Raw genomic sequence first — 204,266 nt, 5'->3', positions numbered from 1 at the left:
CCCTAAGCCACTCAAATCACCAGCCACACGTTAGGCTAGGTGGGCGCTGCAAGCAAGCGCCCTTGACGGCTGGACGAGGGAAGTTTGAGAAAGCTGAGAGGAGCGTAATCCTCGATTTTTTTTTTTTTTTTTTTTTTTTTTTCTGCGCCGAAAGCAACCAGAGAGAAGATTCGCTTCATCCCTACAGAGAAACGATTGTACGAAAAGCACATAGTGATTTGGTATCAGGGATCGCTCGCGTCGGGTTCCCGGTCCTGAGCTCAGAGCTCTAACCACTGCCTCCTGCCTTCACCCACGTGTGCATCGGGGAGTTGCAAAGTGAGTTTTCAGAATACAGCAAGGCGGGAAGTCCAGCCCTGATCTTAAGGAGCAGCGTTTTGGGGGGCCGGAGGCGCGGTGGCGCCCGGAGAAGGGCTCCCTCGGCTCTGGGGCAGCGCGGCTGGCCCAGGGTCCTTGCCTTCAGCCTGTTCACCTCGCTCCCCTTCCTCCGAAGTTGCGGAGGTGCCGGGAAGAGGAGGGGCCTCGCCTCGGGCGCCCGAGTGATTGGCTGCCCGGGGCCCCTGGCGAGGTCTGTGCGGTCCAGCCCGGGTGGAGAGGGGCGGAGCGGCCACTGCTCCAACCACCGCCGCCACCGCCACGGTCGCAGCCGCCGCAGCCTCGGCCGCCGGGCAAGTAGCTCCGAGCGGCTGCTGCTGCCTGGGCGCGCCGACGCGGACCGGGACGCCGCGCTCTGCTGGTTCCACGCCCGAGCCATGCCGGGCAGCCGCGCGTAATCGCCGCTACCGGGTCGCCACCGACCCGACCCTGTACACCGTCCCCCGCTAGGGCCCAGATTTCGGTGCTCCCAACTCCCTCGGTCTTAGCCGGCCCCTCGCAATCATGCCCCGGGTGACTGCGCTCGGGGCCCTTGTGCCACTGCTGCTGCCTCTCCTGCTACTGCTGTTGCCGCTGCCCCGCGACGCCTGGGGGCTCGGGGAGCGCTCGGACGCCACCTGGGACTACTCGGTGCTGGAAGGCGAGGAGAGCGCGGAGCGGCAGCTGGAGCATTACCATGACCCGTGCAAAGCCGGTAGGTGCCGCAGCCGCCGCCGCCGCCGCCGGGGATGTCCGGCAGAAGTTTGTCTTTGAAATGCAAATGAGGTGGTGGGCAAGCCAGCTCAGCCGTCTGGGGGGCGGGTCTCCCCTCCCCTCCCCCCCCCCCCCGAGATCCCTCGAGCTCCCCGGGAAAACAATGCCCCAGAGGGACTGCTTAAATAACACTCCGACTGGGACGTCCCGGCCCCTGGTTTGCGGCGCGCACAGGGTGGCGGCCGCGGGAGCGTTCCCAAAGCGAATGAGGGCGGGTGCCCGAGGCCGAGAGGGGGCCCAAGGACTGGGACGGGTGCCGGAGTCGCCTGACAGCCAGGTGGTCAACACGGGCCACCGTCGGTCGCGCTGGGCTGGAGCAGAGGAGCGGGAGCCGGGCTGGGCGCGGCGTTCTCAGGCTCACACGATGTTGCTGGCTCCGATTTCATGGCATTTGTAAGTTTCACGCAAAGTTTCCCAAGATCTTGTGGTTACTCTCGGGAAGAGAGTATAAAAAGCGAAAAGCTTCACAGCAGGCAAAAAGAAAGAGGTAGCCGAGGGGGAATGTGTATGACTCAAGTTGCCGCAGACTTCCCTGTAGCCCCCTCAGTGTGGTCGCGCCTGGGGGTCTCCCTGGGCCGGCGGAGATGGAAGCCGTCAGGTGCTCTAATCCCGCCAGGAAGCCGCGCCCCGGCACGCGGGGGTCTTTCTGGCGCGGGGCACTGCAGCTCCCGCTTCCCACTAACCACCAACCGGCTTGTGTGTCCCAAGGGGAGCAGCTTCCGAGCCGGAATAGTTGAGGCGTCAGCCCCAGAAGGGCCCAAGCGCATGTTCCAAAGAAAGCCGATGGGTCTGGGACAGTTCCCAGCTGGGACAGAGGGATACTCACGCCCCCGAGAGCGGACGGTCTCAGAAGCCCGCCGAGCGGCTCCTGGTGTTTATCTCTAGGCAGGGTCCGGCCGCTTCACTCGGCGGCCCGCAGAGATGAGCGGACCAAGGGAAGCTCGCAGCCTCCATCTGCAGAAGGGCAGGGTGCTTTTCTTCCAGTTGATGAGGGAAGTGCCGTGCGTGAGCCAGTGTGACCCCGTTCCCTCACTCCCTGGAAAACTCTAGTAGCCTCAGTTTCCTCATCTGAATTAGGGACAGTAATTGTAGGAGGACTCAGATAATCTGTGGGGAAATTCTCTGCAAATGGAATAATTGTGATGACACTGTAATTATTGGTGTTGTTGCTGCAGCGAGTGTGGTCTAGGCTGGGGGTTGGTACAGGTCAGAACTGGGTGAAGTCTGGGGGCGACCAGGTTACTGGGAGGCCAGAGGACCTAGGAGAGTGTGAGACTTGAGAATCTTGTGAAGGTTGAGGATCATACCAGGTCTGAGGGTCCTGGGCTCATGCTGCAGGAAGAGTCCTCCAGTATAGCCATCTATTATTGCTGTACCTTGTGGGGCTTCTGAGTTGGGAAGGAGGGCAGAGTTGATTCCTGGCTAATTTGAGAGAATATCAGCAGGTACTATGCCCTGACTAAGGTATCTCAGTTCCTCATGGGCCCTTGGTCCTGACCGGGTTGAAGAGTCTCTGGAGCACTGAATGGTGCCCTTGCCTGAAATGAGGGGCACTGGGGCTGCAAAACTGGGATGGGGGCGAAGTGATCAGCCATCGCCTGCACCTGTCAGGTCCTGGACTTTACTGGATGTGAACTGGGGCCTCTGGGAGGCAGTGTGGGCAGCTGGGGCCTGGGCTGGGGCAGCAATCAGTGCGTTCGGGAATGTATCGAGCACCTCTGGGATGCTGGGTGCTGATCTAGGGCCTGCGAATCCCGGTGAAAGAGGCATAGGTCCGTCTGTGAGGGCTCTCCAGCTCCTGGTCTCAGCCTTGTGGAATAACACTGAAGCAGGTTTGCCTGTTGGGGCCTCATTTTTCTCCAATAATTTTGGAGAAAATGCTAGATAACCAGGGCATGCGTGTTCTGTGACTCTTCACAGACAGGACAGGATGGGCAGCAGGGCCGGAAAGTAGCTGTGTGGTTTCAGCCAGCTCCATTCATCCTCCGCAGCCATCCTCCATATTCCCAACCTCTTGACCTCTCCCTCATCCATGCTGATGCTAAGAGTGACCAGAAGAGGGCGATGGCAAGGGAGACCTAGGGGAAATGTCACATCGGTCTACTCATGCTTCTGGAAATTCCCTGAGCAAGGGAACCGCCTTCTGGAAGGACAATAAGCAGTTCACCAAGGACTGGAGACTCAGTGTAAGAAAGTGCCTCTCAGCTTGCGGGGAGCGCTGTCTTTCCTGGTTCCATATTCAAACCAAACCTTAAGGGGCGGCCTTTCCTCCTATCCCAGTCACATGCTAACTCTCTGACCCCTCTAGCCAGAAGTCCTCTGCCTAGGACCTGCCTCAGGGCTTTGAACCTAAAACACCTCCCACCTGCCCCTTCTTGAGCTGGGGCGGGGGCGGGGTGTGTCTCCATTCTGCTGTGGATGCAGAGTGCAGACGGAGAGTCTGGGGTCTGTTCCTGACCTCTCAGGAGCTGTGTACCCTGGCAAGCCCCTCCTCTTTGGCCCTTAATTCCTCATCCATAGAGTGAAACTGTTGGACTAGTTAGGGTGGCAAACTGACAGGTCCAGGGAGCTGGCTCCCTTAGTCCACATCTGCCATCTTGCCCTGCGCCCTCTTCACTCCTTGTGGGCACTTGAGTTTGTGCCCCTGGCCCCTTCCTTCTCAGTCATCTATGGTTCTATGACCTTTGCTTCCAGCTCAGGATCTCAGAGGCTGAGCAAACGGGTCAGTGTTCTGTCATTTACAGTTTTACCATTTACACATTTTACTATTTACTCTGTCATTTACAAACTGTGTGTGACCTTGGGCAAGTCACTGAATTTCTCCATGCCTTTGTTTCCTCATTTGTAAATGAGGATGATTCCCAACAGATTAATGTGCTTAGGACAGTACCTGACATATAGTTAAGTACTTTATAAACAGATTTCCTAGAAACTTGTGAAAGAACATCTTCATGCTGACCTTTGAAGTAAGTTTTAAGGTGTAAAATTTAAATTTACTAGCAAACAATCAATTTGGTGCTGTAAAAAGGGACGCTTTTAAAATCAGATGATTGTGGAGTGGGAGTGGGCCTGGGAAGCCCTCCTGGCCTGGGGCTGGTAAAATGCGTGGGACTTCCTGGGTGTGGTCTCTGTCAGGCCTCCTCGGCTCTGCTGTTTGTTTTTCATCTGATACTGTTAAGTGAGGTCAAGAGTTCAACTGACAGTAAATTACAAGACATCCTTCCAACCACCACGGCCCTGAGAACAACTTTTGCAAAGCTTCTGAGGGCTTCTCCTGGCTGCTTGCACTCACCCATAATTCTTTAGCTGTATTCAGAGCCAGAGGCCAGGATTCTTGTCCTGACCCTGCCTCTTACTCTTCATATGGTCTTGAGCAGGTCCTCCCCGTCTCCATGCCTCAGTCTCCTCATCTGCAAAATGGGGGTGGGAACAAAACTGCTTGCCTTTTAGGATAGACACAAGGCTAGTTGTAGCTGTACTCCTGAGAGAGCAGAGTCTTAGACAGGACTTGTGTGTAGATAAATCATTTAGGAGGTGACCCCAAGGAACAGGGTGAGGGAGCAGGGCGAGTATGACAGGGAAAGAGGAAATCCAATGAAGGGAGTGGAGTTGAGGTAGCTGCTTTAGTTGATGGGGCCATGTCCCCACCCAGCCCTTCCATAAGGCCTCCCATAATTATCTGCCCAGGGAACAGGAGGCTGGAGCATTTATCCAAAGGCTGCTGTCCTTCATTGTTTGCTCCCTTTTCCAGTTTCTATTCCTGTGCAAAAAACTACCCAAACTCTGTGGTATAGAACAACAGCCATTTTACTATGTTGGTGGGTCTGTAGATCAGGAGTTTGGAAAAGGCACAGCAGAAGTGGTCTACCTCTGCTCCCCAGTGTCTGAGCCTCTGCTGTGAAGACTTGCAGGCTGGAGGTGACTTGACAATTGGGGGCTGGAATCATCTGGAGGCTCTCTTGTTCTCTCACATCTGGCGGTTGAGGCTGGCTGTTGCCTGGGGCCTCAGTTGGACTGTTGGCCAGAACCTACAGGTAGCCTCTCTGTGTGCTCTCCATGCGGGCTGATTAGGCTTCCTCACAGCATGGCAGCTAGATTCTAAGTGTGCACATCCCAAGGGAACCAGATGGCAGCTGTATTGCCTTTTATGACCTTGCCTCAGAAGCTGCGTGTCATCACTTCCACCATGGTCACAAGCTCTCCCAGATTCAGGGGAGGGAACATAGCCCGTCTCTCCACGAGAGGCATGTCAAAGTCACATTGTTAAAAGAGCATGTGGAATGGGGGCTATTGTTGCAGCCAGTTTGGGAGAATATGACCATTCCTTGAGGCATGAACTTCCCTGCATCTGCGTGGGCGGGCTCCTTGAGCTCTACGGATGCCGAAAAGATTCTCAAGCAGAAAAGTGGGGAGCCATGCAGTGGATGCACGGAACTGCCCAGAGTTGAGCTGAGGGTATGGGACTCAGGTCACCAACATTGTCTACCTGAGGCTCAAACGATATGCAAATAACCTTGTAAACTGTTAAAGTGCTCTGTAGCCTCTTGGGTTTATTAAACCCAAGGGAACTGGCTGACAGCAGCTTTACTTTTCAGCTGGTGGCTTGATAAATGCCAGGGCCTTCACGTATGATAAACATATATATTCCTTCATCAATAAATACAGTCGGCAGTCCCTGACGGCTAATGGCTCAGGAGTCAGGGTGAGGGTGCTGGCCTGGGAACTAGCTCTTTCCTCACGAGCAAGTCTGTAGTCCTTCCTCTCACTTCTAGACCTGACTTCTGCCTGGAATTTGGGGCCCCACTCCATCTTGTCATTCTCTCCCAGAGACAGTGACCTTACCAATCAGCTCCTTTTTTGGGGGGTCACCGGAGCCCTCTAGGACAGCACTCTCTGGGCAGCTCCTGCCAGCAGCCCTCACGTTACTGATACGAGGCTGGAATGTCAAACTGTGTGAGGTCAGGGATTGTTGTCTGCTTTGGTCACTGCTGTAAGCCCAGTGCCCAGCGACACGTCGTAGGTACTCGTCAATATTTGCTGAATGAAGGAATGATGATTCTGGCCCTGTGTGGGTTGGGTCCATGGCTGAAGGAACCTCCAAGCTCACTGTCAGCCTGGAAGGGAAGCAGAGCCATCCCAGTGGGCAGCAGCCCTCTTGAGAGTGCTGCAGGTGGAGCTGCGGGATGTGGTCCTGGGCAGCGCTCCCCCAGAGTTTCCATCCTTCATGGCAGGGGCAGGTGCCCTGGATTCTTCTGTACAGATGTGAGGCTTCCATGGTACCTCCTGGAAGGCTGTCTCCCTGGCACAGCCTGTCCCCAGAGAGGGAGGTGCCATCTCCCTGGCACCTTGTCTCTCCCCAGGGGCCACACCCAGGTGAGGGCGGCTGGCAGTTTTACAACTTTATTTTTATCCCTACTTGTCATGGTGTCCTTGCTGATTCGGGCAGGTGCTGATTTGATGGAGTTAAAATATTTCAGGGCTGTATGGAAATGAAATGTTTATCTTTCCCACTTCTCCAGGCAGGAGGCGCATCTAGTCCACCTCTGTCTCCAATTTTTCACCCCTGAAGTGCCCGGGGGCAGGGCATGAGGTGGTTAAGAGCTCGGGCTTTGACACTTGACAGACCTGGATCCAAAATCTGCCGCCCATGCCAGGCTTCGTGACCTTGAGAAAGTTACTTAACCTCTCTGAGCCTCAGTTTCCTCCCTTGAGAAGGACTAATATTCACTTCTCAGGGTCATGGCAAGGGTCAAATGATAGAACGTTTGTCGCGTGCTCAGCACATTTTCTGGACGAGGCAAGAGTTCAGTGATGGATATGTACATTACTAGAGCACAGAGCAGCTGCTCACAAGTACTTCTTGAACTCTTGTTGAAATGCTCTAGAGGAATTTGAATTTTTGTGATAAGTGAACAAGTGATTTCATGTGGTGTATTTAGTTAGGGATTCTTAAATTCAGACCTGATAATTATTGGTAAACAGGGTCTCAAAAGTAAGTGAAGGGTGAATTTTTTTGGTATGTGAGTTATAGCCCAATCCAGATTAAAAAAGAGAAAGTCAGTGATGATGAGGAGGGGCCAAGGCAGAGGCTGGGGGAGGAAACGCACCGTCCTGGTTCCTGCGGAACTGTCGGCGGAGAGACACAGGCTGCCCACGCTGAGGGTTCGGCTAACCGAGTAGGCAGAGAACGTGTGGCCATCAGGTGCCCAACAGAGCCCAGAGGTCCCAGCCAGGACCGTGACTCATGCTGGGGGGCGCAGGTGGTGCAGCATCTGGGGGAGGGGAGGTCAGAAGGGGAACGCGTCAGCCCCTTTTGTGCAAGGATGTTCCAAAAGCTGAATGATAGTAAGAACACCAGCCCGTTGACCTTCACCCCAGCCCCCGGAGTAGGCAAGCAGCTGGGATGGTTCCCATTTTGCATCTGGAGACACACCCTCAAGCCTAGACCCTCTGCCCGACATTGGTCCTCTTTTGACTTCTGACGCTATCTCTGTAGGCAGAGCTCTACACTGGAGACAGAAAAGTCTCCAAGTGGGTCCGCAGCTCTGATGTCAGTAGAACCCGTTTTTCCATCTTTCTCCTGCCCAGCCGTGCAGCGGTCAGTATCTTGCACCCTCTCCTGGGGGTGGTGTGTGTGTGTGTGTGGGGGAAGTACCCTTTACTCCTCTGTCCAGCCCAGTGAGAGGAGAGGAGGAGCCATTACGACAGCCCCTAGTCTGCAGGGTGCCTGCCAGGCCGTGGGTGCTGAGCAGCTAAGTGCCAATCAGACCTCAGCCCTGTCCCCAGGAGCTCCTGGGCATGGCCTCCTCAGCGGGAAGATGCTCTTGATGGAAGCCGAGTGCAGACAGGCCAGCAGCACCTCCCGTCAGCTCTGGACCTTCCCCCGACCGCTGCTTCTCCCGCCACTCTCAGGGCTCTCCCCGGCCCGGGGCCATGGTTGTTTGAACGCCTAGCTCGTCGCTGGCCTGTTGGTTCGGTACCCAAACTTCGGAGTCAGACTGACTTGGATTTTCTTTCTCATCTCTATCACTTACTGGCCGTGAGACCTTGAGCGAGTCCCGCAGCCTTTAAAGTCTCAGTTTCCTCATGTACATCCTGCAGTTAAGAGATACTCCTAGTTCACAGGCCGTTGTTGGATGAAAGGCACTTGATACTGTGCTGAGCAAATAGACGCACTCAATAAATGCGAAATAGTGCTGTCGTTTTGTGGCCTCCGAAGAACCTGTGGTGCGCATTAAATTGAATTACACGAACAGCATCACTTTCTGTTCCTATGCGAGCGCTGAGGAGTGAACTGACTCTGGAGGCGCATTGCTGGGCTTCAGATCCTAGCTCTCCCACTGAATGGCTGTGAGGCCCTGAGCCAGCCGCTTAAGCTTTCTGGATCTCAGTGTTCTCACCCATAAAGTGTGGATACTAGTGTCTACCACAGAGGGTGATTATAAAGGTTGGATGAGTTAACATAGACCAAGCACTTAGTGCCTGGAACACGGTAAACATTCAGTAAATATTGTTGTTTTTATTATTATCATCCCACAGAAATCCAACAAGGTTTCCAAGAGCAGGAAACCAAGTATCTGAACAACTGGAGCAGATGATGATTTCAGAGTTTTATGTTTCCTAGCGATGCTGATGGCAGTAGTTCCTCTATATCCAGAGACCTCGCTCTAAAAACAAATCTGCCGTGGCACTCACTGGCTTCTTTGGTGTTAGGCTGGGGGTTCCACGTACTGCAAGCCAACCAGATGTCCCGGCCCCACCCGAGAAGCCAGCCCCTGACTGGAGATGTGTGAATGGTGTTGAGTCTGAGCCTCCGTTCAGCCAGTGGTTCCTCCCAGCCACTCCTCTTTCCAGCAGCATTCCTCCAGGGTCCAAATAGCCGAGCTACAAGCAGGATTTGGGCCCACATCGCATTTGATGGCAATGCACATCCTTCTACGATAGGTAGTCAAGCAATCTGAATAGAAGCTGTAACTTCACTGGTCCCCAAACCTTTGCCTTCTCACCCCTCACCATGTTTTTCATGAGGAAGAACAATGATATTAACCTCTCACAGTGGTTACAGCATTGCCTTAGCATTGTTTATAAAGCTCCTTTCCTTCTGTTCTCTCCGTTGGTCTCTCAAATAGCCAGGAGAGGATCCGGGCACTCACGGGAGATGCTCTGAGATCTTATGATCTTGTGGGCATTGCAGGACGAGGTCTGGGTGCTTGTCCAGGGGAGAGGCTGGGCTAGGGCCCGCACAGGATACTGAACTTGTAAACAGTGGGACAAGCACCTCAAACCCCTGTTCTCCCCTTGAAGCACACCGCCTCTCCAACCCGGGAACGGCTTCTCCTCTCCTGGATCCCTGACCCCCCAGTCAACAAGCATCTCCCTGCTGCTCAGTCTGAAGGCCATATTTGTACACTTGTTCCACAGAGCACCATAGCCCACCACCTTCTCCCCACTTTCTTCTCCGTCCTTGGCTAGGAACCCAACAAGGATGAGACTATTCTGGCCTTCAGAGTACTCTTAGTCCCAAAGCATAGGGAAGAATAAATGAATCATACAAGGTGTTGAAATGCAACTTTCTCCCTCTCTGTTCCCCCATCCCTTTCCCACACGGCCCGGGGCAGTGCCTGGGTGTCAGGTCAGTTGAGGACGATGGCTCCAGCCACTCTCCCCAGCCCAGAGGGAGAAGGCCTCGATGGCCCATGTTTCCTAAGGAAGCCTTGGGTGAGTGGCAGCCTGGGTAACAGAGCAGAGCAGTGAAACATCCTGTTTAAGAGACTACTTTTGGCATCAGGCAGCCCGTGGCTTGAAGCCTGCCTCTGTCCTCACTGCCTGTGTGGTTTTGACTAAGTTTCTTAACCTCTCTGAGCCTCAGTTTCTTCATTTAGAAAACGGGAATGATATGAAAACCCATGAACTAGGTTTGTTTGCAGATTGAATGAGGCAGTGAACAAGAAGTGTTTAGCAAGCGGTCACTAATTTTTAGCTATTCTCCTTGCTATTATGATTATGCCTGTTATTGTTCCCCACTTAAGAATTTCCCTATAAGTGACAATTTCTCAGTGGCCTGTGTCGGCTTATCTCTCCCTCTGCAGAGAGTTCTCTTGGGATCCAGAGCGTGCAGCAGGTGGTAATTTATTGCTCCACAGCTCGCTTGCTCTCATCCATGAAGCAGGGAGCGGGTAACAGATAAACCAAATGCATAGAAGCAGGTTTCTCAGGGTGTCCTCTTAGCCCGCTCATAATACGGTTCTGCCCGGATGCAAACATAGCGACAGGAACCGAACTTTCCTGCTGATTGGTTACAGACCTATCTGTGATCACACCACCCTCTAACCACTTCTGTCAATTACCAATAAATATTCTCAAGCTCGCCTGCATGAGCACTTGAGCGTTGATGTTCAGCCCCGACTCTTCACCCGCTCCACCAGCTGGGCCACTTATCTCCCCGCTCATCCTGCAATTTGCACCGAGCCTCCTCCCCTTCCTCCCACCGGGGTTACTGGCCTTGAGTTGATGTGAGTCCTGCGTGAGCCAGTTTCCCACAGGAGCAGGCCACCTTCCGCCCTAACTCTTTTTCCCATCCCTGAGTCAGTTCTCCTTCCCGCTGAGCCGGCACTGGTTCGCCATCCTCTCCCCCCTGGGCTCAGAGTCGGCCGTGGTTCGCAAAGGTCTGGGCCTCATGGTGGCATGTGCCAGGTGGCACCTGGTCGTGATGCCAGGTGCTTCAACCAGAAACCCGGTGCCATCCTGGATACGGGTCTCTCCCTCCCCTTCTCATGCAGTCCAACCCAAGTCCTGCCAATTCTGTTTCCAAATTTAGGCCCATCCACTCCTCTCCATCTTTACTGCCACTGTTTGGTCTAAATCCCACCGGATCCCATGTAGGCTACTGCGATGGTACCTGAACCCGTCTCCCTTCTGCCCCCTTGCCTCCCAAAATCTGTTTTCCATGTTGCAGGCAGAATGATCTTTTTGAAATGCACGTTTGATCATGTTTGCAAAATTAGACCCACTTAGGACCGTCAGTTTACATATCCTTTCCCCCCCAGGCCTTCTCAGGCCTGATCTCAATCAGGTCCCTTCTTTTAAATCTCTCATCACCTTTGTTTCCCTGCACGTTTTACAGTCCGTAACTGGGTATTGGAGTGACTATTTATTTGCTCAATGTCTGTCTCCATATCAGACAATTAACTTCAAGGGGTAGAAATTAGACTCATTTGGTTTCCCAGTCACCAGCACGGTGCCTGGCACATGGTGGGTGCTCAACCAATATTTGCCAAATGAAAAACTGAGCAAATGAGATACTCTAGGGATTTGGAAAAGGCATCAATCACTGTTAAGACAGTCAAGGAAGGCTTCCTGGTAAGCCTGGTAAGCTAGTGAGGGGTGGTGCAAATTGTCATGTGTGTTTGCATAGGAGGGTGAGAAGACCATCCGCTAAAGAGGAAGTCGTTAAATAATATGGATCTGTGGATGTTTTAAAACTCAAGCAATCTGGTCTTTTTTTTTTTTTCATGAAGTTAAAAAAAATCACTGCTTTAGGAAAATTAAGTTTTTATCCATTAATTTCCAAATTGCTATAGATGAAAAGATACAAATTAGACTAAATTGGAAGCTTTTTTGTTATTCTATACTTGCATAACCTTTCAAATATTAATTTCCTAGGATATGTGAGGTTTCCTCTTTGGTGTAATGGCCACTGACCTTCTTATGGGATGCAGGTGAAATCACTTGTCAATGCAAAATGTGTTAGAACTTGATGAAATAAAGCTTTGAGTTTGAGAAATAAAGATATATTTAAAAAGAAAAAAAGCAAACAAACAACTCAGGTGAGCCCTGAGTTTGGCCTGGAAGGATGGAAAGGATTTGGAGAAACTGGGATGGAGGGGAAGGCATTTCAGGTAGAATAAACATCATGAGTCAAGGCAAGGCAGCAGGAATGCTTTGGATGTGTCTGGAGCTGTGGGAATACCTGGTTTACTTTGCAGAATAGTAGTGGCAAGATTGAAAGAAGCTTGGAACAGTGAATGTCAAGCTGAGACATTTAAATCATGCCCCTTAAGAAAGGGGGAGCTATTGACGGTTTTTGAGCAGACGGCCGTTATGATGAAGACAAATGATGTTTAGGATCTGTAGAAGCGGGAAATAGGAGGACCACCAGGGGTTCTAGGCCTGGGAGCATGAAGTCCAGACTTGGGCCTCAGGAATGGAAAGGAAGGGAAAATGCGGGAGAGATCATGGCTTTGTGTGTGGGAGAGGTCCCAAGCTGAGCTCTGTCTCAAAGTCTAGTGAAACATAAATGAGTTCATCCGGAGATGCTCAGCAAGCATTGGGGTGCCCTTGAGATGGACCAGAAAGGGAGATTATTTTTTTTTTTAACATAAAACAGTTTTCTTAATTATACAGCTAATATACATCCACTGGAGAACATTTAGAAAATATAGAGAGCAAGCAAGAGTAAAAATTTCCGGCAATTCCATGGCCGAGGAGTAACCGTTGTTAACACTTTGTTGTATATTCTTCCAAAATTTTTTCATGCATGGTTGTAATTTTTTAAAAGTGCTACACATATCGTTTTGAACCTGCTTGTATTTCACTTTCGCTTAGTACCATGAACCTCCTTCCACAATAATAAAGATGCTTATGTAATACAGGTACTTGTATGGCATCAATTTAAGTTGTTCGGTATAGATGCACCATAATTTAATTTAATCAGCCCTCTACTGTTGGACATAAAGATTTTCTTCTCCAATCATTTCTTTTGCTATTATGAACAATCATGCTGGAGTCATCCTTATTGCTAGATTTTTGTGTATGTTTTAAATTATTTTTTTAGAAAAAATTCTACCCGTAGAATTGCTGGGTCAAAAGTATAGATGCTTTTAGGGCTTCTGATTCTTTTTTTCAAATTGCCCTTCAAATTTTTTTTCACTCCTTTGCACTCTCATTAAGATTAACATATTTGTATTCTAGTTTTTAAAATCTTTGTTGGTTTGATAAGAGAAAAATAATTTACAGTTTCTTCAATTTGCATTTATATTGTCATTGTATGTCTTTTTCAAATAATTTTGAACCTTAAAAAATATACTTTGGGGACTTCCCTGGCGGTCTAGTGGTTAAGACTTCACCTTCCAATGTAGGGGGTGTGGGTTCGATCCCTGGTCATGGGGCTAAGATCCCACATGCCTCGCGGCCAAAAAGCCAAAACACAAAACAGAAGCAATATTGTAACAAATTCAATAAAGACTTTAAAAATGGCCACATAAAAAAAAAAATCTTTAAATATATTTTGACCATTTGTATTTATTTTGCTGTGTGAATTTCCTATTTATGGGTTTTTTTTTTCTTCTTATTTATGGACTCTTTTTCTTTCTGCTTATGTTCATTTTTTAATTAGGTGGTCATTTTTTAAACATTTTGTAGGAACTGTTAGAGATTAGGACTTCAACCTTTTATCTGACACGTTTGTCACAAATAATTTTTGGAGAGAAGAGTTTTAAAAAGCAGAAAGCTTATCCTGTACCGTATCATTCACTTGTTCCATGGAGATGATTGCATGGCTCTATCAGTTAAGATCAGGTTAAATTGCTAGTAATGAACCCATGGTAATTGGCTGTGGCCATCAGGGGCCAGTTGGGAGACTGAAACCACATCAGTAATTTCAGAAATAATTCAAAAATTTAACATAAAGGATTATTAACTAGCAAAAGGAGGTAGAGAGAACTTTAAAGAAAACAGGAATAGAAGATATAGGGAGCAGCTACTAGGGAAGGAATACATTTGGAAGAGGTCACCCCACACACACCCCTCCCCGGCTGTAACTTCATAGGAGAGGGTATGGCTCTGACCCACTGACAGTTGGAGAAGTTTGTTGAGATGCTACAGGAAGAGGCTGACAAGTGGGGAATTGCCCACTGGAGTTTGGGCAGAACTCTGAAAGTTGGGTGCCAATGGGTTTCCCAAACACTGCTGGTGGCCACTCTACAGGAGCAAGAAAGATGAGGCCAGGAAGCAGGAAGAGAATTCCCTTCCTCTTGCAGTCCCTCTAGTGCCCTCTACTGACAAAATCTAATGTGTCAGCTGACAAAGGAGACATGTTTCCGGGGTCCAGCTTGTGTCACAAAGCATGACAAAGAAGGGTGGATTTAGAGCTGATAGGCAATATATTGATAGCTGGAACACTGGCCTAAACAAGCCAGAAGTTTCTTTCTTTCTCACATCAAAGTCTGGAGGTCCGCAGTCTATGGCCAGTATGACGGTGCTGCTCCAGGAAGTCCTCTAGGGTCCAGTCTCCTTCCAGCCTGTCCCTCCGCTCTCCCTGGGCTGAGGCCCTTGTCCTCATGGTCCATGATGGTAGCCAGAGCTCAAACCATCACAAACACGGTCTGGACACGGAAGGCATGGAAAAGAAAAAGAACAAAGAATGTGAGAGCAGGTTCCCAGGAGATGCCATCTGCCATCTGCTTTCCTCTCATTGGCTGGAAGTTAGTCACATGACCATGGTCACATGACCATGTAGCTAGCTACATGGGATTCTGGGAGACATTTCTTCTGGAAGGTCTGGAACTGAACATCATAGTTTCTGTTGTTAGGGAAGAAGGGAGACAAGGTATTGGTGGACAACAAGTCTGCCACAATAGACTACTTGCTGGAACTTTATGAAGAAAATTTAGTCAAAGTGATGATAGGCTCATGACCATTATTGAATGTTAACTAGATACACAAGGTAAGATTTTAGAGTAAAATCTTTTAGAATGTTAGAGCTGGAAGTTACCCTCGGAATTATTTATACCGTTTTTCATGTTTCCTATGAGAACCCTGAGGGCCTGAAAGGGCAGTAATGTGTCCAAGTTCACATGGATAGCTCCCGACATGCCTGGAGGTGGACCCCGGGTCTCCTTTACTCTCCACCTAGTGTAGCTTTCCACTCTCTGCACTACTTAGGGTCTCCATGGGCCTTTGTCTTCAGAATGAGTCCTGCTTAATTGCACTGGTAACTTGATGCTCCACAAAAGATCATTCCACAGTGGGAGGTATTAGAGCTTATGAGATATACCTGGCCTTGGAATCAGGCACATAAGATGCAAAATTAGAGCCTGGGAAGCTTCTGGCTTTTAGGACCTAAACTGCTCCCTTTTCTCCGTTACTGAGTGGAAGCCATGTGAGCTTAGGCTGTGGGAACATAGCAGGTGTGAGACAGCAGTAAGTCATATGCTGCTGGAATTAAGCAGTGAAAAGTGTTATCTTAGGCCAAAGTAGCCGTTCAGTTTACCGGTCAGAATGCCATCTTCCCATTTAGCTATGGAAATAATGGGAGGATTTTCTTAGAACAGCAGTACAAGCCAGGTGCCAGCAGGAACCAGACTTTACCCCAGATGTTTCAAATGAAGAGACCTTCATGAAGGGACTAATTACAGAGACAGGGTTAGGATGCGAAGAAGGGTGTGAGACACCCAGAGACTAGCAAGTCTCCCCTGTGGCTGAAGAAATGGGAAGGGAACCGTGTTACGGCTGGAGCTGGAGCTGTGCAGGAGGGGAGGTGGCTGAGTCACTTGAAGTATAGTTGATCTTCAATATTGTATTAGTTTCAGGTGTACAACATAATGATTCAGGGTTTTTTTGCAGGTTATATTCCAGTATAGGTAAGACAGTACATAAGACAGTATATAAGACAATGGGTATAATTCCCTGTGCTATATAGTATATCCTTGTTGCCTATCTAATATATTTTATATATAGTCGTTTGGATACAGCACCAAAGCTGGGAGAAAGCAGGGAAGAAATGCCTGCAGCTCTCTGCTCTCTTCCCTCTGATCTGCCAGAGTCTCCTCCTGGTTGAATGCAAGCAGAAGCCAGAGAGCAGTGAGACGTGGAGGAAGCAGTCCACAGGATCCGCCTTCCTGGGCACAGAGCAGGGCAGAGAGTGTGGAAAGTAAGTATAAAAAGAATCACTTGAATCATAGCTCAGGCCTTGCTGCAGATATTCTTTCCCATGGATAGAACTATTTTTAGTATTTTTACAATATACGTTTGTAAATGCCCTATGTGTGGCAGCTCCAATGCCACTCCCTCCCCAGGCCAGTGTCAGACATGGCTAATTGAGCACAGCTCCTTTTCCTGAGGGTCCAAGAAGTCACCTCACAGCACTTAGAGAAAACATCACCAATTGAGTGGGATGGGCATGTGAGATGAAATACATTTGGAGCTGTAAAACTTAACTGGCCTTGCAAATGTGGCCTACCTGCTCATGCTAGTCTGGTAGAGAATCTTTTTTTCTGGGGAATTAGCTGAGCAGGTATTTCTTAAGCCAAGTGAGTCCTGCTTGGAAAGCCAAGCTGTAGCATTTTTTTTTAATTGAAATTTTTTTCAATTTTTCAATTTAATTTTTCAGTACTTCAATTAAATAAAATTTTAAGTGAAGTATAGTTGATTTACAATATTGTGTTATTTTCAGCACAATGATTCAGGTTTTTTTGCAGATTATATTCATTATAAGTTATCATAAGATAATGGGTATAATTCCCTATGCTCTACAGTATATCCTTGTTGCCTATCTATTTTATATATAGTAGTTTGTATCTGTTAATCCCATACCCCTAATTTGTCCCTCCCCCTTCCTCTCCCCTTTGGTAACCACAAGTGTGTTTTCTATATCTGTAAGTCTGTTTGTGTTTTGTACATACATTCGTTTGTGCTATTTTTTAGATTTCACATATTAAGTGATATCATATAGTATTCGTCTTTCTCTGTCTGACTTATTTCACTAAGCATAATATTCTCTAGGTCTATCCACATTGCTGCTAATGACAGTGTTTCATTCTTTTTTATGGCTGAGTAATATTATATACATTTATATATACGAATATCTTCTTAATCCAGTTATCTGTTGATAGGGACTTGGGTTGCCTCCATATCTTGGCTGTTGTAAATTGTGCTGCTACAAACATTGTGGTGCATGTACCTTTTTGAATTAGTGTTTTCATTTCCACCAGAAACGGAATTGCTGGGTCATATGGTATCTCTATTTTTGGTTTTTTAAGGAACCTCCATACTGTTTCCCATAGCGGCTGCACCAATTTACATTCCCACCAACAGTATACAGGGGTTCCCTTTTCTCCACATCTTCTCAAACATTTGTTATTTGTAGACTTTTTGATGATAGCCATTCTGACCTGTGTGAGGTAATAACCTCATTGTGATTTTGATGTGCATTTCTCTAATAATTAGCCATACTGAGCATCTTTTCAGGATTGACTTTTAACATGGAAAGTCCTATGGACTTTCAGGTCCTGCTACTTTTCTGGTGTGCACGCTCAGACCCCTGAGTTCAGACTTTAAGTGGCTTTGAATAGAAAACTCCTAGCTGGAACAAATGGCCGATGCGTTATGGACATCGCCAGCATGGTTTAGGGCATAGCTGGCAAGTAGGTCCCAATTCATCTGCCATTTCTATCCATTTGTGCTGTCCCTCTGTAGACTGTGTTGAGATGGATTTGGAGGCTGTGTCCAGGTTCGGTGGACAGGAAGGTGTGATCAATGAAGGATATTTGCTCTGGGACAGAGGGGCTAAGAGGGGTACATGTGTGTCTCATATTTGCCATCACTGGTTTCGAGTCAGCAGATGTGGCTTCTACCTGTGATACCCTGAGCAAGTCAATTAACCTTCCTGGACCTTAGTTTCCTTACGTGGAAAGCAAGGACATGGCTTAGGTGACGTTTAAAGTCTCTCCATCTTAGAAATGCCATGATTCAAGCTAGTTTGGGTTTTTTTTTAAGTCTTCAATGTAGAACTTGCAAAAAGTCTGTTTGATCCAATTAAACTATTTCCAGCTCCCCACCCCTCTCTGCCATATGCTTGAGTAACTAAGCCCTCCATGCCTGTGAAGGCCATTTCCCCAGGCTGGAGCAGCTGGAGACCCTGGAGACGGAGGTCTCCCATACTAAACAGATTCTCCTCTTTAATCTCAACCAAAAGATCCAGGAGGCATGATTCACATCTCGCCCTGTTTCCTCTCCTCTGCCCTCCGCAAGCCTGCACCTCTCGCCTCCTGCTCTGCAAACATGCCTGAATGCAGAGTCCTGAAATTTAGGTTCATGGTTTCAAAGTTCATGGTCCTGAGAATAAACAAAAAAACTATTGTGGTTGCATAGAGCTGTGGACCCCATTAACACCGCCCCATGAATATTTATAGCGTGGAACTACAAAAGAACATAGAGGCCATATTGTATTTCCTAGAACTTTCTTTCCATGGGGTCCTTTCTCTGTGGGTCACTTTAATGTAAGCTTTGCTTATTTAGTTGCACACTTTAAGCCGATTAACTTTTCACTGAAAAAAAACCCTCCCTGTTTGTTTGTACATACACTCCCTTGACAAAGATTCACGGAAAACGGCTTTAAACCTGTTAAATCCCTCTGCTGGAAACTTGAAGTGAACTAAATGTGTCTCTGGGTAGGATTTCCCTGTAACTCTCCCTGCCTCTGGCCCCTCCCTGTTTCCTGAGAGAAATTCCAATGGTTCGAAGGCTCCAGATTTAGCTCCTCCGGTAAGGTAGTCTCAGCTTCTCTCCAGGTGACTGTCTTCTGGAACATTAGCAAGGTCCTTCCTGAGCAGCTTGTTACTGGGATGGACAAATGGCAATCCCTGGGTGGATGCCTTATGCTTCTCTAATAGAAATTGTAGAAACCAAACATTAGAGCTAGAGGGACCTCGAGACATCACCTCCATTGGTCTCCAAACTTCAGTGACCGTGAGTCACCTGTGGGGGTGGGCGGGATATGAACTTAACATGCATATTCCTGGGCCCTGTCCCTGGAGAGTCTGATTCCGTAGATGTGGATGGGGCCTGGGATCTGTGTATCAACACTCCTTAGACACTTCTAACAAAGCGGTCTGTGGCCCCGCCTTGAGAATCCCTGAGCTGGTTCAGCTTTCTCAACGTATGGGTGAAAAAAATGACACCAAAGGGAAAAGTGGTCCACCCAGTGTCACATGCAGCATCCAAGCGCCCTCTTCCCAGTGTAGGCCACGCCTGTGATTCCATACTGCTTTAACTCTGGCCTTTCGTGTCCCAAGATGCAGCTCTACCGTGGAACATTTGTGATTAGGCCCATAAGTGGGAAACTAATTGAAAAATAAACCTGCAAGGCCAGGCTGTAGTGTAGAAATGAAAATCAGGGACCGGCCTGGTTGGTGGAGGTGAGGCGAGATGAGGTCAGGTTAGTACCTGCTGGAGGTCACCCCTGCAGGATAAATCCAGGACTCTGCTGGTTTTGGAGTGAGCCCTGGGGTAGGGCAGGGCCTGTGGCTGGGATGGGCTGGAAGGCTGCAGGGGGTGAGACGGGGAGTTATCCCCCAGCCGTGGCAGCCCTTCCTGGGCCTCCCGCTCTCTGGGTGCCAGGAAGCAGTCTTGGGGAGGGTGTGGCTGGTAACAGAAGGTGACAGTAGAGTTGAAGGGGTCTCCCTCTGACTGGCTGGGCTTCTGCCTGGCTCACAGACCTCCCAGCTCTGCAGGCCCCAAGCCAGGGGCCACTTAGAATCCCCAGAATCCCTCCTCGAGACTCTGTGGATCTCAGGGGGTGTTGGGGGGAGGGTTGTGAAGGACCCTCTGGCCAACCCCTCCTGTCCTCTGTCCCCTCCAGTCACCCCCACTGGACTGTCTGGTCTTGGACAGGCCAGCAGCTCATCTGGGAACAGAGCTCTTACCGCTGACCATGAGATCAGGCCCCACCTTGAATCCCAGTTCTAGAAACGGGGTCCTCTGTGAGGCGGTGAATGGGCTCCAAGTTTAGAGCCAAGAGGTCTGCCCTCAAGCCCCGCCCCCTTCTCACAGTTGTAAGTTAACAGGCTGGTCGTGGACTTCCCCGAGCCTGGCTTTCCCCCATGAAATCGGGCTGACGCCTTTGCCTTGCCATCCCCTGGGACTTCGGTGAGGAGCACTCCTCTCACTGGCTCACTTACGAAAACGGAACGTCCCAGAACTGAAGGTCCTTGCCAGGCCCTGAGCAGGGTGCTGGGGTGGGGTGGGGTGGGGAAGAATGTGTGTGTGGAGGGGATACAAACTGTGACGTGCTGCACCCGAGTGAGGGACTCCTTGTGCCCAGCTCCATCTTGGGTGCTCTAATAACCCTGGAATTTCGTTCCCTGTGTCTGAGACTTCCTTTTGCCCCTGCCCAGCCTCTCGGTTCCTGCAGCCTCACCTCCTGCCTCACTATCGTTGACGGTCCACGTGACTGGGTCCCCACTTCAGCCAGGGCCCCTCACCAGGTCCCTTCTGCTCCTGCCTGACAGTGCCTCACTGTTTCTCCCCTCAGGGCCTTTGCACATGCTGTCTCTTTGACCAGCATGCCCTTTTTCTTGTTATCCACTTGCCAGACTTCTGCTCACATGTCACCTTCTTACTCAAGTGTCACCCCCTCTGCAAGGCCTTCCCTGATCCCACCCCCAAGGCTGAGTTAGTCCCTCTTCCTATCCACGCTTCCATCCCTGCCTGAGCAACAGGGGTTACTTCAAGGCAAAGACGCATGGCAGTTGGGAGTTAGAATTGAGAGGTGGGCTAGAGCAAGTTGCCTAATCTCTCTGAGCCTACTTTCCTCATCGGAAAAAAGAGCATAATTATGCTTATTGCACAGAGTCGCTGTCTTGAGGGTTAGAAGAGTGTGGAGAGCCTAGCATGTGGCTGGTGCTCAAGAAGTATCAGTCCCTTCCTTTTCAGTGCCTTGGTCCTTAGAGAAGAATTAAAACACCAGATTTGGAAGAAACAGAGAGAGCTGTTTCAAGGTAAAGGGGGATGTGTTGGAAGGGTGTGAGCTCCCTGTCAACGGAGGGTTGTGAGAAGAGGCCACTCATGCATCACATGGTGGGTTGGACCCAATGACCAGTAGGGCCCCTTCTAGTCCTAGGAAGATTGCTGAGCATTGCAGCAGTCTCTAAAAGGTGTTCCTTAGGACGGAAGATTCAGTGAAAAGAAATTCCAGGGCAACCACATTGGCAAATGCTGCATTCTCTTTCTCTTCGAGAGTTGTGATGTTTGTTAGGATTGTAAAGGCTCTGAGAAGTACTGCAGTAAAGAATAGCAGTTCACTGCCGGGAGGCCCGGGTTTGATCCCTGGTCAGGGAACTAAGATCCCACAAGCTGTGCCAAGTGGCCCCAAAAAATGAACCTATCTATGAAACAGAAACAGAATCAGGGACATAGAGAATAGACTGCTGGTTGCCAAGGGGGAGGGGAGTGGGAGAGGGTTGGATTGGGAGTTTGGGATGAGCAGATGCAAACGGGTATATACAGAATGGATAAACAACAAGGTCCTACTGTACAGCACAGGGAACTATATTCAATATCCTGTCATAAACCATAATGGAAAAGAATCTGAAAAAGAATGTATATATATGCATACTGAGTCACTTTGCTGTACAGCAGTAATTAACACAACATTGTAATTTAACTGTACTTCAATAAAAATAAATTTTTAAAAAAAGCTTTATTGCTTTGCCAGGCAAAGGGGACCACAGGGGGCTAATGCCCTCAAGATTGCGTGTCCCGCCCTGGAGGGGTAGTGAGGAGTCTTACAGTGTTCAAGGAGCAGGGCGTGATCAGCTCCTGGGCATTCTTCTGATTGGTTGGTGGTGAGGTAATTGGGAGTCAGCATCATCAACCTCCTGTTTCCAACGGGTCTGGGGTCTGCGTGCTTGTGGACAGCGTACAGTTAACTTCTTCCACCTGGTGGGGGGTTTCAGTATCTGCAAAACAGCTCAAAGGACACAGCTCAGAATAGTATCAGTAGTCCTTGAGGAAGAACTAAAGGTCCTTGACTTTGTTTAATGGCTAAAGTATTATTATTTTGTCTTACTTGACTGTTTTCCTTTCTTTCTGCATTTTCTCACTTCTCTGATTAAATTTATTCTTTGACTAAAGTTTTTCTACAGACAAAAGGTGGGTGGAGCACATGGGTAGAAGTCTGTTCTGGGAAGGCCTCATAGGGTCCTGCTCAGTTACAATAGCATTTCTTATTAACTTCTTAGAATGCGAAACTTTGGGAAAAGTTGGCTTGGTGGAGGAGGGCTGTGATTTGGGAATCAGGGAGGCCTTTTTTGACTTAGAACACCCATGAAACCTCATCCTGCCTACACGACCTTGGCCAATTCCTACCTCCTCTCTGGGCCTTCCTTTGAAGTTCATTTATAGAAGGCATTTATCCTGATCCCTGGAACAGGGTGCTGTTTGCTTCAGCTGTTTGCTTTGGGCAAGATGCTGTGCTGTGGAGACCCTGAGATGGGAGCTGCAGTGATGGGCCTTTCCCTGCAAGGATTAGGTCATCTTTTGCAGCCTCGAGAATCAGGCTTATGGAATCAGATGGGGAACGTGACGTAACTTTAGAAACTGAGAGACTTTACAGATATTTATTGTTATTACAGTAGTGTGCTAGAGCTGGCTGTTGTTACCTGCTTGTGAGAGCCGAGTGTACACATATTCTCCATCTCCATGTTTTGTGATCTTGAAGTCAGCCTCGGTGAGAGTATTTACACCAGGGAAATGAGCAAACACTACAAATTAAGGCTCTCTCCTCACCCAGGCAGTTGTTAAATATCAGCACATCTTTGATTATATATCATTCAAAAGTATTTCTTTAAAATGTCTCCTTTTATATTTTTAAATTTATTATATAATAGCTTTAAAAATTTATTTGACTAGTTTAAAGGTTTCTATTTTTGATTTCTGAAAAGCAGTTTTCCTGTTGTATCTCATAATCTATTCCTGAAACAGTCACTATCCAGAGCTTCATAACAAAACACTACCACCAGGTGGCAACTCCCTGAATTGCAGGTTGGAGGTCCAGTGGGGTCAGCCAAGACTGGAGCAGACGGCATTTCCATTGGTGTGCCTTTTAGATCTTTCCTATGGCCTATCCATTCAAGGTCTACATTTCTGTGAAGAATTACCCTGCTTGACCTCTTTGTGGCAGCCATGACAGGCATAGAGAGGTGCAGGGGAGCCTGGGACCGAGGGGGCGTGGTTGCTGGAGGCAAAGCCCCTGGTGCCTTGAGTCAGTGCTTCTCAGACTTCTCTGTGCACACGTCCTGCCTGGGGATCTTGTTAACATGCAGCTTCCGATTCAGCAGCTCTGGGGTGGGCCCTGGGAGTGGGTGTTTCTATCAAGCTTCAAGATGAGGTCAATGCTGCCCGTCTAGAGATTACATACACTTTGAGGAGCCAAGGGTCGGCGGTGGTAGAAGAAGAAAGTTACCCGGGTGATAGGAGTCCTTCCTTTGAGAGTCTTCTCTTAGGAGGCTGACATGTTTTGCCTTTTGGTAACAATTCAGTAGCTCTGTGTTTTGAATGTATAGACTTGGCTCATGAGATCCTAAGTACTGTTCAACCAATACGTCGATTTAATTTTAATTTTTATTTATTTATTTTTTTAGTTAGACTATGGTTTTTTTTATTAATTAATTTTTATTGGAGTATAGCTGATTTACAATATTGTGTTAGTTTCTACTATACAGCAAAGTGGATCAGTTATACATATACATATATCCACTCTTTTTTAGGTTCTTTTCCCATATAGGCCATTACAGAGTACTGAGTAGAGTTTTCTGTGCTATACAGTACGTCCTTATTAGTTATCTATTTATATATAGTAGTGTGCATATGTCAATCCCAATCTCCCAGTTTATCCCTCCCCTCCTTACCCCCTGGTAGCCATAACGATTTAATTTTTAAATTTTTTATTTATTTGTGATTTATTTTGGTGTATAGTGTGAGGTTCAAAGCCAACTTGATTTTTCCTCAAAGAGCTAACCCATTGTCTCAACGTAATTCATTGATTAGTCCCCCTCTTTCCACAAATTTGTGAGACCTCTTTTGTCATAAATGAATTTTCTTATATAGACTAGGGATTGCTTCCAGACTATCCCATGTTGCAGGGTTGTTGAAGCTTTATAACATATTTTGATGTCAGACAAGACCAGCCTTCCTTTGGTACTCTTTTTCTTGACTGTTATCACCTAATTATGCAGATGAAGTGTAATATCATTTTGTCAATAATAAAAAAATTATTGAGGTTTTGATTAAAATGTATTAAACCTATACATTAATTTGGAAAGAACATTTCAGAGAAAGACAGAGTATGTCTTTCCTTTCCTGTCACTTTTTATAGCTCTTAGTAGAATTTTACAATGTCAACATAGTACTACTTTTTGTGTCAAGGTTTTTCCCAGATATTTGATGCTTTTTGCTGCTATTTTAAACAGAATTTATTATTTTATTTTATATTATATTATTTATATTATATTGCTGTACATTATATAAAATTTTACTTTATATTATTTACATTATATACTTATAGCACTTAGCCACATGTGGCAGTTTAAATTTAAATTAATTAAAATAAAATAAAATACTGAGGAGTATCTGCTGAGCTCTAGCATTTCAGCCTGACATGCTGGTCTCTGCTGGTGAAGCCTGTACTCTTGACCCTTTGGCTCTGGCTATAAATCCTCCTCTGTGGCTTTTCACCCTGACCTCAGGGCTCTGCTGGTCCACTGGCCCTCTCGGCACCTCTGCATCCTCCCTAGGCGTGTGGGAGCACCCAGAGCCCCAGACACCAGGTGCTGGGGGCCAGATTTGGGAGCACCCTGGGCCCACGTCTCTGGACACTCCCCTCTACTCATGCTGTCCCATTGCCCCTGTGTGTGGTGGATGGGCAGCTTCTCCCAGACTTGAGCCTCACTGGGCTATGCCTTGGGGAGTTGGCTAACAGCCTTATGTGCCCAGGCTCCCTCCCACCCCATGTCCCGCTCCTGTCCTCTGACGTGGAGGGCTTCCTCCTACTCCCCCTTCTGTCTGATGGGGACTCCCCTGCGTCATATCCAGCTCCTTCCCTGAAGTAGCTTTCACCCTTCTTCCCTCACTGGGGCCACAGTGGCAGAATGGATGCAGGAAACAAGACTCACTCTGTATTGAAAATTCACCAGTTTAATGTTTTCAGACATTTCCATCATCTCAAAAGGAAGGAGACATGGCTACTTCCCAGGCAGGCGGCTGGGAAGTAATCTGACCTTGCTTCGGGGATTGAACTCACATAAATAGAATTAATTTCTATTAATTTGTCAATATATATTTTTACTAATTTTCATTTCCTTTCATTAATTTACCAATAAATATTTCCTGAGCATATTCTCTATGCCAGACATTGTTCTGGGCATTACAGGGGTACTGTAGCCAAAAAAGTTGGCAAAAATCTTTGCCTATATTAACAGACCTTCTAGTGGTACCTTGGGTCCTGGTTTTGTGGTGGCTTCCCAGCCAGGGCAGTTATTCAACCTGATTTTTGTGCATAATACTTTTTGCTAGTCTTGAGAGTGGCCTGGTGACTATCTCCCATGGGGTTAAGAGCTAATGGCCTGTCCTCATTTCCTGACATGGCCTTGGCCTGTTGGACTGAGACACAGTGACCATCCCTACAGGAGAAGGTGCACTTCTTTCTATTTTGGGTGTAAATAACCTTTAGAGAAGGGTCTAGAAGCTCTGCTGGGTCTCAGATTCCATCTTAGGGTGGAGAGACTCAGGGCAGAAGACAGTTCTCTGAAACTTCCTCAAGGCATTCATTCAACAGATATTTCCTGCACGCCGACTGTGCTGAGAATGGACCTGTGGGGCAGGCAGACACAGTCCTTGCCTTCATGAAACTGCACAGATAGAAGTGAATTAACTTCGGTTGTGATGAGATCACATAGGAGAAGTTGGAGTAGAATGGCTGTTTTCGAGAGTGTGGCCTCATGACTCAGGACGGCTCAGGAGGGGTAGAATGTCCTGTGACCCTTCTGGAAGAACCCTCCAGGACATTCAGGAGAGGCCGGCAAGAACTATCTTGGAAAAAAACAGGAGACAAAGGCTTTCTCTAGCTGAGAGGGGAGGCTGTTTCAGAAGTGGGCTCCCTCCGTAACTCCATGGATGTAGCCCTCAAAGTCCCTGCAGTGCAGACGGAGCCCATCTCTCGGGATGTGAGCCTGACCGGAGGCTCTGGTGGCACCCATGCCGTCTCTTAGGTTGCAGACAGAGCCCTTCCTGTGTGCTTGGCTCAATAAATGCTTCCTTCCTGCCTTCCTTCCTCAGTCTGCTCTTTATTGTGCCTTTTTCCTGGAAGAGGAGCCATAGAGCCATAGTAGATGTTGCGTTGACCTGGAGTTGTGACCACCGGGGAGTCCCAGAGTGACACCACCTGCCTCCAAGCTGACTCCTGATCATTCTTGAGTTCTCCTACAAGGCATTGGTTGAGATCCTTGAAGCAACTGTGTTAGGAAGAGCACGTTGTGGTAGGAGTCTGGGGTGGCGACTCCCCACTGTTGCCTCAGGCTTATTTAGAATATCCAAAGCCCCTTTGGTGTTGGGGTTTTCACCCCTGGCTCCCAGTTGTATGTGGACAGATTCTACTCTGCTAGGTTAGACCAGAGCATAATGAGAGTTGTCTTGGACTTGAGTCTCGCCTTTGCCGAGTTACTTGGTAAGTGATTGTGAACAAATCACTCAGCCTCTCTGCACAACATGCTCATGTCTATGGAACGGGATCGGGGTAGGACTGGAGATGGCATCCTGATTCTGGACCTCTGTTCTGGGGTGCCAGTCACTCTGGTTTGAAGCCTGATGTTGGGGAGAAGGCTCAGAGAAGTCAAGTGATTTGCCGAAGGTCACGCAGCTATTAAATGGCAATAATGGGATTTGAACCCAGGATCCCTCTGGCTCTAAAGCATATGCTTTTAATCAACCTGCCTCCACAGGTGAACAATACAAAAGTTGCAGGCAGGAAGTGCCTTCAGGAAGAATTCCTTGCATGGGAATCAGCCTGGGGCTACTGCCTTTTGAGGTCAAGAGGACGCCTGAGTGCTGGGCATTGAAGTGCTCCAAAGCAGATGGAGACCAAGGTGGGCTGAGCAAGCCCTGGGGACAGTGCAAGAAGAGGAGAATTCTCAGCAGCCCTCTGACTTAGGAAGCGGTTGCTGAAGAGCAGCCCTATGCTCCCTTGCCCTGACCTCTGTCACGCTCTGGTTTGCAAACTGATGTGTGCAGGGACACCAGAGACTTAGCAAGGGGTGCTTCCATATAAGATTCTATGTGATTCTATTATAAGATTCTATTCTATAAGATTCTGTTAAAACTACTGGAGGATGCCCTGGTCATGGTGATCCTTACCCCACTTTACAGAAGAGAGCCTCACTTGTCACTCATCCTGAATCCCACTGCGTGCATTGGCTGGGGTACAAAAACCTCTGAGCGCTAAAGGGAAAACGAGAAACGATTGGTCACAGAGCAGCCGTCTTTGATGACGAGTCAAGGCATCTAGACCTGGCTTTCTCCTGTCTTTTCCTATCTGTATGAACTTCTGTTAAGGGGGATGCTTGGTGCTTAGTGGAATACTTTGAATTCAGAACAACTGAAATAGAGTAAGTTAATGACAGTGATTCTTTTAAGTATAACTGAAATGTTTTCTGGACTTCTAATATTTCAAGATATGTGGATAAAAACCAAGATGAATAATTCCTTGTTTTCTTTCTGATGCAGCGTGTGTTATTCAATAAGGTCGTTAAATCTATTTTACCAAATCACATCATGAAACATTTATTACAGTTACAGTCAATCCTCATCTTATAAAATGTTTACTATTTTTTTTACTTCTTATGAACAAAATAAAAAATACAGGGGCTTCCCTGGTGGTGCAGTGGTTAAGAATCCGCCTGCCAATGCAGGGCACACGGGTTCAAGCCCTGGTCCAGGAAGATCCCACATGCCGTGGAGCAACTAAGCCCATGCGCCACAACTACTGAGCCTGCGCTCTAGAACCCGCGAGCCACAACTACTGAGCCCACGTGCCACAACTACTGAAGCCCGCATGCCTAGAGCCCGTGCTCTGCAACAACAGAAGCCACAGCAATGAGAAACCCGCGCACCGCAACGAAGAGTAGCCCCTGCTCGCCGCAACTAGAGAAAGCCCGCACGCGGCAACGAAGACCCAACGCAGCCAAAAATTAAAAAATAAATAAATTTATAAAAAAAAATAAAATAAAATAAAAAATACATTTAAACTCATGGTGAAAAATCATAAATGTCAGGCTCACAATATACATAAGGATATGTGGTTTTTAAAAATTATTTGGGAAGACACGAGCACAAAAGTTTGAGCACTTCCTTGGCTTGTTGGAGTCTTCCCAGGTTCTGTTAATCTACTCCCTTCTCCACCCGCCCTCTTGCTTCTCTTTCTGCTCTCAGAATGTGAGAAGTGTTCCTGATTATCTACCACTGTGAATACCATCATTGACACACAGACGTTTTTTTCTTTGAGGAAGAGATGGCACTGTATTGTGAACTTGTGCTAAGTCTTCAGGAAGGTGGGAGGGGCTCAGGACCGGTAGCTGGAAACCATCTTTGGCTGAGCCAGCTTTGTTACACATTTCAACAAGGTGAGAATAAGTGTACATTTCAAAGATTTAAGCAAATTTGAAGTTGTGCAACCATCACCACAATCCAGTTTTAGAACATTTCTACCACCTGGAAAAGTTCCTTTGTGGCCACTTATAGTCAAGTCTCATTCCCACCCCCAGCCATAGGCAATCACTAACCTTTCTAGCTCTATAAACTTGCCTTTCTAGACGTTTCATATAAATGGAATCATATAATATGTAGTCTTCTGCATCTTGCTTCTTTCACTTAGCATGATGTTTTTGAGATTCATATGTGTTGTAGCGTGTGTCAATAGTTTGCTCTTTTTAATTACTTGGTGGTTTTCCATTGTATAGAGAGATCACGTTTTGTTTATCCATTCAACAGTTGATAGACGTTTAGGTTGTGTTCAGGTTTGGGGCAATCATTAATAAGCCTGCTATTAACATTTGAGTATATGTCTTTGTGTGGGCCTATGTTTTCATTTCTTTTGGGAAGATCTATAGGAGTGGAATTGCCAGGTCTTGTGATAAGTTTAACTTTTTTAGGAAAATGCCAAGTAGCTTTCCCTAGGGAGTATACAATTTTACATCCCTACTAGCAATGTATGAGGTTTCCCAGTTCTCTCCACCAAAAGCCTGAGTTTTAATCAGTCTTTGTTACTCAAAAGGCCTTTTCAGTTTTTGTTTTACTGTTTAGTGATGAGAATAGGTTGGCTCTTCCAACTCCTCAAGTCCCTGAATCTCTGGACTCTCTCCATTCCTTTTCATTCCCACTATAAATTGCTCAATTCTTTTTTTTTTTTAATTCAATTTATTTAAACAACAACAATAAAACAAAAAGAGTTCACCTATTTCTTCCACCTATTTCTCTTCACCTATTTTGTATATATATGAAATATCTATATAGATATAGATATAGATACACATATTTCACTTAGTATAATGCCCTCAACATTCATCCATGTTGTTGCAAACGGCAAGGTCTTGGTTTTTTTATGGCTGAATAATATGGACACTTTACGTTGTTTCCATATCTTGGCTATTGTAAATAATGCTGCAATGAACATGGGGGTACAGATTTCGCTTCAAATTAGTGTTTTCATTTTCTTTAGATAAGTACTCAGAAGTGGAACTGCTGGATCACATGATAGTTCTATTTTTCATTTTTTGAGAAACCGCCATTCTGTTTTCCACAGTGGCTGCACCAATTTACATTCCCACCAACAGTGCACAAGGATTTCTTTTTTTCCACAACTTTGCCAACACTTGCTTTTCTAGTCGTTTTGATAACAGCCATTCTAACAGGTATGAGACGATATTTCACTGTGGTTTTGCATTTCCCTGATGATTAATGATATAGAGCCTCTTTTCATGTACCTATTGGTCATCTGTATGTCTTTGGAAAAAATGTGTCTTCAGGTCTTCTGCTCATTTTTTAATTGGATTGTTTTTTGCTATTGAGTTGTATGAGTTCTTTATATATTTTGGATATTAACCCCTTATCAGAATATGGTTTGCAAATAATTTCTCCCATTCAGTAGGTTGCCTTTTCATTTTTGTTGATGGTTTCCTCTCAATGCAGAAGACTTGTAGTTTGATATAGTCTCACTAATTTATTTATTTATTTATATTTTATTTTATTTATTTATTTTTGGTTGCATTGGGTCTTCGTTGCTGCACACGGGCTTTCTCTAGTTGCGGTGAGCAGGGACTACTCTTCGTTGTGGTGCGCGGGCTTCTCATCATGGTGGCTTCTCTTGTTGCGGAGCACGGGCTCTAGGAGCGTGGGCTTCAGTAGTTGTGGCACGTGGGCTCAGTAGTTGTGGCTCGCGGTCTCTAGAGCGCAGGCTCAGTAGTTGTGGCACACGGGCTTAGTTGCTCCGTGGCATGTGGGATCTTCCCGGAGCAGGATTCGAACCCGTGTCCCCTGCATCGGCAGGTGGACTCTCAACCACTGCGCCACCAGGGAAGTCCTCACCTATTTATTTTTGATTTTATTGCTTTTGCTTTTCTATGTCATATTCAAAAAAACCATTGTCAAGACTTATGTCAAGGAGCTTACTGCCTATGTTTTCTTCTAGCAGTTTTACGATCTCAGGTCTTATGTCCAAGTCTTTAATCCCTTTTGAGTTAATTTTTGTGTATGGTATAAGATAGTGGTCCAGTTTCTTTTGTATGTGGCTCCAATTTTCTCAACATCATTTACTGAAGAGACTGTCCTTTCCCCATTGTATATTTTTGGCTTCTCTGTCATAAACTAATTGACCATATAAGCATGGGTTTATTTCTGGGCTCTCTATTTGGTTCCATTGATCAATGTATCTGTTTTTATGCCAATACCATACTGTTTTAATTATTACTTTGTAATATAGTTTGAAATCAGGGAGCATGATGCCTCCATGCCCAGTTCTTTTTAAAGCCTTATCTTTCTTGTAGTATCCTGTCAAACACATCTAATGGTAACCAAGACGTGCTGTTGACATTCTGACTCCCCATCTCTTCACTTAAAGCCATAAGCTCATTTAGTTCATCATCTGCCTTCCAAGTTAATGCAGGCAATAGTTTTACCAAATACTTCACCACTGTGTAATATTGATTGCCTTCTTCCAGCCTGCAGTAATAGTTTCCTTGATACCCACTACCTGGCCCAAAGACAATGGATTTTTATTACCAAGAAACATACCACTTCTGATAGCAATTTCTGTGTTAGTCAGGATAAAGAGGTTGTGCTGCAGTAACAAATAGCCCCAAATTTCAGGTACTTATAAAAATAATGGTTTTTATTTTCCTCATTCATGTTACATATCCATCCTAATCAGCCATCCCTCTGCTCCATATCATATTTACTCCAGAACTTAGGGTTTTAGAGTCACCCCTATCTGAGCCACTGCTTGTCCTCTGGGAGAGAGAATGAGGACATGGTGAATCATACACTAGCTCTTAAAGCTCCTTCTCACATTTGATTAGCCAGAACAGGTGAAGTGGCCAATGCTGACATCAATGGGGAAGGGAAATAGAATCTTTTCCCAGGGAACGGAAGCAAATATTGTGAACATTAGTTATCATGTATTGTATTATGCTTTTTATTTATTTATTTATTTATTTATGGCTGTGTTGGGTCTTCGTTTCTGTGCTAGGGCTTTCTCCAGTTGCGGTGAGCGGGGGCCGCTCTTCATCGCGGTGCGTGGGCCTCTCACTGTTGCGGCCTCTCTTGTTGCGGAGCACAGGCTCCTGACGCGCAGGCTCAGTAGTTGTGGCTCACGGGCTTAGTTGCTCCGTGGCATGTGGGATCTTCCCAGACCAGGGCTCGAACCCGTGTCCCCTGAATTAGCAGGCAGATTCTTAACAACTGCGCCACCAGGGAAGCCCCCTATATTACGCTTTAAAAAAAAATATCCTGAAAACTCTGAAGAAGGGAGAAACAGCTGTCTTTGTGTGGTGGTTTTGCCCACAGCTGCCTACAGTGACAGTAAGACAGGGTGACCTTTCAAAATACCTTACAGACCTAGGCCTTTGATCTTTATTGTGGTTGTCCCCAGCCCTGTGGCTTTGATGCACAGATTTATTATCTGTTGTTCTTTTTCTACCAGTCCTATCTCTTAGGCTCAGGAAGAAATTTGATTGGATGGACTATCTTTTCTAGAGTTTACTACTGAGCTTCCAATACCCTCTGGGCCACTAGTAAATTCATTCCTTGATCTCCAGTTTAAATTGATCCATTTCTGTTTTTTCTTCCCAGCTGTCTTTTGGGGAGACATTGCCTTAGATGAAGAGGACCTGAAGTTATTTCACATCAGCCAAACCCATGACTGGATCAAGCAGTCAGTGGAGGAAACAGGACACAGCACCGGTAAGTACTGCGTCCCCTCCACCCCTGCCCTGGAGAGAAGGGTCAGGGACTCCAGCACGGGGTGATGTGGACCACAAGTCATAGGTATTTGACCTGTCGGTCCAGGGCCCACCTGTCAGTGGAAAACCAGAGGGGTCACCCCTTGTCTGTTGCAGGCTGTGAAGGTGGAGCCTCCAAGTTTGCTTATCCTTCTAAGAAAATCTTCATTAGCCTCTTTATCCAAAGATTCAGCCCTGAGCTCAGAGAGTTCAGAGTTGAACTCAACCTAGGTTCTCAGGACTCTGGCCTCAGGGTCCAGAACTTCCCAAATGGAGAGAATTCCTGGATGGGCTCCATTTAGGGCATATCTGATGGTGATGCTGATACTGATTAGCAGTGGGAAGATGCTTGGTGGGGGGGAGCGCCCCAGGTTGGGGTGGTATTGTGCACTTGTTTGGCCTACAAACCAGGTGACAATCCCCTGGGGGCAGGAAACACAGATTGGGTGTCAGACTTTGATTACTCTTCTCCTTTGATTACTTTTCCTCCTTGCCTTCGCCTTGGGGTGAATAGTAATGAGACTGGTCTCCTGATTTCTCCTCACCTCCCTGCCCACTGGGCTCTGACACCTCCCCTCTGTGGAATCTCCATTCTCAGAAGCAGCCCCAGGCACTGAGCTGCGGGAGCTGATAGGCTGTGTGGCTGATTGTGGCTTATTATTCGGTGACCAAGGCTCGTGTGTGCCTGATACTACACTGTCTCTGCTACCTGCCACCCCTCCACCCACCCTCCCTTCCTTTCTCTCGAGGATTTTAAAAAATTGTGGTAAGAACACTTAACATGAGATCTACTGTCTTAACAAAATGTTAAGTGTACAATACAGTACCATAAACTACAAACACGATGTGATACAGCAGATCTCCAGAACATTCATCTTGTATAACTGAAGTTTATACACCGCCCCCCTTTTTTAGCACCTATCATGGATCTAATGCGGTGCTGGTGAGAGAAAGAGGAAAAGGATGTGACCTCTGACTTCAAGGAGACCTTTCACGCCAGGCAGACAGGGTGGACAAGCTTGCTAACATCTCCAAAGTTCAGTTTTCCTATCTGTAAAATGCGGATGAAACTAGTACTCACTTCATTCAACAGGGGTTGGGAGGATTGACTCCAAAAGTAACAGGCTAACCTGGTGCCTAGCACATGGCATGTTCTCAGGCAATGGCAGATGTTATCACTAAGCACCCGAGTCCGGAGGAATGAGACTGAAGTGTAGATAGATAAACTGTAATTCCTCATGACAAGAGCTACAATGAATCAAGAGCAGTGGGAAGAAGATGGGCCAAGAAAGGCATCATGGGAATGGGCACTCTTGCCTTGTGTCTTGAAGGATGCGTAGGAGTTCCTTAGGTGAAGAATCAAGAAAAGATATTTCAGCAGAGGAGAAACTGTGTGCAGAGGCAGGGAGTATGAGGGGCTGTCTTAATTTGAGGAACAGAGGAAAGGTGTGGGTCACTGGAGGGTGGCTCCTTGGGGGGCTATCGTAGAGAGAAGCACAAGGAGAAGTTGCTGGGGTAGACGATGAAAGTCCCTGTTGGCGGGGTGGGTGGGAATGTCCCCAGAGCAGGAGGCAACTCCCCCGGTGCCCAATGCCTGTTGCGCTAATGAGCTGGAGCTTTCCCCTGTGGGTGGCAGGGGTCCTGCCCAAGGTTTCTGAATAGGAACGTGATGTGCTCATCTTTGGCTTGGGGGAGTCTTGGTGGAGTCCCCTCTCCCGCTGCTCTCCACAGCCCACCAGCTGCCCTGAGGTTGCTGGGTTCCGGGCTGGCTGCTTGGGCAGCCTCACCATGCTGCTTGCTGGTGGTGATGATGGGAGAGGGGTTGTCAAGGCAACCCCTTTCCCTCTGCTGATGAACCTGGTGGATTCCAAGAACATCCCCAAAGCCCCCCGTCCCTGAGTGTCTTGCAAGGCTCCAAGATTCCACCAGAACTAATTCACCAATTCTTCATTTCAGTATTTCCTGGCAAAAAAGGCCCTGTGATCTGTATCCACTTGGGAGGGAAGGGGAAGAATATATTGTATTCATGTTTCTGGATGTGGTCCCAATTCATTCATTCACTCACGCACTCACTGATTCATTGAAACCTCTATTGAGTGTTCACTTTGTGCCAGGTCTTGTGCCCGACCCTGAGACGGTATAGTCTGAGGTTTCTCTTTTTAAGGACGTACCAGCTAGTGGAGGGAATAGATGCAGAAACCAAAAAGGGTAAAGAGTGAGGGATGGAGGTGGGGTGTCCCAGGAAACACAGTGGGAGCGGAGGGCACTAAGAAGAACTGGGACCATTGCTGTGGGGAGAGCCAGAAAGGCCTCCCAGAGGAGGGGGTCCTGGGGAGGTGGAGGGGTTTCCCAGGCTGGAGAAGAAGGAGTCAGAGGGTAGATAAGGACATTCCAGACCGAGGGAGGCGTCCTTCTTGGGGTGGGAAATGGGCTGGCAGCCTCCACTAAGGAGGTTACATGCTTCCTTCTTGTCCAGTTGTTGGTTCCCTCTTTCTGGGGGGTTGGTAGGGCTGTGCCCAGAGTGGGGGGCACCTCCCACCGCTCATGGGGACGTGAGCAGCTACAGGAGCTAGGCCAGGCTCCACACAGGATGTAGGGGTGAGGCAAGGCAAGAGGGCAAAGGCTGTCAGAAGGCCAGGGTCCTCATCACCAGTGGTCGGGAGGAGGGAGGAACGATTAGGCACGTTAGAGTTCCTTTTTGGTGTCTGGCTCTATGATTATCACTTCTTCGGATTTGGGGGACCTCTCGTGGATGTTTTGAAAAGTCCATTTGAGTTTTAAATGGGGTTTTGGAATCCAGATTATTTTTCACACCATTATATACACAGCCTTAATTGAGCTCTAACAAAAGGCAGCATCTCTTCATAATTCTGTCACTCCAAGTCATCATACGCTCCCCCCGCCCCCCCCCCCCGCCAGATTCTTACCTGGAGGCCTAGAGAAGTTGACCTGATTGTAACTTTGTGTGATTTAATTATTTAACTTTCCTTTTTGCACCATTACCTTAGTACTTAAAACTAGTGAACTTCACATAGCTCAAACATAGAGTGTGATGTACTTTGACACGTGTTCATGTCCACGTAACCACCACCCAGACCAAGGGATGGAACATTTCCAGAACCCCGGAGACTCCCTCATGCCCCCTTCCAGCCAGCACCCACCCCCCAGCAGCCACTAGTCTGACCTCTCTCCACACAGATGCATTTTACCTGCATGAATGGAACCATGTGGACAGACGCATTTTACCTGCATGAATGGAACCATGTGGACAGACGCATTTTACCTGCATGAATGGAACCATGCGGTGTGTGTTGTTTGTGTCTGTCTCCTTTCCCTCAGCTTTGTGACTGTGAAATTCCCGCACGTTGTTGGGTGAAGCGCTGGTTTGTCCTCTCATCTTTTGCAGTGTTCTCCTGAATGAATGTACCCTAGTTTATTCATTCTTCTATTGACAGCCATTTGGACAGTTGACAGTTTGGGGCTATGAAAACTAAAGCTGCTGTTGTCTTTCTTGTACGTATCCTTCGGTGGACACAGGCACTCATTTCCAGGAATGGAATTGCTGGGTCACAGGGTATATGTAAGTTATTAGTAGAATCAGTCAGTTTTCCCAAGTGGTAGTACCAGTTTACACTCTGTGTGGGTACATATTGATTTGGAAAGCAGGGCGGGGCGGGTGGGGTGATGTGTGTGTGACCGTGCAGGATCCAAGGAGGCCTTTGGGTCTTGGTCTCTCTGGCTTGGGGACCCCACTCACACCTCCAGACCTGCACAGCAGTCAGTTGATGCCCGGACACCATCACGAATGCTCAGGGTTGGTCCTGTCAGCAATCCTTCTGCTGTCCTTGGGGGACCTGCCATGGCACAGCATGGGGACCCAAGCTTGGCAAATGTGAGTGAGAGACCCCAGAGAGAGGCTGGGCCTTGGCCAGCCACCATGGCAGTTGTGTGCCCAGCTGCTGGAGAGTGGCCTGCCTGGAAGTTGCCTTGAGGATGCTGCAGTGAAGGGAAGCCTAGCAGCCCTGCCTTCGCCTCCTTCGTGGCGCTCTCCCAAGGCTGCCATGGTCAGCCTCACGGTCTAAGAACCTGAGTACCTGTCTTCTTTTTCCTTCTCCCCTGTGAGCTGAGAGAGGGCAGAGTCCACATATATTTGACTTTGGATCCCACAGAGGTGGCCCGGCACTTTGTATCTAGAAGGCACTGGCCAGCATTGTTGGAGAAGGGAGAGGGAAGAGATACAGACAGAGACTGGCAGGCCCTGGAGTACCTCCCAGGGGCCTTGGGGTGAAGAGCTCCCACAGGGCTTTGCTCCCAGGAGGGCAGTGAAAGCGCTGGCCACCGTCACAGGCCTTGGTCTCAGACTGTCTGGGCTTGAAGCCTCGAGCTGGGCCTCAGTTTCTTCATCTGTCAAATGGGAATAGTGATAATCCTTACCTCAGAGTGATGTTGTGAGGAGAAAAGGAAAGAATACGTGTAAAGTGCTGAGCGCAGTGCCTGGCATGTAAGAAATGTGCAATAAATATCAACTCTGCCTTCTCTTCCTCATTATTAGTAGTAGTAGTATTTGCAGAAAGAACACTGACCAGGGAGGGTTTAAGGTTAAAGTGGAGAATGGGAGAAATTTGCTACGTGCTGGAGGGAACTTTGGGGGCTTGGGCAAGAGGCCTTTGAAACATGTACCTTTCTGGGGTTTCCTCCTTCCCAAGCTTGAGATATGTAATTTTTTTTCCACTATATTTTTATGGCAAGGTGATTTTTACCCTGATCACTTTTCTCTGAGGGCCAATAGTACTTTGCATCTATCTAAAATAGTTATTTTATTTTCAGAATGGGAATATTTTAAATTATTTTTGCTGATTAAACTAACACTGCTAGTTGTTAAAAAAAAAAAAAAAAAGTCCAATAGCTCAAATTTGTAGAAAGTAGAAAGTGAAAATCCCCTTTTATCCCAGCCCTGGGGGGTCCCCATCACGATCTGTTTGCTGGATTCCTTCCAGCCTTATTGTGCTCAGGCCATGTGCAGATATTTTTTAAACATAAAAGGAATTTTTCTTAACACCCTGTTGTGTAACCTGCGTCTTTAACACCACACCATGGACATCTTTTCACGTGGTACTTTGAGGTCTATCACATTTAATGTGCAACTCTGCCACCATTTATCGAATGCATCCATACAGATGGACATGACGGTTGTTTCCCTTCTTTTCTGTAGTGTTTTTTTCTATTAGAAATGTTGATGCTGTGAACAACACTGTGCTGTTGTTCTTTAAACATTTGCTTTGATTAAAAAAGAAATTTAAAAGGAACCACACCTTTATCTGCTCTTTGTACTTCCACATGTGTGAAAGGATGTGTTCTTAGATATCGGTTATTTCATTTCCAAGCTTTGGTAATTGCCCCTGGTTTTTTGGGCGGTGGCGTGGGAAGAGGGCTAAATCCCTGGAGGTGGATGGGATGCAGTGCAGCCCCAGATGCCTCCTTTCCCTGGTTTATCCTGTGAACTTGAAGCTGCTTTCCTGGTTGCAGAATGAAACGATGTCATGGCCCTAGAAGTGATCTAGTCTCCCTCGTTTCCTAGATGTGCCCAATGTCCCACATTCAGTCAGTGGAAGAACCAGAACGAGAACCCAGGTTTCCCATCTCCTAGGCTGTGTCCTCCATTGTACCAACCCGTCTGCCATGTTGCCAGGTGGAAGGAATGGAAAACAACAGAGGTGCATGTAGTCATTCCTTTGCCAGCCCTGGGAAAGTAGCTGGAGTCTTTCTGGACCAGGAAGCGAGCAAAGACCTTGTGCCCGGGTTGGTTTGAGAGCCCACTCAGGGTGCTGTGCTGGCCACAAAAAAAAAAAGCCGCTGAGAGCTCTCGGGCCCCCAGCAGGAAGCATCCTCGCTGTTCACTTAGGACCCCAGGGCTCGTGGTGATTACTTCCGATCAGTCTCCCTGCCTCCAGTCTCTGCTTCCCCATCCTGCTTCCAGGTGATCTTCCTGGACCTGACCTTGCAACCACCGTACTGGGTTGAATAGTGTCCCCCCCAAATTTATGTCTACCTGAACCCCAGAATGTGACCTTATTTGGAAATAGAGTCTTTGCAGATCTAATTAGTTAAGGATCTTGAGATCAGCCTGGATTCAGGGGTGCCTTAAATCCAATGACCGGAGTCCTTACAAGAAGAGGAGAGGACTCAGAGAGACACACAGAGGAAGGCCACGTGAAAGAGCGAGGCAGAGACTGGAATGATGCAGCTATAAGCCAGGGGGCACCAAGGATTGCCGGGAGCTGCCACAGACTAGGAAGAGGCAAGGAAGGATTCTTGCGGAGCCTGCAGAGGGAGCACGGCCCTGCCAACACCTTGATTTCAGCCTTCCAGCCTTCAGAACTGTGACAGAATAGATTTCTGTTTTTAAGCCTCCAACGCTGTGGTAACTTGTTACGGCAGCCCTAGATAACTGATACCACTGTGTTTTCTAAAACCCTTCCATGGCTGCCTATCACTTAGCAGAAACATTCCTTATCTGGCCCCTAAAGTCCTCCACGCTTTATCCACAACTTACATATCCGGCTCCCTTCCCGCCCCTCAGCCTCCTGCCAAACGCAATGATGCCGTGTCTACAGGCCCCAAGTGTCCTTCCTTCCAGCCTTCTGTTCCAGCTCTGCCCTCTGCTCCAAGTCCCCATTCTACAGAAAAAGAAATGAAGGACAGCCTAAGACACACCACGGACAGCCTAAGACGCACCCAGGGCCCTGCATCTGGTGGGATTCGTGATACCTCTTTAGTCAGCACAGCTGCCAGCCTGGGAGTCCACTTGGGTTGACAGCGCTGTTAACATTAACCTTATTTTGTGCTTCAGATGGAGAGAGCGCTATTTTCCCCCCATTTTCAGACAGCCCCGTTTCCCTGCCGTGAGAGCCTCCAGAGGAAGTGGCAGCAGCCTTTTGGATGTGCCTGGGGGCAAGGAGGCAAGAGCGCATTCTTCAGGGAGAGAAAGTCCTTCTGTGTGCATTTTATTTGCAGTGAGAAGAATGGGAGTTCTGGGCAGGCATGGGCCAAGCTGTTCTGTGAATGGGGCCCTTGAATTAACATCGCCGAGTTTCCTAAAGCTGCTAATCGGATTAGCTGTGTAGTGAAGGAAGTACTTAGCTGGACGCACACACACACACACACACACACACTCTCCCATCCTCTTGCATCCTCTTCGATGTGGTGGTGCAGAACCTGACGCCCCCATTTCTGAGCTCTGGGACACCTCACCCCCTAACCACACAAGATGTGGAGGAAAGCCCCGCGTGGTTGATGTTTGGGGACTTTTTGGTTGTTTATTTCTTCCCTAAAGAGTCCTGGAAGCAAAGTCGAACGTTCTCATCTTTGCGAATGTCTGGAAACTTGGAGAGGAAACCTCATCTTGCAGTTGTCTCCCTCCGGGTAATGGATCTGATTTCTTGCTCTTTGTAATGAAGACTCTGGAAGGGGAAATGGCTTTCATTACTTACTGGTTCTGATGGAAGCTGATGTTTCCTGTCTTGTCTATTCTGAGCCACTGGACCACGTCCACCTCTATTTAAGAAACCAACCTTAGTCTAAACTCCTGCCATCCGTGTAGGGCATCCACATAAGCCTAACAGTTTGTGCATTTGAGTTCAAAATAATAAATTAGCAGGAGAGAGTCGAAGACGTTAGTTTGGCTAACTTGCCTCCTCTCCCTGGGCCTCATCACTCCGAGATGGACCCCGCAGAGCCTTCAACTCCTTGAGTTCCTTTTCCTATGCTGTCCGTGACTTGGAGGGGCACATGCTACCGTCACCTGGTCTCAGTGTCCCCTCTGAAGAGAGGGTCTCCTGAAACCATATCCTTACTTCTTTCCAGCCAGTTTGAGCTCTGGATTTGAACGCTGGTGTTTCAGGCTGGAGAAAAGAGGGGAAGCAAAGGCCATGGGGCATAGAGGGACTAAATTTAGGCACAAAAGGCTAAAGCGCACCCGTGAGAGACCCTCATGTACTACACGCGTTTCTGGGCCCTGCCTTCCAAGGTTTGAGGGTCTAAAAGGGACCCAACATGTCTCTGTCCCCAACATATTTTTAGCTTTGAGGCCCTTGAGAGAACTCATGAGCGGGGCTGCTTTGAGCAGCCCTATCGACAGGCTGTGGTTTTTCTGGCTCTGCTCCCGTGGAGACATTCCCCAGGCTTTGTAGACATGGCTTCGTCTTTTCATTAATTTTCTTTATTGGTGGTGGGAGTACTGCTGACTGACCAGTGTCCAGGAGAGAAGTGGGGGCAGTGGTGGCTCCCTGTGACATCCTGTAGAAGGGACAGTGTCCTGAGCTTACGGATGAATGCCAGGTTGGACTTGCTGAGACAGTTAGTTGGGTGCAAAGCTGTCTTCTCTCACATCATGGAACACCGTCTCAGTGAGATCTGGTGGCCTCTGCTGCTGGGGGCACTCTTACTCGTCCTTTCCACTGTCTCCTCAAGAGCTTTGGAATAAGGTTTTGGGGACTTCTTTTCTCTACGTATATTGTACTTGACATTTTGTGGTTCCCACACCCTCTGAGAGTCTGTTGAGTATTTTCAGCACTTCTCCGAGAAAAAGGTACACACACAATTTTGCTTGCAATTTCAAGAATTTTACTCCGTGGATCCCAAGTTATGCACCTCAAGTCCACAGCCCCCTTTTTCTGTCTGTTTCCACTCTGTTGGAGATGTTCTCACGTGAACACCCTGGATCCTAGAGTTGCAGTGTAGAAAGGCATGGATACTGGAGTCAGGCAGGCCTCCCTGGCTCTGTACTGATTAACTGCAGGAGTAAGGGAGCCTCCTTCCTTATTTGGAAAATGGGATTGGAGAGGGGGGATTGGGAAACCGTAGGAGGTAAAGCACTCATCCCAGAGTCTGACACCTAGTAGGTGCTCAAGAAATAGTAGCCACATGGCTGCCCGTGTGCTGGATCCTGCCTTTTCTCCTCCCCGGCCCACCTCTGTGTCTCAGACTCCACACTTCCTAGATGCCTTGGAAGTCTTCTCCTTTGCAGTACCCTGCCTGCACCCCCCCTGGGGTCTCTGGAGCTGGACCTGCACCAATGTGACCTGACCAGATCCTTGGATTTAGATTCCACCAGCACATGGGGAATCTCTATCAATCCCCAACATAAAGCCTTTCCTAGTCCTCCTGAGTCAAACTCTAGGTCATGAAGTTGGCCAAACAGAGATCTGAGAATTGATTAGATGCTGGTTCTTCTTTGATAGCAACAACAAAAAGAATAATAATAACTACAGTTTGTTGTGTGCTAATTTTGTCTTAAATGATCTCATTAATCTTTTTTTTTAGTTAATTAATTTATTTATTTATTTTTGGCTGCGTTGGGTCTTCGTTGCTGTACGCGGGCTTTCTCTAGTTGCAGTGAGCAGGGGCTACTCTTCGTTGTGGTGCGTGGGCTTCTCATTGCGGTGGCTTCTCGTTGCAGAGCACGGGCTCTAGGTGCGCGGGCTTCAGTAGTTGTGGCACACGGGCTCAGTAGTTGTGGCTTGTGGGCTCTGGAGCGCAGGCTCAATAGTTGCGGTGCATGGGCTTAGTTGCTCCGCAGCATGTGGGATCTTCCAGGACCGGAGATCGAACCTGTGTACCCTGCATTGGCAGGTGGATTCTTAACCACTGCGCCACCAGGGAAGTCTGATCTCATTTATCTTCATGCAACAGCTCTATGTGGCAGGTACTGTTGATACCTACAGGGGTATTCAGAGAGGTGTGTAACCTTTCTTTGATCACACAACTAATTATTGGCAGAGCCAAGATTAGGACTTAACTCTGTCTAATGTCAAAGGCTGCTTTTAGCCTCTACGCTCCATTGCTTCTGGAAATAGATGCTGGCATCACCACTAACCCTGTCGCCTAGAGCTGTGAAGACTTGGTCTCCCCACGACTACCTTTGAGAGGTGTTGATAAAAGATATGGGCAAGTTCTACCCACTTCTGGGGCTGCACTTCATCCTGCCCTCTGTCATCTCAGGTTGCCATTCAGTATGTGCCTTGCTGCATCCACCAGACTGTCAACAGCTGTGACCTGTCTTTGTTTGGTCTTGGCCCTCCCTCTTTAGTTCCAGCATCAGCCTGGGCACAGGGACAGCACCAGACAAACCCTTGTGGGTTGAGGATGGAGTCTCAGGAGTGCATGATGGCCTCCTTGCTCCTCTGCTCCCCCAGACCAGTTGGGGTTAGGACTGTTTGTTTGAATGTGTGATGCTTAGAGTGGGAGCCTGCAGTGGAAGAAAGGCTTATGCTCAGGGGTGACGCCCTTGGGCTGGGCAAGTCCAGATCACCTTGCCGGGAATGTCTGAAAAGGGCATTCTTTGGCCACATGGTCAATAGCTTGTCTTTACTGAGCCCTTCGGACAGAGCCCCAGGTGTGGTCGTTAGTTCTTTTCCAAGCCAGAGAGGGGGGGTGCTGGCCTTCCTGCTCACTCCCCAGGGCTCTGCTTAGACCTTTTCTTCACAGACCTGCGCCCACTGCCGCCCCCCCAACAAGTTGACGGCTCCATTTCACCCCTGCCCCTCCCGTGGGAGTTCACCTTGGCTCCCATGGTCTAGAACTTCATCTTTATGGCTACATTGCTCCTCTGGCATGACCTACACTCCCCTTGTGTCAGTTCTGCTGACCCTCTCACACCACCTTCTTGATTACAGTCCTTTTCCCTCTCTCCTGTCCCCCCCCCCCTTTCCTTCGTTCAAGGAACAGATGCTAATTGGGGACCTCTTCTGTGCTCAGCACCAAGGATACAGCCGTACCCACTTTTTTCTTCTGCCATGAAGGAGATGGAGTTTTAATGATGGAAGTGATTATGGTCATGCTTTGGCAGTACTGGAGGAATGGGGCAGGCTGTGGTGGGGGAGGACCTGTGACCCCGCTGGTGTGGAGCCCCACCGACCTCCCAGAGGAGACATGGTCCAGTGGGCAGAACTCATACCTGGAGAGGAGGCCCCAGGTAACAGCTGTCATCCAGGCAGAAGTTGGTGTTGGGTGTCCAGTTTGGGACACAGGACCTGATGGGAGGCAGGAATGTTTGTGTGAGGCCAGAGACCCAGGCAAATAACATCAGAGAGGCCTTTAATAGAACTCACAGAGAGTTCCAGTGCTATGCTGGGAGCTCAGAAGAACGAGGCAAGGACCCCTGGTTCTTCCGTGAAGTGGGTATTAAGGAGGACAAGCAGTCAGAGGCTTGGCCTGAGAGAACAAGATGGGGACAAAGGTCTGAAATTAAGCAGAATCCCTGAGATCAAAATCGGAGCCAAAGGTGATGTGCTGCTGTGACCCTCGAGTGTGGAGCCCCAAATCCTTCAATCCCCCCACCCGAGGACAGGGCTGGCTGTGCGTGCAGACAGCAGTCAGCAGCTGGAGAGGAGGAGGGCTGGGGTACAGGAACCGGGTGAGGCCTGACAGTGACTCCGCTCATAAAGTTTTCAGTTTAGTAAGATGATTTGAGATGATAAAGAGGCATCTGATAAAGTGCGCATCTGCTCTTTGGGCAGGAAAAAAGAATGCAACATAAGGATTCTATAATCTGGTTCCCTGGGACCTCATTCAGAGGCTGATTACACCTTGGATTGAAGCCAGAATTCACTGTGAACTTGAAGTGTTGGGAAAAGTAAATTCACCTTTAGGTTGATTTTTATTATGACTGCATTTGTCAGAATTTGGAGAAACTGGGCTGGGAGTCCACTTGGAGTCACAACAGGGTGCAGAGCCAGGTGGGGGAGGGGCAGTGCCACCCTCGGCCATCCATCCAGGGAGCCGTTATTCCAGCCACCCCCTGCCCCCCGCCCCTGCCAGTGGGCCTGAGTCACAACTGGGAGATTAGCTTGAGAAACCAGGACAAATAAGAGTTTAGCGCCTGACATTCTAGGCAAGGTTCTTTCGGTTTTGAGATACAGAATCGTACTCAAGATAGGTTGATAAAAGAGTTTATTTAAGAATATATTCTCATGGCCATCCAAGGACAGAAGCAGAAGAACTGGCCTTCTGGGGACTCGACTAGAGACTGGAGAGAAAAGAACAAAGCTGGCTTCTTCTCTCAGGGGCCACAGAGAATCTCTTTTTGGCTTTTTCTCTTCTTCTTGCACCTGACCCATCATGGCCACCATGTGCGAGTCATATCATGATCCCTCTTCTCGAGTGTCCCCCACTGAAAGCTTGTGGTACGGTACCCGCCTACCTAAGGGTGCCAAAGAAGACCTAAGAGTGGAAGAAATTGTCAAGGGAATGAGTATAAAGTGAGCTGATCAGTGCCCCAGGGAGGCAGGAGGAAGAAAGGAAGTGATAATGGTCTGTGTCTGTGGCTTGAGAGAGGAATGAAGGATGGGGCAGCCTCTGGTTAGCGGAGAGGATGGGTGAGTGAACTGACCTCCCACATGTGGAGATGTGGAAGCAGCTCCCTTTGGAGTTAACCTAGTCTTGAGGTCAAGCCTGGTAACCTCACACCCACTTTGCCATTTATATTATTTTCATGGGAAAATACTTTATGAGTTCCCATTAGCCATCTTAATCCCTGGAATTTGGGAACACAGCCTCATGAGAGCTGGGGATGGCTTGTTTCAGGTGAGGATCTAACCTTCGCCTATCAGTTTTGGCCAACAGAAAGATTGTGCCTCACTCCCTGACCATCACTCTTTGCTTCTTCTTAATCTGATTCTATTTTCATGCTCTGTTAACTGTGTATGTTTTTGTTTGTGTTTACTAAATGGAATTCTACGTTTTCTGTTCTTAACTTAAATAGTAGGTGATCTCTAAAGCAGAATGAAATGGAATAAACCATACTTTGTCTTTTTATTTGTGCAACCCTCCAATTGATTGTTCTAGCATCAGTGGCCTCAATATAAACAATATTCCCCACCCTGACCTAAGAGCACCCCGTGGTGAATCCTTTTTGACAAAATAAAGGATTTGGTTATCCAAAAAGTAATCACCCCCTAAAATTTTTTAATATAGCATGTTTGGTTTTTGTGCAGATTTGCTCTTGTTTTTCTTGGCCTCTTTTGGATGTGTGCATTTTATTACAGCTGGAAACTGACCTTTGTTTCAAATGCATTTACTACTCAAGTATTTTCTTATTGGGCATGATAATGAACTAAATTGTTTTCGAACAAAACCAGGGCTACAACTTTTCAGTTACCCACTGTACGGCATGTCAATTCACCTCATGAGAACTCCTTATCTGTAGAATGGGGGGTTGGACTTTAAGCTTCCTAAGGGCCAAGAATGAGTCTCTCAGTTCTTTTGCCAAAGATAATCCAGGAATGTATGGGGACTCAATGCATAGTGTCTGCTGTGCGCATGGCTGATTAGATTCCTGCAGTGTCTTCGGCTCCCCCTTCATGTGATGCCTTGTGCAACTTTAGAACGGTCTGCTCAAATTACATCTAATACGAGACCTTCTAGAGACCTTCCAGGGGGCTTCCACAGGTGTTGGCAGCAATGTGGCTGTGGCCTCCCTTTGTCCCATCTTCGAAAACAACAACAAACAACAATGGGCTGGAGAGAGGAGGTTGAGAAAGGTCAGACTGCCCCCTGCCCCAGAGCCGCGTGAAGGATGTAGACACTGGACACCGGTGACAAGGGGGCTGGACCGGGAGAGCTGGAGACGCGGGGTGGCTCTGCGGTGTGAGTTTGGGATGAGACTCCCCGCATCATGCTAACCTGTGGCTGAAGTGCTGGATGGCCCAGACAAAGTCACATTTCTTCTGGGGCCATTTACACTGAGGTCTGCAGGTCATTATTTCTGTGGTTTCCAAAGAGATCCAGAGAGAGAAGGTGGTGAAGGTGGTGGGGATGCCAGTGGAATCTCATTCTGCGTTCCGGTCATCTTATTTCTCTTAGTGTCCTTTAATGAGACTGCCCACAAACAGTGAGAGAAAAGCCCCAGCTGACCTTGGCACTGAGCCTTTGAACTTTATCTAGCCCCCATCCTGCTCCTGCTGCTACTGGCTTCTGATTCCCAGGTTCTCCATGACCCTCCTGCATCCCTGGACCTTACTGCCATTGCCAGAGGAATTCCTGTCTTCCCTGACATGGGCACCCCCTAGAGGCACGACTTTCCCATTCACTCTGCAGCCCAGAGGTCCTAAGTGGCCAGTCCACCACACAAATACGGTCTGCAGACATGTTTTGTAGTGCTTAATTTTTTAAAAAATTTACTGCCAAAATTTAAGAATCAAATTTCTCATAAAAATCCAGAACTCTGGCTTCTCTTGAAAAGTTGGAATATCTGGCCACACTGGTCCAGCAATCCCACATGGCAACAATCAGTGGAGTTGCATAACATGGGTTGGACTCTTGAGGAGCAGGTGCTCTGTGGTTTCCCAGAGACCCCATTACTCCCTATTCATCTTTCACACTGACCTCTTTCACGCTGATGTACTCCTTGCCTGGGCCCCCAACTCTAGGTATTTGAGTTGGCACATTGGGCCAGTGAGGAAGGGACAACATCCTTGGGCCTTAATGCAGGTCCCATGACACCGGCCAGGGCTGCTTCTCTCTTCTGCATCTAGAGAGGAGTCCCTAAGCTTTAACTATTGCCTGGTAGTCTGGAAGACGATCCTTCTTCTGGAGTCTCTTTTCTTCCTTTCTTTGAACTTTCAATCTCTGGCCCTCCCCACCTCCACCCTCTAACCCCTCCCCACCCCCCCACCCTCTAAGCCCTCCCCACCCCCCCACCCTCTAACCCCTCCCCACGCCCCACCCTCCAACCCCTCCCCACCCCTGCAACACAGCACGCCATGTCCCAGGTTCTGGCTGGCACTGGGGTGAAATACAAAACAGGCCAACAGGACTATCTTGCAGGGGGTGGTTTATGGCCCAGCACATGCATTGGCATCAAAACAGGTTCTTTCTGCCCCAGTGAATCAGAGGGATGGGACCATTAATAGGTATTAGCCTTTCTGAAACAAAAGGGCCATTCCACCTCACTGACGTATGCCACCACCCAGAAAAACACTAGTTACCCTAACCTCTATTCACTTAGATTATCTCTTAAAGGTGAAGCCATTTATCTGTACTTCTCCTTGAACTGAGCTGACTTCTGTCCCAAAAGGTCAAAGACAGGCCACGGAGCTCCATGGTCCTCTTTCTGCTTCTCTCCTCCAGTTCCCTGAAGAGGGCTTGGGTTGGTCTTCCTTTCTTTGATTCCTGAGTTCTTTGCTACTCTTTCTGTGACCCAGTTCATGGGTCCTTTGAGACATCTGTAAATCTTTATCAGTCATTTGGTCATCTGTGCAAAGGCCATGTGATAAAATCCTTTTAAGATGTTCTATGAGGACAAACTTGTGTCTCTTCTGAAGGACTTTTTACCAGGTAGTGAGAAAGTCTTAACCCTTAGTTGTAGGTTAACTTCCTACAAACTTCCTTGCCTGGGGTTTTCCATTCCTTCTCTGCTCCTGTCAGACACCAAGGGACAGAGTGATGAGGCGTAGAGCAAGGGCCGTGGGTTAGAGCCTCCCAGCTCTGCTACATACCAGCTGGTGACCACAGATCAAGTGCTTTAACCTCCTCCTCGAGCCTCAGTCTCCTCATCTGTAAAATGGGAGTAACAAGAATACCTCACCCCACAAAGGTGCAGTGAGAATACACGCAACTGAGATAATATATGCAAGCATCAGTCAATCCTATTCAGTCCAATTCAAATGGACATATTTGTTAAGCCTCTGCTATGACACCACACAATGGGAATAGGATGTTATCTCCGTCCTCAAGGGGTTAAGTGTCTTGTAGGGACAGTAGACTTGGTCTGCAAATAATTATACTCTAAGCATGGTATGATCAGGGCCGGGAGCTCCTTGAGAGGAGAGGCTGTGTCTGATCTGTTTTTCTATCCCTGGAACCTGGTACAGTGCCTGGCACAGAGAGGTACCCCGAGGAAGCATGTTGAATGAGGGAATGAATGAACGGGTGAATGAATAAAGGGCCATGAGGGGGATGTCGGTGAAACAGAGGCAAGGGATGGCTTCATGGAAGAGGCTGTGAAGGATTTTGTTTAGCATCGAGGTGGGGAGGGCATTGCAGGTGGAAGGCAGAGCCTGAACACAGTCATGGAAGTGGGAGCTTGGCAGGGTGGTTGACAGGTGGGTGAGAAGGTGGGACTTGGACTGTCCTCCATGGGCCCTCCCCTTCCCCACCTCAGTGCCCGGAAAGTCTTCGTCCACCCACTTCTGTCCTTCCTTCAAACTCAGCCAGCCCCTCTCGGGGAAGCCTCTGAATGCCCGATGTCTTCCTATTTGTCCCAGACTGGACTGTGGGCTCTGTGAATTATCATTTATCTGTGCCCTCCCAGTGCCTAGTCCTGTGAGAGGCACACTGTAGATGCTCACCAAATTTGCTGAATAAATGATTCTTCACAAAATGAAAATTCCACTTCCACCTGACTCAGCATCATTGTTACCATTAATCTCTTTATTTTGCTACTTTAATAGTTGGAAAATGGTACCTTATTTTTGCTTCTGTTTTCATTTCTCAAGGCTAAGTAACTTCTATATATTTACCTACTAATTACATTTTTCTTCTATGACATGTTCACCAATTTCCTTTATCCAATGCATATTAGACATAAAGTTTTTCTCATTGATTTGCATGAGCTATTTATATAATATGGATAGTAACCATTTGTTATCTTCAATGCAGATATTTCCACTTGTATGGGTGTTTTATTTTCATTTTAGGGGATTAGTCTTTCTGAGATACAAAAGTTTTAAAATTTAGAAGTTAAATATATCAAGTCAGATTTTCTTTTTCTTATACTTCTAAGCGTATAAAATTATTCCTACTATAGCTCTGGGAAATAACATATTTTTCCAAAGTTTTTCTATGGTTTGTTTGTTTATACTTAATTCTTTCAATCCATTTGGGTTTTATTTGGAGGTACCCCTCCCCCCAAGTTCTGAATAATAATCTCAATGCCATCTAATTCATATTTTTTCCCTGTGTCTCCTTTACCACATAGTGTGTGTTTTTACATGTAGTGTTAGCATTTGTGTCCCATTCATCTGTGTGTCTTTTCATGTTAATTTCTTTATATGTTTTAATATTTGGTGGCCATCCTTCCTCAAGGTCCTTGCTTTTCATTTTCAGAAATTTTTTTTTTTAATTTTATTGGAGTATGTTGACTTACAATGTTGTGTTAGTTTCAGGTGTACAGCAAAGTGATTCAGTTATAGATATACATATATTCATTCTTTTTTAGATTCTTTTCTCATATAGGTTACTACAGAGTATCGAGTAGAGTTCCCTGTGCTATACAGTAGGTCCCCGTTGGTCATCTGTCTTACATATAGTAGTGTGCATGTGTTCGTCCCAAGCTCCTGATTTATCTCCCCCACACCCTACAATGTTTCCCCTTTGGTAACCATAAGTTTGCTTTTGATATCTATAAGTCTGCTTCTGTTTTGTTAAGTTCATTTGTATCTTTCTTTTTAAATTAGATTCCACATATGAGTGATATCATATGATATTTGTCTTTCTCTGTCTGACTTACCTCACTTAGTATGATAATGTCTAAGTCCATCCACGTTGCTGCAAATGGCATTATTTCATTCTTTTTGATGGCCGAATAACATTCAATTGTATATATGTACCACATCTTTATCCGTTCCTTTGTCAATGGACATTTAGGTTGCTTCCACGTATTGGCTATTGTAAATAGTGCTGCAATGAAGATTGGGGTGCATGTATCCTTTCGGATTATGATTTTCTCCAGATATATGCCCAGGAGTGGGATTGATGGATCATATGGTAGCTGTATTTTAAGTTTTTTAAGGAACCTCCATACTGTTCTCCATAGTGGCTGTACCAATTTACATTCCCACCAACAGTGCAGGAGAGTTCCCTTTTTTCCACACCCTCTCCAGCATTTATTGTCTGTAGACTTTTTATGATGGCCATTCTGACTGGTGCAAGGTGATACCTCATTGTAGTTTTGATTTGTATTTCTCTGATAATTAGTGATCTTGAGCATCATGTGCTTTTTGGCCATCTGTATGTCTTCTTTGGAGAGCTATCTGTTTAGATCTTCTGCCCATTTTTTGATTGGGTTTTTGTTTTTTTGACTAGAGCTACATGGGCTGTTTGTATATTTTGGAGATTAATCCCTTGTCAGGATTACCATCTAATTCATATTCTTTCCCCATGTCTCCTTTATCACATAGTGTGTGTTTTTACATGTAGTGTTAGCATTTGTGTCCCATTCATCTGTGTGTCTTTTCATGTTAATTTCTTTATATGTTTTAATATTTGGTGGCCATCCGTCCTCATGGTCCTTGCTTTTCATTTTTAGAAATTTCTTGAATAGTCTCACTTGTTTATTCTCCTACATGAATTTGAGGATCACTTCTCCACAAAAATCTAAGAAGATCCAAACAAAATCCCCTTGAATTTGGATCATGATTACATTAAACTTATAACTTCATTTGGAGAAATGGACACATTTGTAGCATTTACGCAGTTCATCCCGGAACGTGGAATGTCTTTTCTTCACTTACTACTACTTTTATAAACTGCAGTACAAATGTATAATTCTCCTCTTGCAGTTATCCACACTTCCTGTTAAAGTTATCCCAAGTCTCTTACGTTGACTATTCTGAACGGGCCCTCTGAAAATTTCTCTTCTTTTGGCATATTTCAGTGTGAAGGATGGGCAAGGGGATGCCTTTATCACATCTCAGAGCTGAGAAGGGAGTTCCCTCCATCTCTCTTCTCATATCCAGCTGGGTACCGAGTTATGTTCACCCCATCACCTAAATAGCCCTCCCAAGCAAACTCCTCTCCATCCCTACAGTCCTGTCACTCTCCAGGACGCCATCACTTCTTGACTGGAGACAGGCATTAATGTCCGCTGTAGCCTCACATCCTGCAGCCTCCCTTTCCCCAGTCCCCCCTCCCACCGGCAGCCACGTCCTGTGTGTTGGGTACTGTCCCAGGCCAGGGGGTACATCAGGGGAGAAGATGGAGCTAGCTTTTCAGAGGGTGTCAGGGAGGCAAGCAATAAACATGTAAGCAAATAAATGAGATCGTTGCTGGTAATGCTCAGTGATCCCCGAAGGAAATAAATGGGGACTGAGAAGATTCTTCTAGAATCTTCCTCTTATACATTCAGCTTGTTGGTCCAAATTTTGGCTTTCAGCGTCTCAGGGGAGAATTTAATTGGTGTCCCACCGTGCTCCTGGGTCCCTGTGCTCCCTTCCTGCCTCACCGTCAGCCGTGAGCACTGTGTCTGAATTTCTCCCCCACTGCCTCTCTACTGCCCCACCGCTTCTTCACCCAGCCACTCCCTGCTTTAGAAGCACCCCCCGCCCCAGAAGCTTCTGGAAATCCGTGTGAAGGAGAGGCCCCAATTAATCCCCCCAGGGCCTCTGAGGACCAGCAATTCCCCTCTACAGCTCTGCGAACCAAAAAGGACCAAACCCCATGGGAAGTTCAGGTGACAGTTGCTGTCTGAGGGAAAGAGCAGCTACTCCTTTCTCATCTGTCTCCTCCTCCCTCTCTCCCCTTCCTTCTTCTAAGTGACACTGGGATGTGCTCTTAGACCCTACTAAAATTTGGGGCAAGGGGTAGGGCAGAGAAAAGCTGTCATTCTGTCAGACCACTCCATTCTGTCCTGAATGGGGGAGGCTGGGTGTCGCAGGCTGGGGTCTGAAGACAGATGCCAGGCTGGTACAGCTGTGCTCCTGGCCAGAGCTTAAACTTTAGTATGGTCATCAAGATACCAGAGGCTGAAGTCTCCGAAGGTGACCTAAAGAACGATCATCAGTAAGGCTATGGGGTCCCTGTAAGGTGTCGGACATTGTATTATGTGTTGCTCACAACGTGAAAAGTTAGATCCCATTGTGTCCTTTTTTATGGATGAGGAAACTGAGGCTCTAAGAATTTAAGTATCATGCCAAAGATCACTCAGGTCAAAAAAGCTGTGCTACCAAGCTGGGCTAGTCTTTTCTCTTCTATGGTCTATCCTGCCTGACTCCCTCCCGTCTCTACTTATTGAAACCCTTCTTGTCCTTCGATGCCATCTCCAGGAAGCCCTCCTAAACTTCCAGGTTGAGAGTGGGATTTCCTTCACCAGGTTGCCCTCACTGTCCTCTCTGCCTCATGGCTCCTGTGGATGGGGCGGTGTCTGATTCATAGCACATTGTGGAACTGGCTTGATTCAAGGCAGGTGGTGAGCCCTGGCTAGAGATGGATACCTTAGATGGCTCTGAGGGAATCCAGTGGTCCTGAGCTCAGCCGAAAGTGAAGGGGCCCTCTTTTGTGCCTGGAGGGGACCACTTCCTATTCCTGAGGAACAACCTGCTCAGTCTTCAAGCACATCTGGTATGATCCCTGATTTGGGGCTGGAGAGCTCTGACTGTCAGTGTGTCTGGGGCAGCTGCCAGGGAGTGGAGAGTGGTTTGCAGGACAACTTCCCTGGGAGCTCAGGTTCCCATTCATCATCTGTCTTCTCCTCCTCTTCCTCAGGGGTCTTGCTCCAGTCTCCTGTGCACTTCCCACCTCAGAATACAAACACGGGTCACTGAGCCTTCAGAGCCATGCCTGAGATGTAGAGAGATCTCCCTGGGAACATGACCCTTTGTCATCTAGCTCAGGGGTCCCCAACCCCTGGGGCCGTGGACCGCTACCGGTCCGCAGCCTGTTTGGAACCGGGCCGCACAGCAGGAGGTGAGCGGCTGGCCAGCGAGCGAAGCTTCACCTGCCGCCCCCCATCACTCGCGTTGCTGCCTGAGCCATCCACGCCCCCCATTCCGTGGAAAAATTGTCTTCCACGAAACCGGTCCCTGGTGCCAAAAAGATTGGGGACCACTGACCTAACTTACTCTAGAGAACGAGGAGCTGGGATTTTCCCAACCTCATATATTGGGACATTTACTGTCAATTATTAAGGTTGGAATCCCTAGCCCTGTATTATAAAGACCATCAGTAGAATCAGATGGGCCTGGGATTATATCTGGGTTTTGCTTCCTACTAGCTGTGTGACTGTGGGTGAGTTATTTAAAGTTTTCTAAGCCTCAGTTCTTTCTTTTGTAAGTAAAGCCAGTAATAGTCCCTACCTCACAGGACTGTGCTGAGAATTAAATGAGAAAATACACGTAAGGCAGCAAGCACAGTCCTTGGTACACAAGACCCAATAAACATTATTGGGTCTCTCAGCAAAGCTCTAGCCTGTAATTTGGGACCCACTACTCAGTGAATGACTCTTAACTATGTTGGCCAAGCCTCTCCACTCTCCCAGGGATAACAGGATGACTACACACAACCTAGTCACCTGAGTCTTTTCTTAACATATATCTTTGGTTAATTTTTTAGTTATTTGATGTCTCAAATTGTTATGGAGCAAGTTTTAAAAAAATAACATGCTCGGGTACAGTGGATGTCTTATTTGTCACTGCCTGCCAATGAGTATTGATAGATCCTCAGCCTAAACTTGGTTTTGTTAAGCGCGCTTGAAGGAGAACTTAACTTTTTACTTCACTTGTGGTGTTTGTGGTATAAAATGTCTTGTCTCTGTGGCTTATTGTGTCAACCCATTCTGCTCTTTCAGCCTTCAGAACAGTTTTAGAGCCAATAGTAATAATCGCTAACTCAATGAGTGCTGACTATGATTCAGGCATTTTTCTATGTCTTGAATGTATCATCTCTCTTAATCTTCCTAACAACCCTAAGAGGTGAATACTCTCATCCTTATTTTATGGATGAGGAGACTGAAACATAGAGAGGTTAAGTGACTTAAGATCACACAGCTAGTAAGTGACATAGTAAAGGTTTAACCTTGGACAGTCTGACTCCAGGGCTGGCATTCTAGGTCCATCTTGCAAACCACCTGACTTGCTAGAACTTCAAGTATCTAGAGATCAAGCAGGGGGTAGGCTGTTCCACTCGTGGTCCCTGACAAACCTCACCTGGCATAGTCATTCCTCGTGACTCTGGGCTTGGTTGTGTGACTTGCTTTGGCCAGTAAGACATTAGAAAGCATGATGTAAGCAGAAGCTGAAAAAACACTTGCACAGTGGGGCTCATCCTTCTGGAATGCTGCCCTCCACATGAGCCATCTCAGCCATCCCTCGGCCATTTCGAGTCAACCCAGCTCAGGTCCCAGAGCAGAGAAAAGTCAGCCCCATTTGTTCCTTGCCCCAACTCCTGGCCCTCAGAATCAGAAGCAAGCATAAAATGGTGGTTATTTTAAGCCACTCTGTTTAGAGGGATAGTTTGTTATACAGCAATAAATGATGGAAATGACCAAGAAGCCAAGGCCAGGCTGGGTGTGAAAGATGTGGACCAAGTGTGCAAGAATACCTAGAGTCCAGGGCTCAGAAGAGCACTGAAGGTTTGAAGCCAGGTGAGCAACAAGTCCTTCAAGAGCATCCCTAAGCAGAAAGTCTGGTGTAGCTCAACCAACAGTCAGGGACTAGGAAAAATGCAGACACAGGCATTCAGGATGGGTGGAGGGTCCAACACCAAGCAAGATGGACATCTGGCTGGAGGCTCTGGGAAGAGAGAGCTCAAATTTGCATGATTAAGAAGCCTCCCATGAGCTTCTGCCTGGGGTCGGAGCAAATTCCAAGGCCTCATCAGCCAGTGCTAGGACACAGGTGGGAGCCAGTTAACTGACTGGGGAAGAGCGGACTGGATCTCCCAAGAGCCCATCCGACACTGTCTTAAAGAATTTTCCAACAAGCCCTTTCCCGTTCTCACCAATGAGCTTAGCTTTCCTTTCTTCCATCTTGCCAAGGTGTGGACTCATTATTTTTTCCTTCCATGGTGAGAGCAGAAAAGTAGAAAAAAAGATTGGACCACAACCTTTCCATCTGCATAAACACAAGTATGTTTCTTTCCCATAGGAAAAGGGTTTCCCGGCAACTGTGTGTGTATGTGTACGTGTGTACAGACATACACTACAAAGTGCAGAGCACATGTTCTTAGGCAAAGTGTATGATGTAATATAGTTCTTTTTTTTTAACTTCCTGATTATAAAAGTAATATGTTGAATAAAATTTAGAAATTACAAAAAGTATATAAAAAAGTAACATTCACCCAAAAATCGCCCATCAGGAATCATCACAATGGACATTGTGGGTATTTCCTTCAAGTATTTTTTCCATAATTTTTTGTATATGCTTTTTAAAAAGTAAAAGATGGAATCATACTGGGTACTACTTCCTAACCTGTTTTTTGACTTATAATATGAACATGTTTCCCGTTTAGCAAACTTTCTTCTAAAACAGTTTAAAACGTTGCATTAAGTTCCTTTATATCATAATTCCTTTACTGGGGGTGTGTGGTTGTTACAGTCTGTCTATGTTGAGAATGAACATCCTTTGTTTTCATTGTCAACCGATTCCTTAGTACTGATATTTAGAAGTCATATTATTGGGTCGAAGTCATATTATTGGGTCAAAATCATATTATTGCTTGTTTTAAAAGACTTTGATACATCCTGCTAAATTATCTCATAACATGTTACCAATGTATATTCCTCCTTCAACAGCAGTATATAAGAATTCCTGTTTTATTATACACTTGCCAATATTAAATCATTTCATTAACAAAAACTGGCCGTGATCTTTTAACCCATTTTCTCTTTCCCTTCTGTAACATTTGAAATTTGGCATAGATATAAACTTTACTTGGCACTGAACTGCTTAGGATTACACACTGATTACCGCAGTGGTTGCCTAGTTCGTTCCTAAAACAACCTGTTAAAGCTGCTTTGCCTCGCTTTTTTTTTTCCTAATGAGTAATGAAAAGCTCTGCTGTGTGTGTCTTGCCAGTAGTTTTCTGACAGAGGTGTGCAGATGTTTCGTCCATTGGCCTTGCTTGGGATACTTGTTCAGACCACACCTGTACAGGTGTGGGGTAGAGGGCAGGGGTTAGGGGCATGGATTCTGGAGTCAGGAGGGGCTGCCTTGAAAGGCAAATTCAGTCTCTTACCAGCTGGGTGACCTTGGGCAACTTATTCATGAACCTCAGTTTTCTCTTCTGTAGAAGAGGAATGATATTACTTATTCACAGGATTGCTGTGCATATTACATACGATCAAAGGGCATGGCAAGTTGACTGTGAGGGTAAGACTCAAAGGCCCTGCACAAACTGGCCCTGCATCCCTCAGGTATTAGCCTTAGTTCTAGCTCCACCGGACTCTTATTTTCCTCCCTCTGGCCTTTTTTTACTTGCTGGTGTTTTGTTCTGTTTTGTTTTCTGCTAGAACACTCTCCCCAGATGGGTGTCCCCCTCTCATCATTTAGATCTCAGCTCAAATGTCACCAACTCAGACTTTCCCTGGGCTCCCACCCCCCATTGCTCTTTCATAAAACTCTGTTTTAATTTCTCGAAAGTGCTTAATCCCTCCATGGAATGATCTCTTTTTGTTTGTTTTGTCCTGTTTTGTTTTTGGCCGCACCGTGCGGCTTGCGGGATCTTATTTCCCCAACCAGGGATCGAACCTGGGCCCACGGCAGTGAAAGCACGGAGTCCTAACCACTGGACCACCAGGGAAGTCCCAGGATCTCATTGTTTATTGTTGATTTTCTTCCCTCCACTAGCACCGTGAAGGCGCTATGAAGACAGACCCTGCCTGTGTCTGCCTTCAGGAACCCAGCACAGTGCTGCCCAAAGCAGACACTCAATCAGTATTTATTGAATGAATGGACTAGCAATAAAATGATTTTTAATCTCTTGTGCTAGAGATTATTTTTTGATTTTTCTTAGAGTAAAGCAAAGCAGTTTTGTGCTAGATTTACCTCTGATGGGATGGAGCTGTAAAAACAGGTATTAAAAAGTCAGTAAATGTGAGAGCTGAGGGTGTCCTGGCAGGGTTACTTGTGTTGTATCTTAAAGGGTTTGACACTAGACTGATCTGGAGAGAGTCTCAACCTCTCCACCCAATGGCTGTGTGTCCACAGTGATATCTTAAGTGCTCTAAGCCTCAGTTACACTGCGTGTAAAATGGCACTAATACCCACCTCAGAGGATTAGTTTGAGGATTAAATACAAGATAACATATTCGAGTACCTGCAAATAATCAGCATTTAAAAATGGTAGTTATTTTTGCGTTTAAGAAAACCAAGAGCCGGGCTTCCCTGGTGGTGCAGTGGTTAAGAATCTGCCTGCCAATGCAGGGGAGACGGGTTCAAGCCCTGGTCCGGGAAGATCCTACATGCCACGGAGCAGCTAAGCCCGTGCACCACAACTACTGAAGCCCACGCGCCTAGAGCCCGTGCTCCGCAACAAGAGAAGCCACCGCGATGAGAAGCCCGTGCACTGCAACGAAGAGTAGCCCCCACTCGCCACAACTAGAGAGCGCCCGCGCACAGGAACAAAGACCCAATGCAGCTAAAAATAAATACATAAATAAATAATAAAAAAAAGAAAACTGAGGGCCAAGTAACGTTAGGCTCTAAGAATGAGACAGAAGGAATAATTACTATAAGGTTTTGTTTATTAATTATCATATTCATGAATATTAATTCATAGTCACTATGAATTATCATATATTCAAATGAACAATATTGATCGATGGCTGTCTTTTCGGGCTTTGGAAAAGCCCATCCCTTTCTACCTAGATGTCTTTGGATGTATATAGTTAATATTTCATTAATTATGTAGAGGGGCGTTTTGTGTACATCAATGTCTCATATGATGCATATAATTAAGCCACTTTTTGTTGGGAGCGGAAGAAAATTGGGCTTTCCCAAAGAAAAGCAGCTTGCTCCCAAAGTTGCTAACAGATTGCTTCTTAATTGAACTTGGGAGGTGAATTATATGGTGAATTAGAAAAAAGAACAACTCTGAATTTAGTGAATTGTTCCATAAAGGAAACTGTGGGATTGAATTGCAAATGCTGGATAGAAACATTTCAGCCTGGCCCCATGCATCACGGGCTGCTGACCTCTTCATGAACAGGCCTGGAGCTCTCTTTTCAAGGCCTGGAGGGCATTCTTTCCCAGAGACCAGCTGTAAGCCTGGGTTTCTTATGCAAAGGAGACGTTTGAATAAGCCCCTGTGACTAATGAAATCTACAGGGTCTTTGCATAGCCTCTCACTGAAGAGGTAATTAACCAAAGATCAAATATGGGCATATATATGTATTTTTTCAAATATTTTTTGTCTTGCAGTTACACCCAAGGAAAAAGATATCCCTACACCCTGAATACTCCCTGCCCCCATTGCCCCCAATCTTTGTCTGCATCAGACTATATTTCTCTCTTCCCTGTTCTGTGTGCTTATGGCTGCAGTTATAGCCACAGTCACACCTGTCTTATTTGCTTGCTTTTACTGAAATGGAGCAACACAGGCCATTGATTTAGATGTGAGAAATGACTTTTCTTAGTACTTGATGTCTGTCTGCAGCTCCACATCTTCCATTCCTGGTGAGCTTGGGAGGAAGGAGGTTAGTTTTAAGAAAACATCATGAGTTGAGGCTACCTCTTACAGGGTTCTCTAAGTAGAGAATCTCAAGTTTGGCTGCACCTTAGAATCAGCTGGGGAGCTTTTTAAAATCTCAAGGCCCAGGCCAATCAAATAAGAACCTCTGGGGGTGGGATGCAGGCCTCACTATTTTTCTAAAAATCTTCCCAAGATGATCCCAAAGTGCAGCTAAGGTTGAAAGCCATTGTTCCAAGAATATCTACTTCCCTTCCTCCATAAGCTGAAAAAGACAAACTTTTCCATCAGTGATGATGAGTTAGAAATGATTGGGTTTTCTTTGTAAGTACTGTCTACCTGACTCATCCATCTCTACCTATCCATCCATTCATCCATCAATCACATATTTTATTGTCTGCTATGTGCCAGACACAGTGCTGGGTGTTTACTGTTGGACAAGACAAGGCCCCTTTCTTCAGGATGCTAAAAACTAAACTAGGGGATCAGCTGAGTAGACAGGAGATCCCAATTGCTTGTGGCGAGGGATGTAAAAAAGCCCAGGGCGCTGGTAACACAGAGGAGGGAGCTTCTAACCCAAGAGGAGCAATGGGGCTTCCCAGAGGAAGTGGTGTTCAAGCTGAGCCTTGAAGGTCCAGTAGGATTTGGCCAGATGCAGAGGTGGGTGTGACAGAGGAAGGCGCATCAGCAAGAGGAGAATGGAAATCCAAGGCACCGTGAGTAGCTTAGGTGGCTGAGCACAGAGTGGGAGTGGGGGAGTAGCAGGAAGCCCTGAGGTACCAGGTGGAGGAGGCTAGCAGGGCCATATCACAGGGGTGGGCCTCATGGGTCATGTTAGGGCTTAGAATTCATCCCACGGGCAGTGGGAAACCTTGGGAGGGTTTTCATCAGGGGAGTGGCCAAATCACACTCACTCCAGGTAGATCCCAGGCTCAGCTGTACTAGAAGCATGCGATTTGCTGCCCTTTGGAGAAATGACAAGAGCTGCCAGTCTCTTGCTGGTAAGGATGACAGAGAAGGGATGTGTGTTCTTAATTGCTGTGACCCCAATCTCATCAGTGACTTTCCCTTGGGAATAGGCAGCCACACCCAGACACCCGACTTGTTCTCCTGTTCTTTCTGGGTCTGAGGCTGAGGGGAAGGAGCACAGATCTGGGGAGGTCCTCCAGGACCCACCTTCAGCTTCTCCATTACTAACCATCTCTGTACCTTCAGGACAGGCAAGTCACTTCACTTCTTGGAACCTTGTTTCCGCATCTGTGAGATGAGGATGTTTGTGGCTCTTTTGTCACTGAGTCTTCATGAGGCTAGAATTACAAAACTCTGCATTTAGCACTGTTCCTAGCACATGGTCAGCACCGTAATTGGCACATAGTAAACACTGATTCTTTGCCCACCTCCATCTGCTAGGGGGCCCCTGGTCTCCCCCCAGCTCCAGAGCTTTGCTCCCATTGTAACCCCAAGGACCAGGGGGCCAAGGGAATCAGAAGTCCTCATCCCCGCACCTCCTCTGCCTGCTGCAAAGCTGAATATCAATCTCTCCCAGCCATCGCTCCCTCAACCACAGCCTCCAGCTAACCTTGAACCAGGCTGTGCTCAGGTATCCTTACAGGTCTATTTTTTTTTCTTTTTTTTCGTAGGAACCAAGCAGGTCTAAACTTTCCAACCCTCCACGATGGGCTGGTGCTTTGCAGAATCTCCTTTCAAATCCCAGCTCCTGTGTTCCCCTCCCGTTCACTACTAATAACCCTGATCATTTCAGAGCCAGTGCAGTTACAAAACCCTTTCATGTCCTCTGGCTCCCATCTAGATCTCTCAGAATAAAAGCCAAAATCCTGAAAATGGTCTGCAAGGTCCCCCAGGAACTGAGCCCCCCAGACCCTCCACTGCTCACTGACCTCATCACCTATTATTCTTTCCCTGGCTCATTCCATTCCAGTCACACCCACCTCCCTACTGTCAAGCACACTCCCACCCCAGGGCCTTTGCACCTGCTGTCCCTTCAGTCGGAATGCTCTTCCCCAGATATCTGCAGACCCTCTCCCTCACCTTCTTCAGGCTTCTGCTTTTCTGCCTTGTGTGAAATGGCAATCCTTCACCCCTAGCATTCACTGTTCCCCTCACCCTTATTTATTTTCTTCATTGCGCTTGTCAACAGCCGACTTATATATTTAGTCACCTGTTTGTTTATCATTTTCTCCTCTACCCTCCACCAGAATATAATTTCCATGAGGTCAGGGTAGAGTTTGTTCAGTGTCATATCCTGAGCAGCAGAAACAGCATCTGGCATGCAGCAGGTGTCGGATAAACATTTGTTGAATGAGCAAATGCCTAAACAAACCATTACCTCATTCGGAACTTGGAACAGCCCATTTGACAGATGAAAAGTACTAACGCCCAAGGTCTCATCCTCAGTTACACAGGGAGTGAAGACTAAGCTAGTCCGGGAGCCTTGGCCTCAGGCTCTCCTTCAGTCTGCACAGGGCACATTCCTCCGCTGGCCAGTGATTTTCATACCATCAGGATTTCCCCTGACCTTTAGCCCGAGAGGAAATGATATCACAACTGGAAGAATACCCAGAGGGCTGGGAGCTGGCAGCGAAGGCCCCGGCAGCTGCAGGGAGTGTGTTAGTGGATTCTGACTTGGCCAGAAAGGCAGCGGACAAGCAGGATGAAGGCATGTAAAAATATCCGCGCGCGCCTGGTCCACCGCCAGTGTCAGTCACCAGAGGGAGAGAGGTGGTCTGCATGTCAGGAGTTGGGATGCGGGACCACAGGGCTGTCTTCCGTGGTTGTCAGGGGCCAGGGCATTGGGTTCCATGTTTGGGACCCTTCCTTGAGCAGCGCTGGAAGCCTGTGACCTATGGAGCACAGGAAATATCATCGGGCTTCTGACCAGGAGACTGTCCTGAGCCCTCAGCTTCCCTTACGGGCTGGCAACCCTGAGCTGATCATTTTGTATCTCAGTTTTCTCCTCTGTAAAATGGGGTTACACTTCTGCTACAGAGTGCTTTCATCAAGGTCAAAGGGGAGATGGGGAAACTGCTTTGTAAGCTGCAAATGTCTAAACAAATGCAAGAAATAGTTTGCACAAGTAGATTGTCCTGTAGATGCTTTGGTGTGGTTTCACGTGTATGATACTCTCCCCTGGACACGGGCTTTGTCCTCAAATCTGCTCCCTGGTGTCCCGACCCACCCAGCTGCTCAACTGCCAAATGTAGGCATCATTGGGGGCCCCTCTCAGTCCCTCATATCTAAGCCATCAGCCTCTCCTGTTGCTGTGCCTCCAACTATATTCTTAATATCCCTGAGGGTCCAGCCTCCCTCTCTGCCCACCACGGTCAGCCTCTCCACATGGCAAGCTCATTCCCGATCCAGATTCTTTCCTGAGCCTCCTTCTGCTGGGACACGCTGGCCCGGATCTCGGTGTGGCTGGCTCCTTCCTGTCTTCCAAGTCTCAACCCAAATGTCACCTCCCTAAAGGGCCTTCTCTGACCGCTTTCTAAGCAGCTGCTCCAGGCCACGTTACCACATACTGCATTTGATCTTCAGAGCACTTTCTGAACCTGCAATCATCTTATTCCTTTATTTTCTTACCTACCATTTACTGTCCAACCGCCCATTTGGAACTTAGGCACTGTCAGTCCTGTTCACTGCTGGATCCCTGCTGCCCGGGACTGTACCTGGTTCACAGTAGGTCTAATAATAGATGGTGATAGACCATCTTCCTGGTGGGGACAGATGTGAACCTGGTTTCTAGATGATGATACTAGCAAACGAGTATGTGTATCACTGCCCTTGACTGAGGCAGTGTCGGCAGAGTCTGATTTATAAAGTAAGCAGAGCAATTTCTAAAAGGAGACTCACACCCCAAAGAGGAAACCAGGAAGCCTGTATAAGCCAAGGCAGCAGCAAGTGCCGCATCACATATTTAGGAGTGGCACTGGTGACGTCTCCCTGCATCCCGTGCGGGGGACTCCAGAACCAGAGAGTGTCCTGTTTGCATTGGGCTTTCTCAGGGAGTTGGGGGTTAGGAAACTGACTTTGGGATTCGCCTGTTAACTTTGTATGTTTCACTCCAGGTGCCCTTGAACTGATCGAGGAGAGGCTACATTTATAATTTCTGAACTATGTTCATGGTTATGAGAAAGCAGGTTCTTTTTGGCCTGAGCATCCAGTAGGGGCCCAGTCATCCTTTGTTAAACAGATCTTCACTGACCCACTGGTGATTCTGAGCGTCCCCCAGGTGACCAGGTTTGTTCCCTCATCTCATGGTGCTGGTGCAAAGAAGGCTGGTGCGTCCTCACGTTTCTTTTCTTCTTTGTTCCTTTAGGTGGGCTTGGAGAGCAGCCATCTGAGAGCTGGTCGAATGCCACAGCCACGAATACCAGCAGTGAGGAAGCTAGAGAGGGTAATGTGAGGCCCCACCAGGCCTTGGGGTATTCTTTGTTTTTCAGTTGTTGTAAATTTCACATAACCTAAAATTTACCATTTTAACCATTTTAATGTGTACCATTTCGTGGCATTAAGTACATATACAATGTTGTGCCACCATCACCACTATCTAGTTCCAGTCGCACCCATTTCCCTCCCCCATCCCTGATTCTGGCTTTGGGAACCTCTTATTGTACCTTTTGCTTTCAATCTTAGTGAACTAGAAGCAGTGAAGTCTGTGAATGAGGAGGGGGTGAGGCCTTTTGTTGAGTGGGGTGGGCCGGCTGCCAGAGAAAGGTATAAGGTGGTGTTTGGTTGCTCGGGGACTGGAGGGCCTCCAGTTAGACTCTGCAGTCTGGGCGTGACTTTTCTCTCTAGCCCTTGGCTGGCCAGCTGAAGGCCCTGAGGACCGAGAGGAGGGATGACGAGGCTTTGGGAACTAGGGGTCTGACAGAATGAGTGGGCCTGGGAAGCAAGAAAGGGAAATAAAGCTGGGTGGGGACTGGGAGGCAGGTGTAGACTAGAGACCCCGTGGATAGTTGGCGGCGGGGGGTGCTGTCTGTGGCAGGGGCCTGCCTGGAGGTACCACCTCTGCCTGTCTGCACACCAGCGCCCAGACGCGCGTGCGCTCTCAGAGATTCTAGCCTGGAGATTATGGGAGGCGCCTCACTGGAAGCATCTCGGTTTTGGAGAAGGTTTTCCTGTTCAGAAGCGGTGCTGGAGGAGAAGGGCTGCTGGGCTTCTGTCCGGCCTGCATCCTGCAGGAATCAGGGCTTGTTGCCGGCAAGGGTATTTCTTCTATTGATACATAAAATTAACGCAGAGCAAAATGAATCATTTTTAAATGCCAGAATCCTGTGTTTCAGGGATGCTTCTGTAGAGGTGAAGTACAAATCATTATTCACTTTATGTTTTTTCTTTAATGTTATTTTATATTTTACACACACAATATATATATAACTTCACAGTAATGTACAAATGTGATGATATCATCATATACTTTTCTTAGTGTTGTGTTTTTTTCTTTTCCCTTTAATCTGGCTACCTCCTTCACTTCTTTTTTCCACATATTACCCCTCTACTCTTCCCCAGGTAATGCATGCTAATAACTTTGTTTTCACCCTTTCATCTTTTTCTCCATGCGCATATATTCACATATACACTGATGCAGAGATGTATACATATGCATACATAAACATACATATAAACACGTAAACATATATACAGATATGTTTTGTCATTTTTTTAAAAAAGGGATCATATTTGATACGTGTTTTTTATGCATTATGCTCTTCTCACTCATCAATACCTCATGGAAAACCCCTCCAAGACACTTTTATAACTTCAATTTATTCTTTTGAATAGTTGCAAAACATTCCTGGTATGAATGGGCCATAATTTATTCAATCCTTCCTTTATCAGTTAATACGTAACTTCAAGTTTTTGCCATCATAAACAATGTTGCAGAAAAATACCTGAATATAGACCCTTACACACTTAGAATGTTTTAAATAGATGTTGCTAAAATGCATTTCAAAAGGTGTAAGTGTGCTCCTTGCACCATATCCTCCCTGGCACTAGGTATTATCAGTGTTTTTAATAATGGAAACGATAGCTTATTATTAGTTAATTTGTATTTCTCTGACTCCTGGTGACTTTCAGCGTCTTTTCCTACCTTCGCCAGTGATTTGGGGGTGCACTTCTGTGACTCGCCTCTTCCTGTCCTTGGCCCATTTTCTGTTGGCTTGCTGATCCCCTCTTAGCAGTCTGATCTCCTTTAGAGAGAGGCAGACTCTTCCACTCCCACTCCCCACCACCACCATTTGACAAAAGTGCGTCTGATTCTAAGTCACACCAAGTATTGCTGGGACCGTGCGCAGGGCCCCTTTAAAATCTGTATTTTTCTGCTTTGCTTTCTCAAAGGTATTTTGACTTAGGCGTTTTCAGGCTCCCAGACACCTGGTAAAATCAGTGTCACTTCATTTTGGCCGCAGATGACCAGCACTTAGTGGTGAAAATGGACACAGGGTGTGAGGATGAAACCAGAAGGATTTGCCATTACCCTTCAGTGATGTAGACGCCACACCTAATTTTTCCTTCATGATTTAAGTGATTTATTATGGCATGAAAACCACCCCCAAACTTAGTGACTTCCAACTGTGATTCGTTATCTCTCATGGTTCTGTGCATTGACTGGGCTTGCTGGGGTGGTTCTTTGGCTGACGTCAGCTGGGGGTCACTCACTTGATTAAATTCATCTAGCAGCTGGGCTGGGCCGAGAGATCCAAAAAAAGCTTTAGTCACATATTTGGTGCCTCACTGTGCCTCCACATGCTGTCTTTCCACATGGACCTTCACCATTTAGTTGTCTAAGGTTTTTTTTATAGCATGGTGGCTGGCTTGCCAGAGAGAGGAGACAGAAGCCACCAGTTCACTTAAGGCATGGACTCTGAACTCTGAGAATGCTACTTCTGCCACATTCTATTGGTCAAAACAAGCCAAAGGGCCAGCTCAGCTTCAAGGAAAAGAAAATAGATTCCACCCCTTAATGTGAGAAGTGGCATGAACTTACAGGGATGAGAGCTGTGGCCATATCTGGAGACCATCTACTGCCTTCCCTCACTGCATCTTTCCTGCTCACCAGCAATAGCTATTGTCAGAATTTTTAATATTAATATTTACTGGTTTTTTGGGTGTCATATGACCCAACCAAATAAACTTGAACAGTCAGACACACTCGGGTTTCCATCCCAGCAAGCCACTTAGTAGTTACAACCTTGGATAAGTTATCCAGCTCCTCATCGAAGGTTTGGAGAGAATTAGAAATAATATTTATGCAAAGCGCATAGCCATGTGTCTGGAACTTAAAAAGTACTCAGTAAGCGTAGCTCTTCCCCTTCTTCCTCTCCACCTTCACCTCCAAGAATTAGATTATCCAGCACTGAAAGTGCGTCGTCCGCCTCTGGACTGGGATTTCACAGCTGTTTCACAGCTGCACAGAAACACCATTAAGGAAGACAGGAAGGAATAAGGCTGCCGCAGCCCATTAAAATTCTGCCTCTGGTTGTGTTGTACACGGTACTCACACTGGGACGAGACATCTTCTTGGGTGTCTTAAGGAGGTTGATGACAGCACTGCCCCACCCATGCCCCACACCCCTGCAGCTGGCTACATCCGTAGTCTGCAGCCCCTCAAATGATCCTGGTGTGTTTCAAGAGGATAATGTCAAGGTTAGGCCAGTCCCTCCACCCTGTATTACAGCAGCAGACGAGCAGGTCTTTAAGCATCCAGGGTGAGCCTGAGGAGGAAGGAGACCCCCCCCAAGGTGAGGTGAAGGCCATCCCTTCTAGCTTGTTCCCCCAGCCTTCCCATCTGTCCCTCCAGGACACTGTCAGGTGCCAGCCTGGGTGCCTCTTGTTTTTGTTTGAATTAAAGATAAGGCAAGTTGTGTCAATCTCAGATTCCCCTTTAATCACAACCCACCCCGCTTCCGCCACCCCCAGAAAAAGAGACCGCCCAAGCAGGAGAAAGGATCTGAGGGAAGCCCCTGGTCGGCTGGGTGCAGCACCAGGTGTATTTCCTGGCATTATGTTCCTCCCCTCAGCCCTGATGGCGGGCATTTGTGCTTCCAGCTTTGGGGAGGGCTGGGGGGCTTGGGGAATTGCTCACTCAGCACCCCTTGGCAGACTGTTTGGTCTGAGGAGCCTTCCTACCCTGGAGATGAGAGCTCAGCATGCATTTCGGGGCCGATAATGGGATTAATGAAATGGAGTGTGTAGCTGTTCCTCAAATGAAGCTGTGACTGTTTTGGTAGAGCCTGATTTCCAGAACCATATTCATAAAAGAGAATGGACCTTTCACTTTCTGTAGCAGTCCCTAAGGGCTCTGTGCTGCAGCCAATAATAATGGAATCAGGGTGCACCAGAGAGCAGGGGTCCCTCAAACTTGGGCACAGAGCATCACCTGAACCCCTGAATGTCACTTATGTCAGCATATCTGGGTGTAACCATTGAACCTGACTTTAGGCATTCTTTCTAGCCTGTCCCCAGATGCAGATGTGATGGTGATAACTGCAGCTCTCGTCGAGCCCTTACACAGCAGGCGTTTGATGTTCATTGCCTGGTTCCATGCCCGTGACACCACCATGCAGCAGGAAGGAGATCTCAGGGGACAGTGGCTCGTCTAGAGCCACACAGGTAGTGAATGGCAGCATTTACCTTGAGCCTGAGTCCCCCTGACCCTGAATCTCTTGCTCTTAATCTTTGGGCTACATCAGTGGTTCTCAAACTTCCTTATGCATCCGAATCACTTGGGGAGCCTGAAAAAGCACAGATGCCTTGACAGTCCTCTAGGCCAATTGAGTCCCAATCTCAGGGCAGGAGGTTGGACACCAGAATTTTTTAAAAGCTCCCTGATTGAATCCAATGTGCAGCCAAGTTTGGGAACCATCGTGCAGAATAATCCACAGTCTCCCCCTTTACTGAGCCTTTCAGGATCGCCACAGGCAAGGTGTGAATTTGCCCATCACCCATGGGGTGAGGGTTATGCAGATGGCTGGACTGTCAGGGTGTTTACTTCCAGTGTAGGCGGGACTGGTTGACTAATCGAAAATCCGCAGTTCCTTGCTTGAGAAGGCTGGGGCAGGCCTGGTTCCATTTATAATACGGCTGTGCCTTCAGCTGGAAACGGAACACTGAATAGCTATGGCAGATTTTCAGAGAGGATAGGGTACACTCCCAGAGCCAGAGAATTTAAATGGACTTTATCCCCCAGCCCACCCCACCCCCAGCATGTTAAATCCCTTCAGACACCCCTGAAGGGAGTCCTCCTCTGCATTTGCTCCTCTTCAGATGCAGGCCTCTTGGACCATAATAAATAATTACATCCTTCTATTTGGACTCCAATTCCAGATAGTAGTAATCCAAGAAAATCCAATAATGACAGTTGCATTAAGATCCTTCTTCCAGGCTAAGCAGAACATCTGTTTAGACATATTTTTAATCGGCAAATGCTTCCTGTGTTGAGTCCTCAGCAAATTAAATTTCTCACTGGACCGAGGGGGAAGCTGTCATTCAATAAGCCATCTCTGGAAATTACACCCCAGTCTCTTTCCAGGTGCACTTAAGATTTTCCCATGCTGACTCGGCTGCACCAGGCCCTAACATTACTGGGTCACATGTATATATAGCACAGCTTCTCTGAGAAACATTGGATTTCTTAGTGTTAGTCCCTCAGATAGAGAAATATTGATATTTTTGCTCATTCTCCAAAGGAGAGTTGGCGGCGGAGGAAAATTAAGAGACTTGTTGAAAACCATATGGGAAATGAATAACAAACTTCCACTTGCTACATCGCTGCCTGTGATTACTTAAGACAGGATTCTCAGGATTTAAACATTAAGGACTTCAGGGCTGCCAACATTTTGGAGAGGTTTCTGCCACAGAATTGTTTGGACTGTTGGGTTGTTTATTTTTAGAATAACTCATCCATTCTTTAACTAATTAATTCAAAATCCAAGAGCACCGAATGCTTACCACCAGCCAGACACTGTGCTGGGTGTGAATAGAGTGGTGAATGAGCCAACCACAGTCCCTGCCCCCATGGAGCTTCCAGTCTACTGGGGCAACTCACATTTGAAATCTGGATGCAGTTTGTAGTTCTGGGCTGGGAGAGCAAGTTAGAATATCTGTAGAGGCCAAGCAGGTAATGTCATTGGGTGAAATGCCTGGATGGGACCCTGCGAAGTGGGAGATAGATGCTAGCAACCAGGAAAACGTGCGCCCTGACTGTAGAGAGCAGGTGCTACTTAACTGCTATGGGTTGTAAATGATGGAAGATGGGCCCACTGTTGCCAGATCTTTCCATTTTTAAAGAAAAACTAGAAAATCTGGATTTTTATGTGAAATTCCTTGATTTTTAAAAGTTGGCTTCTCAAATGAGTAGCCAACTTTGTTTTTAAACAAAACAAAACAAAAACCCAAAGTGTGGGCCAAAAAACTATCCAGGCCAAACAAAACACATCTGTGGGTTGGGTTTATCCCAAGAGCTGGAAGTGTGTGACTTCTGATCTAGAAATTCTAGCAGTAAAACAATTATGTTCAGGCTTAAAAATGTGTTATATGCCAACTTTCTTGTTCTGGCAACTGAACTGGCAGGGACCCCTTTTACAAACATAGAACTACTGGAAAAAAATATAAACTTCCTCTTTTTAAAAAAAAATTTATTTATTATTTTATATTTATTTTTGGCTGTGTTGGGTCTTTGTTGCTGCGTGGGGGCTTTCTCTAGTTGCGGTGAGCGGGAGCTACTCTTCGTTGCGGTGCGCGGGCTTCTCTTTGCAGTGGCTTCTCTTGTTGCAGACCGCGGGCTCTAGGCACACGGGCTTCAGTAGTTGTGGCGTACAGGCTCAGTAGTTGTGGCTCGCGGGCTCCAGAGCACAGGCTCAGTAGTTGTGGCACACGGGCTTAGTTGCTCCGTGGCATGTGGGATCTTCCCAGACCAGGGCTCAAACCTGTGTCTCCTGCATTGGCAGGCGGATTCTTAACCACTACGCCACCAGGGAAGTCCTATAACCTTCCTCTTACTCCAAATTAAAAATACAGAGTTAAGCTCAAAGAAAAGATAGGGAAATTGTCATTATCAGAAAAGAACAGGGAACATAAACCCATAGAACTAAGCTTCAGATGGTGGCAAAACTGTGCAGAGGGCACTGAGACTGGGCCAGGATTTGGGGTACTGAAGGCTGGTGTTTTTTTTATGCCCATGTAACAGCTATATAGGTTCAGGATTTGTGGCCTTGGTCCCATGTGAGACAGGAAGTGGAGACTGAGATCTTGCATAAAATGAACTCCTTCAAAGGGCTTCCTAATCATTAAACCATTTAACCTGACTTTAGGCATTCTTTCTAGCCTGTCCCCAGATGCAGATGTGATGGTGATAACTGCAGCTCTCGTCGAGCCCTTACACAGCAGGCGTTTGATGTTCATTGCCTGGTTCCATGCCCATGATACCACCATACAGCAGGAAGGAGATCTCAGGGGACAGTGGAAAGAAAGAGAGAGAGAGAGAGAGAGAGAGAGGGAGAGGGAGGGAGGGAGGGAGGGAGACAGAGAGAGAGAGAGAGAGAGAGAGAGAGAGAGAGAGAAAGAAAGAAAGAAAGAAAGAAAAGAAGAGAAAGAAAGAAAGAAAGAAAAGAAAAGACAAGACTAGAAAAACTCTGTCCAGTGGCTGAAAGAAGTGGCAAGAAATCTTGCTATCTTTCCTAGGTTCTAAGTGGGGGTAAAAAAATATCTTCTATGAGAAACTGAATCCCAAAGCCTGTTCCTCAGACAGGTATAAGTTCTCAAATTTCATTTCCTATGTATGGAAACCATAAACTTAGAAATTAACATAAAAATTGATCTAGGACCCATAGAATCCCAAGAGCCCTGAAAAAATGAAAATCAGGGTCACACTCATTGCTGAGGGCATATGAGACTCTTGCAGAAAGGAATAAACCTCCCCCACAAAATGAACTTTAACTGAAAACATTAGAAACACAAAAAGTTAATCCATGAAGGATAATCAACAGAGACAATAACTTGGAGAATTAGTACCCCAAGATGCAGAAATAATAGAACAATCTGTGGGAGATTAAATAGGTATACATAAAAAGACTAAAGAGTCAATGGGAGAACTTGAAACTATTGTGGGGGAAAAAAAGAACAGATCAATTTAGAAGCCACTAAATAAGGCTTTTGGTAATGATAACTATTTATTGAAACTGGAATGGGATAAATAGTATATTGAACACAACTGAAGAGAGAATTATTGAAGTAGAAAATAGATCTGAGGGGGAGGAGCTTCAAGATGGCAGAAGAGTAAGACGTGGAGATCACCTTCCTCCCCACAAATACATCAGAAATACATCTACATGTGGAACAACTCCTACAGAACACCTACTGAACGCTGGCAGAAGACCTCAGACCTCCCAAAAGGCAATAAACTCCCCACGTGCCTGGGTAGGGCAAAAGAAAAAAGAAAAAACAGAGACAAAAGAATAGGGATGGGACCTGCACCAGTGGGAGGGAGCTGTGAAGGAGGAAAGGTTTCCACACACTAGGAAGCCCCTTCGTGGGCGGAGACTGAGGGTGGCGGAGGGGGGAAGCTTCGGAGCCACGGAGGAGAGCACAGCAACAGGGGTGCGGAGGGCAAAGCGGAGAGATTCCCGCACAGAGGATTGGTGCCGACCAGCACTCACCAGCCCAAGAGGCTTGTCTGCTCACCCGCTGGGACGGGCGGGGCCTGGGAGCTGAGGCTCGGGCTTCGGAGATCAGACTCCAGGGAGAGGACTGGCATTGGCTGCGTGAACGCAGCCTGAAGGGGGCTAGTGCACCACAGCTAGCCAGGAGGGAGTCCGGGAAAATGTCTGGACCTGCCTAAGAGGCAAGAGACCATTGTTCCGGGGTGCGTGAGGAGAGGGGATTCAGAGCGCCGCCTAAATGAGCTCCAGAGACAGCGCAAGCCACGGCTATCAGCGTGGACCCCAGAGACGGGCATGAGATGCTAAGGCTGCTGCTGGAGCCACCAAGAAGCCTGTGTGCAAGCACAGGTCACTATCCACGCCTCCCCTCCTGGGAGCCTGTGCAGCCCGCCACTGCCAGGGTCCCGTGATCCAGGGACAACTTCCCCGGGAGAACACATGGTGCGCCTCAGGCTGGTGCAACGTCACCTCTACCGCCACAGGCTCGCCCTGCACTCCATACCCCACCCCCACCCCCACCCCACCCCCCACCCCCCGGCCTGAGTGAGCCAAAGGCCCCTAATCAGCCGCTCCTTTAACCCCGGCCTGTCTGGGCGGAGAACAGACAACCTCAGGCAACCTACACTCAGAGGCAGGGCCAAATCCAAAGCTGAACCCCAGGAGCTGTGTGAACAAAGAAGAGAAAGGGAAATCTCTCCCAGCTGCCTCAGGAGCAGGGGATTAAACCTCCACAATCAACTTGACGTACCCTGCATCTGTGGAATACCTGAATAGACAATGAATCATCCCAAATTGAGGAAGTGGACTTTGGGAGCAATGATACATATATATTTCCCCCTTTTTCTCTTTTTGTGACTGTGTATGTGTATGCTTCTGTGTGTGATTTTGTCTGTATAGCTTTGCTATTACCATTTGTCCTAGGGTTCTGTCTGTCCGTTTTTTTCTTTTTTCTTTTTTTTAGTAGAGTTTTTAGCTCTTGTTATCATAGGTTGATTGGTTTTTTGGTTTCGTTGCTCTCTTCTTTCTTTCTTTTTTTTAAATTACTTAAAAATTTTTTTTAATAATTATCTTTTATTTTTTATTTTAATAACTTTATTTTATTTTATTTTGTCTTTTTCTTTCTTTCTTTCTTTCTTTTTTTCTCCCTTTAATTCTGAGCCGTGTGGATGACAGGCTCTTGGTGCTCGAGCCAGACATCAGGGCTGTGCCTCTGACATGGGAGAGCCAAGTTCAGGACATTGGTCCACCAGAAACCTCCCAGCTCCACGTAATATCAAACGGTGAAAATCTCCCAGAGATCTCCATCTCAATGCCAAGAGCCAGCTCCACTCAACGACCAGCAAGCTACCGTGCTGGACAACCTATGCCAAACAACTAGCAAGACAGGAACACAACCCCACCCATTAGCAGAGAGGCTGCCTAAAATCATAATAAGGTCACAGACACCCCAAAACACACCACCAGACGTGGACCTGCGCACCAGAAAGACAAGATCCAGCCTCATCCATCAGAACACAGGAACTAGTCCCCTCCACCATGAAGCCTACACAACCCACTGAGCCAACCTTAGCCACTGGGGACAGACACTAAAAACAATGGGAACTACAAACCAGCAGCCTGTGAAAAGGAGACCCCAAACACAGTAAGTTAAGCAAAATGAGAAGACAGAGAAACACACAGCAGATGAAGGAGCAAGGTTGACACCCACCAGACCTAACAAATGAAGAGGAAATAGGCAGTCTACCTGAAAAAGAATTCAGAATAATGATAGTAAAGATGATCCAAAATCTTGGAAATAGAATGCAGAATATACAAGAAAAGTTTAACAAGGACCTAGAAGAACTAAAGAGCAAACAAACAATGATGAACAGCACAATAAATGAAATAAAAAATTCTCTAGAAGGGATCAATAGGAGAATAACTGAGGCAGAAGAATGGATAAGTGACCTGGAAGATAAAATACTGGAAATAAATACTGCAGAGCAGAATAAAGAAAAAAGAATGAAGAGAATTGAGGACAGTTTCAGAGACCTCTGGGACAATATTAAACGAACTGACATTCCACTTATAGGGATTCCAGAAAAAGAAGAGAAAAAGAAAGGGACTAAGAAAATATTTGAAGAGATTATAGTTGAAAACTTCCCTAATATGGGAAAAGAAATAGTTAATCAAGTCCAGGAAGCACAGAGAGTCCCATACAGGATAAATCCAAGGAGAAACAGGCCAGGACACATATTAATCAAACTATCAAAAATTAAATACAAAGAGAAAATATTAAAAGCAGCAAGGGAAAGACAACAAATAACATAATACAAGGGAATCCCCCTAAGGTTAACAACTGATCTTTCAGCAGAAACTCTGCAAGCCCGAAGGGAGTGGCAGAACATGTTTAAAGTGATGAAAGGGAAAAACCTACAACCAAGATTATTCTACCCAGCAAGGATCTCATTCAGATTCAAGGGAGAAATTAAAACCTTTACAGACAAGCAAAAGCTAAGAGAATTCAGCACCACCAAACCAGCTTTACAACAAATGCTAAAGGAACGTCTCTAGGTGGAAACACAAGAGAAGAAAAAGACCTACAAAAACAAACCCAAAACAATTAAGAAAATGGTAATAGGAACATACATGTCAATAACTACCTTAAATGTAAATGGATTAAATGTTCCAACCAAAAGACATAGACTGGCTGAATGGATACAAAAACAAGACCCATATATATGCTGTCTACAAGAGACCCACTTCAGACCTAGGGACACATACTGACTGAAAGTGAGGGGATGGAAAAAGATATGCCATGCAAATGGAAATCAAAAGAGAGCTGGAGTAGCAATTCTCATATCAGACAAAATAAACTTTAAAACAAAGACTATTACAAGAAATAAAGAAAGACACTACATAATGATCAAGGGATCAATCCAAGAAGAAGATATAACAATTGTAAATATTTATGCATCCAACATAGGAGCACCTCAATACATAAGGCAAATACTAACAGCCATAAAAGGGGAAATCGACAGTAACACAATCATACTAGGGGACTTTAACACCCTACTTTCACCAATGGGCAGATCATCCAAAATGAAAATAAATAAGGAAACACAAGCTTTAAATGATACATTATAGAAGATAGATTTAATTGATATTTATAGGACATTCCATCCAAAAACAGCAGAATACACTTTCTTCTCAAGTGTTCATTGAACATTCTCCAGGATAGATCATATCTTGGGTCACAAATCAAGCCTTGGTAAATTTAAGAAAATTGAAATCATATAAAGTATCTTTTCCAACCACAATGCTATGAGACTAGATGTCAATTACAGGAAAAAAATCTGTAAAAAATACAAACACATGGAGGCTAAACAATACACTACTTAATAACCAAGTGATCACTGAAGAAATCAAGGAGGAAATCAAAAAATACCTAGAAACAAATGACAATGAAAACACGATGACCCAAAACCTATGGGAAGCAGCAAAATCAGTTCTAAGAGGGAGGTTAATAGCAATACAGTCCTACCTTAAAAAACAAGAAACATCTCAAATAAACAACCTAACCTTACACCTGAAGCAATTAGAGAAAGAAGAACAAAAATACCCCAAAGTTAGCAGAAGGAAAGAAATCATAAATATAAGATCAGAAATAAATGAAAAAGAAATGAAGGAAATGATAGCAAAGATCAATAAAACTAAAAGCTTGTTCTTTGAGAAGATAAACAAAATTGATAAACCATTAGCCAGACTCATCAAGAGAAAAAGGGAGAAGACTCAAATCAATAGAATTAGAAATGAAAAAGGAGAAGTAACAATTGACACTGCAGAAATACAAAGGATCATGAGAGATTAGTACAAGCAACTATATGCCAATAAAACGGACAACCTGGAAGAAATGGACAAATTCTTAGAAATGCACAACCTTCTGAGACTGAACCAGGAAGAAATAGAAAATATGAACAGACCAATCACAAGCACTGAAATTGAAACTGTAATTAAACATCTTCCAACAAACAAAAGCCCAGGACCAGATGGCTTCACAGGCGAATTCTATCAAACATTTAGACAAGAGCTAACACCTGTCTTTCTCAAACTCTTCCAAAATATAGCAGAGGGAGGAACACTCCCAAACTCATTCTACGAGGCCACCATCACCCTGATACCAAAACCAGACAAAGATGTCACAAGGAAAGAAAACTACAGGCCAATATCACTGATGAACATAGATGCAAAAATCCTCAACAAAATACTAGCAAACAGAATCCAACAACACATTAAAAGGATCATACACCATGATCAAGTGGGGTTTATTCCAGGAATGCAAGGATTCTTCAATATACGCAAATCAATCAATGTGATATACCATATTAACAAATTGAAGGAGAAAAACCATATGATCATCTCAATAGATGCAGAGAAAGCTTTCGACAAAGTTCAATACCATTTATGAAAAAAACCCTCCAGAAAGTAGGCATAGAGGGAACCTACCTCAACATAATAAAGGCCATATATGACAAACCCACTGCCAACATCGTCCTCAATGGTGAAAAACTGAAACCATTTCCACTAAGATCAGGAACAAGACAAGGTTGCCCACTCTCACCACTATTTTTCAACATAGTTTTGGAAGTTTTAGCCACAGCAATCAGAGAAGAAAAAGAAATAAAAGGAATCCAAATCGGAAAAGAAGAAGTAAAGCTGTCACTGTTTGCAGATGACATGATACTATACATAGAGAATCCTAAAGATGCCACCAGAAAACTACTAGAGCTAATCAATGAATTTGGTAAAGTTGCAGGATACAAAATTAATGCACAGAAATCTCTTGCATTCCTGTACACTAATGATGAAAAATCTGAAAGTGAAATTAAGAGAACACTCGATTTACCATTGCAACAAAAAGAATAAAATATCTAGGAATAAACCTACCTAAGGAGACAAAAGACCTGTATGCAGAAAATTATAAGACACTGATGAAAGAAATTAACAGTGATACAAATAGACGGAGAGATATACCATGTTCTTGGATTGGAAGAATCAACATTGTGAAAATGACTATATTATCCAAAGCAATCTATAGATTCAATGCAATCCCTATCAAACTGCCACTGGCATTTTTCACAGAACTAGAATAAAAATTTTCACAATTTGTATGGAAAAACAAAGACTCCGAATAGCCAAAGCAATCTTGAGAAAGAAAAACGGAGCTGGAGGAATCAGGCTCCCTGACTTCAGACTATACTACAAAGCTATAGTAATAAAGACAGTATGGTACTGGCACAAAAACAGAAATATAGATCAATGGAACAGGATAGAAAGCCCAGAGATAAACCCACACACATATGGTCACCTTATTTTTGATAAAGGAGGCAAGACTATACAATGGAGAAAAGACAGACTCTTCAATAAATGGTGCTGGGAAAACTGGACAGCTACATGTAAAAGAATGAAATTAGAACACTCCCTAACACCAAGCACAAAAATAAACTCAAAATGGATTAAAGACCTAAATGTAAAGCCAAAACGTAAGGCCAGACACTATCAAACTCTTAGAGGAAAACATAGGCAGAACACTCTATGACATAAAAATCACAACAAGATCCTTTTTGACCCACCTCCTAGAGAAATGGAAATAAAAAAAAAAATAAACAAATGGGACCTAATCAAACTTAAAAGCTTTTGTACAGCAAAGGAAACCATAAACAAGACGAAAAGACAACCCTCAGAATGGGAGAAAATATTTGCAAATGAAGCAACTGACAAAGGATTAATCTCCAAAATTTACAAGCAGCTCATGCAGCTCAATATCAAAAAAACAAACAACCCAATCCAAAAATGGGCAGAAGACCTAGATAGACATTTCTCCAAAGAAGATATACAGATTGCCAACAAACACATGAAAGGATGCTCAACATCACTAATCATTAGAGAAATGCAAATCAAAACTACAATGAGGTATCACCTCACACCAGTCACAATGGCCATCCTCAAAAAATCTACAAACAATAAATGCTGGAGAGGGTGTGGAGAGAAGGGAACCCTCTTGCACTGTTGGTGGGAATGTAAATTGATACAGCCACTATGGAGAACAGTATGGAGATTCCTTAAAAAACTAAAAATAGAACTACCATATGACCCAGCAATCCCACTACTGGGCATATACCCTGAGATAACCATAATTCAAAAAGACATGTACCACAATGTTCATTGCAGCACTATTTATAATATCCAGGACATGGAAGCAACCTAAGTTGACCATTGACTGATGAATGGATAAAGAAGTTGTGGCACATATATACAATGGAATATTACTCAGCCATTAAAAAAAAACGAAATTGACTTATTTGTAGTGAGGTGGATGGACCTAGAGTCTGTCATACAGAGTGAAGTAAGTCAGAAAGAGAAAAACAAATACTATATGCTAACACATATATATGGAATATAAAAAAAAAAGGGGGGGGGGTTCTGAAGAACCTAGGGGCAGTACAGGAATAAAGATGCAGACGTAGAGAATGGACTTGAGGACACAGGGATGGCGAAGGGTAAGCTGGGACGAAGTGAGAGAGTGGCATGGACATATATACACTACCAAATGTAAAATCGATAGCTAATGGGAAGCTGCCGCATAGCACAGGGAGATCAGCTTGGTGCTTTGTGACCACCTAGAGGGATGGGATAGGGAAGGTGGGGGGAAACACAAGAGGGAGGAGATATGGGGATATATGTATATGTATGGCTGATTCACTTTGTTATAAAGCAGAAACTAACACACCACTGTAGAGCAATTATACTCCAATAAAGATGTTAAAAAAACAAACAAAGAAACAGAAAACCAAAGTAGTTCCAGAAGTTGTAGACACTGGAATAAGGCAAGAAAAAGAAATTAAATGCATACAAACTGGAAAGGAAGAAATAAAACTTCTGATTTCCAAATGACATGTTTGTCTATGTAGAAGATCTCAAGGAATCAACAACAAACAAACAACTCCTAGAACTAATAAGTGAGTTTAAGAAGATGGCAGAATACAAGACCAAAACACACAAAAATGCTTATATTTCTAATAATAAACGTGCAGACACCAAAATTAAAAACACAATACCATTTATAATCACTCAACAAAAATGAAATACTTATACACTTTAAAAAACATGTATAATATTTGTGTACTGAAAATTACACAGTGCTGGTGAAAGAAATAAAGACCTACATAAATGGAGAGAAATACCATGTCCATGGATTGGAAGGAAGACTCAATATAGTAAAGATGCCAGTTCTCTCCATATTGATCTGTAGTTTTAATGTAATTCCCATTAAAATCTCAACATTTTTTTTTTGTAGACATAGATAAGCTTACTTTAAAATTTATATGGAAAGACACAAAATTCATATGGAAACATAGCTAAAACAATGGAAAAGAATTCTAAAATGAGAGTAATCACTCTGCCTGATATTAAGACTTACTACAGGCCTTCCTCAGTATCCCTGGGGGATTGGTTCCGGGACCCTTCACGGATACCAAAATCTGTGGATGCTTAAGCACCTTATATAAAACGGCATAGTATTTGCATATAAACTATGCACATCCTTCCATATACTTCAAATTATCTCCAGATTACTTTTAATACCTAATGCATTGTAAATGCTACATATTTGCTGGTGCACAGCAAATTCAAGTTTTGCTTTTTGGAACTTTCTGGAATTAAAAAAATACTTTTGATCCACAGTTGGTTGAATCTGCAATATTAAACCCATGGATATGGAGGACTGACTGTATATAATTACAGTAATAAGACAGTGTTATATTACCAGAGGGATAAACACATTGCTCAATGGAACATAATAGAGAACCCAGAAATAAACCCTATTACTATATGACCCAGCAGTTCCACTCTTGGGTATTTATCTCAGAGAAATGAAAATCTTCACAAAAACACCTGTTCATGAATATTCATAACAGCTTTGTTTGTAAGAGCTGGAAACAACCCAGATGTCCTTCAACAAGTGAATGGTTAAACAAACTGTGTACTACTCAACAATAAAAATAAACTATTGATACATGCAACAACTTGGATTGAATCTCCAGGAAATTGCACTGAGTGAGAAAAGCCAATTCCCAAAGGTTATATATTGTAGGATTCCATTTAAATAATATTCTTCAAATGAAAACATTTTTGCAATGGAGAACAGATTAGTGGTTGAGAGTTTAGGGATGGGTTGGGAGGGAGGGGAAGGGAGGTGGATGTGATTTTAAAATGACAATATGAGGGATCCTTATGGTGATGGAACTATTCAGTATCTTGAATGTGGTGGTAGATACACAAACCTATACATGCGATAAAATTGTGTAGAACTAGACACGCACACACACACACAAGTATACATAATGGTGGGGAAATCTGAATGAGATCAGTAGATGTCCATATCCCAGTTGTGATACTGTACTATAGTTTCATAAAATATTACTATTGGGGGAAACAGAGTAAAGGGTACACAAAATCTCTCAGTATTATTTCTTGTAACTGCATGTGGACCTACAATTATTTCAAAAAAATTTTCAATTTACAAAAACTATTTCATATACAGTAAAAAAGTAATATTGAACCTCAACATTATGACCATTGCAAAACTTGTTTTATTGTTTGTTGTGGGAAATGTATTGCTCACAGAATAACACCTATTGAATGACTCATTTAAAACAAAAAACATAATTACACAAAAAGACTGAAAATATGTAGATGCGGAAAAGTTATATGAGGCAAACACTAATCAAAATAAAACTGGCATAGCAATATTAATATCAGTGAAAATAACCTTTATTATGGATGAACATTATTACAGATAAAGAGGGTATTTAATGATGAAAGAAGCAATTTAGCTGGAACATTTAACAATCCTTAACTTTAACCAACATAACCTTGAACAAAATGAAGGAAAAATTAAAAAGAAAGGAGAAGATGACAGTTCACAAGCTTAGTTCTCAAGGTTGTTTAAAACACTTTTCTCGGTAGCAGATACACTAAGGAGCCAAAAACATTTGTAAGTAGAATATTTGAACAACATATGTGGCACCCTTCAACCATCAATTTTGGAAGCTGATGCACATTATTTCAAGGATATAAGGAATATTTATAAAAACGATCACGTAGTGGGCTACAAAGCAAGGCTCAAAACACCAAAGAATTGATACCTTGGAGCATGGGCCACCATCCGTGGCCAGAAGGCCAAATCCAGCCTGCCATCTGTTTTTGCAAATAAAATGTTATTGGAACACAGCCATACCCATTCATTTACACAGTGTCTACGGCTGCTTTCACACTATAATAGCAGAGTTGGGTAGTTGCAACAGAGAGTATATTAACCACAAAACTTAGAGTATTTACTATCTGGCTTTTTACAGAAAAAGTTTACTGACCTGTGCCTTGGAGAATAGGTCCTTGGAACACAAAGCAATGTTAGACATCAGTAACACACACAGAGAGACAAATGTTTAGAAATTAAAAATCACACCTCTCAATAATCCAAGGATCAAAGAAGAAAGTCCAAATGGAACTTACAGAATATATCAAAGTCTAACATTGAAATGTACATGTCAAAAGATGGGATGCAGGCAAAGAGGAACTCAGAGAAATTTTAGTGTTAAAATGGTAATATTAGAATGTAAGAAAGATTGAAAATTAATGTGCCAAACATTCAGCTCAAGAAGCTAGAAAAGGATGGCCGATTGATTTGTCACAAAGGTGCCAAGACAATTCCATGGGGGAAAAACTAGTCTTTTCATCAAATGGTGCAGGTACAACTGGATATTGCATACAAAAGAATGAAATTAGACCCCTACCTCACACCATATACAAAAACTAACTCAAAATGATTGAAGAGCTAAATACAAGAGCTAAAACATAGAATTAAACATAGATATAAATCATTATGGGTTTGGATTAAGCTGTACAGGTATACCTCAGAAATATTGTAGGTTTGGTTCCAGACTACTGCAATAAAATGAATATAGCAATAAAGTGAGTTGCACACATTTTTTGGTTTCCCACTGCATATAAAAGTTATGTTTACAGTATACTGTAGTTTATTAAGTGTGCAAAAGCATTATGTCTGAAAAAACAGTGTACATACCTTAATTAAAAAATACTGCTAAAAAATGTTAACCATCACCTGACAATTCAGGGTTGCCACAAACCTTCAATTTGTAAAAAACACGCAATAAAGTGAAGCACAATTAAACAAGGTATGCCTGTAATTTATTATATATGATACAAAAAGGAACAAAAGAAAAAATGCATAGATTGGACTTCATCGAAATTAAAAACGTTTGTGCTTCAAAGGACAGTATCATAAAAATGAAAAGACAATCTATAGAATAGAAGAAAATGTTTGCAGATCATATATCTGATAAGGGTCTGGTATCCAGAATATATAAAGAATAATTATAACACAACAATAAAAAGACAACACAATTAAGAAATGGACAAAAGATTTGAATAGACATTTCTCCAGAGAAGATATACGAATGACTAATAAGCACACGAAGAGACATTCAACATCATTAGTCATTAGAGAAATGTAAATCAGAACCACAATGAGATGCCACCCACTTCACACCCATTAGGATGGCTATAATCAAAAAGATTGACGATGACAACTGGTAACGAGGATGTGGAGACACTGGAACCATGATGCTTTGCTGGTGGGAATGTAAAATGGTGCAGCTCCTTTGGAAAACAGTCTGATAGTCCTCTAAAAGGTTAAACATAGAATTACTATATGCCCCAACAATTCCACTCTTTGGCAAATACCCAAGAGAACTGAAAATATACGTCCACACAAAGTAAATGGCATCATTACTCTCTTGCAGATGGCAAGGAGAATGCTATGCTTCCACAGAGCCCTGGGACCTTGCATGCTGGAGCTGAGACCTTCTCACCCCGGGTCCGAAGAGCTACAACCTCAAGGACAGAGAGGATATGGCCGGGAGGGGTCATCCCCTATGTCATCGGAGGGAACTTCACTGGTCAGTAGCTCCTGGTTTGGGGCTGGGTGCTTTGTCTTCCTAGGTGGGCAAAGTCCTCCCAGGAAGGACTTAGGTGGGATGGAACAGACCCTGGAGCCGTAGCAGTCCCCCTGCTGAAGCTCCCTCTTGCCCACAGGGTCTAGTGCAATTGGCCTGAGGAAACTGCAGTCTCTGTTGGTGCTATGTGCTCAAAAGTGGTCACCTGGTCCCTGAGGCTTCATGCAGGGGGTGACCCTATGACCCTGGTGGAGTCCCCGCCCTCCTTGCTGACAGCATCCATGCCCTTGGTTCCGTTGCACTCCCATGGCATTAACCCAGGGCCTCCAGTGCCAGATCCTTAATTAGGTGCTGGTGATAAAAATATGACTAAGATGTCACCCTGCTCTCAAGGGGCCCTCAGTCCTAATAAGAGAGAGAGAGATGTGTTCCTAAAGAATTAAAATGTGGGAATTGTCATCAGCTACTAACTTTTGTTCCTTGGTGTCTTAACCATGTTCTTTCAGATCTGGTGTGCTTTTCTGGCCAAAGATTTATATAATCTTCTTGCAAATTAGCTAATTTTATATAGAGAACTTTGTTTACACAGAGATATTTGTTATTAGTAGGATTGCCATTTTGGTGAGTAATTACTCTATAAACAATTTTAACTAAAAGTGTCAAGATGTCACTTGACACTTGGATGGCTAAGTTTCTCTTTCTTCTATATGTATGTTCTGGGGGGACATTATGACACCACACCCGCATCTTCTACACTATGATGGGAGCCTCCCAATGGTTCGTTGGTTTGTTTTTTGCAACAAAGTCTTTCTAGAATTCAGACCCAATCCCCAACTATCCTGTGTACTTCCCAAACAACCATTTTTCTAGATCCTTCTCATTGCGTCTAGCAAAATCAAAATACAGTAATATTATTTATTTCAGATTGATAGATTTTGAAAAGAATACTTATTGACTAGATGCAGCTATCAGCCTAGAGTTTACAACTACTTTATTCTTGCTCCTAATTTACTTATTGCTTTTCCAATTTCTAATCAAGTAAATATGAAGAAAGGTTCAGAGGAAGTATGAAATTCATCTGTTTTCAAAGGACTTGTAGAAAATTATGCTCAAGGATCCCCCAGCAAGACTACGTGAGAGAGTGGCATGGACATATATACACTACCAAATGTAAAATAGATAGCTAGTGGGAAGCAGCCGCATAGCACAGGGAGATCAGCTCGGTGCTTTGTGTCCACCTAGATGGGTGGGATAGGGAGGGTGGGAGGGAGACACAAGAGGGAGGAGATATGGGGATATATGTATATGTATAGCTGATTCTCTTTGTTATACAATAGAAACTAACACACCATTGTAAAGCAATATACTCCAATAAAGATGTTAAAAAAAAAAAAGAATGATATAACAGGATTATTATATTTGAAAAAAAAAGGATCCCCCAGCAAACACTGAACGCCAATGCAAAAGTAGCATGAATGTACATGCAAATAGAATTTATAGAGCATATGGGAATACCCTCCTATAGGTATAAAATAGAATGAAGGGGTGGAATGCAGTGCTGGTGATTTACTTCAAGAGCCTAAAATTGCCAAATTGAATAACCTGAGTAACATTTTTTTAAATTTAGAAAAGTACTTTCAATACAAACGAAAAGTTGGGAAGCTGGGGACATTTTGAAAAATCTATTTTTACCCTCTCTCCCAATTCACAAACTCCTACTCTCTAAGTTTTGGTAATTCAGGAAATTTATATTGTATTCTTAGCTAGGGAAATCCTTAGTCCTAGTTCATTTTTTATTCTGGGGCACACAAATGAGCTTTTTTTGATCATTAGAACATGCTTTGTTGTGAGCCAGCATCTAAGGAAGGTATGGACCTGTCATTTCAGGAAGCCAGAGAGCCATTTTTAAGCAGGCCATGAGACACTGGGAAAAGCACACCTGTGTGACCTTCATAGAGAGGACGGATGAAGAAAGCTTTATTGTGTTCAGTTACAGAACCTGTGGGTAAGTGAAAGCAAGTTCACCTCAGTGGAATCTGAGGCAGACAAGTCAGATGGCTCATGAGTCTTGAATTTTCTCTCTAAAACAGTGTTTCCAATATGCTGTAATATATAGAAGCCCAGCATTTGTCAGAAACTCTTCTTGCCCTCAATGAACTCACAATCCAGGGACAAAGTAGGTAGGTCAAGAGGAAGACTCCAGAATGACAAGGTGTCTGTATCTCCTGTCATGGGAGCAGTTGAAGGAATTGGGAGTGTTTCATACAAAGTGGTTGTGAACCACCTTGGGGCCAGTGATTCCACTGAGAATCTGATGAAGCTATGGGCTCCCTCATTATGGATGTACATATATGCAAAATTCTGCATGTAATTTTGTGGACTCCATGGGCTTACAGACTTCCTCCAGAAAACATAACAAATAATAAGATGACTGGATTATGACTATCTGTTATGCCAATAAATGTAAGTGTGATATACTCTCCTACTGAAAGGAAAAGTTTCCCATATTAGTTCAAAAACTTAAACCCAACTACATGCTGTATACATGAGATGACTACTGAAGAAAATGATGCAGAAAGGTTTAAAAGTAAAAGGTAAGAAGGCATACAGGCAAATACCAACAAAAATAAAGCTGGGATCACAATTCTGGTTGTAGACAGGCTTTTTTGTTGTTTTTTTAGTTTTGTTTTTTTTTTTTAAAGTCAGTAAGTACTAAGAAGAAAAGGTGAGACACTTTATAATGAGAAAGAATTCAAACTACGGTGAGAATATAACAGTCATAAATCTTTATGCACCAAACAGCATAGCATTTATAGTCATAAAACAAGCCCCAGGGGTTTCAAGGGTAAATCGACAGAAACACCAGCAGCAGAAGACTTTATTTCATGTCTGTCAACCCAAGTAGATCAATGTCAAGTTGACCAAAAAATAAGTAGAGATTTGTAGAGGACTGGAAAAATATAATTAGTAGAGTTGATCCTGTGGGTCTATCAGATTCTATAACCTGATAACACATTTTTTAAATGCCTACTGAATGTTTATAGACATTGTCCATCTGTTAAGTATTAAGAACACCTCAATGAATTCTAAAAGGCAGAGATAACATTAAAATATTCTCTGATTGCAAAGCAGTGAAACTGGACATAATAACAACATAACAACAAAAGATAGAATAAATACTCCTGCATTACCTGGTAAGTTAAAAGTTCCCTTTTTTACAACTCTTAGATCATAAAGAAATCAGGATTAAAATGATAAGAAGTCTAGATAATGAAAGCCCTACAATTCAAAATTGAAGAGATCTGGGTAAAGCTATGTCCATAAGAAAACCACAGCCTCAGATATCCACATCACTAAGAATGACAATGAAATTATTCAATTCAAAGACATTAGCAAAATAAATAAATACATAAAACCCACCACCACAACAAAACAAACCTAATGAGAGCACAAGAAAATGGACAAGGTAACACATTATAGGACTGATAAATTGAAGAGTAAATTCTTTGAATAAACAAACAAAAAACTGTAGACAAACTACTTACTCGTTAGTCTAAGACAAAAAAGTGACAATGCAGAAATATACAAAATCAGACATGCAAAAGGAGGAAATAACCACAGATTCAGCAGAATCATAAAAGAGTACTTTATAAAACTCTAAGGCAAGAAATGTGGAAATCTGGATAATGTGAATGACTTCAAGGTAAATATAAAGGGCTGGCACAGGCCAGTAACTTTGAAAGAAATTGGAAAATTGACAGAAAAACTTTCTCCCCCACACCTCCAATCTAGAGTTTCACAGATGAATTCTTTCAAAACTTCAAGAAACAGATTATTCTGGTACTATTTAAGTGTTTTAGAGCATAAAAGAACACTTTCTTCCAATTTACTTTTAATGAAGTATCATGGCATTGCTACCCCCTAATGAAAAAGATGGCACCAAGAAAGAAAATTATAGACTCATCTAACTTATGAACAGCCATGAAAAATTCTAACTAAAATGTTGGCACATAGAACACAGCAGTAAAAGAATAGAAGAGTAGGTTGCCAAGAAGGTTTATCTAAGGAATACAAGACTAGTTCAACATTAGGAAATCTGTTTGCATGATTCAACATATTGATAGATCAAAGGAGATAAGCCATACTCATGTCTCAATAGATGCTAAAAAGGCATCTGCACATTTTGACATGTCTTTATTGTTTTAAAAAAGTAGTCAAGGTAGTACAAGCAGAGATGGCAAGGATAGATTCTTGACTTACACACACACACACACACACACACACACAAATATATATATATATATATATATATATATATATATATATATCCCCAAAGCACATTTCATGTTTATCAGAGATAATTCTAGAAGTATTTCTGTATTTCTGTTAGAGTCAGGAACAAGTCAAAGATGTTCATGATCACCACAATTATTTAACATTTTTTTCTGAAAATAATAGCTAATGTAATTTGACAAGAGAGAGAGATAAACACAATGAATATTAGCAGGAACAAGGCAGTGTTTGTATTGTTTGAAGTTAATGTAACGTGTGCCTAAAAAACTCAGAAAATCAATTGAAGAACTATCAGAAACAAAAGGAGACCCTATTAAAGTGACTGATCACAAAATTAATAAACAGAAAATTAATTACTTTTCCTTTAATGAAGTAATTTGATATACTTTCATAATGGAGAAAATCACAACTTTAATAGAAACATAGTAGATAATACATCTAAGAATAAACTTAACAAAAATGCAAACATATGCCAGACCTATAGAAAGAAAATGCCAAAACTCTAAAGAAACTTAAAAAAGAAGAAAAAATGAAAATGCATACCATTTCCTGATATGGAAATGCCCAACATAGTAAAGATGTCAGGACTTCCTAAAATAACCTATAAATTCATGCCATTCTGATTTATATGTATATGTGGGTACGTGTATACATGTATTTTAAGAACTTGAACAAATGGTATTAGAATTTTTCATGTAGAAATAACAGAGAGAGAGAAAGAGAGAGAGAGAGAAAACAAACAATAGTGACAGGGACAGAGATAAGGGAGTGTTTGGTGTTCTATCCCAACATATAGGATATTAAAAGGCAAATGAAGATAATAACAGTTAAAACCATTTGGAACTCAATAAAAAAATAGATAATATGGAACAAAAGAGTTTAAAATGAATATGTTTATACACAAATTTAGGTAGCATTTTAAATGAATGAGAGAAAGATGGATTAGTCAATTGGGATATTTGAACATTGGGATAATTAAATAGCTCATTGTGGAAAAAAATAAAGCTGGAATCCTACCTCACTTCTTTTTTTTAAAAATTTATTTATTTTTAAATTTATTTATTTTTGGCTGCATTGGGTCTTCATTGCTGCACGCGGGCTTTCTCTAGTTGCGGCGAGCAGGGGCTACTCTTCGTTGTGGTGCGCGGGCTTCTCATTGCAGTGGTTTCTCTTGTTGTGGAGCATGGGCTCTAGGTGTGCAGGCTTCAGTAGTTGTGGCACGCAGGCTCAGTAGTTGTGGCTTGAGGTCTCCAGAGCGCAGGCTCAGTAGTTGTGGCGCACAGGCTTAGTTGCTCCGCGGCATGTGGGATCTTCCTGGACCAGGGCTCGAACCTGTGTCCCCTGAATTGGCAGGCAGACTCTTAACCACTGCACCACCAGGGAAGCCCTACCTCACTTCTCATACCAAAAATTATTCTAGCTGGATCAAAGATATAAACATTTTGAAAAGAAAAAGAAAGAAAAGAAAAAGAAACAAAAATTTGAAAAGTATTAGAAGGAAGCAAGAGTGGATTTTACTTATAATCTTGGAATGCAGATGGCCTTTCTAAACAGGACATAAGAAAATAAAGACATTACATTAAAATTTTAAAATTTTATATGGCAAAACCAAAACAAAAACAACACAAAAAACAAAGTCAAATAAGAAATAACAAAGCAAGAAAAATATTTGTAACACATCTGATAGTCAAAGACTGATCCCATACTGTACAAAGAGTTCTTACAAATCAGTAATAAAAAGATGAACAACCCCCCCAAAATTGGGGGAAGATGTGATCTCACAGTTCACAAGAAAAAAATATAAATGTCACATAAAACATGAAAAACTATTCAACCTCAGTACAGTGAAATACCACTTTTCACCTATCAAATTGACAAAGATAGTTTGGCAAAACCAGTGCTGGCCCAGTTGTGGGGAAACAGGGCTTTTTAATATACTATTAGTGGGCATATAAAGAGACACAGCATTTTGGGATTGCAATTTGATAGTATCTGTCAAAATATCAAACGCACATACTCTTTTTTCCATTAATTCCACTGCTAGGAATTTACCCTACCACAAACAAGAAAGACCCAAATTGTTTCTTTGTTTTGCATTTTGTTGTTTGTCTCCCTCTCCCCTGAGGCTTTGTTTAAATAGCAAAAACTGGAGTCAGCCTAAATGTACATTAATAGGAGACTGATTAAATACATTTTAATACTATGTTGCTTTGAAAAAAATTAGATAAGCCTACATGTGCTGTTATAAGAAGATCTATAAATTAAGGAGGAAAAAAGGCAAGATGAAGGACAATGTACATGGTGTATTTTGTAATTAAAAGAATATATGTACATAGACGTATTACATATTTTGGAATAACATTCAAGAAACTGTTAACGGTGGTTATCTTTGGAGCCTTAATACTTAAATCTTTTGTAACATGGGCATGTATTTTTAAAACGTTTTATAGAAGTTATTTGAGTGGTGGGATTATGGGCCATTTTAATTTATTTTTTATACTTTTCTATATTAGGAATAATGAATATATATTTTAAAAATTAACTGTGCCCAGACCAGAAGGGGAGTCATCTCTAAGGCTCCTCTGGTAATAGTATCAAGACTCATTCTTTACAGAAACCATTGTCTCCTCCTTGTCATCAGAGATGGTCCAGCGGAGATCTGGGGGTGGGGGAAGTTAGGTGCTTTTTTCCTGGAAGAGAGGCCATATCTTTATTCAGATTCTCAAGGGGCTCCAAGACCACCATAAAGGTCAAGAACCATTTTTGGAGGGAATTTCTGCGCTGAGAGGGAAGTTAGACAATGAGATCATTTTCAGCTCTCAAGTCTGTGTTTCTTTTAGACACACACACCCCCCCCCGCCAAGGGAGGGGTGTTAGACTCTTGCTATTCCCTGATCTGCTGACCTGGGTATTTCTGCAACTGTCCAGCTGTTGTTCCTATGTTGGGCGCCGAGGTGGAGGCCCGCAGGCCATATCCATTGGGAAAAACTGTGACAAGTTTGGGATTGTGGCGCACGAGCTGGGCCACGTGGTCGGGTTCTGGCATGAACACACCCGGCCAGACAGAGACCAGCACGTCACCATCATCAGAGAAAACATCCAGCCAGGTAAGGAGTCTGTATGGAGCCTGGAAGACACCGGTCAGGCAGGTGGCATCCGTGGGGTCAGGAAGGAGTAAAGAGAGGGGTGGCAGGGAGCAGACAACACTCGTTTGTAAGTATGGAGGCCTTTGTCACCAGCACTGTCCATCGGTGGCCCTTCCTGGGAGGTCATCTGCCAGAGCTTGTAGGAGAGAGCAGAAGTGAAATAACTTTCCATGTTGTAAAGGACAATGAAATCCAATTCCATTTCCTAACAGGAACAGAATCTACCAGAACACTGTTGCAGCATCAAAGCTGATAAGCCAAAATAAGAGTTCTCCTGGTTGCTTTCCTAAGACTCATTTTTGCTGATGTAGGCAACATATTTTTGAAACTGAAATATAATTAAGATACAGTACACGTAAAAACAGTATTCCTGCCTATCCCAAGGCAGATAGTGTCTAGATTTCTTAAAAATACCTCCTCCTGTGAAACAGTTTTATACATAAATTCATATTGAACGTGAAAGTAGCTGGTTGAATAATATAGTTGCCTTAAAAATGCTTTCGAGAGCCTGAATTGTGAATGTGGGGTTGAAGTTAACTCTTGGATTTGTTTTCTTTTGTTCCGTCAATAGCAAGATTAGAGATTTAAAAACAATTTTTCTGAGCAATCAAACTGATAATTAACCTGTCTACTAACTGAGTTTAGGAGTTTTGAGTGGCGTGTTGGGAGGGGTGCTGTGTGGTGGGGTGCGACCCCATAGTACTGTTCTGTTTCAAATTTCCAATCTGTTGAAAACAACAAGAGCCACCACCAAACCTGTCATTTGTCTGATTGGGCTAACAGAGCTCTCGGAAGTTGCTATGGGCCCTCCTTCTCCCTCCTGTGCCTCCTTTCAGGTGCCTGCCTTGGTTTTCAAAGGCCTTAACAGAGTGTTGTGTCACAGGTCAGGAGTATAATTTCTTAAAAATGGAAGCTGGGGAAGTGAGCTCTCTGGGAGAGATGTACGACTTTGACAGCATCATGCACTACGCCCGGAACACCTTCTCAAGGTCGGAATCTATGGTTATGCCTCGTCTGTGTTGTACTGTGCCTGCCGCAGGCTTGGGTCGGATTCCCGGAGGTCTGCGGAGAGCGGGTCTCTGCATGTCCCTAGGACAGTTGGCGTGTCTGTCCTTGAAATACAGTGGCCTCTGGGCTGCAGTGAAATATAATCTAATCAGATTCCCGCTAATAAGATTGAATCCCGTTGTGAAGCTGGTGTTTCATCATGCCCTCATGTCACAAGCAGCAAACTGGAAAAGGGAAATTATCAAGAGGTTAGCTGGGATAATAACTTAGAGGCTCTGTGTAAAATTTCCAGTGGCGGGGGTGGTATCTTCTAAAGTACGTCCTTGATGTAAGCACGGTGACGCTAACCAGTTCTCCTGGAAGCAGCGTGGTTTATTGGAACCTAGACTATGTCAGAGCCGGGAGGGTGGTAAATCATGGGTTCATTTTAGAAGAAAATGAGGCTCCGGCCAGCTGGTGGGCACACAGGTAGCTGGGGTTGGAGTGAGAACAAAACTCCAGGTCTCCTGCCTGCTGGCCACGCATGATGGTAGCTGTTTTCCTCAAGCATGGTCACACCAGTTATTTACAGCTGGCATCAGCAGGATCTGTTTTGATGAGTTCGTGCTGTGCTGGACCCAGTGTTAAGTATTTTCTGTATTGCCCTTGCTTCTAGATCATATAAGTGTTTTGTATATTGAAGTTTTCCCCCGCTAGTCCCAGTTTTGTAGGTCTTTCCACTCTTGACTTAAAGGAGACACAGTACGAGTACTCTCTCTTGGCATTTTTCCCTCAGTCTCTTCTTAAAACCAGCTTGTTTGCTTTTTATTTATTTAATCATTAAAAAAGATTTGAGGTGATTCCCAATATATACAAGAAAAAAAACTAGGTGAGAAAACTTGGGGATAGGGGGAGGGAAATATAAGGGTAGATGGCTAAGTTGAAGCTTGGCATCAATTTGGTATTCAGGATATATGCCAGAAAGTCATGTACCCTTTGTTGGGGTTGGCAGAAAACCCTGCCCTGTGCTTCCTAGCAAGTCATAGCGAAGAGGGAAACAATCCATTTCATGAGTCTCTGTGTCCATAAAGATCAAAGGAAACCATTAGGTCAGGAGACATAGTGCTCTTGGGAGTGGAAGGAAAACTATTTACCCAGGCTGCTTGGCTCTTGGGTACGGCTGCTGAAAGCATCCTGTTGATGAGGTCGTAGAACCGTGGGAGACATCCTCCAACCCTCAGCATCCCACGTTCCACGGGGGCACTGTGCTCTGGCCACACAGCTGAGTTAGTTAGGATGGCCATCCTGCACCCAGGCAGGGGCTCTCCAGAACTCTAATGGGAGGAGTTTGGCCAAAGTCAGCATCTTTGAACAACTGGCATGGGAGTGACCTACGCTGTTTTCTTTACTCTTCTCCTGGCTCTTTATTAGAAGACACAGAAGGCAATGTGATGTGGTGACGAGACCACTGAACTGAGAGTCAAAGGCTGGGTTCTAGCCCTCGTTCTCCCATGTACCTTGCTGTTGAAGGAGGTCCAGACAGTAATTAGGGGCAGCTGTGTGTAGGGTCAAATCACCACCTCCCTGGGCTTCAGTTCGCTCATGAGAGAGTTGGACCAGATGTTCCTTGAGCCCCTTCCAGCTCGAACATTTCAGGTTGTAATTTCTTAACCTGAATGGGTGAGGGATTGACAGATATGATCACACTCATTGCCATATTGGAAATCCGAGGCTTCCTCTTCCACGCTGGGAAACTGAGACTTTGAGGGACCTACCCTGGGGGTGTGAGAGTCAGGATAAGTGGTCTCTGTGCAGATGTCAGAGGTGGGATGCTTGGGTGTGGAGGTGGGACGCTTGGGTGTGGAGGTGGGACTGATTCAGGTTTGGGAAATGGTGTAGGGAATAGCCAGCTCGCATCGCATCGGCCCCAGGGGTTGCAGGCGGCTAAGTAGAGCCAAAGTATTGATTTTTTTCAGGGAATCAAGGTCAAGTTGGTCCAGGTGAGAAGCTTGTACCTTGGGTCTTGTTTTTATAGCCGTCCAAACTCTTCATATTGCTTTATACCTTATCTATCAATTATTCTTATAAATTTATTTATTAATATTTATCTGTTGCATTCTCCTCTCCCTCACTGGACTGAGATCTTTGAGAACAGAGACTATCGCATTCTCTTCTAATCCCCAGCACCCAACACAGCACCTGGCACAGAGCAGCTGTTCAATAAGTATTTGTCAAATGAATAAATTAATGAATGAGTCGAAGGAGACAGGAGATCTGCAGTGCTGGGGACTAGGTGAGGGAAGAAGTGTCCATCGTCTCATTGCAGTTCTTTCCACATGCAGTTACAGTGGTCACTTCATTGAGAAGAATCTACAAGTTTCTATCATGCAAGAAGTTTTGGATAAATTACTACTAATGGGGTGTAGAAACTGCATTGCCTTCTCCATGCCTGCGATGTGCCAGTAACTGTGCAAAACCCTGAAACCAGAGGCCGAGGCAAGAGTGCAGACAGACTGTCTTCTGGCACCGACATTTCTTTTCTTGGCTTTAAAGAAAAAAGATTTCTTTTTTTTTCTTTTTTTTTTTTTTTCCTGACTTCTAACCCGTAATGCCATCCCTTTTGCCCCTCAGGAGGTAACCGTTTTAACACCGTTGTCAGCGTGAAGCATTTTATCAGCACAGGCCAGTGGAAAGCCGTGCACCAAACCTATGAAATAACAGTTCCCCGTCGGAAGTCCACCTAGAAGGGAGATCGGCAAGGGAGCAGCACTTGGGTCTGATGGGTGGTCAGTTAGGAGGGGAGCAGCTTCCCTGAAGGTGTCAAAGGGCGGCAGACGTCCCCTTCTGCTACCACGGTGCTATCACCTATTGCCGTTCAACAGTCTACCCCCAAACTTAACAGTTCATAAAAACTTATTGTTTACGACACTGTGGGTCATTCTGATTCGTGCTTCTCTGGTCTCGCCTGCGATTGCTCCCACAGCAGTACTCGTTACGACTCTTAAGACCCAGGCTTTAGAATGTGCGTGACATCACCTCCGTCACATTCTGCTGGCCAGAGCAAGGCACAGGACCAGCCCGGATTCAAGTGATGAAGAAAGAGATCCTACCTCTTAATGAGAGGAGTTGCAGCTTCGTGCTGCAGAGGGATACGGATGTTAGGATGCATGACTTGTTATTTTAACAACCCGCTGCAGCTACCTTCACACCCCTGCCCCAGAGTTGAGAACGGTTTTGGCAAATCTGTTTTGTAGCATTGTCCCCTATGCCAATTTTCTGCATGGATTTTCAGAAAACTACTTTGTTCATTGGGGGCATTTATCAATGGAGTCTTTAACTGTGTGCTTTTTGTAAGATTTTCCCTCTCCTGAGTTCCATGTCATTACTCTCGGTCGCATATCCCCTGGAGCTGGCCTGCACATTGTCTTTGATTCTGTAAAAGAGCAGAAAATGGCCTATAGAACATTTGCTCATCTCAGAGGCAAGTGCTATTCCTGCTGATGGGAAACCCAAGCTTCGTGTGTCTTTACGATTGAGCTGTCTCCTTCCAACTTTATTCCCTCTAGTTTATTGCAGTCCCTCCCTCCTCCCCATGGTTGGACCCGGGCTCTGGGGAGTGATGTCTCTGGAGGTTTTGTTGGGCAGGGGTCCCGGAGATGAGGAGACTGTTCTCTGGGACAGGGGCTTCTTTGTTTGGAGAACTCAGAGCTGACAGTTTTATTCCCTAAGGGCATCTGCCAAACCCTTTCTCAGTTTAGCAGAATGTCCATGCTAAGAGTGTCCTACATAAAAGGGGGGACGTAACTGCAGCGGTTTATATAGGGATGTCTCTTGTAGTAAACATCTTTCTTCCACAGCCCACCGCTGTGCTGGCGGCTCAGGGGCGTGCAGGGGAGGGAGTCTCAGCTCGCAGAGCTGTCCGAGTGTGAGCCCAGGTTGTTCCTCCTGCTTTGGTTTTAGAGGTTTCCAAGCTTCCTAACTCTACCACGTACCTAACAGACATTAAGACCTGTTTCTTGGGCGGTGGGAAACACTGGCTGGAGGGAGGTAGATGCTAGGAGGCAGGTTCCGGGCCTGCCTGCGTTCAGTTCAGGGCTGGCTCCCCATCACTAACTTTGTACTCGGGTGAGTCCCTTAGGCTCCGCAGGCTTGGTCTTCTCACCTGTAGAGAGGACCCCTAATAACAACGGCACCTGCATAAGCGTCTAGGGTGTTTGTGAGGATTAAATGAGATGGTGCATTTAAAGTGTCCAGGCAGGGCCTGGCACGTAGGAAGGTCCTGTGAACGCACAGCGGGTGTGAGCACACACTCTCCACGCAGCAGGCTGCTGCCTGAGTTGCCTACACTGTGTGGGCTTCCGCGTGGTCATTTAGCCTGAGTTGCCAAGAGATTGTACTGAGCCTTGCATTTCATGCAGCAAAATGTCTTTCTCCAGGAGAATCAAGAAAACGATTACAAGTGAACACATTTTATGTTAGGGCAGAAGTACCCATTTTTAAGATTCACATGTGATTGAATTTAGAATTTTATGTAGAGTTACCACTTGTGGTTTCAAACTTGGTGAGGTCACTGAGGGAGACCAAAGATTCCACAAAAGTTTCTCTAAAGGACCCAGAGGTGAGGCGATGGGAATTAGAGAGAGACAGGCCAGGTGGTTAAATGTTGGGGAGAGCGGTGCTGAAAAGGACATCGGCAGACAATCTAGGCTCTGGTGTGCTAATATAGGAAAGAAAATGAGCTTGAGATCTGATTTAGGGGAAAAGTATATACACAAACAAAAAGGAGGAACTAGGGATAATATATATTTTCCAAGGTAGTGCAGAATTTAGGGAAAAGGAAATGTTTGAGAGAGAAAGAGAAGAAAAAGGAAAGAGCAGCTAATAACTAGGTAACAAGCATTTTTGCATTTCCTTTTGAGTATAAATAATTATTTTGCAAAATCATTTGATGCCAGTGTCCTATCTTGGCTGCGTAACTTAATTCAAGAAGCACTTTTTGAGTCGGCTACGCTTTGGTCCCTGAGGGCATAGAGACGAAGGACCCAGTCTCTCTGCTGAAGAAACTTACTGTTTAGCAGAAAAGACAATTATCATCACCCCAAAAAAGACAATACAGTATGATAAGGAGAATCATATCGTATTAGGCGAATAAGGCCCAGAGGAAAGAGTGGTTCACTCAGGATGGGAGGGATAGGAAGGGCTTGGGAAGACTTTTAAGAGGGAAAGCCCTCTGATGGGGTTTTGGAGAATGGACAGGAGTTTGGTAGTGGTCAAGAAGATGGGGGATGGGCAGCCTTGGCGGAGGACAGCTTGTTTAAGGGCATTTTCGGGGCTAGCAGGAGTACCAGCTTGCTTATGATAACGAGTGAGGTGGAGGTATCAGGAGAGGAAGGCAGAAGCCAGTGAGCCACAGGCCTGGAGATCCAGGTGGTGATCGGAAGTCGGCGAAGGCCCGTAAGCAGAGCGAGCACGTGCCTGTCCTTACCTTTCAGGATGATCACGTTGCGGCATTGTGGAGGGTAGAGCAGAGGTGGCAGAGTCTACAGGGGGGAGGCCAGTTGAGAAGCTACTGGAAAGAGAGTTCAGGAAGGAGATGCTGATCGCTAAACCAGTGGTCTGGAATGAGGAGGAAGGCATAGATTCAAGGGCTGTATAGAGGGTGCCATGGACAGGCCCTGGTTCCCGGTTTTGACAAGGGAGTGGGAGGAAGAAGACAGAGCCAAGGGCACCTTCAGATTCAGTCTCAGGAGACAGGTTCACGGAAGGAGCAGGAGAACGGAATGCATTAGGTTTTGAATGAGTTGGATATAAGAGCTCCACAGGACAGTGCGGTGGAGGGGTCACCAGACTTCTGTCTTAGCAGATGGTTCTAGAGCTGGAATCAGAGAATTAGCTGTCAGCCTGTAGGTGTCAGTTAAAACCCAGGGAAGCAAATGGAGCAAGAGAGAGGGGAGAGGAGAGAAGAGGGAGAGGGCAGAACCCTAGGGATAGCACTCCTGGGAAGCAGAAGAAGGCGATCCTAACTTACGGCTCAGAGAGAGCAGTGCCTGAGAACCAGGGAGAAGAGAGTCCAAGAGAGGGGGGACCAGCAAAGGGGTGGTGCTGCAGAGAGGGCAGGTGAGCATTGGCAAGGGTCCATCTGACTTGCCAGTTGGTTGGGGACTGGGGGCCATTGCTGGCGTGGTCAGATCTCAGTTGGATTGAGGAGTGAAGGAGAGGTAGGCAGCCAGACAGAGAATGGAGACAATTCTTTCCAGAAACTTGGTTCAGAAGGGACAGAAAGGAATAGGGTGGTAACTGGAGAAGGTGTCGTTTCAAGGGAAGGCCCTACCCTCCAGGAGAGGTCCCAGGCTGGGGGTCTGGAAGCAGAGTGGGAGGATCAGGCAGGGAGTAAACCACACCCACCAAATGGAGGTGTGAATAGAGCCAGTACCCAGCCTGGCATCCTGGTGGGCATTTGTCTGCTTTGCTCCTTTTAGGTTTCGCTCCCATTGGAGCAGAATGAGATGTGAAAGTTAGAAGGGGCTGCCACGACCATCTAGGCCAATCTCTTACTGTTCAGAGGGGTGAACTGAGGCTCAGGGAGGGAAGGGACTTGTCCGAGGCAAGTGAGGCCTTACAGGTGGCAGTGAGGCCTTACACAGAAATCTCTAGGCCAGAGCTCTCTTGACTACCTCCTGTTCTTTGCATTCATCCCGTTTTCCATCTGATTATCCCTCTTGCCAGCAAGGCCCCCAAACTCTGAACTGCTTTATTCACCAACTCATCAACCAGCGCTTGCTGACCAGCCCCTGAGAGCCTCACACTGTACTGGTTCCCAAGCTTTCTCTGGAGCCTCTCCAAGACTTACCCACGTTGGGAGCTGCCCATCGCACAACTCCAGAGGGCGCCACTCACACAGTTGTCTCTCTGAATGGTGTTCCCTGCAGCTGTGCAGTGGGGGGCCCTGGGGCCTGGACCTGTCAGGGCCTTTGTGGAGATGCTTGGTACACTTCAGTAAGGAAGCCCTCAGGGCCATTGGGCTAGGGCATATTTTTAAACTTGGCAGAGTCATTTTCCCATTGGAAAGGGAGCCGGCAGCTGAAGAAATGGAATGCTAACATGCCAGCACAAGGGGAGGCAACGTCATGAGTCATGTCAGCCTGGGGCGAGCAGGCCAGGGGGTAGGAATGTTCGTGGGGTTTGGGCAAGGAAATGAAGACTCTAAATCCCCACACGGACAGGTTGACAGCCTTGACTTTTCGTTCTCCTTTCTCGCTCTCTCCTTTCTTCCTGTAGAGGAGTTTTCTTAGACACCATCCTCCCCCGTCGAGACGACAATGGCATCAGGCCAACCATCGGCCAGCGTGTGCGGCTCAGTCAGGGAGACATAGCTCAAGCCAGGAAGCTGTACAAATGCCCAGGTAACTGTGACTCGCAGGGGTTCCAGGGCCTCCATAGCACCACGGGGACAACTCAACTCAACCACCACGGGCAAACATCCCTGGTGCTGGGAAGACACCTTGGGGGACACGAAGAGTCTCCCCCTTGGCAGTTGTCATTCCTGGTGTGCTGAGGTGCTGGACAGTGCAGAAAGCCCAGCGGTGGAGTGACTGCAGGTGGTGAAGCAAATAATAGGTCTTAGAGCCCACAGCTTAACTTGTGGGAAGCTTTGGAATTCTCTGGCAAAGCCCTGACGTTCAGAAGAGGAAGAAGGCATAGTGGCGCGGTAGTGAACAGGAGTCCAATGCGGTGTGCCTCCCATAAGGGTAAAAGCACTCTCCTTTCTATGGGAGTAGGGCACGTGGGTTTGGTAAAACAAGAACCCCAGGTTTTGCAGAAAGGCAAAGAGTGAAGGAGAATGTTTTTGAAAGGGTAGAAGCCAGCTTCCCAAACACTGGAAGGCAGAGGGCATCTCAGTGCTGTAAATGAGATCATTTCTATGGTCTTGGGCTCTCCTAGCCATCCAGGGTGCTAGTCAGTGGCCAGTATTCTGCCATTGGAGACGGGACGGTACGCTGGATCCAAGCAGATGTCTGCTTCTCTGCCAGTTCAAGACCCCCCGCCCCTTGACTTTGCCCTCTTTGCTTCCATCTCATTGGCTTCAGCATTGTCACCCCCGCCCCCCCTCGCCTCCCAGGGGGGAGCTCACGTTGGCCCCTTTAAGCTGCTGAGCTTCAGTGTAAAGCGCTCCTTTACAGCAGCCAAGTTTTTACCAGTGATGGGAGAGAAGGCGATTTGGTGGTTTGGGGGGGAAGAAGGAAATTCCATTACCAAAAGGTCCAGCAACCTTTTCCAAACTCCCAGACCAAACACGTGGTTTGATCATGGGACAGAATATTTGAAATAGGGGCCATCTTAGAAAATCGGACTATCAGCTTTTTTTCAAACGGCACTGCCGGCAGGACACACTCACTCACAAAGCGACAACCATACTCGACCCCTAAAGGACCGCAGTGCTGGCACTGCTTCCCTCCAGGCCGCGGTTCTGGGAGACCCCCCCCGACCATCTGTGTCCTGCACCTGCACAGAAAAGGTCTCTGGCTGCCTCAGCTCGTGTGCAAAGGACGGGGTGCTCAAAGGACCGTGTGGGACTGCTCCATCATGACACTCTGGGAAATAAGTCCATCCAGCTATTAGTCATCTGGGGGCATGTTAGGGCTGAAATACAGGATACATGTATCATATAACCTTGCTGAATTGAAAGAGAAACCTTATAGCGTTCCCTGGGAAATGCCATAGTATTTATTTAGTTATAATGTATATGCTTCTTACTTCCCAAAAGGATTGGAAGCAGCTGGTAAATACCACGGAGCCATACAGTAATGTATATGTTCTTGCAGAATGTTGATGATTATTCTAAAATAATTTCCATGGAACCCTCGGGGGTGTTCACTGCTGGGCATAATCCTCATGATGCCTGGCAGTTGTTCGGTAACGTGACATTGAAGCCCCAATATCCAGGATTTCCTGAGGCCAATATGCGCCGTTCTCCAGCTCTTCCTTCCTGCAGCTCCAAAAACTGCATCTTCAAATAGTTTCAAGTAGTAACTGAAAGCAAAGGTGGTTGCCGCGCAGAGGCTGAATTGCATGTAGGAAAAGAAGTGTAAGGAAGCGTGTTTCCCACACTTTGGAGGTGGCCCCATGAAGGGAGGGGCACTCAGCAAACCAGTGTACCCGTCTTTGGGGTCTGAATCCCTAGAGATGAGAGGATACAAAAGCTGCAGCTTCCAAGCTTACGCATAGAGATACCTTTTCTTTTGAGGACAAATTAGGGGAAATATTTTTCACATACATAGGACTAGGTTCTAGACTCCAGGCAACCCTCAAACATTCAAGGGCAGAATAGCCTACTCTAGAATATTCCAGCTTCCTGTGCTCCTGGTCATTTTCCTCTGTTTTCTTGACTATTCCGTAGCTCTTTCAGAGGTGGGTAGCAGAAAAAGAAGAGACAAGATTCCAACTAACAGCTGAAATAAATTTCAAAGCATTTTCTTTTTGCTCCATGTGCTTGCACTTTTGTATTCTCTCTGCCACAGATGTTATTAGCAGTAATTATAACGGCTGCTATGTAGGGGGGAACTCACAGTGTGCTGAGCACTGCACTGAGCCATTTCATGTAATGCAGATAGTTTCATTAACCCTCTAGGTAGGTCCCACCCATTTTCACAGAAACGAAAACTGAGGCCCAGCAAGGCTGAGACATTTGCCCACCACCAAACAGCTGGCTAGAGAGCTGAGATTCAAACCTCTAGGTTGTACTCAATCCTGAAAGCCTCAGAAGAAACCCCTGGGGTGTTACCCTTTGGCCCCCAGGCCCGATTTTTGCTTTTATTGACATTTATTTGCTTTTATTTTATTGACATTTTGCCAGAAAAATGTCAATCTGCCTGACATGCTTTTTGCCAAGGTGTTCTGAGAGCTTTGGCTGGTAAAGGGGTGAATTTGCTCAGCAGCCCTGTTCAGGGGGCTGCATGGGCGGGGAGTGTGTGCACATGCCCGGATCACACGTTTTGTTTTGCTTGTGCAGCATGTGGGGAGACCCTGCAGGACACGACAGGAAACTTTTCCGCACCCGGTTTCCCGAATGGCTACCCTTCTTATTCCCACTGTGTCTGGAGGATATCGGTCACTCCAGGGGAAAAGGTAGGTATGAAACCACCTCAGGAAATGACAGCGCATTCTTTGAGTTGGGTGAGGCATGAGGGACTGGTATTATTATTAATAGTAATAATAATAGCTGTTGTGTTATGAGCACCTACTATGTGCCAGTCACTGGGCAAGCTTGCTTAACGTTCATGATTTCTGGACTTTCCCACCAGCCTCCCCCATACAAATGGAGGCCTATGTACTAAATGTCTGCAGGGGTTATAAATCAAGCTCACAGTATGTAAAACAAAGTAGGTGCCACCCTCCTACCTTGACGAATACACCATCAGGATGCCCTGGAAGGCGAGGATCCAATTTAGAATTTCTTGACACCTCGGAGTGCTGTTCTGGAAGGTGGCACTACAGGGAGAGCTAGCCCGCACCCACGGCTGGCCCCTCTTCCTCTTCCCAGCCCCAGCTCCATCTAGGAGCACCCAAGGCAACCCCCAGCCCACAATCCCAAGCACCCTCCACTCCTACCTTGCAAACAGCTGTTCCTTGGCTCCCTCTCCAGCAGAGGTGGACTGGCCAGGTGTGCTGTCCACCCTCGGGAGGATGGATCCAGGGCAGAGGTCCTTGTACACCTGGAAGTGGCCTCAGGGCTATTTGGGCAGGGAATTCCAAGGTCCTGGGCTCCTGAGGTGCAGTCTAGGAGCTGGGAAAACTCTGTATAGGCACATTCCTTTGGTTCTGAAGATTCCATGACCCTCTAAACTTGAGCCCAGGTCAGGGGCCTCTTTTGCCCTGGTCCAAGGGTGGTATATTCTTAACCCTTCTGCAGGGTTCATCTCCTTATATCCATTATTTGAACAAGGAATCCGAGGCCCAGACGTTTTAAAAATTGCCCACATTCAGAGGAAGATATAGAACTGGGAACTGGGGCTTCTGCACCTCGAAGCTTGTATTTTTTCCCTACACTTCACCACACACCCAAGGGTTCTTCATGTTGTCTGAACCTAGATGCAGCTACTTTTGCATCTCTGCCCCTTGGGTCTAGCTCCCTGCGGTCATAACTGTCGTGGCTTGTCTCACAGTATCGTGACTGCTGGCTATTTGGCCGTCCCCTTTCGAGACCCTAAGCTCACTGAGTACAGACATGGTTCACCTCAGCACCCAACACAGCCCATGGCACAGAGTCATACAATAAGTATTACTTGTTGAATGGATGTGTAGGTGGATGAGCGGCTGAATGGAAAACTTACAGGTGGGCGTGCAGTGGGAGGTGTTGGATTTTCAGGTGCCTGTAGCCAATCTTCAGATATTCCTAATTCATCACTATAAAAAAAATGTCCACTTAAATGTTAAGTTAAATATACTGTGATAACTAGAGAGAAACAATGGCTTAGACCATTGTGAGCATTTTCTACAGGCTGGGTGCTATTCTCAGCATATCCTGTGGAGTCTCATTTAATCCTCACAACAGCTTCATGTGATTGGCGCTATTACCACACTCACTTTGCAGTTAAGGAAATGGACTCGCCTGAGGCTACTCAGTTTGTTGTATTGGGATTTGACCCCAGGCAATTTGACTCTGAGAGCCTGAATGCTTAACTATCATCCTAAATTATTCCACAAAGGGGACAGGCTGATAGACATTTGAACATGCATTCATACACACAGACTCACATGCACACATACACACACACACACACACATGCACACACACAACAGCCACACGCACACATCCTTCCTCTGGCTCTAAGCATTTATGACCATGTGGTTGTCATCGTGAGCCTGAGAAGCTTCAGACCCGTCTGCCTCGGGCAGATGAGGTCCCTGTGCCTGCAGGAGGCGTCCATGGGAGGGAAGAAGGAGGAGGAGGAGGAAGGGATCTGGCAATCCCTAAATTGTTGAATTGCCCTGAATAGCAGAGGCTCTCTGATATGTTTGAACTGCATGAGATTCACCAAGCCTTAATTATTATTGCTGACTGGGGGCAGGGAGAACATAACATTGAAATTCCAGCACCAATTATTTCAACTTCTGCTTCACCCAGCCTTCCCCAGAGCTGCTGGTCATCAGCAAACTTGATTGATTTGAGTTTCACCTCTTGTTCATCACCTCTTCCCCTATGGTCTTTATGGTTCACTAACATACTTAAATAATTAGCCTGAATAATTATCCGTTCATTCAGATCGTGAACGTGTTACCAAGGAAGTTGTACTAACATTTCCTTTCTGAAATTTTAAAAAGCAAAGGCTAAAGAATTATACTGCAACCAGTTAGCAAGGATTACTGAGCCCTTCCACCTGAATTCTAGCACCGTGGGAGAGACGAAAGAAATCTAAGTTACAACCCCTGTCTTCAAGAGATTTAGAGTTTAGTTGGGATCCTCCCTTCACCCCTAGGGAGTCTGATTTAATTGGAGGGACATTTGCTTGGCACTCTATCTTTTTAACTTCTGAGGTGATTCTAATCCACAAGCAGGTTGAAAGAAAAGTGACATCACACACACACACACACACACACACACACACACACACACACACACACACACACACACACTGCAACACAGGAGGTAAGCTGGCCAGTTATTTTCTGGTACTGACTTCATTTCCTAGGAGATCACAGGGCTTTGTGGAAGACGGTGCTCCTTGTCCTAAGACCTGAACAAGGGAGCTGGTGGACACCCTCAAGACGGGCAGCCTGTGTGAAGAGCACTTCGTGTGTCCGGTTCATGGTGCATTAAGTGTACATTCAGTGTGGCTTGATATTTTAAATCGCCATTCATCAAGTGTCTATTATGTGCCAGGCATAGCACTACACACGCCATATACAGTTTCTCGTGCGGTCCCCTCAACAACCCAATGGTGTGCATGTTTCTTTACAGATGAGGAAGCTAAAGACCCAAGAGGACAAGTATTTTCCCAAGATTCCAGAGCCAGGAAGGGTAGAGCTGGGAGGAAATCCAGATCTGCCTGCCTCTAAAACGCCTGCTCTAGAATCACTCTAAGATAGGGAGGAAGGAGTTCCAAAGAGGGAAAGATCATGTCCATCTGGGAAATCAGGGAAGGACTCAAGGGGGAGGGAGGGGCCCCCTATCCAGGCATGGGAGGGTCCTATTAGCACGGATATATCAGGGTGCACCCGGAAATAAGGTCACATAGGATGGGTGCTGGAGGCTCTGGAAAGTAATCAGAGTTTAATTTATGAGACGAGGGCATAGGGAGCTGCTGAAGTTTTCTGAGCACAGGAGGGATCTGGTAAACGTGAGCTGTAAGTGTAAGATTGATCCAGAAGACCTAGTGTGCAGAATGGACGGGGGCACAGCAGGGAGGGGTTCCGGAATCACCTCAGCAGGAACGCAGGCAGGGCTGTTGAAGGGGCAGCGAGACTGACCTGGAGCGGGAACTCAGACATCTCAAAGGAAGAAAGTCCGTCAGCACTGGGATAAACAATAGAGGCCAAGGAGAGCTAACCCCAAGGTACAGCACCTCAGTGATCGGGGCGAGGGTGTCACCTACAGACAGGGAAGCTGGGAGGGCAATGCTTTCTTTTGAGGTGTCCTTACAGTTAATGGGGAGCGGGGAGGACGGGAGCCAGCCGAGGAGAGAGAACAGTGGACAGAGTGTGGTGGAAACCAGAGAGGAGAGGCTCAAAGCAGAGGGGCCAGAGAACAAGGACAAAGAACTAAGTCCTTTCGATGTGGCCGGGAGGGCACTGCAAACTTTGACCTGCAGCCCTCCAGCCTAAGGGGTTTACTTAGAGACAGTGGGACCCGGGGCTGTAAGAATAGAAAAGAAAGTGGCCAGCGGAGGGAGGAGAGTGAAGATGCTAGAAAAAGATGAACTGTCCGATAGCAAGGTCCCCCCGAGTGGGAAAAGCCATAGATAGGGTCAGAGGTGCAGGAGCTGGGGCAGGACGCTTCAGGGGACTCTGGGGAGCGAAAGAGCTGAGAGACGGTGGGCAAGGTACACGCCGAGGACGGGCAGGGAGCCCACCTGGGAGCTGCAGCCAGACAATCCCGGGCTCCTTGCATGGTGGGGCTTGAAGTGGGGTGAAGGGAGAGGGCAAACTGACCTCGGTCTGGGCCGTCTGAGTTGGAAGGGGTGCAGCACCTGTGTGCCAAGTCTGTAGGGCCACCCCATCCCCTCCACTGCTTGTGGGCAGGGGCACCACTGAATGGCCTCAACTGTGTCCAGAGGGACTGGAAACCTTCCTTCCCAGTCCCCCTGAACCCACCTCCCCAGCCTTCACTCCTTCTCCTCACCTCTTCTGCCCCCTCATTCCAGACACGCGCACAACGACCCTGCTGGATGCACAGTGGGGCTCCCCAGACATCTCCTTGCTCTGCTCGTGTCAGTCCCTTGCATCAAAATTCTGTCAGGCCCTCCTTCTCTGGCCCCTGGACCCCTATTCTCCTTAGGTTAAATGCCACCTCCTCCGAGAAGCCTTCTCCAGATTCTCCTGGGCAGAATCTAGTTCTCCTTCCTTGAGGCTCCAGAATGCCTTTCTGTCCATCCCTTTCTTCTCAGCATTTATTCCATAGAGTTCTAATTGGCTTGGCACATCTGCCCTTCCCTCATTCTCTGAGCTCCTTAAAGGCAAGTACTCTGTCTTACTGATCTTTCTGTCTTGATTGGCCAACACAGACTGGCACACAGTAGGTGGTCAACTAACAATGGTGGAATGAATGAATAAATGAATGAGCGGACTAACTGTAGGAAGGCTATTAGACACACCACACGTCAGAAGAGTGAGGTCATGGCCAGGGGAACACTGATCACAGAGGTGCTCGGATGAACTCGGGCCCACCCCAAACCCTTTGGAATGATTGACGATGTTTTAAGATCTTTTCGTATCTCTAAACTCCATTGACCTCTTACCTCCTTCCAAATCCCCAGTCTCAACGCATCCCGACTAGTCTTTTTAATGCATCTTGCTTTCTATAAACCACCAAGTGACTTCAAAAGCCCAAGTTATTCCCCAGACAGAACCAAAGAACCCATCTCCTCTGTTTATTCCCCATCCTGTTTAAGGTTTATTATTGAATGTCATGAGGTTTCCTGTGAATGTGCCTTTGAGAGGACACTCCTACTGTGGTCTGAGAGCTCTGTATGCTAAAGGGTAACGTGAGAACACCGCTATGCCAGACGTATCTTCAAAACCCCTCAGGCTTGGCTGCCAAAACTCACTTTACGGTAACTCTTTGCAGATCGTCTTAAACTTCACATCCATGGATTTGTTTAAAAGCCGCCTGTGCTGGTACGACTACGTGGAGGTCCGGGATGGTTATTGGAGAAAAGCCCCCCTGTTGGGTGAGTTGACTTCAGAAAGCCTTAAGAGAGGAGTGCTCAGATGCTCTCTGCGATGCTGTTAATATTTGGAAGGGTCCATCCCGCCAGTCACAGGAAGCTCTCACGGGTCAGTGTCATTGTAAAACTCTGAACACTCCATTTGGCCGCACATGTTAAAAGCTTTTAAAACTGCGAATCCTCTTTGACCCAGCCGTTCCACTTCTTAGAATTTATCCTAGGGAACTAATTAAGGAAGTGTGCAAAGCTCTCGCTACAGGGATGTTCGGTGAAGCAGGAAACATTGAAAACAATTTTAAATATTCAACAGTAGGGGTTAGGTGAATAAATTATAATACATCTTTTCAATGGAAAACTATCCAGCCATTAAAAATAAAGTTGGAGGGGACTATTTATTGATACAGAAAGATGTTCATTGTACATTGCTACACAAAAGGTGTTGCAAAATAGGATATGCAGTAGGATTCCATTTTAACAAAAATACACTTGTATATCGATGCAGGCGTTGCAAAACCAGATGCCTTCGGGTATAAGGTGTAAATGAGTGAGATGGGGCTGGTATAATAAAGTAAGAAGTGGCAGGGAGTGTGGCAAACTGAACAGTAAATATCCTGACTCAAATTACCCAAAACAAAGTTACTGAAAACATTGTGCAGCCTGGATTTGACTGGAAGAAACCATTTTGTGATCTACAATATATATCTGAAGTAAAACAAGAAATATAAATAAATAACACACAGTGGTTATTTCAGGACGATGGAGTATTTTTTAAAATTTATTCTGTTGTTGTTGTTCTTGGTTTAGCTATATTTTCTAATTTCTCTATGATGAACATGTATTTATTTGGGGAGATGAACAGTGCTTGAACTCATCCATGAAAAGGCAGGTGGACCTTTGAGTGAGAGAAGGTGGGCAGGTGGCATAAAGAGAAAAGTCAGTTCACTCAGGATTGGTCACCAGAGGCAGATCTCTCAGGGTGACCAGGGAAGATTTAACGTCATATAGAGGACCAGTGGCATCAGTGTTAGGACAATGGACATGGGGACTCGTTTGGCGCAGAAATGTCCACCATGGTGGAGCCAGAATGAGAAGCAGGGTCATAAGGAGCCAGATGGGAGGGTGTCCGCTGAGAGTGGGTTGTCCTCATTTTTAGAGTGCTATTCAGGGTGGGCTTCTGAGTTGGACCAGCCTAAATTCGCAGTGCAGACTTTGTCCCTGGCATGTCTTCACGTAGGCAGAAAAGCCATACTTGTTATGCTTCGAATGACTGGCTTGAGTGTGAGCTGCTATTAGGACACCTGACCAAAGACGGAGGCCGGAAAGAAGGGAGAGAGCTAAGGTGGGGAGTTTCACTGCCAGACTGAGCCCAACTTTGTGTCAGATTCTGGGGTAGATCAGAAGAGACAGGGACAGAGGGTCTGGCTGGACCCAGGGGCGCCTGGCAGATACTAAGCTTCTGTATGGCCAAAGGGTCTCAGCCAGATCGGCTCCCACTGGGAAAGGCACACAAGCCCACTCAGTCCAGAGGGCCATGAGTTTAAATTCCTAAAGGTACAAATAGATAGGAATTTGTAAAGAAGTTTTGATGAGCGCCCTTGCACTCTGAGAAAGGAAGCACGGGGTGGGGGGCAACCTCATGGTTTGGTTTGTATACTTCTGGATTATTTGGCTCTTTTACAAGAATGCATTCAGATATTGTTTTATAATTAATAAAAGAAACCGTGTGGGAGGAGTTTCATGATAACATGGAATCTCAGGGACCCTAGAGTCACTTAATCACACACCTTCATGAGAAAACCACACTCCCCAAGTGCAAACCAACTCGCTAAGGCCACACAGCCTGCTGGTGGCTGAGATGTCTGGATGTCTAAGTTCTGGTCAGAACTTAGATGTCCAGCTGATGGGGCAAGGAGGCTGCTGAATCTAGAAGGGGCTCCCCATAGGACCGCCATGATTCGTTGTTTATCTGAAATTCAAATTTAACCGGGCTTCCTGTATTTTTGTTTGCTAAATCTGGCAACCCTATACCCCCCAGGGAATGTGATAGACTTAAAAAGCTCAGGAGGGGGAAGCTCTCTGTTCCTAAAGTTCCATGGAGAGGGCCAAGGCACGCTCCTGAAAATGGGCACAGGCAGAGGGATTTCCAGCTGTTCCTTGAACTTGAAGCAAGAATTTTCTCACTACAGATCCTGGGAACTCAGATTACACGTTCATTGATTAGATGGAGGTTTTGCTGTTCGTCATTATCAATGATGGTTTTTTGTTTGGGCTTTTTTTGTTTTACTTATATTTTACACACTTTTGCAGTGAGTGTGTGTATGTGTGTGTGAGAGTGTGTGGATGTGAGAGAGAGAGAGAGAGAAAGAGAGAGAGTGTGTGTGCGCGCGCGCGCCAAGTGTGCTGTAGCCAAGGCATGGCCCCGCGCCTGTAACCGTCATTCTTCATTTGCAGGAGTTCTCCTTTGCCAACTATTTGGCCTGCTCTGATGTTTCCAAATGCAGTTGTTAGTGAACTTTTGTGTTTGGAACAAGTGCATTGTGTGGGCCGAGCTGGTCCCTGGGAGGGGTCAGTGCCATGAAATCTGCCGGGAGGAGGCAGGTCAATGCCCCTTTGGCAGGAGGGAGAGCGGATTAGGGCGGATTGTGAAAGTATGCATCTTGCTCTGAAAAACTGTGCATCGCATATTTTCCCAGGGCAGTGTGTGAAAATCCAGGCATAATGGACGCATAACTTTTTATGAATGAACCCTTTATGACTCCCCATGGAGTCCACTTGTAGTGTCCTCATCTGCATTTCCTCTTCTTGATATCCTTATTAAACTCCTCCTCCAAAGGCAGGAACCAGATTTCAGTGTAGGAATCTGACACCTTTTCTCTAGTCCATTTTCTCTCCAGCCTGCTAGTCTCCTTGGGAGAAGGCTGTTTGGGGCCCAGCTTTTCACATAGTGATTAAAGGGAAATGTAAGTAGATTGAGAACATTTCACGGCTGCTTAAAGATAGCAGATTGTTTTTTTCAGTTTCGGGGGTCACTGAGGAGATTGCACCTAAAGAGGGGAGGAAGGTGTCTGCATACAGAACTCATCCAGTAATCTGAAGCACTGGCCTGTTAACTGGATTCCCCTCCCTTATTTCTGCTAGAGGAATTACTCTAACAATGCACTTTTGTAGGCAGAACCGTCCTCGGGCATTCTGTCCCACCACAACGCACACAAAAGCTTTTCTTCCCCCTTCCCTGAAGTGGGGAGGGAAGTTCAGAAAGGCCAGGCTGGCCAATCAGTGTCGCGTGGCTCCACTACTGAGGGCTCTCTGGGCAGGGGCAGCCCCCCAAATGAGCAGAACCGATGGCATGAATCAAACTGGCCAGCCTGGTATTGCCACAAGCTTGCTTTACGGTTTGAGTCTTTGATCTCCATTCCTATGTGTCTGTTTCCAAATTGGGAAATGGGGATAGTGATTATATTCCAGACAGCAGATTTGATGTCTACTGATCCAAAAAAGGTGCAGTGTTCAGAACTGCACCTCAAACAGAGGAGTTCCTTTGGATGGTGGTGGCGGTGACGGTGATGATGATGAAGAGTGTGAGACTGATGAGAGACTGATGATGAAGGTCAAGATCTCAGGCTGCCAAGGTTCAAATCCTGCTGCCACTTACAATCCTGAGCGTAACTCACATTGAGTGTAACTCAGCTCAAATTCTCCAGAGCTCAGTTTTTTCAGAAATGAGATTAATAATAGCACCTATTTCAGAAAGTGGTAGGGAGGCAAATAGAAAATCCAGGTGACGTGTGTAGGACAGTGTCTGGCATAGTCTGGTTCAATTCAAGAGGGAGCTTTTATCAGAACCATTACAGTGAAGGTGAGAATCTGGAGACATCAGTCCAGGGACAATGTAGAGGGTTCTAGTTAAGAATTACAAGGTGTTTTGGGGAGACGTTGCTTAGACATAATTTGTAATTTATTCTACCAAGTCTAGCTCTGCCAAGGCAGTAAAGCACACCTGAGCTGGTAATTCCTATCTCTTCCAGGGTACGGAGCAGAGGTGGGTGGTACTGTGGCCCTGGGGTGCGTGGTTTCTTAGGCAGCAAGGTGGTGAAGTCCCTCTCTCTTTTGAAAACTTCCCCAGCGGCTGTGACAGCTGGGGTTTTAAAAGGAGAAATTTGGACTTGAAACTCGGTTTGGCTAAGAAAGAGTTCCTTTTGTGAACCGGCATTGCTTCACCGCTGTTCAGTGGCTCCGTCTTCTCACTGGTGAGCAATACTTCCCCAGGCTTATATGTTGTTTTCCAAGAACTAATTGATACTAATTGGCCATGCCCAAGGAACCATTACTAGAAGTGTATAGACTTCTGATGGATTTTTCCTTGCCCAATTCTCAACAGCAGTTTTAGCTCATCTCCCTTAATATTAAGCTCCCCAAATCCAAAAGGCTACAGGCAGCCAGAATCAGAAGGCAATGGAAGGAGATTAGCAACCTCTACCCCTGCGTCTCCCCAAAGAATGTCGACCACAGTTGGCCACTAGGAAATGTCTGTAGTGGCAGTTTTTACTCCCCCAGTCTCACCCCCCGCCCCATTTCTCAGAAGGGCAAAGCAGCGTTACAGCTTCAAGGGGTTGATCCAGTGGCTAACACAGTGCTGGCCATAGGAGGATACCCGCTAAATATCTGTCAAATGGACTTTAAAACATTTTTTGGAGATAAAACTCGTGCACCATAATACATCTCATCATTAGCGCATGTAAGCCAGTGGTTTCAGTGTGCTCACAGGGTTGTACAGCCACCACAGTCTGACAGCATCTTCATCGTCCCCCAGAGAAAGCCCATACCCATGAACCGTCACTCCCCCTCCCCCCATGTTAAATGGATTCTTGAGTGACTCACACAGTCAGCGCTGGTGGAGCCGTGGACGCTTTCCGTTCAGAGAGACCTTGGCTGGTCTGTGTTGTGAGCACCTCACCCCCGTTCTTGCCCTGGCTGCCATCCTTATGTGGCGTTGGAAATTATATGGCCACGGATGACCATGCCCTGGGGAGGCCTGGCCTTCCCCCTCTTCCTCCGTAAAGGGTCCAAATTTCACACAATGTACCCACGTGTCTAAGAAATACACATTGATTCATATGTTCAGTACCACACGTTCAGTAGCAATTATGAGCCCCTTTCCATCAGGTAGTGGGAACTTAATTACAGTCAGTTTGTGGTTTTTCCCGCAGGGTGCCAGTGGGGGGCACACTTTGTGCCAGGGCATGGTGTCTGGCACGTTGCCATCCCAACTGGCATTGCTGGGATGTCCTCATCCCCCTCTTGTCTCCAGTCCTCTGTCCACCTAAGTGGCTGTGGTGCCTCCTCCTTGTCTCGGCCCTAGGCCAGTTCAGATTGGTGCCAAGTCCACATCTCCCTAGAAGACGTTCTATGGGAGACGTGCTATGGCTCCCCAGACCCTCTGGGCTATGGGAAAGTGGCTTCCATCCCCTCCCAGGAGTCCTGTTGCTGCCATGGTGTCCTGCTTTCCCTGGAGAGCTCTGCATGCCTGTCTCCTGGCCTAACATCTTAAGAAAACACACAGACACTCCTGTTCTGAGCCCAGGTGGGACACGGGGAATCCAGGGTCCTGTTGCCCCTCCAGGCTCTGCCAGGGACTGCCCTGGGGGCACAGCTCTCTGCTTCTCCCGGCTCCTTAAACCTCCTTGGGGTCTCTATCATCCTTCTCCACCCAGGACACAGGGTCGTTTCAGAGGTTCCATGGTGCCCTCTCCAATCCTCTCTCCCTGTAGGAGAGGATTGCTCCTCCATCCTAGGAATCTTTCTAAGACTATAAGGCAGGGGAAATGTGCTCTTATTCATTGTGTATTTTCCCAGATCTTTGGTATTGTGGCCAGACTTGTGGAATTCAAAAGCCAGGAACTGATTTTGTCATCATGTGTCCTCTGGCAACCCTTCCCTGAGACAAGGAAGGCATAAGGCATGCCCCCCAAATAGAAGGGTGTATATGTAATAGAAATACCAGGGGGGACACTCGTCACTCGCTCAGACCACCATCCCACCACTGGCCTTGGTGGGACGTCCTCATCCCCCTCAGCACCTCAACAAGACCCACTGGTAGGGGAGGGGGTGCCTGGGCCACACGCAGGGTATCTGATTGATTGGAGCCTGAGACTCTCCTGAAGGAGGCATACAGGCGTGTGACTGCTTCCATCCCAGCTTTTAATCCTGTATGTGCTACAGGATGAGTTGCCCAGCGAGGACTGCTCACCTTGAACCGCATTTGAAGCAACACTGCTCCCTCTCTGCCTGCACTGAGTCCCTCCGTGCTGTCCGCCAGCAGCCTGACCGTTCTTTTCCGCTTCCCAGGTAGGTTTTGTGGCGACAAAGTCCCGGAGCCGCTCACCTCCACAGACAGCCGGCTCTGGGTGGAATTCCGAAGCAGCAGTAACATCCTGGGCAAGGGCTTCTTCGCGGTGTATGAAGGTTTGTTCGTGACGAGAAAAGCCGCCGGCGTGGTTCCTGGTGTGCCTCAGTCCTTCACGTGCAGCCGGTGTCCCTTCCCACCCTTGCACGTGTGGCGGCTGCCCGAGCCCTGAGGGTGGGGCAGCACCGGCCCCTTCTCCCACCTTATGGAAACTGCGAGGCTAGCTGGGCTCCCTTCAGGACAGGCGCCACCTACCTGTCACCACCCTGCTGAGCCCTCATTCCAGTCCAGCGGGGATGGCGTTGGGGGTTACAGAACACTGTGGAGATGAAAGCAGCCTCTGAATAGCTGTGTGAGCCTGAGCAAAGACTCCAAACCTCTCTGAGTTTCATTTGTGAAAAGAGGACTTTGGACAATGTCAAGGAATTTCCAGCTACATTTCTTGGAAGGGCCTCTGAGGCCACCATGGTGGTTGAGTTGAGGGAACCAATAGGTCTGGGCTCTAGGCAGCTGCCACCAGGGCAATTCTGCTTCTGTTTGTTCCACATATTGGCTTTCTCTGGTTAGTTACCCCTGTGCCCGCCCTCCACCCAAAGGAAAACACTAAATAATTATTAAGGCCCCTTAGGGACTTAAATTGTCATTTTGGAGAGGCCAAAGTTTTGTTTTTATAAAGGAAATAGCGTGCGTGTGCGTGTGTACACATCACTCTGTACCAGAGGGCTCCACCCTCTGCATCAGAATCACTGGGGGATCTCAAACCCCCGGTGATCGCCCAGACACACTTGATCAGAACTTCTTGGGATGTGGCCCTGGCTCCCACAGTTTGAAAAATCTCCCAGGTGATTTTGATGCACAGCAAAGGTAGAGAACCACTGCTCTACACGGTTATTTTCTTTATATGAGAAAAATTCAGAGTTGCAAACACATGAGATTATGCCTTTCTGGAGGCACAGTCTTGGTTGAATGGAAATGAAAATGTTGGCAAGTGGAGCCACCTAGTGGTGTACTTCCTTAGTAAGCTCTGACCAGGGACCCCCCCCCCCCTTTCCTCCTGGCTCTTTTTCTAAAGCTACCTGTGGGGGAGACATTAACAAAGATGCCGGTCAGATTCAATCTCCAAACTACCCGGATGACTACAGACCTTCCAAGGAATGTGTCTGGAGGATTACGGTTTCGGAGGGGTTTCACGTGGGGCTTACCTTCCAAGCTTTTGAGGTGAGTACTGCTGATCTTAGACACTGTGCTCTATAAAGATGCATTGCCATTCTTTGGTTGAAAACAGGAACCTAAGAGGCCATTTCAAGTCCATGATGCATTTTGCCAGGACATCTAGTATCAGAGCCTCTGCAGGCTTTGAAATCACATCTGCCTCCTTGCTGAAGGCTGCTGGAGAGGGTGGGGGAATAATTGAAGCAGAAGTCTAGAATGGGATCCCAGGGCGTTTTGTTGAATCTTTCTTCCCTGTTTACCATGACTTAATCTCTTTGCAGCTTGATTCATCCTTAACTTGCGCAAGTAGGAGACAGCTTGGAAAAGCCCAGGACACGTTTGGGTCCTTTTGTCTCTTGGTTAGATTTTCAAGAGTGATATTTAGGTTCCTTTCTTAAATTGAAAACCTTAAGGCCAAGCTGCTATCTTTCACGTTGTCTCTGTTTCTCCGTTTAGATCGAAAGACACGACAGTTGTGCATACGACTACCTGCAAATCCGCGACGGGCCTGCGGAAGAGAGCGCCCTGATTGGCCACTTTTGTGGCTATGAGAAGCCAGAGGATGTAAAGTCCAGCTCCAACAGAATGTGGATGAAGTTTGTGTCTGATGGCTCTATCAATAAAGCAGGCTTTGCAGCCAATTTTTTCAAGGGTATGAATTAGCAGTTGTTTCCATTTTAGTCACAGGATGAGGTATTGCCCCCCTGGCCTAAGAATCACAAAACCCATAGGGAACCTTAGCACCAAACAAGGCTTCCTGCAGTGAGGAGGCAGCAAGCCGTTTCAGAGCTGTGCGTAGATTCCCCAGCGGAGTTCACGACTGACTCGGGTACAGGCTCAGCCTTGGCTTCTTTCTTTGTGGCAGAAAGTTGTGCTGCCGCACTTGGAAATTAGGTTTATAAGTTTCCAAGGTCAACTTCATGAACCTTAGTGAAACTGAGCATTGATAACAATACATATTTGTGTAGTCACTATCATTAATTGAGCACCTACTGTGTGCCAGGAACGGTGCAAGGTACTTGACTTACACTATGTCATTTAATTCCCAAAATAAACCTCTGAGTTGGGTTTAGATCATGCTTGATCAGGGCTGAGAAGGGCTGCTCAGGGTCACTCAGACAGTTAAGTGGCAGATCAAGAATCTAAACACAGTCTGACTCCTAAGCTCAAACTCTTTCTAGAACATTGCCTTGCATGCCCTGATGTGGGCCAGAGAGGCAGCCCAGGTCTTCAGCTCCTGAAGCATCAGCTCCCAGTCTACAAGCCTACCCTCAAGTGGGGAGAGCTGGGCAGGGGGCAAGGGGAGACTGAGAAAGTGTGGCGCTCACAGGAAGCAAACCTCCGTGCCGCCTTAGGGACTGACTGCTCTGTAAGATCTTGATAAAATCAGACGCAGAATGGTGTGGGAAGACCAACATTCCTGGCCCCAGCAGAGCGAGCTTCCTAAGACTCTGTTGAATAGATAGGTTTTCCTTCTCTGCTCTCAGAGCCCTGGAATTCCTCAGACCACATGCTAAGTGGAAATACTGGCTATTCCCCAATGCATTGTGACTGAGCGCCCACCAGCACACCAGCAGCCACTGAATGGAGATATCCAATCTGCAACTGGTGGTCCCCGATCAGTGACCCCTTCCTCCCTCCTCTCCTAGGGCTCCTGGCTGTGCTAACCCAGAAATCCTGGTCCCTTCCTTACTCTGTCTCCCCATCTGCCCCCTGTTTATCCCCTTCTCCCAGGTTTTAGGTGAGCAGATGGTGTCAGAAGAACCCACTTCAAGCTGTGTGACCCTGAGCAAGCATCCCTTTTTCCTTACTGAAGCCGCTGTTTTCCTCTCTGTAAAACAGGAAGAAGGAAATCTGCCCATTTCACCCAGCCAGCTGTGAAGCCCCAATGAAATGATGGCTGTAGAGGCACTTCATAAGCTGAAAAGTACCACACAAGTGTGCGGGATTTTTTTTTTTTTTTTCTGCTTTGAGCCATCTGGGGACAGCAAACCCAAACAGAAACAGAGCAGAATCCTAATGCTCTGAATAATTGGAGACAAAGTTTAATTCTTTCCCAAGCAAAAACAAACAAAAAACCAAAAAACCAAGCCATATCGAGTGTATTTCAAATGCACTTCGCCTAGTGGTTGTAGTGGGAAGAAGGACATGGGAGTCTTGGTAGAGATGCCTTAGTAGAGATGCCTTAGTAGAGATGCCTTAGTAGAAGTAGAGATGCATAGCCCTCGCCTCACCCTAGCCCAGACTGCACCTGCTGGGTGTCTCTCAGCCTGGGGAGACCCCCGTCTGACTTAGTGGCCTCACTAAGCCACTAAGTCTTAGTGGTTGGGTCGCCTACAGCAAGTTATAAAACCTCTCTGAGCCCCAATCTCTCTACCTGTAGAAACAATACTACCAGGTTATCGTAGAGTTATTGTCAGGAGAAAATGAAATAGCATTAAGTGAACACACATGGTGTCATGTTTAGTCCCATTAATTTTTTTTGCTAAGGAAGGAATCTCTGAAGTGGTTATTTTTCTCTCTGGAAAAAATAATGTGACAACTTCTTCTTGCAGTTGCCGTGTGTCACTTTCTTATCGCTGCTGTAACAAATGACCACAAATGTGGTGGCTTAAAACAACACAAACTTATCATCTTACAGTTCTCGAGGTCAGATTCCCTTGCCTTTTCCAGCTTGCAGGGGAGGCGCCTACACTCCTTGGCTGGTGGTGCCCTTCGGTCTTCAAGCAGCAAGGGCGGCTGAGACCTTCTCGGGCTGCATCCCAGACCTCTGCCTCCATCATCACGTTTCCTTTTCTGACCCTGACTCTCCTCCTCCCACCTTCAGTTGTAGGGACCCTTGTGGTTACAGTGGGCCCACCCAGATGATCCAGGATAATCTTGCATTTCAAGAACCTGAAATCACATCTAATCACATCTGCAAAGTCCTTTTTGCCACGTAAGGGTAAGGTAACAGATTCCCAGGTTCCAGGACTACGATGTGGACGACTTTGGGAGACCTCATTTTACTTACCACGTCACAAATAATCGTGAGGTTTTATTCTAATTCTGTCTATCCTAATTCTCCTGTCCTTCTCCTTCCCTGACTTCTACCCCCAGGTCCGTAAATTAGGTGTTGGGGCTTCCTTCCAGTAAGAGAACTGGTAACCAGTTGGCACTGGCCCACCCACATCTCATTCCTGGTTCTGCTGACGATCAGCATTGCAATTTTTGAGAGGACCAGCTAAAACTGGAGATTAGGGTTTCCAGATTGAACAAATTTTTAAAAACCGTTTGCCCAGTTAAATTCAACGTTCAGATAAAGAATGATCTTTTAGTATATGTACGTCCCAAATATTGCATACTGTACGAAGAAATAATTGTTCATCTGAAATTCAGCTTTAATGGAGTCTTCTGCTTTTTTTGTGGCAACTCTACTGGAGATGCCAGTCAGTGCAGTGGAGACGGGTGTTTCTCTCTGTGATGCTAAACCGGCTTGTAAGGGACTGAGTCTAGAGCCTTGGCCTGCTCTGACCAACCATGATAACTAGCTCTGTTTTAGTGGTTAGAAAATGCCATCTTCTCCCTCTTCTACCTTTAACATTTATTCAGCAGTCATCAAACTGTGTCTCAGGGGCTGTGGGACAGAGGAGAACATGGTCCTTGTCTTTAAGAGCTCAAGGTGACAAAGGAGACCTGTGAGCCAGCGGGCAGTGATATTGTGTGAAGTGTTGACATCGGAGGAGGATCTCACTCAGCATGGGGGTGGGGTCAGCACCCAGCCTAGATATTCAAGGACATGTCAGTTGGCAAACAGCTTTTTAGATGCCTGTAAAGGTGTTAATTGAAGCCCATCTACACTAACTTAGTGCACAGGCCCAGCTTGATATCTTTTTTTATGTCAAGAAGGACTGTAGAGAGCCACATTTAGAAAAGAAGAACTATACAGCATTGACCTTGACCCTGAATCTTAAAAGAGGAGTCAGGTCTGGTGGAAGCCTCTTTGGGACCTATTAAAGGAGAAAGAAAGGACATCTATCGAGCATGCCAGAAGCTGTACCAGCTACCTCACTTTGTCTTCAGAACAACCCCTTGCTTGGCATTATTGCCCCCATTTTATTTATTTTATTATTATTATTTTTTAAAGGGTACCTTGCACATAGATTCCAATGTATGGCCCTTCACCATGCTGTCTCTTGCCTCCTTATTTTTTTTTTTAATTTATTTTTATTTATTTATTTTTGGCTGCGTTGGGTCTTCGCTCTCCAGTTGCGGCGAGCGGGGGCCACTCTTCATCGCGGTGCGTGGGCCTCTCACTGTCGCGGCCTCTCCCGTTGCGGAGCACGGGCTCCAGACGCGCAGGCTCAGTAGCTGTGGCTCACGGGTTTAGTTTCCGCGGCATGTGGGATCCTCCCAGACCAGGGCTCGAACCCGTGTCCCCTGCATTGGCAGGCAGACTCTTAACCACTGCGCCACCAGAGAAGCCCCTATTACCCCCATTTTAAAATTGAGGAAATTGAAGTTCTAAGGTGGCTGAGCTAGAAGTAGGCCCTGCATGTGTAGGACTTCATAGCTCATTCTCTTTCCTCTACAGAGACCTGAAAGCCACAGGAAAGCAAAGTGAAGGGATTTGAATTTCTGATTTGATTCTGACATTCGTCACCTTTCTGCCATGGGAGTATAGGGAGAAGGGCCCTGGATGTAGCCTCTGCAGTTTGGGGTCTAGCCCTGCCCACACACTTCTTACCAGCTCACTGCTCTCAGGCAGGTCAGTTTTCCTTTCTGAGACTTGATCCTACCTGCTTTGTCCTCAACCGTATTCACAGTGCCAGACCCACAGTGGGCTCAATAAATTCTTACAGGGCAGTGGATGAATGAATAAGGCTCAGATTCTCATTTGTGGATTGGGCTTCTTGCTCCCTGCTCTGCCTACCTTTCAGGGTTCCCACGCGGATGAATGAGGCCAGAGACCACAGTGCAGAACAGCGCTGTCCAACAGAAGTAGGAGGCAAGTCACAAATGCAAGCCATGAATGTAACTTTAAACTTTCCAGCAGCCACCTTACAAAAAAAAGAAGAAGAAGAGAAAGAAAGGGCAAAATTAGTCTTAATACTATATTTTATTTAATCCAATATATCAAAAATACTGTCATTTTAATATGTAATCAATATACACAATATTAATGAGAGATTTTATGGCTTTTTTTTTTTTCCACACTAAGTCTTGGAAATCCAGTGTGTTTTACACTCACAGCACATCTGAATTTAGAATAGCTGCATTTCAAGTGTTCAGTAGTCCCATGGGATCTAGCACAGGTTAGCCCAGCTCTAGAGCCCCGACACAGCCAGCTCTTTGTCAGCCTTTTTCCAGCAAGGCTGTCAGTAGGATGTCCTGTGAGCACACAGGGGCCGGTGCGTGTGTCAGGACTTCTCCAGTGAAAGAAAGTGGAAGAGTAACTACAAAGGCCACGCAGAAGAGTTGGACCAGCCAAAGAAGCTCTTGCCTTGGTGCCAGTTGGCAGGAGTCTCTGCCCAGGGCCCAGCTGGCACATGGCTCTGTCCAGGGTGCCAGTTGGCCTCTGCATCCCTCTCCTGGCGCCAGATGGAAGTCCCTCTCAGAGCCTGCTGGCCGGGCAGCAGGCAAAGCACCTCACATCTCTGCTTACTTGGGGAGATGGCAAGTGCATTTTCGGGTTGACGGGGCCATTTTGGTGCCACACTCCCCACATAAAGAATGGGAGGGTTTCCCACCTTGACCCCCATGCTCCACTGTCCCAGTGCTGATGGCCCACCACGGGATCTGTGATGTGGGGGGCTGGCTCCCTTCAAGGTACTTCAAAAGCTTAGGGATGTGCCTTGCCTTCCCTTTCCTTGACTCTCTCTGAAACAATGTTTGGGATCCTACCTGAGTCATCTCATTATCTAACCTCAGAATGGTTCCTTCTTTCACTGGTACTACTTGGAGAAGGCAAAAAAAAAGCCAGAGTCAGTAAAGCTGATCCCTGATTCAGCTTCTTCTCCCACCCCCACGCTCTCCCAGATTTTTCTGGGGTGCTTTGCCTTGGCCACTGTAGCCCAGAGCAAGCATGAGCCTGTGGGCTTGAAGCAGATGATACTTCATTCTAGTGTGGAGGTGATGCAGAGGGCACCCAGCCTCCCCCTGAGAGCAGGGCCCCTGGTTCACTTCCACACCATACACCCGAGCTGGAGCAGGGGTGGAAATGGCCAAACATCCCACTGCTCTTTCTGGAGAGAGCTCAGGTGTAAACGTACACCTTGTACCCATCTTCCTGGGCCAAACACCCTACCCTTCTAGTCTTTGGAGGAAATATACTCCCTTTGCTTTAGGTGCACATCCAATCCACCAGCCTCTCTCCCTCCACATGGCTAAGATGGTGCCAGGAGACTTATCAGTGGTCCTCCTTTTCTTGCCTATGACAATCGTGTGTCCTGCCCATAGCATCTTCTGGCATCAGTCTCCCCCAACCACCCAGCTTGGCCCTTTGTTTAACTTGCTCTATGTTGATGGGCTCTTTCCATGGTTCCTTTCCATCCTCCTGCCAGTTTCTTGACTCTGCTTTGCTGCCTTCCTGCCCATCTAGTCTTCCTTCATTGGCCCATCCTTGACACTTTTTCCTTCGTTCTGTTCCTGCCTTGTCTCTCTCTCTCCCCTCCCCAGGCCTACTCTACTCTTCCCTGATTCAGGGATGCCAGGTAACCTTGTCCTTTTCATTACTCCCATCATTGTGTCTCTCCATCCACTGGAATTTCAAAAGCAACCCTGCTCTTTTCTAGAGCAATAGCTAATGTGTACTGAGTGTCTATATGCTGGGTACTTCACAGGCATCATTTTAATCACCACAACCCTAAAAGCAGGTATTATTCTCATCTTAAAAGTGGAGGAAGGCTCAGAAAGTTCAAATCACCCAGTTTATTGAAGGAAGATCCCCTGGTGAATCCAGCCCAGGTCTGTCTGGCTCGCCCTAAAGACTGGACTTTTTCTATTCCTCATTGTTACTGATTCTCCTCCTTTTATACTTTTTAGCAAATGTCAAAGAAAGTACTTTGCCTACTGTAAAGTAGTAAATAATTGCAGGATTGTTACTACTTTAGCGAACTTAATACTTATATGAAGCTATGGACAACTTCAACCCCTTGTCTAGAGCGTGTCTCCTAAACCCAGTCTCCCCTACTGACCAACTTATTTAAGCTTTTGTTGAGCCCAAGAACACATCACTCTTAGAGCCACCAAAGTTTACATTTACAAACTGTCCTGCACCCAGCGACGAGCCGCCAGGTTGATGAGTATTTTGTGCATCATGGATCAGGGAGATTGGAAGGAAATGTGTTTATTTGAGTTGGAGTTTATTTGAGTTGGAAAAAGGAGATATGGTGGTTGAAAGGTTTGCATTTTCTGCTGGACCATTGGGTTGGAAGTTGCAAGGAGTCAGAGTTTTCAACAATTCGAATTTCAAAGGGCAAGAAATGCCTTTAAAAACAGTAAGATTCCTATCTCTAGGTGTTTTCCAGCAGGGTCTGAAAAGCCACCTACCAGAAATGTTACTAAATGGATCCTTGCTGAGGTGGCAGGACTGGAGATCTTTTCAAGTCTTTACCAACTTGAAAATGTCCTCATTTATTTTATGTGTAATGTGAGGTCTCTCAAGATTTCGTGAATTCTGTCCTTGCTCTGTTCTTAACCTTCCCTGGCGTTAGGAACCAACACTTCCACCCACTCTCCAACCCTTTCTTCTTCCTAGGTTGGGCTTTTGTTGTTGTTGTTTGAAGATGTCTCTGTGTGTAGTTGTCCTTTCATTAGACTCTGCAGCTCTGTTAGGCTACAACCTGCATGCTCTTTAGGGATAAATGTACCACAACTTGGCAACAGAAAACAATGATTTTTTCCTTTTACTTCCAATACTCTTCTTGGAGATGCCCAATGGACTGGGTTTTTCCTTTCTTTAGTGGTGCATGGGCTGACCTGTCCGGGGAGATTCTCCAGTGAGTCCCATGTTCTCCCTCTGGACAGCGTCCTGCTTGCTGCTATTTAATTGCCCCAGACACATCATTGGACACTTGTCGGTGCTGAATCCCATGTAACTCCCCTGCTAACTCAGTCTCTCTGTGGCCTTTTCCTGTAGTTTCTCCTGGAGGCATCGGCTCACCTAAGAGCCAGCGTTTTCTGTAACCTTGAAGATCCCCTCTTCAGATTAGTGATAAAAATGCTAAATCACAGCTTCTGGTTCTATCCCTGGAGAATACTTATACATCTTCATCTAGGAATGTGTCCCTTTGTCCTTACCCTTTGCTTAATGTCCTGAGACGTTCCGCATTTATGGGGGATCCCCAATTTTACGGCATTGAAATTGATCGTCTTTGGTATGAAAGCTTTGAGATTTTTTAAGATCACAAATACTGCTGACTGAACCCTGCAAAGAATGAAGTTATACCAGACCCAGTCTCCTCTCAAAGGAGCCCTGCTTCTGGCTAACAAGTTAGTCTTGTGCGTTGTCAAGATCCCACTCGTTGCTGTGGCTGCTGCTGGTTTCTGAGACGTGGACAGGGGACTCCTTGGAAGGTGGTCACCAGGAGTCGCTCTTTTACTTAGAGGGAATCCCGGGATGTGGGAAGCAATGGGGAACAGACCCGGCAGCTTTGTGATGACTTAACCACGGTCACCTTCCTCCCCAACAGAGGTGGATGAGTGTTCCTGGCCAGATCACGGCGGGTGTGAGCAGCGCTGTGTGAACACTCTGGGCAGCTACAAGTGTGTGTGTGATCCTGGCTATGAGCTGGCCTCTGACAAGAAGGCGTGTGAAGGTTGGTGTTGGACCTGCCAAGCTGGAGTGAGAGGGGATGGGGGACAAGTCTTAGGAGAAGGGGAACAGATGAAGATGGGGCAGCTGGTTGGCTGTGGAGTAACAATGGACAGCTGTGGGCATGATCCACCTCCTTCCTGGAGGGAAAAACAACTCGATGAAGCCACAAACGTGAGATGACTTTATCAGACTCCACCCCAGCAACTGTGCAGGTGGAACCATGGTTCATTTTCTTCTGTGACCGTGTGAAATTCATATGATTATTAAGGTAGCAAATAAAAGCAAAGAATAAGTATGAGCACTTTGGTGTGACTCAACGAATAGCGCATTTCATTCATTCCATTCCTACCTGGCTGGTGGTGTTTTCCTTGCCCACCTGCATGACTCTGCTTGTTCATGGAAGCCAGGGACATTGCATAGCTTGGTGCAAACATTTCTAAATCTCCTTGGTCCAAGTCATGTGAAGTCCCCAGCTATGCCACTGAGTGAGAGGTAAGCACAAACGCATCGTCTTTTTTTAAAAAGCAGTAAAGACTTGTCCTCCACTCCATCCCTCCAAATCCTCAGTTGAAACAGACTAGAAGAAAGGAGGCTGAATTAATCAGTTCAGATGGTCTATTTGTTGTTGTTGTTATTGTTGTTTTTATTAAAGAACAGCAGGGCTTATTGCTGCTTGGGGGAAACTGCAGTCACTTGGAAATAAAACCAGATGAATCTTGCTTTTTTTTCCCCCTGTGCAGTGGCCTGTGGCGGTTTCATTACCAAGCTGAATGGAACCATCACCAGTCCTGGGTGGCCAAAGGAGTATCCTACAAACAAAAACTGTGTCTGGCAAGTGGTGGCCCCCGCTCAGTACCGGATCTCCCTTCAGTTTGAAGTGTTTGAACTGGAAGGCAATGATGTATGTTTCTGCGCTCCAATTGACTGGGGATCTTGTTGGGATGTGGCTCAGGGCTGAAAACTGGCGAGGGGCTCAGCAGGCGGGGAGGTGGCCTCCTAGGGTCGTGGGGTTGTAGCTGGGCGGAATCTGGGGGGTGTTTGGTGAGGCAGTTTCAGCTGCACACCTTCTGCAGATGGAGGGCTTTGTTCCTCTCGTCACTGATAAATCCGAGGAGAATCAGGACAAGAGAGGAGGAGGCGGGTCTTGGGGGCGGGGGATGCGAGGTGGTCAGGACAGGTATGTCCCCTGGGGTAGGAATCTGGGGCTTAGCGTCCAGCTGGGAGGAATGGAGGCGGTGAGATGCAGCTGGGGACCAGGGTGGCATAAACAGCCCATTCCCTCCCTTGGGCGGTGGTCGTGGGATGATCAAGTCAGCCAGCCGAGGCCCAGGCAGAGCCCTACAGCTGGACAGCTAGTCAGGCGTGCCCCCTGTCTGCACCTTGGGCTGGAAGGATCCCAGTAAGAGTCGAGAGGACCCTCCCGCTGGGCCTGACCGAGCTCGACTGCCCACCTGGCAGGGTGCAGCTCTCAGGAAGGCAGCCCTGCCATGCGCCAGGGTCTGCGGCGGGGACTTGAGGGCACCGGGCGGCTCCCCATGGCTCCCCCTTGCAGGTGTGTAAGTACGACTTCGTGGAGGTGCGCAGCGGCCTGTCCCCTGACGCCGGGCTGCACGGCAAGTTCTGTGGCTCCGAGACGCCCGAGGTCATCACCTCGCAGAGCAACAACATGCGCGTAGAGTTCAAGTCCGACAACACGGTCTCCAAACGCGGCTTCAGGGCCCACTTCTTCTCAGGTGTGCGGGTTTGGGGGCAAGACCACAGGCTGAGGGCAACACGGCTTTGTGGGCTCCCAGCCCTGGGGCACCCGCCCGCCCCTCTCTGCCCGCTGCCCCTGCCCTCACAGTGTCTCTGCCTCGGTCCGGGTTTTATAGCGTGGTGGCTATGTTATTGCAGGGCTACCAAAACAAGCGACCACAAACCAGGTGGCTCAAAACAACAAAAAATGTTGTCTCTCACAGCTCTGGAGGCCAGAGGTCTGGAACCGAGGTGTGGGCAGGGCTGCACTCCCCCAGAGGGCTTGGGGAGGAGCCTTCCTTGCCTCTTTCTAGCCCGTGGTTCCAGCACTGAAGTGTTGGGTGGTCTTCATCTCTTTATTTTTTACGGGCTCTTTAAGGATTCTTAGTTGTCCTCATAGAATCAGAGGGCAAAACTAAAGCACCAAGTGTTCAGTGACACATTACCCGCAGTGGGCAGAGGGTACAGAGAGGAGGGAGATGTCCCTGACCCTTGAAGTTTTCCTGGTGGGAGGGCCGGGGATGGAGGTTGGTCCTCGGTTAGCAGGGAAGGAAGCTGGCTTAGGAGAGGGCTGCATACTCTGCCGGCTTGAGCTACTACAAGATCCATAACGACAACAACAGCTAACATCTGAGTCCATCCATAATAATAAATAAAAACTAACACTGACTCGGGGCTGGACGCTGTTCTAAGTGCTTTCCCTGTACTAATTCGTTTCCTCCTCTCAACAATCCTGTGAGGTAAGGACACCATAACTGACTCCACTTTACAGGTAAGGCAGCTGAGGCACAGAAGTCAAGGGCTCCCCAAGGTCACAACAGCTGGAAGTGGAGGAGCAGGGCTGGCACGGGGCCGCCTGGCCCAAGGCTTGCACACTTACCTGCTCCACAGGCAGGAGGAGGTGTGGGGCCGTGGAGTAACAGCCCAGGCCTCTGGTCACACAGACTGCTTGCTCACTGAGTAACCTTGGGCACGTTAACGTTCTCAGCCTCAGTTTTCCTACCTGTAAAATGGGGGCATAGGCACCTCCCTCCTAAGGTTGTGTGAGAATTAACTTAGATAATACAGAGGGTATAATAGAGTGATTAGTGTCCATCACAGGGTAAATACTCAGTGCACGGTGGTTATTTTTATTATTGTTAATATTATTATTAATACTAGCCTATCCTTTAAGGAGCTCCTTGGTTTGGGTGGGGAGCAGGAGGGGAGAACCTATATATACATTAAAGTGCTTTAGGAGCATGGGGAATTCAATATATACCAGGGCCAGGTAGTATCCAAGGAATGCTGCCCCACCCTCGGCCCCGTGGAAGGATAATCAGAGTTGGGACAATCAGGGAGGCTCCCTGGTAGAGACTCCTTTTGAGCTGGGTTCTGGGCTGTGAGGGACGTTCCCAAGTTGGTGGTTCCTCTTAGGAGAGTCCGTTGATCTCCGCAGACAAGGACGAGTGCGCCAAGGACAACGGCGGGTGCCAGCACGAATGTGTCAACACCTTCGGGAGCTACCTGTGCAGGTGCAGGAACGGCTACCGGCTCCATGAGAACCGGCAGGACTGCAAAGAGGGTGAGGCTGGACCGTGTCCAGGGTGGAGGGCGTGGGGAGGTTCGCCTTGGCTGCCCAAGTGTGCACATGCATAAGAGTGAGAGCGAGGGGCGCTTGTTCCAGGTCTAGCAAACCCCGAACTGAGGCTCAGCTTCTGCCTTCTCTCCTCCCACCTTCCTGCTCAAGAGTGATTTTCGCCAGGGCAGTCACTCCTTCAGGAAGCTTGTAGGGGCCCTTGAGTGCTCTCCTGCAGTTATTATTGAAAAGTGGTTAAACGCCAGGCTCCAGAATCAGACAACCTAGGTTTAAATCTTGGCTCTGCTACTTACCAGCTGTGCGACCTTGGGCGAATTACTTAACCTCTCTGAGCTTCAGTGTCCTCTTCTGTTTAAAACAGACTAAACATACCTCCTTCTTAAAGTTTTTGTGAGGGTTAAATGAGAGCATGCTTAGAAAGTATTTCAGACAGGCTGACACATATTAAGCACTTGAAATGTTGATAGATATCACCCATCTATGTCATAATCATATTTACAATTTGCAGGTCTAATAGTGAAATAGAATTTGGGGAAGACTTTGCTCCCTGCTTCATTCACTACTGGGAGTCCTTCAGAGCCAGACGGCTTTTCATGTCCAGTCACTCTGGGAAAGGCCTTCCCATGTTCTCACCATCCTGCAAAGGGAGTTTGAGCATCTTGATGAATACACAGGCCTCCAGGCCTTGTCCCCACCACAGAGCCCTGCATGCACATCAGGGTGAGGGAAGATGTGAAGACCTCACACCCCCACTCTGGGATAAACATTTTGGAACTAGGAGATACTGGCTGGGGCGCCACAGAGACTGGTCAGGGCCTCCCCGGGAGGTTAAAGAATGAGCTTAGACATCTTCAGAAGCCCACCCTCGAGCCCAGCGCTGTGACCCGGACACAGGAGGTCACAGGTTAGGTTGAGAGGTGGGTTGGAAGAACTTGGAAGGAACTGTCATTCTGGAACTTAAAAAAAACTTTGTCTAGCCCCTGTGGCGTGGGGGAGGCCAGGAGGGATATAACTCCGCTAAGGTCCCATCAGGTGAACTGTATGCGTTCCCGCACGGTGGCAGGGAGTGCGGCAGCGAACATCCCACGCCTGAGCTGCTGCCCCTGTGGGCGCCCGTTCTCTGTGGGGCTGCGGAGCAGAGGCAGCAATGAGGGGAAACCTCCTTGCAGCGCCCCCTCCCTCTTACCCACCCTCAGCCTCCAGCTGCTCAGCCTGAAGCCACAGAGCAGAGACATCAGTGGTACCTCCGCAGTGCCCTCTATTTCCTAATCAGCAAGAGCAAAGGCAGGCCTGGCTCTACCCCCAACCAATAGGTCACTTGCCATCTCTCAGCTTATTTTCTCAATTAGAAGGTGGGAAGGATTAACTGAAAGGATGCAATCAAAGTGCTTAGCGCAGTACTCAACACAGATAGAGACAAATTCTAGCTCTTGGCCAAAACGCTACTTACTAAGCAAGTCGTGGGACCACTCTTTGCAAATAGCATGGTAACCAGGCCAACATCTGTAGCCTCCAATTGAAATTGCTTTGGAAACTGAAAGACAGAAGGCATAGTGATGGAGATCTTTGTTAGCGCTTACTGAGCATTTCACATGCATTATCTCATTTAATCCATGCATCCCCCCTACAATGTTGGCACCCCTTTTACCAATAAGGACACCAAGGCTCAGAGTCCCACAGCTTGTAGATGGTGGCACCAGGACTTGAACCGAGGCCCATCTGACCCCAGGGCCTGTGGTCTCAACCGCTAATTCTACCATATTTCCAGCGACAATCACAATGCGAATAGCAATAGTAAGAAAGGTGACCTGGCTCCAGGAAGGCAGCAAAGCCAAATAAATCAGCAGATCTCTGAGCTGGCGGACCCTTGATTCAGGCCAAACCCTGCTCTCACATATTATGACCGTGTGACAAGAGCTCAGGGAGGAGGCTCTTCCGGAATGCCTCTTCTGCTGCCCACAAATGAATTACCTCTCTCTCTCTTCTGTGTGTCACCCGTCACCCCCAGCTGGCTGTGTGCACAAGATCAGCAGTGCAGAGGGGACCCTGGTGAGCCCCAACTGGCCTGACAAATACCCGAGCCGGAGGGAGTGTACCTGGAACATCTCTTCAACCGCGGGCCACAGGGTGAAACTTGTGAGTTATTTTCAAAGTTTATGGACAACACGGACTTCGGTATCAGGCTGACACGGGTCTGAGTCTCTGCTCTGCCTCTTCCCAGCTCTGAAACTTGGGGAGGTTACTCAACATTTCCAGGACTCAGTTTTGTTATCTGGAATATGGGACTGCTAGTGAAACCTACCTCTCCGGGCTGTTGTGCAGATTAAAAGAGAGGATGCACCTGAAGCCCTCTGCCCAGGGTGGTGGGTGAGAAAAGCTCTGTAAATAGCACCTGTTCACAGTGGTGGCAGTATGACCGGGCACCCATCACACAGATCTGAAGCACTGTTTGAGATTCAGTAGTTTCCAGTTACAATATTTTACAAAAAAAAAAAAAATACATTCTCAAGGTTAAAAAAAAATGTAGTCAGTCAGAGGGTTGGAAAGTGGAAATCAAGTTTCCAGATCCCCATGCTCACTCTAGGAATGACTTCTCTGAACATTTTCTTGTGAATTCTTCCAGAAATTTCTGTGTGTGTGTGCACAGGAAAAAATATATATCCTTTTTCTTGCTCACATTTCTCAAATGGATTCTATTATTCATATTTTCTACAACTTACATTTTTTCCAGTTAACAATAGGAGGTTAAGTTATGTATGCTAATTCTCTCTTGAATTAAAGATATATATCTTCCAAGCCTTTCTTTAAAGTCCCATCCATGCATATGATTGTGGTGGTCTGCGCACCATGCTCGGTTATTTCAAAAGAGAAATGAGTTTTTCCTACAAGTCTTGTTTCTCAGCCACCAGGGACTCCCAGACCGTGGAGTGTAAAACAAACCCTCTTGCCTTCTGGAGAAGTTGTTGTATTCCAGCAAACAGTTTTTAAACGGGTCATTCTAACTCTGGAGATAGCTAAGCTCTTCAGAATGTATATGGATGTCCCCCTGAATTATGGACCAATAATGCAGGGAGAAGGGGAGAGAACAAAGGAGAAGGTGATGATAAATAGACGATCGCCCAGGGACTGGCGTGGGTCTTTACTGGCGAGAGTGGTGAGGAGGACAGGTGGATGAATGGGTGCCCAGGCTGGGCACGGGTGCAGGCCTGGGGCATCGAGGGGTGAAGGCAGGGCCCGTGACCACAGGTGCCCATGTGGGCACCTCATATGCATGGCTGTCCGTGTAGGAAACGCTTTCGGCTGCTCTCCTGGGTCAGTCAGAACAGCCTTGATTCTGGGCGAGGGTGAATTAAAGCGAGTGCATTAGAGAAAGGCTGCCGTCTGCTGGAAGATGATCGCCATGGCAACACAAATCTCTGAAGACGGCGGGGGAATGGTGCGCCCTGGGGTTGGGAACGCGCAATTTGCACAACTGGTCGCGGCGCTTCCCTGGAAGGGCCACAAGATTTTAGTAACTGCCCCAAACGTCTTTTCCTGTTCTCTACAGTACTGCAGAAATAAAGCAACCGATCACAGTGGCCAGAGTGAACCCAGACCTCCAATTTATCTGAGGCACATACATATGCGCTAGTTCTTAAATACGTCCTTGGGAAGTGGGTGGTGGGTATATTGATCATGCTCTACCTTTTTGCTACCAGAGTGGACTGAATACTTACCAGGAAGCTAGTGTTTGACTGCACAGGGATAGCCACAGGGTGTCCTATGGACTTTTGGGGAGCTCCCCGCCTCCCTGGCCCACCGTCACCCTCCCATTGCATTGCCCACCCTGGTCCCACCAACCTCCCCTTCCTACTCCTGCCCAACATCCCTACCCCTACTCTCTGGCCCCACCTCCCTTCCTATAAGTGTGAAGAGCTTTGCCCATTTCAAAGCTCAAACACAAAATGTGTGTGTCATTCTTACGAAAGCCAGTGGCCCCTCTATTTCTCCCTCTCTACCTCCATCTCTGCTCTGTCACCCCAGGCCCCTTCTTGTGAATTGAGATCCCTTCCAACCCCCAACTAATGTTCTCTCTCCCTCTCTGTCATTTGGTCCAAGTCTTCAGTTAAACTGTCCCCTCTCACCTTGTCCCATCCCCTCGTAGCCATGGGCAGGCCATTGGCCAGTCATGTGCCCAGCGCCTGAGAAGCCCTACATTTGGGGCTGCAGAGCCTGGTGTACAGCCTGGAATTATGGGGTTGCCCTGGCCTGCTTCAGGGGACAGTCTTGGGGGGACAGGGAGGAGGGAGACAGTATAGCCTGGTGATGGTTAGGAGTGTGACCTGGAGTCAGGCTGGCTGGGGGTCAAGTTCAGCTCCATCCTTCTCTAGCTGTTTGAAAGTGGGCAAGCCACTTAACTTTCCTAAGACTCAGTTTCCCCTTCTGCACACTGGGGATAATAGTAGCTCTTCCCTTACAGTATTATCAGAATTGAGTGAGAAAATGCAGGGCTCTGCATGGAAAAAAATATTCAACTCTGGCCAGCCACTCTCAGGACATTGACGTGGAGTAGCGCGCACTTCATGAAGCCTCATTCACACAGTGCAGTGCAGAGGTTCAGGGCAAGGGCTCCTTGACCTCCTGGTCATGGCCCAACTCTGCCAGTGGGTGACCTTGGGCAAGTTATCTGACAGCCCTGTGCCTCAGTTTCCTCATCTGTAAGGTGGTGGTTATCACGGTAGACACCTCACAGGGTCATGAGGATTACTACTTACAAAGCATTTAAAACAGCCCCTGGCTCAGAGTGAACACCTCGGTCACTGCTGCTCTCATCGTTGAGGGAGAAGCTGCAGGATGTGCCAGAAGGAGCACAGACACCAACAAGCACTGAAACCCTCTGACCCCGGCCATCTTATCCGCAAAGTGGTCATGGTAGCAATAGCTCATAGGGTTGTTCTGGGGACTAAGAGAGGGGCCAGCTGGAGACCTTCTCAACAGATGTGGCCACCATCATCATGGGCTCCACGCCACCTGCACAGCTGGCTGGGCAGGTGCGTGTCCTTGTGCCCCTTCCTCTCCCACCCCTGGAGAGGGGGGCCCGCCCCGGCTGAAGTGACCTTGCCTCACTTTCTGCTCTTCCATCCCTAGACGTTTAACGAGTTTGAGATCGAGCAGCACCAGGAATGTGCCTACGACCACCTGGAGCTGTACGATGGGCCCGACAGCCTGGCCCCGGTCCTCGGCCGTTTCTGCGGCAGCAAGAAGCCAGACCCCGTGGTGGCTTCGGGCAGCAGCCTGTTTCTCCGGTTTTATTCGGACGCCTCGGTGCAGAGGAGAGGATTCCAAGCCATGCACAGCACAGGTGCGTGGGCTGGGAGCCCGGCCTTCAGCTGATGCCCACGTGGGCTGGAGATAGATGGGTGATGAAGGCAGGGAAAGGACCACCTTTAATTCTGACCATGGGGGACGAGCAGTGTATGATAACATGTCCCTTTTAAAATGAAACATGGGCACCCATGGGGGAAGGGTTGTTTTCTTTTAATGTCCTTCACTGACAACCTTTTAAAGGGGCAACACTTTGTCGGCGCCACGTTTCTTTCCTCCCTTCCTTTCTTCCTCCCACCGCCCCCAACCCAAGCTTTAAAGTTTTACTTGTAATTTTGCTGGTCTGTGAAACCCTGAGTCTGGGTGCTGAGTGGTGGAGAGTAGCCCTTTGTACCCTCCAAGGACCAGTTCCAGAAAATGAAAAGTGTTTTTGTTCCACATTATTTTTCCTCACTTGAAATAAATAACTTTATTCAGCCCTCTGGAGGAAAATGTTTATGCATATAACTTACGTTATTTACTGTGTTAAACGGAAGAAAGTCAGTAAGAACATTGGTTCTGCTCTTTAGCCGTTTAAAGGAGACAACCTGGGACTAGAGCCCTTGAAGCAACCTTGACTCTCTGATCCTGGCCCTCTGGCAAAACGGTGACTGTGCAGCCCACTCAGAGTCTGAGATCATGATGACGACCACTGTGAGGTTTTCTGAGCCCTTTAACAGCCCCTCCTCCCAGTTCTTTCCCAGAACCAGAAAACATGAATCAGGTGAGACAAAATGACAGGTGGCACCTTCTCCGTCTGGCTGGCCCTTGCCTGGGAGAAAACTCCCCACTGTTCACGGCTGCGCTGTCACTTCCCCGGTGAAGTTTAAAAGCCACTAGCTAGTGACTTCACCCTCTTGTCCCTGCAGACTGAGTGTGGGTGCTCAGGGGAGGTCAGGGTCCTGCAGGCAATGGGGGCACACTCAGGTAGAATCGTTATTTGAGGAGAATTGAATAAGGGACTGTTTACAGAGGGATGGGCAGGGTGTGAGGACACCGTGGGGACAGTGCAGCAACCAGGGCTAGGTTGCAAGGCTGTTACTACCCCCGGCCTGGATACCGGAGGAGGGAACGGTTCCTGGAGCCTAGAGATAGAGGGGGGCAAACAGAGGGCCCCCCAACAGGAGCGAGGCCCAGGCAAGGAGGGGGCCTGGGACTAATGCCCTGACCTCTCTCCTCCCTCCTCTGATCTGCCGGTGCTCCCTGTGGCTGGATCATGAAGGCAAAGGGCTCATCCATGTAGACCCAGAGGTCTGCCTCCAGGGGCCCAGAGCAGGTGGGGAAGAATGGAGAGGGGATCTGGCAGGATGGAAGGAAGGCATCCTGCCCTGCTAAGTGCCCATTTCCTGGCCAGCCACGTCTCAAGAATTTGAAATTTCCCAAAGACAGCTCAGACCTGGAAGAAATTCTAAGCTAGAGCACACATGGGATTAAGAGTTGGCAGTCGGACAGGACTGGGGCCGGGCTGGACGTGGAGCTCCAGCCGGGCTGGGGAATGTTACCAGACAGTGCGGAAACCACGCCAGCGGGAGGAGGCGTGGAGCACATTGAGGACCTGCTGTGGAGGAATTTGCCTTCAGAATTTCTGTTGCTTTCTAATTTCCCATCCCTCTCATTTACACGTTTTTATTATGTGGTCTCTAGCAGCCTAGACACATGGTAGGATGGGACTCGGGCCAACCAGAGTTACCGTCCCAGTGAAAAAACGCAGAAGCCAAGGCTACAGAATATAAGTCCAAAGTACAAGGCGCAGCTCGCCTGTAACACTCACAGGGGTTTCAAAGCTGGCCTATAGTTAGGCTCTCAAATGCAGGCGCCAGCCAGGTCTATTCTGAGGTTTCAGGTTTGAGCGCTCACCAGCAGTTTTGATGTGCTTTTGGTGCCCTCTGCTGGCAAAGTAACAAATTACAGCAAGTCGGCCGGGCAAGTGTGAGCCCTTTTCAGATGCTTCTAGCGCTTCCAGGCAGTAAAGTGGTAAAGATCCATCACATCCCAGCGACCAGGTGGGCAAATCATCCATTGGCCCCAGGTCTCCATAACTGGAGAGAGGAAAAGGATTTTGTCAGTAGCATGCCCCGGTATTCCCCGAGGCCTCCCTATGGCCCAATCTGGGAACATAGGACCTTGGTTTGTTCGTAAGGGTCAATTTGGACTCCCCAGTGAGCCCTGAAACTCCTGGATCTCTTTTACTCCTCTGTCAAATGGGCTGATGAAACTTTCCCGGCCCTTCGCACAGGGCACACACCAGGCTTTGTGGAGAAAACTGGCTTGTACGGAGGGCGTGAAGAGAAACTGGGGTCCGGGAGAGGGGGCGCGGAGCGTGCGCTCTCTGTGCGGAGGGGGCATCGCGCTTCTCTCTCCGCTCTAGAGTGCGGGGGCAGGCTGAAGGCCGAAGTGCAGACCAAAGAGCTCTATTCCCATGCCCAGTTTGGGGACAACAATTACCCGAGCCAGGCCCGCTGCGACTGGGTGATCGTGGCGGAGGATGGCTACGGCGTGGAGTTGATATTCCGGACCTTTGAGGTCGAGGAGGAGGCCGACTGTGGCTACGACTACATGGAGGCGTACGACGGCTACGACAGCACGGCGCCCAGGCTCGGCCGCTTCTGCGGCTCCGGGGTGAGTCTCGGGGATGCGGGGAAGGCGGGCCGCGGGGCTGCTGGGTCAGACACGCGTGCGTCAGAGTCTCTGCCGCTTACAGCACCAGCCAGGAGGCCCGCTCTGCTGGAGCAAAGAGGGAAACTGGAGGGTAGTCGCAGAGGAGGTTGGGAGGTACCGGGGACCTGATACCGAGGTCAGCTAGGTAAGAGCAAGTCCTTTTTAGGACTGCCTACTTTTGCAAAGGGTTCATCTCTCCCCGCCCTCCTACCCCCCACCCCCCATTTTTCTTTAGCCTTCAGGCTTTAAAATTTTTTTTTAATTATACTTTTGCATATTCCACATATTCACAATTCTCTCTCCCAATAAAACCAAATGCCTGTGAAAATTATGAATCACTCTTTTACTCCAAACATATTAGTTACGCTCAAGGTCATGATCATTTTTCTCATTATCACCTCTTTCCTGGGCCACCTCCTCAAGACAGGGCAGGCCTGTTTTGATCACTATTTCCCCAGCGCCTGAAATAGGGCCTGGCACGTAGTTGGCGCTCAGTGCAAGTGTGTGGACCAGCCAGTTCAGTGTCCTGGGCCCTCTCTGGCTGTACCACGCTGGGCAGTGCCCACACTGGGTCCCCAGCTCTTTCCTTTCCTCCACCTCCAGGGCTGATCACTCAAGCTTCTTTGCAACTGGGTGGACTTACATTAAATCATTTTGGAGTCATTAGTGCTTGTGCTAAACAGAATCTCAAACTGGCATTTGCATGAGTCTTTGAATAATTTCCCTTCATCTTCTCTCACCCTCCAAAGAAGAAAGGATGCCGAAGTGTGACTTAGCTGATGCAGTGCCTTTGAGAGCTAAAGTCTTTCAAACTGTGGGGTCCACATGCAGAGGAAAACCTTGGAGGGTCCTGAGCAGTGAAATGTACGGGAAGCCCAGTTTGGTTCCGTTAGAATCTGGCAGACAGCAGCCTCAGAACCTGGCTCCCCTTCATCCACCACCTGGCAAAACCTTTCTGACAAATGTAGTGACTCCATCCCATGTTTTGTCCTTGGACAGGACATGGACCTCAACAATGGTCTTTGTCTTAGGTCTCCTGGAAGACACATCACAGTGGTGACCCTAGAGCTGGGTGATTCATGGTATACACTTTACAGTGAGAAAAACCTGAGCTTGCAGCCTATCTAGTTGTGTGAACTTGAGTCTCATCTCAGTTTCCTCAAGTATAGAATAGAGATAGAACCTGCCTTATAAAGTTGTTGTGAAGTTTACATGAGATGAGATCTGAAAGTGCTTAGAGAAGTGCACTTAATTAATCTATGCACTTAATAAATAATAGATTCTATATGAGCTATGCATTTCAGATTGTCTTTGGAAAAGCAGGGCTGGGGCAGGGGGCGGGGGTGCTGTCTGGAGCAGAATTTGAAAAGCTTTCCTTTGAAAAAGAGCTTGTTTTGTTGCCCTTCAGAGCCTCTGGTGCCAGGGATGCCTTGCGGCATCATCAGCCATCCTACGTCTTTGTGTAAAGTTCTGTCTCATTCTCCTTATTTTAAACTCCAACCACAGCCAACTGGCTTAAAGTCCCTCTGGTTTTCCTTTCTCCTCCCCTCAGCCATTGGAAGAAATCTACTCTGCAGGGGATTCTCTGATGATTCGTTTCCACACGGACGACACCGTCAACAAGAAGGGCTTTCAGGCCCAGTACACGAGCACCAAGTTCCAGGATGCCCTGCACATGAAGAAATAATGTTGTTCTTGAAAAACAGGAAATGAGAATGTTTTTGTTATAACAATGGCACCTTGTGAGTTTGCTCTAAAGCAGTGTGCAGTATTATTCTCAAACAAAAACTCAAAATCTAGCCTTGGAGGTGTGTGTATCTGATGAAGTTCAGCCAAAACAAGGAGAGAAGATGTTCCTTTGATTCCAGCTGCAATGTGATCCGTCATGGAGTTTTAAAGATTAAGACTTGACTTCACTGACTATTCAAGCTATGCCTGTTCATTCTCCTCGTCCCTTGCTCCTATGAGGCAAAAGCCCACCCTTGGGTGGGTCCTTCCTCTATTTCTGGACGTGCTTCCATAGGTGTCAGGCAGTGTGACCATGTCATGGAGACTCGGGTCATCTTCTGTCTGCACTGCACAATGAGGATAAAAGCCTGGCCGTAGCGCATGTGTTCCTCACAGCTTTGGCTGGAGACTTTTGCTATCTCTCTGCCAGGGACACGTCACCCATGAAACCTGAGAATATGGTCGTCAGGACTAAAAAAGACATCACAGTAAGCAGTGCACAGAGGGAGCTGGTGTGTGAGGATCCCTGTCGTGTAGCAAGGAGACCGCCAGCCTTTCCTCTGCATCATCGGCTCTCCCTGCCCACGTTGGGCTCCCCCATCCCTAACTGCATTAGAGGACTAAGGCATCTGCTGTGACTTCAGCAGCACATTTGCTGGTGAGAGTCCCTAATTTGCCAAGGAGAAGACATCCTGACTTGTCCTCCTGCCCTCACTGACTTGGAGAAGACTCCACCCGGCCTTGGGATTCCATGGGCTGAGAACATCTATTCCTCCAGCTTTGGAGGCACTTGCTGTGGTTGACCTTGACTCTCGACAGCCAACTCAAACTGCATTTGCAAGACGTGCAAAGACATCTTATGAGGGACCATTCAGGTCCCTCGTGGGGTTAACATCATTGAAAACTGGTTAATTATAAGTTATGTAAGAATCAACACCTTGTGGAACAAGTCTACTGTGACTAACGTCCTGAAACCGGTCGGGTTCAAGAGTGCATGGGTGACGTTGCCCAGACTAACTAGCGCTCAGTCACCAGCCTGCAGTCAGAATTCACCACGCTTGGCACTTGTCCTAGAGAAGTGTAGAGGATGTTGTTTACATAATTTTGAAACCTCCAGGTGTACTTTAAACAGTGAGGTAGTTCTGAATGGCATTTCATTAAGGCATCTATGGGCATTATGAGCTAAAAGCTGTGGTGTGTTAGCTTTAAAAGAGTATTTATGTTGGAATAATTTTTAAATAATGTTTACATAACCCTAAGTCCCGTGTGGTTGGTATCGAACACAGGAACAGCGCACGAGAGGGTTTTTGGTGAGAGCCGAGATCGCTCCCAAGCGCCAGAACTCCTTTGGGATGAATCAACCTCATTTGAAACAAAGTATTTGCAAAAGATTAAAGGTGATATTTTTTAAAGATCAGAATATACCCCCAGAGGACTATGTCTAATTAAAATGATTGCTGGGAGTTCAAAAAAAGAAAAAGATGAAAAAAAAAGAATACAAAGAAAGATAGAAGAAATGCATGGGACTATTTTTTCCTTAAAACAGAAAAAACGCAAAGTATTATTAATAATAATATATGTCTGTATATATGTATGAATGTAAGGGGTCAACTGTCAGAGCCTTAGTCAATGCAGTGTGATAAATACTGGCCCACTGATTTGACTGAGTAGGCCCTTCTGGACCTGCGCGGTGTTTTATGAGTCTTCTTTCACCAAGCTCTCTCTTGGCCTTTCTTGGCCCTGAATGGAGGTTCAGCCTACATTCTTATATCGTGATCTATCACAGCCCCTGTTCTCGGGGGATCTTTGATTCAGCACATGGAGAAGCTTGTCACTGGTTCAGACCTTACCCGCCTCATAGGGTGGATTCCATTTCTCTGATTTTTGTGTTTTGGCGGCTTTTATTTTGCCCCGTCTGATCTTCACAGTTGAAACTGAAGTCAGGATGCATAAGGTGACTGGTAAGGGTCTCTCTCCAAGAACATGAAAATTCTGTAGTTTCAGCCTTTAGAAGTCTGAATAAGATTAATGAATTCCCTGGAAAAGTGAGAGGGAGTCAGAAACAGAGTCAGCTCTGCCTCAGGATTTGCCACCCTCATGGAACAATGGTACTTATTTTTCTCTCTCTAGTATGAATATTTTCAAAAACACAACTTCAACAATTATCAACCTGTGGCCAATTTGAAACAATGGGACTCTTATGAAAACCTTTATTTAGGCCGTCTGTGAGTGACGTATTCCCAGAAAAGACAAGCTCTGATTCAGCTGGGGCTGGCCAGACCACTCCCCTGGGAACTCAGACTCACAGGACGTACGCACAGGGCATGTTCTGCAAGGAACGCACAGCTGGCTTCACGAGAGAAAGTCCACTCAGCAGAAAGACCCAGGCCCCTGCCTTGGTTCTTCCAAATGCCCAGTGACCTTCCTGCACATATCCCAGGGGACATTACCCCTGCCTGCTTTGTCCTTGGGGCCGTCACAGAGCTCCAAGAAGACTGGCTTCAGTTCAGAGAATTATCTTGATGACCCGATGAAATATTTGGGGTCTGGGTCTTCAGCCTGGTCCAATTCTAGTGTAATCTGGTCTAGTAGATGCTAGAACCTGGATCCCAGGGCAGGGTAAGGATCTGGAATTAACTTCAGCTTGTGGAATTTCTCCAAACAGAAAATGAGGCTGTGCATCGATTGACTGTAAGACTATTTTCCTCTAAAGTTAAGTTTCTTATTACTCATGAAACGCTCAGTCTGGTTGAATCATTTGTAAGATCTTGTTAACTAGCAAATCACACTGGGGTTTGCCGTTGATCTGGTCTATTTGATAAATTTCAGATAATTCGTGGTATTGTTATTGTTCAGTGTGCGAACAAGTGTTCCTTTGGCTTCAGCAGATGTTTTTCAAGCTTCCTTTGTAGACTGAACTTCTGAAAAATAATCCCAAATGCCTAGAAGGATTCTTTAAAAAGAAAAAAGAAAAAGAAAAACCGTTTAGAGCATTATCTATAAATATATTGTATTTTTTATTTTGTGTAACTGTACATTTCATGAAATGTTGTCAGTTGCAAAGAGAAAGGGGAGAGGAGCTAACATATGTCTAGAAAGAAATGTTTCATTAAAGAATGTGGATTTATTGATGTGTCCTGGGTTTGTATTATAAGTTCAGACAAGATCTTGGTGATCATTTTCTCCAATACCACGAGAACTTGGGGAGGAGATTAAAAAAAAGGGGACCCTCTCTCTGGCTTTCTACTCTCTGGTGAGTACCCAGTGCCTGGCTCCAGAACAGAGCTCCCTGTTGGACCCAGAAAGTCATGAGCAAAGCTAAAGAGGGCTTCAAAGTTGCCCCCTTTCTTGGACCCAAACAGGCTGGAAATCTGACAACACGAACGTTGTGGCGATGGTTGCCGCTGTAACAGTGCTAGATGTGGTAGACATCTTCCGTTTGCCCCTCAGCAATTCTCTCCACCTGGTTTTGAGCCTGAGGACCACATGTGACATCTAAAACTGAAGGTCACGGCTCCTATAAGGGGGCTCTCTCTCTGGACTCTGGCAGCCACTCCTTTCACTTGTCCCTTCAGACCTGGGGGGAAATGACACTCTGCCGGTCTAACCTTCGTACTGTATTATCCCCCAAGGGGAACCTTTATAAATAGTCCTTTTAATAAGCCCCCTTAAATACAGCTAGTTGAGTATATCACTCATTTCCTGTGGGGGCCCTGGCTGATACAGCGTCCATTTCTAACACAAGGACAGAGACGCCGTCTGATCAAGGACAGTCTTTTGAGGTTGACCAGATGAAGAGATTTTAGGGTGTGTTTGGAGTTTTGTGGGTCATATCAGGGAAGGGTAATATGGCACCATGTTTTTAAAAACACTCAGTCTTAATGCAAAACTATTTAACACATGCAGTTGTTTTGTGCTATATGTAGAGTGTCAAGGTTTTATGACTTTTCTGCCCTTTTGCGGTCACCAGTACCTAAAGGATGAGCCCCAGTGGTGCAGGGGTATGAATGCTTTATGTGTCAGTCAGGATAAGGTAGCTTATGCCACAACGACAACAAAAAACCCTCACATGTCAGGGTCTTTACAGAAGAAAGACTTATTTCTTGTTCATACTACGTGTTCATCTCTGGTGTCTGGAAGCCCTTCCACACCATCCTCAGTCAGGACTAGGCTGATGGAGCAGCTGCTACCTGGAGCCTTGCTGATTTCTGTGGCAGAGGGAAAGAGAGTGTGACAAATCATACACTGCCTCTTATGACTGCCTAGGTGTGACACATCACTTCTGCTCACATGTCATTGGCCAAAACAACTCATAACTCAACTCACGTTAAGAATGAAATGAACTAGAACCATCTGGTGGATGCCACTAATGATTCTCACGTGGGACATTCATAGACCAGGAAATGACCAGAATCCTTCTGTTTGTTTTCACATTTTACCGCATCACTACTTCCCTACTGATATTTTAGATAAAGATATTTTAAAACCAGAACAAGACCACCTATCATTTGGAATGGACCAGCTTTTTAAACTGACCAGTTGTCGCCTGGCAAACTATCAGTGTGATCGGGCTTCTACAGGTTTAAATACAAATGATTAGAGAATCGCAGGGTTGGCAGCTCTAACCTCTCACCCGCTAAGGGCCTCTCTTCTACAGTTTCTAAGGTGATAATTCTCAGATCTAATACCTTCCAGAGGAGGTGAGCCGGCTCACTTCGCCCATAACCTCTTCTTTGGGTGATGATGGCAAGTTCCCTTTGCAGAACCATTTCCCCTCACATTGGAGGGACCCACGTTGGGCAGACTGTCAGCCAGGCCTAGGTCCTCCTTGGGCACATGACCCAAACCAGACTGTTACCAACCAGGGTCCTTGGAGTCTTTGATCAATAGAAATTGATAAGAGGCCAGACGAGAAATTCAGGCAAGGCTTTAGTGGGGCTCCTGCTGCAGCGCCAGGGAGCGAAAACATGTAACAGGTTCGCTTGCTCACTCCCTGAGGGGGGCGAGCTGGTCCCTTATATGAGGTGAGGGTAAGGGTCAGGCCAGAAGGGTGACTTAGGTGGTCTGCCCACCCCGTTGGTGGTGCCGTGTGCAGGGTGTATGCACAGTACCCTGCTTCTGTTCGCAACATCTCAGAAGTGGCAGCTGGGGTTTTTGGTCTTTTTGTATCTTGTTGTTCATGATTTGCCCCAACTGCACATGCACACAGTTATTTTTAGTCCCTTATAGTTTCTTTGTATTTTGTTGCTTGAGGAGAGTTTTGTCCAGGTGCAAGCACTGCAGCAAAGGGGCCCAGGTCCCAGATCCCAGTCTGTCTCAAGACCAATCAGATCCTCTTCCTGGAACTGGAGTCCTGGTCAAGGGGCAAAAGGGCCAAGCTACTTCGGAGCTGGTTTTCCCTGGGAAGATATCCTGAGAGGACTGTCTAGGAGTCCTTGCTGCTGAAGCCTCAGGAGCAACCCAGAGCTGGGGTCCCTGCCCTCTCTTCTTTCTGTGAGCTCCCCTACACTCAACCAAGCAATTCCCTTTCTTCTTAAATTAAAAAGAGTCTGTTTTGATGCTTATGACCAGAGAACCCTGACTGACCCAGACTCTTAGGCCAGAGCACCCTCTGACTGGAGGTCTTAGCAATTCTTCTAAAGAAGTGACGTGTCCATCAGAGGGAGAGATGGTGATCAGTGGATGCATAGCAAACAAAAAGAGTCAAAAAGGACTTTGCTGGCCTTGCCCATCCACAGACAGCCTCGTCAGAGGGAGCAGGGGCCATCAACTCAAGTTCCTTGGTCCAGCTCTCTGGCCCAGGTGTGATTCTATGCCCACCAAGCAAAGTTAGGAGCATAATTTGTACCAGTTGTGCTGATTTAAATAGCCCAGTCATTGTAAACTGTATTTTCTCCACTTTATAGATTCAGGCGGAGGCTGGAAGAAGTTACTTCACTTGCCTAAGACCTCACACGGTCCAGAAGGGCAGCCAAGGCTTTCCTGAACAGGCCTCCTGAACTGTGCTGTCTCCCCAACGTCCAGGCACCTGTGGATTCAGTTTAACCGTCACCGTGGAGCCTTGGGGACTGGAGGCCCCATGAGGCAGAGGTCACGTAGGTCTTATTCAGCACAGCCTCCCAGTGCCTGGATCCCCACACCCTGTTTTCCAGTATCCCCTGCCTAAGCAGATGGTGCCTCCACGCCTGTTAGTCAAGCCCCAAAGCCAGGAGTCAGCTTCATTCTGATCTTCCCATCCCCTTCTCTCCCCTCCCCTGCCCCACATTTCTTCCATCATCAAGCCTCACTGCCTTTACCCCCGCAATAAGCCACAAACCCATTCACTCCTCTCCATCTCCACTGTCCTCATCCCAGGGCAGCCAGCGTCACCACTGGCTTGGACTCTGCTAACCAGTCTCCAGGTTAACACTTGTGTCCCCTATAATCCAGGCTCCACAGAGAAGCCAGTAATCATTGTCAACATCAGTTAGATCATCCCCTCTCCCCCTCAAAACCGCTGAAAGTCTTCCCATTGCTCTGCGATGGAAATCTTACCATGCCCTGCCTGCTCACATCACGGGCCCCTAGCTCACTCTGTCTTTAACCTCTTCCAGGTCCCTCCCTGCAGGTACACTGGCCTCCCTCTGGTCCCAGCACAGGAAGCCTGCTTCAGCCCCGGGACTTTGCATTTCCTGTTCCCTCTGCCTGGGACCCTCTTCTCATCTTTCACGTGCACCTTTTTTTTTTTTTTTTTAATTTTTTTTATTTATTTATTTTTGGCTGCGTTGGTCTTCGTTGCTGCACACGGGCTTTCTCTAGTTGCGGCGAGCGGGGGCTACTCTTCTTTGTGGTGCGAGGGCTTCTCATTGCGGTGGCTTCTCTTGTTGCGGAGCACAGGCCCTAGGCGCGTGGGCTGAGTAGTTGTGGCTCACAGGCTCTAGAGTGCAGGCTCAGTAGTTGTGGCGCACGGGCTTACTTGCTGCGTGGCATGTGGGATCTTCCCAGACCAGGGCTTGAACCGGTGTCCCCTGCATTGGCAGGCGGATTCTTAACCACTGCGCCACCAGGGAGGTCCATCTTAAATGTCAGCTCTCAGAGACGTCTAAAGCAACTGCCTCCTGGTCGCTCCGGTCACTCTTCCCTGACGCCCCGCTTGCTCCTCCACAGTGCTTTTTGCTGTTTTGTTCTGATTGTTGTCTGTCTGCCTCACTGGAACATACATTCCCTTAGAGTTCGGGCCTCATTTGTCTTTATCACCAAGCCCAGGACAGTGCCCAGTATAATACGTGACATAGAGAAGTTGTCAAAAAGATTTGTTGAGTAAATGAATGAATGCACTCACTGAAATGACCAAATGATTGGTTTTAATTGTTCTGTTGACATGAGACTCCAACTCCTTCATTGTTTTAAAGAAGCAAACTCCTAACAAAGAACTCATAAGAATTATAAGGCAGCCCACATTCATGGCTTTCCTCCAGCTCTGTGAGGCTCCCCATCAAAATGTGAGAACAGAAAGGGGGTGAAACTAACTCACCGCCACGCGGCTCATTGCCTAAGGCGTGTGCTCACTGAGGCAGCTACAGCCTCCAACACAGAGCGGGCTCCAGCCCCCATCTCCCAGGCCCCTACATCGACGCTGGTGATGTGTTGACTCCATCATTGCTGGGACGGGGGTCACGCCACTGCCTGGCAGCTGGAGGTGGAGTGGCCAGCCTCCCTCAGCCTGTGTAACCCATTGTTTCTAAAGAGATGTTGGTGCAGGAGTCGCCAAGCTCTCAGGCCAGCTCTGGGTTCTTTGCTGAGATGGAGGTGTAACCAAGGAAGGGGCTTGAAAAGTAAAAAGGACAGAAAATGAAGACAATGAAGGTAGATGACCTGGCCCTGACACAGTGGCCATGAAGCAGGAGACCATCCTCCCCAAGGGGTGGGCCAAAGACTCGGCTACTCCCCTGACCATAAATGGCTTGGCCAGAGCTCTCTGGGAGCCACCTCTTCTCCTGTCACCCTTGCTCTCCCAGCTGGATGTTCCTACAAATGCAAGACACAAGCCAATAACACCAGCAAGAAAGGAGCTTGCTGAGGGCAGTGTTTGGAGAAAGCTCTCGGGAGGCTGTCGGAAATGGTGAGTGAGAGCGTCTTTCCTCTGCCTAACCTTCATTTCTCTCTATAAAAAGCAATCCCCAGACTTTTAAATTTCACATCTCCTAATTCAAATATAACTGTACCCTTGGGGCAAGGAAGTTAAGGAGCTTGGCTTTTAATTCTTTTCCAATGTACAATCATTTAAAAACATTCTATCTAGTATTTACTGATTCCATCTTATATTTTAATACTAAGGTTTTGTTTTTAAAACCCCACATACAAGGGTGCAAAGTAAATGTTTCAGCTAAATTCAGTTCCCAGTTGACGCAATGGGTCTGACCCGTGCCTTTATCCTTATTTGTTCAGTCTGCCTTCTGCTACGTGATCAGCAACAGGGAGAGTCATAAGTTGCATCAGAAACCTTCCACCTTTCTTATTGACTTGATACACGTTTGCTTATGACTCAGTCGAATGAAGCTTGGTAAGTTAGAAGAGGCTTCTGTGATTCCTTTTTAAAGAGATTGTTAAAAGGAGTTGACATCTAGGAGTAAAGTCTGTTAGAAGCATGAACACCTGAACAAATGTAGGATGGGGGGGTGGTGAGCAACAGGAGGACTGAAGGGCTGTCAGGCCCAGGTTAGAGTGGTATGACCTCTCCCACCTCTAGGCCTCAGGGGGTGCGGAGGGGCCCTGCCTGCTGGCACCACATTGGAAGAGCTCTCCTGATCCAGAACCCGCATTTCTATCTACTAGGAGCTGGGGGAGTAGCCAGACTAGAGACTTGGGGGTCAGAATTCAACAGTCAGGACCCAGTTCCTGAGGAAAGGGCAGTTCAGGGAGGGTTCAGAACATTAGGAAGAAGGCTGTCCTCTAAAGAAGACGCACTCTGCATTCTTGTTTCTTGAAAATCTTTTTTTTTCCCAATAAATTTATTTTATTTTATTTATTTATTTTTGGTTGCATTGGGTCTTTGTTGCTGCACATGGGCTTTCTCTAGTTGTGGTGAGCGGGGGCTACTCTTCATTGTGGTGCATGGGCTTCTTGTTGTGGTGGTTTCTCTTGTTGCAGAGCATGGGCTCTAGGCACGCCGGCTCAGTAGTTGTGGCTCGCGAGCTCTAGAGCGCGGGCTCAGTAGTTGCGGCGCACAGGCTTAGTTGCTCCGCGGCATGTGGGATCTTCCCGGCCCAGGGCTCAAACCCGTGTCCCCTGCAATGGCAGGCTGATTCTTAACCACTGCACCACAAGGGAAGCCCTCTTGAAAGTCTTTTAACAAGATGTTAAAGCTTAAAAAAAGAAAAAAAAAAGGAGTTGAATTCAGGCTTTGGAGTTGGGAAGATCTGTGATCTAGCCCCTCCCACTTACCAGCTGGGGACCTTGAGAAAACTGTCCTGGTCTCGGTCACCTCAGCCATGGTGTGGAGATGAGAGCGCTCCCCTTGTGGGGAGGTTATGAGTGCAGCGTGTGACCACTCACTCATAACAGTGACTGGTGGTTATCCCGTCTCCTCTCCTTCCCGTCACAAACAGCAGACTCCTAATGAGTGACAGCCACTGCAATCCTGATGTACCTTCAGAACCATTATGTAGATATCACATAGTGCTTAGGCTAGCAATGAGTGCCTTGTACCAAATCCCAGTACTTTGAATATTGCTAATCCATGTAGACAATTCCATCCAACAAGATCTTCCCAGGGGCTTCCCTGTGCCTCGCTCTGTGCTGACTAGGCCATGAAGAATATGACACCACGTGATCCTCCACCTGGAGTGTTTTATAGTTTCAAAAGAGATGCCACAGACATTATTTCCTTTGGGCTTAGTTAATGGTATCCCTGTTTTGAGGATGGAAAAACAGTGCCTGGGAGAACAGATTTGTTGTGAGGAAATGGAGACCAGAGAGTTTGATTCACTTTCCCCAGGCCACACAGCTACTAAGTGGCTGAGTCTGGACTCAAATCCAGATCAGGGGGCTCCAAGCCCAGGGTTGCCTCGCCCCACCCAGCTGCCTCTCTAAAGGACACTGCGTGAGATTCTTCTCCACCCACATTTACGTGATGTTTTTCTTTCCATGAGATTGCTGTAGTGTTCTTCTACAAAATATAAATGTCTCTCTGAAATTAGCCAAAACCTTCGTCATCCAAATGTTGATAAACAGCACGTGCAATGGCCCACTTGTTGCTGCTCCTCCCTTCTGCTGTCTCCCCAAAGGAAGCTTTGTCCTGGGCCTGCTGACATCAGTACCCAGTGCTCACTGATGAGATAAGGCTCTGGGCAGCTGCGTTTGATGCAGAGACCATCCAGTGTCCTCTGCAGGCTCAGTTGGCATTACCATGAAAGGTAGTGGTTAGGTCCCTTGAGCAGGAAGACCCTGACCTAAGGTGGCCGAGATGTCCCTCTTGTCCTAATACTGTCCTGGAAGAGGAGGTGCAGAATAATTGGGGGCTCCAATTATTCTGCAGAAATTCTAGGAGTCCTGAGGAAGCCTGTAATGTAGTAGAAAGAGGCTGTCACCAAAAGACCCAGTTGTGTGAATTTGGGCAACTTGTTCAAATTCTTCATCGATTTTCTTCTCTATAAAGTGAGGGCCCCCTGTTGCTAAGAGACAGAGAAGTGAACAGTCGCCACTGAAGCGTGCTGGCTGGCTGGGGCCATCTTAATTGAAAGACATAATCTCTGGGGCAGGGGGTAGGGGGAACTATACATTGTAGGTGCTTGAAACATTTTTAGTTCACAAAGGAATTTCTCATTCATTAACCTCTCTGAATTCCAACCTTCCAGAAAGCTAGCTAAAACAGGTGTCTCAACAATTTTGCATATATTGGGACTATTGCCTCTAGAACCATCTTCCAGGTTGGATTTGAGTCACATGGACCAATCCCACTTGGCCTGTTTTAAGAGATAAGCTGCAACTGTTCTCATTTATCCGTGAGGTAATTTCTGAGGAGTCCCTGGGCCTCAGCTTCCTCTTCTGTAAAATGAGAGTTCTGCCCTCTTGCACTGTTGGTGGGAATGTAAATTGATACAACCACTATGGAAAGCAGTATGGAGATTCCTTAAAAAACTAAAAATAGAACTGCCATATGACCCAGCAATCCCACTACTGGGCATATACCCTGAGAAAACCATAATTCAAAAAGAGACATGTACCACAATGTTCATTGCAGTACTATTTACAATAGCCAGGACATGGAACCAACCTAAATATCCATCGACAGATGAATGGATAAAGATGTGACACATATATACAATGGAACATTACTCGGTCATAAAAAGGAATGAAATTGAATTATTTGTAGTGAGGTGGATGGACCTAGAGACTGTCATACAGAGCGAAGTAAGTCAAAAAGAGAAAAATACCGTATGCTAACGCATATATATGGAATCTAGAAAAATGGTACTGATGAACCTAGTGGCAGGGCAGGAATAAAGACGCAGGTGTAGAGAACGGACTTGAGGACACGAGGTGGGTGGGGAGGCTGGGATGTAGTGAGTGAGTAACGTTGACATATACACACTACCAAATGTAAAACGAATGGCTAGCGGGAAGCAGCTGTATAGCACAGGGAGATCAGCTCGGTGCTTTGTGACGACCTAGAGGGGTGGGATAGGGAGGGTGGGAGGGAGACGCAAGAGGCAGGGGATATGGGGATATATGTATATGTATAGCTAATTCACTTTGTTGTACAGCAGTAACTAACACAATGTTGTAAAGCAGTTATACTCTAATAAAGATGTATTAAAAAAAAAAAAAGAGAGAGTTCTGAGGTAGATGATCTTGAAGGCACCTCAGGTCTGAAATGTTAGGATTCTCTTGGATTCTCTAATCCTTCCCAATCTTCCCATTGTTGGCTAGCATTTAATTTTAAAACTTAGCAAACACATTGCTTCTAGAATGACAGAACCAGGTCTTGGGAGGCTTCAGGAAGATCAGGAGCTGGAGTTTAAGCCAAGCTGTGGGGAACCGGGGAGGCTGGGGTTGAATGAGAGCCCAGCCAGGAGGGGTGGACACGAACGGGGGCCGGGGCAGGGGTCCGGAAAGTAGAAACTTCAGCTCCCTGAACAAGGGGCAGAAAGCGTCGCCAGCTGAGTTGGAGCAAAGTCCACCCATTTTTCACATCCAGGCAGGGAAGGGACTGGGTAAAGAGCAGCCTGGAAAAACTGGCATCAAAGAGCCCAAACTGGAGTGACAGGAGGTGGGGACAGGGAGAAGGAAGGAGCCACTGGAGGCCCTGGGCAGGGTCTGACCCGGGTAGGTGGGCACGTGGGCAGGCTAACCTGTTGGTGTCCCATTGAGCCCACAATCTTGAAATATTGATGCCATATTTGGGGGAGAGGTAAGGCTGGGTGCTGAGTGAGGGGAGGGCCCAGAGGGTTAGCCTCTCCTCTGTCGTTCTGACCAGCTCAGCTCCAGCCTGGAACCCCTGCCTCGGACTCTGCAAAAACAGAAGCTTGTCTTCTTCAGCTTCTCCCCCTGGGAGGGGGTTGAAGGAGCAGGCGTTCTTGTTGGAGCCCCTGGGGGGTCTTACTTCCCACCCCAAGAAGAAAGCGCCATCACTTTACACAGTTTCCTCCCTGAAAGGAATTCCAGGGGAAAAAACAATTTTTAGCACTCTGCTGAACTTCTAGTAATGTTTCTGCTGCCCTTTTGGGTCAGGACTGCTCAGGCAATAGCTTCACTGGCTGGTCCCTTAATCGGCCCTGGTTGAGGACCTGGAAAAGGAGAGAGGCCAAGACTGCCTTGATGCTGAGGGAGGAACTCGTGACCTCAGGCTCCGCTGCTCCCCTGCCATCTTTTGGGGCCAAGATTGGGAGGGGAGGCTGGGACTGACCGAGTCTGTGGGTCAGTAAATTCTCCTGGAATCCGCCAGGGTCAGTGACATTTGGTGGAGGAGTGAGGAGCCTGGCTGACCATTCCTGGGAGCTCTAATGTTTCCTTCTCTCTTCCAGAGTTTTTCACTGAACGTCACACTGCCGGCCAACACGGTGAGTACAGCCGTCCCTGTTCACCAGGCAGGTCAGCAAAGATCAATGCAGAGTCGACCCTGGGCCTCCAGGATGCCATCACACAAAGCTCATGTGGAGCAACAAGTTATACAGGTGTCAAAGGCACTACGAAGAGCTGGGGGGTGCTGAGAGAAATGTTTTCGATTATAAAAATTATAAATACGCATTTTGAAAAGGAAAACAGCAAAAAACCAAAACAGCTAAATTGCCATCAGCAGAAAACACTGGGGACACTAATTCCAGTCCTGTCTGATTCTACATAAATTTTGACTTTTGTTGCTTTTGTACCGTGGTCTTCTTATTCTACCCATAATTTTATATGATAAATGTTTTCCATCCACCTTTATAACCGTACTGAGGGTGGTCATATGATATTTCTTCAAGTGAATTATTTCTTTAAGTGATTAATCACTATTAGGAATGATTTTGTGATAAACGTAGGTATAGATAAATCCTTGTCAGCACTTAAGCTGATTTCCTTAGAATGTAGCCTAGAAGGGGAATTATTGGGTCAAGAAGAATGAATGTTTTATGGCTCTGGATTGTGACATTTAGTTGCAAGTCCAAATGGAGATTTGCAGTTGATGATGGTGGACCGTTTCAATCCAGAATTCACCCTCCATCTTCTGTTCTTGTGTTGTGTAGAGATAACACGCCAGGATTGTTTTCTGACCAGAAGTGCTGCTGTGATGGAGGCAGGTGTTTTCCTGGCCCAGTTTTTCAGTGGTTTTGGCTGTGCCAAATTTTCTGAAAAGTCATATGGTCATTCAAAGAGAATAAACTGAATCGCCAGGAAAGGGGACGCTTAAGCCCGTGGCCGTGTTTACTGTACCATGGGGGCATCATTCTGGAGAGCAGCAGAAAGGTAGAACCTCGAGACTCACTGCCGGCCTTCTGCTGCCACACTGGCGGCCCTGACATCTGTCCGTGACTTGCCGGCACCTGCTCTACCCTCCCGGTGCGGCCCTGACTTCTGAACCTCCCTGACTCACTCTGCCCCCTGCTTCTGCCTCTGCCTGTTGTCTGCAGACAAATTCCCCTATCCCTCTCCTTACCTGTCAAAACCTTTTAATATGGCCACTGCTGGCACTTTCCCCCTGGCTGCTCGAAGCCAGCAGGTCCGTAGAGACCCCAGGTTCTGTCTTATCCTGGCTTGGCACAGCCTACGAAGGTAACTCAGAGAAGCAAGAAGCCGTTGCTTGGGGCGGTGAGGGTGAACGGGTCGAGAGGGAGGCCCTTATTCTGTTAGTCATCACTTTGGGAGCATCTCCTTGGTTCACAGCACATTTCTCTGAGAACTGTCCCTCCTCCCTTTGAACCTATATAGGACAACAGCCACCCCAGCCTGCCTGGGACTGTCTGGTTTTAGCACTGAATGTGCTACCACCTAGGCAATTTCTGTGGAAAACCGGGACGGCTGGCCACCCTACCTGGCAGTGATATTTCTACCATAGAACCCTTCCCTTTCGGTGCAGCTGGATGACTGGGAACACCAGAGCCCTGGGAAGTGGGGAAAGGTGGATACTCAGCTCATGAGAGCTTCTCTGCAGAGAGTTGGGGACAGGGCCACATATGCAAGTCAGCCCCTACTGGGCCATACTGAACTGTCAAGTATAAAAACTGGGTTGGGATGCTGCATTTGGTCATGGAAGGCAGAGTAGTCCAACGGTTAAGAGCTTGGACCCTGGAGCCAGGCCACTCGGCATCTGCCACTTAGGGCTGTGTGACCTTGCACAAGTTACTTGACTTCTCTGTGCCTCACTCTTCTCTTCTGTAAAATGGGGATCGTTACAGTCCTGCTGCACTGGCTATGGTGCAGAATAAATGAGTCGATACAGGAAAAGTACTTGAACAGCCTGGCACATAGTAAGTTCTCCATAAGCATTAGCTGGTACGATTAGCAGGTGTTCATGAGGGCAGAAAAATCCATCTGGAGAGAGAAAGAAGGAAGCAAACAGGCAGAGAAAAGTACAGGTGAAAGGCCATTCTGCCCAGGAGTGATGGAGAGATCTCAGGAGGGAAGGCTTTGGTCCTGACAAGTTCCCGGTCCCCAGCTTCAGTCCCTAGAGAGGCCAGATTCTCACTGCCCATGGGCTCCATGAGGTACCCCTGAATCCTTAGAGATAACTCATTTTGGGGGGCCAAATCCAGCCCAAGTGAATTTCTGTAACCTGAAGACAAAACATCTTACCCAAAATGATATGCAACTCTTGGCATCACCCTGAGAAATAGAACCCTTAAGGTAAATGCAGCTTTAAGGTGGGGGTGGGGTGAGATTGCGCTTCGGTAAAACTGTAGCTATTTACTTTTTTAAATTTTAAAAATTTTATTTATTTATTTATTTTTTAACATCTTTATTGGAGTATAATTGCTTTACAATGGTGTATTAGTTTCTGCTGTATCACAAAGTGAATAAGCTATATGTATACATATATCCCCATATCCCCTCCCTCTTACGTCTCCCTCCCATCCTCCCTATCCCACCCCTCTAGGTGGTCACAAAGCACAGAGCTGATCTCCCTGTGCTATGCAGCTGCTTCCCACTAGCTATCTATTTTACATTTGGTAGTGTATATATGTCCATGCCACTCTTTCACTTTGTCCCAGCTTCCCCTTCCCCCTCCCCATGTCCTCAAGTCCATTCTCTATGTCTGCGTCTTTATTCCTGTCCTGCCCCTAGGTTCATCAGAACCATTTTTTTTTTAGATTCCATATATATGTGTTAGCATACGATATTTGTTTTTCTCTTTCTGACTTATTTCACTCTGTATGACAGACTCTAGGTCCATCCACCTCACTACAAATAACTCAATTTTGTTTCTTTTTATGGCTGAGTAATATTCCATTGTATATATGTGCCACATCTTCTTTATCCATTCATCTGTTGATGGACACTTAGGTTGCTTCCATGTCCCGGCTATTGTAAATAGAGCTGCAATGAACATTGTGGTACATGACTCTTTTTGAATTATGGTTTTCTCAGGGTATATGACCAGCAGTGGGATTGCTGGGTCATATGGTAGTTCTATTTTTAAAAACTGTAGCCATTTAAGTACCAAGTGTCAATACCTGGTTAGCAAATCTCTCCTTTGATGGGAGCTCTCTGGGAAAGAGGCTTAGGCTTGGAATGCAAACATCCACATTCAGGTTAGATTTATGGTTATCTATGAGACCTGGGAGAAGACCTATAACTTCTCTGAGATCTGGATCTTTTTTTTTTTTTTTTTTTTTTTTGTAAAATAGAGACAATAACTGTCAAAAGTCCAAGTCCCTGGGATTCCAGTGTACTCACTGAGGTTGATGAGAATATTCAATATATAACAGGTCTGGCCAGAGCTTTGCCAAGTTTAAAGGAATGACAAAAGCTTATACTCCCGGTGCTCATTTGATCCTCTTACCAGTCCTAGAAGTAGGTACTCACAGCCCTATTTTATAGATGAAGAAATGAGGCTCATTAGCTTGTGAGTGGAGAAATCGCCATTTCATTCTGGCTAGTGTGAGCCTAGGACTCGTGCTCTTAACCCCACACGGCACCACCTCGCATAGCTTACACGGGTCAGTTGCTAATGTGGAACTCTGTGCCCTGAGATTTATTGATCCAGATAAGACTCTCATCTGAAATATCTCATAAATGGGTAAAATCCAGTGCCCCTCCTTGAGTGGAGATGTGAAATGGGAACATGTACTGTACTCATTCAATGTAGAATTATCCCAGGAGCATGGATAATTCACAACTTCAGATACCTGCCCAAGCCATTTGCTTCATTGCAGTTTGGAAACAAGTAAGGCCTCCTTAAAGAGCCTGGCTTCCACTGGTATTTAACTTTTTTCCCTTCTAGCAACGGGGACAAGTAGGCCCAAAGTGTGCTGGGAAGGGTGTGGGGACTTGGGACAGGAGAAAAACTTTTTGAGTTCTGAAACCTATTATGGCACATCCACAGGGTGAATAATGAAGACCTCACCTGAATTTCTGATTTCTCTCTCCTTGTAACCCAATTTTATTCCTTCTTACCTGGGAAGCAGTCAAAGAGGGTTCTGTTTGGCAGTTGTTTTTAATAGAAAGTTTAGCAAAGGGATATACTTTAGGCATTACAGCTTAACCTTGGACAGACTGTGTTGTGTGATGTGCATTCTATAGATTTTGTTTTCTTAAGATGTATGTTCTTTTTCCACCCAGACTTCCTCCCCAGCTGTTACCAGTGGGAAAGGAGCGGTAAGTATATCACTTAAATTTTGGAGCCTTGGCTTGGTCATTTAGAAAATGGGGATAATGCTGTACCCATCTCATGCATTCGTTTTGAGGATTAAAGTTTGATATGTGAACTGTCACCAAGCACAGAATCTTCCTCAACTATTATTCTTATGACCAAGTCAGTTCAAAAGGGAAGGAGAACACGCAAAATCACAGATGATTCCCAAAGTGTTGATCAAAAGAAGCTAGACACAAGAGACTACATACTTTCTACCTGCATCTAGATGACGTTGAAAAACAGACAAGACTAACCTATGGTGATGGATTTCAGGATAGAGGTTACACATGCAGTGACTGGAACGGAGCCCGAGGGGTTTCTGGGGGGCTGGTAACGTTGATTCTTCATCTGGGTGCTGGTTACATGGGTGGGTTCATCACGTGAAAAGTCATCAAGCTGTATATTTATAATGTATATACTTTTACGTATTATGTTATTCTTTAATAAAATCACCCCCCCCCCAAAATGAAGAAGAATCCAGTATTATACGACAGTTGCATATGTGTAGGGATTCTGAACACTATCTTTGGTATTTTCAAATAATCTGCAAATCTGAAAACTTACGGGGCTACAAGCATGGCTATTTCCACCCAGATCAAAGCAAAATGGGAGTCTGAAAATTAATTGGCTCATGCATTTAACGTAAATAAATTAAAAAATTCATATCAAAATGGTGTGGGATACACTAAAACCTTTTACTTTTTGCCAGACTAATAGATAAGAATGGTATCTAATTGTTGCTTTGAACTGTATTTTAGCTCTTCCTCTGTTGATGCAACGTTTGTATTTCTGTTCCTAGGAATGGCCTCTTCATATATTTGTCCAATTTTCTATTGAATTATTGCCCTTTTCCAATTGATTTAAACTATGTACATTAACTCCTATGAAAATGAGCCATTTGTCATGTACGTTGCAAACAATTTTTCACTGTATTTCATTACCCTTTTGATTTTGTGTACGATACTTAGGGTCCATGTAGGGTTTTGTTTTACTTTTAATCAACCGAACTCTTCCTTTTTTCCGGGAGAACCTGACTATTTTCTCTGTGCAGGACTGTGGACCCTCTCTTGGGTTAGCAGCTGGCATCCCGTCCCTGGTGGCCACGGCCCTGCTGGTGGCCTTACTATTTACTCTGATTCACCAAAGAAGAAGCAGCAGTGAGTCCACCGAGGTGATTAGCAGCTTCTTTGGGTCTGGACGTGTTGGCAAGAGTCGGTATTTGATGAACTGGCTTTGGGCTGAGGGTGTCAGGACCCATATCTGTTTTCTGAGGACAAGGTGGTGGATGTTTCTGTGCCTCAATTTCTGTCTCAGACTCATGACATTATTCTCCAGGCAGAGCTGATTTGTCACACAACTCTTATGTCATGTGAGGATGGTATCTGGGGTGGCAAAAAGTAGCAGCGGAGAGGGACGTTTGTTGCTACGGCAAACACATCAGTACAGTGGGTGTGTTTTCTAACCTTGAGAAACAAGGCCACAAGCTTCACAAAGAGGATGGAGGTGATCTTAAGAAAGATGGGAGACAAACAGACCCTGAGGCGTCTATCTTAGGGATACGTCCGGGAGTATGTGACTCTATCTATCTTTGTCCTTTTCCCACTTCTGAACACACATCAGTCACAAGGGAATCTCCCGACCCCACCCCATCCAAATACCAGATTGCTCTGGAGACCAGGCTCAGAATTCAAGGGCCACCCTGACCCATGTCCAGCCAGGGTCCATGGTTGTGATACAACTGTGTTGTGTGGACTCTGGGCTCTAATTCCATCCTTATTTATGAACATTCCTGATTGTTCTCACAGTGGTAGGCGTTAACGGGGAGTAAAAAACGTAGGTTCTAACCCTGGCTCTGCCACTGTATGATTTATATGATCCTGGACAAGTGACTTAACATTTTCTGTTTCTTGGTTAGTTCAACTCCAAAATAAGAGTCATAAAAACTACCCACCTCAGGAATTCCCTGGCGGTCCAGTGTTAAGGACTCCGTGGTCTCAGCAGCCTAGGGCCAGGGTTCAATCCCTCCTTGCCCTTGTGGGGAACTAAGATCCCACAAGCTGCGCAGTGCGGCCAAAAAGAAAAAAAATATACCCACCTTATTTATTTAATTAAAAAATTAAAAAAAAAAATTTTTGGCTGCGTTGGGCCTTCATTGTGGCACGCGGGCTTTCTCTAGTTGCGACAAGCGGGGGCTACTCTTCACTGTGGTGCGCAGGCTTCTCATTGTGGTGGCTTCTCTTTTGCGGAGCACGGGCTCTAGGCGTGCAGGCTTCAGTAGTTGTGGCACGCAGGCTCAGTAGTTGTGGTGCACGGGCTTGGTTGCTTCGCGGCATGTGGGATCTTCCTGGACCAGGGCTCAAACCCATGTCCCCTGCATTGGCAGGCATATTCTTAACCACTGCGCCACCAGGGAAGTCCCTACCCAACTTATTTTAAGAGGTAAGCGGAGGTGTAAGGATGGAATGAGATCATGGGTATAAAGATGTGTTGACAAGCTGTAAACTTTAAATATATTAAGAAATATTGTGGTTGTTGGTGGTATTATTTAAGTAATGGTTCCTCAATCTTTCAGGGCACTTTAAAATCATCTTGGAGGCTATGAAAATACCAACCACCAAAACCGATTAAATCAGAATCTCTGAATGATAGAGCTGTGGCATTGGTACCAAAAATATCCCAACATTTTATGATAGATCACATTAAACAGATACTAAAGTAGAGAGAATAGTATAATGAATCTAGTTATTAACAACGGCCAATCTTGTTTCGTCTCCGCTTCCACCCACTTTTCCACACTGTCAACCTGGATTATTTTTGAAGTAATTCACAGTGGTATCTCTTGTTTATGTTTTTTCTGGGAGGGGGTAGTTATTATCCGTTTGTTTATTTTGGTTTATTTTTAAAGCTCTCTGGTGATTCTAATGTGCAGCCAGGTTTAAGAACCGCTGATTTTAATCATGGTCATGGGCAAATGCTGTAACCTTTCATTTCTTCTTCTTCTTTATTTTGTTTTATTTTTTAAAACAACTTAGGAAAGTGAGAGGCCTTGTGAAATCTCAGAAATCTATGACAGTCCCAGGATAGCTGAGGTAAGAACTCTTGGTTATAAACACTATACATCATTCACATGGCAAACAAGCTAAGGGTCCTAAAGCCTCTGGTGTACAGGAGAAGTACAGGGTAAGCACAAAGGAGGTTCTCATTATATTTTTACTGGCTGGACAGGAATTCAAGATTTATTTAATATTAGAAAATTAATTTAATATCACTTGTTTCACTGGTAAAAGAGAAAAATCATGTGATCATTTCCATAGAAGAGAATTCAAAAATATTATACAGCCATTTGTGATGTGAACTAGCAAACCAAAAATTTAAAAGGTGCTTCCTTAACTTGAAACAAGACATTTAAAAAAAAAAAAGTACAGCAAATATCATACCTAAAGGTAAAATGTTAATGATTCTTTTTCAGATCAGAAACAAAACAAGGACGCTCACTGTTACCAGTTCTATCTGATATTGTACTTTAGGCCCCAGTCAATGCAGCAGGATGAGAAAAAGGAGTAGAAATTCACTCAGTGCAGGAGAATCCTTTCACAATGTATATGTACGTCAAATAATCACACTCTTCTCTTTAAATATCTTGCAATTTTATTTGTCAGTTATACCTCAATAAAGATTAAAAAAAAAGAAAAAGAAACAGAAAGCATAAGACTGGAAAAGAAGAAACAAAAATGTCATTATTTACAGATGGTATGATTATCTACATAGAAAAGCCAAATTATCCACAGATAAATTAATAGAACTAACAAGATATTTTAACAAGTTTACTGGATATAAAATCAATATTAAAAAGTAATTCACATTTCTAAAAATCAATAACAATTAGTTAGAAAAAGTAATTTTAAAAAAATACCATTTTGTAGTGGTAATAAAAATACACAGAATGATGAGGAATAAATCTAACAAAAACCTGTAATCCCTTTATGGAGAATAATAAAACTTCCGTAAAAGATATTAAGTAAGACCTAAATAATGGGAGTTTGTATTTAATGCTCCTGGATAAGAAGACTCAATAGTATACAGATATCAAACAACTTCAAATTGATCTATATAATAAATGTAATTCCAATATGAACCTCAACAAATATTTTTCATGGAACTCAATAAGATGCTTCTAAAATCTATACAGAAGAAGACAGAAAAAAATTTTAAGTACCAGCAGACAGACAGAACAAATAGAAAACAAATAGGAAGACGGTAGATTAAAACCCAACCATATCAATGATCACACTGATGACATCCAACGTCTTGAAAACTGTTCCAAATATTTTGTCTGATGGTTGGTTGTTTCAGGTGCGAGGGTAAGTCTGGCTGCTGTTACTCCAACTTGGCCAGAAGCAAAAGTCTTTGATGTATTTTTTTTAAACCTGTTTGTTTTCTCAAGAATCCTAGGAGGTTACCCACACAGGAGAAGAATATCATGGGAGCAGAAGAAGCCCACATATACGTGAAGACTGTTTCAGGAAGTGAGGAGCCCATTCGTGACACTCACCGTCCTGCTGTCGAAGTGGAGAGAAGGAGGGGATTGTGGTGGCTTATTCCCAGACTGAGCCTGGAGTGATGCAGCACAGCCAAGGAGCAGATCTGGAGCTGGAACAGAGCTAAGCACACAGGGATTTGTGCTTGGAGTGAGGAGAGACGCCACGCTGCTTCTTAACCAATCCAAATTTCATTTGCAGATCTGGAAAACTTTGGGGTTGACTCTACTCTTCAAGGAACAGATCTGATAAGGTTCATTCCAACGCTCAGACCTTGTGGTTTAATAAGCAGTGAAGTCATTCTGCATCCAAAAGGAGCCCTTGGATCCTACTCCTGACCCCGGTGGGGATTTGCTTTACTTTGTGATTTGGGGAAAGGGGTTTGATTTCTCAGTGACTTGCCTCCTCATCTTTTTTCATATCCGTTTTCTCAAAAGAGCCACCAGACCTGGCTTCCATGGGCAAGTTGGCCAAGGCTAGCATGGTGCAAGTTGGGATATAAATGAAACGTACAGGGGATGTGTGAGGAGAAGCAGTTCCTTATTTCTGAACAACTCAGGGTAGAAACCCCGTGGAACCACATGTTCCCTGACCACAGGGGCAGCCCACTGCTGCGTCATTCATCACTCCCACTTGTGATCAGAGGGTATCTAAGGAAGGCAGTTCTGTAATGGGCTCTGTGTCTGTGTGTGGGTGCGTGTGCATGGAGGGTAAATAGGGAGAAGGGAAAGCAGAGGTTGTTTCAAAAGATTATTAGAAATGAGGGCTATACCCATTTTGCGGGAGTGGAGAGAAAGGCCCAAGTCCTTGGGCCATCATGGGGAAAAACTCATTAGCGGGAAGAAAGATCAAGAGGACTCTGAGTGGATGAACACAGGACCAAAGGGATGGGCCAAGTAGCAATGTGACTGTCGTCTGAGGCGAGCCCATGGACAGTGTCACCGTTGCTTCTGTGAGGAGGCTTACAGGAGTCCTGGTTCCCCTATGCAGGTCCATTGCTTGTGAGCATGCCAGGTCTCCTGGTGGGAGAACCTGGGTCCAGGGCATCTTGGGGTCCACCCACCAGCTCCATGGGCCTCCTTGAAATGCTGTGGAAACATTCCTTTCTCACACGGGGACCCTGATTGCTCAGAAACACACCTCCTCTTCTTCAAATAACCAAGGACAGGTTATACACATCCAATCACTGCCACACGCTAACACATGCTCTTCAAAGCTCTTTGTGAAATTCAGTTTTGTACCAAGTCCGCTGAGTCTAGTCACGTTAACAAGCAGATTTGGCCGTTTTTAAGCAGACATGCCCAGGGACCCAGGTGCTTATACTCCTCTTACATGGTGGGAAGGACCTTGGATTTGCTGAGAACATGACTGTGACCTTAGCCTTGACACTCAAAGGTCTGAGCTCTGGAGCATATCATGGGCCTTAGCTCTCTATGTACAAAATGGAGATAGCCGTTTTCTTCCTCCTACCCTTAGGGGTGTTGTGAGGCTGAACGGAAACAGGCAAGTGAATAAGTTTTGTTTCTGATCTGAAAAAGAATGATTAACATTTTGCCTTTAGGTATGATATTTGCTGTAATTTTTTTTTTTTTAAAGATGTCTTGTTTCAAGTTAAGGAAGTGCCTTTAACATTTTTGGTTTGCTAGTAGTCTGCAAAGTGAGACTTGTATTTTGGATCATTTATTTTAATTCTACTTGCAATCCATTACTTCGTATCTTTATTTTAAATGGTTTCTACTAAATTAGCTAGGTTCAGTATTTCTGTCATTTTTTTCCTGCTATGATGCACAAGAACTCATTTTAGAATAAAGTGAAGAGCAAAATGATCATTCTCGTGGACCTTCAACATGTCTATGGTGTTTCTTCGCCTATATTAAAGTATATGACATTGACCCTGGTGTTGGAATCAAGGGTATCCCAGGGATGTTACTGGTGCTGGCACTTTCTTGGCTGGGCTTGTGATGGAGATGTTCAGTCCTTCACAGAGGGCAGCCCACGTTGTGAGGAAAATGCTGAAACCAGAAGTCAGAAGCTCCAGCCCCCCAACCTAGGGTCGGTGCTAGCGTTGGGATGACCTTTGGCCAGTCACATTCTAGAAAATGCAAACTAATCAATCGTGACAGAAAGCATATCAGCAGTTGCCTGGGGATGGTGGGGTGAGGAAGGGTGGGAGGGAGAGATTACAAAGGGCCACAAAGAAATTTTGGGGGGTAAGGATATGTTCTCTATCGTGATTGTTGTGATAGCTTCGTGGGTGTATTACACATCAACACTTATCAAATTGTACACTTTAGACATATAATTTATTGAAAGTCAATTCTACCTCAATTAAGCTTTTTTTGTTTGTTTGTTTGTTTGTTTAAAGCATTCAAGCCACACAGAGTCAAAATCTCTCCTTCTTTATTCAGCATTTTGCCAGGAGAACAAGAGGACATGGGAATGTGATTGGTGTCCTAGAAGGACAAATGCAGTCTTTCTCTGGAGAAGTTAGAAACAGACAAAAATAGATTCACGTACTCAGTGCCTAAAATGTAGAATGAAATCCACTCTCAAGGGCTTCCAGTGTCAGCCTGACCTGAAGACCTGAAAAGCTCCCAACACCACGTGTACTGCAGAAGCATTTTACCCTGAAGAATGATGGGCTAGTTACCCAAACTAGAGGCAAAATTAGGACTCCTTTAAACCTAGTTTAGGAAGATGTGAATTCCGTGAAGTTGTATGCAAATTTTATATACATAATTATTATTCAGGGGCCAGATTCCATGATTCCCTTCAGATTCTCAAAGGGATCTGCAACACCCTCCCAACAGTTAAATGTAAACAGTGGTAATTACAGTTGAAGGTTAGTGACAAAGATGTCAAATTCAACCTTTCTTAAGGGACTTGTTGCCACACCTTTAATACAAATTGATTTGAAATTAGTAATGGTTGTGCCTTGTTAGTTTAATAGTTATATTTCTATAGAGAAAGGAAAATGGAAGGAAAAAATTAACCTTTCCTATATAGATGCCTGTTTTCATGAAGGTCATGGAGATTATTTGCTAAGAATACTTGGTAAGAATTATAGGTAAGAAGGCTGAGTGAGTTTTGCTGTACTTCACACTCGATGCATCACGTTGGAAAATCATTCAGCCTCCAAAGGCGATCCTGTCCCCCATCATCACCATCATCATTATCATCATCACCATCACTAATTTTGCAGCAAGAAGGTAGAGATGGTAAAGGTGAATAACCTCACTCTTTCTGCCTCCTGCCCCAGGGTTAAGGAAGGCGAAAACACCGGACACACTTTCAGACTGGTTTCTTGTGAAAATATTATCCCCTACATACCAGGGACATGTAGGATGCAAAATGGATTGCAGGCCACAGTGCCATTCGAATCCAAGTACACCACAGTGAGGGTCATGAAGAGTCTCCCTCGTTTCCAACTTCAGCAAAGGAGCTGGATTTCTTTAAAACAGTATATTCTTGTCCTTGGATTTACAGTGCCAGCCCGTATGAGAGGACTGATTTGTCTTCTTAAGTCGTATGCCTGCCTTCCTGGGAAGCAGTCCCCAGGTGCCTGAACGATGCCCAGATTACATGAAAAAGACTAATCCCTGTTACATTTATAGCACTTTTTAGTTTTCAAAGCACTTTTCATTCGTTATTTTGTTTGATTTTTACACCGAACCCAGGAGGTAATGCTGTGTGGGTGTTACTTATGTCCATTTTACAGATGAGAAAACTGGGTGTCTACAAAGGTAATTTTATTGGTCCTGGAAATTGTAAAGCAAATTGCTTTTGAGGGATGATTTAAGCTTGCAGAAAGAGTAAAGGATAATGAGTTTAACTGATAATAGAGGTGGGTTTCTGTACTGTTCTGGGTCCTTTGATATACATGTTGGAGGGAAGGGTTTGAAATACTTACAGTGGTGTGAATTAATTGAAAAAAAGTGCATTCAAAACAGATAAAGCTGACTCCCACTATAGCTCCCATCTATCCGTAAGAGATAAAGGTCGGCGAGTACCCGAAAGTCCCCGTAAAGTAGCCCTTGATTTCCAAGAAACTCCAGAGTCATGGGACAGGACCTTTGCCTCCTGTCACCCTCAGCCTGGTGCCTAGAGAGTTTCAGGAGGCGTAGCTGGTGCTGGTCAGGTCAAGACAGGCTCTGGTCTGGGGGTCCAAGAGCCAGGACAGTAGTCCTAATCTTCACCACCTCCTGTTCTGGCTACAGGGGGTTGGTACTTACTGGTATAAAGTACTGCAGGTGAAGCACTGGCAGTGTACTTAAATGTCACTTCCCCCAAGGAAAGTAACTTGTTCTTTGGTCCTTCACAATCCAAAGGATCCCAGATCAAGCACTTTACAGTGTTAGCTCATCTAATCCTCCAGCAGATGCAAAGGGAGAAACCATTATCATCTTGATTTCACAAAAGAGGAAATCGAGGCTCAGAGAGGTTAGGTAACTTGTCCAAGGTCACACAGCTAGTAATGAGGGGAGCCCGGCCTGTGTGCATAATTTCTGCCGAATCAACAGAGACTCTGGCATTAACTGTGTGACTCTGGGAAGGCCAGGGCCTCTCTCCAGACCTTGGTTCATCACCTGCACAGCAAGAGGGGTGGACTAGGACGTCTCCAAGTTCCTGTTCAATATTCTTGGGCTTCTTTGATCTGCTATTATGTTGTACTTGCCGCCGATGGTTCTTTTGTCTGCCACCAGAGGGCGCTCTGCTCCCAAAGCAAGAGGCACTGGGGAAAGCTGAGTTCCAATTAATAGTCGCCACCTTAATTGATAAAATTCCGGCCAAGAACAAAAATTCGTGTGCAGCTTTAGCAGAGGGAATTTGTGGAATTCCTAACAAGGCTTTCCAAATAAGAAAATTACCTCAAGAACCCCTGTTAGAATCTTTGCTGTTCTCATGGGGAAACTCCTCCATCACGTACTTCCTAGGGCTTTTGTGTGGTGGGGACCTTGAGAGAATCAGCGCTGGGCAGTTGGTGAGTGAAGGTAAGCAGGCCACCTGCACGTTTCCCAAACATCAGCCCCCTGTGCTCCTCTATCTTCCCTCCCAGTTCTTGCCATGTCCCCATCCCACTGGTAGTATTTACTAAATGTTTTCCCTTACGTTGATTCATTTTTCTCACTTAAATAAGTGTACTCAAAAGGGGAGCTTTATATCACTATTATAAATGGAAAAGCATTATTTTTGTAACATGTATGAAAATCAACACCTTTCTAGAATATAACCTCCATGCTTAGAATCAGAGAGTTTTGTTCTGTTCCATGCCCAATGCCTAGAAAAATGAGTTACTTAGTAGGCACTCAATGAATATTTTTTATTATATCAGTACAAAGGTATTCATCTACATACTACCTAAATAATCTTGAATATCATACTCGGAAAACACTGGGGCAGTGGAAGTTACTAGGAGAAAACTTGGTGGATTTGGGGATTTGAGGCTTGTGAACATGACCTGCCATGTGATGTCAGGCCATGAGGCATTTCCCAGTGGGAGTAGCTGCTGCCCACTCCCCACCCCCGCATTTCCCCAGCTCACCTTAGCCAGCAACTCCAGATGTGACACGTGTACATATACCTGAAGCCCTGTCCAGCGTATAACTGTTTTCAGCTTGAACTGTCTTTTGGTTCCAGGACAGGCAAAAAGTCTTCATCTGCCACTTCACATCTAGAATCTTCACACTAGAATGGCTCTCATTAAAAACAAGCAAAACAAAATAACAACAAAAAACCAAAAAAAAAAAAAAAAAAGAAAAAGAAAAAGAAAGGAAAATAACAAATCTTGACAAGGACGTAGAGAAACTAGAACCCTTGTATACTGTTGGCAGGAATGCAAAACGGTACAGCCACTATGGAAAACAGTACAGTGGTTCCTCAAAAAAATTATAGAATTACCATGTGATCCAGCAATTCTTCTTCTAGGTTTATATTCAAAAGAACTGAAAGGAAGGACTTAAACAGATATTGGATACCAATGCTCATAGTGGCTCTATTCACAATAGCCAGAAGGTGGAAGCAACCCAAATGCCCATCAACTGATGAATGGGTAAATAAAATGTGGTATATTAGATGTACAATGGAATATTATTCAGCCTTCTAAAGGGACAAATGCCACAACATAGATGAACCTTGAAAACATTATGTTAAGCAAAACAAGCCAAAAACAAAAGCATAAGTATTGTATGATTCCACTTACATGAGGTACCTGGGATAGGCAAATTCATAGAGACAGAAAGTAGAACTGAGGTTACCAGGGCCTGGGGGGAGGGGGAGTGTGGAGTTATTGCTGAATGAGCACAGAGTTTCTGTGAGACTGTTCAGTTCAGTTTCTGTGAGACAGTTCAGTTCTGATGAGACAGTTCAGGAAATGGATAGTGACGGTGGTTGCACAACTTTGTGAAAGTAATTAATGCCACTGAATTGTACACTTAAAAGTGGTTAAAATGGTGAATTTTATGATACATATATTTTGCCACCAAAAAAAAAAAAAAAAAAAAGCTTTCACCCGATAAATTGGAAAAGCCTTTCTTGGAAAAGTCACTTGTGTTGAGAAGGTTCTGGGTCCAATGGATTGATTATCAATGTCTACAGGGTAGGGGGAGTGGTGGCATTCCTGTCACGCATCTGTGTTCCCTGCAGGCTAACTTCCATAAATTGACTCTCAAATGGGGAAAGTAACTCTTGTGTCATTGTTGTAACTTGGAAGGGTTCTTTTGACCATTCGGACTCCTGAACTCCACAGGTGAGAGGATGAGCCCAAACACTGACACCTAAGGGAGCTGCTCAGACCCTGAAAGGAGAGGCAGTGGCTGATGCCTGGGGGCTGGTGCTGAACTGGAGACCTCGGCCCAGCCACGGAGGGCAGCACCCCTCAGCAATAGCCCCTGATGCCAGGTAGGAATGTGGCCCATTGTTGCCATGAACTGTTTCCCGAGAGAAGTTATAAATCCCTTTTTTTTTTTTTTTAATGTACTTTATGAGGTTTTAAGCACTGATCACTAGTTTAAAAATTTCCTAAAACACAGTGAAGGCCAAACAAGATACACCTATGGGCTGTATTTGTCCCATGGGCTGCCAGTTTTTACCTCTGTCATACATAACAAAAACTTCTTATTCCCCCTTTGACATTTTCAGCGTGCACAAGAAGGCTTGGGAAGTTCATTTCCAGAAGTTCATTCCAAAAACAAGCTCTGGGAATTCCCTGGTGGTCCAGTGGTTAGGGCTCCACGCTTCCACTGCAGAGGGGGCGGGTTCTGTCCCTGGTCGGGGCACTAGGATCTTGCATGCTGCACTGTGCTGGCCCCCCAAAAAATAGAAACAAAAGCTCTGGCTCCTGGATCAGCTACCCTTGTTGCTGCTTATAAAACATGATGTACCCTCCCTGGTCTCTGTGCTCGAACCACGAATATGGATCCAAATCCTCCCATTCTTTAAAACGATAGAATAAAAAAGAATGAAATTTTGCCATTTGCAAAACATAGATGGACCTGGAGGGTATTATGCTTAGTGAAATATGTCAAACAGAGAAGGACAAATACTGTGTAACACTTATGTGTGGAATCTAAAAAAATAAAACAAATGAATGAATATAACAAAACAGAAATAGACTCAGAGATACTGAGAACAAACTAGTGGTTAACAGAGGAGGGGGTGTGGGCAAAATAGAGGAAAGGAATTAAGAGGTACAAACCACTAGGTATAAAATAAATATGTTACAAAGAAGTAACATACAGGACAGGGAATATAGCCAATATTTGATAATAACTTTAACTGAAGTATGAGCTATAAAAATAAAGCATTATGTTGTACACCTGAGACTAATACAATATTGTAAATCAACTATATTTCAATTAAAAAGAAAAAAACCTGCTGTGTTCCCTCCTCCTCTGTGAAGGCCTCTGGCCCCCAGGGCTCTCCTACTTCTAAGCCCGCATTGCCCATCCTCCCCTCTAGGTGGCAGCACTCCTACTGTTGTGCTGACTGGCCATTGCTCTCTGGCATTGTCGTCTTGTTCATATTCCTCTCTTGTTTTCCAGGTCTCTCCTGGCGAGAGACTGTTATGATGAAGGGGAGATCTGGATTTTGGACATCGAGCCCTGACTTCCCTTGTTCCATGATTCCTCCCTCCCCCTCTCCAGGAGGCCTGGGCTCCTTGCTGACTCCCTGGCCTCAAGGATGAAGTTTCTTCGGTGACAGAGGTGCTGAGGGGTGCTGGGGGGTAGACCTCGAGGCCCCTTGAACTTGGAGAGTGGACCAAACACGGAGGAGGGCCTGGGGCCTTGGGTTCTATGGGAGTGGCTCTGCCCTAAGAAGCTGCAGCTCCCAGCCTCCAATGGCTATAGCCCTTCCAAGAGGAACAGCCTCTACCCCCACCCACCTCACCTTACACACACACACACACCCCGTCACATGGCTGACTGGATCCATAACGCACACCTGGCCCGAAGGCAGCGCACCTATTAGCTGGAGAGCAACCAGTGACCAGTTGGCCTACATCAAACTGGCAAGCTGGCCCTATCAGATTCTGTCTTGAGAAATAGAAGATTTCAATAGGAGATTGAAGGACTGTTGGGCTGTAGAAAGAAAGAAACAAGGTGGGCATGGGGCCCCTGGGCGTCAGCTCTGGCTGTCCCTTCCAAGGAGCGGTTCAGGGGATGCCCAGCTGTGCTCTGTTGTCAACCCTTGGGCTCCCTGAGATCTTTGTTCTTCACGCTCTTTATGCCTAATGTGGTGTCTGGAGGAGCTTTGATTCAAACATCCTTCTCCACCGATTTGCTCACCTGGTCCCAAGTGCTGCTCGGCCTTTGGGTTTGGGGCCCAGCACCCATGAGACGGACGTGCTCATCCTCCATCCTCAGGGCACGGCCGCGCTGGCCTGCCATGTGTTGCTATGAGTCCATCTCCCAGATGCTGCCTGAGCCCAGCCACAGAGCATTCTGCTGAATAATCCGGGGAAGAGGAAGGTGAGTGACGACAATAAGCCTCACTGTCATGGGCCAGCACGCTGAGCCGTGAAGCCCTGATGGGCAGTGGAACAGCTGACCGGGAGAGCAGGAATTCCCCATGTCCCCGCCAGCCCTCAGAAGCCAGCTTTGGCAGGGGACCTCGCCTCCACCCTCCTGGCACTACTGCTCCCATTTCCTTCCCTCCCACGGCCTCCTCAGTGCTCCCCTCTGGCCCTGCTCCCCCGTGTTTGGGCTCTTGGTCACCAGCTGAGCAGAAGAATCCCCTCCCCAGCTTCTAATGGCACCTCCAGATTTATCAGGATTAAAAGAGATGCTTTATAGGAAGAGAAAAGAACGTAAAAGAAACGAAACACGTAACTCTCTGAAGTAGCTTGTATTCATGGGCCCAATTCCTCACCCTCCATGCATTCACGCCCTTTGCAATACATCCCATTGTGACAAAGCGTAACTCCCCATGTCTGGAGGCTTAGCCATGTGACCGGCTTCGGCCACTGGATATTAACAGACATGGAAAGGGTCTTGAAAAGCACATGCACACTGGGGTTTGCTTGCTCTCTTGTCTCTGCTGTCATCGTGAGAAGGAGAGGGCCAGGTTAGCCCGCAGGTCCCAGGAGGAGGAGGATGGACCCGAGGAGCAGAGCCCCACCTAGCTCAGCCAAACACCCAGGCTGTGTGCAGATCTCTGCTGCTTTAAGCCACTGAGTTTTGGGATAGTTTGAATTTGGGGCAATACTAGCTGATACACACCCCACCCCCAGGTTCCAGCACCAGGAAGGGAAGGAGGCTCCTTCCCTGTGCCCAGGGCAGGGCATCAAGCTTCTCTATGGGGTCCTGGATCTCGCCATCTCCTCTCCTCTGAGGGGGCCGGAAGGAAAGGGCAAGGATCATTGTGAGGCCTCCCAGCTCTCCAGCAGGCTGAGGACACAGAAGCAGCTGGAACAGATGGCCTTTCGGGTCTCTTCAAGGCATGGAGTCGATGCCCTCCTAGAGAAGGCATGACGTCCAAATGGGTCTGCAGCCTGGGAGTTCCAAAGGCTGCCTCCGTTCCCTTGGGTGCCCTAAGATGAAGAGGGCAAGAGAGAGCGTCTCCCTGAGAGAGACTCAGAGATGGTGGTTTAGGAAATTGTGCTTCCTCCTGAGTGAAAGCAGTGAGACTACATCCCATATGTGGCCTTGTGCCAGGACACAAGGGACACAGCTCCGGGTGACAGGGGAGGAGCAGGCTTTGACCTGAGCTGAGAGTCAGGACTCAGTCCCCCTCCTCCCAAAGCTCCAGGAGGGACCCACAACCCCCTCTAGAATCTCTGATCTTCTGACTAAACCTGTTTCACCCCTCAAGGTAAACCTGAAACTCTTTATTCTTTCATTTTGTTACATTTTTGTTTAAGAATAGTTTAAAATATTTGAGTGAAAAAAAAAAGACTCCACCATCTTGTTTTCTCCTATTTTTATTGGAAATATACAGTATTTCAGCTACATTGTGGGCAAAGTGGGCTTTGATGAGCTTTCCTGAAAACAAGCCACCAATTACCACACTGTGTTTGTGGAAAATGCATTGTGAATTCTAAGTAACAGTCCCACAAATGGCCTATTAGAGCATAACCCATTACCAGGTGGGGCATGATCATGTTTCCCAAACTATTTATTTCTAGAAGCAATCTGCATTTCAGTTAAGACTTAAAGAATCCCAAACTTTCCTAAGGCATCTTTCATTATAATATGAAGCATAATTTATCTAACCTGAAAAAAAAAAAAAAAACAGAGAAGAAGTTGACAACTTTTTCCTAAGCATTTCTTTCCCATGGTTCGAGGTAATCCAATCCCAGATGTGCAAAAATTTCTTCTTCACTTTCTGCTTTGAGAAATATCCTCTGAAAGCATAACAAGACATATGTGCATTCAGATATTTTTGTTAAGCATCTCAGTGCTGACATAGTGAAAATATTACTTGTAAAACTGTTTTGTCAAAATAAATTACTGCTAAAACACTTTACCCTGCTTCTGAGGATAAAAATTCATCTTACCTGACTTCTGTAATTTCTGTATTTTCCCACCCCCAAAAACTTAATAAATTAAGGTAAAATTATGACAGCCTTACATATTCAACTAGAGGCATTTGGTATTTTTCCTATGGATCTGTAGTTCTTAACCACTGTTGTTCATTAGAACTACCTGAAGGAGTTTTTTAAAAAAGTGTTGAAAACTGAGCTATACCCCAGTCCAATGAAATCAGAATCTCAGGAGAGGTCTTGTCATCCATCTGTTTAAGGAGTCTGGGAAATTGTCCTGTGCAGTCAGAATTACGTACTACTGCCATTGGTTAGGAGGAGCGGTGATTATAGGATACTTGTGTATGCTGGGTTCTCCTCCTGGTCTTCCACCCCTGCCCCGCTCCCACCAGCCTCCCACCCCATGATCTCTGTTAGATCAAGCACCACTTCTCCTCCAGCCCTACTTGTTATAGCACAGAGTTGGGCCTGTAGGAGGCACTCGCTTATGTTGAACTATTTGTTATGTGTCAATTTGTAAGTCTTCCTACATCATGTTATGTGAAGCTGCCTCCACTCACATGCTAGACAACTGAGGCTTTCCTGCCAGCATCCACAGCCCTCTCTTATGACAGCAGCACCTTGATTTTTCTTTGGGAAACCACCCCTCCCTGCTCTCAGTCTCTGAGGGTCAGGTGGGGCTAATCCCACCTCCGAGGAGGGGCACACGACCCAAGCCTGGCCAATAAGAGCCACGGAAAAGGGTTCAGGGATTGGCACATGGCCCAGGCCTGGCCAGTGAACATCAGCTAGGGCGCTTGCCGGAATTATTAGGAAAGAAGCTCTTTTCTGAAGGGGTAGCTAAGCTAGAAGAATGGAATTCATAGGAAAACCCTGCCTGAGAGTGAAACCAACACTGAGGGAAATTTGCATGATCACCTTGATACAGCCACACCTGAAGTCCATGTTATCCCAGATGCTACAGTATATAAGCCAAATTCTTTTCTTTTCTTTTTTTGCCGTTTCCATTTTGTATTGGGTTTCTGACACTTGTGAGACAGCTCGAACTAAATACACCTCATTTAGACTATAAGCTCCTAAAGGGTAAAAACCATTACTTCTAGTTATTTTGTGTCTTCTTCCTCCTCAGAGCTTAGTTTAGTGCCTTTGATCACCATAGAAAGAGTAGATCTTGGCACTTGTGGACTTAGTTGAATATTTAACTCTTCCTAACTCATACAGTAATCTATCATTTTGCTGAGGCAGCATTTGGACTACTGCAAGGCTAGCACGCCAAGTGAGTCTCAGCTGGTGTGTGAGTCTAGCTGACTGCTCATCTACATCTCAGGGCAGCTCTGTTGCTCTCCTTCTTGCAGTGGACTCTCATTCATGACCTATACGATCACTCAAAATGCTAATTCTCACTGCATCTGAGGGGTACTTGAGTGATATTTGTGATTTGGGGGGATCCTTGGTTTTCTTTGGTGTTACTCATTGCAAATACCAAGGATATACCAAACTCAATTAATATTCACTGTTGGACTGGTTCTAGGGGCCCAACTAGCCCATCATCTTTGAGCCCAAAGCCTCCGAGGTGCATTCTGGGCCAGGTGGGGGCTATGCTCCCATCAGGATCTTTCCAGCTGCCCTCAACTGTGATCGGTGGGGACAGGGCACTCGGGGCAAAGGAAACTGAACCTGGACACTAAAATTAGTTCCGGAAAAGCGCTCAGGGAGCCAGCCTTGGTGATGAGGATCAAAGAGGCCCATCTCAGGGAGACAGCTCTACCTTAGTCTTGTCATATAGAGCGTGGTTATCCAGAATCATCTTCCGGTCGTGTGTAGCGTAGCGCCGGAGGTCTCTCTCAAACTGCTGGATAAGAAATAATTAAAATAAATGACTATCAGAACTTCCCTGGTGGTGCAGTGGTTAAGACTCTGCGCTCCCAATGCAGGGGGCCCGGGTTCAACCCCTGGTCAGGGAACTAGATCCCACATGCACGCCACATCTAAGGAGCCCACGTACTGCAACTAGGGAGCCCGCCTGCCACAACTAAGAACCAGTGCAACCAAATACATAAGTAAATTTAAATAAATAAATAAATAAATAAATTACTATCAAGTCTAGAATGTCTTCAGTCTTATGTGTTTAGAGATATTTAAATCCCTATACAGGAAGTCCCCTATATACAAATGAGTTCTGTTCCGAGAGCACATTTGTAAGACCAATTTGTTCATTAAGTCCAGCAAAGTTAGCCTAGGTACCCAACTAACACAATCGGCTATATAGTACTGTACTGTAATAGGTTTATAATACTTTTCACACAAATAATACATAAAAAACAAACACAAAAAATAAAACATTTAAAATCTTACAGTACAGTACCTTGAAAAGTACAGTAGTACAGTACAACAGCTGGCACACAGGGGCTGGCATCGAGTGAACAGGCAAGAAGAGTTACTGACTGGAGGAGGGAGAGGAGGTGGGAGATGGTAGAGCTGAAGGATCGTCAGCAATAGGAGACGGAGGGCAAGCTGCAATTTCACTCGTGCCTGACGTTGATGGCACAGGTTCTGGTTCCTTGCTGGAACCAGATGCACGTTTGCATATTTGAAAGTTCGCAATTTGAAGGTTAGTATGTAGAGGACTTACTGTAATGAAACGTCTATCTCCACTAAACATTCTCCAAGCAATTTTCTCCCCCAGGGCAATAGTCTACGATGACAAAGCTCCATGCTCACATGCACACACTAGACTGTAAGCTCTGTGAAAAAAGGAACCTGATTTGTTCTGTTCATAACCATATTTCCTCCTCAAGTGACGCCTGGCACATAGAAGATGTACAGCAAATATTTGTTGAATGAATAAATGAGGATTGTGAGGATTGTGTCCAGAATAATACCTGGCCCAGAGTAAATGCTGGATAAATAATACTTGGTGTTGTTTTTTATTTGGAATATCACTAATGTAAAAGAGGATGAGGAGTTAGGAAACCCAGATTCCAGCCTGGATTTTGTTCCTGTCTGTCTGTGCATCTCTCTGCAAGTCACCCAGCCTCTCTGAATCTCGGTTGGTCAAACAGGAGGGTGGAGGAAGTGCATGAGTAAGGTCCCCTCTGGCTGTAACATCCTCTCATACGAGATTCTGTAAAACTGATGGTCTGAGCCACCTGCCCCAGAGTAGCATCTCCTATGATCAGGGTGGGCTCGGAGGCTCCAGGGAGAAAAACCTGAAGCCTTAGATAGAGGACAGGGAAACCCTGGAAAAGGAGGACAATGAATGAAGTTGTCATTGAGGTTAATTTTCCTAAGAATCACAGATCTAGAAATTTTGTCCTTTCCACGTGGGATTAGGGAGCAAGGATGGAATCATTGCGCCCTCTAGTGGCGAGTATGGGAAAGCTGGCGGAGACTGGGAACTGCCTTTCCTCACCTGGGTGTGCGAAGACAGACTTTCCAGCCAGAAGTTCTTTATAAGGGAGTGGAGGAGAGCAACGGCTCCTCACACTGGGCGTGGGGGGAGGCTGGAGAGGATGGGGTAACAGGTGCAGTGAGAAGCCCCCCTTGGCTCCCCACTTCTGTGTGGTGAGAGATCTATTCCTGGACTTCTCTGCTAAATCCTCAGGAGCATTTTTCCATATTCTGTTAGGAATTATAATGATGTCTTCCATTTGGAGGGTAATAATATTGACTCAACCAATATTTATTGAGCACCTACTGTGTGACAGGTGTGTTCTGGATGCTTGGAATATAACAGAGAACAAAACAATGTCTGCCTTGGTGAGGCTTGGATTCAACAGGGGACACAAATAAGACACAGTAACAGCATAAGTAAATTACATGATATGTTCAAAGGTCATGCTGTGTACAGCACAGGCCTCATAAAGGAGGTAGGATCTGAGCAAGGACTTGCCCGCGGTGAAGGAGCTAGCCAAGTGGACTCTGGGAAGAGCACACCGTGCAGAGGGAACAGCTAGAACAGAGGCCTTAGGGAGGGGCGAGCCTGGCTGGCTAGGGAGAGAGCAGTGGGGAGGAGTTCAGAGAGATGAGGGGGTGGGGAGACCACGCAGGGCCTCGTGGCCACTGGAAGACTTTTACTCTGCATTGAATGCGGAGCCCCTGCCAGGTTTTGAGCAGGAGAGTGACCCAATCTGACTTACGTTATAACAGGATCACTCGGCTGTAGGGGGCAAGAGACCAGTCAGAACAGCTGTGGTCATAATCCGGGCAGTGATATCCTAGTTAATGTTTATGGAGAGCTTATCCTGTGCTGGGTGCTGGGTTGATTTCTTGCTTTATATTAATTTCTGATCTACTCTATGATTGCTAGTATTTAACAGCTTCTAAAAGAGTCTAACAATACTTCTAAAAGAACAGTATTAAGTATACAATTAGCCTCAGAATTGTGTTAAGATGAAGGCACTGTCTAATTTAATCCTCATTACAATCCTGTGAGGTTGGTACTGTTATTAGCCCCATTTTTCAGATGAAGAAAGGAGGCCCAGAGAGCCTAAGTAATTTACCCAAGGCCACACAGCCAATGATAGAGCTAGGACTCAGACTCCTGAATCCCAAAGCTCAGGTTCTTTACCCTGGACAGTTCTGCCTTCTGCTTTACAAGCTCTTTAGTTTCTCTCAACAACCCTGTGAGATAGGCAGGGCAAGGATGTTGTCTTTTGTTTCAGATAAAGAAAGCTGAACTTTGAGCAGGGGCAGTGGTACTACAGTCTGGCTGTATCACTGGTCACAACACACTTCAGAGGTTGGCCCGTGCATGCTGCATACAGTTGTGCAAGTTGTGCACTGCAAAACTCTAGAGGGCGCCATTCACTGTGTAGTCTTTGTAAATATGCATGTTTCTTATGACAATCTTCTGGGAAATGGAAGTAAGGTATTTTAAGGAAGAGATGCTTTTTAAAGTTGTTGAAAGGGAGCCATTTGGGCTAGTAAAGAGGCTGGGGTAGCCTAGGCATCTAGCCACCATTGTCCATGTGTTTCCGGAGGAGAGAGTGTACCTCCTCTAGCATCTGACACAAACGTGGACGATACTCTTGAAGGAATCTCAGCCAATAAAGTCATGCTGACAAACGGCAGATCTAGTTTGAAGAAATATGATTCAGAGGAAAACAAAAGCTTCTTTTGTTTGTTTTTTTAAACTAATGAACTCCATACCCAGTCCAGAAATTGCACTGTACTTGGATGGCTCTAGAAAAACCTCAGCTCAATGTGTCCCAGTGGATGCATCCTACTCAGGAAATCTTTAGGGCACAAGATCCAAAGGAAGCTTTGTCAGCTTAGTAGACGAGACAACCTGGTAAGTTAATGACCCCAAAGTGGGGTCAGATTAATAGGTGAAGTGGCTTAAGAACATTTCCCAGGTGCTGAAATCTTTGGGTTAAAAGGTGAAATTAAATTTCTCACCCACAAAATTTTAGACCAGACCTAAACCTGGTCACCCACCAACATGTATCCACCTGGGGACAAAACACATCACATTCAGTGGTCACATAAGCGGGGGCGTAAAGATGATAACACGAGTAGCTACCGTTGGCTGAGCCCTTACCACATTTAAACACACGCATCTCATTTAACCAGATGGCAAACTTGGGAGGTGGGCGCCACTGTTATCCACAATATAGATGGGGCAACTAGGACTTGAAGAGGTTATAATTTGTTTAAAGTCACCCAGTTAAAAAGTGGGAGAGCTTAGTGCTCTGTTAGTGCCCCGCAGAGCCAATAACAGTAATTTCTGAGAACTCTGAGAAAAGAGAATAAAATGCGCTGAAGAGATGCCCATGTTAAAAACAAAGTGGACAAAGAACAACCATTTCTGCCAGCGAATCCTGACTGGCATGACCTTGTATAACTTTGGACTTCTTTTTGGAACTCTCCCCTTTCCCAACAGACTCTGTTCCCAAAGATGTACGTCTATCAAACAAAGTGCATTTATGATGTATTGTTTCATCAGCTTCCCTAATTTTTATGAATGAAAGATGCCAGCCAACGTTTTTGATTAGGGTAAGAAGCTCTAGTGCTGAGATCCTGTGCTGAAATGATTCCCCCCGAAAGCAAACACACCTGACATTTAACTCAAGGTTGAGGACAATTAATTTCTACGTCATTTATCATATAAAATCCTTTAACGACTCATGTCACTCAAAGCAACAGCCAACTACGTGGGAAAACAGTGTGGGGTGTTAGCTGGGAGGGTGGAGCACAAGCTAATGGGACAAATCTCGGGCACCATGTCTATGAATATCACATGATGGGAGCTGGGAGCTGCCACTCGGCCAGCACTGGCCCCGTGCCTGGCGTGGTGCTGGGGGCTTTGCCAGCTTCATCTCACTGGATCTCTGCAACCCAGGGAGGTAGAGGCATTTTTGCCCTGACTTTCCTGATGGGAAAACTAAGTCTTAGAGGACATGGGGAACTTGACGGAGATCACCTAGCTGGTAAAAGTCAGGGCAGGGGCTTGTGGCCAGGTCTGGGATGAGCCAAACGTGTGCCCTTAGCCACCAGACTGCTTTCTCTGCCTTCCATGGTTCTCATACTTTAGCTGCGTCACCTGCAGGGTTCTTTCAAACACAAACTGCTGGGCTCTTCCCCCAGAGTTTCTGTTTCAGTGGGTCTGAGGTGGGGTGGAGAATTTACATGTCTAACCTGTTCCCAGGTAAGACTGATGCTGCTGGTCAGGGGATCTCTCATTTTTTTTTTTTCTTCTTTTTTTTAGTGTGTTTTCAAAGCCTATGCAAGCCTTAACTGCTAGGTGGTATTGCTTCCTCTATATGCAGTCACCCAAGTCCTACTGATTTTACCACCTAAATACGACTTGAGAGTCTTTCTTCATCTGCCCTTCCCCGCCATTACTTTAATTTAGATCTTTCTCATCCTTGTCTAGACTATTGTGTTAATCTCCTAGTCTAACTCAGTAGATGGTTCAGATCATTTAATAGTTTCCCCGTTACCTATAGGTTAAACTGTAAGGTCCTCAACGTTTATAATCCATCCCCACATTCTATTACCTGCCCATTTCCATCTTGTATTACATTATAAATCCCTTGAGTGTGGGGACCAGTATCTTTGTATTCCTTATAATATTGTGAACATAATGACTGCTCAGCCAATAGTTGTTGACTTAATGAATGAAGTAGGCAGGCTCTTGGCTTGGCAATTAAGTATACTTCTCTAGAATTAAAATGAATTACTCTGTGTAGTAGGAATAAGAAGATTATTTTATTTTAGTATATTAATAATTCACACATTATTATTTTATGGTAGTAATGTCATACATTCCTCCAGTAATATTAATTTGAATTAATACGATTTTAAGCTATTACATGCAGTTGTTCTGAGTTCCTGTAGAATTGTCTTTTTTTTTTCCCCCAGAAGGGAATTAATAGAATTGAGACATAGCCAAGAGCAGAAATACTAGGTTTTGGACATCCATTGTGGTACAAAATAAAAAATTAGCAGTCATTGACTCCTTGTTAGAAATTTGACTCCTAGTCAAAGATTTACAAACTTTACCTTGTGTAAATAAGTCTGTAATCATAATCATTTATGATGCTCAGAATATACCAACGATTCATGAGCCACTCTAAGGGAATCGTGTAACTGGTATAAATCCGTACTTGGTTTTGTTTTAATTTGCAACTTTTCTTCTTAAAGTCTTTTTTAATCTAAAGTTTTGATGGGTACATTGAAACACGGTAAAAATTATTGACAGTTGTGATGTTGTTTTTAACAAAAATGTTTACATCATAAAAACAAGTTTCTTAGACTTATTAGAAGGTAAGATTTCATGACAGATGAAATATTTAAGATATGCTTCATTTAATATATCAGTAAGTTTCACTAACTACATATTTTGTGCTAATTCATTTATTCATTTTTTAAATTGAGGTATAGTTCACATACAGTAAAATTTACTGTTTTGTAGTGTACAATTCAGTGGCTTTTAGTATATTTATGAAGTTGTCCAACTCTCACCAATCTGTAATTACAGAACATTTTTATCACCCCAAAAGAAATCCATGCTTGTTAGCAGTCACTTCCTTTTCTTCTCCACCTAGCCCCTGGCAACCTCTAGTCTACTTTCTGTCTCTATGGATTTACCAATTCTGGAGATTTCATATAGATTTATACAATATGTGGCCTTTTGTGTCTTGGCTTCTTTCTTTTTGGTGTGTGTCATATGTATTTTTTTTAATGTTTATTTATTTATTTATTTTCTTATTAGTCATCCATTTTATACACATCAGTGTATACATGTCAATCCCAATCTCCCAATTCAGAGGGGATCTCATTTTGAGAATAACTGTTGTAAATGCATCTGTCTCACTTGACCATGTGCAGGTGGAATGCCCTGATGTAGAGATTTCTGGCCACTTCCCTCTCTCCTGTCCACCCCCTCCCCCCTCCTTGTCCGTCTCCCCCCATCCCCACCCCCACTGCCATTGTCTCTCCCCTGGGCCCAGGTAGACCCAGTCTACCTCTTCTGGAAAGCTAAGACCATCCCACAGATCCAGGTAGCACTTACCCGGGAGCCAGTCCAGCCGAGCAGGGCAAAGGCATGTTGCTCGTAGGGACACATGACCAGGTCCACACGGATGGCCTTCCAGGTCTTTCCTTCCTCTCGGATGGACGTGTCACTGTCCACTCTCTGATGGTGCAATTTTAAAATCAGAAAGCATTTTTGAAAATGATCTAAAGTATCCACTTGCCTGCTTGGCACCTTGAACTTTTCAAATGTCGACTCCACAAGGTCATAGTATAAAAGTAATCCCTGAAAATAAACAGAAAGACGTCAGGAAGAGTCCCTGATGCAGAGGGTCAGAGATTTTATATTGGGCTCTTAATGAACGCTCTTAAAGAAAGCTTTGCAGATTTAAGCAACACGTGGGTGTGTTTTGTCCTTGCGTTGTGAGCCCACCTGGCGACACTAGCAGAGGGAGCCAAGGAGTGGGTGTGTTACGCTCCCTCTGCAGCAGAGGAATTTAGCGATTAGAGGGCCCAAGCCAAGGCCGCTTCATGGCAAAGCCGCCAGAGAATCCACTCCCCCAAGGTCTGACGGCAGACCAGTGTTCAGAAACCTGCCGCACTCCCTTAAGTACAAACCAACTTTGAACAAAAAGCCGTGCCGTTTCTATGCGGTTGTTCGGACTTAGTGTCCCTCCATATTATACTGACGACTAGGTCTACTTGGCCCAAAAGGTTGTGACTGAGGCTCAGCCGCGTTGGGGCCTGATGACTCGCTCTTTCTAGGGAGCACTTTGAGATTGTTGCTCTGCCTGCCTTGGACACTCAGACAAAACTGGTGGCACGTCACCGAACGTTGCCTAGTCAGAAAGTTACGCCCAGCAAGCTGCCATCCTCCAATTTATCTGCTCCGTGGGACTTCCTCACGGCACAGGGCAGATGTGGGGTAGGGAAAGGCAGAACTATGCAACTAACTGCTGAATCTGAGTAGCAACTGAAAGAGCAAATAACCTGAAAATAATCTAGTCATAGCTATTAGGATGTATGATTTGTTCTCGGATTCTTTAGGTCAGACATTCTCAAATATTATCATCAGACGCATTTGGAAGGTTTGTTAAAGTTTGGGAGGTCCTGTCCCCAGACTGATTCGTGCGGGGGCGGGGTGGGGGGAGATGAATTTGCATTTCTAATAAGTTCCCAGGTGGTGCTGACGCTTCTGATCTAGGGACCACACTTGGAGCATCACTAGTTCCATTTGCTATTGTTATTAGAAGCGCTTGGCATTTCGTGTGCAACCCACCCCCACCCCCAAGAGACATTGTTTCAATTCAACTCAACACTTTGAGGAGGGGATGCTTTTCCTTTTGCTGATCCCAGAAGAGGGAACACTTGGCCCTTCAGTGCCTCTCCCAGAAAAGGTATGAGGAAGAACCGGCACCATCTGAAGCAGGGGTGGGGAGTGGGGGGATTGCGGGGGGGGGGGGGGGAGCTCTGATGTCAGGAAGAGCCTCTGGTGCAGGAGGCAGATGTTGCCCTAGACAAATCTAACAACCAACTCCGGGAAGACACAATTCTGCTTTTTAATGAAACTTACTAAGATTAGTCAATATAGCAGCCTTTCATGTCAATTTGAATTATGTAAATCTGAAAAGCGAGCTATTAAAATATCAAAACAGTCTCACTTTGAAGCCAAATTTATAACATCCCTCCCCCCCTTTAAAAAAATTCACAAAGCTGGCTTCCTAAAAGTTGTAAACTGTGTTTGTACTATTGCCACGTGGTGGTGATACTTTGGCTGGTCATAGACAGACGGGCCACCCACCAGGCATGGAGCCAAACTACACCCAGCCAGCCCTCCCCTCTTTGGGATGAATTGCTGGTGGCCAGTGGAGTCTTCTGGATGGCACCCTCCCCCCAAGATCAGTATTTCCAAGCTCTTTTCCTCCATTTCTTCCACGGAGAGGTCTTCTACAAGGACCACATGTAGATTCATCTGATAGGCAACTGAAAACCATACCCATTGGCTGTTCATTCGTTCTGCAGGTGTTTTAAAACATCGTATGTGTATATGCGTGTGTCGTGTAAGCATGTGCTCGAGTGTGCCTGCATGAGATATAATCATTTTAATCTGGAAAGTGCAGATTTCGGTAAGAAAGGCAGGGGTGGGGAGTGAGGTAGAGGTGGAAGTTAACCATGATTCACAACCGAGATGTTGGGGGCAGGCGTGGGGCTGCAGGGGTGTGGACAGAGTTGGTGCCTGTTTGTCAGCAAGGGAAGGGGTGCAGCTGCTCGCGTTCTCCCCTGGGTCCCCTCACCCGGCACAGTGCCTGGCTCTAGGGCAGAGTTCAATATACAGTCGTGCAGGAGAGATCATGACTACAGCCACTGTTTAATAGGCATTTATCAAGCCTTGCACCAAATGCCTTATCTAATTCTCTCAGTTAATCCTCCCATTAGCGAATGAGAGAGGCTTGCTATCCCTGTTTTACAGATGAGGAAAGAGAAGCTAGGAAAGAGTCCCAGCTCCTACAGTCAGTAAATGGCAGGGTTGTGCTTTTAAAATCCCAAATCTAAAACTCACAAGCTTAACCTCTGCCTCCACCAGTGTCTGCCCATCTCTTTGCTTGGGGACCAGCAGTATGGCTGCCTGGCGGCCGAAGAAAGACCAACGAAAACGAGGCTCTTTGTCCCCATCTCCCAACCCCATCCCATGTCGGGCTGGGACAGTCTCAGAGCATGGGGAGGGTGGTGACTGTATACCAAGGTCAAATAGGTCCACCCTTGCCAGAGCCCCTGATGGGGGTCCAGGCAGCCCTCTCTCCACCCAGGCCGTGGCTGGCAGAGCTCATCAGGGTGCTGTCTGTCCATGAGAATCTTTCAGCTTTCCTGCTCGAGCGGAGAAGTAGGGCCAGCCTAGGTTCGGCTGACTCTTTCTCGTCCGGCGTTCCCCTGGCTCAGCCTATGATGTTCACTCTCAGAGCTCCTGGCCGTCTGGATCCCCACTCCTGAGAGAGAGAGGGGCCTCGTGGGTGAATTTGGATCTGGTTCCAAAGTTGGGTCTTCAATTCTGGTACTCCTGGCACCCGGGTTGCGTGTTTCTTATACTAACTGTATCTGAGGTCTTCTTCCTCCTGTGTGTCAGGGAGATTTGTCCACACCCAGAAGATGCTAAATCATGCAGGGAAAATGAAGCTGTGCTGGAAAAACACCAACCGCAGCCTCCTCGACCCATCCAGGCCTACGGGTTCCTAGGGAAGGGCCCTCTGGTCTCCTCAGAGCTCTCATGGAGTCGGGCAGGAGTCAGGGCCCTGCAGGTGGCTCTGGCCGCAGGGTCATCCTTAGTTCCCTCCACTGGGCAATATGCGGCCCGGGGCAAATCTGATCTCAGTGGGTGGGGGCTCCTGAGCCATGACCTCTGCTGGGCCCAGCTTGCCCTCATTAGCTGCTCACTTCTTCGATCTCAGCACAAAGTCAAGGTGGTTATTGACCAACACAGAGTTCAAGGCAGCCCCAACACCTCTTAGGCTGATTTTATCCTAGTCTTAGCCCCACCCCTAAACTTGCTCTACCCTGGTTCACACCTCCCAGGTCTTCTCAGCACACGCTGTTCGTTTTGTTTAGGGCTCTGATGCCTCTGCACGTCCAACACAGAGACAAGCCACCCTCGGCCCCTTTGGTAATAGGACGAGTGTGTATACACAAGCTCACAACCCGGACTCTAGGACCCAAAGCAAGTAAGTCTCACTGCATGTCACTGGCACTGTGTAAGCTGTTGCCAACAACTGAGAATCAGTTAGATGATCGTTACACATTTACAAGGTCAATAGTGTGCCAAATTCAACGGTATTAATATAATTCTTGAGTGTCCAAACATCTACTTATGATCTTTCTTCTTACCTTTCTTTCCCATAAGTTCATCACTTTAGGCAAAAGTTGTTGCTCTTCATCCTCTATTGATCCTGGGCTGGTAATTAAAAAATCTACATCATGCCCAGTCTTCTTACACCTGATTTTAAAAATTGTATAAAATTGAAATAAATTAGATTTTTAGCTCTCAATTTAAGAAAGTCACCTGTGTTTCTATGCCCCATGCTTAAAGTTTGCAACACAAAATGCTCAAGATGTATTTTTTGAACAAAAGATCCTTGGTTACACAACTCTCCTCCTTGCAAAATAAATTTATGACACAGAAAAATTAAAAAATCATACACGGTACGTATATGATTAGGTACATGTGGGTAAAAATGGCAAAGATGATCTCTTCTCCACACCCACACATGCACACACTCCCACACACCAGAGACAAGCAGGACAACAAGCAAACCAAGAATTATATTCACATAATATGAGATAGGGTTCTTGGAATTATGACATAGACTAAGGACATTTTCTTGGATTTGATCTTGTCTTCCCACTTTCTCCGTCACCTCCACAGCCAACAGCCACCATGTAAGAGGACCACGGGGAGACATGGAGAGGGAGGGAAGGAGTCTCTTTCTGAAACGGGGCTTCAATATCCAAAAATTGCACACGTCTCTGTGAAGAGTTTATTTATTCACTCATTGACACAACCAATATTTCTCGAGTGCCTACTGTGTGCCAGGTGCCACGCGCTGGCTCTCACTGAGCATTAAGCTCCCAAACCTTAGTGGGGAAACATGCATACAAACAAAACAAACAAATTACTTGACAGCTATCCAGGGAGAACTGAGGAGGGGTGCCTCGCCCAGCATGGGGAGGAGGGAGTCAAGGAAGGCTTTCTGGGGGAGGTGGCATCTGAATTGAAGCTTAAAGGATGAGGAGAAGTGAGCCAGCTGATGAGTTGAGGAAAACAAGCCCAAGCAGAAAGGTGGGACGGAGCAAAGTCACAGAGGCGAGAAAGTGCTCTGTGTGTGCTGAGAATGACAAGCCACTTGGGGTTGCTGGAGTGAAGCATGAGGTGCAGGAGATGAGGCTGCAGAGAGAAGCTGGCGCCAGACCCCCGAAGGCCTCTTGTGCCAAAACTCCTGAGCATGGGGAGCCACTGAAGGTGTTAGAGCAGGGGAGGTAAAAGCAGCTGTCATCATTATTTACCTCCGGAATCCTCCCGTCATGGTGACGAAGGCATCAGGCATAAATGCCCAGACGGCCTCTTTAACCAGCACACTGACTGCCTCTGCTTCGGCCCTGGTCACACGGCTGACAAGGTCTTCATAATAGAGGAATCCTGAGGGGCCATTGGACAGGTCAGTGGAGAAAGGGACATGTCTCGTGTGAAATGACCAGCCCTCAGTGAGGGGGGATTCGTCCCCACATAGAGCTAACGTGACCACAGACATCAACGCCAAACTGTTCCACAGAGACCAAGTGATCTGCGTTCTCTTGGTTGTGAATTTTTCGTGTTAACAATGGCTCTTTGCTTTCTGACTGAGAGACTTGACAATTTCCTGACTAAGGAAGAGGCAATATTTCATATCCTAGAACCAAGCTGTTCAAATCTGACTTCCTATTGAAGAACCAGCCCTCCTGATCAATAAGCTGTGCCCTATTATTTTAAAAAGATAACGCATAAAGATTTGGGGTGGGAAGATTTGGGGTTGCACGGTTAAAGATGAATTAAAGAATTGAAGTCAAGAATAGGAAGGTGGGAGGCTTCCCTGTTGGCGCAGTAGTTGAGAATCCGCCTGCCAATGCAGGGGACACGGGTTTAAGCCCTGGTCCAGGAAGATCCCACATGCTGCGGAGCAACTAAGTCCGAGCGCCACAACTACTGAGCCTGTGCTCTAGAGCCCGCAAGCCACAACTACTGAAGCCCGCGTGCCTCGAGCCCGTGCTCCGCAACAAGAGAAGCCACCACAATGAGAAGCCCACACACCGCAACGAAGAGTAGCCCCTGCTCGCCACAACTAGAGAAAAGCCTGTGTGCAGCAACGAAGACCCAACGCAGCCAAAAATAAATACATAAGTAAATTTATTTAAAAAAAAAAAGAATAGGAAGAGGGTAGATTTGCATCTGAGGAGAGTTGGAAAATGTCTCTGGTGGTCTGGCTTATTGCTTCTTTGTCTGACCATCACGAATAAATGAAAGCTCAGACAGAGTGGTCATGACGAAGAGTTGTTCTAATGACTTGGTTAACCCCACAGACCCACAGAGGGAGGCGTGGAGCAGAGGAGTAAAGGAGATGGGAGCTTTATCTCCAAGAATTGGGATGAAGCGGAGGAGGGGAGGGGAGCAGGGTGCAGGAGAGATCCATAGAGCCTGAGGGCCATCTAGTTATCCTTCCATACAAGGCACTGCTCTCTTCCCTAGGGTCCACAAGAGGGAGGCCTTCCAACTCTGCCTGAATCTTTCTAATAATGGGAGGCTTTGATACCTCCAAAAGCTGCCCATTTCCTAATTGTAAGGTCTTTTGAGGGCAGTACTTTCTCTTTTTTCCCCCAGCTTTATTGAGCAATAATTGACAAAAATTGTATAAATTTAAGGTGTACAACACGAGGTTTTGATATATGTACACATTGTGAAATGGTTACCACAGTTGAGCTAATTAGCATACAGTGGAATATTATTCAGCCTTAAAAAAAGAAGGCAATCTTGTCATTCACAACAATGTGAATGAACTGGGGGCATTAGGCTAAGTGAAGTAAATCAGACACAGAAAGACAGGTATTGCATGATGTCACTTATATGTGGAATCTAAAAAATGCCTCTTAGAAGCAGAGAGTACAATAGCAGTTACTAGGGGCTGAAGGGTTGGGGCAGTGGAGACATGTTTGTCAAAGGGCACAAAGTTTCGGATACGCGGGATGAATAAGTTCTGGAAATCTAACGTACAGCATGGTGACTATAGTTAACAATACTCTGCGGTATACTTGAAATTTGCTAAGAAAGTAGATCCTACTTGTTCTCACCAAAAACAAAATGGGGGGGAGCGTCAAAAGTTCTTTATTTTCATGAGCTTAAGTCTACCTCCTAGCAGTTTCACCCATCACTGCTCTCTGGAAAGATGTGGAGCCACCATGTTGGTCCTTCTCACCTCCAGGATCACGGGAGGGAGGAGGCAGGAAGGCCATTTGGCTAGAACATCACGGTCACAAAATTCTCAAAATCAAACTTCCCATGTTATCTCTAAATAAGGACAGTTGCAGAATCATATTGGCAGGACCAAGTGAAGATAACGTTCACACTAATACATCTATAAACTGTGTCCAATACCAAACCACACAGCTTGTGGAACACTATTGTTTTTTATATCAATCCTAAAACTCTCTCTCTCTTTTTTTAAAATAAAGCCACAAGCACAGGGAGATCAGCTCGGTGCTTTGTGACCACCTAGAGGGGTGGGATAGGGAGGGTGGGAGGGAGACGCAAGAGGGAGGGAATATGAGGATATATGTATATGTATAGCTGATTCACTTTGTTATACAGCAGCAACTAACACACCATTGTAAAGCAATTATACTCCAATAAAGATGCTAAAAAAATAATAAAATACATAAAATAAAGCCACATTTTTATTGCAATATGGACATTTTTGCGTGTGGAGCATTTGATTTAAAAAGCAATGCTTTCAGGGGGTTGCTGTGCAACGGGTACAAAGTTTCAGCAGAGATCTGCTGTGCATCGTTGTGCCTGCCACACAATACTCCATTAACAGTACTCTATTGCACACTCAAGAATTCATTAGTAAATGTGATGTAGATCATAGACTTCAATGCAAAAGTTAAAAAGAATCAGGGTTCTGAAGGAAAACAGGAAAATATCTTTATGGTCTTGAGGGTAAGCAAATATCTCTGAAACAGAGCAGGGGTGCGGGGGCACTAACTATAATGAAAAGATTGATAATTTGGATTTCATTGAATATAAGAACGTATATTCATCGAAGGACATTATCAAGCAATGAAGAAACACGCTACCAACTGGGAGAAGATATTTGCATTTTATGTATCTGACACAGTGCTGGTGGGGTGTCTGATAGAGCTAAATCAATAGCTATCCAGCCTCTGACCCAGCAATTTCACTCCTAGGTGTATGCACAAGAGAAATGAGGACATATATCCACAGGTACAAGAATGTTCACAGCCAAAAACTGGAAATAATTCTAATGTCCATCAACAGGAAATGGGTAAATAAATTATGATACCAATGGAAGAAAAATTGCTAAGAGGGTAGATCTCATGTTGTGTTCTTACCATATTTTAAAAAATCAATTTAATAAAATTAAACAAATAATGTATAAATGTGAAAAAAAATGAACAACAATGCTCCATTTGGCTCTTTTTTGATACAAAAATTTCATCACGGCTGATATTCACAGTACAACTCATTTGGTAACCATAAAACTCCTGTGCTTATTCAGGATGTACCTAAACCAAAAGTCATGATTAGCAACAATTTCTTTAAGGACATATGCAGGTATCAGGAACTAACATGGAGATAGTTTAATAATTTGTTGACACCCATGAAAGCAACTTAATTGGCTTTCCTTTTGGGTATGGTAGGGAGGTGAACTTATTACAAGAAACTTATTACCCTGTACAGTGTTATATGTGTGCTGTTATATTTCAGAAACCAATGTGGCATGTGAATCCTCAAGCCTCAGGGAATTAAAACCAAGTATGATTATAAGTAAAACTGAAACAGGGTTTCACCCCTGAATCGTACTTTCAACGTGTTCAGTTAGCTTACCCTTGGCAAAATGCTAAACTATTCCCATTGACAAGTCCATTCATTGTAGCGCTGCCACAAGGGATACATAAAGCCTGGGTTTTTCAGCTATAAGTATGATAGGAAGGCATTCCTCGAGTTCTACATAAAACAAAAGCATTAAATAGTCGGATGGCCATCACTGATGGATTGAGAGAGTAATAGCTGCTTCATTCATCTGTCTGGAAGAACCCAAATAGGAAGAGAAAAATCCAGTTTACAAAGCTGGGGAATTGGGAGCTACTTGGATCCCAAGAACATTCGGTGTCAGTTGATAAAAGTTTTCATCTAAGGGAAACACGGCTTTGCCTCCCACTTTCTCTCTAAGTGTTGACAGCCCTTACTCTCATGCTGAGCCATGTTTAATACTTATGTATATTTTAATACTTATGTATATATTTCTATGGCATCTCTAGAGCTGGTGTACATCACGCTTATTAAGTGTGCACTTTCAGAAGCCCAGAGTATGAATATGGGTCTTTTTTTTCCTTAGGCCCTTTTAGTTCCTATGTGGCATCTTATAAAGCTTATTAGCAATTTTTTGGAGGCTAGCAACTTTATGAAGTTGGGGAATTCTATGGTAGCATTGATGTGAACCACCAAGAATTGATTTCTTCCTCTCCTCTTGCTTGTTTCTTTTCATCACTTAAACAGAAGACAGCTGTTTTCTTTTTTCTTTTCTTTCTGGTCTCCTCTTGTAGAAGATTCCCTTACTTTCATATGATTAAAAATGTTGATGACGTCCTCATTCTTTGTAACTCAGAAGCTATAGTGCTCAGAACTGTGGCTGTGACTTCCTTTCAAATCCCAGTTATATTGTATTTCTATTGCATATTAAAAATAAACATTTAAATCGTACAATTTTTGACCCTGTTTTTTGACATTTCTTGATTGAAAAAAATATACCAGGACCCTCCATAAATAGAAGTGACCAAGCCACCTTCAACCTCCGTGAGGCCCTACCAGGCTTTCAGATGCCTGTCTCTACACTCTCCTGGGTTAAGGAGTCCTGGTTGGGTAGATAAACCCCTGTCTAGATTTCCACCATTTCCCTTCTATGTCCTGGTGTCTTACAGTTTCTAAAGCAGATCCATATTTGTACCAAGAAACAGCTCTAGTTAGTTCAAATATTCTTTACTTCCAACCCTCCAGGTCAACTTTCTGTCTTGGATTCCTCACCCATACCTCTTACTCAGCCAGGACCCAAATATCTGGAAGGGTCAGTTCAGTAAGAACTAGATCAATGGTGCAACCAGGTTTGACGGCGGGATAAAGGAATGACAACAGCCTTCATGCAGGGTATATTTGCTCTGTGCCAGGCTAAGCGCTTTGCCTGCAAGATCTGATCTATTCCCCACTTACATACCGATGTTACCTCCCTTTTATAGATGAGGTAACGAAGGCTCAAAGATTTTAACTAACTTTCTCAAGATCACACGACTGGAGAGTGCCAGAGCCAGGATTTGGATCCAGGTCTGTCTGATTCCAAAAGCTTGGGCTTTTAGCCATAGCATGAAAAGAGGCCAAACAAGAGACCAGCTCACCAAGACTGGAGTTGACGTATGAAGTACAGCAGACAGATCCCTTCCACAACCTGACCAGCCCATGGCAACAACATGAGATTTTTTTAGGAGAGACAATTCACCTGCTTTCTGCATTCTTGTGAATTTCAAGGTTTTGTCCGACCTTATTTTACTCAGAGATCTGAACCCCATCCTGAACCATTTCTCAGACGTCTTCAATCCCACTCCAAATACAGAAGTAAAGAGCTGAAACAAAGGGAAAGGCATGCCTTTAGTTTCTAAAACAATCATTATGTCAATGAAATGATACTTTTCAAGGTCAAGCGATTAAGAAAAGGTGTAAACAAATCTCTGACCTAGTTCCTCCTGAATATGACAAGCAGGTGGGCAATGGTAATTTTTCAGAGGCATTTCTATTTCAGCAGGGTCCCTTCTTGACATATGTTATTACTAAATGAAGCAGAAGTGCGGAGCCAGCTTCTGGCACTGCCGAGGGCTTCCAGATATCCAGTAAGGATTGCCTGCACTGTCAATGTGTGACAACAGGTATCTGTACCCAACCCTTTGCCAAGAGTGCCTTACACACACTCATGCATATTCACCCTCACAATTTAAAGAGGGATGCACGTGCAGGTTGCATAAATTCTCCACCATCACACAACTGGTAAGTGTCAGAGCCCAGACTCAACCCAGTCTGTCTGCCCTCTGAGCCTGGCCTTCTGCCCTCGACCAAAGTATAGCCTGAGCATCACTTCTGAACCCAAGGGATTGGTAGGTGGAAGTCTCTGGCCCCTACAACTCCAAGGTAGGGAACATTGGGTGGTAACAAACCCTGCTTCAAAGTAGACAAGGATTCAGTGAGGAGCAGGTTTCTTAAAGAACAGGTTTGTTTTGTCTCACAGTCTTAGTGTACCCAGGAGTGACAGACCCTTGGGAGGTAAGGTCATTTGTATCTCACCATAGCATGGCAATAAGCCCGAGCACCCATATTTATTTAGGCATCTGCTTCCTAGACCACTGCTATGGACTGAATTGTGCCCCTTCCTCCCAAATTCATATGTTGAAATCCTAACCTCCAGTGTGATGGTATCTGGAGATGGGGCTTTTGGGAGGTAATTAGGTTTAGATGAGGTCATGAGGTGGGTCCTCATGATGGGATTAGTGCCTTTATAAGAAGAGACACCAGAGAGTTTGCTCTCTCTCTGTGTCATGTGAGGGCACATTGAGAAGGAGGCCGTCTGCAAACCAGGAAGAGAGTCCTAACCAGAGCCCAACCATGCTGGCACCCCAATCTCAGATTTCCAGGCTCTAACTGTGAGAAAATAAATATTTGTTGCTTAAATCACTCAGTCTGCGACATTTTGTGATGGTATCCCAAGCTGACTCACACAACCACTTAGAATAAGTAATAGGATTAACTGAAAAACCATTTTTGATAAATACATATAAAAATCACGTACTTTGAAGGACTGATATCGTTCATCATTTAACACAGCTTTAACTTCAGAACTTTCTCCATCTTCAATAATTTCCTGCATGAACAGTTGAAAAATATATTACATTAGTGATGTTAACTGCAGTCTAAGATTTTCAAATCCCCAGATCTAGTAGCTTAATTTTTCATGAAATACACCTGTTGTATACAGGATATTTCCTTAGCTGATCTGGAGAAAACAAGACATTTCCTGCTTGAAAAGTCTCAGGTTATTATATTTCCAAGGACCCCTTTACAATCCTCAAGGAGGAAGGTACAGAATGATTAGGGTCCAAATCTACAGAACACCAAACCAAAAGATTCACTGACAAAGGTGTGTCTAAATATTTGAGATAGTTTTCTTTTCAATGAATATAAACTAGCTGAAACAAGAGGACTTTTCATCTGAGCCAGTTAATTTTGGACCCATTGAAAAGCTAATCTGGGTTCAAGCCCTTATAATGTCTAGCTCAGAGCCACCCAACATCCTCTAAATAGAGTTGGGATTATTTCCCTTGAATAATTTACCTTGAGCTTGACTATATTGAAACTTACTCTTGGATGACCAATTTGCCTTGCTGGGGAATCCTTAAACATCATTAAATAAATAACTACCCATCCCTGGCTCTCTTCTTAGGATATACAGGTAGAGATGCAGAATCAGCTCCACTGCCCATCACCCCCACCACCATTCCGAAGGGCAACGTCCCCTGAGTGGAAGTGAGGTTCTTCACACAGCCTGTGTTCGAGGTCATAGCCTCCTCTCCCGTTGAGCTTTTAGGTCACTAGAGTCTTTCACTGTGATTAATAATACGGGAGAGTTATTTTCCCACTAGCTGACCCCACATAGCTCCAGGAGAGAAAATATTGGAGTGTGAATTACACATGTGTATATGTGTATCTATCTATCTATGTAATATATATGTTATATAATATATATATCTATATAATATATATTAGAGAAAAAGGAAAATAAGTCATGAATACCACATCTATATAGTTAACAGGAAAATCCATTAACTGCATCTCTCTCTCTCCCTCCTTCCCTCCCTACCTATCAGGAGTTGGGACGAATCACCTTTCACCCTTACCTCTATGACATACTTCACTTTGTCCCCCAGGCAGGGAATTCCTTCTGTGTCCTTCATACTGATGATTGTGAAAGGCAGAGATTTAAGTACAGAAGCTGCTCTCATAAATTCCAGACAAGAGACTTCATTTTCTTTAAACTCATAATTTTCAGCCAATACCTCAAAGGCATCCTGAAGAATACAACCAGATGAGCAAAACACAGTCTGTTTCCTAGCCCCTAGCCCCCGAGCCAGCAGTCACTTGCAAACACCTCTTGCTCTCTGTTAAGTATTAGAACACCTCGTGACTATTTCCTCAAAGATCAGGATTGGGTGTCCTGTACTTTTGCACCCCTCCCTTGGTGGATGAGCGGAATTGAGTTGAAAAGACAGGCCACAGAGTGCTTTGTAAGGAAACTTTGAGTTCTCTGCCATTAGATATTCAGGAGAGATATAGCTATAAAATGATATTGTGCTCACTGCATCTTCCTAGTTGTTACTTGGCATGATCCTTCCCTCTTGGCTGACTTTCCTACCAGCCTGTGACCAGGATTCTGTCTTGATCACTGGGAAGCCCCATCTCTTATCTCATACGTGAAATATAGTCAGCACTTAGCATAGGCTTGTTGAATGAATGGGTATAGTCATAAGTGGCACAAACCCACAAGCAGGGTTATTTAAGGTTGGGGGTTATTTAAGGTAGGGCACGTTTGCATTTCTGGCAGAGGAGGAAGCAGCTGCAGCTGTGTGGCATGATGCTCAGTGTGCCCAGTAGCTACAATTTCCTGGTGCTCCTTGCACACGTGGGGCTAGAAGACTAGAAAGGAGAAGTTTGTATTTGATATACTAATGCAAGTTTTATCTATCTGACTACTGACTCTAGGCTGGAGGACAAGCAGTTATTGGCTTGTTCGGGTCATTTGAAACATAATTATTGAACTTCAGGGCTGAATTTAGAGATGATCTAGCTAATTCCTTTTTGAGCAGATGAGGAAACTGAGGCTCAGAGAGAGGAACTGACTTGCCCCAGCTGGTTAATATCAGAGAGGCTGAATCCAGGTCTGCTGACTCTCAATCCTCTGGCTTCCCAGCAAAAGCTGTTTATGCACAATTGCTATTTCTATGTAATTTGTTCTTACTATGTAGTGGACTAATTACAGTACATATTTGTTTTTTCAGAATATTTGCCTTTGATAACTGTTGTGTCCATTAATGACAACTCCCGATAAATAGTAACCTACTGTCTCTAAAGAATGTGCTCTGAATATATTTGTCTATTTCCATGACAAAAGGAGACCCATTCTTGACAGAAAGAAGAACCAGAGATCAGGTTAGGGGAGTGGGTAAGAGTGTGAAAAACATTCCTAGATTTTCAGGAATATTCATAACTTAATTTGGAGATTCATGGAAAGAAGCAGAAAGCCCTGCATTTGCTCTAGGTGTTGTTGTAAATCTCCATTACCGTGAATATGTGGTTCCAGTTGTTTAAAGTGGTTCTTCTCTGACACGCGTACTGAGAGATCTTTTTTACAGCAAGTGGTGGAGTCTTCTGGAAGCCTGGGTTGGGAGTAGCTGAATAGTCTGTTCTCACCTAAACAAATGCATAAGCATCCATTTTAAATAACAAATAATAGTGGTAATAATAATAGATGTGTATGAAGAAAAAGGCAGTTTGATGGCAATTGTCTCTGGAAAGAGAATAAAATTATAGGAGGCTCAAATTTTATGTTATATGCATCTCTAATATTTGAATTTGCTATAATTAACATGTATTATTTTTGCAATCTGAAAAAATAACATGAAAAAAAACTACCAATTAAATATCATTTTTCTTTTCTGTGAACTTATGTAGTTATGGTCCGTTGGTGATGGGTGTGGAATTAAGAGCTTAACTTTATTTTTTTCTTTATGAATGATCACAGTAAGAAAAAAAATAAGAACCTTCTACTTTTCTGACTGCTAGACATCAAGACTTCAATATTTTGAAATATTTGTGTATAGACTTGTTTGTAAAAATAGCTACCATTTATCAAGTGCATATATAAATCAGGCTCTGTCTTAAGCACTTTACATGTGTGTTATTCTAATCCTCATAACCATCTTACAAGATAGGCAGGCACTATTGTTCTCATAATGTAGAGGAAGAAACTGAAGCTCAGAAAAGCTAAGTGACTTGCCCAAGGTCACACAGGGAGTAAGCAGAGAACCTGGGGTTTAACTCAGGTCTGTTGATTCTACAGCCCATGTTCTTAATCATAAGCGAAAGGCAATGAAAATCACATTCGTGACACTTACAACAAGCTGGTGTTTTCCTGTAATCTCCACCGGTTTTCCTGCTCCCATACTTTCTATCAGCCAGGAGACGTCGAGGAGTTCTAGCTGTGAGCTGGCTCTTACGTTCTGTACCTGAAGCCAGTCAAGAACCTCTGAACCAGAGTTGTTTTCTGCCACAATGTGAGTGACAGAATCACTGCAGAATGCAAGACAAAGTTACCAGCTGAAGGGACTTTTGAAATGAGAAGCTCTCCTCTTTCCCTGAGGTGTTTCAGAGCATTCCATCTGATGGAGAAAGACGCACAGTAGACCTGACCATAGGCACGGAGAAATAGGCCTCCATGCAAGGGAATTCTATTTAAATTAGTGTAACAACAGTGGTCTACGTTACATATCAGATGCAAGAAAAATTAAGAAAACATTAGTAAGATTGTGGTGTCAATGGAAAACCAAGGTCCAGAGAGGATGGAGGATAAAATCGTTCTTAAATTAGCACCTTGCACTCTGCCTGTGGCTTTGATGTGCCACTTCCTTTTTATTTGTAGAGGGCTTTAACCCAGTGCCTTTCAAACTTATTTGTGACCCACAGTTAGAAACACATTTTATATCATCACCCCAAATAGAGATAGATGTAGATGTCGATATGCTTATAACATCCCACTAAATTGATCTCACAACCCATTAATAGGAGGTGACCAGCCTTTGAGAAATATTGTTTTACATGTTTTTCAAAGCACAACCCTGTGACGTATGGCCCTGTATCTTTTCCCTAGTAAGTACTGAGCACTTACAATGTTTTTCAGCACTGTCCAAGTACTTTACATACATTATCTCATTTAATACTCACATAGCTCCTCAAGTAAATGTCATACTAGTCACACTTCAAAAATGAGGAAACTGAAGAACAGAGAGGTTAAGCACATCCTGAAGGTCACACAGCTGGTAAATGATATTTATCCTTTTTGCCTGTCTTTTCTGGGTCAAGTATGTTATTTCTAGTTTTTAAGAAGTCTTCACAGTCAGCATTATATCATTGGAACTAATAATTTTTAAGGCTCCTTCAGTTCAAATAGTCTATGAATCTGGGAAATAACAAGAGAAAATAGCGTACTTAGGTATCTAAGAGAAAAAAATAGATTTTCTCTTCTTTTTCCCACTTCTCTTGCTTGACTTCTTCTTTCTCCTTCTCCTTTTCTTGACTGACTCTTGGATTCACTGGGTATTTTTTGGTTCACTGTTATATGCGCAGCCCTAGGTTTCTTGTGGTGGTGATGGGTACCGAAGAAGAAAAGGGAAGTCTCTGGGCATCAGTATCTTATGTTAACAGTATGTTATGATAAGACACAAGACATGGGCAGGATCTGCAAATGGTACACAGAGAGGGAAAAGAATTTGGTGTGGGCTGGGAGAGGTGGATGGCTTTGTGGAAAAGCAGGATTTGTGCCCTGTCTGGGTGGATGGGAGGGATAAGGTACCTGGTAGGCAGAACTTTTGGTCTTACTGGAAGAAAAGGTTCAGAGGAAAGGAAGGAGAATGGCCTGTACTGGAGCGAAGAATTCATGTTGGGAAGTAGTTGTAGATGTGTCTGAGTACCGCATTACAGAGGGTCTTGGAAGCCTGGTTGAAGAAGTTGGATCTTGTTTTGTGGGATTATGGAGCCACTGAAGGCTTTTGTGAGCAGGACATGGATAGCGTTGTCGTGTTATTTTAAGAGACTAATCTGTTACACACAATGATTTGGAAGGGCGAGTCATGGGTTGGGGAAAGGTGGGGAGCTACTTAGGAAGACAAATCACTGGACCAGATATAAGATGACTTTAACCCCACTCTGGTTCCTATAGCTCTAGAAAGGAAGGCAAAGAAGACATATGACGGACAGCTGGCATCGCCTATAAAAGATGGTGTGGAGAATAGACTCAAATATGACTCCAGCATATCTATCACACTCAAGTATTATCACTTTTGGTAAAAATAGGGATTTAGGAAGTTGCATCTCTTTGGGGGAAGGGGTGGGGGAGTGGAATTGAAGTTTATTTCTGGCATGCTGCATTGGAAGGATGGCTGGAGATCAGAGCTGAGACCATCTGGATGGCAGGATGTGCAGCAGGCCCAGGCAGAGATAAGTCAGGGTAAAACAACCTTTTATAGGGGATGAGGGAAGACGGCTAGCTGCTTCCCTATTCCAGATCCATATAATTCCAAAGATTATTTATGGTAAACTTCTTGAAAGATTGTTTATGTCAAGACTTGAACAACGAAAGACTTAACAGGGCTACATAGTAAGTATTATTCCTTCTATATTTCTGCCCTTTGAAGGGAAATTTTACTATTACATTATTTATTATAATATTTATTCTTATTATTATAGATAGGGTTTGGTCTAAACCTCAGAGGGAGCAGGGTGTGCTGAGGAGGAGCTCTGGGGCTCAGTGTCCAAATTTAGACCCTTCATCATCCACTCTTGTACCACCATCCCCCAGTGGGGATATCTGAGCTCACCCTATTGGATGAGGACCACATTTGTCTCTTACTGAATTCATATAAGCGTATTTGTGAATATAGGCTATACATCATATGAAGGAAGACTCTGATATAGACTTCCAACCCCTGCTCATTAAGCAACTAGCAAACAAAACAAAACAACAACAACAACAATAAAGCACATACAAAAACAAAAAATCAAACAAACATTCACATTGTGCTATTCAGAGTTCAGTACTGTTTGTCACTCGTTCCCACAAAGTAAGAGCTTGAAAGTCAGCATTAGGAACTTTGACATCATCACAGTACAGTCATATCTTAGAGATCTTGCAAGTTCGGTTCCAGACCACCACAATAAAGCATTTGTTCACTTTCTGTTCTGAGCCCTTAGCAGATAGTATTACCAAGAAGGGTCACCCCCTCTGGTATGTTCTGCTACCAATGTCTTACTGCTGTGTTGTGGCAGCCATTTGCTGATACAGTGGTTTTCTCTCTGCCATGGAGACTCCAGTATTGAAAAGACTAATAATATTTGAATATTACCGTGTGCCAGAATCATGGTAGGCACATTTCGTACACTACCTCATTTAATTGTCAATAACACTATGAGATACGTATGATTATCCCCATCTAAAAATAAGAAAAGAGAGCTTTTGAGAGACATTAAAAATTCACCCAGCTAATAATTGGTGGAGCTGAAATTTGATCTGAGGTCTGTTTTAATCTAGAATCTGTGTACTGGGGGACTTCCCTGGTGGTCCAATGGTTAAGACTCCATGCTTCCACTGCATGGGGTGCTGGTTCGATCCTTGGTAGGGGAAATAAGATCCTGTGTGGCACGATCAAAAAAATAAAATAAAATAAAACCTGTGTGCTAGACCACACTGAGCTGCCCCTCTGTGACTTTGTGCTTAATTCCATGGCTCTGGCGAGAGCTATTCCTTTTCTCAAAAGGAACACCATCAGGATGAGTATCATTATCACCACCACCACCATCATCATCATCACGAGGAAGATTCTCTCCGAAGTGCAGAAATAGAGATGGGCTAACACTTCCTACATGACACTGTTAGACACTCTCTCCCTGCTGCTGCCACATAGGATTCATGTTTTGATGTTTTATGTCCAGTATAATATGGGCTACAGTGAGGACTGTCCCAGAAAGTCTGAAAGAACAGTTGCTATGGCTACACACCAGGATGGAGAAGTCACAGAGGGGATGTCAGGCTCCCTGAGCTCTGGATTTTGTCTAAACTTCCGAGGGAGATAGATGTGCTCAGGAGGAACCCCCGGGGCTCCTCTTCCAAATTCAGGTCCCTCACCAGCCACACTTACCACCCCCTGCTCCTCCACACCATCTCTCACCTAGGGTATCTCTGGACTCAGCCCTGCCTCTAACAGAGACATTCAGAATGCCTGGGGATGTGGGGGAAGGGTGCTGTAAAACAATCAACAAACAATTAAATACTGGTATATACGAAAGAAAAAGACTAGAGAGAAACATTCCAGACAATCAGCAAGAATAACAATAACTATGAGCATGCACGCGCGCGCGCGCACACACACACGCACACACACACGCGCACACACACGCACGGATATATTCTTACTCAATCCGCCCAAGAGTCTTATGAGGTGGGCAATAAAATTTCAAATGAGAAAACCAAGCCTACAGAGGTTACATGAAGCCAAGATTCAAACCCAGGTGTTCATGGCTCGAGCAATCTCTTAACGTTCTGCTAGACTGTGGTTAGACCCCTGTGCGAGGTTTTGTTTGTTTTAAGCATTTTTCTATATTTTCCCATTTTCTGTTATGAACCATCTTTCATCACTTTTCTACTTAAAGGAAAATTCATACACATGAAAATAAATACACATGAATGTCATTTTCAGGGGCAAATCAACCTGGGATTGGGGCTGAGGTAGTCTCTGCCTTGGCCCCAAAGACCTGGGCTTTCTTCTTATGATAAAAGGTGGCAGCGAGCCTCAGGCAGTCATCTTCAATCTTTTCTAAAGACCCCAAGGCAGTGCTGAGACGGCTGTTCCTGAAATATCAGTGGATTCCATTCTTTAAGTGCATCTAGTTTCTTAGCCATGACCAATTAATAGTGCCTTGGACTAGGTTTGGGAGGTTGTGAACCAATTACAGGAATCCTGAACTAGGATTTGTCCTTCAGCTTCCCACGGGGAAAACCATGCAGGGTCCTCTTCTTCAACTGGTGCTGAACTGAAATGTGCTTGACTTGATCCTTGGCATCCCTAAGGGCAGGGACAGGGTTATAATCATGCCTGGCGCCCAGCTCACGGTCAGATTTATAGTAATGGTCAATAGAGAGCCCACTAGTAGAACGAATTGATTAATCTATAGCTCTAAAGGAAAGTTTCTAAAATTCTAGCGTCTACTAGAGACACACAGGAAGGTGGACTAAAATTCAGATGCCTGAGCCTTATTACCAGAGATTCAGATTCAGTAAATCTCACCTAGAGCCCAGAAATATGGATTTTCACAAGCTCCCTTGGTGATTCTGACATAATCAGTCAGTTCTAGTTATCTAGTTGGTGCACAACCAACAATCCCAAAATGTAATGGCTTTGAAAAGGAACAGTTTTGTTACGTCTCGCAATTTTGTGGGTCAGGAATTTAGGCAGCTCAGCTGGGCCATCCTTCTGTTCCATATACAGCTGATGGAGGTACTGATGTCCCACACAGCCTGCGTGTCTGGCACCTTGGTGAGGGTGGCTGGGAGGCTGGGCTCAGCAGCATCGATCGACCTGTGCACCTTTAAGTGGTCTCTCTCAGGGGGAACTCAAACTTCTTACCTGAGGCTCTGGGGTCCAAGGAACAGCAGAAGCCTCAGGGCCTTTTATGAGCTAGCCCCCAAAGCCACATAGTGTCACTTCTGCTGTACCCTATCGGGTACACCAGCACCGCCCCCCAATGCAAGGAAAGGGAAAATAGTCCCTGGCACTCCATGGGGGCCACCATATTTCAAAACCACCTCACAGCCCAAGAACTCCACCTTGTGAAACGGTGCTATAGAGAAAGATCGCTCTTTACCTGCCCCAGCTTAGATCTGATCCCCATGCTGGACTTGGGGCTTAATTACAGCAATGTTTCCCCACATGGTACTCATTTCTCTGCAGGCACATGAGATAATTTTAGGGAGTACACAACTGAACATTTCAAAAGTTTATATGTTTATTAAATCTATATGTTTAAATTATGTATATCAGACCCATGGTTTTTATGATTATTATTCCTTAAGATAGGGCTAAACTACAATGATTCCGTTTAGGGGCAATTAAAAGAAACACATTAGATATATAATAATACATATGGTAAAAGATATTATAAGAATCATGAATGTGGCCCTCAGATGTCCAGAAACCTCTAAACTGAAAGGTTAACTCACAAATCTCAGTTCCGATTTTTTTTCTCAGATACCAGTATCCCTGATCTTCCTGTCTTTCTTTCCCCAGTTGGTCCTGCCTCTTGATACAATTAGAAAAACTCTCCATGAGGAAAGAGGCAGCCATCCTTCTTTGCCAGGAGCCAGACTGACACCCCAAGCTCATTCCTGCAGTCCTCATGGATGGTCACCTGCTTTTTTCTTTGTCTTTAAAACTCTTTTCTTTCCCTGGAGAGTGCATTCTTTTTTTTTTTTTTTTTTTTTTTTTTAAATTAAAGTATAGCTGATTTACAGTATTGTGTTAGTTTCAGGTGTACAGCAGTGATTCAGTTTTTTTTCCAGATTATATTCTATTATAGGTTATTACAAGATATTGAATATAATTCCCTGCGTTATACAGTAAATCCTTGTTGCTTACCTATTTTATGTATAGCAGTTTGTATCTGTTAATTTCTTAATTCTTTCCATCTGACATAGGACTTAGTTTGTAAACAATAACTTTAAATAGTTATTTATAGTTGAGCAGAGACATTCACAGTTTAAAAAAATCCTCTTGCCCATTTCCCTAGCAACTGATGTTTCAGAATCCCTGACACCGAAAAATCAAGGTAGTTTTATTTGGTTTTATCGCACAATCTTACTAGCACCAGTAAAGCCAAGTTTCTATTTCCAGCCCTTGATATACTTAAGACTGAGAGGGTCTTGCCTTGATTTTTTGACCCACAGTAAATGAGACTATGAACATTTTCATTAATTTAAAGTCCACAAATTTTGAAATAGAAAGTAATTTGGACCAGAGCAGGACTGATTTTTACATTGCATGCTCTTGAACTCAGAAAAATAAAGTCTTCATTACTTTGCTGATTACAAAGGTAATACAGGTGCCTTGTAGAAAAAAAAAATTTAGTGACAAAAATTACTCTTGGTAATCATAAGTTCTTTTGGTTGGTTTCATATTCACCAGGTAAATCATTCTTTGAGCAAATATTTCCTGAAGCCTACTCTGTGTAAGAAAACTGTCAAGGGTATGAAGATGAGGTCTACACAATGGCCCAGATGACGCCCTTGCCCTTGTGAAGTCAGGGAGGGGTAACTGGATGAGATCAGGAGCAAACCCAAGTGGAAGAGCCGGGGGCCAACCCTAGGCCATGGATCACACCTGTGTCCACGGAGGAAGTTTCTTCCTCTAGGAAGGCTTCCAGGAGTTTAGGTCTTAGATGCAGAGAGGTGCAGGGAGGAGCCATTCAAGGTTGGGGGAGAAAGAGTGAGAAAAAACCATAAAGAGAAACCAGTGAAGATGTGTTTGGACATTGGACCTAGAAGAGGCCTAGAGATGGACCAGTTCAACATCGTATTTTCTAGAGCAGGTAACAGCTCTTTCATCTGGTGTTCAGTTTATTTTGCAAACAAAGACTTTTAATATTTTTATTTGAGATACCACAAATTTGAAGTGATCAGACATTGTCAAAGATAAACAGAGCTGGACACTACTGAAAGCAGTAAGAATAGATTTTATTCAGTAATAACTATTGCAATAGGGAAGAGGGTCCAGCATGAATGGAACTCAACTTCGAGGGAACAGAAGTCAGGAGACCTTGTAAAGGCTGGAGTGTGGGAAAGGCACAGAGAGGCATTAAGAGGGTTGGTCCTTGTGACTTGGCCACCTGGATTTGCTAATTGCTGCTTATTCAGACAAGAAAACGTCTGGAATCTTTGTGACAGGAGGCAGTGGTGCAAGTTAGAGCAAGGGGCCCACTGAAGTTAGGCCTTTACCTTCCCGCAGAGACCGGGGGTGAGAATTATCTCCTTGGATGTTTGCTCTCAGGTCCTTGAGAAGACAGTTCTGGGCGGTTGGAAGATTTACATCTCAAAGGGGCAGAGAAAGGGTTTATAATGGCAAGGTTTCTAAAGTAACTGCTCTAAGAGGGGGTTCAGGGGTCTATCTGTCTATTGCCCGGTTTTGGTTGGAACAAATAGTAAATTCTTCTGGTAACCTTGAGCTTTCTCAGGCAGGCATTTTAAGGTGGGGCCAGGGGTACAATCCTAGGGACATGGCCTTAAGCTGCTAGAAGCCACGCTAGAGTTTAGTCAAGGAAAGAGTCTTTATCAACATTCAGGTGAAAAACCATGGATTTGACTACCAGGAAATTCTTTGAAGACAATAGTTTTGGGATACTGAGTGAGGCAGAAGCCACATTTCAAAAGTTACATAGTGAGTGGATGGAAACCAAAATGACACAAGAAGGCTCGAAGTGTTGGGTAGGAAAATGCCAATTTTTTAAAAAAGAGGAAGACGAGTACATACTTGGAAAATACATTATGCTATCTTTTCATGCTAGGTGACAACAAAGGTACAGTTCCTGACTCCCCTGTCTGATTTTAAACTCTTTGCTTGCAGGGTTCAAGTCTTCTACTATTTTTTGTCTCCAGAACCTGACAAATATTGTGCAGAGTGGGTACTAACAGAACCCTTTATATGTGATGCCATGATGGTATATCTTGCTTTCAGTAAAAACAATGCCTTCCAAAGGTACCCTTGTAGACAAATTATGCAGGTCCAGGAAGGGCAAAAGTATCCTCTGATGGGTTTCTACAGCTTGAACAGTGGAACTCAGCAACTGTTAATCTGCTGGGCGATGTAACCATGGAGATCCACCCTTCCTACCCAGCTCTTTCTTCTTCAACATCAATGATTTAGGTCAAGACATAGATGGTAGGCTTAGCTAATATGTTCATAGAGGAGGGTTGATGCAGATAAAGTTTTAAAATAGCTCAAAGTACTGGAATCAAGGATAAAAGAAGAACGTGACAAACACTAGATTCTGATCCTTCTCTAGCTTGTCCCAGCTAGAGTAGCTCGAATGGTATGAAGCTGCTCTAAAATTTAGGATGTTGGCCATGGAATAAAATTCAGAAACGTTTTTAATGAATGTGCACAGATGCCTCAAAGATCTTGACACCTCTCCTGATTTATATTTTAAGAACCAGCTTCCTATGGCACATGGAATAGCATGTCTTTTGCAATATAACATAAATATTAATGAAGTCCAATCCAAATATAAAGATACAGTGCACATATGCTAGAAATTTAAATAGTTCCAGATAGTTCTATGCATTCAGGCACACCATTTCTAAGCTGTGTGTTCAGGTCCAGGTAAAGTGGGAATCAGATTTTTCCTCAAATTTAATCCTCCTGGCAGCCAAAGAATGTGTTAGAAACTATGGAGATTACTGTCTATTTTCAGAGCATTTTTTTTTTTTTAGCTCCTCTTTCTCTGAATCCTATATATCAAAAGGAGAGATCTAGCTGTTCTTATGGAGAAGTATCCTTTCTTTTAAAAAACAACTTCCTTTATTTTCATTTTAAAAATATATGTTTATTGTAAAAACATTTGGAAAACACAGAGCATAAAAGCAGCCATAATGTCTCCCTACGACCTCCTCCGCCTACTACCTAATCTCTCCCTACTACCCCTTTCCCTACAAAATAGCCGATTTGATGGGTTTCCTTCCTTTCTTTGTTCTATTTATTTATGTCATTTGATCTAGTTCGGAGTGTGGAGAGAGAGCCCTCTCCTTAGGGTTTTACTGTAAAGGTCAATGGATTCAGCTAAGTAACAAGAAAACAACCACACTTTACATTTGCATAACTGTTTTAATTTATCCAAGTACATTGACATCCATCATCACATGTGGTATCACATCAGATGAACTAGACCATTTATCAGGAAACTAAGGTCAGAGAGAAGAGGGGGGTCTTGCCCCACATCACATGGCTGGGAAGGGTCAGAGCCAGAATTTGAGGTCTCTAGATTTCTTATCTAGAGATTTTCCCCTACAATAATTTCCATTGTCTTTTCCAGTTAAAGTCTATATAACTATGTATGGAAATTCCGTTTGAGAGCTAGGACTTCTACTTCTTGTGGTTTATTTTTGTGCCATAGAACACATTTGTATTTAATGTGTCTTCTGAGCAGCCAGCCTGGGAACTTTGCCACCGTCATATCACAGCAGCAGTTGGCTCACCGTGCGCCAGTTTCCTCTGTCGCCTGAGCAGCTGGGCTCGGTCCCTGGCAGCAAAGCTGCCTGTTGGGCTCTTTTGTCAAAAGAAGAAGCTTGCCGCCCAGCGTCTCTCCTAGTACCTGCCTCAGCCACCGTGTGCATATTCGTAGCTGTGCCTGTAACTAAACTAGCCAGCTCTTGCTGGAAGTGTGGACATTTCAACAGAGATCTTTCTATGTAAGTGATCCCTTGACCATCTGGCTCTCACCTTCCTGTCTGGCCCTTGCCAAATTTCTTTACCACAAAAAGCAGTTCCATATTTGCTAAGGCTTCTTACTTCTACTTTTTCAGTTTCCTTTTTTTCAATTTCGGTTTTTAGCCACTTACCTACGTCATCTTTCCCCCTCCTGATTCCAATATTTTATGTAAGTCTGTTAAATAAGGCAGACTCAACAATTGGATGACATCTATGATTTTGTGGAAGGGATGTTTCAGTGAGATTTTGAGCTTAACATCCCAAATGAGATAGGGGTTAAAAAGGAAAAAAGAGGCAGGAGTTGGGGGAAGGAGACCATGTAAAGAGAAATCGGGTGAGGGAGACCATGGGAAACTCAGGAATTTCTGAATGGGGCACTTTAGTAATAAATAAATAAATAAAATGTTTCTATGAGATTGACTCTTCATATGAATTATGGGTATTGTGAAAATTATCATATCTGATTATTGACTTTTGACATATGTTTCTCTAGCGATTTGAAACTGGCACTTCATCAGGAAATGCTTGTCAGTTTTATTTTTTAACATCAAAGACTGTCTTCAAAGTAAAAATGTATTTTCACACAGAATTCTTATAGATTTTCCTGAAAAAAAAAAATGTGGTCAACCTATTCCTTGGGCAATCAAAGCCAGCCAATTGCATTAATTATCATTCTTTATTCATTACAAGCCCTCTGGCAATTCTGTTTGGAACTATTTATGCCAAGGTTCTAATACCATTTTTATCTGAATTTTGTTTTGTTTGAGACCAGTGAAAAGTTTACGTAACTGTTAGAAAAAGAGCAAGGCCGATGCTGGGATGTGAGCGGGTTTGTGAGTGAACAAGTTGAGGTGCCCCACACGTTTGCTTCAACTGCCTTCTTTTCTGGGCTCTGAGCTCATCACTCTCAGCGTGGTGTCCATCACCCCTGGACAGAGCTGCCCCTGAATCTTTAACCAGCATCCCTCTCTCTACAAATCCCACTCAGACTGCTGTTTAGAAAAACATGATCAAAGCCACATTTAGGTGCCTATGGTGAGCCAGCTAGTAACTCATCCTAGCCCATCACAGACACTACCCACCTCAGCACAGTCAGATGTACAGCTCAAGGGCCAAGCAATCAAACCACTCTTTTTGCTTCCAAGCAGCTGACAGTTTTTGATTGAACTCAGTGGTGCTTTAGTTTAATTTGGTCAAGAACAAACCCGAATGGTTTCATCATTGAACTTCCCAACTAGGTTTCTGTTGATCATCCCTAGATACCTCATCTCATAATAGTGAAAGGCCAAAAAAAAAAAAAATTTACCTTATCTTTTGGTGCCAACTGGTTTCAATATAATTGCATCAAATCCCCACTCATCTTATTTCCCTTAACTAATTGCCTCAAATTTGTTCTTTAATTTCATACCTGTTCTCCCAGTGGGAGTGTCACCTCTTCTGTAGGTGGAGGAAAACACGGGTTCCTTGGGTTCCAAAGAAGCCCTGCTTATTCACAAACTGAAATCCGTGATGTCTCACCTGAGCTCATTTTCAACCCTGAATCCTTTCCTTCGAGCCAGCTCCATGAGGAAGGTTCTGCGGGTGGTTCCCATTTTCTTCTCCAAAATGAAGAGGACCAAATCTCGAAACTTGATGTCATAAGAAGGGGAGGCCATCGAGGCACCCACCTGCCTGGGTCTCTTCTTCCGAGGGCCCGAAGGGGCCACGTGCAGTGGATCCATGGGAAGAGACTGCTGCTGCCTCTGTCTGTGCCATCAAGTGGTGTCTCCAGAAGTGAGGGAGAGCCTGCCCCTCCTTCATAAGGAGCCCTGATGTCATCTCACCACCTCACTGGGCTCTGCCCTGTTCATGACTTCCTGCTGAAGATCCATGGGGAATTGCTACCTCTGTTCATTTGTCCAGTACAGAGATGATAATGGAAATGGTAAATTAACCATGGTAAATTAACTTTTGCGTTCCTATGCATAATCTCAGCAGATCCTCAGAATAACCTTTTGAGGAAGGTAGGGA

General features: G+C 45.7%; 3 protein-coding genes across 3 annotated transcripts; 2 read left to right on the top strand and 1 right to left on the bottom strand.

Moving 5' to 3' along the window:
* Window positions 1–678: 678 nt before the first annotated feature.
* On the top strand, window positions 679–135,758 carry TLL2 (tolloid like 2). The gene is made up of 21 exons (XM_068548993.1): window positions 679–1,069; window positions 32,299–32,409; window positions 63,178–63,255; window positions 82,384–82,539; window positions 84,424–84,541; window positions 89,758–89,936; window positions 90,859–90,964; window positions 98,241–98,365; window positions 100,972–101,087; window positions 106,246–106,348; window positions 112,691–112,807; window positions 113,821–113,966; window positions 114,417–114,612; window positions 122,633–122,758; window positions 123,498–123,658; window positions 124,310–124,490; window positions 125,930–126,055; window positions 128,079–128,206; window positions 131,198–131,411; window positions 133,782–134,032; window positions 135,624–135,758. The coding sequence occupies exons 1-21, from the start codon at window positions 880–882 to the stop codon at window positions 135,756–135,758; spliced, it is 3,063 nt and encodes a 1,020-aa protein (XP_068405094.1). The 5' UTR covers window positions 679–879.
* An 8,071-nt stretch (window positions 135,759–143,829) lies between these two features.
* On the top strand, window positions 143,830–157,899 carry OPALIN (oligodendrocytic myelin paranodal and inner loop protein). Its single transcript, XM_068548992.1, has 6 exons — window positions 143,830–143,900; window positions 148,804–148,839; window positions 153,038–153,073; window positions 154,162–154,281; window positions 156,143–156,199; window positions 157,555–157,899. The coding sequence occupies exons 1-6, from the start codon at window positions 143,898–143,900 to the stop codon at window positions 157,729–157,731; spliced, it is 429 nt and encodes a 142-aa protein (XP_068405093.1). The 5' UTR covers window positions 143,830–143,897; the 3' UTR covers window positions 157,732–157,899.
* A 10,462-nt stretch (window positions 157,900–168,361) lies between these two features.
* On the bottom strand, window positions 168,362–203,998 carry DNTT (DNA nucleotidylexotransferase). The gene is made up of 11 exons (XM_068548991.1): window positions 203,775–203,998; window positions 192,129–192,303; window positions 191,296–191,424; window positions 189,855–190,025; window positions 188,750–188,821; window positions 187,412–187,535; window positions 182,157–182,289; window positions 180,981–181,089; window positions 177,145–177,390; window positions 170,395–170,478; window positions 168,362–168,488 (listed from the first exon to the last, which is right to left on the bottom strand). The coding sequence occupies exons 1-11, from the start codon at window positions 203,975–203,977 to the stop codon at window positions 168,402–168,404; spliced, it is 1,533 nt and encodes a 510-aa protein (XP_068405092.1). The 5' UTR covers window positions 203,978–203,998; the 3' UTR covers window positions 168,362–168,401.
* Window positions 203,999–204,266: the final 268 nt, after the last annotated feature.

Source organism: Eschrichtius robustus, chromosome 7 (assembly GCF_028021215.1).
Source record: "Eschrichtius robustus isolate mEscRob2 chromosome 7, mEscRob2.pri, whole genome shotgun sequence".
In the NCBI taxonomy this organism is placed as follows: Eukaryota; Metazoa; Chordata; class Mammalia; order Artiodactyla; family Eschrichtiidae; genus Eschrichtius; species Eschrichtius robustus.
The sequence above is the reverse complement of the archived record's forward strand: the minus strand, read 5'-3'. Positions and strand labels throughout refer to the sequence as shown.

What these genes read in the sequence shown, in the direction of transcription:
- TLL2 (XM_068548993.1), top strand. Translation starts at nt 880, where the DNA reads ATGCCCCGGGTGACTGCGCTCGGGGCCCTTGTGCCACTGCTGCTGCCT. An exon ending in GGAAACAGGACACAGCACCG is followed by an intron (nt 32,410 to 63,177) that starts GTAAGTACTGCG and finishes TTGTTCCTTTAG; the next exon opens with GTGGGCTTGGAGAGCAGCCA. An exon ending in TGACAAGAAGGCGTGTGAAG is followed by an intron (nt 122,759 to 123,497) that starts GTTGGTGTTGGA and finishes CCCCCTGTGCAG; the next exon opens with TGGCCTGTGGCGGTTTCATT.
- OPALIN (XM_068548992.1), top strand. An exon ending in TTACCAGTGGGAAAGGAGCG is followed by an intron (nt 153,074 to 154,161) that starts GTAAGTATATCA and finishes TTCTCTGTGCAG; the next exon opens with GACTGTGGACCCTCTCTTGG. An exon ending in GCAGCAGTGAGTCCACCGAG is followed by an intron (nt 154,282 to 156,142) that starts GTGATTAGCAGC and finishes AAAACAACTTAG; the next exon opens with GAAAGTGAGAGGCCTTGTGA.
- DNTT (XM_068548991.1), bottom strand. Translation starts at nt 203,977, where the DNA reads ATGGATCCACTGCACGTGGCCCCTTCGGGCCCTCGGAAGAAGAGACCC. An exon ending in AAGTGAAGTATGTCATAGAG is followed by an intron (nt 188,822 to 189,854) that starts GTAAGGGTGAAA and finishes CTGTTCATGCAG; the next exon opens with GAAATTATTGAAGATGGAGA. An exon ending in TCGGCTGGACTGGCTCCCGG is followed by an intron (nt 170,479 to 177,144) that starts GTAAGTGCTACC and finishes TTTCTTATCCAG; the next exon opens with CAGTTTGAGAGAGACCTCCG.